This window comes from Xyrauchen texanus, chromosome 3 (genome assembly GCF_025860055.1).
Source record: "Xyrauchen texanus isolate HMW12.3.18 chromosome 3, RBS_HiC_50CHRs, whole genome shotgun sequence".
NCBI lineage: Eukaryota > Metazoa > Chordata > Actinopteri > Cypriniformes > Catostomidae > Xyrauchen > Xyrauchen texanus.
This window is the reverse complement of record NC_068278.1, coordinates 57133784-57381283: the sequence shown is the minus strand read 5'-3', so window position 1 is coordinate 57381283 and position 247500 is coordinate 57133784. Positions and strand designations below refer to the sequence as shown.

The window sequence follows — 247500 nt, the reverse complement described above, 5'->3', positions numbered from 1 at the left end:
CAACAGCGATGGATACATTCAAGAGGAAACATTCATTAGGGTCATATTCCTTTCCTGCCTCTTGGAGCTCCTCCGAATAATCCCCAAGGTTATCCTTGAAGCTCTCTAGCTCACGAAGAGATAAGTATGTTGGAGACATGAGTAAACTTTCGAGTCCAAACTGAAGAAAACTGGTGGACGAACCCGGATTTGGAAATCCCAAAAACAGCACACCCCTTCCACGAGACAGGTATCCCACTTTGGCCATACGGGAGAAAGCTTTGTGGACCTCTGCCGTTTCTCGACAGTGCTTAATAATGTGGCGGCACACACTGCTGATTCGCCCATAGAGACAGCTCTCCTTATGGACATCCCAGTCTTCGCGGCGACAGTTGCGAGAGCAGTAGTACGTGTAGCAGCTGTGGCAGGATTTAAAGTAGAGGCAGGCATTAAACAATGTCTCAGTCCGACGGCATTTGTTGTTTGAACACATCATTGTATCATCCTCATCTGGGCTCTGGTCAGGGGAGCACTCGTCCGTACTTTTGAGCCCATCACAGCTCCCATCAGTGTCTCTTAGAGTGTTAGGATCGATTTTTATGGATGTAGGTTGTTTGTCAAGGGGCATACCACTTTCAGACCCTGCTGTTGAATCCTTTCTTGCTGAAGATACTGCTTCTTCTTCATCAATTAATTTTTTTAGTTGATCAAGGAGGTCGTCACTTGTCCCCCTAGCTGGAGGTTTGTAATCAATGACAAGGCCAGCTAGAAGCTCATCGAGCTGCTCTAAACTTTGCTGCAGGGATGTGGTGCTGTGCGCTTTTTCTTTGGTAGATTCTACAGGTTGGTGCTTTCCTTCATGTTTAGGGGCATCTTGACTTTTTGAATCCAGCACATCCCAACTTGCAGAGCGTGGTTCTGATTTACTCAGGTTGCTTGGTCTGATGTCATTGTCTGTGATGGTAATTTCAGGAGTGACAAACCATAGTTTGCTTGAAGAGCTGGTGGCCTCAGTTGGGCTTTTGTCAATCAAAGAGTTTTCGGATAAGGACAGTGCAGCGTAACGCCTTGGTGAGCTCGAGAGATTAACAACCACAGGTTTTGGTCTTTCAGTTTGTATCCCTTGGCAAAGAAGATTCTCGTCACTCTTACCTCGAGGCACAGGCTGTTCCCTCTCTACATGGGTATCAAGCATGTTATCCCAAGACCTTGAGTATGGCCTTGGGTCTGTTACGGTTCTTGCAGGCTCCATGCAAGGGCTGGCATACCAATTTGCTGGCTTTGGCTCTTGTTTAACTCTTGTAGGAGTAACCTGTGAGACATACGAGGAGGGGTAGTGGCTAGAGTAGCCAGACACCTCTGAGCCATACCAGTCATCTGATTGTGGCTGAACTACACGGGCATGTCTTCTGCCCTCCGTATAATATGCCCTTGCAGGAATATGATGCTCCATTGGTGGTGTGAAGGGGTCACGCATGTAGAAAATACGAGGAGGTGCTGTTTGGATCTGGTAAGTTCTGGGGTCATCTCCATAGAAGGTTCTCGCTGGGGGTGTCTGTATTATGTATGCCCCTGGTTCACTTGCAGCATAGGATTTAGGGTATACATGTTGTCCAGGGTAATGATAGGGGTACATTTCTGAGAAATATGGCCTGGCAGGTACAGTATGAACAACGTGAGTCCTTGGATCTTGTACATATTGTACTTTAGGTGAGTAGGTTTGGCTAGGAATGCTGTATCGGTCATCTTGATAGTACGTCCTTGATGGAGTCGAAGATCCATACTTCCCTGAATCCTCTGCATAGAAGAATTTAGTTGGCACGTTGGGGCTTGAATGAGCCCTTCGTTCCCTTCGGTAATGTTCCCTTGGCTCCTGTGGCGAGACCACCTTTTGTAAGGGGATTTCCATAGGCTGCATGTAACTATTTGGCATACTTTGGGAATACTGGTACGCCTGCCTGAACTCTCCTGTGAAGGATTCAGTGGGTGTTGACGTCCTAGATGTGGAGAAATAGCGAGGCACTGTCAGACTCCGATTGCCACTGCTAGGATACTTTTGCCATGGAATGTCCACTTGGGGAGTAGCCGCCTTCTGGTCACCATGTTGTATGGCTGACTTGTCTGGTTTAATGTCCACCCGGCACCGAACATGAGGACTAGTTGCAGGTTTCTCTGGCCTTCCTTCATCAAAGCCTTCAGAAACGTAAACAGGAGAATACCGGCTTGTATCAGTCCTTTGTGGCTGTAATTTGATGGGGTGTACATCGTTCATATGTGCCCGTGTTGTGGCATAGGAAGACTCTCTTCTTGGGGAAACTTCTGACCTTGGCTGAGGGGTTCTATGTGCCCTTTGAGCTTCCCTTCCCCTCCTTGCGACAGGAGGAGAGGCATCGAATGATACCGGGGTGAGGTTGGCCTGAACCCTTGAGGCACTTCTCGATCTGGCCCTCCTCTTTAATTCGGTCACAGCGATTTCAGCTGGCATGTCAGCAGTTATTGGCTGGGTTGCTAGACGGTAGTTAATCAAGTCTGGGGAAGAAAAACGATGGAGTCCATGCCCTTGTTGGCGACCTAAGGCATTCCAGGCAACCTCTGGATTGGCCGCATACCTCTCAGCCCTTCTGTATGGGTACTCCATTGCTATTGTATGATATTTGAGTTTGTCCATAGACTCAGTTTCAAAGCTACGGCAGTGCCTCTTTTCGCTTTTTTTTCGAGTGTCCGCCAGTTTGCTGATGGATGGGGAATCACATTGTTTTGAGGGATTACAGGATTTTGAGTGCGTCGAGAGGGAATTTACTTTGACATCTTGATACACAGTCGATACTAGTATGTCAGGCGGATCTGTGCGTGTCATCTTAATGAGACTCTTCTTATTTTCCCCATTAAATTATTTTTAGGTTAATGTTCCCTGCAAAAAAACAAAAAACAAAAACAAAACACAAGGTCAGTTGTATTGCTACTTTAAAGCATTACACATGTAAAGGTCCCGTTAAAGGGATAGTTCACACAAAAATAAAAATAGGCAGAATGACAGCCATGGTCACCATTCACTTTCATTGTATGGAAAAAAGATGCAATGAAAGTGAATGGTGACTAAGGCTAACTTTCTCCCTTTTATTCTACCTAAAATCTCTTTTGTGTTTCATGGAAGAAAGAGAGTCATACCTCTTTAAAAAAAGGGTTTGTAAACAATGACAGATTTTGTTCACTCTTACATGCAAGCTACATGGAAAATTAACTTATAGAATAGTTCATCCAAACATGCACTTTCTTTCTTTAGAAGAATATCTCCACACAATGCCAACAGCGTACAGAAATATGAAGCTCAAAAAAGCAAAAAAAGGCAGCATTAAATACTTCAATGACTCCAGTGGTTACATCCATGTCTTCAGTAGCTAAATAGATCTCCACTTTCACATCTGAAAGTCACATGTACCACCTGTTTAATTTCACTTTGACATCTGAAAGTGAAAGTGGAGATCTATAAAAAAAAAAAAAAAATGACTCGATGGGAAAAAATATAATTGTCAAAATATTATTAACTACAGTCTTTACCAACACACAATAGATATCGTTTGAAAGCTTAGAACATTATTACCAAAACTGAACAAGTGCTTTAAAATTTGCAGACAAATCAGAAGTGTTTCATTTTGATAATTTATAAAAAAAAATATTGCACAGTCCATATTATTGCAATCAGTAAAAATGTCAATCTCATCAAATAGTTATGAGTCAGATGTTATTGGAAAGCTCTCAAAGAGTAGAATACAACCAGCCATTTGTTTTACTCACAGAGTTATTAATGGCTAAGATATGTCTTTGACAATTATGTTGGTGTTGCTTATATGCCTCATTTTCACTTATAAATTCATGAAACATACAAGTAACAAAAAATACCACATACCATTACTTAGAGATACATTATATAACCCACACGAAGCACAATGTTTCCAGGAGATGGCGCCAAGTACATGGCACAGACTTAATGATGACTCAAATGGCACAGAATGAAACTCATTCTGTGAATTCTCATTATCAAAATCATGTTTGCATGCTATGCAAACCTTTAGTCATTGTTGTGTTTGCTTGTGCAATTAGTTCTTACAGTTATTATGTTTTATTTGTTTGGAGAGGCTTTTGTACACATGGAGACCCTTTTAGACACAATGATAAATAATTTTTGTAATGCTATAACATTGTCGTATCAACTCAAATTTTTTCTCAGATAAAGTTGACATTATTGGAAATTAGTGTGAGTTTACAATAAAAATATTTGGCAGGGGGCGGCACGGTGGTGCAGCGGTTAGCACTGTCGCCTCACAGCAAGAAGGTCGTGGGTTCAAACCCTGGTTGCCCCGGCCTTTCTGTGTGGAGTTCTCCCCGTGCCTGCGTGGGTTCTCTCCGGGTACTCCGGCTTCCTCCCACCATCCAAAAGACATGCAGGCTAGGTTAATTGGTGTCTCCAAAAAAATTGCCCTAGATGTGGATGTGGATGTGGATGTGGAGGTGAGTGTGAGTGTATGTCTGTCTGTCTATGTGTGGCCCTGCGATGGACTGGCGACCTGTCCAGGGTGTCCCCCGCCTTTCGCCCAATGTTAGCTGGGATAGGCTCCAGCCCCCCGCGACCCTGTACACAGGATAAGCGGTTGACGATGGATGGATGGATGAAAAATATTTGGCTCAATTTATTTATTTAGATTTTTCAACAGTTTCTTAGTCTAAGAGTCTCAGAATGTATCATAACGTATATATAATCTATATTAACAAATGTGAAAAGTTTTCTTACCAATGATATCAAACACTTCTTATTTTTTTGTAATTTTATTTTATAAACATTTTTGTCAAGTTATATGCCTTGAATTTTTTGTATTCTACTGAAACAGCCTTCAGAGCTTAAAGGGTTAAATATTGATTGTTTCTCACCCACACCTATCATATTGCTTCTAAAGATATGGATTTAACCACTGGAGTCACATGGAGTGCTTTTATCTGCTTTTTGGACCTTCAGATTTCTGGTCACCATTCACTTGCATTGTATGGACCTACAGAGCTGAGATATTTTTCTAAAAATCTTTGTTTGGGTTCAGCAGAAGATAGAGATTCACACACATCTAGGATTTCTTGAAGGTGAGTAAATGAAGAGAATTTTCATTTTTGGGTGAACAATCGTTTAATGATGAATATGAATTGTTTAAACTGCATTGTGTTGTTTAGGAACATATGTTGGCAGGATGCATGTGATTAAATTGGAGGTGGTTACCCCTGGCAACATCATTATACCATATCATATCATTAAAGCATGTAAAGCGTGAAAACTCAACTGCATTCCACTGTCTCCTTGATACAAAAATCTCTTGTTCAATCTTTAATGTCTATAAAAGATTACGCAATTACAGAATTAAATTATTTTTTTTATTTCTTAAGCTTGACAAACTCAAAACTCTTTGATTAAGGCTGGAAAGAAATTTCTTTTCTGCCAAATTAGGCTTTTTGAAACCTTTTAGACTTGTCATTCTCATAGAACTTTACGCATAGTTGTGTCCAAAATAGCTGGAGACTAAAGCTAAATGTATTAATATTCTGATGTACCATAACACTGACAGAGCAGCAGAGATGAACTGTATACATATTTGTGTTACAGTTAATTATTTACATGCTTAAAAATAGCATGTTCCATGTAAAAAACTATATAATCTATTTTCTTGCAAAAGGGAATGAAAATAGTGCTAAAGCTCTCCTACAAATTCCCTACAGCTCAGTTTACCAGGCTAAGGATGCCACATTAAGTTTCTACAACACACAAGCAGGGCTGGACTGGTAATCTGGCATACCGGGCATTTTCCGGTGGGCCGACACGGTTTGGGGCCGATCAGGAGCGGACTGGCCATCAGGAGAACTGAGTAGGCTGGTGGGTTGGCCACGAAACGGGCCTAATGGGCCGCGATAAGCTAAAATGAGCCGCGCGTTATTCAGAACGGAACACAAAACGGCGCTGAGATATGCACAAAAGGACAGCAAACACTTTAACTTAACTTTTGGGCCAGTTGCTATGTAAAATCCCAGGCCAATTTCTCTTCCCAGTCCAGCCCCTGCACACAAGGAATTGCAACCTCTGCAAACATGACCATCCTCAGACGCCATTTACTCACTCAGCGTAATGTGTAATACACGCTGCCTACCAACACCTGCACAGCCGCAAGAGTTGCATGCAAGAAATGTTTAATAAAAGTCCAGCTGCTTTGGAAATACCACTTTAGTGTATGAAAAAATATAATTTTGTGTTTGCAAACAGACCAGGAAAAGTAGATAAAGGTTCAATGATATAAAGATAGAAAAAGTTTTAAATGTATTCTTGGTATTCATCAAAATAATGCTTCATATGTTCTTAAAAGCTTTGCATGATAAATAAGTAATATTTTAACCCTATAACACCACCTGTATCAAATTTGATATGCTACTTTCTAAAGCCTGTGCAGCATTAACATAATACAAATTTTGCCAAAAATACAGTTGTCTGCAATGAACTAGATGTCTGTTGCCACCAGGACATTTCTGGACCTTTCTTGATGGAAAAATATTTTTTTTTAATTTTCCCAAAATATCCGATTTTGTATTGCATGCATTCGTTTTTTTATGTGAAATATTTGCGGATTTTTATAAGTAAAAGTGACCATAATAATTATATTGTTACTGATTTTTTAAAATGAGTATTTGTTGAATACAAGTAACTTGTGCTTGGTCAAAATTGTGTATTTTATTTTATTGAAAACGCTCCTTTGAAATCCATGTATCAAATATGATATATAACAGGCTTTTGAAGTATATCTCTCAATCACCATTACATTACATTCATGCCCACCCCAAAAAACAATAACAGAGCTTTGAAAATTCTGACATATACTTTTTATAAGATATATTTAAAGTGTGAACTAATATTTATGGGTATTTTCATACATGCAGTCTGCTCTGTCATTATAAATATCTCATTATTTTATACAAGCTATTATGATGTCATCTTGAGACCAGCGAAAAAGGTTTTTCCCTTATTGAAATGTCAATTTAGTGTTTGGTGCATAAAACACATATGACACAAATTATTTATTGAAAAATAATATTTTATTCATATTGTATTTGATGTGCTAAATTGAACTGTGATATATTTCAATCCATATTTATAGAGCACGAAGAGGAACTCTCAAACATTTGATATCTCTGAAAAGCCCAGAGAGTCCTCTGATAATACCCCAAAATTTGCCACTGGAGCATGAATGGGCTAAGAAAAACTTCAATAACAAATCTCTAACACTAAAATGAATTGCTGGTCCTCAGGAGGATAATGACCATTAAAGCCTGATGTATCAAATATGATACATAAAAAACATGCAATTTTTTTATTTATTTTTTACAATTAATTTTTATAGTTTTATATATGTCTAATGGTACTAAAACAGTTTAATGTCAAAAAAGTATAATTTTCTTACAATTCTTCACATGTCAGGCTTTACAGGGTTAACTTGGGATGAAGTGTGTAATTTCTGCGCTACTAGTGGCATCAAATGGAACTGCAAGAATAATTACTTTTCAAAGAGGTTTCCTGAAAACTCACACAATCCTCCATTGGTCAGCAAACAGACTGTACTGCCCCAACCTAACAGCATTTATCCAGTGTTGCTGTATCAGGCTAGTTGGGATGCTCAAACAAACTGAACAATGTTTTGAAAAGCACCACAGAGCCAGATGTTTCAGGGGAATCAACCTACAAATGGTTTACTTTTATTTGTCTCTGCATATTATGAATTTCCAAACAGTACAGCTGGTTTTTCCCTCTCTTTATTCTTTCTCTCAAATGCAAGTCACACAGGGGCTTTCAAATAAAGGTTCTGGTACATCCCCCGACATTCTGAAGTAGGTATTGCCATGTCCCAATTATAAAACACAGCACAGTGACAAATCTAATCTGCATAAAATACTGTTATTTTTTTGTTTCATAATTAATCGATTAATTTATTATTCATGAATCTTCGTTTCCTGTAGCAATTAATTAACATGGTGGGAGAGTATAAAATCAGTGCAGAGACATAAATTGGATGAGTAATGTAAGCGCAGCGTAATTCTAGCGGGAAGACTAGCAGCTGTACATAATCACAACATTAGCTGGGTAACTCCTAGCCAATCGCATGTAAGCCATTGCTTTAGATGTCTACTCACAATCTATCACATTGCTGTTTCAGTGTGCTAACGCGGCAACCTCCACCACCCCATCACCACCAGTTGAGCCCACACAGGGGTAGGCTCCTCGCCCCTGCCTCCTATCTCCGGCAGGATATGTCTGTTCCGAGTACAACTCCCTCGGACCGCCAGACGCTACGCCTGTTTTACATTCATCAAATAAATGGCATCTTAAACCTGACTCAAGCCTGCGTGTCTTCCCGATAGAATTGCTACTGATTTAGAAGTATAGTGGTTAAAGCTTAGCATCTACGACTGGTATTAATGTGTATATATATATATATATATATATATTATAGGGCGGCACGGTGGTGCAGCGGTTAGCACTGTCGCCTCACAGCAAGAAGGTCGTGGGTTCAAACCCTGGTTGCCCCGGCCTTTCTGTGTGGAGTTTGCATGTTCTCCCCGTGTCTGTGTGGGTTCTCTCTGGGTACTCCGGCTTCCTCCCACCATCCAAAAGACATGCAGGCTAGGTTAATTGGTGTCTCCAAAAAAATTGCCGTGGATGTGGAGGTGAGTGTGAGTGTATGTCTGTCTATGTGTGGCCCTGCGATGGACTGGCGACCTGTCCAGGGTGTCCCCCGCCTTTCGCCCAATGTTAGCTGGGATAGGCTCCAGCCCCCCGTGACCCTGTACACAGGATAAGCGGTTGACGATGGATGGGTGGATGGATGGATGGATGGCTATATATATTATAGGGGATCAGTATCTTATGGAACAATTGCCAGCAATAAGGACACTTGAAGTCAAGATAAATCTGAACCGTGGCCTCCTTTTAGCTCATCTGTAAAGTGTGTGAACTTGTCTGTACTGGGATATCTTCACTGTCATCTCACTGCTGCTGGGGTCAGCTGACCCTTTTAACCCAGCACAGAGGTACAGATGGCTGTGAATTATTGAACATGTGAGCCTCTTTACCAACACATGCATCCTTTATAGATGCTCAGCTTTATTGCATTCAGAAGATACAGTATACAAGAAAATAATAAGACAAAATGTTCCTATGGAGTACATTATAACACTTTAGCTATACTGCTCAAAAATGGGTTTATTTTCAATGTTTATACTGTAGATAGATAACATACACCAACCCCTACCCCTAAACCTAATCTTACCTTACAAAACCTTACCATGGTTTTACTAGAGTAACCAAAGTAACCATACAGTACCATGGTATTTTGAAGTAGTGATGGGAAGATCGGATCATTTTACTGACTTGAATCTTTGAGTCTCGTTCAGCAAAATGAACGAATCTTTATTCAAGTCATTTTGTTCATTTCGTTCATTTCAGCAGAATTAATTAAAAATGTTACATTATCAATAGCTAAATAAAAAAATACTACATCTACTTACGCAAACTTTGATTATGGTCCCAATAAGGAAAAATGTATAATGCAGCCAAGGACAAATTATGAGAAACAGAAATGATTATTTCACCTCTGGAATCTTCTTGTCCGAGTCATTCGTTTTTGTGCATAGCGTGTACGGCTGTCACATGACAACAGAACGAACGACTCAGACCAGAAGAGTTCAAAGGTGAACTAATCATTTCTGTTTCCTGTGCAGCACCTATGCGGTTTTCACGTCACAAATGAATGGATGTTGCGCAATGCACATGTGTGGCCAACACAAAATGAACGAGACACTCTCTGAGACTACTCGATCATGAGCGACCCATCACTATTTTGAAGTAAAATCATAGTAACCACAAAATTAAACATGGTTACTATTTAAAAGCCATATTACTGTAGTAACACCATGGTTAATTGCATTAAAACTATGGCTTCTGCAAAAAAAACAAAAAACATCCTACCGGTTTAGATCGGGTTCAGCAATCTCAAGAAGCTCGCTATAGGGGCCTGGGTAGCTCAGCGAGTATTGACACTGACTAACACCCCTGGAGTCATGAGTTCGACTCCAGGGTGTGCTGAGTGACTCCAGCCAGGTCTCCAAAGCAACCAAATTGGACTGGTTGTAAGGGAGGGTAGAGTCACATGAGGAAACCTCCTTGTGATCGCTATAATGTGGTTCGCTCTCGGTGGGTCGCGTGGATGTCTCCACGTTAACGCACTCATCAAGCCGCGTGATAAGATGCGGATTGACGGTCTCAGACGTGGAGGCAACTGAGATTTGTCCTCCGACTCCACGAGGACTTAGAGTGCACTGGGAATTGGGCATTCCAAATGGGAGAAAAAGGGGAGAAAAAAAACAAAACACGGGAAGTTGCGTGCATATTTTGCTCCTATATTTTGAATTTCAGGGATATTTTTGCACCAAGACCCCATTAATTTCTGACACTATTGGCATTTTATCTTTGTAAGGTTTACTAAAGTTTGTTTTAGACTGTGGCAGGGCGGAGGGCGGGGCCGGGTCGTGATCCTACTTACCCGGTCCCCAATTAAGCTAATTATGCCTCTGTGAGGGTCTTTACACTGGTGCCGAAACCCGGGAAAATTTCCAAGCATGGAGAAAGGTCGCCCCATAGAGTCCTCCCAGCTGGCGGAGGTCCTCCAGTCCCTCGCGACGTTACACCAAAGCCACCAGCAATCCCTGCTTGAGCTCCGGCAGGACCAAGATCGCTGTTTTTTTTAAATCATGCGGGCTCAAGCAGAGGACCGGCACGCCATCCGGAGCCTCCTCAGCCAGGAGACCGCGTCGGCCACAACCGCTGACCCCGGACACCCGCGCTACGCTACCCCCGCCCACATTACAGAAGATGGGGGCAGCAGATGATCCTGAGGCCTTCCTTGATTTGTTTGAGCGCACAGCAGAAATCTGGGGCTGGCCGCTCGAACAGTGGGCAGCCCTGCCACATAGACAAGTAATTGCCTACCTTAAAAACAAGTTTGATCAGTGGTTAAACATGTTCGTACCTGAATGAACAGCTCCTTTCCAGAATACAATGAAATCACCGTATTACAGTTTGTGTATATTGCCAGGGCAGAAAGTCTTGGAGAAGATTGAGAAGTGTGGACACCGGTGGCAGTTTATGCAAGCTGCTGTGTTCATGATGCTGTACCCTGCGGGCTTCCGTCATGCGCCGTTTAGTTTATAAACAGATTCAGTGCTCATAACTTTCCGATTTCTTCTTCACAAAAAATCAGAAATATTATGTAATTTTGTACTTAATTATGTTGAAATATAACTGTGGCGAAGTTGAATACTTAGTAAAAATACTGTTATTTAGTTTTTGTAACTAAATGTATTGAAGTACGGTAAACAGAGTAGTTTCTAATACATAGTGATTTAAAAATAGAAAATGTAATGCACATAAAAAAACTGCTGAAATTACTTTGTATGAAATTAATTATGAGGTTTAATGTGCTTCTCTATAAATAAAATGTAATGACCAAATGGAAATCAGTCGACACATTTTTGGAAGAATTGTTAAGCCTTCTAACACAGAGAGAGATCTACTTTGGTCTTATAATTGGCCAATACACCATGGTAAATGGTCTGCACATATATAGCGCTTTCTTTTAACCTTTGAGGTTACCAAAGCGCTTTACACTGTGTCCCATTCACCCATTCACACACACACACACACACACATCAATGGCAGCAGAGCTAGCCTGCCATTGGGAGCAACTTCGGGTTCAGTGTCTTGCCCAAGGACACTTCGGCATGTGGAGTCATGTGGGCCGGGAATCGAACCACCAACCCTGCGATTGGCAACCGACCCGCTCTACCACCTGAGCCACAGCCGCCATATCTCAAAGTGAATTCCTCATGAGTGATCAGACCCTCTACATTTTTATCAATGGCAGTCTGATCTCATAAAGCATCTAATTAAAAACCTGCAGAACCTTCCCATGCGATCCAATCTGATCCACAGCGACAGCCCGGACGCTAATTCTGCATAATGAGACTCCCATTTGATACGGGAGACAATGGCTTTTCTTGTGAAAAGCTTCAAACAAAAATGTCCATTCCTGCCAAAATACCACTGCTGAAATGCAAATGTGTGCAGCTCAGACTGCATTATAGCTCGTACAAAACACTCTTGACGTGAAGACAACCGAAAAGCATCACTGCTGATGTGGGAAAAAGAGCCAGACTATGGGATGTAAGAAGGTCCCTATGCTTTCATCCCAACTCTTAAACACGAGTTTAGCTCTAGTTTGGCTCCAATCCATGATGTCTCTTGAACAACCATCGCTTCAGGCTGAGTGGGCTACATTGAGTTTGATACGTTGATTTTAAAATGAGAATTAACCCCAAAATGAAAGTTCTCTTAAAGTGCGGAAAGTGTCGATTTATACTTCAAACTCTTAAAAACAATCAGGTTCAGTTAATACGCTGGGTGTGATAAAAAATACAATTTACTGCCAAATCACACTATTCTCATGTTAAGCTTTTTCTCTCCCATAAAAATACATTATAATGAATGGTGACTTAAAACAGTACTGTATTAAGACAGAGACCCTGGAAGGCAAAATTATTATATTTTTTTCAGTGACATATAGGCCATCCTTTTTTAACACATTAGTCGTACAGTATACTGTCTACAACATGTTGAGCAAAATTTTAAACGGAAAGCCGGAGCTTTAAAAATGGAAAAGACTTGAGTGTAATAATGGGGAAGAAAATGCATGACAGAACAATATTGTATTTCTTCATTGTTTTTTTAAAATTGAAGATTTTTTGTTTTAATCCCATTTTCTCCCCAATTTGGAATGCCCAAATCCCACTATTTAGTAGGTCCTCGTGATGGCGCAGTTACTCACCTCAATCCGGGTGGCGGAGGACAAGTCTCTGAGACCGTCAATCTGTGCATCTTATCATGTGGCTTCTTGTGCATGACACCACGGAAACTCCCAGCATGTGGAGGCTCATGCTACTCTCCATGATCCATGCCCCATTTAGAGCGAGAACCACTAATCGCGACCATGAGGAGGTTACCACATGTGACTCTACCCTCCCTAGCAACTGGGCCAATTTGGTTGCTTAGGAGACCTGGCTGGAGTCAATCAGCACACCCTGGGTTCAAACATCAGGGGTGATAGTCAGCGTATACTCGTTGAGCTACCCAGGCCCCCAAAAGTGAAGACTGATAGAAATTTGGTTCTTACTGGTCGTTGTATTAAAGCGTTTTTCATTTTCTTGCTGTCCACTCTCGGCTTCACTTCAATGGCTACCTGTAGCTCCCCACATCAAATTCAAGGCATTCTTCTGCGCTAGTGCCTAAACTACTTCAGCCACCTTGAGAGCTTGGCAATACAATACTGTACTGTGTATGTTGTTGAACTTTATATGACAAATTGCTTGCTATGTTCCTCGCTTGTTAGTCGCTTTGGATAAAAGCATCTGCTAAATGACTAAATATAAATGTGTTAGGGGCTGTTCACACGAACTTGTTTTCACATCCGTCAGCATTGTATCTAATTGTTTTCATGTGTAAACAAGCTCTAGGTGGACCTCTTTAACCAATGTGCAGCGTTTCACGCAGTAGAACTGCTGAAAAAAAAAAAAGTCCCATATTTAGAGCTAGAATGTCCCGTATTTGGCTGGTACACAGTTGGCAACCCAAGTTCTAGCTGACTGCTAGGCACTGTTAGTGTGTTCAGGCTTGTCACTAGGACTTTCTTGGGTGTTCAGATTGGTCGCTATGCTATGCAAGGTTGTGTTGGCTTGTTGTTAGACATAGGGTGTTTTGGTTGGTTGCTAGGTGTTTCTTGGGAGTTCTATTTGACTGCTAGGCACTGTTAGGGTGTCCAGGCTAGTCCCTATGCCTTTCTAAAGTGTTCTGATTGGTCACTAGGCTGTGTTGGCTCTTTGCTAGGTGTTTCAAAGGTTTCCTAGCATGTTGCTAGGGTGTTCTGGCTGGTTGCTAGGCTGTGTTGGCTTATTGATAGGCACTGCTAGTGTTTCTTTGCTATTCTAGCTGACTGCTAGGCACCATTCGGGTGTTCAGGCTTGTCGCTAGGCTTTTCTAGGGTGTTCTGATTGGACACTACTATGCTAGGCTGTGTGCTTGTTGCTAGGAGTTGCTAGGGTGTTTTGGTTGGTCGCTATGTGTTTTTTGGTGTTATAGCTAACTGATAGCACTGTTAGGGTGTTCAGGCTTTTCGGTAGGCCTTTCTAGTGTCTTCTAAATGGTTGCTACGCTATACTAGGTTGCATTGGCTTGTTGATCTGGCATTCTGCTTGGGCGTTATGGCTGGTTGCTATGCTGTGTTGGCTTATTGATAGGCATTGCTAGTTTTGGTTGATTGAAAGTTTTTTCTTGTGGACTACTTTTATTGTAAATTTTTGGACCTTGCCAGACCCAATTCCAGCTCAAACATCTTTTGTGTTCCACAGATGAAAGAACGTCATACAGTTTTATTTTGGGTGAAATACTTCTTAACTCTGCAGTCTGCTGCCTTGATATTCAGAAAGACATTGGCATATCTGTCCTCCTAGCTGCTCCTGAAAATTCCAACATCATCATTATCCCTGCCAGCAAGATTCCCAGTTTATGACCTTGTCTTAGTAAAGTGTCTGTACTGCCAGTCAATCGGTGACCCCAAATCTCTAATCTCAGTAATCCACTCTCACCCATGAACACGACAGGAGCTTGCCTCATAAAATGAGAATGGGGCCGAGTCAAACACAGACTACAAACAACCCTGGGGAGCTGCTTCAGGGGGGTCATGAATTACTCTTATCTGCATGGTCCAAAAATGTCTGAATGCAATAATCCATGTGAAAATATCCAGTTGCCTAGCCTGAATCTAATTTCCAAGCCACAAGAGGTTGTGCTTTTAAATGCCGTCTCTTCTACAACCAAAAACAATGAGTGCGTACTTGTGCAACAATACTTTGAGAACTATCTACAATCAGCTCTTTCAACCCAGAAAAATAAAGAAAACCACATGTACATGAATTTTGAAATCATACATTTTACTAGATTTTGTTGTAATTCAGTATACTATGCTATTAAGTATTTGCTATGATATTAATATTTATTTTTGGGGGGGGCCTGGGTAGCTCAGTGGTAAAAACGCTGGCTACCACCCCTGGAGTTTGCTAGTATGAATACCAGGGCATGCTGAGTGACACCAGCCAGGTCTCCTAAGCAACCAAATTGGCCCGGGAGGGTAAAGTCACATGGGGTAACCTTCTAGTGGTTGCTATAATATGGTTCGTTCTCAGTGGGGCACATGGTGAGTTGAGCGTGGAAGCCACGGTGAATGGCGTGAAGCCTCCACACGCACCATGTCTCCTTTGCACCACGCTCAACAAGCCACGTGATCAGATGCATGGGTTGACAGTCTCAGAAGTAGAGGCAGCTGGGATTCATTCTTCATCACCCAGATTGAGGCAAGTCACTATGCAACCACAAGGACTTAAAAGCGCATTGGGAATAGGGCATTCCAAATTGGGTGAAAAGGGAAAAAAATGTTTTGGTACGGTGTTGGAATATTCTGTATGTTCAGTAGGCCTACATTGTAGTTCACTGACCGTTGATAGGGCACGAGAGCAACAGTTTACAAAGCCCCCTCGTGACATTGGGGTGTTCAAGCAAAACTGAGTTTCATTTATCAAAAAACAGCTCCTCCACAGCAATAGTGACAACAGAGCACAACAGAGAGTACAGAATTTACTAATACTGTCTGAAGATTTTTTTTTTTAGTCGAAGAAATGATGCATTTCTATGCCCAGCCTTATTTTTTTAAAAGTTTTTGGACCGGTGCCAGTTCACACCAGATGGAGTTAATTGCGCGATGCTGAAAATAGAAAACAAGTGATCGATAGAAAATACCATCGCTCGTCACGTCTGGTTAGTACAAAACTCTGATTCACATAGGAAAGATACCTATTATCGCGTGTCGTTTGCCGTCAGGTTAGGACACGATGTAACTGTGACTGCTTGTCACCCCTCTGTGTTTCTGTTTGATTTCCGAGTACTCAGTTAAAACCAAATAAGGCTGGGCATAGAAATGCATAAATTCTTCGACTACAAACGAATTAGACATGTTTAGACAAGTTTTGTGTGCAGCTGTGCTGTGTCCTGTTGTTTCACTCACCAGTGATCGAGTAGTATAATGAAGAAGACATTATTAGCACAGAGGTCATTTCACTGCGTGTTGAGAGTAAAAGTTTGGTTTAGCATGTTCTGTGTCCAAAGGTGAGATACACGGGTCCATTTGTCATTGAATAATGTCTCTTTTAATACCCTTTCTGTTTTTCACAGTCAGTTGTTGATTAAAAACAACAACAAAAAAAGAAACATTTAATTCTAATCATACTTGGATGCAATGCAGAAATTACGCACGTCTTCTCTCGTTATACAGTATGTGCCGTTAGTCTTAAAGAGACCGATTAAGCACGTATTCTACATATCAATATACGGTATAATTATTTGTAAATTGTACAAATTATGCAAGTACACAATAAAAATGTAACTGTATATACTGTATATGCAACATAATATATGCAATTTCAAGACATTAATTAATGGAATAGACTGAATGTGAAAAATGTTCAATAATCTTTTCAAATTGTATCTAGAAGAGTGCCTAGAAGGTTCTTTTATAATAAAGTGCATTTATTGAGAATTTCTTTTATATGTTAGCAAAATGGACATTGTATCAGAAATGTACCCGTATGAATCAAGATGGAACTACAGTGATTGTTCACCCAAAAATTGTAATTCTGGTATAATTTAAGGCCCAAACATACTTCACGCAAGTACGCGAATGCAGACCTACTTTGCTACGCAAGCTCGCATCCACGCATCGTTGCGTAGAGAAATGTATCAGCGCTCAATTCATAACCCAACGCAAGTACGAGCTGCATTCTCTACGTTGCCGCTAGGGGCGCTAGAGTGGATTTTATGTTTCAGTCAACAACTCTCATGGCGGAGCAGCAATTTGAGGAGAGTCTTGCCGAACAAGTTAGATTTTACAAACATATTTACAACCCCTTGTCCCCTCTGCAATCGAATGAAACAGTGATTGAAAATGCTTGGCAAGAAATTGCAGCTTCCCTAAATTCTCTACTATGGGACCGATTCGTCCGAGCCAGGAAGAAATGGAAAGGCGTCCACAACGGAGTTGCCACAACTAGCTATGGATATCCAGTCATTTTGGACATGTTGGGATGGCTTTTTGACTTACCGGACCACAAAGTCTGAGTCTGTCGGTTTCGTGACAGCTAAAAAAAAACTCTACCGCCCCCTTGTGGTGGGAGGTTTGTAAACGCCAGAGAAATGCAAGAGCGCACGTGAAGTATGTTCATCTGTGGTGGTGGCGTAGTGGCTAAAGCACAGGGCTGGTAATCAGAAGGTCGCAGGTTCTAACCCCACAGCCACCACCATTGTGTCCTTGAACAAGACACTTAACTCCAGGTTGCTCCGGGGGGATTGTCCCTGTAATAAGTGTACTGTAAGGCATTTTGGATAAAAGCATCTGCCAAATATGTAAATGTACATCTGGACCATGCATTGGCCAAGCATTTGCGTCTGTGTTTGTGTACTTGAGTTTCGGCCTTTACTCATCCTTATGTTGATTCAAACGTTTATGACTTTCTTATTATTTTGAGGAACACAAAAGGAGATGTTAGATTTCAGTGGTGGAAAATCTGGGCACTAGTGGCTCAAGCACTCCTGAATGTACAGATGTCACAACCTTGGCTTGCCTTCAGCGCACAACTATTGCCATTTTTTGCCTCTTATTTGCATATATTTGAGCAGTTCTCCAGTTTCTGGTACTCTCACGTGTGACTCCACTGTCAAACCCACAATCTCCAGCACAAACCTGCCACTCATTTCCACTCACTCCATGCCACTGGCCCCGTTCCATAACAATAACCGCAAACCACTCTCAACTACACTGCAAGTAAAAAAAACAAACAGGCATAACATTCCTGGCCAGACCAGTATGAGAGGCCCATTCAATGAAACGCTCTGAGTGAATCATGCTTTGTTGAAGCTCTTTGACCCAGATAACAAACTAAATAAAAAAAGCCAGAGCAAACATAAAGCATCTCACGTCTGAGCATGTGAAAGCTTTTGGCATTTGTGAATGTTCAAATCAAGCTTAAAATAACACAATTTTAGGACTTTGGTCCAAAATAAAAAACCAACAACCTCAAAGAGAAGTCCAGAAAACTTCATCTGACCTGGGCACTTTGAGGTCATGTACTATTTAAAGGGGTCACATCTTGCATATTTTTAATAATATCATTTTCTCCCTTATTAATGGTCACTTTTTGAACCAAAAATTATACTATCGTATCGATACGTGTAAATACTTACAGGTTCAAGTTCAATATAGTTTGAATAACCATATGTAATCTATAGTAACTCCAGTGGTTAAATCCATGTCTTCAGAAGTGATATGATAGGTGTGGGTGAGAAACAGATCAATATTTAAAGGGGTCATATAATGCCATTTTTGTACAAGTTAATATGAATCTTTAGGGTCTAAATGAAAACTTTGTAATATACTTTTATTAAAAATTCTCATTGGTATTTTACGAAAACACTAATTTTACCTGCTCAGAAACAGCTCTGTTTTCAGCACTGCCGTTCAGTGCATATGACTTTAAATGATAATGAGCTTTGGTCACCCGCCCCTCCGTTAGGGTTAGCGATTTGCAAAGATTAATATAAAGGTTAATAAAACGTTACACTTACTTCTTCTGGAGGTGCAGAGGGAATATAAATAGATGGTACCGAATCTTTTTTCAGCAGCAGCTTCTTAGCAAAACCAGCTTTATACTGACCCTCGTTTATAAAGCAGTCTGGTGAAAAATGATTCAGCGCAAACATGAGCGCATTGGCGTTGCTCGTGGGGAATATTCCCATCGTAAACAAAACTCAGCCACTGCGTCTTCAGCGGTTCAGATTTAGGAACATCAAAATGACTCCTGTGTTCGTTATTACACGAAGAACAGAACACCACAATCGCTAGGCGCCATTCTGCTCCAGTGTATCAACAATGATGATGGACTATGATTGACAGCTCAGCTCACGAGCGAGGCGGGTCTGTGTTGAAACACTGCTGTCAATCAACAATCCTGGGAGGCGTCCGACCGTGTGACGTCACGCGGTCGAGCGGCTCGATTTGAGGCAGGGAAAATATATAAGGAGATTAAAACAAAAACACTGGATGGATTTTTATCATAATAGGATGGTTGTGTACAGGCACAGCCAACACACATTTCAGTACAATCAACTTGAAAAAGTGCATGTACCATTATATGACCCCTTTAAGTCCTTTTAGTTTTTACTATAAATCTCCACTTTCAAAGCACTCTTCTCTCCTAGGAGTTGTTGTACTTTTGCTTTTGGCAATTCACATTCTTTGTGCATATCAGCCACCTACTGGGTAGGAAGTAGAATTTATAGTACAAAAGGACTTAAATATTGATCTGTTGCTCACCCAGACCTATCATATAGTTTCTGAAGACATGGATTTAACCACTGGAGTCGTATTGATTACTTATATGCTGCCTTTATATGATTTTTGGAGTTTCAAAGTTCTGACCACCATTCACTTGAATTGCATTGACCTGCACAGCTGAAATATTCTTATTAAAATCTTTGTGTTCTGCAGAAGAAAGAAAGTCATACACATCTGGGATGGCATGAGGGTGAGTAAATGAGAGAATTTCATATTTGGGTGAACCATTCCTTTTAACATGGTCTCATTCTCTGCATCTTTGAAATAAGCACAAATAATGCAATGGTTGCTTATGGAGTAAAAATAGACAGCAAGAGTCATTTGAGTGTGTATGTAATGTATGCGAGACAGCTTGTGCACGAGCATGAGAGTGAGAGAGTTGTATGTAATGCAATCTTGACTGATCGTAATGAGATTCCAGTGAGACCGAAGGCAACAGCATTTCCTATGATCACTGTCAATGTAACATTGTAAGAAGCCACGGGAATGCAAACACAGCTCGTTGCTTAATGGAATAGTTCTCCCAAAAAATTAAAATGTGTGTATTTACACACCCTCATGTGGTTCCACACCCATACGCTGATATTTTCAAATGCAACTCAAAAGGAAACTTTTTGAAGAATACTCATGCAGCTATTTTCCATACAATGAAAGTTTGTAGTCATGAAGTCTGTCAGGCTCCCACAAGGACTTAATATTCCAGAAGAAGACTCCAAAAGGAGATGTTAGGCTGAATGTAAGCCTCAATCACAGAGCCCCTAACAACTGGATTTATTTATTTATTTTGGAATAATTTTGCATTTGCTGGCAACAAACTTATCATGGTTTTTCTATAGTAACCATAACCATATTTTAACCATAATATATGTAGTGAAACCATAGTAATAATACAGAAAAATTTAAACTATGATAATACAAATAATCATTTTGAAGTTACAATTGTTTACTACAAATACCATAGTTCAACTTTGATTACTGTAGTAAAACCATAGTTTACTGTGTCCAAATCATGGTTACTGTCAAAAGATAAGTTTACTTCCGTCTACAATAATACTTTATTTAAACCATCATTTCCATCGATACAAAAATCAAACATTACTACAGTCATGGTTAATGTAAGCGCAGCGTAGTTCTAGCGGGAAGACTAGCAGCTGTACATCAGGGCACCATTATCTGGGTAACTCCCAGCCAATCACATGTAAGCCATAGTTTTATAAGTCTGCTCACAATCTATCACATTGCTGTTTCAGTGTGCTAACTCGGCAACCTCCACCACCCCACCACCACCGGTTGAGTCACATCCTGCACGGGGGTAGGCCCCTCGCCCCTGCCTACTATCTCCAGCAGGATATGACAGTTCCGAGTACAACTTCTTCGGATCGCCAGACGGGGCTTACGCCAAAGAGACATTACTTTTCTGTTTTATATTCATCAAATCTTAAATTTCACTCAAGTCTGTGAGTCTTCCTGATTGAACTATTATTATGGTAAATCTGTGGTTTTCGCCCAAATAAATATATATATAAAATAAAAACACATTACTACAGTCATGGTTACAACTATAGGAAAACCCATATAAATAAATACATTAAATTTAACACATTAATACAATCATGGTTACTACACTATTACTATAGTAAAACTAATGTTTCTAAAAACATTACTACAGTCATGGTTCATATTATTATGGTAAAATGGTGGTTTCATTTCCTGCCCCATAAATAAATAAATTTAATTAAAACACATTGCTACAGTCATGATTTCTACAATATTACTATTGTTTCTGCAAAAAAAAAACAAACAAAAAAAACATTACTACAGTCATGGTTATTATTATTATAGTAAAACTGGTTTTCGTCTAAATAAATTTACATAAATAAACATTTACATTTAAATAAACACATTATTAAAGTCATGTTACAACTATAGGAAAACTATAGTTTTCCACCCATATAAATAAATTAATTAATTAAATTAAAACGCATTACTACTGTCATGGTTACTACAATATTACTATAGTAAAACCATGGTAACTATTTCGAGGGCATGCAAAAACATTTCAGAAAAAATTTAATCCCTTCCTGTCTTACATCTCTGTTTGTGTTCCAAAGAAGAAAGAAAACCATAGCGGTTTAGAACGACATACATGTGAGTACATAATGACAGAATTTAAAAGGTAATTGCTTTTCAACTCCAGCAAGGAGTTTCCGCCATGCAATCCTGCTCTAGTGCACACTGCAGTTTATACAGCGTGCACACTAGTCTCTGGACACCACTGCACGATGACGTATAGCCAAGAGCATCCCACACCACGTGACACAAGTAGACCATTTCATCACGCATCATTAGAGGTTAGTTGCACTTGCACTAGGAGGATGTCCCCAGCCCTGGACATGCATCTTTTGACGTCGAAAAATCAAAGATTGCATTACATAACCTTAATGATAATGACATCACCACATATCAAATGGTGCCAAACATATGTCTGTTGCATGCAAAAAGTAAGTTGCACGCACAGGATAATAGTTTTCCAATGCGAATAAGATATTTACGTGGGTGTTGGTTGGACACCTATTGCATACTATCACTAAATGATCATTAAAACACGATGCATAAAGCGGAATTCAGATTGCAAGCTGGCCAATAGGTTATTCCCGCCGTATATGAGCAATATGCATTGACGACTAGACTCACGATTAGCCTCCTGCGCAACTATTTCCCCAAAGCATCAAATCATTTCCATAGCAACTGATCATTTGCAATGCGCTAACGTTATCTGTCACATGTCAATGCGCTTGTTTTCAATGTCAATGTCAGGAAACCTGCGATCATCTGTCACGAGCGCTGAAAAGATAGATAGGATGAGGCTCTTACCGTTTTAATCCATCCGCCAAAAGCATCAATATCCATCATATAAAAGCGGTTAGGATTGATAATGTGCAGGGAGTCGCATTTTAACTGAAAACGCCTGTAGTAATGCGACTTATCGGTGGATCGTGTCGTTCTCAGCGCCTTTCGCTGCGCATCCGTGGTGTTACTATCAGCGATGCTCTCCTCAGCACCCGGCGTTCCCAATGCGTCTATTACGCGTTCTAAAGGGGGCGGGATGAACGCTGCTAACTAGCGTTTAAAGGGGCGTGGCAAACTACCTTAACTTTAATGTACAATATTTGTCAGTTCCGTGACTGACTTCATAAAAACAAGTAGGCAGTGCCACATAAATGGGTGCCATCTTAAACAATAAAAATAAAATAAAAAATGTCGAAAAATATATTTAAAGGAATATTTCGTGCTAAATACAAGTTAAGCTGAATCGACAACATTTGTGGCATAATGTTGATTTATTACCATAAAGAAATTATTTTGACTTGCCCCGCCTTTTCTTTAAAAGAAGCAAAAATCTGGGATCCAGTGAGGCACTAACAATGGAAGTGAATGGGGGGGCCAATCCGTAAACATTAAAATACTTGCTGTTTCACAAGTATAGCCACAAGACGTAACAAATATGCATGTTAATATGATTTTAGTTTGATAAAATCACTTACTAACCTTATTTGTGTAACATTATATCCAATTGTACAACTTTGCTGCCATGATGATGCAACACTTTAAACCCTAAAACGACGATTTAAATAACTTTATAACAAAACAATTAATGTAAGTGCTTTTATAAAATGATAACCTTTTAAAAATGGGCCCCATTCACTTCCAATGGAATAATTATTTGTTTGAAATCAAAATAATTCCACAAATAATGTTGATTGAGCTTAACTTGTGTATTTACTTTAAAGGAGACCTATTATGGCCCTTTTCACAAGATGTAATATAAGTCTCAGGTGTCCCCAGAATGTGTCTGAAGTTTCAGCTCGGATCATTTATTATACCATGTATAATGTAAATGCCTCTTTTTGAGTGGAATCAAAAACACGCTGTTTTCGTGTGTGTCGCTTTAAATGCAAATGAGCTGCCGCTCCCCGCCCCCGACGTAGCTCTGGTCTCCGTGAATACAAGCAGAGACAATGCTAACTTTAGCTGCATTAGCCGTGGACTCAGCTAAGAAGCACATTCGGAAAGGCAATTTGCAAACATCCTGCTTTATATTGACACTCATTCACAAAGCAGTCTGGTGTAAATGGATTTTCACAAACATACACACATTTTTGTATGTTTTGGGGCACATTTACTTCAAAAACAAAACTTGTCCACTGCGTCTTCAGTGGCTCTGATGCCGGGAGTACATGAAGACTCTTATGTTCACTTTTACAGCCAACAACAAAACACTTACGATGCTTATGAAGCTGAGACATCATTCTTCTCACTGTTTCTGCTCCAGCACGGAAAAAATGGCGGACTGTGTGTCGATCACTCAGGGAGGATCTATGATAATAAGGTGTAGTCAGTCACCAGTTGTGGGCGTGGCCTGCTCTAACGTGACATCACTTTAGAACAGAAACGAAAACTGTTCATTTTGACACACTGTTTTTGACTAAAAGAAATATAAGAAAGAGGAGTGGGTGGACTTTTAACATTGTAGGGTGGTTGTGTACACACACTGCCGGACTCTCATTTATGTACAAACACCATGTAAAAGTATATTTTGCATAATAGGTCGCCTTTAAAATATATGTTAGTTTAATATGGGAACCAGCTATATTTTGATATAAGATTTGGAGAAAAAATCTTACTATTGACCTTCAAATACATGTAGACACATGCATACACATATAACACAAAACAGGGCTGTACCCACCATATAGACTTTCATATTAGTGGTCAGCCAACATTGTTTTTTAATAGCTGATTCTTAAATATTTATTTTGGTCCCCTCAGTCCTGAACAGTTGGATGATATGATAAAAACCAAATTTATTGAACCAAAATAAATAAAAGGCTTTATGTAGTTAATGAAAGTTTGCTGGGAGGTGTTAGTTTGGAACATAGACTGTAAAAAAAGATGGACGACGCACCTTCGCTCTTTTCCATTGGTGAGAACTGAAGCCGCCAGTGTCCCGATATGGCGCTGACATCTTGGGACTTGAGTCTGTGCAGTTGCGATTTCGGGACCAGACCTGCGCAGTAGTGAGCAGGAAGTAAAGCCGCGAAATCAAGGCCCCGCCCTCACTCTCGCTGAATCAATCGCAAGCACACGCCCCTGCACTTTTGACTTTTGACTTATGATGGTGTGAAATAATTAATTATAGAAATGTAGATATTAAATTTAAAGCTCCAATCTCCTCAGTCCTCTGAAGATCCCAGAAAAGAAGTCAGTTGGTGCTTCAGTGACTACTTCGCTCAGGGAACCTGTCAATCACAGCTGTCAATCATGATGTCACAGCACCATTTTTATAGCATCAAATAACTAAAAACAAACTTATTTTGAAAACAAACACTTGAAATTACATCAACGTGATAGAAACTACAGTAAATGACAGAAACTATCTTTGGAAAAAAGATATGTGAAGTGTAATTGAATTGTTTAGTTGGTCTCACGTTCCGTTGAATAACATGGGGAGGCGGGGTTTATGACCTACACTAGGACTAGTCACCGGGGGGTGATTGAGACGTTTTGGCTTCACTTTTGAGGGCTTGTGCGGCACACTTGGTTTGGAATCACATGACCAGCCGAATACTACTTGCCTAATCTCAGTAACCATCCTGTTAGTTGACACTGTCACTCATTGATTCAAGACTGTGAATTTCTACAATGGCAACTAAAACTGATAACTATTGATTATAAATGATGCTGCATCCAAGACACTAGGTGTCAGTGTAAGTCCAAGGTGACACAAAGACAAAAGTTACTGAATGCACATTTATACTATAATATTTTAACAATAACCCAAGCAAAGCCAAATCCTGATGGTGGATCAAATGCACTTTTTGTCAACAATAAACAAAAGAAAAAAAAAAAGAAAAACACAAAAGTAACTTAGGCTAATATGTCTGTTGTAGTTTATTGTTGTTGTTGTTTACCCAAAATCTTAAGCTATCATTTGCACATATTTAGGATATCATAACACTTGTTCCACTATAGATATTCAACAAAGAATGAAAAAGTGATCCAACCAACCCGGTCTCCCTTAATCTGTATCATAGTAAAGTGTTATAATCAGATAGCAATACTATGGTACTTTGTATCTAGGCAACCAGATTCCTTTATATTTCATAACCAGGATGATAGAGGCATTTTTGTTGTTTCCTATTTTAGACCTGCCATTGTCTTAAGAATACCATTCCCCAAAGAATACCATAACATTGCCATATTTTCATTTTAATACATGTGCAATGGTAATATTAGGGTATTCTTTGAAACTGAAAATGAAAACGGTTAACCTGATAGTCGAAGTACAATGTATTTTAATTCAATTTCATCCCTGTACCATGGTACAGCCACAATACTTTTTTGTAAGAGCTCTTAGTTAATAGTTTAAACATAATAGTTTACTCTTTTCCTTAAAATAGCAGCTTGAAATTAAGAACAGTATGTTGTTTGTATTGGGTTAGAAAATATACGACAAAAATCTAGTTTCATTATAATGTTATTTTATTATTTGTGTTTGTACATAATACGCTTTTACACCAATTGACATTTAAAATGTTTCTTTGCTTATGAATATTAAAATAGGCAAAAATGTTTGCTTTATATGCAACTTGTATCCATAACAGTTATTTAGAGGGATTTGAAGTACGTCTCAATAGGCTGGTAGGGAGCAGATCAATACTCTCAAATTTATCCTACCCAAAAGGCCTCCGTTGGACAAACTCTCCATCAAATGCCGACAAGATCAAGTGGATGAATCTGGGTCAATAGGATTACAACTCAAACCCCAATAACACATATAATCAAACACCTACAAACAGAGGACAAACACACAGCTTTAAAAATACCTTAAACACATGCCATCCTCCTTGTATTTACAGTAATGATTCAAGACAGTTTGCCATTCCAAGATGTCCTAAGGTCCAAACGACCTTACACTGTAGTGAAGAGATTAAGGGAATGCAAATTAGCCAGTATTGTACGTTGATAACACGACACCTGTGGAAAAAGACTAAGTGACTACAAAAACACAACAACTTGTATGTGTTAGAGAAAAAAACCCTGCTGTTCGCTAGTGTACTTATAAAGTATTCATGAAGGTCTCCATGACAGCTTTAGGATGAACCAGTGGTGTCATTTTATTCATTATATATATCCACATTTTAGCTTTTCTAAAACCTATTGAGGACTTCAGCCCCCCCTAAAAGTCTGTGACTATGCAATCAGTGATCACCCATTATGAGCTTTAGTTTGTAGCACGAGACCACTTTGATTACTTTTCATGCCTGTAAAAACTATAACACAAGCCATTAGCATTCAAATGTGGGCTATGAAGGAGCTGATCATTGGTTTGACCCACTGAACGAATACCCCCTTCAATGAACCATTCAGTCATTTAAGTCTGAGTGGAACGTATCAGTCATCTTGTTCATGAACAAGCGAGGATCAGGATCTGTTGACCAACTGAACGAGAGGAGGAGGCATGTCGTTATTTGTTGCCACCTACTGGTTAAGGGGTGTCTTGCCAAAATTGTCACTGAATGAAATGGTGAACAAATCTTTTTTTGGTGGATAAATTCAAAAGACTTGAGTCACGAGTTAATGACAGAGACAGAGAAACATTACCTGGAGTTAATTCTCTTTTCTAAATAAATGTGACATTTACTGTAGCATTGGGTTTTTGTGTTGTTTGTTATAACTTTAAACTATAGAAGTAGCAAAATGATTGCTTCATGTTAAAATGTTTGTTAGTGGAATACAAAAGGAATGATTAGGACAGATGAAACATGTTGCCAATAAATGTAAGTGCAGCGTAGTTCTAGCGGGAAGACTAGCAGCTGTACATCATCTCACCATTAGCTAGGTAACTCCTAGCCAATCACATGTAAGCCATTGCTTTATAAGTCTGCTTACAATCTATCACATTGCTGTTTCAGTGCGCAAACACGGCAACCTCCACCACCACCAGTTGAGTCCCGTACTGCACGGGGGTAGGCTCCTCGCCCCTGCAATCTATATTGTGAAGGGACGCAGAACTATTTTAGAAAATACATTTCCAGTCTTCTAATTCGTCACACGAGAGCCTCCATTTAACACTTTATTCCAAAGAGGTTTGAGTTAGCACATTGGTAAGTTAATCACATGAGTTACTCTCATATGCTGTACATAAAATTGTATACAAATACTGGGTGAAATAGTCAACTACCTAGCTATTTTATACTTTCGGTTTCTGTTTATAATTGGATGAAGTTTGGCTAAAAGAATGTATCTTAGAAGGTAGCATATTTTTCTGCCTACGATATCTGAACAGAGCCTAAATCTAAATCACTAAAGAAAACTCATGCTCCATTTCATCGTACCGTTGACCTTCATGCTAAAGACCCTTCTGACAACATACAGCCCCCTCTTTGGCTCACAGAATGATATTCAATTCCCTTGGAAGACTGGAGTGTGCTGCATTTCCAGGGCTGCAGGACAACCCAGCTACATTCTGTATTGATTTGATTCCGGGAGGGGAAAATGTGCTGAAGTGCACACAAACACCTGCTAGCATATCACAGGACATTGACAGAGGAGCCTCATCAAGAGACTGTTCCCTCTACATATGAAATCCAGCCGCAGTCAGCACAACCGCAGAAATGACTTGAAACCAACATTTGCATCGACATGCTTTTAGCAACTTGTGCATGGTGATTAGCATGCTGATTAGATTAAATGCAATGCTCTCCACTAATATTGGCACCCTTGGTAAATATGGAGCAAAGAAGGCTGTTAAAAATGTCTTTAATGTTTATTCTTTTGACCTTTCATTCAAAATATTCAGAAAAACCGGTCCTCTAATGGATATCAAACAATTGCAAATACAACACAAGTTTTATCAAAAAACTAATATTTTGTCAAATATATGGGCGGCACAATTATTGGGACCCTTTTTTCAAAACATTTTCAAACCTCCCTTAGCCAAGATAACACCTCTGAGTCTTCCTATAATGTCTAATGAGGTTGGAGAATACATAGCAAGGGATATGAGACCGTTCCTCCATACAGAATATCTCCAGATCCTTCAAATTCCAAGGTCCACACTGGTGGACTCTCCTCTTCAGTTCACCACACAGGTTTTCTATGGGGTTCAGGTCAGGGGACTACGATGGTCAAGGCAGAACCTTGATTTTGTGGTCAGTGAACCATTTATTGTGTTGATTTTTATGTTTATTTTGGATCATTGTCTTGCTGGAAGATCCAACCATGGCCCTTTTTAAGCTTTCTGGCTGAGGCAGTCAGGTTTTTATTTTTTATCAGTTGGTATATGATAGAGTCCATGATGCCATGTTTCCAAACAAGATGTCCAGGACCTCTTGCATAAAAACAGCCCCATAACGTTAAAGTTCCACCACCATATTTAGCCATGGGCATGAGGTACTTTTCCATATGGCTATCTCTCTGTTTGTGCCAAATCCATCTCTGGTGGTTGCTGCCAAAAAGCTCTATTTTAGTTTTATCTGACCGGAGAAACCGGTCCCATTTGAAGTTCCAGTCATTTCTGGAAAACTGAAGACGCACGAATTTGCTGATGGATGAGAGCAGAGGCTTTTTTCTTGAAACCCTCCCAAGCAACTTGTGGTTATGTAGGTGATGTCTGATTGTAGGTGATGTCTGATTGTAGTTTTGGAGACTTTCTGACCTCAAGATCCAACATTTCTGCAATTTTCCAGCTGTGATTCTTGGAGAATCTTTGGCTACTCGAACCATCCTCCTCACTGTGCGTGGAGACAATATAGACTCGCGTCCTCTTCCAGACTGATTCTTAAGATCACCAGTTTATTGGAACTTCTTAATTATTGCCCTGATAGTGGAAATAGGTATTTTCAATGCTTTAGCTATTTTCTTATAGCCACTTCCCATTTTGTGAAGCTCAACAACCTTTTTCTGCACATTAGAACTATATTCTTTAGTCTAACCCACTGTGATGGATGAATTTGGGAATGTGGCCTGTGTGTTACCTCATATTTAACATATAAGTCATGGCTGAGCAATTTCATGTTCTTAGTCACCCAAGTGAACAAAAATGTTTAAAATATTAATGGGAATATACTTCTGATGCATTTTACTCGTAAAAATGTCTAGGGGTGCCAATAATTTTGGCTAACATGTTTTTGAGAAAAATATTTAATTATGAGATTAATATTAAAAAAGTGCTTTCTCAGCAGATGAGCCTGTAAATGATTGTGATATCCATATCAGTACAATCAAAAGGTGTTGTATATGAGTTCATACAACAATTCTTATAATGTAGAATGCTGAATCATCCTTGTAAATTACAAGAGATCTGTCTTAAGCTATCAATTTGATGTTTCGAAGTGGATGCTGATGATATTTTTGGCACATAATCTAGAAAGCATTGCATTCTATTTAAACAATATTACACAAGCAAGTGGGATAAAATCACTTACTAACCTTATCTGTGTAAAGTTATTACAACTTTGTTGTCATGACGACACAGTGCTGATGAACCCTGTATTCTGGTAAATGCCGTAATGGCAGTAAATCCCAGATTTTAACACACTAATACCATGTAACACTGAAAAAAATAAAATAAATATATATATATATATATCCAAACAAAAACAAAAATCGAGGTTTTCAGTGAGGCACTTGCAATGGAAGTGAATGCGACCAATATTTGGAGTGTTTAAATGCAGAAATATGAAGCTTATATTTTATAAAAGCACTTACATCTATTCTTCAGCTAAAACTTGTGTTTTATTTGGGCTGTTAAGTTGTTTAAATGGTTGATTTTATGGTCATTTAAGGGTTTTAGGCAACAAAGTATATGACTTGCATATAACTTTACCCAGAAAAGTTAGCAAGTGATTTTATCACACTAAAATCATGGTACCACAAATATTGTTTTTGTCTTGTGGCTGTACTTTAAATGTTTACGAATTGGCCCCCATTCACTTATATTGTAAGTGCCTCACTGGAACCCAGAAATTTTTTTAAGAATAGTCCAAATGTATTCACACTGACCACCACCCCTGGGTCACGAGTTTGAATCCAGGGTGTGCTGAGTGACTCCACCAAATTGGCCCGGTTGCTTCAGAGGGTAGAGTCACATGGGGTAATCTCCTTGTGGTCATGATTAGTGGTTCTCGCTCTCAATGGGGCGTGTGATAAATTGTGCATGGATCACGGAGAGTAGCATGAGCCTCCACATGCTGGGAGTTTCCGTGGTGACGTGCACAACGAGCCACATGATAAGATACGTGGATTGACGGTCTCAGAAGCGGAGGCAACTGAGACTTGTCCTCCGCCACCTGGATTGAGGTGAGTAACCACGCCACCTCGAGGACCTACTAAGTAGTGGGAATTCCAAATTGGGAGAAAAATGGGATTAAAAAAAGATTGGTCCAAATATGTTTTGGATGTCATCAACTTTAAGCCACAAATGATGTTGATTAAGTTTAACTTGTATTGAATCTAGAATATTCCTTATATTTTAATGTAACTTTGTGGGACAATATAATAATTATACATACTGTACATGCATATCTAGACATGTTGTGGGCCTGATGATGGGTTAGATGCCGCTGAATACCTTGAGTCAAGGATTACATGTAATAACAGATTTTGGACTCCAAATATCTCCTGACATTTTGTTCAATGATTCTTAAACTTCAACTGTAATCACACTGGTATCTACTCTCTACTTTGGCTTTGGAGAACATGAAACCACCACTAAGTGAGTGGTGGTGGTGTAGTGGTCTAAAGCACATAACTGGTAATCTGGTACTCAGAAGGACGCTGGTTCCATCCCCACAGCCACCACCATTGTGTCCTTGAGCAAGGCACTTAACTCCAGGTTGCTCCGGGGGGATTGTCCCTGTAATAAGTGCACTGTAAGTCACTTTGGATAAAAGCGTCTGCCAAATGCATAAATGTAAATGATTTGTAACTGTTCTTGGATGGTTTAGTCTGGTTTGAGGCGAGTAAATTAAGTAAGCGGAGGACAGCGGTTACAGCTGGCTTTGTGAGTCAATGCCTCTTGCGTAATATGGCCCAAACCAGCGTCAGCATCTGACATCAAAGGACTCATCGCAAATCAGCTTGCAGCAATAAGGCTCTTATGAACAGGATTTTTTACCCCCAGAAAGAGAGAGAATGCAAAATAAATGTGTATCTCTTAGCTACTTGTTTATAGAGTATATCAACAAATTTATTAAATGATCTTTATGTGAAATTATGTGAAAAAAATGTATGGATCTGGATCTAAATTCTGATTGAAAAACATGCATTTCAAGCCAATGTCAATAGAGTGCAACAGTGCCCGCCCACTTTATCAGCCGTCTTGGTTCCTGAAGTATTTCCCATTTATTTGTTTCATAGAGACTTCATAAAATCCCCCTTCGATTTGAAGCAAATGTTTTAGAAAATCGGACAAAAAAAACAAAGGTACAAAAAGGCGTACTTACTATCTTTCATGAGGGAATAAACTACAATCCCATGAAGCATTGCAAATGACAATCAAATTAAATGTTAAACTATAAAGCTATTGATTCCAAGTTGTTGATGATAAGTATATAAACAATATATTTAAAGTAAATTGCTAAATATTCATGTACAGTATACGCAAATATATAAGTAGTTTAAGACAGCATTCAGAGTGCAACATGGGAGTGGGTGGTTACAGCAGAGCACCTTTTCCGCACATTGTTTGCTGTAATTCTCTGATTGGTGGATCTTTTCTCTTCAGGGTCATGGGTAGTGCAGTTCTTCATCAGAAATTCTGCTATCAAACACTATTTTTGTTAAAATGAAGTTGAACGAACACAGACTGAGGGAATATAACACTGATTAACAACCTCAGAGCTCAGAGTCTTTAAAGGTTTATAAGTGTGACAAAGTTCTTAGTTTTCATGACAAGGGTGGAAGCAGGAGACGGCGAGATCCAACTCAAAAGGGCTTTATTTCCCACAGCTTCACAGTCTATATATATATTCCACTTTTCAGTGGTCACACTCAAATGAATGCTTTTCAGCACAATACAAATTGCACTCTGGAACACTCTGCTCCATGCAGCTCTCTCTCTCTGCCTCACTGGCGTCTGGCTCGCTCTTAAAAGCCCATCTCCACTCTCACTGCATTGACAAACAGCTGTTAGAGACAATCACTGCCAGGCGATGATCCTTTCTGTTCTCATCTCCCGATCTCGCTCTCCATTCACAAACCTGCACTTAACCACGCCCCCACCACCACAATGAATGATCGCTAAAAATCAATTCCCTTATGGGGAAATTGAATAGGATGTTTACTTCTGGATCCAGACTGTTGTGCACTATAAACACACATTCTATGTTGTGCCAAGTTGTTTGGCAACCATAAACAGCCAACATGAACTAAATAAATGGCCAATTAAAAGGTACTCTAAGCAATTTTAGCAGTTCTACTTCCACGAGCCTGAAGAGGCGGTCACGCTAGGCTTTGAGCACGCAAAATGTTACCGTACAGCGATACAGACCAGGATATGATGTCACACAGAAGGACTTCTTTTGTAAGTAAATATTGCATCACATATAAAAATTAATATTATATTCAAAATGTTATAATATATTGTCTAATCACTTTCCTGCTATAAAAATGCACACAGCTTTAAAATACAGGTATGCATTCTTTGCATTGAGCCAAAAGGTCAACGTGAGACATTTCTATCTTCTATTGGTCATGCCTCCACTGCAAAAATAAACAATGTTTTCAAAACAGCTTTCTGAATACACCCCTCGTCTGCAGTTGTTCAGACAGTACGAATTCACGGTTCAGAGTTCACCAAGCTTAATCTTCGGTATGCAGCGTTCGCATGAGGTTGCATTTCCGGTCTCCTGTGTTTGGATGCATTTGAATGGGAGTGAATGGAGCTCAAAGTGTAGTGCCCCTTGAGCCGTTGGATTAGTCACGCCCCCTCTTTCCAAAAGCTTAGCTTTATTGAGACTGAAACTGAGCAGTAGCGGTTGTCAAAAACAACAGCAGCAAAATAGCGCCCTCAACTGCAACTGTTATGAACAACATGGCATAAAAGTGGCATTAGCCTCAATAGTTTGCTGCTGCTACAATACAATGAGAACATGCAAAATGATTGACAGGCAGAAAGCATCAGAAACCGTCGACCGCGTCGATGCATATTAAGCTGGGATAGAAGAAAGTATTTTAACACTGAAAAAGTTACATCCGTCTGATTTAACTATATTAACTGCCAGAAAATGTTATTATTTTGTCATAATTATCATTAAGAAGCTAAACTATTTCCTGTAAAGGCAGAGGACAATGTGGATCGCTGGACACTGAATAGAGCTGTTTCTGTCTGGATCCCTGACAGAAGAGATTTCAGACTCGTAAACCAAAGAGAGCAGATCCAATCCAGTCCAAGCACTTCACATACGTTGACTACGACCCAACATTGATATTTCACCCATTTTGGGAGGAATACTTACCCCTAAAATAAAAATACTTTCATTATTTACTCACCCTCATGTTGTTCAAACCTGTATGACTTTCATCTGTGGAACACAAAATTAAACATTACAATGATGAAGTTTCGCTAAAACGTCGCGTTAATATGGAGTGAGGTACTGTTTCTTTAAATACATTTACAAATATACTTAAGTTAAGAAGTTTTTACTTCTGGAACATTTGCACATATTTGTATTTTCGAGTAGGCTAATGCTTCAGAAACCACAAAAGTTCTATTAAAAAACGTGTTTTTATCTGGCACCAAATAGATACTCACGAACCAAAGTCATGTTGACTGAAGAGGTAAGCATTGCAACAATAGGCTACTTGAGGACTTATTCATTAGAGTCGAACATCATCAACAAAATCTAAGGAAGTTATAATCACAATTTATTACTTTAGGATAGATTTACCGCAACAAATTAAACAGGTTTTGTTTTAAAGGTGCAGTATGTAAAATTCAGAAACCCTTGTTATTGATGACACCTGTGGCCGTTAAGTGAACTGCAGCCAGATACCTGTTGCTCGTGCACACACTCCATAGTAAAATACAATGTTTGATGACTTCTGTTTCAATCTCTGTTCAAGATGACAAGCCAAACAAACTATGAGATGTAAGTTTCACATGTTTATTTGGGAAAAAAGTGGTATCAATGTTTATATCGATGTATTTAAAATAGCGGCAGACTTGCGCAAAAAGAGACACTTATGTTGGGATAAATTAATTATTTCTTTAATTATGTAAAAGTGACAGTAATGATTATATTGTTACTTATATGTTAAAATTAGTATTTGCTGAATACAAGTAACTTGTGCTTGGTTAAAATTGTGTATATTATTTTATTGAAAACGCTCCTTTGAAATCCATGTATCAAATATGATATAACAGGCTTTTGAAGTATATCTCTCAATCACCATTTCATTACATTCATGCCCACCCCAATAAACAATAACAGAGAAATTCTGACATATATACATATAAGATATACTTAATGTGTGAACTAATATTTCTGTGTATATTCATATAATGTGTATTGTTCTGTCATTATAAATATTTCATTATTTTACATTACAAGCTATTATGATGTCATCTCACCATAAGTTCCTGAGACCAGCTAAATGTTTTTTACAATTTCCCTTTTTTGAATATCAATATAGTGTTTGGTGCATAAAATACATATGAAAAATGTGTTTATTGAAAAATGATATTTTATTCAATTTGTATTTGATGTGCTGAATTGAACTGTGATACATTTCGATCCATATTTACAGACCAAGAAGAGGAAGTTGTCATGGCCAAACTCTCAAACATTTGAGATCTCTGAAAAGCCCAGAGAGTCCTCTGATAATACCCCAAAATGTACCACAGTAGCATGAATGGGATAAGAAAAACTTCAATAACAAATGTCTTACCCCAAAATGAATTGCTGGACCTCAGGAGGATAATGAACATTAAAGACTAATGTATCAAATATGATGTGTGGATGTGCAGGACTTTTATGTGTGTGTGTGTGTGTGTGTGTGTGTGTGATGAACCTCAACAAATTGCATCTGAAAAATTACCTTTCAATTATTTCTTTCAGAAAGACCTATTAGACACAAAGAAGTATTTGCATATTTATGTCGCTTACTTTTTGGAACAGCCATTTGCAACGGAGGCGTGCTTACCTTAAAATGCTGTTAGGTAGGAGGCTCTCTACAGTGTGGAACAAAGCAAACATATAATTTTTCTATAGTGTGTAATAGGCCAATGAATTCTGCATTGGTATAGAAAGTCCATTAAGGAGTGAATAAGGGGGCAGTCCTACTCAACCATTTTAAAGACGTGAGAGCCAGGCAACACAACGAACTACCATGGATTTCCACTGTAGAAATTGTTAGAGATTACTCATGTATTTAATGTGTTTTGACCTGTGGGGTCTTCATTGATTTGATAAAGCCACAGACACAGCACTGCAATGCAGGCGCTCTGCAGCAGCAGGTAATTACAGACACGGGAGAGGAAGTTTGGTCATTGGCAGAGGATTAGACTGCCTAAAAATTCTGAGAAAGAGAAATAGAGGAGTAGAAGGTGAAAAGGAAATGTGCTTTCATAACATCAGCTGTATTTAAGCAATCCAATAGATTCAGAAGAATTAATTATACCTCAAATCATGTGACTTGTCGAGGCGAGGTGTGCTTGCTATATAATCTATATTACTGATCAGACTTACGATTTACGCCTGGTAGACGATAAAACAGGTGAAAAAAATCCCAGACTTACATTGATGGAGGGACCTGAACCATATCTAGAGACCAGAATGTCATGCTTATTTTTTGACTTGTGGCAGTAAGCAACCTAATACTGTAGCAACCACCAAGAACACACTAGCAACCACAGAGCAACATGTTAAAAACAATTACGAACACAAAAGCAACCACACAGCAACATGCTAAAAACGACTAATCAGCATTCAAGCAACATGCTAAAAACCCACTAAGAACACCCTAGCAACCACATAAAAACAAGTCAAAAACAACAAGAACACACTAGCAGCCACATAAAAACAAGTTAAAAACAACAAAAACACACTAGCAGCCACATAAAAACAAGTTAAAAACAACAAGAACACCCTAGCAACTACATGGCAACATGCTAAAAGCCACAAAGAACACACTAAGCAACTGCAAAGCAATGTGTTACAAACCACCATGAACACCCTAGCAACCACATGGCAACATGCTAGCAACATGCTAAAAACCACTAAGAAACACCTTAGCAACCGCATAACAACATGATTTAAATCCACCAACAACATCCTAGAAATGGCATAGCAACATGCTAAAAACCACCAAGAACACCCTAGGAACCATCTAGAACAACCTAGCAACAGCATAGCAACATGCTACACACCACCAAGAAAACCCTAGCAACCACAAGGAAACATGCTAAAAACCACTAAAACCTCCCTAGCAACAACAAAGAGCACCCTAGAAACATGCTACACACCACCAAGAACACCCTAGCAACCACATGGAAACATGCTAAAAACCACTAAGAACTCCCTAGCAACAACAAAGAGCACCCTAGCAACATCAAAGCAACATGCTATAAATCACTAAGAACACCCTAGCAACCACATTGCAACATGCTAAAATCCACAAAGAACACACTAAGCAACTGCAAAGCAACGTGTTACAAACCACCATGAACACCCTAGCAACCACATGGCAACATGATTTAAAACCACCAACAACACCCTAGAAATGGCATAGCAACATGCTACACACCACCAAGAACACCCTAGCAACCACATGGAAACATGATAAAAACCACTAAGAAACACCACAGCAACATGCTAAAAACCACTAAGAACACCCTAGCAACCACATGGCAACATGCTAAAAGCCACAAAGAACACACTAAGCAACTGCAAAGCAACATGTTACAAACCACTTAGAACACCTTAGCAACCTCCTAGTAACCTCAATTAAAAAACCTCTGTTTGTGATGTCCTTTTGTTCACATATCTAAGGGTGCCCTACAAGTAAATACAAGTGCTCTGTCTCCGTTTTTATTTCCAAGTTAAAAAAAAAATATATATATATTTTTTAATAACTTGCTCTGCCCCTAAAAGGACTTTTCTTTCAGCTTACATCACAAATCCCTCTTCCTTTTTCAACCCTTTCCCTCCAATCACCTGACCCTATTCTGGTATTTAACACCCACTTTTCACAATCCAGTCAACTCCCAATGAATAAAATCAAGGTTATCAAAAATCATAGGTTGAAAACAGCACTACATGCCTGCTTTAATGATTATTTATTTGTTTTCAACATTAAAATGGTTTAGTACCAAATTAGTGCCTGCCCTAAAACATTCCATGAGCACAAAACCGTCAATCGTTTGTCCTTTCCGCCTTCTTTTCAAATGACAATAATCATCTGGCACAGTCCACCAAAGTGTTTGAATTCATTCAGCTATCTCATCTGAATTTAATTTCCTTCTCATTCACCCTGCAAGGCTAACATTTTGTTTGAGAAGTAACTAGCCTTGGAAGGAGAGAAATTAAAATATAAATGAGAGAGAGAGAGAGAGAGAGAGAGAGAGAGAGAGAGAGAGAGAGAGAGAGAGAGAGAGAGAGAGAGATGAGTGCAACGTTCCTTTAGTGTTGTACTTGAGAGAAAAGTGACTTTAAATAGACTTCCAGAGAGAAAAACTGGCCCACAGGCTGTATGTCCGCTGTCCCTTTGGCTCAGTCACTTGTGCTCTTCACATAAGCAGTTCTATGTCCTTCTGTATATGCATTTGTTGACCGTGAATAAATGTTAGTGCAGTGGTTCTCAACTGGTTATTCACAGGTCGGATAGGTTCTCATTCAGCAGAGAAAAAACAAATGCACATAATAAAAGACAACTAAACTTATAATCATGCATAGTTAGGATAACTAAATAAAAACCTGATCTCATGAAAAAAAAACATGACTGTGGCAACAGTTTTGCAAAATGACATCATGTGGCTCCTTAAACATATCATGGCAGCTCTGAGGTGAAATATCCACTGTGTGGTGCTAAAAGCGAATTAAGTGTTCTCCCAAACAGATTTAAGTTCCTGAGGTCAATGTTATATTGAGTTTTAAATCAACAAAACCTTCCTCCCAACCTTAAACCTAACCTATAGAATCATAAAAACATATATGAGATGAAAAACAATTGCTGAAGAAACTACGTCATTTTGAGGTGCTTCTATGACACTTTCAGCTTACGCGTCGACTCGCGTACTCTTCGGGACTCGTACCCCGGTCCTTTACATCGTAAGTTTAATGCTCTATCAGTTGAGCTACTGCACAATTTTAAGTGTTTATGAACTGATAATCTGCTGTTTTACTTGTGATTTGTGAGAAAGGAAATAAAAGTCGTTGTTGTTCATTTCACCAGGAAACTGCCACAATATGTACAAGCCATGTAAAAATTATTTTGCAAAAATGTAGGTAAAGTGACGCGTTTCTATGAGACCAGGAAGCAAAATAAATTACTGTCATGTTTATTACAGTCATGGTTACAACAGTCATGGTTACAACAGTCATGGTTACTACAGTCATGGTTACTACATTCATGGTTACTACAGTCATGGTTACAACAGTCATGGTTACAACAGTCATGGTTACTACATTCATGGTTACTACAGTCATGGTTACAACAGTCATGGTTACAACAGTCATGGTTACTACAGTCATGGTTACAACAGTCATGGTTACTACTGTCATGGTTACAACAGTCATGGTTACTACTGTCATGGTTACAACAGTCATGGTTACTACAGTCATGGTTACTACATTCATGGTTACTACAGTCATGTTACAACAGTCATGGTTACTACAGTCATGGTTACTACAGTCATGGTTACTACATTCATGGTTATTACTGTCATGGTTACAGCAGTCATGGTTACTACTTTCATGGTTGGTAAATGGTCTGCACTTATATACTACAGAGTGGTGGTGTAGTGGCTAAAGCACAGGGGTTAATCAGAGGGTCCCTGTTTCGAACCCCATGACCACCACCATTGTGTCCTTGAGCAAGGCACTTAACTCCAGGTTGTTCCGGGGGGGATTGTCCCTGTAATAATTGCACTGTAAGTCGCTTTGGATAAAAGCATCTGCCAAATGCATAAATGTAAATGTAAATATAGTGCTTTTTTTAACCTTAGAGTTTACCAAAGCGCTTTACACTGTTTCCCAATCACCCATTCACACACACACACTCATACACCAATGGTTACTACTGTCATGGTTACTACAGTTACAATACAAATGTAGTAAAAACATAGTTCGTTTCCATAAGGGTAAAAGAAATTGGATGACAACATTAAATTGAACAAACGTATACTTAATATAGACTATTTAACTAGAAAACAGCAGTAATTAATGACATTTTATATGCTTAAAAAAATTAATTGTTATAGGCAAAGTCACTTTAAGGCTGTGTGGGGCTCAGTGAATCATTTATGTGAACTAGTTGATTTACATACTGTAAATCGTCCAAAGGAACCGACTCCTTAAATTGAATCGCAACACTAAATAAGTTTCCCTTATATTTAGCATTGGGAACTTTCCATTTATGAACACTGCGTTCGCAATGTAACATGACAAGTGTAATGTCCTGTGACGCTACAGCGCTACTCTTGTAAAATGTAGCTTGTTACTGGAAAAGCAACACTATTGTGAAAATAGCGGAGCTTCTGACAAACTACTGAAAAATGAAGTAAAATCAATAGTCACAATTTTAGATTACTACTTCCAAATACTGGTGGTATCCCCAAACAATTCACCTTCAACACTTTAACAAAGTGCCCTACAAAATCAACTTTTCAACTTGGAATGATTACCAAGCAGTTGCACCTTCTCGTATCACCATCAATCAATGTGTAAGATCAGTAATGTCTCATATTGATCACATTGGCTCGTCGCCTCCGAGCCCCTTGAGTTTGCATATTGAAGAAACAGCTTTGTGGTTCATGCCATCTGCATACAGCTCATAAACACCTGGCCAATTGTGACATATCCATTACACATATCTGTGCAGACTGCTGTCACAGTAAATCTCATGCCATACCAAAACACATGGCAAATATGGCTGTTTCAGTCCAGCTTGGGTTTGTAGGGTATCCTGCAACATCAAAACATGAACAAACATCACTAAGGCAAGCATCACTTTAACTATTGCTCATATAGGCATTTGAAAAAACAATAACATTAAAGAACAGCAACATGTTAGCATGCACTGTATTGTTTGGTCTGTGGCTTATAATAGGAAAAATACTTCCAGAATAAAAAAAAAAAAACAAAAGAAAAAGAAAGTGGACCAGACGTTGGTGCCAGATGGGCTGGTTTGAGTATTTCTGTAACTGTGATTTTCACACATAACAGTCTCTAGAATTTACTCCGAATGGTGTAAAAAAAAAAAAAGACTGGTTTGAACTGATAAAGTCTATGGTAACTCAGATAACCACTCTGTACAATTGTGGTGAGAAGAATATCATCTCTGAATGCTATTCTGAGATGCGGGTTGGCGCTGGTTTGGCGGCATGAGGGGGACCTACACAATATTAGGCAGGTGGTTTTCATGTTGTGGCTGACCATTGTTAGTGAATTGTAAATTGGTTATGTGGTATCCAGAGGGGTGGGGATCTTTGTGTGGTGTCCTGACAGGAAATTCAACCATTTAGCAATTTCTCATAATGAAATGTATTGGTTAACACTTTAAAAAGAAAAGGTTCAGTTCACCAATAGTAGATAACAAAAAACAACAACAAAAAGGTCTTTCAGTGCACAACTGAATTCTCTTATGCTTTTGTACAAACAAAGTCCAGTCTTACTAGGGCAAGCTGCCACCCTCATCAGCTGCACCTGGCCCTCATTACGTGGTAGCTTGGGAATTGTAGTTCTCACCGGTCGGCCATCTTGCCACCGGCCTCATCTTGGGAGTTGTAGTTCTCACCGGTCAGCCATATTTCCACTGGCCTCATCTTGGGAGTTGTAGTTCTCACCGGTCGGCCATCTTGCCACCGGCCTCATCTTGGGAGTTGTAGTTCTCACCGGTCAGCCATATTTCCACTGGCCTCATCTTGGGAGTTGTAGTTCTCACATTTCGGCCATCTTGGGAGTTGTAGTTCTCACCGGTCAGCCATATTTCCACTGGCCTCATCTTGGGAATTGTAGTTCTCACCGGTCGGCCATCTTGCCACCGGCCTCATCTTGGGAGTTGTAGTTCTCACCGGTCAGCCATATTTCCACTGGCCTCATCTTGGGAGTTGTAGTTCTCACCGGTCGGCCATCTTGCCACCGGCCTCATCTTGGGAGTTGTAGTTCTCACCGGTCAGCCATATTTCCACTGGCCTCATCTTGGGAGTTGTAGTTCTCACATTTCGGCCATCTTGGGAGTTGTAGTTCTCACACTGGCCTCATCTTGGGAATTGTAGTTCTCACCGGTCGGCCATCTTGCCACCGGCCTCATCTTGGGAGTTGTAGTTCTCACCGGTCAGCCATATTTCCACTGGCCTCATCTTGGGAGTTGTAGTTCTCACATTTCGGCCATCTTGGGAGTTGTAGTTCTCACAAGTTGGCCATCTTGGGAGTTGTAGTTCTTACAAGTTGGCCACCTTGGGAGTTTTAGTTCTTTTAGCCAGCCTTAGTTCTTTAGTTCTTTTAGCCATCTTGCCACCGGCCTCATCTTGGGAATAGTAGTTCTCACCGGTCGGCCATCTTGCCACCGACCTTATCTTGGGAATTGTAGTTCTCACTGGTCAGCCATCTTGCCACCGGCCTCATCTTGGGAATTGTAGTTCACACCGGTCGGCCATCTTGCCACCGGCCTCATCTTGGGAATTGTACTTCTCACCGTTTGGGCATCTTGCTACCGGCCTCCTCTTGGGAGTTGTATTTCTCACCAGTAGGCCATCTTGCCACTGACCTCATCTTGGGAATTGTACTTCTCACCGTTTGGGCATCTTGCTACCGGCCTCCTCTTGGGAGTTGTATTTCTCACCAGTAGGCCATCTTGCCACCGGCCTCATCTTGGGAGTTGTAGTTCAGGGAAGGGTGCCATCTTGCTCTTACCACCTTACTGGAACTTACCTCCCTAGCACACGTCCTCTGATGATGCCACAGTAAATTGTTTATTTTAACCGGTTTATTTCCATGAAAATCTCTTAAATATTTTGTGCTTTTTACTGATTTGACAAAATGTAGAGTTTGGTTGCGCTACAGGGCTACTTGTTGGAGAAAAGAGGCTTGCTACTGGAACTACACTATTATGAAAATAGCAAAAATATTGTGACTCGACTGAAAATGTACATTTAGTTACTCCCCAACACTACTTAAAATCAAACTGGACTACTGGTATCTGCCTACAGTAAGTAGGCAGTAGATACTGTATGTCTCTAGGTTTTGAAACAGACCTTTATTGTTAAATAAGGCCTTTTTGCATCTTAATGAACTGCCACAAATGTGCGAGTACAGAGAATGTGAAAAAGTCATATAAAGTCACGCGCTTACAAGTTGCCAGGAATAATGAGTATTTAGAATTTTAATGAAATGTCCTGCTTCTGTTTATCTGTCTGTCTCTGTTGCAACTGTTCTTTCCCATTGAATTTTCTCAGGCTGTAGAGAGTGGTCTTTTGGGTGTTGCTGACTGAACAGCATGTCGCATGTGTACTCCAAAGTTAATGATGCGTTGCATTGCATCTGTAGGTAACAGAAGCTAGAAGTAGAAACATTTTACAGAACACAAACTCTCAAAGGTGTGAAGGGTTTATCAAATGGCAGCAACAGAAATTTGGTATGCTTAATAAATAATAACATTTATTATATAATTAATAATAATAGTCACAATAGACAATTCTTCAAAGTTATGTAGTTTAGTATATATATATAGATTGCATGTATATATATATATATGTATGTATGTGTGTGTGTATATATATATATATTCACAGTATATACAGGTGACGGTGCTGTTTTTTTTACGTTAGTAATGTCCTGACTACACTTTGTGATCAAAACGAACTATAGCAAATTATATTTAGCATAAAAAGTCAGGCCTTATTTTTAGGACCATTTGGTTATTTTTAATTGTGACATTATTTTTATGACAATTAAGCATATTTTCTCCTCTCTTCACCAATTCTCAGTAGCCTATTTTTTGCCAAAAAGAAAAGAAAAGAAGAAACCGATATGATTAATTTGTCAAATACATTTAATCTCCCGAGACCCCAGATCCACATGAGTGGACATTACGTTTTGGCTTTGCTATATGCAATACATCATTTCATTTCATTTAAACCGACTGATCTCAGTTCAAGAGACTCTAGGTTGTCACTAAAGAGTTAAACATTCAGAATCAGTGGATGCATCCAAAAGCTGGAAAATGTTGCTTTCAGAAGCTTTATATGGAGTTAGTATGAAAATAAGGTGCATTTCAAACTGTTCTGAGAACAGTGCAGACAGACAGCACACTGGAGGTTAAGTCATTCACTAAATCGGGAGCATCATATATCTCTCTATGCAGGTAAGTGCATTCACTCCTAATATCCGGTCAAAAGTTCAGTTTCAGGCTGCAGATGATGTTTGGACCACTCAACATGTTTGGCAGACACAGGACAATGATCATCAGTACATAGATTCAACATTTATAATGTATTTTGTATTTTAACATGGTTGGCAGTGATTGGATGATGCTGGCCATTAATTTGAATCATAATTATTTATGCAATAATTATTTATGAATAACCAACGCTCCTGGAAACAAACAATTTCATTAAAATAATAATACTAATAATCTGACTTTCTATAGCTTGGATTTATTTAAACTTTCACAACTTAGTCCCGCTGTCCACATATGTGGACATAGGTTTTTAGGAAAACTATTTGGCCTTAATTTTTGTATTTTTTTGCATGTTTTTTTTTAGAGGCTATTAGATACAAATCAATGGAAAATGCACACAGCAGTCACACTAGGGTCTGAGGAAGTTAAATATATAATATAATGTTAGTATTTGTTGTTCGAAGTTTAATTTATGCTGATTTTAATTTATTTTTCATTATTGTATTACAGTACCAAACAAGTGGGAGTTTAATGGTAATATATGTTGTACTGAATTTAATTAATATAGTATTATTGATGGGGGTGGGGGGTCATACAAATATTGAATTTGACATGAAAATAATGTCACCATGCAAAACAGCTTAAAACAGGTCCTATCCTAAATTAATTGTCCTATATTTATACCCCATTTCTATGTTGTTGTTTTTCTTTTGGGGTGAAATATGACCGGGACATTTCTTCACCCTAAGGTTTATAAAAGCCAAAACATTATCAATAAAAATGTTAACGGAGTCTGTACATTTAGTGGTACAGAAAACAACAAACTTCAGGAAATGGTTTTCCAAATTGAGAACAATTGAAAACAACAAAAAAAAGGTGCACAAAATTCAATACACTGCAGACTTGTAAGCAGTCACTAAAATCACACCAAATCTGTTTAGCCAAAACGTCCCAAATGCATGTGCAATAAACAAATGACCTCAAAAATACTCAAGTCAAAAGCAGCTTGACCCTTCAAACCTTGTCAGATGTCTCTTGCATTTATTACACAATTGAAACACATAAATCAAATGAGGGTAGTGAAACAGGGTAACAAAATATGAAATAAGCAATCGTTACACAACCATTAATGGCCAAACAACACAAAAAAAGGCTTTGTAAATGATATGCAGCTGGATGAATAAAATCAAATCAATGAGGTTTAAAACTAGCGTTCCCACATATTCAAAACACATTTCCGTTAAATCCAATAAAGGCCCGTTGAAAAACGCTATGCAGGAAATATGTTGCATGCAGTCCAACAACCAGCCAGAACTAATGCAGCATCAATGCACTCATTTCTTTTGCCAAGCTGAAATATAAATAAATCAAGGGCCTTGAGGAGTCAATCATACTTGAGGCAGGTAAAAGAGGAAGTTGATATGTGGTCGAGGTGCGCACTTGTGCACTTTCCCTGGATTGGGGTGAGAGTAGTCAAGAGTGTATTCATAAATCCACGAGAGCAAGACTATTTATCACAGTGAGCATGTATAGATCATCCCGGGCGTGTGGTTCCATGGTGACAGCGTGATGCATCAGCTGCGCTAAGCGGTGCTTGTGGAGCTGACAGCATGCTTGATTTTGCAACGACCTAAGACACAGATGATGGTCGGAAAAGACAGGAATTTGCAGGAATCTGTGTTTAAATGTACTGTTAGTAAGTTGACGGTTAGTTACTGCAAATCAGTTCGGGCTGAATGATACTTGTTACTTATTAATCCAACATACTATCGATATAAACATTCAGTTGTCGACACAGCAGTGCCTCAGGGTGAAAGCGCATCTATGCCTGAGATTAAGCCTTTGCAGGGCAGTCTGTGGAGTAAAAATAGGCAGAGAGATATCTTTGGGCCAAAACAACCAAAAAGTTCAAAAGGTGAACAGATCACCTCATGATACCATCAAAAACGAATCAAGACTTTCTTTCGTGAGGTGGAAAGTCCCAACAACATGTTGCATGTAATCGAGAAAATCCAACAACAAAATCAATTTAAACCATTTGACATTTTGAGGGTCAAAACAATTTCGGAGAAGTCGCAAGAAGTTGCAAAATGATGTCATTCAATTGCATTCCTGCCACTAAACTTGGAGCCAATCGGATTTCCACGGAGCCTCTTAGAAGACAGGGAGGGAATTGACTTACTGAAATAGTTTTGCGTTCCCTCGCAATCCCTTTATCCAACCCTAGTAAACCTGCAGTAACCATTTTCTTTTTTAAACCATGGTACATGTACCACAAACTAACCATGATGTTACAGTAAAACCAACTACGTTTATTGAATGATTATGATTTTTATTAGCTTCTTTTTTCTTGTATTATTGCTACGGTTTTGCCACAAATATCATGGTTCAAATATGGTTACTGTAGTAAAATGAAAGGGATGGATAATGGTATTGCGAAGAAACCCAAAACTAATTTCGAGGGAACGCAAACTATTGCAAGAGTGCGCAAAACTATTCCAGACAATAAATTCCCGCCCTATCCTCGAAGTAGATTCCACTACAATCCAAAGCAAAAAACAAATCGTTATCATACCGTATCATATAAACATTGGGTCCCTTTTGGGGAATTTCCATGCAAATCATTCATAAAACAATTCTTTACCAAACCGTCACAATAAATTAAATGCGATAATTTACGTCGGAATCATATTACAAACCATGTTTTTCATGAACGAGGCCCATTATGAGTAATTAAACAATCATTTGTCTATATTTTTCATTCATGAACACATTAATGCATCATATGAGGCCAAAACATTCTTCAAATTGCACCAAAATATTAGATAGTTGAAACGTGTGCATTCAAATTAAGACATTAAATGCTTAAGAATTTTACAAATGTACATACTGTAAAATGTCTTATTTTTATAAGATGTTTCCCTAAAACTTAATTTAGTTTTGTATGTTGTAAAGCATAACTGGGAGAGAACTTCAGTGTTTAGTTTGTAAGTTACCTGGAATGTCTTAGTGAACATATCTTAACAATAGAGCTACATACAACTAGCATCAACATCAAAGTACACAAGCCATCTAAATAAAAATTAAGATATGCAGCAAAGGATTTGGACATATCGACTCGAAAAGACTTTGAAAATAGACAATCTGATGGAGAAGCCGTCTGGAATCATAAACTGTGATAATGAAACTACCATTTTTATCATTAAAATATTTGTAGTCATAAATAAACTGCATAATTACAAGTTGACAGAGACACTGCTCAATGCCTTCTGTACATCATTTATAAATGGGATCGCTGCGGAAGTGTCTCTACAGCTTGCAGTAATTCTGGAAGTTAATGCCGTTACTCAACAGACGATTGTTTCATGAAGGCTTTCCTTTTGTTAAGTGTAGAACAGCTTAAGGCATTAATAGAAGGAAATTGATGGCAGCATAAGACGCTTTTGTTATTAAATAGAATTACGCAACAGACTGATTTATTTGAGAGGCAAAATTACGAAGAGCTCCAGGGACTGTTCAAAATAACATCTGGAAGACAATCATAAGACACTGGGCCTCATTAATGAAGCACGGGAGGAGCGAATTGTGTACCTGGTAAAAATGTTCTTGCATAAACTGTCGCATTGAACGGGACAAATTTGCGCAAGACTGCTTTCTCGAACAATTAGTTAAACATGAGCACAACATGTGACTTCTTTCTGTGCAAGTAGTCACATAAATGTAACATTTACATAAATTGTAGCAATGAATTGAAGGGACAATTTAATTAAGAATTAATTTGCAAATAATTTACGAAACAAAATTAATTTAGAATAAATGTCTGTTTTTAACAAAAACAATCTTATGCAAATTGTTGGATTGAACTAAATGAGACCGTTAACAAAATAATTTTACAAATGATTAATGAAACATGAGCAGAACAATTTCTGCGTAAATCGTAATTTAAAAAATGTATTGCGCAAATTGTTGCACTGAATTGAAGGGAAAAGTTTACGCAAGACTGGTTTCTCGAACGATTCATAAAAAATGAGCACAACCAATTTCTTTGTAATCGGTCCGTAAATAATATTTACGTAAATTGTTGCACTGAATTGAAGCGAAAATTTAAGTAAGAATGACTTTACAAATGATTAATGAAACATGAGCACAACGAATTTCTGCGTAAATCATTAATGAAAAAAATGTATTGCGCAAATTGTTGCACTGAATTGAATGGGACAATTTTACGCAAGATTTGTTTCTCAAACGATTCGTGAAACATGAGCACAAGCAATTGTTTTGTAATCGGTCCATAAATAACATTTACATAAATTGCTGCACTGAATTGAAGCGAAAATTTAAAGAAATTTAATGATTTTGCAAATAATTAATTAACCAAAATGCATTTTGTACGAATGCCCGTTTACAGCGTAAAAACATTCTGATGTGAATTGTTGAATTGAAATAAATGGAACAATTAACATTGAATGATTTTACAAATGATTCATGAAACATGAGCACAACGAATTTCTGCGTAAACAGTACGTTAATAACATTTATGTAAATTTTTGCATTGAATTGAAGAGGCAATTTAAGCAAGTAAACAAAGTAAACTAATTTCTGCGTAAATCGCAAGTAAATTGTCGGTAAAAAACATTCTTATGTAAATTAGGCCAATTTAACGCAATTCATGCAAATCCCGAATGATTTATGAAATGTGCACAACAAATTTCTTTGTAAAGTAACAGAGAAAAAAAACATTCTTACGGAAATTGTTACATTGAGTTTAATGTTCCTGCCACTTAACCTGGAGCCAATTAGATTTAACTACATTCTTATCGATAGCGATCATAATTAGTCGATTATCAATTATCAATATATGACGAAAACAAAGTAAAACACAAATATCTATTTATTTAACTACTTTTAATTGAATATAATCTGTCAAAAAATGTCCCACTTTGCATCGATTAAAAAAATATTGAATAAATGTATAAATATTAAATGGGAAATGTAAGTAGCAATGATTTAACAAATAATTTAAATAGATTTTGGATGAATTTCTGTTGACAGCATCAAAACCATTCTTACGTATATTATATTGAACTGAATGGGACGATCCGAGTAAGAATGATTTTACAAATGATTTATGAATTACAAAACAAATTTTTAACATATTTCTTTTGTAAAAAACATTCAACGTGACAATATATGTAAGAAACATTTTACAAGCGATTTACACACAAAATTGTCCTGCCCGTGCTTACAGTATGATGCCCAATATGTGGAATTTTGGTGTGTAGATTAGCATGCAAAGTCTGCCGATTATCCCATCTATACTGTTGTTTAACAAAAATGTACAATCATCTGTGCATGCTAGCCCATAAAAATGCGTCAAAAGCTTTCAGGAATATATAAGTACACATATTGAAAGACACACGCCGCACACACACACACATAAAACAAAACAAAACCAATAAATGCTAAAATGTGTCAAACGTCATCAAGTCTTTGAGGAACTTTTTAGTTTTTCTGAAATGAGTTATTTTCAGGTAATAACGGAATAATCTCAGGACTATTTAAAGCAGCAGATAAAATGTGGCTCTGTTCTTCCTGAAAAAATGGATTGATGTCGAAAAACAGGTTGCAGGTCTTAAAACACTGATGTACACTTTGGAAAATGGCATTGGGTGAACAACTGCGACTTAAAGCTGCAATGCTGGAAGCACAAAACACTGTCGGAAATTAAAAGGTTAGGCTCTGCAAAACAGAGGTGGAATGGATTGGACAAAGACCTGCCGATGCCACACAGTTGATGTTGGTGTTAAACCCTGATTGGTTCATTGGAGTCCTAGAGTTCTTCATAGTGTCCGACCTCACTGTTTCCTGGTCCCTCTTTGCCAGCCAGGAATGCCTCCAGATCGTCAACAGTTCCAGTTTTCTTGGTCCTTGAGGATTTTTTATTTTTCTTTTCTTTCTCGTCCCCTGTGCCAGGCTCATCTTTCTCCTTTTTCTTGTGTTTGTGTCGTTTTTTGCTGCTTTTCTCATCCTCCTAGACACAAAAAGATTTTTCCCTTCCAGATCATTTCATTACAGACAAAGACGGTATATGCCACACAATTTGACATATCAAATTGAATGGGCTAGTGGGTGACAGATAAAAGCTTTTTAATGTGCAATGGTGATATGATATCTATAGAGCAGTCAGGTCGATGTCTGATAAAGTGTTGATTAGGGATGGGACGATATGGGTATCTCACGATGCAGTTAGATATACGATATGAGGCTCAAAATTAAAAGTACATAAAAATGCTCTGTAATTATTTGTAATATTAACATTTAATATTTACCTTAAACACAACACTTAACACTTAAATGACAAAATATTATAGACATTTTTTATTTTCTGACAAAACATTTTGAGCAAAATACACAATAATTTATCATCAAATAATAATTTATCATCAAAATATAAATTCTCAATGTTTAAATAATAAGAGTTTCTCATTTACCTTTCTCTATAAGGAAAGATCACAAACAAATAAGCTTTCAGAAATAGTGGGGTACGTTCAGGCTGATCAGGTGCAGAACAAGCATCAGAACAAAAACCTGTCCTGAAAAAATATGTAAAAGTGTACCGGTATATTTATATTTAATTATTTGTTTGTTATTATTATAATCAAAATTTTATTTTGTACATTTAAATTAGTCTATAAATTAATATTATATCATGAAATGTTATATATAATGATAAGAGCCATCACTGTTTGAAATAATGTGCACAATTAACAAGTATAACATTGAGTTTACACTAATAAGGTTACTGTCACTTTAAGAGTTCAACGAGCGCCTCACAGAGTTCCAGTTCAACGAACATCAAAGAGAATCTCTCGGTTTCTTTAGCGCATACATGCTGCATGATATTACAAATAACATTTCTTTCTACTTCTTTATCTGACTGTAAAGATTATATGAAGACTTTGATGGACACACATTACACGGAGGAAACGATCCGCTTTAATCTCGCACACTTTTCATTAAAACAAGGTGATTTTCCAGGTATTCCAGTCCTTAAATTTCTAAAAGCTAAATTCAAACACTTTAAGGACCTTGTGTGAACCCTATAAACAGTGTAGAAAAAAAGTGCAGTAGGGGTAAAATCAAGAGATAGAGAGATGTTGATGTTTGACAGGTCATTTAATTTATGATTACATGGACAATTTTTTTTGTGCAAATTTCTAAATATCAAGTTATTTTTTGGGATATATCGAAATCCGATATATCGTCCCATCGCTAGTTTTGATATTAAACAATTTATTGATGGCAAATAAGATGCTACTATTGAGCAACTCTCATCATGCACAATATTTACTTTTCACTACAAAATATTTGAAAAAATTAAATGTGCACTATCCATTTGACATTGTTGTAAGTAGATTTTGGAATTGATCAATTAGGTAAATAATCTAATTAGGCACAATTATTTCCCAATGCCAATAATTTCTTAATGGCCAAATATTGGCTGATATATTGGCCCAAAGTAGCTGGGATAGACTCCAGCACCCTACATAGGATAAGCAGGTATAGAAAATGGATGTGTATATCAGTCTATCACTAATCCGATCTAGTTTCTTACCTCTTTGCTTTTCTTTTTCTTCTTTTTCTTGTCCTTTGTGGAGTGTCTGCTTTCATTATCTGCAAAATAAAGCAGAATCTGAAATGTCCACATGTCCTGAAGTCTCAAGTCTTAACTGTTTAAACTGTTTTAAGTTTGCCGACACACTCGAGAAATCTCCATCCAAGCATCTGAAATATAGCGAATCCGGTTTCAGTATGTAGAAAGAGTCAGGTCAGTTTTAAAGCTTTTGGGAATACAGCTAATTGGATTTCCGAAAGCAAAACGGGCCCCATCCCTCTGAAAATTTAACTGTTCAATGAATTCCTCTGTCAGAGTATATGGAGTGGTAGTGGTGTAGTGGGCTAAAGCACATAACTTGTAATCAGGAGGTTGCTGGTTCAACCCCCACAGCCACCACCATTGTGTCCTTGAGCAAGACACTTAACTCCAGGTTGCTCCGGGGGGATTGTCCCTGTAATAAGTGCTCTGTAAGTAGCTTTGGATAAAAGCGTCTGCCAAATGCATAAATGTAAATATCAGAGTGCTTTGCAGCAAAAGTTTTCAAATCAGTTTTGTTTACACCACACCATGCTGTAAATGGATTTACAGTGCACTCTGAAACGAACTCTGTGTTTTGACGATATAGAAAGAGCCGGATTAGTTCCAAATGTATCCAATGTTTTCAAACATCTTTTTTTCATTTAAAGTGCTAAATAAATTGACACTTAAATGAGCCTTTAAAAAGTATGGCAGATTTCAACGACTGTTTAAATACTCGTCTTTTTTTTCCTCATGACAAATCTCACACACATAAAAAAAAAATATAAAAAATCTCAGTTGAACGTAATGAGCAAGATGACATTCTGAATGTCCTTTAATTGCGACCAGCTTAAGTATAAATTGCTGAATTTTACCTTCCTGGTCTTCACTGCTGTTTTTGTTCTTAGGTGTAGTTTCTTCAAACCCCAGGCCGAACAGGTCAATGTCACTGTTAAATGAGGGAGCAACGGTTTTGGGGGGCTCCGGGAGTCCAGCGAACACAAAACCATCATCTGACCGGTCAGATAAATCATCTCGTGCTGGAAAAGCCTCCTATGAAAAACATAAGAGAACTGGTGTTGGAATGATTTGGCAGTGAAATAGGTATCTAACAGCTAAATTATCTGCTGTGAGTTTAAATAAGTTACTTGAAGTTAGATTGTTTCCATTTCTTTAAAGGCGTTATGAATTCACAATGCATTTCACTTCAGTGATTTGATGTATTTCTGAATGATCCGAATATTTAGTGGGACATAATATAGGGCGGGACTTGATTCTATGCATCAGAATTTGATTTGGTTGTGAAAAGTTTGTCTGTGATTTTACTGGTTAACATTATTGGTCACGGCTGAAATTAATAGTAGTTTCTAAGGCAGAGAAAGTTAAATTTCTTTACTGATAAAATAATGCATATTAAGTCCGGGGCATTTATTAAAGAAATGTTCTGTGTTTAAAAAAACGAGGGGATCGATTGCTGTTCACAACGTTTTTTTATTCAATTTACGTTGTGCTTAAAGGGATATTATGGGTTTAATACAAGTTAAGCTCAATCAACAGCATTTGTGGCATAATATTGATTACTACAAAAAATGATTGTCTCGTTCCTCCTTTTCTTTAAAAAAAGAAAAATCGAGGTTCCAGTGAGGCACTTAAAATGTAAGTGAAAGAGTGCCATTTTTTTTTACATTAAAATACTCACTTTTTCAAAAGTATAACCACAAGGTATAAAGGATATTCATGTAAACAGGATTTTAATGTGATAGAATCACTTACAAACCTTTTCTGTGACAAGTTATAGCCAACATTATTCCCATGAGGATCTAATGTCAACAAACCCTAAAACTACTGTAAAAATGACCATTTAAGCAACTTTACAGATCAAATAATACACAAGTTTTAACAGAAGAATGAATGTTAGTGCTTTTATAAAATTTTAAGCTTCACATTTCTGTTTAAACCCTCCAAAAATTGGCCTCATTCACTTCCAATGTAAGTGTCTCACTGTAACCTCGATTTTTGCTTTTTTAAAGAAAAGGAGGGACGTGTCTAAATAATGTTTTTTGGTAATCAACATTATGCCACAAATGCTGTCGATTCAGCTTAACTTGTATTGAATCCGGAACATTCCTTTAAAGCCTCAGGACAAGCAAGAACCTCAAAATGTTTCAGTACCTTCTTGATCTTGGGTATATCGAGCTCTTCACTCTCAAAATCAGGGTCATCCATGACAAATGAAAGCATCTGCTGAGCTTCATGTTCTGAATAGGAGTGTGCTTCAAGTGCGCCCCCTGTCTTTTGACCTTGTTGCTGAACCGCAGGACATGCTGTAGTTTTCAGACTTTGTGGTCTCTCAGCTGACTTGGTTTGCTGCTGTTTGAGTGATTTCACTGAAGATCTGACATGGCAAGAAAAAAAGGATAGATCGCTCAGTCATTTATAATATTAAAGTATCTTTCATTTTTTTTATTTTATCCTATTTTTTCTATCTATCCATCCATCCTATGTCGGAGGAATTTTTGACACATCCATCCATCCATCCATCCATCCATCCATCCATCCTTCTATCCCTGAGGAACTTTTAACACATCCATCCATCCAGCCAGCCAGCCAATGTCTGAGGAACTTTTGACACATCCATCTATCTATCTATCTATCTATCTATCCATCCATCCATCCATCCATCGTCTGATTAACTTCTGACACATCCATCTATCTATCTATCTATCTATCTATCTATCTATCTATCTATCTATCTATCCTATGTCTGAGGAACTTTTGACACATCTATCTACCTATCCATCCATCCATCATCTGAGGAACATTTGACACATCCATCCATCGACTGTGTGGTTATTAAAGAGGGAAATTAAAGAGGCAGATGATCTCTGCTAATGAACAATTTTTGAAATGCATTAGCTGTGAGGGAAATTATTTACATCTTTATAATGCATCATAGAAATTCTGTTCAGGTCTCATCTTGTATGCATTTTATCAAAGCTTTTCTCTTCAAATTGATAGTTTCTGTTTCTTACCCCTTTGTGTTTAGCTCAGCACTGATACCCTTGTTTTGGGCAGTGGAAGGTACAGATACATCTTCCTCCTCTTCATCACTAGTGAGGGTGATGTCCTTGCTCGGGACTACCACTTTAACAGCAGGCCGACAAGGTGCTCTGTCATCCGGATCTAAATCGTCCTGGAAACCGGAGACCAGAGGATTTCCCCGCCCCTCTCCATCACTACGGAACACACAAGAAAACGCAACATGAATTTTAATACTGTACATCCCCATTTACTATCTAAATAAATGCCACTTCTATGTGCACCCTTCATCAGTCCTTATTCTAAAGAAAAATGTTTGCTTTCATTTCAAAGCTTGATTTTCATTAACTTCCTCTGCAACAACTTTTCAGCTGATGCAACCAAGGCAATGTGCGCAGGGACAAATAATAGTAACTAACTATATTACAGTCCAGTTATCACAACATAATTGTATCCTCACATTTCACCCTACACTATTTCCCATTGAATGTACTGTATCACATTACAATTTAATGCTTTGAGAATGCTGTTGAAATGTTGTCTTAAAGGAAATCAAATGTGAAAAATAAATTTGTCTTTATTTAACTGTTTTGCTCCTTCTGAACCTAATAGCACAAATCAAAGCCAAAACAATATAAATAATTCATGACCAGCATTTTAAATTCTGCTGATTTGGTTTTATATTCCCTGCTAAAGAAAAAGGTAACACACACTTGCTAATCAAAATATGCATCAAACCATTTATTATCCATCATAATGAAGAACTGTTACATAATGAGGTGTTACACGAATACCCAAATGCAGATGTCCTTTAATGTAAGGGGCTAACAATAATGTTTTGTTTTTATCCTATTAAACGTGGTGTTATCGTAGCTCACCTGTCACTGTCCAGGATGGGAGTCAATGTTGGAGGTTTGCTCTTTGATTTAACGGCTAATGCTCCTGCTGTTCCACCATCATCCAGAAAGTTCCGATCCAAACCCAAGTCCGGCACAAAGTCATCCACATTATGCACCTTTCCAAAAGTTTTTGGGACTTCAGAACTCGTAGTTTCTGATAAGAGACAATAATACAGTTTTAAATAAAGAGTAAATGAATACATTGGAGCTTGCAACAGAACAGCCATTTAACAAAACGTCATATTTACATTTACCGGTATGCATTTGGCAGACGCTTTTATTCAAAGTGACTTACAGAGCCCTTATTACAGGGACAATCTCCCCCGGAGCAACCTGGAGTTAAGTGCCTTGCTCAAGGACACAATGGTGGTGGCTGTGGGGATCGAACCAGCAACCTTCTGATTAACAGTATAGTACTTTAGCCCCCCTATGCCACCACCACTCCATATTTTCTGTTTAGATCAAATTATTGCAGTAATGAGAATTTAAATGGGCTTTTCATGAATCAAAAATAACTTTAGTGGTAGCTTATCCAAACATGCAAAGCTGATTCAGTGAATAATTACAATTAATTAATCAGCATATCAAATATGAGACCAAAAGAGTGTGTGGAAGCTTAGTATGCAGCGGAAGTTTAGCAGTAAATTTGTAACCTAATCAAAGTAAAAGTCAAATAAACAAATAATTACATAATTACATGGTCTTGTATCCTAATCATCCTAACATTTGAAATAGAACATGGGCAGACTTGTGGCTTGACCTGAATTATGTTTCTAGGCCAATACAAGGCCAACATTCTTCATGCAAATAAACCGTTCACTTTCCAATCAATTTAAGTCTTTCCAGCTATTTCCTTAGTGACTTTAATTAGTTCTGACTTCTGGATAGCAACTCCAGTGTCTTAAAAAGCAACCACTAAAATAACTTAATGAAATATTGATTTATTATTGCAAATTCAGCTATGGAAATTCTGTCAAATTCAAAAGGCTTCAGATACTGATTAATAATAGTTCATATGTATACATTACATTTATATTCATGCATTTGGCAGATGTTTTAATCCAAAGCAATTACAATGCATTCAAGTAGGGCTGGGCGATATGACGATATATATCATGGCGACATCAATAGATAGAGATTTTTCTATATTGTGTATATCGCAATATGTACATTTTCCTATGCGCAGTGCAGGCTTATCTGTCTGTGGGAAGGGCTTCATGTGAGACTGAGAATTGAAGAAACATGGGTTTTTACTACATTTACATTTTTCTATAGCTTCCCAAGACAATTCAATGACATTCAAAAGTGCTAAATATGCTTCTTATCATGCATCTATATTTCACGTGATCTCTGGAGCAACTGAAGCAGGCTGACATTTGTGCTCCAGAGACAGGAGAGCGCAGAGTCAGATCACTCGTGCTCCTCCATTTCTGACCCAATAAAAACCTTAATGGAGAAAGACAAATCCACAGAATGGGACGACTACCAAACAAGTAATGAAAATGAAGAGGAGTGCGTTATTAAAACAGGTGTGACATCTGTGGTTCACAAAAGCCAAGAGCAGAACAATTGAATCTGCAAACTCTGTTGCACGACGGTAATCACTCAATTTAATAGTAATAGTAAAAGTAATACAAGCAATCTGTTTTAGCACCTCAAAATGAAGCCCACAATAGAATATTATGAAAGCCAAAATATGAACTCTGCATTAATTCTGTCAAAACTATTTATTTGGATTTTTTATTTACTTATGTATTATTTTCTTTGTTGCATTGCATTGAGAAGATCTTTAGTTTCTTCAGGAAAGTTTATAATAATAATAATTATGGATTAACAACATCAGACTGATCTGTGGCATGAAGTGAAATTTAGTTTTTTGGTAAGGTTGAGATTTTAGTTTATTTTTTTAATTTGAGTTTGAAGTATCCAAATGTAGGGATTACAATATATTAACCAATTTGTATTGATTTTCCAGAAAATTTCTACTATAACGTGGTATATCTTTATCGTAATATAAAATAAGATTTTGATCATATCGCCCACCCCTACATTCACGGTATCAGCATTTTCTTTGCATCAGTTTGTGGGTTCCCTGGGATTTGAACCCTTGACCCTGGCATTGCTAGCACCATGCTCTACCAGTTGCGCTACAGGAACCGACATAAAATGGTAATTATTAATTAAAAAAATGTTCAACATTCCCCAGAATAAGAGCCAAATTGAAAGGTGGATCTTTTGAGAGATCAAAAGAAAAAACACAATTAAGGAAGCAAACCATTTGCAAATGATATCTGAATATAAAGCCATGAATATAGCCTAGCACCACAGGACTGCATACTGACATGTATAACCAGGTGTCATTGACGGGTCTTATTTGCCCCATTCTGTGGGATCTGCATTGCAGTAGCAGATGCATTGGTGCAGAGGTGCATGTGTGTGTTTCTCAGTCCATTGGTCTCTGTAATGGCAGCCATGTGTCGTCTGATAATGCCTCATTAGTATTCAATATACAGTGGCAAAGAAATGTATGTGAACCTTTTGGAATTACCTGGATTTATGTATAAATTTGTATTAAAATCTGGTTTGTAGGGGGTGTATTATTAGATTAATAATTTATCATAATTACTAGAACAATAAAGTCACATATATGTGATCATCAATCGTTTGATAACAGCTCATTGCCTTGTGGAATGAGGTAAACACTACAGTGACAATTGTCATCTCTACAACAATCAATGCAAAATACTTACAGGAGAGTATGTCCTATCCATGTTCTTCCACAGTTGAAGAAATTGAAAAATTCTGTTAGTTTACGGTGATAAATGTTAGTAAGGGTGTTGTTGTGATGCAAGTCTTTTATTGATGTTGGTGCAGGGTAGCTGTTTTCTCCATTCCTCGTCTGCGCTGTTCAGAATATCGCAGCTCTTTAGCCATTGGACATGGTTAAATTGCTCCAAAGCACTTTAAAATAGAAAATTCTCATGTAGAATTCAAATGCGGCACGATATCAAGGGAAGCCGATTTAATCACGCATGTGAGCTGCTTGCCACCGGAGCTCGCAGCCCTGTTAACGGGCGTGCACAGATTGAGCACAGCGGGCTTCAATCACTCCGCATGTCCCACATGAGAACCATATTTAGTGCTCATAAAGAAAGATTAATATCATAAGGTTGCTGCATCGCCTGATGGAAATGCGGATGTGATTGGCATGAGATTTTCTAAATAAACGTGCATATTAAAAATATATACATCAATGTTTATAAGTTGCATCGATGACATTGTATCATTTGTTATTTGAATGATGCATCGATCCAGATCGATGGATCGTTACATCCCTCCTGGTTTGATCTTCATCTAAATTACAATATTGAATAAACACAATCTATTATAACTAATAACACACAAATCATTGTTTTGTTCTTGTAAATACTGAATACGTCATTCAAACATTCACAGTGTTGGTTGGAAAAAGTATGTGAACCCCATAGGCTAATGATGTCAACAAAAACGTATTAGAGTCAGGAGTTGGCAAACCTGGCATCCAAATAATGAAAAGAGACTGGAGGTGTGGGTTAGAGCTACTTTGAATTATAAAAAGCACCAGTTTGCAACTCACAAGAAACTTCTGCTGACGTGGACCATGCCTCGCAAAAAAAGATCTCAGAAAACCGACGATAAAGAATTGTTGATTTGCAGGAAGCTGGAAAGGGTTACAAAGTTATCTCGAAGAGCTTAGATATTCATCTGTTCACAGTTAGAGAAATAGCATATTAATGGAGAAGATTTAGTACTATGGCTACTCTCACTAGAAGTGGCCGTCCAGCGAAGATGACTCAAAGGGCACACTGCAGAATGCTCAATGAGGTAAAAGAGAACCTTAGAGTGACAGTTAAAGACTTGAAGGAATCACTGGAACTGGTTAACATCTCTGCTCATAAGTCTACTATATGGAAAACATTACCAGAAACACTTAGTTGAGGTTATTGCTGCCAAAGGAGGTTCGACCAGTGATTCAATCCAAAGGTTCATTTACTTTTTCCACAGAACTGTGAATGTTTAATTGGATTTGTTCAATAAAGACATGAAAGATTATAGTTGTTTGTGTGTTGTTAGCTTAATCACACTGTGTTTGTTTGTACTTGTGACTTTGATGAAATGAGATCACATTTTATGTCCAATTAATGCAGAAAACCAGCGAATTCCAAAGGGTTCACATACTTTTTCTTGCCACTGTAATTGTAGTACAAACAGCACAATTGTATTATCTATATCACTGACAAAATGCAAAGCTAATGGGGTGGATCTGCACTGAAAATATTCATCAATGAAAAAGTGCTTAAGGGATAGTTCACCCAAAATTATTACTCTTTTACTCACCCTCAATTTGTTACAAACACATATGACTTTTCTTCCATGGAACACAAAAGGAGATTTGGGACAGACAGTCTTGGTCTTCAATGTATCAATTAATTGGATCTTCTTTACATACAGTGAAAGTTAATGGTGACTGAGGCTAACATTCTACCTTGCATCTCTCTTTTTATGTTCCACGGATGAAACTAAAGTGATACAACATGAGTGATTAAATTACATGAGAATTTGTATTTTTGTTCTTTAAGTCCAGAACTGACCTATTTTGTCTGCTAGACTGTCAGCAGTTGAAGATCCAAACAGTCGTGAGATGAATCCTCGTTTCTGGGCCAGAGGAGCTGCAGGTTGGGCACTGACAGTTGCAGATATCGGTGCAGTGGCAGACACTTCCAGGGTTTGTGATAATGTCTGGGTCTGGGGTATATGGGTAGTTGTGCTCTGGAATGGAGGGTGTGGTATAGATGGAGGGGGTGTAGGTACAGACTGTGTCTGGGGAGGGAGAGGAGCCTGTGGGGTACTGGGACTGGAGTTACTGGGAGAGGCTGCACCGGTCAGCACCACAGGAGACTGGGAGCCTGACGACGGGCTCTGACCATTAGAGGGTGCCAGAGATCCGTAAGCTTTGCGTGTCTCCATCATCTCAAGAAATCTGCAAAAACAGCCATAAAATACACTCTTATCCTCAGATCATTCATGAGATGCCATGAGCAATTTTTACACAAAAGTAAGAGCTGGCCACAGCTGACCCTTCAAAGTGTTACTGACCAATCTAGGATCTTAGCAACTGTTGCCATCCACCATTTTCATCTGACAAGTGTTTTTTTTTTTCTAATGAGAGTTAAAGGGAGTCATGTGTGTTTGAGTAGTTTTAAGCAGACTTTATAGATTTTATATCTAGATTTTTGCTTTTTTAAAATCTTAAACTCTAGAGATTTAAGATTTAAGCTGAACCTTTGTCAGACCTTATTCCCAAATTAACATAACATAAGCAAGGACACCTATGCTTGCTCCATTTGGTAAATTAAAGCTAAAAGCTTAACGTTAATTCATTTATGTATTGATTCAGGTCATAGTAAAGGTAATTAAGTGTTCAGAGTACCATAGTGAGTGTATGTAGACACGTTATGAGCCGTTTTGATCACTTGCCTGCAGTGTCATTGCATACAGCCCGTCGGACAAGACTGAGGATTGATTTTAGTTAATTGAAAAAGGGATTATGTAAAGATTGCTTTCAGGCTATAATGTTACTACAACTATCCACCAGAAGAGGTCGTTTGTTCTTTTAATGCAATGAACAAATGAACAAAAATTATATTAAGTGTTTTCATGTCCTTAGATGGCCCCTTCCAATATTGGGGGTTTCAAATTAGTGTGCTGTGAGCGGGGCATATCACGAATATCAAAAGATATGTGGAAAATGCATGAATTTCTCAGGCATACTAAATGTATAGAAATGCTCCGGTTTAATTTCAAGCACTTTTAAAAAACAAAAACATGCAGATTTTCCAGGTATTCCAGCACGTAAGTTTCTAAAAGCTAATTTAAGATAAGATTAAGATTCAACTTTACTGTCATTGTGCAGAGTACAGGTACAGAGCCAATGAAATGCAGTTGTTTTTGCATATCCCAACTAAGCTGCGGTCAGAGTGCAGGGTCAGCCATGAAACAGCGCCCCTGGAGCAGATAGGGTCAAGGGCCTTGCTCAAGGGCCCAACAGTGTTATCTTGGCAGTGCTGGGGCTTGAACCCCTGACTTTTCGGTGAGTAACCCAGAGCCTTAACCACTGGCCACCACTTTTTTCATTTCAAGCACTTTAAGCACTTAAAGAACCTTGTGCGAACCCTGCTTTTCAAATGACTGATAATCGTTCGCCTTGATTCATCTGATTCACAGTCATATACATCACATACATTTCTGTGTAATTACATAAAAAAAAAAAAATAATTATATATATATATATAAAAAAAAATTTTTTTTATAAAAATGCTTTGCAATGTCACTCTTCGTTATAGGCCACATAAGAATAATTTCCATTCAGTTTTTGAGAATATATTGCCAAAAACCACAACTATCATGGCAATCTCTCATTCATTCATATGGGAAGTTTTGCAAAGCCTCTAAAAGCAAGCAAAGATAACCAAGGGGGCAGAGCTTAGCGAAGGCACAATGGCCGGTTACATCCTGATTGGCTGTCTACTACTCAACTTACAGGAGTTGTGTTATACTTAAAAGTGCTTTCCATTTTAAATGATAAAATCAAAGGTTTTAGCCAGTTCAAAGTAAAAAGTAAAAAGTAAAAAAAGTAAAACGAGAATGGAAATGCTTCAATGGACAGTTCCATTGATGGTTCGTGATAACAGTGTTGCACAGTAATATTGGTGTCATGGTACTACTGAGGTCGTCAGTACTTGGCACACATCTAAAATGGGAATGCACTGTTTTTGCATTCGAATGTGCATTTTTATCTTTCAATTTCAATTTAATAGCCTTAGTGTGAACGGCTTCCTAAAGATGACTTAAGGGAGCAGTTTTGCACAGAATAAACTAAAATACCTATCAAACTTATGCTGTAACACTATTGCAGGTGAAAAGGACTTTTGCTTTTGTGTGTATCTGAATGGCTAAATCACTTACTGCATTTGCAATCTAAGCCTGTGTGTTAGTGAGCCATCTAAAGCTGAATATATATTGAACATATTTGCGGTATATAAGACAGCAAACAGATGTCAGTGTATGCCTATCCACCACTCACATGTCATAGTTCTGATCCTCCGTCTCCTGTTGTACACTGAGCTCCTCTAGTGTGGCATCAATGTCAAGTTGGTTAGTCTCCAGTTGCCGTAACAGAGTCTCCCTCTACAAATACAAACACAATGCACACATCATTAAACAGGAACCGGTTTCGCTTATGAGTTTGGGACAATTTCAAGGTAATTCAATAATGACAGAATTTTCATTTAATTGAAAACAAAACAAGTATTTAGTGATGAAGTCATACATGATGCACAACACGTCAGTTTTCTTGATCTTCTGAAGACAAACAGATTTTATATTTAGTAAAGTTAGACATTGGGTCAAGGAGTCCAAATAGTTCTGGTCACAGAAGTTAGAAGTGGCCTTTTAATCTATGGCAGAAAAAGATAGCATGAAGGGGAAAACAGATCTAGACTCAGCACTGAAAGTTTCATGAGTCTGACGTGCTGTGCTCGACCAACTGTGTCTGAGCTGCAGGACTTGCATCACGTAAGCAAGACTGAACAGCACTTTTTTCTTACCTCATCATCATCATTCAAAGATTATCAAGGTTTGCACAAAACATGATGCTTTTAGGTACGCGAGCTTGATTGTTGCACATTGAAGTGTTTTAGGAGTCTGCATTGCATTCTCAGTGGGACCTCAAGGGGCACTATAGTAGTGAACGATCTTCTACGGTCAGTTTTCTTTTTAGGTAGGGTTGGGTATCGTTCAAAAAAATTAGATATCGATACCGGTTCTTAAACGATACTTTTTCCGATACCAATTTTATGAAATCCATTTTAACAAGATTACAAACATTACCTCTAACAAAACAAAACAAGAAAGCTAAACTGTTAATTCGGCCGGCCCTAAGGATTAGTACGGTTTAACAAGATAACTAGTTTAATGTAGGTTAAACTTGATCGGTTACTGTCAACCTTAAAGTATTTTTAGCATCGATTTGGCTAGCTATCTATAGCCATACATCCAAACAATATCTAACGTTACGTAGGTCCCAGTTTATAGGACTGTCACCGCGCAGAGAAACGTTAATTTAACAAGTACACAAGCATGTACCACTACAAGTTAGCCGATTTGTTTGCTAAACGTTAACTTACCTGTCGGAGTCCCAGTCATAGCGCTGCTGCATTCATCAGTAGTTTTGGAGGAGGACTCGTGTGATGGGCATGTTAAAGGAGGCTCTGTGGCAAGAGGACGCTGAGAGGATGACTGCACCGGCTCGGTCTTCTTGCAGTCGAAGACGGAGCAACTTTCTGTTCTTAAGTTTATTCCGTGCACTGTCAAGTGCTTCATCAGATTTGTCGTGTTGTTGGTCTTGGCAGCAGTTATCTTGTCGCAAATATTGCCTTGCACACTGTTGGCATCGAGTCTGGCGAAATGTAGCCACACTTTTGATCTTTTCCACATCTTTTCCATCTATGGGTGTTGGGACGCATACAGACTACAGTCTTAAGTCTCTGTGCGTAACCGGTGTAAACTAGTGTTTTTCCTTCATGCCTAAATCTGACGTTGACGAGATTAACCCCTTAGATATTGAAATTTGTTACCGAACGACAAGACATGTTTTGATACTCGATAGTTTAGAGGCAATTCGGTCGGTGCCTAAAATGTATCAAACTCGATACCCAGCCCACTGGGTCGATACCACTAATTTTCTTTTCAATCCAATAACAAGTACTATCAAGGCCAATATCACTGATATCGTTACCGATACCATATTAAATGGATTTCTTTTTTTCAGAGGAATAAATTTTTAATTTTAGCCAATTAATATTATATTTAAAAGCCATCATTATTTTAATGTATAGGCCTAAACTGCAAATGATCTATTTTTGTTTATCATTTAAAAACAACAGATAATTTTCAATAATTAACCAATTTTAAATTCTTATTAAAAATGTTAGTAAAATAAATACATTTAGAAAATAAACGGTAAATAAAATTATTTCAAAAAATAGAAATAACTGCTTGGAGACAGTAAAAAAATAAAAGTTTTGTTAAAATAAGAAATTCTTGAAAGAAATGTTGGCATCAGTAGTATGGATTAATATGATTATTTCTTGAAGCAATTAATAAATAATAATATTAAAAATATTAATATTTGAAAAACTTTTTGTCCACCAAATCAAAACAAAGACATTATTAAAAAATATATATATATCCAACGAGAGTTATCTGCGACTGAGACATTGATCCAATTATACGCTTTTTGCTTATATAGTTCTTTTTTTCACATCTTATGAAATGCCATAGTTTTCAAGGTAAAGAAATAATAAAATTATTGGTTTAAGTAAAACATTTTACTGTCGAGTATCAGTCCTCTCGACACATGTATGTACAACAGGAAAGCATGCTTTAAACGCATCTGCCAAGTGTTCACATTTGCATTATCGTACTTTAGTGGAGTAAAGGGCTGGGCAATAGGACGATGTAATAGGATATTGACGATGTCTTACAAATCTCCCAATGACGATTTTGACAATCATTGACATTGATATGATCGATAATATTATCGATGGCAAAACGGTATGGATCTGTGAAGTCGGCAGATATATTAAACTGTTGACCAGGGTAAGGCTGGGCGATATGATGATATATATTGTGGCGACGATATAAAGTGTCAATCAATAGAGATTCTGCCATTTCTATCACGATATGTAAATATCCATGTGCGCCGCGTGGGCTTATCTATCAGTGGGCATGGCTTCATGTGAAACTGAGAGAATTGAAGAAATATGGACAGGGTTTTTCCAGCATTGAACATTTTTCTGTGGCCGCCCAAGCAAATTGATTGACCTTTATCACACATTTGGCACTTTAAAACTGCTAAATATTCTTCTCATCTGACATATGAATGTCTGACATGACTGTGGCACGTGCTGTCTTTGGAGAGACGCAATACAAACACAAAATCGATAAGAAAACATTTATTTTGCAGCATTATTTTGGGAATACAAGGAAATTTACTAGGCTTACAACTAATATGAAACTAATATGTTAAACTTTCTATAGGTAGTGTTTTTTTTATTATATATTATTATCTATATATCTATCTGTCTATTGAAGCATTTCTATCAGCACAAATCTGTTAATCAGAAGGTCGCTGGTTCGAGCCCCACGGCCACCACCATTGTGTCCTTGAGTAAGGCACTTAACTCCAGGTTGCTCTGGGGGGATTGTCCCTGTAATAAGTGCACTGTAAGTCACTTTGGATAAAAGGGTCTGCCAAATGCATAAATGTAAATTATCTTTACATTTATAATTGTCTTTAGTCAATTAGTAATTTCAACCTGTTGTCGTAGACGAATATTTGCATGATGGCAAATGGGGCCTTTGGAGATGGTAACTGTTTGAATTTGGGAAGGTGGTTCTATAAGATTTTTTGATCACTTTGTTATTTTAATAGCTTTATTCATTTAGTTTAAAGTGTAATCTGAATTTAGAAATGTCGTTTGTATCAATTTGTCATGTTTCAATAAATTAATAATTTTTAAAGCAAAATCAATAAAGCAAAAATATTAAATGACTCTCGGCAGGGGGGTTGACAATATAATCGGATATCGCAATATATTTTATGAGGCGAATATCGCTAAAATATTTTTTACATTATGCCCAGCCTTATTGGAGTACAGTATGTTTATAGCCTTACCTTTCGCACAGCAGGCTACTTCAGTTAGGAGATTACCCTGTTAAATTTAGGGATAGGTACGATGGGCAACTAATCAATTAATCGTCCACTAACCGTTTGATCGTTACTGAGGCTGACTATTTTTCTAGATTTAGTCCGCTTTTTACCGCGTCATTAAATTCATTCACTTTAAAGCACCAGCGCTAGAGTTCTACACATTCAGACAGTGGTCTTTGCCTATCGCCTGTTGTTTTTTTTGAGAGTCCCTCCATAGCCGTTGGATTTATTTATTTTTTCCTCCCAATTTGGAATGCTCAATTCCCAATGTGCAACGTGTGACCTCGTGGTCCGTGTAGTGATTCGGGTGGCGGAGGATAAATCTCAGTTGACTCCACATCTGAGACCGACAATCCACCCATCTCATCACGTGGCTTGTTGAGCGCATTGCCACGGAAACATTGAGATGGAGGCTTCATGCCATCCACCGCAGCATCCACGCTCAACTCACCACGTGCCCCACCAAGAACGAACCACATTATAGCGACCACGAGAAGGTTACCCCATGTGACTCTACCCTCCCTAGCAACCGGGCCAATTTGGTTGCTTAGTCATTCAGCACGCCCTGAGATTGGAACTAGTGAACCCCAGGGGTGGTAGCCAGCGTCTTTTACCACTGAGCTACCCAGGCCCCGCCACTGGATTTGTTTAACGTTTTGATAAGTAAAAACATAGTCCACCTTTTTTCAAGACCCCTGTTTTCTGTTCTATTCCATTGTGCTCCACCTAGCTGTTTATAAATGCAAGAATGTGTCTTTATGTAAACGCCCCATACAAAATGTATTTGATCAAGGTCAGGTGAGCCCGGAACAAGCCTAATTATACAGGGCTTCATTAAGACAGTTTAGTCAACTAGTTGTTCAGGCAGCCCACCAACTAGTTGATTTTGAAAATACGTAGGTTTGAAAGTTAATTTTAAAAACTTATTGCAATGACCACCAAAAACATGTTATAGAAACCTCATACTTATTTCAGCATAAACACGGAGCTTTTCAGCTTTTTGATATAATATCTGATACAATGTATATAGTCTATAGGAGGTACCTTCGCAAACTGAATCAGCTTTGACAACTGCGTTTATGGTCCTGTATAGTTTTCTTGGGCTTTATTGGAAATCTATGATGTGCTGATTAGCTGAAAGAGAGAACTTAATTTCTTTAACAGGATCAATAAAATAAATCAATTGAAACCTTTTCTTAAACTTACTGACTGGAGAATAACCTCACAAACAGACTGCCCCTGACACATAAAACACAGCAGTCACCATTGATCCCCAGCTAACTTGAACCTGCCTTATTAATTACAGCCATTCAGCCAGTCTCATGAGGCATAATGAGGATTATATGGTTACAACTTTAAAGCTACTTCTAATGTTAGTCTAGGACTTAAACTTTAAGACTAAATCTCTTTTGCCCCATAAACCAAAAGCATTTTCAAACCTGCTCTTGGGGTCTTTTGCACAAGCCATTTGTAAGTTACAATTTCATCCAGATGAGGCGTAAATGTTACAACTTATGCATTAGAAATATTGTGCTGCAACACTTAATTTAAACGTTAAGTTAAAACATAACTCCACTTATAAACAAAATATTTATGGGGGCCTTTAAACAGGAATAACGGTTGGAAAAATTAAGGGAACCATCACAAACTCTTCCTTTTGCGTAGCTCGAGGAGCTGTAGGGGTCGTATTACCCTAAAAACATGCACGGATGCACACATTGAAATGAAACGGTGCAATATCCAGACACCTTTAGTGTACTATCTTCAACACACTATGAATTCTAATTCACTAATCCTAATCTCACATACTACTAAGGATGGATACTATGCAAATTTGACAATCACCGATATGCATACTATCCATCTTAACTAACCCTTGAAAACTACAGCAGGTACGCAAGAGCACGATTGGTACTAAACTCAATAAAGAAGGACAGATCTCCCAGGAATAAATTTGAGAGCCGCTGTCATAATCCAAAAAGCTCTTACTTCACTGAAAATACGTTGGACTCAAATCCCCATGTAAACTGTGTAAGCATCCCACTTGACATGTCACTACAAACAGCTAAACGGTAATCCGAAAGCAAACATTTCTCCAAGATGTGACTCTGATGAGAGTTTTCTCTGACCTGCAGCTGCAGGAAGGGAATGTTGAAGAAGCGATGGAGGTATTTGAGACCAAAGCCGTTCTTCATGGAGCACTCGGCATAGTGGATGTAGGAGGAGCCCGGAGGTCTGAAATAAGAGAAGTTTATGGGATTAGGGAAAGGTTGTGCGATGGCTGAAAGACATACAATATTTAAAAGAGCTTTGCGTGGTATATATACATTTATATGAGATATTTTTAGCTTTAGGAGTGAATTGAGTGATATCTGCACCTCTAGAGGTACCAGATGAAACTGCAAAAATTATTATTGCTTTCAAACCCCCCACCCCCACCGTTTGCATAGATAGCCGGGATGCTCAAACAAACATAGCAATGTTTTGAAAGTGCCACAGTTTTTACACATTTTGCAATTCTGTTTGGTGGCACAGAAATGACACACTTGACCTTTAAAAAGGAATATTCCAGGTTCAATACAAGTAAGTTTAATGGACAGCAATTGTGACAAATGTTGGTTACTGCAAAAAGTAATTTCGATCTGTTCCTCCTTTGACAAAAAAACATAAATAAATTTTAAAAAAGCAAGATATCTGGGTTATAGTGAGGACTTACAATGCAAGTGAAAGGGGTCAATCCGTGAAAGTTTAAATAATTACGGTTTCAAAATTATAGCAACAAGACAAAAAAAATATACGTGTTAGAATGATTTTAGTATGATAAAATCGCTTAGAATTTTATAGAACTTTGTAAAGTTTAAAGAGTTAATCGAAGTGCTTTTATAAAATTATAAGCTTCACCTTTGTGCCTTTACGCCCTCCAAAAATTTCCCCATTCACTTCCTTTGTAAGTGCCTCACTGTAACCTCGATTTTTGAGGAGGGACGAGTCGAAATAATTTTTTGTGGTAATCAACATTATGCCACAAATGCTGTTGATTGAGCTCAACTTGTACTGAACCCGGACCTGGACTTGTACTGAATGGAACGCCTGGTTTTGAGGGTTAACCGTGTGTGCACCGACTGCTCTACCTACCTGTTCAGACTGTTGATAAAGTCTCTTATATCATCGGGTAAGATGACCCGGTGCTCGCCCATATCCCGTTGGTTACCCAGGACACACACAGGGATGTGTGTTGGCACTTTTGGCAACTCCCTCAGGATGTAGTTGAACGTCCTGCGGCAAAGACAGAGTCTGTGATTTATAGAAAACATACTGTCACGTGTCATTTCCCCATGTGTTATACTTTGTGTGTTTTATACTTCATTATAACATTTCTAAATTCACGGCAGCTTTCTCCAAGTAATCTTGTTACAAATGATCTTATTTGCATATATTTTTCTTTTTGGATTATTTTCTGCCAATGCAAACTTCATACCACCGCCCACATAACATTTTGGCATGAAACATGGAGACATGTCAGCATCTCATTAGCAAAGCAACATGAACAAGCATGCCAGCAGTAAATGAGTTTTCGCATTTACTGCAGGATGAAACCAAGCTTAACCATTATCATGGTCATTCTGCTAATGTCTGAAAAACCATTCTGATCAACTATTGACCAAGTGTAAGAAAAATCAAAAGGGCATTCACAGGGACCATGGGTAGCCCAGCGAGTATTGACGCTGACTACCACCCCTAGATTCGTGAGTTTGAATCTAGGGTGTGCTGAGTGACTCACGCCAGGTCTCCTAAGCAACCAAATTGGACCGGTTGCTAGGGAGGGTAGAGTCACATGGGGAGGCCTCCACGTGGTCATGATTGGTCAATTGTGTGTGGACCGCGGAGAGTAGCATGAGCCTCCACATGTGGAGTCTCAGCGGTGTCATGCACAAAGAGCCACATGATAAGATGCGTGGATTGACGATCTCAGAATTGGAGGCAACTGGGTCTTGTTGTCCGCCACCCAGATTGAGGTGAGTACTACAGATGTTTACTTAGCTATTAATTGCATTTTTCTTTATTTTAATGGTCAGTATTTGACTAACCCTAACCCTACTAAACAGTACTGATGTTTTTTAAGCTATTTATTGTTTTTATTTTCTCAGTGTTCATTTATATCATTTGTTGACAATGTATAATAATAATAATAATAATAATAATAATAAATATTTGTTTAAGAAAGCAGCCTACTGAGTACCTTTGCATAGTCAATCCACATAGAAAAGGTCAGTTTTCATTCCAGCTCAAAAATGAACTATATCGGTAATCTGTGAATTTTACCACTCTAAAATCTGTATCGGTCTCAAAAATCCCAAATTGGTCGGGCTCTATGATTTAATCATAAATAAAACATTGTTTTTTCATATCTGCGTTTTCACGCTTATTACTGATTTGCCGATGGTTTTAATTTGGTCAATAATTGGCCGATAAATATCGGCAGCAGATACATCGGCACATCCCTAATTTTGATCATAGACGTTTTTTCTGCAGGACTACAATTTTCCCAGAAATTGAAAAGATTTGACCCCATCACAAAATAAAGCAGTATTTAAAGAACAGATTTACTTCGCAAACAAGTGGACACTCAATGGTGTGCTTGGGTCAGAAGCAAAGACCAAAAAGCAGAATGCAGTGCAGATCCAATGAGAAAAGATAAACCTTTAAGAGTCAGAACCTTTAAAAGACACTGGGTGGAAGATATTGGTTTCATTGCTTTGTGCGTGACAGCAGTATCGACTCTACTGAGAAAGAGACACACTCTCTCTCAATGACCCGACTGCAACACAACACCCCGTTCTGGCACCTGATCCTGATCACGGATAGCTGTCGGACCAAAAAGAGGGGCGGGAACAGGAACGGGGTGATAGAACGACAGGAGAGGGAAATGAATGTGTGGTTTGAGAAGAGTGGATGTGGGATAAAGGAAGAGCAGAAGGATCAGGAGATTCCTCACCACTGTTTGGTGATGTCAAACATCATGATCACGCCGTTACAGTTCTTATAAACGTCCAGGAACTCTGCGTCGAGAGCGTGCTCTGTTTCCGCCTGCACACGGAGCAAAACAGACAAAATACAGTACAAAACCACATCCATGACATCTTATTTCCTGATGACTAATCACGAAAATTATCGTTTTTGGGTTACATGATGATTCTCAAAATACAATATGCTTAATTGTCATTCTATTAATGTCACAGTGCACAAAATATTAATGGTCCTACGCCTAAACAAAGGCTTCATGCAAAATATATATTTCCTTCATTTTGATTTAGGAGTGAAACGTGTTACTTGGTCATGCTTTCCTGAAATTTACCCAAATATTAAGAGTTCCCACAGTTTTCCAGGGCATTTATAGGAAACTGTATTTGTCCATCGGTGTAATATTTAAGCAAAAACACACTAGGTCATAAGACATATATTGTGGTATTGTGGAGTTTAATTAAATGTTATTATCAAAATGGTGTTTAATCAAAGGAATTCATTGACATTTTCATCAAATGAAACTAAGATTACATTTTTCAACATAATTATTATTTAGCATTATTATCATTTTATTTTTTTTTACAAATTAAGTGCTTTTATACAAAATCCTAAGCATAATAGGATTCCTCAGTGAATAGATCATCAAAAATGTGAGATATTGATTTATTATTATTATTTAATTACACACACCAATCAGCCATTAAAACCACCTGCCTAACTTTGTGTAGGTCCCCTTCGAGCCACCAAAATAGCGCTAACATGCATCTCAGATTAGCATTCAGAGATCTCACCACAATTGTACAGAGTGGTTATCTGAGTTAACGTGGACTTTGTCAGTTCGAACCATCAGCAGTTACAGAAATATTCAAACCATCCCGTCTGGCACCAACAATCATCCATGCGATTATCTGATAAGTGTGGCAGCAGTGCAGTGCATAAAATCATGCAGATATGGGTTAGGAGCTTCAGTTTATGTTCACATCAACCATACACAATTGATCTCAGTAACTTGGATCTTCTGGGACTTTCACACACAACAGTCTCTAGAATTTACTCCAAATGGTGCCAAAAACATCCAGTGAGGGGCAGTTGTGGGTATGGTAATGTCTTGTTGATGAGAGAGGTCAACAGAGAATGGCCAAACTGGTTTGAACTGACAAAGTCTACAGTAACTCAGATAACCACTCTGTACAAGTGTGGTGACAAGAATAGCATATCAGAATGCTATTCTGGCACTGTTTTAGTGGCCAGCTTCACACATTCACTTTGAGGTGTGCAGCACATGCAGATTATATACACTGCCTGGTCAAAAAAAAACATTTTGATGGACCGCCATTAGCTTTGATTATGGCGTGCATTTGTTGTGGCATTGTTTCGACAACCTTATGCAACGTCACATTTATTTCAATTCAGAGTTGCATGAATTTTTGGCCAAGATCTTGTACTGATGACGTGAGAGTCGAACCTCTCTGTAAAGTATTCTCCAGCACATCCCAAAGACTTAAGGGTTAGTCTTGGGTTAATGTCAGGATTCTGTGGTGGCCAATTCATGTATGAAAATGATTCCTCATGATCCCTGAACCACTCCTTCACATTTTGAGCCTGATGAATCTTGGCAAGAAAATAAATCCATTGATAGGGTTGGGAGGGTTACTTTTTCATAGCGCCCTACATGTCGTAACCACGGCACAAGCAGACGCTAATAATTTAATTATTACAAAATGTATTCACATACCGAGGTGTAAAGGCAGCAAAACTTGCACTTTAAAATATGAAACACGCAGTTGTCATCCAACAAATATGCCTTACTTAATGAAACAAAACTGTTCAAAACAGCATGAATACCTCCTGAGGTTCATTTTCCAGTTTCAAATTCTCCCCACGTTTTTTCCCTTTCCCTGCAGTAGAAAAAAAACAGATATTAAAACACACATAAATTACCCAACCAGAACCCACCAAAGCTGCCAAACTTAAATTTTAGTGTCCTCTGTTAACCTCAGTCACCATTCACTTTTAAAGGGTTCATGTCAAATTTTCCTTAATATTTTGACATATAAGATGTTTTTCAGAAATTTCAGAACTCAAAACTTAATCTCCACAGCAATAAAAGCATTAACTGAGTGTTAACAGTTGTGCTTGAAAAGAACAGTTTAAGATATATAGATGCAATAGGTTGGATGTGTGTTATGTGTAACCCCTGAAATTTAGTTTATAATGTTGTAGAGCTTGTTCATTGCCTTCAGACTGAGTTTCAAAGGCTATGTTCAGACTGCAGGCAAATCAGATCTTTTCTCAAATCAGATCTTTTCAGGCAGACTGACCGCACTATTAATTGCAAGTGATCAAATCAGATTTGCATGTTCAGACATAACCAACCTATCTGCATGGGTTGCTTTGGTAACGACGTAGGCGTACCCACGTGATGATGCTTTAAAAACAGATGCCGGAAAAATGGAGGCGCATCATCTCGCTCTCCAAATAAGTGCCATGTCCAGTCGCGGTGCAGAACTCAACAAGAAAAACTCAGTGACAGATAAGACTGGTAAATATTTCAATCGCATTTGAAACCACCTCGCGATGATGTTTGAATCAGATTCGGAAAAATCTGATTTCATGTGTTTTTTTTGCTGTCCAGACTATCAAAAACTCATCTGGATATGCCAAAAATCAGATTTTTAGTGGCAGTCTGAACAAGGCCAAATATGGTTGAATTTGTGGGGCTGCACAACGATAGCGAATCATAACAGTGGGCATTTACGTTGAAGAGGCGCTTATGCCAAAACAGAGCGTTTCAGACAGAGGGCCAGAGACTGGGTGGAAAATGATCATATATTACTAAATTATTACTGTTTTACTGAAAAACAAAAACAAAACACACATTACTAACATTATCAGTGAAAGTAAATAGTGACTGAGGCTAACATTCTGCCTAACATCTCTATTTGTGTTCCACGGAAGACAGAAAGGTAATACATGTTTGGAACAACATCAGGGTGAGTAATTTAAAGGGAAGGAGACTTTAAGAAAGGGCTTTGTGAAATAATGCCATTTACATTATTGTAAATCATTTCGATATGAATTTGAATAAGCTGTAAACTAATTACATATTGAAATCCAAATTGAGGTCCAGTATAAATGTAATATATCACATGCCCCTATTTAAAGCAAATGTGTAGAGGGGAAAAATGCAGCCATATGATTTTAATGCAACTACACATGAGAGTCTAAGAAAAGCAAAGGCTACTGAACGTAATGTCTCTTCTGAGCACAGTTTTAGAGTAAAAGAAGAACGCACACACACACACACACACACACACACACACACATGCACACAAGCACGCACACAAGCACGCACACAAGCACGCACACATGCACGCACACACGCACGCACGCACACAAGCACGCACACAAGCACGCACACAAGCACGCACACAAGCACGCACACAGAGACTGCTTAATGTTTAACTACTGGATTCCTATCAGTCCATTCTCACCTACACCCTCTGGAAGCTTTTGCCCTTTTGAACATTTGCAGACAAGAAAAACAAGTAAAATCCAAAATTACTCTCAAAGTTGAAAACATAATAAAGTGTACATTTCATTAAGTATCAATGTATGCGTGCAAACATCAACACTGTGCGGAAAGACCCAAACATCAGTGACAATCTTGGCATATTTTTTCAGTACCAAGTAGTGATGCCTAATTCAAAGATGGCTCATTCTCCTAAAATTGATCTTTTTTTAATGATTTTTTCTATCCAATACAAAAAGCATTTGTGAATCACTCAATCCAAGTAAGAAGTTGCAAATCTATATTGTGAGTGGTTTTAAGTTGGAACAAATCTTTTCTTGGAAAAGATCTAAAATAAGGTCTGCTAGTATATATACACACACTCAGCACTTTATTAGGGACACCTGTACACCTACTTATTCATGCGATTATCTAATCAGCCAATCGTGTGGCTGCAGTGCAATGCATACAATCATGCAGATACGGGTCAGGAGCTTTAGTTAATGCTCACATCAACCATCAGAATGGGGAAAAAAAATTTGATCTCAGTGATTTTGACAGTGGCATGATTATAGGTGTCAGACGGGCTGGTTTGAGTATTTTTGCAACTGCTGATCTCCTGGGATTTTCACACACAACAGTCTCTAGAATTTCAGTGAACGTCAGTTCTGCGGATGGAAACACCTTGTATGAGAGAGGTCAATGGAGAATGGCCAGACTAGTTTGAACTGACAGAAAGTCTACAGGGCTAGGGTAACTCAGATAACCACTCTGTACAATTGTAGTGAGCAGAATAGATCTCAGAATGCACAACACATTAGGACCATAATGTTCCCAATAAAGTGCTCAGTGTGTGTATATCAGGAAAAAACACAATCAAGATCTTCGAGTGACAGCATAAACGTGGAACACATTTAAATTTAATGCCTAATTTATCAAAAACAGCAGTACTCTTAAATGCATGAGTGTTTTGCCATACCTCAGGTCTTTAGCAACCCGGCACATACTGTATATCTATCACAAATGGATCTAAAAAAATGACCATATAGTCAAATTTTCAAGACAATTAGAAAATAATAGAACTAAACATATTTCAATAAATATATTGTGGCGTTTCATTTTTCATATATTAAATATATAATGCTACAAATCTAGAACAGGATTAGTTACTTCCACACTGAAGTTTCAAGAGATACACCTAGCTGTCAAACACACATTGAGCTACACATATGTATTTTCTCAGGCACTTTTTGAGTCTAAACAGACACACAACATACATAATCTCAGTAGTACAGCATAATGTTTATGTGTTATACTTGCTATAGTTTACTTCCATGTTGCTTCTTCACCAAAGAGCAATGCCAAATGTAAATCAAGCCAATCACTGAAACATCAGCACCACCTCGAGTAAGAAATAACATGTCTAGAATGCATGTATGTATCACACAGAACATCAATGTGATGTAGTTGTCATTTGTATGGATATAGTACTCATTTGTCTTGTATTAAACAAATAAATAGATATCCTGTGATAGTGAACTGAAATGGATATAAAATAAGAGAAAAAATAGACACTATTACATAGCACTGGTATTCAATGACCCTATACACTTTTGGTAATCAAAAGTAAAACATATATAGGTTTTTTTTAGTCACACTACTCAGAAGAGAAAGTTTGACGAATACTAAAGTGGTGTGGACATAACTCCAAAAAATGGATGAGGTCCAGGGGGTGGAAAGAGGTCCCGGGTCACTAAAGACCCAAAGTATGTATTAAAAGTTTTAATACATATGACATGACAAAAACTGAAAAATAAAATGCCACAGAGGGACTTTAAACACTTTTGAGTGATGGCTCATACGAATCAGTGAATTAATTGTATTTTTTTTTATTGAAACAAACTAATTGCAAACTTTAGTACTAGGTCTTGTTCTGTCAACAAAGCCACTCATTTCACAGTGCTTCCTAAAGACTCACCTTTATCTACCACGTCCCAGACTTCAACTTTCACTACATCATCTGTTGCTGTGGGGAAAAACCAAGACAAACACAGAAGACGGTCAGTTTTAAAGATATATTGTCTGCAAGTTTTGGTCTGATCTAGGCCTCTTTTTTCTGTCTATATAAATGATTTTAGGCCATCTAGATTTTTGAAAATAAACTCCTTCCTTTCAGAAAAAAGACCAACCATTGGTTTTCAACTGGTGACACAAAAATGGGTTGACAGACTGTTCTGATAGGGTTGCAAACAGCAGGTAAAAATGCTAAATGCAACAAAACAAGAAAAACAACAACAAATGCAGCTTTTCCATGAGAGTGAAGTTGGAATAGACTTTCAAAGACAGAAAAATAATAAAATAATTTTTTCAAAGACAGTACAAAATGCTGTCTATATCTTTAGTTTAGACGTCAAAGGCTATGCGTCCAATTAAACTCAACTGTCAGGATCCGGTCACCTTTATCAGTCATGCTTATTGGTTGGTGATTGGATCCTGACATCCATGTTCTGTATTTGTGTTGAGCACATGGATCAGGGTTTATTTCCTGGCTATGTGATCTGTCTGTCTTTGTTTGTGCTTCTGTGTGAGCGTGGCTGATCGGCGCTCTTCAGTATATTTTATGTTTCATGTTCGGTGTATGATGTCTGGATCCTGATTTCTGTCTAGTTCGGTTTCGGGTCTTGTGTCAGGATCCGGACACTCATGCTCCATGTTTTGTCTTCGTGAGCGCATGTTAAATTTGTTTGCCATGTGCTCTCCAGTCTCTCATTCCGGCCCAACCCCCTTGTTACCAGTTTATTTGCCTCACCTGCCTTCCCTCTTTACCCTCCTCATTTCCTTCCCTATTTAACCTCCCTTTGTTTTCTGTCCCATGCCATTTTGCTGTGGTTTTTCACCCGGTGTCTTTCTTGTCGGTTCCTCTCGAGCCTGTCTTGTCTGTTCCAGCCCCGGTGCATTGAGCCTAGTCTGTCTGCAGTGCTCTGCCCTAGACCTTGGTGTTTTCTCATTCAGGGTAGTTTTTGTTTGTTTTGTTTATTTGTTTATTAAAATAAAGCCGATCCTACTCACTGCATTTGAGTTCTCACCTTCTGTCTATCCAGCCTATCCTGACACTCAACAGAATTCTGGCCGAAGTAAATGAATACATTAAATTCAAGATCACTTGCAATAAGGATAAACACGGTTTGCGACGACCACAATGTGTTTTTTGTGGTATATTTTTGGCTCCAGTGAGGTCATAAAAGCACAAACATAAGCACGTCACTCATATGTTCATGCATCTCATATTCAGCAGTATATAATATATATATGGTTTGTTCCATGTGTTATAAAAGTTCATGACACTTCTGCTGTTGTTTATGCATTTAGGTTTGGGTCGGCACTTAACAACGTAACTATGAACCTGCAAAGCTATATGGTGCATGTCTGTACACTGGACGTGTCTACATTGTAACTCACTTTTGTAGTTCCAGTGAATGCTGGTGGCCTGGATCTCCTGGGTGGGGATGTACTCCTCCAAAAACTTTTTCCCTTGAAGTCGATGCCAAAGGGTGCTTTTCCCTGTGTTCCTGTCTCCACGGATGACGATTTTCACTGTAGAGGTACAAACAGACAGGAAAACATGTTTGAGCTTAGAATCTTCCTTTATAAGCCCTAAAACCCCCAACATTGAAACTTCTGTAGTTTATTTAACTTCCACCTTAACTTCTTATTGGAAATGGAAGGATCATCATTTTGACATAATGATTCACACTTACCATGTGCTAGAATTGTATTGTATTTGCATTGTGGATTTGTATCTACACACCATAGTACTGACTATATGTACAAATGTTTTTATTTTTGACAGCTGAAATGCTTGGTCTGTTGGGATATCTGTGCATCTAAAAAAAAAAGAAACCTCTACCAAACAGAAGCGACTGGAAAAAATAGGCCAGTAAGTGGGTGATCGTGTATCATTCATGCATTTTTTATTAACACAGAGCTGTGGAAACAGCACGACGAGTGTTCACAGCGAGATCAATGAAGAACCACTGACTGGCTTACTGTCAAAACACAACGTCTGCTCAACTCCATCTCATTGGTTGCATCCAAGCAAAGATGGATTCAGTTACATCTTAAAAGTGCATTTAAGACAGATGTGTCTTAAATGCACTTTTAAGACGTAACTGAATCAATCATTGCTTGGTTCTTGGTTTTAACCAGGCCCATACAGACTTTTGTTATGTTTTTTTACATTTAATTCACTGATGTCAGGGCAAAATCTGCAGAATGGATTATTTAAACATGGTAAAATGTGCAACCCTGAGGTATATCTAGAACCGGATTCATTACTTCCACACTGAAGTTTCAAGAGATACAACTAGCTGTCAAACACACATTGAGCTTCACATAAGCTACACATGTGTATTTTCTCAGACACTTTTTGAGTCTAAATAGATGCTAAATATATCCTATATATATAGCATGCAAGGGGGTGGAGAATGTGTAAAACCTGTAGAAAAACTGTAGAAATATGCAGAACTTTCTGCTGTGTTCTGCAGTTACAGATTTTTTTAATACAATTTTGCATGATGAAAATTAAGCCTTTGTTTTATCATTTTCATTATTCTCTCATGACTATAACAGAGTAATCGTAAGATCACTGTGACAATTATTTGTTTTTATTATTTAAATCAACATAATTTAAATGCAGTATATCAAATGTTTTTTCCTTATGAAAATAATGTCAAAGTTAAAGCTGAAATATTTACATTTAACTATAAGTAAGCCATTCATAGGGTATTTTTCTCGAAAACTGTAGTCAAAACATTTTTTTGTGGTTATCAACATTATGCCACAAACGATTGTCGATTGGGCTTAAATTTGATTGAAACCGGAATATTCCTTTAAGCAAGATAATATTTGATTTTTTACTTTATTTTACTTTTATTTAACCAGGAAAAAAGACTAACTGAGATTAAAAATCTATTTTACAGGAGTGTCCTGGCCAAGATAGGCATCAGAGTTTGCATATACAATTATACAATAAAGTTGCAACATACAATACTAAGTCCAACATAAAACATACAGCCAGTTAAAAACATTTACACTCCATTAATTCACTCATAGATTCACCCTCTTACAAGTAGGGCTGGGTATTGATACAGATTTCCCAATCCGATTCGCAAGATCTCGATTCTGATTTCTATTGAATTGAATTCTATATAGATTCATATGGGTATATTTCAGTTATAATGTCTATTTTGTTAACAAAACTAGGTACAATATGAAAATATGCATTTTACTAATGATATTTTATAAGTTCTTCATCATTTTAGTAGCATTTTTAGCTTTTTTAAAATAAACACATCAAAGTATTTAATCAATAAATATGATAGTCTATTACATATATTATATTTTGTTACATGTTTATTGTTTAATTGCACAATTTGTACTATTTACAGGTATTTACATTGTTTTGTTGAACATGTGCAAAAAAACGGTACTGTCTCTTTAACAAAACCAAAGAGTGCATGTTAACGAGAGAGACCGAATGGCTTTATCTCATCTGTACTATTCCTGATTAGAATTGAATGTTTATTTTTGGTTGTTTTTAATCAACAACTGACATTAAAAGAGACAATATTAAATTAAATGAAGTTAACAAGTTAACTAAAGTTCAGGAGCGGACCACGCCTCAACCAATCAGCTTCTGCACTTCAACGCACTTATACTGAACCAACCTCCTCAGCACCGTTTGTCTCAGTTTCTCGACCCCACCCAACCCTCCCCTTCTAACTCATCCCTTCAACATCCTCCACCATTCCTCAAGTCTCTAAACTCCCCTTCTAACTCATCCCTTCAACCCCCACCCCCACCATTCCTCAAGTCTCTAAACATCCCCTCTCTACTCCACAGTCCGCATCCGGGGGGTCTTCCGGCCACCTGGCTTGCTACCTAGCGAGACGAAGCCCCCACTCTGAGTCTCCCTGCCAAGACTCGATCCTCAGCCGGATCGAGGACCTCAACATCCTTTCCCTCCCTATTTCATCCAAACATGACCATTCAATAAAAATACTTCATCTTCATTGTTGAGGCGTGGTCTTTGCTAGTGAATTCACTGTTAAGTGAAATCTAAATTTGTGGTCGACCGAAATGGGTTTTTTTAATAGCAAATGCCGATATCCAGAGAGCAGGGCCAATAGGCCGATATATCACACAATTGAATATAGTAATACCAAACAAAAAAATTGCTAAAATAAACTCTTATTAAGCACTATATTTAATCAATTTCACACAAAACTAAAAAATTATATTGTATTTTATAATGGTAGATAGCAGTTTCTTCAGATTTGTTTAGTCATCAAATTTTAGTAATTCTTTGGACATGAAGAATTTGTTAAAATATTAGGAAGGAAATACCAGCACACAAAGTAGTCCAGCAACCATGGATGGCATGTCCACATTTAAACATACTATATCTAATCAAACCAATTGTACATACACTGATGGTGAATAAGACATTTTCTTATAGCACACGTGAAGTGATTTTAACTATTATGGGCTGCATCCGAAAATATAGTCAGCTGACTTGCTACCTTATTGACTAAACAGTTAATGGCTGGCATCTGCTTTGAATGAATGGAACTATTAAGCAAACTGGTCGCCGAACAGTTTGAAAAGCACCATATTTTCATCACACCTCCTCCATATACAGCTTCTGGAGGCAATATTTTCCTGGTTTCGGACGCAGCAATCTCCTGACAGTTTAAACAGCCTGGATCGTCTGCTTGGATCGCCACGGAGTGACCATCATGATTTGTGAATCAGAGAAACTTTTTATCCTGATCCTGATGTTTTTGATTCTGGCTGATGGAATACGCATTTCAGAGGAAGATTTTAGATAAGTGCTCGACGGGAAGAAAATGCTGGATGCTGGATGTTCGTGAAATACATCTGTTTAATTGAGATATCTGCATATTTGCAAACGGTATATAATACAAGTTTTATTCATATTTGCCTTTTATCATTAGAAAAGAATGTTAAAGGTGACAGGGAATTGTTGAGGAGAGGGAGATACAATACGTGCTTTAGAGGTAAATAAAGGAGTGCTTCACATAATGCTGGATCTGCTGAAGTTGTGTGAGGATGGTTTATTACATCTGTTTAAACGAGATGTCCATAATTGCAGATGGTACATGATATTAGTTGTATTGATATGTGCCTTATTATCATTAGACAAGACAGTTAAAAGTTACAGGGAACTGTTGAGGAGAGAGAGGGAGAATGAAAAAGGTGAGCACATTAACTTTGAGCTCAAACGCATCTGCCGCGGCTCTGATATGCGAACGCTTTACATGCCACTGTGTTGCATATACTGTAGAAACAAAAAACGAACCGTGACTAGTCATTTACATGTCTCAGTTGCTTCACATGCAAGCAGGCAATTCTCAGAGTCCTCAAGAAACAAATCGGCCAAACGGGAAAATTTATCGGCATCGGCGATATATCGGTGGACCACTAATCTAAACATTTACCAGCCAGTTGCCAAATATCAAAATCTTTAGTATCATAGTGCAAAATGTGGTTTCAAATGAGAGTTATTTCCTCTCATTGTAGTGGACGGTTGTACACACAGTTAAAGATCGACCTTGGGATTTAAGGATTGATGTCTAGATCATTCAAATTAATGCATTGGGAAGTCAATATATTTACCCTCCCCTACTTACAAGTAAATAAAATGGAATGTAAATATTCTCACAAATATCAATCTTGACAACAAAGCCTTACTTAGAAAAATAACACACTCAAACTCAAAAATAGAGAACACAATGTATGCCTTTAACACACACACACGGACATTCTCAAATGCTTCGTCTTTGTTTAAACTATTTGTAAGAGGCTCTACTCAAAAACTTGAAAAACATGCTTACTGTTGTATTGTACGCCTTTGGCGAAGCGTCTCTGTAGACTCTGATTCATGGACTGCAGGCCAGCAGGAATATTTCTATCCCTGAGCTGCCCTGCTTCAGAGCCCACCAATTTCTTCAGAGCAGTAAACATCTTGATCCAAAGCTCTTCAACAGTCAGAGAATACTAAAGATTGATTTTCTTGGTATACAATCACAAGTGTCAAATGTTGATGATTTCTCAGTTTCTTAACCAAACATACTGATGGCAGATATGACGTCAGCTTCAGGTTTCCCAACGTCTAGAAAAGCAGGTCAAAAGGGGCTCCAGAAGGTTTCTTTAGAAAAACAAAATATAATGGTAGTGGATTCAGGTCCAGACTGTTGATGGTGACCTTCTGTTTCAACAGCTCACAATCCTAAAATGTGTCATTTTGGCTACTGTATACATTTATATCTGTCCATCCTGGTCTTCTGGCATCCCCTATTAGTTACAAGACAAAGATCAAGTATTAGCAGCATTCACTATAACCTCACACAAGCATTAGAAACAACATTGCATTGTTTTACCCATGTTGAAAACAATTCAAAAAGCTAAATTCTTGATTAGTGTACAACAGCACTAAAGACCCTCCCTTAACAAAATCTATTTTATTGTGGTCCTAAAGAGTATAATAATAGGAGAAAAACGATATATACTGAATATTAATGGAGTAACATAATTAACATAAAAGAAAGTTGGCAAACATTGGACAAGGATCTCACTTTACATTTATTTGAATCACTTTTGGCATTTTATAATATCTTAACTAAGTATATTACAACGATTTGTGATTTATTCTGCTAAAAAGAAAATCAACAGTGTACATTTTAGAGTTAGGCTACAACTTTAGGTTCACAAAAGAATCTCTAATGCCTTTTCCAGCAGTCAAACAGGGCCCACTTTGCACATCCATTGCAACAAATCCATTCATTCCCAATGTCAAACAATTTGTTGCAGCATTAAGTCCGATTTAAACTTCTACGTCGAACCTACGACGTAGGCTATGGTGTAGCCTGACGTGCACCTCTTCAAAAATGTAACTGCATGTTGCATCGACGCAAACAACAGCAGCTGTGATTGGTCCGCTGAGTTACCAAAGACTGCCCCCAGCACGACAAGTAATGTTCTGAGGTAGCAAGCTTATTTGATCTATTCACATTTGTATCCACAAATTGTGTCAAATTGTTCAGTATTTGGAATTAGGGCTGGGCGATATGGACCAAAAATCATATCTTGGTATTTTTAGGCTGAATGGCGATTCAAGATTTATATCTCGGTATTTTCTACGAAGTGGACCAGTTTGGTTGTGGCGTAGTGGGCTAATGCACACAACTGTTAATCAGAAGGTCGTTGGTTTGATCCCCATGGCCACCACCATTGTGTCCTTGAGCAAGGCACTTAACTCCAGGTTGTTCCGGGGGGATTGTCCCTGTAATAATTGCACTGTAAGTCGCTTTGGATAAAAGCATCTGCCAAATGCATAAATGTAAATGCAAGTCAAAGCCAAAAGTGAGATGGTAAATGAAGCTTGCAATGCACTTTTTTAAGGGGCAGAAGACTTTTCGTGGTGCGAAGTCTTCGCGACCGGGGTTGCAGCAGCAGCATGAAGTTTAACACATACTGCAGTTTATGGCGCTGTTGTAAATGGTGGAAGATATCTGAAGTGCTTCCACTTTTGAATGCAACCTGTTTATGGCATTCTCTACAGATGACATGCAGGGCTCGACATTAAGCATTGTGATGTGCTTGTCCTTCGGACAAGTAAATTGGTCATTCACTTGTCAGAGTAAATAAGTTACTTGTCCAGAGAGTAAAAATGACATGTATTGGTTACATGCTCAAGCTGCATGCCAAAATTTCTGTTGAATGTTTTCTAAAATCTGAATCAGAATGAGCTTTATTGCTTGTTATTAATGACACCTGTGGCCGTTAAGTGAACTGCAGCCAGCTACCTGTTGCACGTGCTAGCGCATACACACCATAGGGATGCGAGAGAGCCAGCATCGACCAAAACAATGACGTAACGTAAAAAGAGACTGAACGTGACTCACCGATATCATGCTGACAGATTAACAATATGACAATACGAAAAAGATTATCGTGATAACAATTTTGGCCATATCGCCCAGCTCTACCACCTCCCGATGTGGTTTGAATCAGATTCTGAAAAATCTGGTTTCATTTTGTTTTTTGCTGTCCAGACTATCAAAAACTCATCTGGATATGCAAAAAATCAGATTTTTAGTGGCAGTCTGAACAAGGCCTTACATACTGCACCTTTAAACAATAATACACCAAAAACTAATAATATATATATATATATATATATATACACACACACACACACACACACATATTATTTTTTTTTATTGATTGTGTAAAATAGTCACATAATAATAAGTTTTATTTATATAGCGCCTTTCCAGAGCTCAAGGACGCTTTACAATAGACAAGCAACAATAAAGGCAGAGGACAAAGACAGCAGACAAAACAACAGCAGGTAGATAACAGTGAAGGTACAGAAAATGAGAAGGTTAGGTAGATGGGACAGCACCCAGCGGGGGAAAAAAAAAAAAAAAACAGTACAACTTAAGAGTTATAACATTCAGCAAATAAGTGAGTTTTGAGCATGGATTTGAATTCAGAGATAGTGTTAACAGAACAGAGTGATCGGGGTAGAGAGTTCCATATTTTGGGTGCTACAACACTGAATGATCTGCCCCCATCGAAACAAGGCGATGCCGAGGGACGACGAGAAGGCTAGAGTCGGAGGATCGTAGAGAGCGAAGTCGGTGCGTAGGGGTGAAGCAGATTACAGAGATAGGAGGGAGCCAAGCCGTGCAAAGATTTAAAAGTGAGAAGGAGAATTTTGAATTTGATACGGTAAACCACAGGAAGCCAGTGAAGATCATGCAAAATTGGGGTGATATGTGCAGAACGCTTGGTGTGGGTGAGTATTCTGGCAGCAGAGTTTTGAATGTATTGCAATTTGGAAATGGAGCTAGCAGGAAGGCCAATAAAAAGTGCATTGCAATAATCGAGACGTGATGTGATAAATGCATGGATGACAGTTTCAGCGTCTGAGATACTGATGAAGGGACGGAGCTGAGCGATGCGACGTAGATGAAAGAATGCTGATTTAGTGATAGAATTAATGTGAGAATGGAAAGATAGAGAGGAGTCAAAGATTACACCAAGACTTTTAACAGTACTAGATGGTTTGATGTGAGAGCCAGCAAACTCGCAGGTGAAGTTAGTAGGAATTTTGTTAGTGAGTGACGGAGGTCCGGTAAAAATAATCTCAGTTTTGTCCATGTTAAGTTTTGAAAAATTTGAATGAAGCCAATCTTTTAATTCATGCACACAAGCAGAGATTTTGTCAGTTGTGATAGATAGAGTCGATGTACAGGTAGTATATAATTGAAAGTATATCACATAATGTCAGAATATCGATCGCAGGCCCATGAATCGAATCGTGGCATATTTTCTAGTATCGGCAAATATCGGATCGCAGGGCAAGAGAATCGATTCAAGATTGTATCGATCGTTATGAAACTTATGATTTACACCCCTAATTAGAAATCGTACCGTGTCGATTCATTCAAATATTGATATAATCACGATACTTTATCGCATAATATTGTATTGATACTTCAGATTGATGTATCGATATTTATACTGAACTATTTGTTTATTCATCTCATGTAAACACACAAAGTTGCAACACTGTTACTTACAAATCAATTTAATGAGCTCACCAAGAGACAAAAACGTGATGTTTCGAGGTACATGCTCTTCATCAGACATCAGAATATAACTGAAATATACCCAAATCAATTGGAATTTAAATTGACTCGTAATCATGATATCGTGATGTATTGCAATATATCGAATTGTAACTTGTATAACGAATTATGAGGTACCAGGCATACCCAGCCCTAGGGATGTAACGGTTTTAAGGTTTCACAATATACCTCAGTTTTAAAACGGAAGATTATCATACCGTTAAAATCTTCTCATTGCGTGACTATAAAGACTAGAGACTGAATATAAACCTGAATATATAGATTCTGTTCAGTACTTTTCTAAAATCCAATTCAGTTTAATTAAGACATTTACACAGCATCATATAAACTTGGTGAGATAAAATAAATCTTTAAATTGTGCCTTCCTCGTGTTACATTCGACTGTCACTCAATTTTAAAGGTGGCACGCAGGTGTCACGAGCACATCAGAAGTGCATCATACAGACATGTCTGGGATTACTTTGGGAACACTATAGACCCACGAGGCACCATCAATGATGATGGTTAACCAGTCTGTAAAGTAAAAAAAAAAGTATCAGCTCAATCGGGAAACACTTGCACCATCTCCGTGAGACCAATCCCTGGAATTTGAGTAGATGAATGCAAGTGGAAATACAGTATACAGGATAATAAATGAATAGTCCCTGTTAGAGGTCGACCGATTAATCTGCCGATTTTTTGCATTTTTTAACATAATCGGCATCAGCCAATATCCAAGTATATCAAGCCGATTATTAGGCAGGCGCATCTGTGGGCAGCCTAGTGTTGTTGTGGAACACGTGTTCGACGCACACTGCCCCTAGAGTCATTTTCCAGCAGAGTGAGCAGACCTCAGTGCCTAAGGAAGGAGCTAAGTTTCTTGGAGAAAACGGTATGGATTAAATTTGTATAACTCCTTTATATTTAAATAAAAACTTTTGATATGTTACTGCCAACTTCGAGAAAAAACGCGACATGACGTTCAGCTACTTTGGATATTGATAGCGTAGTTGAAGTTGCATCATCACCGCAGAAGGGTTGCTATCATGTCACAATAAGTAAGCAAGAATTTAGCAATTACAGACAGTGAATCTGAGACTTTTATTTGTTCTGTTTGTGTGTCTTATATTTGAGAGGGTTGTCACTCAATGCAGAGAAATAAGTAATAAAAAAAGATACCAGCACACTATAGGCTAGTGAAGGACTGGCTTTGGTAAGCTCGGACGTTACCGGTTCTGCTGTCGGTACTGGAGAAATTAAGAAAATACATTTATTATTGCTATAAAGAGAAAGTTATTTTATCTCGCCAGCCATTTCTATGTATAATAATTCTATGAAACCATTTGTCTGTGATGCAATTTAGCTATTCGCAAAAATACCGGATCGATAAGCAGTACCGGTAAGATAGTAATACCATTAAAACCTTAACGATACCCATCCCTAGTTATGCCTGTGCTTCTCCTGGATGCTCTGAATATTGGATTACGTGTCTGGATTGCCCCTTAATTAAAGCTGCATTTGGATCTCAACCTTCGTGTCTCGGAGCAGTTCGTAACACCTGCTTTGTTTATTTAATATATTTGTTATACATCATTGATACAATATGTTTTTACACTATACATTTTTAATTTAAGTGTACAAGTGCAGATTGGTCAAGTGTATCGTAATTATTTGTGTTACATTTTATCTTTCAAATAAAAGGTTCAAATAAGAGGTTAAAAACAAGCACATATCGGCCAAATATCGGACAAAATAAATCGGCAGCATTAATCGGCCATCGGCCGACCCGGATTTCAAAAGATCGGCATCGGCCTGAAAAAAACAATATCGGTCGACCTCTAGTCCCTGTTTCATAAAAACACCAGATTCAATGTAGTTTTACATGATTTGTAATGATTAGGTAGGCTAACGTTAATTTTATGCTTTCTGTCACATTCATAAAACAGCAAAAGGATTTACGCACCCATTCAACATTACGACGTGCCAACTGTTTGTACATTTGCCAAAGTGCAGCGCAACAGTAGGCCAACAATGTGTTTGATACTACTACTAATATGTTTTATTTGTAAACCATATGTAGTACTAAATAGGGTTTACAAAGTGCATGGCTTTGAGGAAATTGACAGTGAAACTGTGGCAGAAAATAGACAGTTTTGGATAAAAATACCAATAACAAAACTGCAAATGAATAATATATTTTCAGTAGGTATTGTTAAGAATTAAACTAAAATCACAAATGCAACAAATTACTGAATGCATACAAATGCATATCTGAAGTGTTAACCTGGACAATAAACATAAATTATTACAACTCAATTTCATAAATCATAAAATACCAATAGCAAATATTTTTTTATTTATCATCATCTGACTAATGTACATGCTTCAATTTGTTGTTGTTGTTGTTGTTGTTATTATTATTATTATTATTGTTTTACCTGTTTGTGATTTTTTTTTAATTGTATTTATTTGACCATTTAGAGTGTCCTGATGTTCAAGATCAAAAGATAAAGGATTAAAGTTGAAAACATCTCAAATAAAGTTCAAGAATTGGTTATAACTTACATATTTCTCTTTGTGTTTATCTGGCATATTTCATAAACAATATTTTAAACTGCTAATAATATTACCAATACACCTTAATACCGTGATACCGTAATACCGTGGTATCTTTGTGACGGTTATCATACCGTGAAAATGTCATACCGTTACACCCCTACCCAGCCACATAGGAAATATACAGTATATTACAGCACACAAAGATTAAGACCCAGACTAACCTAACTAAGAGAAGCAGATCATTATAAAGTTGTGTTATTATTATTTAAGCAGCAGAAATTATATTTCATATATTGTATCATTTAAAAAATATATATTATATACCTATAAAAGCACCGGACACTGCATTAGAACCTCAAATGAAACAAAAACGACGTGATATTATATAATACAATTATATCATAATATTTTTAAATTGCATTGTATGGATTGTATTACACAAACCTACATTTATCTCAGTATGTAACAGCTGACCTATAAAACCAATGACACTTATGAAACAGCTGTTCAATTTTATTTAACTTACACGTAACCAGCTCGTATCTCACAACCTTTGGCGGAGTCGTGTGAATTCTGTAGCTATAAAACAGCTCATTCATACCTGTGTTTGTTTAGTGAGGTGAATTGTTTGCTCTCGTTTATGTGTGAGGGCCATCCAGCACTGCTAAAGCGACGTGTCCGTGAACATCCAAACTAACAACAACATTCAGTACCACTTTATTTATAATAACTGCATTACCTGATTGATGGTCTTCGTTTGGGGTATTTCAGTCACATGCTGTTGTTGCGCGGTGTTTATAGCAGCGTGTTTTCTGTTGTGAGGGAAACATTTCCGTAGCATCCCTCTCTCATCCCTCAGTTTCTCTCAGCTATGGAATGCCGTGAGGAGAGACGCGCGCATCGGGTGCGCGCTTGAGCTGCAGCGCCTCTAGCGGTAGGATGATGTAATGACAGGTAAGGACTGCTCTACGTCCCTCTAGTGGCAGGATAACAAATAATCACAGAACAAACAAAGAATGTACCCCCGTTTAAAAGATATGCCTTATTCTTGCAAGGTTTGTAGCATCCTGCATTATGCATCCTGAGAGAAAACCAGTGTTAAGAAAGAAACAATTTATTCAGAAAGTATAGCGCCACTGTTTTATTTTTATTTGAGTGAAAACGAGGCTGTGCGGAAAACAGTCTTTGCAATCTGTGCATTGGCATGCTCTGCAGGCTATTAAGTTGTATAAAGGTCCTAGATCGCATCTAATTTTTGCAACAATGTCTTGGTGACAGGAGCTTCCAGTGCATAACAATACAAAAACAGCAGCACGACATATATATATATATATAAAAAAAGAATCATTATACATATACGTACATACACTCAGACACGCACCTACATGCATACACACATACACACACATTGTGCAAATCTAATACAAATCCGTTATATAAAGAACAAAATACAGTATATTATGTACAGAGCAATGTTGGATAATATAAATAGACTTAACTGTGTATTGCACATAATTATTGCTCAATGGGGAAATTTTAACTGTTCATGAGATGGATGCCTGAGGGAAAAAACTGTTCCTGTGCCTGATGTTTCTGGTGCTCAGAGCTCTGAAGCGTCGGCCAGAAGGCAACAGTTCAAAAAGGTAGTGGGCGGGGTGCGTGGGGTCCAGAGTGATTTTACCAGCCTTTTTCCTCACTCTGGAAGTGTATAGTTCTTGAAGGAGGGGCAGGGGGCAACCAATAATCCTCTCAGCAGTCCGAACTGTCCTCTGTAGTCTTCTGATTTTGTAGCTGCACCAAACCAGAGTGCAGTGACAGACTCAATGACTGTATCAGCAGCGCCTGTGGCAGGTTGAACTTCCTCAACTGGCGAAGGATGTACAACCTCTGCTGGGCCTTTTTCCACAGTGGAGTCCATGTGGGTCTCCCACTTCAGGTCCTGTGAGATGGTAGTGCCCAGGAACCTGAATGACCCCACTGCTGCCACAGTGCTGTTCAGAATGGTGAGGGGGGGGGTCAATGTTTTAGTGTTCCTCCTAAAGTCCACAATCATCTCCACCGTTTTGAGCGTGTTCAGCTCCAGGTTGTTTAGACTGCACCAGTGAGCCAGCCGCTCAACCTCCTTTCTGTATGCAGACTCATCATCATTAGGCCGATGACAGTGGTGTCGTCTGCAAACATCAGGAGCTTGACAGAGGGGTCCTTGGTGGTGCAGTCATTGGTGTACAGGGAGAAGAGTAGTGGGGAGAGCACACATCCCTGGGGGGCACCAGTGATGATGGAACAGGTGCTGGAAGTGAATTTCCCCTGCCTCACAAGCTGCTGCCTGTCCGTCAGAAAGCTGGTAATCCCCTGACAGATAGACACGGGAACAGGGAGTTGGTTTAACTTAGTCCGGAGAATGGTGGTGGTGTAGTGGGCTAAATCACATAACTGTAAATCAGAAGGTTGCTGGTTCGATCCCCACAGCCACCACCATTGTGTCCTTGAGCAAGGCACTTAACTCCAGGTTGCTTCGGGGGGATTGTCCCTGTAATAAGTGCACTGTAAGTCACTTTGGATAAAAGCGTCTGCCAAATGCATAAATGTAAATGTAAATGTGAATAGCTGGGACGATGGTGTTGAAAGCCGAGCCTCAAATTGAAGGGGACCTAGAAAGGGTCCAGTGACGTCCCTCAGGTGGGCCAACACCAGTCTATCAAATGACTTCATGACCACAGACGTCAAGGCGACAGGTCTGTAGTAATTAAGTCCTGTGATTTTTGGTTTCTTAAGGACAGGGATAATAATTGAGCATATACACACACATATTAGACATGTTATGTCTTACTCAAGGTGGCCCTATTGTTTCAGTGAGTGACTGGATTTACATTTGACATTGCTATTTATTGAAGAAACAACATGGAAGTAAACTATAGCAAGTAAAACACATGAACAGAATGACTTGACTATTGTCATTTAGGTATACTACTGAAATTATGCTAAGTTGTGCATCTATTTAGACTCAATAAATGCCTGAGAAAATACATATGTGTAGCTGATGTGTTATGTGTAGCTCTATCATTTTAGACAGCCAGTTGCAAGACATTTCAGTGTGAAAGTAATGAATGCTGTTCTAGGTTTGTCCTGATTTGTTGCATTTTCTCTTTGATATATGAAAAATGAAACCACAAAATACATAAAAATATTATTTTCTAATTGTCTTGAAGATATTTAGTAAATTTGACACTAACTAGCTTTGTTTTGGCACCAAATGTATGAAGGCCTGGCCAATATTATTATATTAACATACGATAATGTAACTATTTAATAATAATACATACTATTAATATAATTTACATAGAATATTAATATGTATCTGCATTGTAGTGCTTATGCACCAAGCAAACAATGTTGTTTCCTGCATCTCAGGAGGTTTCACCATGACAGTTAAGAAATAGAAAAAAAAAAAAAAAACACCACAGAGATCCAAATGCCCACTGCACGCTCAGATTAAATGACGTAATCCTGTGAAAGAGCACGCGCTCTTCTCAACAATGTCGACCACCAAAACACAGCTGCCGCGCCGCGCGCCACTCTCCACCTGGAACCGAACAGAACCGAGCAAATGAAACCGAAATCAAGTCGCCCTGCTGCTGCGTGTGCGGTAGGTCGAGTATACCAGCGACTACCTCACAATGCATTGTTTGTTTTTTTTCTTATATTGCATTGTATGTTTCTTGGCAGGCTCACCATATACCATTAATGCCTTTAAAAGAGGCGTGGCAGAACATAATGGATGCAACAATCCTTTGAAAGATGTTGCATTTGCTTAGCAACAGAGGAAAAGATGTGATGTGCAATTGTCAGCTGACTGTATGATGTTTATCGATGGGCTTGCATGGTCGATGTCAAAAGTGCTATGTAGATATACACGAATGATCCTGGATGTGATACATGTGAATGTTTATAACACTATATACCATTATACATCATTGGTGTGGATGTTTGTATGGAAACATACAGATATAACCGAAACGAAAATACAAAGAGATTAGGTTTCATATTTTAAGGGGCCTGTTGTGCATGTTTCTGTCAATCATAAAAGCATATGCCTGTTAATATTTATATTTATATTTATTTAGGCTACATTAGATCCAGTGCTTTTGCAATTGCATCCTTTCAACAACATAATAAATTAAATTGCATTACTACTATTGTTCATAACATGCTTACAAACCTCAGTTATAAATATGTTTCAATAATCGGTAACACTTTACAATATGGTTACAATAAGTTAATGCATTAGGTATCATGAACAAACAATTAACAATATATATATTTTCAACACTTATTAATCTTTTTTTTTTTTAATGTTGGTTAATACAAATACAGTTGTTTTATTGTTAATGTGCATTTACTAATGTTAACTAATACAACTTTTGATTTAAATGGGTCATGAAGTGCTATTTTTTTTATCATTGTATTATCTTCCCTGAGGTCCAATGATAATGTTGTGATAGTTGTTTTGCACCAAAACAGTCACAATTTAGTAATATATGTTAATTGTCCACCCTGTCTCTGGCCCTCTGTCTGAAATGCTTGGTTTAGGCCTAAGCACCTTCTTGAAACAAGCCCCTCAGCATTAAAAAACTAAATTGCAGTGTTTACACATAATGTACATTCAACACATTGCATCTGAATATATTAAACTGCTCATCTCAAGCACAGTTGTTAACACTCAGAACCATAAACTATCAAACAGTCATAGCATTTTAAATATTCATGATTGAAATGGTATGTGGCCTGGTTAGCTCAGCAAGTAAAGATGCGGATTACTACACCTGGAGTAGTATCCAAGGTGTGCTGAGTGACTCCAGTCTGGCTTCCTAAGCAACCGATTGGCACGGTTGCTAGGGTGAGTAGAGTCACGTTGGGTTAACCTCCTAGTGGTTGCAATAATGTGTGGTTCTCTCTCTCGGTGGGGTGTGTGGTGAGTTGTGCGTGGATGCCGCGGAGAATAGCGTGAGCCTCCACACATGCAATGTCAATGCGGTAATGCGCTCAACAAGCCACGTGATAAGATGCGCGGATTGATGGTCTCAGATGTGGAGGCAACTGGGATTTGTCCTCCACCACCCGGATTGAGGCGAGTTACTACCCCACCACGAGGACTTAGAGGGAATTGGGCATTCCAAATTGGGGAGAAATCTGGTCCATTTGATCTGGTCCAAATGTTTTTAACTGCCCCATTCTTCAATAAGTTCCTTTGCAATGCTTGAATTGTATTATGACTGCTTCACAAGCAATTTACACTGACATGTGCCGAAAAACATGCACACACATACTGTAGGCGCACTGAGGCTACGTCTACATTAATCCGGATACATTTGAAAATGCAGTTTTCGTTTCAAAATGCTCTCCGTCCACACTAGCGTTTCAAGCGTTTTCCAAAAGTTGCTCGTCCACACTGAAACGTATGCACAATGCTTAAATTGCATCACTGCGCATACAGAAAATCACCGCTACATGTACGGTCTGAAAAGCAATTGTCCTCGTGTTCCATCGCCGGACACCAATTCTGAGTAAACTTCCCTTCGCCTTCGAAGGAATGAAATGTAAAGGTTGTACAAAGTGACATTTATTTTTTAACAATGCTATCAAAATGAGTATCAGGCACAACAGCACCGCTATAACACAAGCCGCCATCTTGATTGTTATGTTTGGATAGATCACATGACTAAAAATGCGTCATCGTTTTCCAAAGCATCCGTTTTCACAGTCCACCATACAATGCGAAAACGCCGATTTCAAATTGATCCACTTTGGAGTGCGTTTTCAAAAATCTTAGTTTTCGCGGTCAAAAATACCATCTCTGTGTGGACGGAAGGACAAAACGGAGAGAAAAAGATGCGTTTTCAAACGAAAACGTATTAGTGTGGACTAGGCCTGGGGTTTCGAAAGACGCCGAAACGGGAAAAAGACAATTTACATACTCCAAGATTTAAAAATAGCACATATGTGCGAAAGAACGCGTCAATGATGCGTTTGTGCTCAAAAGAACAAGAGGCAGAGCAGCTGATGAAACTGAGATCACACTTTTTCCCCATTCTGATGGTTGATGTGAACATTAACTGAAGCTCCTCACCCGTATCTGAATGATTTTATGCATTGCATTGCTGTCACACGATTGGCTGATTAGATAATTGCATGAATAAGTAGGTGTACAGGTGTGCTCAGTGAGTGTGTATATATATATATATATATATATATAAAATATAAAAGTATTTGACTAAAATAATGAGGCTGAAAGTAACCAATAAGAATCAAGTATTCATATGTTGTTCAATAATTATCTTATATAATTTAGCCACTGTTGTTATCTACTGTTTGACTGTAGTTTATAGTCATTATGCAATGTCTTCTGTTTAGATCCAGAGCATTTAGAGGGGGATATGGCTGCGCAAGAACCCTCCCCCCCGTCCTCCATGGAGAACAACAAGCCAGGTTTCCCAAAGAAGATTCTGGCCAACAAACTTGAAGACAAACATTTATGCAACTGCTGTCAGAACATTTTGAGAAGACCGTTCCAAGCTCAGTGCGGCCATCGCTTCTGTTCTTATTGCTTCAACCGGACTGTTGGGTAATGCGGCTTGCTGAATGAAAACAGATGCTTTTGATGCTTACAAGGCAGCACTGTATTGATACTCCTTGAACACTTATTAAACTTCTGAAAAGGGAGAGTTTATCTGTAAATAAAAATGGGATTTTGTTTACACAGAACCAAAGCCTAAAACCTAAACTTGCTTACTTTAACACTATTGTTGCCTTAAGGAAATCCAAGTTGAATTTAGCTGTTAAGACAATTCAAATCAGTAGTAATACATTTAGACCATGAAATATGATCAATAATGACTGATTTCAAAATCTCAAATATGTTGCATTGTCATTGTAGATCTGGACCACAGAAATGTAATGCTTGTATCAAAGAGGACATCTTTGAAGAGCCCACATCGATTCTCAAACAAGGCTGCGTAAGTACAATGCTTTGCTTTTGGGTCGAAATATCCAGAGCACAGTAAAAATCTTTTAAATGATCTGAAGCCAAACCTTCAGTGTAGAGCAAAATGTGCAAATGCAATACATTTACTTGCAGGCGTTTCCTGATAATGCTGCCAGGAGAGAAGTTGAAAATCTTCCTGCTGTGTGCATCAATGAAGGTTGCTCCTGGAAAGGCAGCATAAAAGATTATGAGGTTGTGTGTTTAATAGCAGCACTTAATAGAATTACTGATACACAGTAGCCCTGAAAAGTATTTGGGCACTTAGGTAACACTTAAAAATGTCTGAAAGTCATTACATGACAACATATCAAAGGAAGTGGCATCTGCAAACAAATGCTGCTAGAGCTAAATGCATTTTTGTTCCATGACTTGTACTGGTGTTATGGTGATTTTTAGTGGATGTATGAAGACAGTTCTCCTCCAAGGAATATTCCCGGGTGCACGTTAAGCTCAATCGACAGCATTTATGCAATAATGTTGATTATCATTAGCCCCTCTTTTTCTTTAAAAAAGCAAAAATCCAGGTTCCAATGAGACACATACAGTGGAAGTGAATGGGGGCCAATCCGTAAACATTAAAATACTCACTGTTTCGAAGTATAGCCACAAGACGTGCTAATGTGATTTTAGTGTGATAATATCGCTTGCTAACCTTTTCTGTGCCATTTTTGCAATTGCCGACATTGCCATGACGATGTGCTGTCAACAAACCCTCACATAATACAGTTTTAATTAATGTTATTGCTTTTATAAAATTATAAACTTCAAATGTATGTCTTTAAACTGTCCAAAAGTTCACACGGATCCCAGCGGAGTAACCACAGGTGGCGTTCAACACATTGTGGAACGCCACATCCTACTAAGGTTTGACAAGCAGTAACCTCTTTTTGTAAAACGTTTTGCTTGAAAAGTGTACTTATGCTCTCTTTCTTTAAGATAAAATCTTGTCTTGTTATCTAATGCAATGACATTCAGATAAGTGTGGCCTGAGTTTCCAAATACTTTTTAGTTTATAATAGACTTTTTCTCCGAATGCATAAATGGACACAATATCTTATTACTTATTTGGTAACTTGTTTCATAATTCGTTATTTGTATTATTATTATTTGTAGTTGAACCACGAGGGCAAATGTGAGTTCATGATTCTGCCGTGTCCCTTGTGCAAAGAGCTCATCAGACTTAATGAACAGGAGCGTCATAACGAGCGTGAATGCCCCGAGAGGACGCTCAACTGTAAATACTGTAAAGAGCCATTTCACTTCAAAAACATCAAGGTAATGGAGTAGCCTGAGAAAATATGCATTCAAATATTATATTTTAGAGAAAGTATTTTTATGTTGTAAAATGCGTTTTTTTTACAGGCACATGATGAAATCTGTCCCAAATACCCCATGATTTGTGAAGGATGTGCGAAGAAGAAAATCCCCAGGGAGAAGGTTTGTTAACCGAAAACACATCACATTGGAAGAACGTGATAAATGACGCTCAGTAAAACTCATTATTGACCTAATGGGAGTGGTGGTGGCGTAGTTGGCTAAAGCACATAACTGGTAATCAGAAGGTTGCTGGTTCGATTCCCACAGCCACCACAATTGTGTCCATTAGCAAGGCACTTAACTCCAGGTTGCTCTGGGGGGATTGTCCCTGTAATAAGTGCACTGTAAGTCGCTTTGGATAAAAGTGTCTGCCAAATGCATAAATGTAAATGTAATTAACAAAGCAGAATAAGCAATACATCATGGTGGTAGATATATTTTCATATTTTGCTCTCCTCTTTTGTGTTTTCAGTATGTTGACCACATCAAGTTCTGCAGCAAATTCAGAACTCCATGCCGATATCATGTGGTTGGCTGTGACATGTTAGTAAGTACAGTATACTATTACCAGTGCACAAGTAGTGATGCTAGTATTGAACTTAAAAACATAAATAAATAGTAGTGTGTTAGTATAAAAGGGTGTGCATTTCCAGTTCCTCACACACTTGTTGCTACAAGGTTGCAGTGATGAAGCAGTAAAAATTAAAAGTCATAAAAGTGTCCATGCATCATATTCCAAGTCTTCTAAAGGCATATGATCTCTTAGTATGATGAACAGACCAAAATTTAAAGGTTTCATGGCATGCCTTGTTTATTATTTTTAACATGTTCCTTGAGATTAACTTGTAATATTAGTAAAGTTTTTTTGCACAAAAAACAGTCATATATTAGTAAAATATTATAATTTTCCACAACGCTTCGTTTTGGTGTTGCTTCTCCTTTAAGACCTGACAGTAAATGCCCACTTTTATGATTGGCTCTCTTCTCTTGTATGACCTGCTCTTTACTTGCCATCTCATGGTGCGTTCAAGCCCTCCTGGGAAGTTCGTACTTACAAGAACTAACCTCTTTTGCAATTTCATATTTCTTACTAGTGAAGGCAGGAAGCTTTTTTAGCACCAATGCAATGAAATAAAGAGCAAAGCCACGCATTAGGTGTCTAATTAATGCTTTATCTATCTATTTTATCATTCTTGTGTGGCCTCAAATGATAGGAAATATAGTTATGTTGCAAACGCTTGCTGTGTATTAACCAGCTAAATTAGTCTTATTTTCTGGGAAGTTTAATTCTTATTTTGCATTTACATTACTAAAAATGCATACAAACTGAACTGCACTGTCAAAATCCTCAAGTAATGACTTTGTGGTGGCATTCATGTGCGTTCAACTTGAATATACGATCATTCGAACCTGACTTGAACACACCATCACAGCTAACCACTACTGGGTTGGCTACGGAAGTGATTAAAGGTAAAGTAGGCATTGATGTGTTGTTGTGGAGGCGGTCAGATGCAAATGTGTACCACAGTGTGACATCACAATGTCGAGGAAGAAGAGAACGAGCTGTTATGGCAGCTTGTTTCAACAAATGCTCTTTTTGTATTGAGGAGGAAGTTTTGAGTTCTGAAACTTACAGTATGTTTTTATAGTACAATGACATCTTATATGCCAAAAGATCAAGACCAATTATATTCCTCATGTCATGACCCCTTTAAGTAAATATTCACTCTCAAATCAAAAAGAAAACAGCAAGCAGCGCTGAAATAATATAAAGCTGTTCTGTCGTGACGTCACTTTTGGAAGGCTAATTGGCCATGTGTTCCCTAACGAGATTCCTATGGGCTTTTAGAATAGGGATTTTCGAAATACAAGTAAAATAATATTTATGGCAGAAGAGATATTCACATTTTGTTCGTGAACTTTATTGACACACAGTCTTACTTAAATTGTGGATTTTAAAGCTGTTGTGTCTTTTAAAAATGCATGTTGCTAACCCGTCGCTAAATAAGGACTACAACAGTAGTCCATTTCGTAATGCACATAGCTCACATTCTGTTCTGGTAGTTGTAGTCCTTAATTAGCATTGTGATAGACACATGCTTTTTTGTAAACACAGTTGTTTCGAAGTTCAAATTTGAAATTAAAATGATAAAAACCCATGGTTTGAAAATGCTAATTGTCTTCTATGTGTTTGGAATAGAACCTGAACAGCCATACGGCAGCTACATCAATAACATCAAACCTCATTGTTGACATGACACATGTCATGACCAAATATCACAACGCCATGCATTTTGACAAGCCATATTAAAAATGTATGACAGCAGAAGGAACAACTTAAATTTCAAAGCCTTTTCATTTGACATTTCTGAACTATTCCTTTTATATGTTATCTTTGGGTTCCCTTGAAGGTTGAGAAGGAGAAGATCCATGACCACGAGTGTGCATGTGCTCACGAACATCTCAACATGCTGTTGCACTACATCATGAGCATGAAGGTCAGTCTGGAAGGTCTGCAGCCCCAAACTCTAGAGCTGGCCGGTAACAAAGCACATGAGCTTCACCAGGCGCTTCGAGACCTGGAAGCCCGAGTCAGTCAGCTGAGCGTCATCCCTGGCCCGACCGGGCCTCCCGTGCAGGGGGTCCCCTCCTCTTCATCCTCGTCCTCCTCTGCGTCCGCCGCGGTGCTGCCACCTCCTCCACCGACTGCTGCCACGCTGCCCACCTCTTTCACACCTCTGCCCAGCTCGGTGGGCGCGGCGCTGGAGCTCCAGCTCCATAGCGAGAAGACCAAAGTGGCGGAGCTGGGCCGGCGCTGCCAAGAGCTGGAGGTGAAGGCCGGGACGTTTGAAAACGTGGTGTGCGTGCTGAATCGTGAAGTGGAACGCTTCGCAACCACCATGGAAGCCAGTAACCGCCAACACAGACTCGATCAGGATAAAATCGAGGCGCTCAGTAACAAGGTGTGTTGTCTCAGAAATAAGAAGTATTGCTGGTCACTTTATCAGATTGATCAGTATGGCCATATTTACACCTGGTATTAAGATGGGTGATCAGTTATTTTAGTGGAGTACCTGTATTAACTAAGCTTCAGATGTGTGCGCGTGTGTTTGTTAATATCAGACATACTGAAGACGTTTTTGAAGTTCTTGTGCGTGTGTTTGCATGTGTGTTTTAATGTTCTGATTGGACGGTAATGCCCTTTCAAACCACTCGTAACAAGCAATGTTTAACCTTCTGGATCCTGGACCAGAATCTCTGTCTTACCTTCCGACAGCTCTACATGTTGTGTTCTTTTCCGTATCGCACAGGTGCGTCAGCTGGAACGGCAGGTTGGTGTTAAAGACCTGACTGTTACTGAAATGGAGGGTAGATTACGAGAGATGTTCGCCACAACCTATGATGGTGTGTTTATCTGGCGAATATCAGATTATACAAAAAAGAGGCAAGATGCCATCGCTGGACGAGCGCCTGCCATGTTCTCACCTGGTAAAAGAACATACCAACATAATCAACACTGTAAATATATTGCAAAAAACAGTATGTTTTTGTAGTGTATTCCAGAGGAAATATCCTTAAAGCAATTGTTCACCCCAAACTTTTAATTCTCTTATCATTTACTCACCCTAATGCCATCCCAGATGTGTATGACTTTCTTTCTTCTACTGAACACAAATGAAGATCTTTCGAAGAATATTTCAGCTCTATAAAATTTGGCACTCCAAAAAGGACATAAAGGCAGCATAAAAGTAATCCATATAACTCCAGTGGTTTAATCCATGTCTTCAGAAGTGATATGATAGGTGTGGGTGAGATACCACTCTCACCTTCCCTTTCACATTCTTCTTCTTCTTTTGTTTTTGGCGATTTGCATTCTTCATGCATATTACCACCTACTTGGCAGGGAGGATAATCTATAGTAAAAAAGGACTTAAATATTGATCTATTCCTCACCCACACCTATCAAATCACTTCTGAAGATAAAGATTTAACCTCTCGAGTCCTACTATGCTGCCTTTATGTGCTTTTTAGAGATCCAAATTTTGGTACCCATTAGGGCTGGCCGATAAAACTATATAGATATTTATCAGAAAAAAAGTAATTTTTGTAATCGATGATAAACTTTTAAGTAATTTAACCTATGTTCTACATCTAGACAATCGGATCAGGAACGTGTCTCTAAAAAACGCGAGCTTGTTAGGAAGTATTAGCAGGCAGCTCTGATGCCATGGAAACTGGTAATGAGGCTTGGGAGCAGCCGCGAGCTAGCAGTTAGCTAATTTAACGTTGTTGTGTACCAAACAAGACAGCACTGACAGTACAACAGCTATCGACTGAACAAACAACAACACATCAACACATCAACAACATTTCTGTTTATTAATGTACAATTTTTTTAAATGCTTTTTCATGATCTATGAATCATCACCTGTCACAGGCAAGAAAGTGTTTCTTCTTCTTGTGATGTTTTTTATTTTTATTTGTTTATTATTTTCCCCCTTTTTCTCCCAATTTGGCATGCCCAATCCCCAATGTGCTTTAAAGTCCTCATGTTCGTGATTCGATTCAATCCGGGTGGCGGAGGACGAATCCCAGCTGCCTCTGTGTCTGAGACCATCAATCCACGCATCTTATCTCGTGGCTTGTTGAGCGCATTGCCACGGAGACTTCCCGACATCCACCACTGCATCCACGCCCAACTCACCACATGCCCCACTGAGAACTAACCACATTACTCTGGTTAGACTCTACCCTACCTAGCAATCGGGCCAATTTGGTTGCTTAGGAGACCTGGCTGGAGTCACTCAGCACACCCTGGAGTCACTCAGCACACCCTGGGTTTCGAACTAGCAAACTAGCGAACACCAGGGGTGGTATCCAGCATCTTTACCACTGAGCTACCCAGGCCCCCCTCTTCTTGTGATGTTTATTGGCAGTTGGCAATCCATCTTATGGTGCATTACCACCACCTACTGAGCTGTAGTGTGGAGCTTAACAGTCTTAAAGTCTTTCAGTGGAGTCAAACGTCAGATGAAGATGATGAAATTGGCGAAATTTCATCAAAAATAGGTCAAGCAACTTATGTAGGATTAAATCCTAAACTGAGTGTACTTTAAAGTTAAATTACCCTCTGAAGTTTACTCAGAAACAAACAAGTTATGTTTAATTCATTTATGCTGTAATAAATATCGATATCAATCTATATGAAAAAAAATATTGTTATATATTAATATTTTTTGCCCATATTGCCCAGCCCTAGTACCCATACACTTGCATTGTATGGACCTACAGAGCTGAAACATTCTTCTAAAAATCTTCATTTGTGCTCTGCAGAAGAAAGTAAGTCATATACTGTACATCCGGGATGGTACGAGGATGAGCAAATTAGAGAATTTAAATTTTTGGGTGAACTATACCTTTAAAACAGTATAAATGTACTTGAGAAGAAACATTTCTCTTTATTATGACTTAATAAGAATATTTATTGAATTAAGTTGATTTTTGTTACCCCAAATAAGTATTTTTTCATGTTGTAAGCATAAACCTCTATAATTTACAGATATAAGGATGTTTAGATATTATTTTAACTGGAAAACAAGACTCGTATAATGAGTTATAAATTATGCATTAATAATAAATGAAGCAAAATGTGATCTAATTATAAAATCATTATTACACATTATGAAAAATAAATTGCAGTGTTTCAGTGAGTTTTGACATGTGATTTCTATCATTTGATTTACACGCTCTCTGACTCAGCATTTTACACAAGCAAGTATGGCTATAAGATGTGTCTACGTATTTACCTGAATGGGGATGGGACGGGTCGTGGGAGTCATCTCTCGCTGTTCTTTGTGGTGATGAGGGGAATGAGTGATGCTCTGCTCAAATGGCCCTTCAACCAGAAGGTAAAATGCCACGTTTTTACATGACCTTTCTCCAGACTTATCTCAAAGGTGTAGTTTGCCACAAAATTCAACATTGATGTCACTATTCACTCACCCTCAAGCTCCGAAAAGGACTGATAAACCATAAAAGTATCATAAAAGTAGTCCGCTTAACTTCTGTGCGCTATAATCGTTGTCTTTTGAAGCCATATGAATGGTATTTAGATAAAAAAATGACAGTTTGAAATTTGTTGATCATACAAAGCTATTGGATCAGAAGATTAATACACTTTAATAATACTATTATGCCTTTTTTTTGGGTAATTTTTAACAAATGTGGTCACTTTGAACTGTCGTTGCATAGAAAAGAGCTCTGTGAATTGTATTTCTATAGAAAGAATATTTTGGGTTTGCAATCACATTCAGTTTTGTTATATAGACACGCACATTGCATAGGCCTACACGACTATGTTATAAGAAAGGTTTTTAATTGGACATGTCAGTAAAAGCAGACCTATCAGCTTCAGATTTAGCCTCATATAAGTGACCATATATAGTATGAGTATTTCAATTTTCAGGGCTCCCACTGTCATGAGAATCCTGGAAAAATCAGTGAATTTCAAAATTGTGTCTTCCTGGCCTGGAATAGCCATGTAAATAAATAACATCTGAATATGTATTTTTCTATTTGAAAGACTCGTTCAATTTGTCTATGAATTGTTATTTTGAGTCAGTTCTATTTAACGAATTAGTCGAAACATTATTTTGCAATTTGGTCTGAATCAAAATGACTTTAAAAGTCTGTGTGCAGTAATCAGAAACGCTGGAAAGTTTATGGAAAAGTCAATGCTGGGATACCTAAACGTTATTTCTTTGTAGACTTTATTTGGTTTCCTTCTTTCAGGTAACTCTAATGCTGCTGGACCAGAGTAACAGAGAGCACATCATCGATGCGTTCCGTCCTGACATCACTTCCTCCTCATTCCAGAGGCCAGTCAGCGACATGAACATCGCGAGCGGCTGCCCGCTCTTCTGCCCGCTGTCCAAGCTGGAGGGCAAGAACTCATATGTCCGCGATGACACCATCTTCATCAAAGCTATCGTGGATCTCACTGGCCTTTAGTTTCTGTTCGGTTGGTTCTTGCGTTTGCATACTGCCTCCCTGATGCGGGATCCCATTTCCATGCTGCTTTACGCCAGTGGAAGATTTATTCCATAATGTCTGTTTTGACATGCTTCCCTGCATGTGTTAAGCTGCCACAAAATGTTGCATACTTGCTGTATGTGTATGAAGAATATAAATGGTACAGCTGCATTGTCCCAAAAGGGGACAGTAGAGGTTTACGAAGCAAAAGGGTCACGGAAACACTGGAATGAACGTGAAGTCCGGTCCAGTTACAAAGGCTATGCACGGAATAGCATACTACCATATTACTCATACTTTGTCTACAATATATAGTATGTATACTGTGCAGAGTATGAAGTTTTTGATGACTTAATGCATTGCCAGTAAGTGCAGAATACAGCTGCGATTTCTTTCGTTTTCACACAAAATTGGATTAAAAATGCATGGATTACTCGTTCGCTCGAATAACTCGATGCCACTTGCGTAAAAACATGCACACAATGGGCCTCATTCATGACAGAACTCGAGCAGAATGAATTTTTGTGTAAATCGTGAAGCCGTTCTGACGTAATTTTTTGATTCATGAAAGTTTTCGTATTTTCGAAAAACGTTAGTTGGTACGAACAAAATTTACACCTACTGCCGACCATGTGTACATCATGCTTAAGACATCCGAAAGTGTTGTGTACTTTCAGGCAAATTGACATGACTACATTTTGAACAAAAATTAAATAAGTAATGAAAAAAAATTACTTATAATTAAATTAGTGTAATTAAACTTAAAAAATAGCATTAAAAAAACTTTTCTCTGAAAAAAATACTAGCTATTTTGTATATTTGATATGAGCTTGGCATCGGTATATCACGTTTAGTTGATTGATCGTTTAGCTTGCAAATCTGTAATATTTTACAGCGTTTCGGTCAAAGTTATGAATGCATTCCATTTGAAAAAATAAATAAAATAAAAATAACTTTTATTATTGTTCGCATAGATGTTAAAAGCTTCCTATTCTCATTTACTAGCGAGTCTGAAGCTTTCCTTATATGACGTTTCTATGGGCGTGGATTATGATAAATGTGAATAATGCGCACACGCCCCCTGTTTACGAATGTTTGTAATTCACTAACCTACACACATTTTACTAACAAATCTGGTGAATATGAAGCATTTGTGAAAATGGCGGAATGTTTTCGGGACGGTCCATTTTACGTGCAAATACCTCCGAATTTACTCATATATTTACGAAAGTTTCACGAATGAGGCCCATTGAGGTCACGGACAATAAAAATAATAAGTCATTTCGCAACAATGTAGGTTTTAAGTGTTTATAATTGCATAATGCATACTGTTTCACATACTATTTAAAAAAAAATTGTAAACGCATTTAGTGTATACTGTGTGATTGCACGAAAATAGCCATAGTGTGCAAGTAGATCACAATTCGTAACGTATCTACACAACATCGTATTTACAGTTTAGCTGAAATTAAGGAGACCATGCAGGATGTATGCATTTCTCCTGCGAAAATGCATACAGTCGACAGAACACTAATTTGTAGGAAGAAACGTCAAATTTGAAACATTATCAAATATTTCAACGTTTGAGTTGTGTTCGAATTTGTCAGGGAAGGTAGAAACATACTCTCTGAACTTGATCGACTTTGTTTACTTGCACTTACCAACAATTACACATGCATTGTTGGGTTTGTTACTCAAAAAAGTAATTCACTACTATTTACTTCTCTAAAATAGCTGATTACTTCATCAAAAAACAACAACATTACTAATGACTTTACTTTTACAATTTTACAGGAATGTTTTTGTATCTCAGCTCGACAAATTTAAAATAATATCTATATGTCCCCCGTGTTTATTGTAGTACGCCGTTCAGTTGTAACAGAAACACACGTGAATTCAGATTTTAAATGTTATACATAAAAAATATTGTGTAACTCAAGTAAAATACTTGAGTAATTACCTTAATTGAAATTCAGTAACTGATTACAAGAATTACGTTACTTTTTTTATCAAAGTAACGAGATTACAGTAACAAATTACTTTATCAGATTACACACAACCCTTTACAAATGTAGCAAATGTAGACAAAATTCTCTGGATATTTTATCCCCGTTTTCTGCGCCGATTACGGGAAGAATTCATTTAAACATGGTCAAATATGTTAACAGAGTTGAGATGATCAAACTAGCCTAAACAGTGCAAAAATTTTCCTGAACATACTTTAAACAACGTAAATAAACCAAAATATAGTGAGGTCAATACGTAAAAAAATCATTTGGAGAAAAATTAACTACATTTCAAATATATAATTAAAAAATAGTCTCTGAAAACACGTCTTAATATCATATCATTTTCGCTTCTTAGCTAAATTCATCTAGATTTTAGGGAATCAAGACAAACATACCGATAACGGAAATTGTAAACAAACACGCAAGGGATTGGGCGATTTGTAAAATGTTTTGAACGATAGATATTCCAATTCTGTGTGCATTTTAGCATTTTTAAAAAATGCCGTTTGCATGTTAAAGACCATGAAATGTCTTTCATGGAGTCTGCGCTCTTTTCCTTGGAGCCTTCTTTACTATGTGGAGTTTGTGTGTTCTTTCGGAGGGTCAAAGGGATTTAATTGTTTTAAGTATAGTGAGAGTAATGGTTGTGGATTTCCTTTTATCTGTGGAAGATAGTTTGAAGTTTAAAGGTAAAAATATTTTAAAAATCGTACATGTCTGTAAAATGGTTCGACGAGAAAAACTCGCCAGGAGGTTTTTATGTTACATTTTGTACATTTATAGGAAACAATGGTCTTATTACTTTTGTATATACAAATATTTATACAGTTTACATGATATGCTTGCTGGTTTCATGAAGCTCTAATGTGAGTTTGTATTAGTTTTCAATTGTTCACACTGTCAAATGACATACAAGGCACTTTGTGCATTTTGTAGGTGAAATGTAAACATTTGAGTTTTTACACGACCGTCTTTTGCTATACAATTGTCTTTTATATTTGGCATTGGGGGTTATAACTATTAACTGTAAATTAATCAATTGATTTTAAACCAGTTATGACAACTATTGAAACTTCTCTGTGCATGGGAGGCGTCAATCTGTGAATGCACATGATATTTAGCGCAAACAGTTTGCTCATCCAGTGAATGACGACACCGCTGCGTACATACAGTGTATTAGAAATAAATACATGTAATTATATATTAAACATAATGATTATTATTCTATATGACAGGCTGCTTCCGTCTAAACGGAAGCAGATATCTATATATTCGAGCTATATTAACGATCAATAACTTAATAAAACCATACACTCTCAAAAAGAGGATCTTTATACAGTAAATGTCAGTTGCATCTATTTTATTATATTTAATGCATATTATTTATATAGCTGTACATGTGCAGTCATGGTGGTTTATAATCCGAAATAACTCATTCATTTGTACATGCAATGCCTCGTAGTGCCCAAAATCCGATCACTTGAAACAATCTTCAAGCAGAAATGTTTCATCTCAAAGCTGAGGATCTAAATTGCAATATTGTTAAAGTTTATCTTCAGGGCGTTTATTAAGAAAGAAGTGATATCAGACATTAAAGCTGTATGTTATCCTGTGTAAATGTGACATTATTTGTGCCAAATAATCATAGTGAAGTGCTGTTAGAGGTAATAGGGAAAGGTCTTGGTCTTTTAACGAAAACTGATTGAATGTGTGAAACTGAAATTGTGCAATTTATATAAAAAGTACTGTACACTGAAATGTACTTCTTTTTCCTGTAAATTGGACCATTATGTGATTTGTGCCAAATGTGATTATATATACCTCAAATGATATACCCTAAGATTTGTAAAATTCATAAAATGTGACTGATTAAAATGTAATAATATAAACATATACAGTATTTATGTAAAACTTAACAAACACCCTCTTCTTCTAGCTAATAGTTAAAAAAATTTTTTTTGCCACAATGATGAAATTCTAGAGACTGTTGTGCGTGAAAATCCCAGGAGATCAGCAGTTACAGAAATGCTCAAACCAGCCCATTTTGCACCAACAATCATGCCACGCAGATCACATTTTCCCCCCATTTTGAAGGTTGTTGTGAACATTAACTAAAGTTCCTGACCTGTATCTGCATGATTTTATACACTGCACTGCTGCCACACGATTGGCTGATTAGATAATCACATGGATGATTGTTGTGCCAGACGGGCTGGTATGAGTATTTCTGATTTTCTTAACACTAATTGACAATTTTCTTGTAAGAGCTGCACATCCTTTGATGACATAGTGTGCCCATGCTTTGCTCTGACAGTCTTCTAATGCCCTGTTGACTACCTGACTGCTCTAAATATTGTATAATTTGATGGACATGCTGTGTGCACATTTAGGTCCCAAAAATACCTCACAGCAAGTACACATATGCAGACGCGAGCGCTTCGCCAACACATGGCCAACGCGTGGTCCTGTTGTACATACATTACATGCGCTCTTGGGTTGCTCTGGTGTTACAAACCTTGGACCACAAGTTGACGAAACAGTTTTTTAGGTGCCACGAAACCGTATGTGATGGAGTCAACATGTTGACAGTTGAGGAGTGTGCTTTTGTATTTGCTAAAAAGATGACAGAAAAATATGTTTGTATAATCGTACTTGTCTAGCAAGACTCAAATTGCTGCTCCGCCATGACAGTTGTTGATAAAAGAAAATCCCCTGTACTGGCCCTTGTAGCAACGCTGAGATTACAGCATGTACTTACATTTACATTTATGCATTTGGCAGACGCTTTTATCCAAAGCGACTTACAGTGCAATTATTACAGGGACAATCCCCCCCAGAGCAACCTGGAGTTAAGTGCCTTGCTCAAGGACACAATGGTGGTGGCTGTGGGGATCGAACCAGCAACCTTCTGATTACCAGTTGTGTGCATTAACCCACTACGCCGAGCTTGTGTAGCAAGTTACTTACAGTATTTAGAGTATGTTTGGGCCTTTTTTACTTGGTAAAAACATATCAATTATTGTTTTTTTCTTGCATTCATTAATTAATTATAACTAAAATAAAATAATCCACATCAGATTTTTCAAGATATTTTCTGACCACACACTCTCATCCATATCTCATGGAATTACTATCCACTCCCACATTCAACTCGGAAATGAAATCCTGCACTGCAAGAAAAAACCTGCGGGAGTTCTGGGGGATTGCACCTCTACGGCCTGTCACCAGGGATGGATTACCGACTGGGCCCAGTGCCCAGGGGCCCTTGACTGCCTGGGGGGTGTTCAAAATTCCTGAATATGTACATATCTTACTATTATTATTAATATTAGGGATGTTGAGTTACGCTTCATGCCACCCTTGAATGAGTCTGTGCCCCATATGGGTGACCCCAGTCAAAAAAGTCTGGACACGCCTCTGGTAAGTACAATGCATCAACTCCTATGTACTTAAGCAAGTTGTATCAAATTCTTAAGTACATTGTAGTTAAATACACCTAATATAAAGTGAGTCCAGATATTGTAAGGGAACGCAAATCTATTTCAGTTTGGTTCTGGTTCAGTAATCAAATGTCTTGTGCACAAGAATTATATATTGATTCTAATGAAATAAATCAATTTAAGACACATTAAAGGAGTAGTGATAAAGTTTAATCAACATTTCTGCTTTGAGGAATTGTAAACATTGAGGCATCTACTGTAATCTGGGGTAAAAAGTTACAAATTAATTTACCGTAAAACAAAACAATCCATTCAATTGAAGTGCTTGTACCATTATTGTTATATGCACATTTTCTCACTTGTATTATTTATTTTGAGACCCTGTCTACTATCCTGGCTCTCACCAAATATGTTGTGGCGTATACTGTATAGTGCCAACTGTTTTAAAAAAATGGTACATGAAACAGTAGGCATTATTCCAAAATAAATATTTCTAACAGTATTTTGTTGTATTATCATCACATGACCTCATTACTTTGTATGTTCATTAAAAGTGGTGTCCAGTTTTTATTTTTGAAAAACAGTAATATGGAAGGCATGACATTTCTCAGAGGAGTTCTAGTCATATCGGTCTATGATGCAAAATGGTGCTGCTGTTGATCATCACATGGGTTTTTGGAGAAAAAAGAAAGAAGGAGCTATGATCATTTCCTTCTGCCTTCCAAGTTCCTAAAATTGAATGGGCGGATCTTCATCTCTGCGAATGGAACAGAATGTTCGTGACCTTTCCAGTGAAACCAATTGATGCCCTGTGAATGGAAACAAACATGGGTGAATGTTTTCATTGAATACTGTGACATAACATTTCATTTGTTGTACACAATATGCCTGCACTAGGTCTATGAGTGTGAGAATATTACTCAATGTAACAGGTTCATACTTTGCTGTGACTGTTATCTCCATATTTTCCCATCAGGTTGACTCGATGGCAGTTTTTATACCAGAACGCTCCTTTATAAGAGAGTGCACAGTTGGTGACAGCAATGTCATTGTCATTATCATAGGTGGAGAACGGTCTGTTCTGGTGATAGGTCAATGAGTCACCTTGAGAGAGAAAGAAAAGATGCAATATTAACATTAACAAAAAACATAAAAATAACAAAAAAATACAAGCTAATGCTACAAAACTGAACTATCCCAATAAATGGTAAATGGTCTGCACTTATATAGCGCCATTTTAACCTTAACAGTATTCAAAGCACTTTACACTGTGACACATTCACCCATTCATACACCAATGGTGGCAGAGCTGCCATGCAAGGCACTAGCCTGCCATTGGGAGCAACTTGGGGTTCAGTGTCTTGCCCTCATGAGGGCTGGGATTTGAACCACCAATCCTGCGATTAGTGGCCAACCCGCTCAACCAACTGATCCACAGCTGCCCCAATAACACATTTGTTGCATGGAAAAGATTAGTGTTTCATTCAGGTTTTGACCAAGGTGAATAAATGGTGACAAAATTGTAATTTTAGGTTGAACTATCCCTTCAATAGGTCCTTCAACAGGAATGCTTACCTGCAGTACCACTGTATGCACCAATCTGGATCTTGTAGCGAGATCGAGAATCTCCAATTAAGAATTTGTCATAGTGAGCATACACCGTCTCTTGTCCATCCCTCAAGTCCACCCGTAACTCATACTGGCTGGCTGTTGTGATCTTGTGAAGATTTGATAGTCCTGAAAGATACATAATCTGTCAATTGAAGTTACGGTTCACAAACAAACGCTTCTTTACTGGCTTTCAGCACCCCAGAAAATAACTGCTTTCAATAGGCGCTTTGTATATAGCTAAAAATGCTTCAAAACAACCAGTTTCCAAAAGATGATTGGATATTTGGGCTTCTCTATTTTTCCATCAGGATCAGTAAATCAGGAAAAACTCATAACAAAAATTATGATATTTATGGGATCACCGTCATTGTCATCAAGTTTTCATCTGCTGTTGGTAGATTTGCACTTTTCATGGCGCAATCACACCAACCCTGATCATAAACAAATTACTAAGTTAAGACATGCAACTCTAAATGGCGCATGCTGATAGGGTACATATACATTTGGCAGATGCTTTTATCCAAAGTGACTTAATATAGAAAGAGGAATAATATATCAGAAGCAATTTATCTTATGGAGACACTAGTACGAAAAGTTCTGCCTTACAAGACAGACTAGAGTTCAACAATTATAACATATATATACAGTATATATATATATTGTGCAAGTTGATAGAAGAAAAAGCCCCAGCAACCACCTGAGCAAATGCATTTCATTATAAAGGAAATGCATTTGCTCAGGTGGTTGCTGGGGCTTTTTCTTCTATCAACTTGCACAGTAAGGTCTGCTTTTGGCCATGACACATAGAAGCATGCCTTTTTCAAGATAAGCCATAGCCAAATCAGGCACTGGCACACATCGCTATCTTAGGTCATTAGTTTAAATAAATCCATATGTAGCTAGGCTAAGTCATTAGTTAAATAAGCTCTGGGCTTTCCTGGTCAAGGAACACATTATAAGTCAGGTCAATAGCTTTTTAAGCCTTTTGGTCAAGCAGGCACAGGCACTCGTAGAGGTTTAGATGCTTAACTCAGTATGTCTGTGCATGTTCTGGCAGTAGCAAGTCTCTGTACTTGCTCTGCAGAAGCGTAGCACATCTAGTCAGTCAGGACCGATATCCTATCAATATGTCATACCCACATTAACATTTTTATATGTAACACTTGTATATTTCTCAAGCTTTAGAAATGTGTTAAGCGTGGTTGTATATTCATTAACCTGTTACATGTCCAAAAAATATATACCAGTGGTGGACCAAGGGGTGGCCAGGGGTGGCCATGACCACCATGGACTGAAGCTGGCCACCCCACTCACAACGTCATTTTTTAGGTACATTTTTGGCAAAATTTTGTTCTTTAGAGGTGAAATCATCTCTGTACAAATTTACAAACTTAAAATGTGCGCACACCGAGGTCGCCCCCCTTCCCACCCCACCCCAGTCCGAAGATATAAAAATGCTGCCCGAACATTTCTGTGCCACCAGAAAAACTCCTGGCTCCGCCCCTATTTTATACAGGCCTATTTAATCAAATTAAATCAGGTTTTGCCAATATTTCAGAAAGAACCTACATATATTTCTTTACAATAAACCATAGTAAAAAAATTATAATAATAATGTCCCACCTAGCCAGAACTCATCGTTTGTGTCACCAAATCCAGCAGAATAGTTCCTCCAGTTCCGGTAGAAATCTACCTTACCGCTCTGACGCTTTAGGATCACCTGTTGAAGACTGAGATGTTACCAACAGCCAACAAACATACACAACGAAGGACATCCATTTAGGAACCATCTCCCCATACAGACTCACCATCCAACCGCCTCCATCAGTGATCATGTCACAGTTGACTTGGGCTGGTTGTTTCTCATCTCCGTTTATGTAAATGGTGTAAGGACCAGAGGAAGTCTCTCCGTTCAGAAGAGTCTGTGAGCAGTCTTTTGGGTATCTGTAGAGCATTCCGACTACATGCAACAAAACAGGGTTTGATTAAGAGGGGTGAACAACAACTTTTGGAATCACTTGTTTCAAAATCTTCAAAAACAGCTCCATGCAAATGCAAAATCTTTGAAATGATTTACAGAGGTTTGTAAATGGGGTTTTTTACTTTTCAAAGAGATCAGGGTCCGTATTCACGAAAAGTTCTTAAGAAGAAAATTCTTCTTAACTACCATTTTCTTCTTAATTTCTAACTGAAAGCTTAGGTATGTAACTTTTTCAGTATTAAAATACATTGTCCTATCCCAGCTTAATATGTAGAGACAGCCATAAATAAGCCATTCATATATGAAATCTTGAAAACTGTAAAACACTGTGTCTCTGTGGCACTATGAAAATTCCTCTGTTTGTTTTAAGCGAGTTGGGGGCGGGACTAGCTATTTGTTCAATCAACGGAAGAAGGGGAACGTTTTGAAAACAATCTTTATTTTTGCAATTCCGTTTTGTGGTGCTATAGTGGCGCTGAAATTACATGCTTGAGAAAACAGTTATGAATATTTTGTAACATTTGGCAAAAATATTGGGGTGTTTTCTGTCCTTTTCTGCATATCGCAGCGCCATTTTGTGGTCCATTCTGCATAATGCGGTAGCTCATTTTAGCTTATCGCTGCCCCATTTGGCCCATTTCGCGGCCGACCAACTGGCCCGCTCAGTTCTCCCGATGGCCAGTCCACCCCTGATCGGTCCCAAAGTGCGTCGGCCCACCGGGAAAATGCCCGGTATGCCAGATTACCAGTCCAGCCCTGATGGCTGGCATGCATCATCCAGGTGGATGCTGCACAATGGTTGTGGTTGAGGAGAGTCCCCTGTTCATGTAAAGCGCTTTGAGTATAGTGTCAGAAAAAGCACTATATAAATATAACGTTCATTCAAACAGATGCGCTGCATAGCGCTCTCTCTCCGCAACCTTTAGTGTCCATAGAAAAAACATAATTATATCATTAGACAACTGAGACTGTCCTTTTTACTTTAGTGCATAATACCTCAAAATGTGTTTCTGGGTCAAAGCGACTCAAAATGATGGAGATGGTCACAATTATTAAACATTACAACTTTATAATACTAGCTACACACAGTATATAGTATATGATGGTAAATGATGTGCATGCTACTGAGACAGACAAATGTATCGCTCTGATTGACCACTGTTGAAGTGTTGAATTTGTTGTATTAAACAAGGCAACCTCATGAGCAGCCTAGTATAATCAGACAATGTCAAAGCCTGTCATTTTATTCTTACAGGTGCACTCAGTAATATTTTCGTTTGTGTCATTTGGACTTAGAGTGACACTAAGTGGTGTGGATGCAGCATCATGCAAAATTAACAGTTTTCAGTTACAGATGCCATTGTAGAAATTCACTATTCACGGTCAGCCAGGATTAATTTCTTTCAAGAGTGTAAGTGTCCAATAACATGGTGTATACTGAGATTAAGCGAGTAGTATTCAGAAGGTCATGTGATCTGAACATGGCAGCCCCCAAGGGACCCTCTCCATGTAGATTTAAACAGCTTTTATGAAGTTATTGATATGACTAGAGTCCTCGTCATGTGAGGGGTCATGATTTTATGCATACGTATCAAAATTACAATTAATTTCCTTTGGAGTAAATTTTTTTTATGGAAGCCCTGAACAGCAAAGTGAAAAAAAAAAAAAAAAAAAGGTGACATTTTTTGTGTGTGTGTGTGAGTTCGTTCCTGAGACTAAGTCTTAAAGAAAAATGTTTTACTCTTCAAAAAAAAAAAAAATTATCTTCAAAAAAATGTTTCTGTTCTCTTCCAAAAAAAAAAAAAAACATTTCACTCTTCACAAAAACTAATCTCATGCTTTTAATGCTTTCTCTGTTGCTATATATCATGTGCAGACTTTCATGGTGAAATTTGATGAATTTTTTGTAATGAAAGCGCTTCTCCAACACACAAACATTTATAGAGTTCTGGGACTCGTTTCCCAATAACTATTGCTCTTAGCTGTTAAAAGCATTTACTACGAGCGATTTTAGGAACGTTCGTTATTTTTTATTTGCAACCAGGTTGTGAAATAGCACCATCAAATTGCGATGAGTCTCAATATAGTTCGTGAGTTCCTCTCCAAATGCATGTCATGCACGAGTAATTTTGCTCATCAACCCGCAAATGGTGTCACCCGAGTGACACATGAAAAGAAATGCTGACGTGTTTGAAGAAACACATTTTATTATATTTTTTAAGAACAGACAAAAGAAAAGCCGTCAATGCTTGCGTCTGATTCACTATTCAGAGGCGTGCAACGGGACCCTGTCTCATGAAATTTGTAAAAAAAAAATTGGAAGAGTGAAAAACGAACGAACTGTGAACGATTGTGAAACAATTGGTTTTTTTTCACCTTGCGGTTCAGGGCTTCCGTACTTTATTCGTGCACCTTTTAGAAAATATTTGAGAACATCTTAAGAATTTTTTTATATTTTTTTTATTTTTAAGAATTGCACCAAGGAACATTGAAACGAACTTCTTATAACTTATCACAAGAACTTTTTTTTTTTTTTTTGTTCTTCAGAACATTTTTGTGAATCCGGCCCCAGGCTTGTAATTTTCACCTGGTGCACGATACTACGGGGAAAAAAGAATTGAAGGAGGGACCCGAGCGATATTTATATTAATACACCAATTTATCATAATGACCTCTTTGAACTTAAGCGAGTTAGCAGCCACACAGAACAGATTATATAAAATTAGATGTTTTGGGTTTTTTATGGTGCTTCAAGATTGAGCTGGTGTTACAGGTCAAACAGGTGTGTGTGTGTGTGTGTGTGTGTGTGTGTGTGTGTGTGTGTGTGTGTGTGTGTGCGCGCACGTTAACTGACCAGTAGTGAAGATTGTGCTGATTTTCTTGCTTTTCTTGGTCACAGAAACTGCCTGCAGTGTGACTGTGTATTCTGTGGAGCCTCTCAGATCAGACAGACTGTGTGAGGTGGCCGACGGGTCAAGACTCACTTCCTGTATAAAGATATACACCTGATCAGTTATGCTCTGAATGTGACCACTAAGGTTGTTTCACACCTTATCCACAGTCACACCATGATGATTCTGATCACCGCTGGACGGTTTTCTGGTTCCGGTCTCCATAAGAAGCAATGTAAAAACTACCAAAATGAGCGAACCAGATGGAAAACAACATTTACGTTTTTTTTAAGTGATAGTTGAAGAATAAATGAGTTCAGGCTCAACTTCTGCAGTTGTTGACTGTCAAACCTTCTAAAAGTAGTTAAGTATATCAACGTAAAAGTCATCGCGACTCTGTGAAGTCTCGGCACTGTGAAGCCAGATGTTTATTTATTTGATGATTTTTACAAATTTAATGTTGAACATCAAATAACCATTAAACACATGATGATGCAAGTGAAAACACTGGAAACTGGAAAACAAAAACAGACATCTGTTATAAATTGTGGCACACTTCCGCATTTTTTTAACTACTAACAGGTTATATGAGTTATTTTTGATGAATATAGACAGACAATACTGCATACATTGTAAGTTTTATTATTAATATGTCCTGATAGCGAATAACCAAAGACATCTAAATCACTTGATCTTACCCTGATAGCCCCATCAGATGATTGAAAGGTCAGTATGTAGCCTGTGATGGCAGCTCGAGGCGGTTTCCAGGTGATCATAGCGCTATCAGTCTGAATATTACTGGCGACCAGATCACGGGGAGCATCCACATCTGCATTACAGAATACAAACAGCATACAGTTTGGTTATTTTCATGAAAGTGTATGTCATTGAATTAATTGCAATGAGATATCATAGCAAAACATTTAGAAAATAAGCCTTTGTGACTCATATTGCTTCTTACTAAGTAGTTGAAAAACAAATTAAGTGTTCAATATTCATAATTAAAATGATAGTCTTACAAATTGAGCATCTGTAGTAGTAATGAGAACAAATAGTGCACAGGAAGTACAATAATTGTAATGAAGAAAAATTAGGAGAAAAGTATCCAAACATCTTTGAGCTTCTCTTGTTGATGCATAATGGGAGAATATTTTTTACAAAATTTACGAAACTAGAATTGACAGCAAAAAGGCATTGAAATGTGCTGATGGATAGTATTAATTCTGGCATTATATTGTCAAATATTTACATTTAAATGAATTATAAAATATGTTTTCATTGTCTACTGGACATTAGGTACAACATATGTTTTTTTCAAATTGTGTTTTGAAATAATACAATTGTTAAATAATAAGATACTTGAGTATAAATAAATAATATAATTAATTATTTTATTTTATTTGAAATTAGGTACAAACATTTGAAATATATTTTGATAATTCTGTTTGAGATGCATTGAATAGTCTTTATCTTATTTTAATTTATAGTCTTTATTTTAATAACTAGAAACTAACAAAACAATTCTAAAATAAAACATTAAATCCTTAGTTTACTTTAAATGCAAAATAAGCACATGTATCTACAGTGTCAAAGTTTCAGACCAGAATTTCTTAATGATTTTTTTGCACTAAGTGCTTTATTCTTTTTTTTTTAGGTCAAATTCATTCATGAGAGAAACGGCTATGAACTATTGTGGCCTATAGGGGGCGCTAAAATACTTGCAATGCTTTTTAAAACTGCACGTATGGATGTAGCTCACCTGTAGTTAAGTCTGTGTTAGCTGGAGAACTCTTCTGTCTGTTTCTAATGGCATAAACATTGACTGTGTATTCAGTCCCTGGAGCCAGTGATGTCATCTCAAACTCTACAGTGTTGCCAGACACCTGCTCAGATATCGGTGGCACTGTAGAGAACATACAAGTGAACAGCGTCAGAAATTAATCTATGAAAATGTATAATTCTGCCTGAGCCTAAATTATCAAGTTATTATTTGAATTAATTCATTAAAAAATGTATTATAAATTATATAAGCATATATATATATAAACATATTATATATACATATTATATAAACTATATACATATTATTCTGATTCTGATATATATATATAATGTATTTACACATATAAATATACTGTATGTATTTACACACACTATTGTTAATCATCTTTTAGCTAATTTATATGTAAATACATACAGTACAGTATATATATATATATATATATATATATATATATATATATATATATATATATATATATATATATATATATATATATATATATATATACAAACTGTATGTATTTACATATATATTCTGTATTTATTTACACACACACACACACACACACACACACACATACACATATATATATATATATATATATACACTGTATGTAATTTCACACACACACACACACACATATATATATATATATGTGTGTGTGTGCTGTGTGTATTTACATATAAATTAGCTAAAAGATTATTAACAATAGTGAAATACTGAAATATATACTTGTATATTTGTATTAATTTGAACCAAAACTATTACTGAACATAAAAATGTTCTTGCCAATTTTATTTACCAAGCTCGCTTTTCTATGCTTGATTACATTTCTAAGATATAAATTATGCTGGAATATGTAGAACAAGTAGCTGTAGAGACGATAAAGACAACAAAAACATACAAAAAAGCCAAAATAGGTTCCCAACCTGTCTCTGCACTGTATGTGATCTCATATCCATCCACAGTCGCAACTGCAGGTTGCCACAGCAACAGCGCCTTTGTGTCAGTGACATTGACAACTGTCAGACTGCGCGGTGTATCCAGAGCTAATAAAATCAAACAGGGAAGTTGTCACTAGGGTTATTTCTCAGTAAATATGACGTTTTGGCCTATTGGGGCATGTCATCACAAAAGGCCATTGTGTGTTCAATGAATTGTACCCTTTTTCCAGGACAATAACAGTAGAAATCAATGGCCCGGGGCCTAGCTTTTTATAGCCAAGGCTTTAAGGTATGCAGATGTGCAGAATTTGACTTTCGAAAATAAACCTACCCTGAGAAATAGGGATGTCCCGATACCATTTTATTTTAGACAGAGTACGACTGAATACTTTGGTTTTGGTATCTGAGCATTTTTACAAGTACGAATAGGAGTACATGAGCGTGCTATTGGACCTGATTTTGATACCTGTATCCGTCTGTGAAGCCCACCTGTTGTAAAAGTGTCAGACACCGGATCACTCTCCTCCAGTCCTTTTACTGCAATCATCGACACCTGATATGTTTCTCCAGGACTCAGATTTGTTAATTGAACCTGAGATTGTGAGCCATCCACGGTCAGAATCGTGGGAGTTCCTGTTACAAAGACAGTTCAGAGCAATAGTAAAGTGATGCTTGCTTCACATTGCGCTGAACATATGTAGGTAATTGCATGTAGAAACAGGTCTCCAAGTCACAACATTTTACAATTTGAAAAATGCCGGCACTCACCGCCTAGGACTGGGATGTATGTGATTCTGTAGGAGTCCGGTTGGGCAAGAGGTATAGCCCAGTAAACAGTGGCTGATGTATCGGTGATATCTGAGAAACGAAGGTCTCGGAGAGTTCCAAGGCCTGCCAGAAAACATTACAGATGCATTATTATAAATAACAAGAAAAACTGCCGATAATCTTAGAAGGTTTGGAAAAGGGGCCACCCAGGTTCCCAGCCACTGAAAAATAGACAAAAAAGAACAACATCAAAGAGTCAAGGAGGAGAACATATTGCAAACGATGCAAGACATTCCCTGGTGCAATGAAAAAAAAAGGCCTAAAGGGAAGTTTCATTAGTCGTAATAATGCAAGCTTCTTTTTACATTCAGGAAGCATCCCCAATTCCCAGTGCTTCCATTTTAAAAATGAACAGTCATGCCAGAGTCATTCAACTGCATTCCACAATTTCAACCTGGAGCGAGACAATGACAAAAACAAAGCATGTTATTTTTATAACAGCGCTTGCATGAATGGACAATCAATCAATCAATCAATTAATCAATCATTAGTTTTCAGTGCATGCTGATAAATAGGACAATTCAAGTCACGTTTCCCAACAACGATTTACGGAAAAATGTAACTTAATGGTTTAGTTATTAAATGCATGTCAGGAGACTTCCTTTAAGACGTAAAAACATACTGAACATTCTTTGCGAGAGCAACGGAAGCATGCAAGGTTAAAGTCAACATGAAATAAAAATCCTTTACGCACATTACTCAACTTATTGTGCGAATTATTTCAAGGGACTAAAAGTATTCTTAAACTTTCCTAAAATCTAAAAACTTGCAACTTTCTTTTTCAACAGATGTCACAATCCCTGTTAATTTTCAACCCCTCAATGCCAACCATATGGTGCCATTCTGGTAAGCGATCACATTTCATGATCCAATCAATTCCCGAAGGATATTGTATATATATAATATACAATTACTGGTTTAAAGATATTTGACTGAGGCAACTTATCATCTTAAGTCAGAACTATACAGCTTTTTTTTATGTGTGTTTTTTTTAAATATAATATACAATATAATATACAATATATAATATTTATATAATATACAATATACTGTTTCACTCTGAAATAGTTCACAATACGGAATTAAAGTGACGCTAACCGTATTCCACGTTGACTTTAACCCTGGATTGAAATATATCTTTAGGGATACATTTCAAGTCATTGTGCATCAACAACTGACACATCAATACCTGTTTAGGATGTAGAGAGTTATTTAGTTGTTAAAGGTCATACTTTCATCACATCACAGAAATAATGCAGATTGTAAGAGTGGTTTGTTTGACAGGCAAGTATCGAACACAATACCTGTTCTTGCAAAGGCTGTGACAGGTTGGGAGCGATGTTCCAACGAGACACCATAAAGCTCAATTTCATATTCAGTTCCCCCCAAAAGCTCTGTCACAACCTTGGTTCTTTCGACACCCGGCACAATGAACTCTTGTGGGTGGGAGAGCTTTCTCGAATCCCTAACTTTGACCACAAATCGATCAAAGACGTCATCATCCGCGGTCCAGGCCAGTCGGAAACTCTCAGGTGTGACATCCGACACGAAAAGGTGCTCGATTTCTGGTTCAGCCTCTGATTGACAAGGGGAAATGTGTCTTTTTCTTCTTGTAATTAGGAGGACAGACTCAAGACTGCTTTAATTCCAACTACCAGCCAGTCTCCACCCATTGGCCATGCATCAAGAAATATGAGTACCACTTCATGTGTTAGTTAAACCCTGGACACATCCTGTAATAGCAATTGGGCATTGCTTTATTTCAGGAAACACATTACAATGCAAACACTACTTATGCAAACAGTGTATCCGCAGGTTATGTTGTTGCAAAGAGGGTCAGTAATGGATGGACTTTTCTCCACTGTCTCAAAACATGCCATTGTTTCAACAGCCACAAAACCTTCTATTGAACCTTGGCCTGCAAGGTTGCCATTTATTGATGCCAAAGGTACACTATATGGCCAAAAGTATGTAATCAGCCTCTCCAATTAATGCCTTTGGCTTGGACCCTTAGTTCCAGAATGGGAACAAATCCCCACAGCCATGTTCCAACATCTACCTGAAAATCTTCCCAGAAGTAAGGAAGCTGTTAAAGTAGCAAATGTACAGTAGGACAACTCCATATTAATGCCAGTGGTTATCACATATGAGTGTGGTTTTTGGACATCCACAAACCTTTGGCCAAAGTGTATTAACAGGTCAGTGTGTAGGTACGTTTTCATCTCTGATTAAAGCAAACCCATTATTACAAGTATTCCCCTTGTTTTGAGTTCAAGATTTTCCACATCACTCATTGTGGATTTTTGAGAAAACACATACACACGTTCCTTTCTGATTGACACCAATAAAGATGGTAAATGGTACTGCAAAACATGCATGCCACTTTCATAAGACTGTTTTCCCTGCAGTCAATGATATCATGCAAGACTAAGTTTTACTGTGGTCAATGGCCTCATACAAGACTGTGTTTCCTTCTGGGCTGCATCATAAAAGACTCTTGCCCTGTATAATTTAAACGCTGTGAAGCAACATCCTTGTAATGATCTGGAACTGAAATATTGATGGATTTTATTTTCACCAACCATGTATTGCAATATATTAAGTATCCAAATGTAATCCAAATGAATCACACCCCAATTCTCAGGTAGTAGAAAACACAGTTTAAATATGGCAACAAACATGTGCTCATATTTTTGATGAAATTGGACGAGTGAAGCATCCATTGTTCTTACAAGCAGAACTAAAAAGAGAGCCTTTATTGATGGAGGAGACCTGGCAAATAAATATAGGACTGTATTAAAGAGGTAGTTGTGTTGTGTAGAGGCTTCCCAACCAAAGCTTACATCAAATAGGATGTAATCTATGCATTTGTGCTCTACTAGATTACATCTGCAAGATACCACTCTAAGGATATGGACACACAAACCAAGCTCTTGCATTTTATCTGGACCATTATCCTATTTTATTGTTGGCCCATGTAGATAAGTGTCAGACAGATGTCCCTGGCCATTGCAAGTAAATAGAGTTTTACATTTTCTTGCCCGAATGGTGGTTGCTAGGGCATTGCTATTGTTTTCTGAGATTTTATGTGGTTGCTGGTCCAGTCTGCATGCAGTAATGTGTCCTAGTCCAGTCTGGTTTCATGCTTCTCACCAGCAAAACTGGTCAACCAGCAAGGTTTTTCTGATGATGCTGGATGAGCAAATCAAAAAGCCTTGTTGGAACACTAGAATCCCATTCTGGATGCCAGCAACCACATCACAATCGTCTATGCTGGCAACCAGTTGTTTTTTTTTATGTCAGCGGTGGATGACTGGTGAAATGACTGGGCACTAAAAACACATCTAGAAACCCCTTGGTTTTACTGTTTTTTTGTCTGCAAGACCATGTCTTGTGTGTACACCCCTTAAAGAATGACAAATTGCAACACAAGTAATTTATCTATTCGCTATTCAAATGTTGCAACCAAGCAAAAACAACAACAACTTATCCCATCAAGCTTGGGTCGTGAAACCTCTGAAATGGATTGAGAGTGCAGTACCTGTAACAGCCACTGTGCTGATTGGACGAGATTGTAACCCGTTCCCTGATACCCCGGTCACGCTGACCTCATAGCCAATGCCAGTAATAAGGCCCAACATATATAGTTCGGACTGGTTTCCCGCCACTACGAACTCTTGGGGCTCCAGCAGTTGGCCAGAGTCTGACACTTTTACCTGAAAATGGCTGAAACCCTCTGCAGACTGTGCTGTCCAGGTCACCCGAAAACCGTATGAGCTAATATCGGAAACAGTGAGGTTTTCCACTTTAGGTAATGGTGCTGGGTTCATAGGTACAGGATTCATGTTGGTTCCAGAGTTGCAGTGTTACAGGAGGGGATAATACAGTACAGGGTGAGGATATACAATTGATTCTGCAGTGATTGCAAGGTCAAAATAGCTTGTTACAAAAGCAACTGTATGCAATGTTGTTTGAATATAAATAAACTAAAATGTACACTACATGGCCAAAAGTATGCGAACACTCCCTTATAATTAACAGGTTTGATGGTCCAAGCTAAACTCATAACAAACAGGCATTTGATCCAGGAACTAGTGCTTCTTTGCGAAATCACAGTCCTCCAACCCAACATCACGGTCTGACCTCACCGATGCTCTAGTGTCTGAATAGGGGAAAATACCCACAGCCATGTTCTAACATCTAGTGGAAAGCTGAACCAGAAGAGTGGAAGCGATTATAGCAATAGGACCATCTCTATTAATGCCTGTTTTTTTATTATTAAATGAACAAGTATATTTGGGTGTAGTGTTTGGGATTTCCAGATATTTTGACCAAGTAGTGTATTTGTCAGATATTACTCTCTCCAATTTGTCAACGTTAAGCTATTATTTTATGATCTTATTATTCTGAAATACAAGTCCTGATTCGGTGCGACACAGAGAAGCTTGAAAAAGTTGCACAGTACCTGTACTGGTATTGAAGGAAACTGATGGAGTTTGGCGGCCATGAGAAAGACCATAAAATATTATGTCATAGAGAGTTGAGTCCATAAGGCCATTCACAGTAATGTTTCTTTCAGCGCCTGATAACATGAGCTCTACAACATCATATAGCTGTTGGCGGTCAGTGATACGAATGGCAAAGCCATCAAAGTGACCTGCCACTGTGCTCCAGGTCAGGGTGAAGCTACTCGGGTGTGTTTCAGACACCACAATGGGGCCCATTTTAGGATTAGGTTCTGATGAAAGAAAGTATGCGTGTATTGTTACTGAACTTAACTCTTGCAATATGAAACAAGCTAAAACTGGAGGTTAAATACAGCAAGTATTTTCTAAATTAATTGTCTTAAAGGAATATTCCAGTTGTTTACATCATAACAGTTACCACAAAAATAAATTAAGCTTTAAACAAAAGTTTGGGGGGGGAGCCTGTTCATGAAGTTCTGCCAATCAAAACTCAAGAAAATACAGTATAAGCCACTGCTTTCTTATCCCATGCAACAATTCTTCTGGCATCCCTCCTTATGTAGTCCAGGGGGGAACCCTGGAGCTCGCATGGCGTACATGTTTGTTACTTCATGTATAAAGTTGCCCCGATAATGCTTTTGAGGTGAGGAACTTCTGGTTATAATTTAGCAATGTAGCTCCTGTGGGTAGAGTTTGCAGAGCAGTGTTTTACGAATAGTTGCACTATGTATTTTATTGGCTTTCCTTTTTGGTATCCTCCACATGGATAGGTGAAGCTTAAACATAGAAATGTTCAAGGGACGAACAACAAAGACTCATGACAATTTGTACGAGATGGCGAAATCGTACGATTTGGGTCATAAGAAAACGTATGAATTGTAGACCAATCAATTAAAGAAATGCTTCCCTTGTCTCCTTCTCAACCCTCATATTTTCTTTTTTCTGTGGTACACAAAACCTATTTTACAATTAAAATCATGTTAAGGTGTTTGACTTTATGTTTATGTTTAGGCATGGCTTTTGAGTTAGGGGATAACATGAGGAAAAATGTCACACGTGTTCAAAACCTGGATGTTTCTCTTTCTTCCGTGGTACACAACAGGGCTTTTTACATTACTATCATGGTTTTGTTTAAGGTCTGGATAAGGTGTTAGACTTTACTGTTAGGTTTAGGTTTGCATTGAAATATGTCGCATGTGGTCTAAAAGGGGGCAGTTGTGGCTCAGCGGTTGAGGCTTTGGGTTACTGACTAGAAGGTTGGGTGTTCAAGCCCCAGTATTGCCATGATGCCACTGTTGGGCCCTTGAGCAAGGCCATTGATCCTATCCAGGGGCGCCGTATCATGGCTGACTCTGCACTCTGACACCAGCTTAGCTGGGATGTGTGAAAACAAATACATTTCACTGTATATATTCAAAAATATATGTATAATGTGTGACAAAAATAAAGGCTTCTAAAACTCGTACGTTTCAGTATGACCCAACAACGATTTTGTGAGATCGGTTAGGACGAAACATTCAAGGAGGCGCCAAATTTGACATTGAATAACTACCATAAATGGTTTGTCTGGGTTTCTGATTTTGCATATTCCACTTTGTTTTGCAAGGCTTGGAAGCAATTCTGCAGTTATATTTACTCTAGTCTCATGCTAATCTAGAGTATGCCATAGACATTCAGTTGTAAATAACACAGAATATTCCTTTAAGTACACGTGCTTGTACTCATGCTGTCACTTTGATTTAAAATGATACAAATGTCAAAAGCATGCGCTGCAGTACCTGTGGTTACTACAGTTGTCAGGGCAGCTGTGTTGGATCCACCAGAAGTGGCATATAGCTTGATCTGGTATTGCATGTCTCCCTTTAGCCCAGTCAGCACCGTGGAGCGCGCCCCTGCGGGCAACGTGCGCCCCATCGCCTGCGAGGGCAAAGCAGATTCTCTCACCTCGACTATAAAATTATCAAACGCCTTGTCTCCTGTCCGCCAGGAGAGAGACACTGTGTTTGAGGTTATGTTAGAGACTACTAGTCCAGACAAGTCAGGCTCTTCCGCTACAGAGGGGAAAAAGCCAGCCATGATGTTTTGTTTAGATCTTGTTCTATGCTGACACAAGTTTTAGAGATCTGTCCATATTAAATTGGCATCTAGCTGACATAACATCCTTGGTTAAAAGTATAGTTCACCCCAATTTTTTTTAGTTCTGTCATTGTTTACTCACCCTCAGCTGAATGTCAAGACTGCTATTTTCCATTCAATGAGGTAGATGGAGATTTCCACAAATTACATCAATGACATTAAACTTTTTTGGTTCTTGCATGCCTTGAGACCATTCATTTGGATGTCAAACCTGTCACAACACGTCTTGAGTATGTTTTGAGCATGTGCAAGCACAACCGAGATTTGCAGAGAGATTTTTCAGAGAATAGTGATTAAAAATGTAATTGTTCCACACATAAAGATATCATGTTGCCAAATATGAGTCATATGTTCTTAAAATGTATGCCGCCAAGTTTGACGTCAACGATGCCAAAAGGCATGGATTTTCAAATATCATGTGACCCTTATAGTTTGAATGTGTGTTAGTGCAATCAATGAAATTGGAGCGCTTCGACAAAGGACAAGATTATCAGTGAATGGACTACTTTATAACATATATATGGTGCTTTTTTTCCAAGCACGAAATGTCAAGGTTACTGTTTACTGTTGTTGTATGGAGAAAAAAAAAAGTTTGAACATTCGTCAGAATGTTTCCTTTTGTATTCCACAGAAGAAAGTAAGTCACACAGGTTTGGAATGACTTCAAGTAAATAATGACAGAATTTCTGGTAACTATCCCTTAAAGGCCTGCCATGATTCCTCACTTTCAACATAAACAATTGGCAGAACAAAGCAATGAAAAGAGAGATTTCCAGTTACCTGTGGAGGCGACAACACTGACAGAGTCTGTTTTGCGTCCCCTCACAACTCCCGTGAGGTAGGCTATATAGTCAGTGCTTGGCCTGAGACCAGTGATTTCATAATGCTGTGTACTGTGTGATAGATTATATTCAACTGGTTCTTGCAGCCAGCTTGAGTCTATAATCTCCAGGATAAACCTCTCAATATTTCCTTTTGTGCCATTCCATGAAATTGAGAAGCTCTCTGAAGTTACATTAGACACATACAGACTGCCAACCACTGGAGTGCTATCTAAAGGAAGAAAGAGTTATTGGAATGACAACCTCGCAAACTGTAATGTACTCATACTTCTATTATGTATAACTTGCATGAAGAACTTTTAACACATCCATCCATCCATCAATCCACCCATCCATCTATATTATGTATGATGAATTTTTCACACATCTATCCATCCATCCATCTTATGTACAAGGAACTTTTGACACATCTATCCATCCATCCATCTTATATACAAGGAAATTTTGACACATCTATCCATCCATCATATCTACGAGGAACTTTTGACACATGCATCCATCCATTCATCCATCTTATATATGAGAAATGTTTGACACATCCATCCATCCACCTATATTATGTATGAGGAACTTTTGACAAATCTATCCATAAAGAATCCATCCATCCATCTTATATATGAGAAATGTTTGACACATCCATCCATCCACCTATATTATGTATGAGGAACTTTTGACAAATCTATCCATAAACAATCCATCCATCCTTCCATCCACTTATATTATGTATGAGGAACTTAGGACACATCCATCCATCCATCCATCCATCCATCCATCTTATGTACAAGGAACTTTTGACACATCTATCCATCCATCCTTCCATCTTATGTATGAGGAACTTTTGACACATCTATCCATCCATCCATCTTATGTACAAGGAACTTTTGACACATCCATCCATCCATCCATCCTATGTACGATGAACTTTTGACACATCCATCCATCCATCTATCCATCAATCCTTCCATCTTATGTACGAGGAACTTTTGACACATCCATCCATCCATCCTATGTACGAGAAACTTTTGACACATCCATCCATCCATCCTTCCATCTTATGTATGAGGAACTTTTGACACATCTATCCATCCATCCATCCTATGTACGAGGAACTTTTGACACATCCATCCATCCATCCATCCATCCATCCATCTATCCATCAATCCTTCCATCTTATGTACGAGGAACTTTTGACACATCCATCCATCCATCCTATGTACGAGAAACTTTTGACACATCCATCCAGCCATCCATCCTATGTACGAGAAACTTTTGACACATCTATCCATCCATCCATCCTATGTACGAGGAACTTTTGACACATCCATCCATCCATCCATCCATCCATCAATCCTTCCATCTTATGTACGAGGAACTTTTGACACATCCATCCATCCATCCATCCTATGTACGAGGAACTTTTGACACATCTATCCATCCTTCCATCTTATGTATGAGGAACTTTTGACACCTCTATCCATCCATCAATCCTATGTATGAGGAACTTTTGACACATCCATCCATCCATCCATCCATCCATCCATCCATCCATCCATCCATCCATCCATCCATCAAGCTTTTCAAACTTTGAAGCAAGGCTTTCACAAACCAGCATTAAAGTTTGTCAAACTTAACTTTTCTAGTTACTATTAATTACTTTATTTTATTATTTCTATATTACTTGCTCATTTTCAGTAATGATTGTTCAGAAGGAATTCAATAAAATTAGTTGTGCAAGAAAACATTTGTATGATTTTAAGTTTTAAAATGAATGTGCTTAGGGTTTACTATGAAAAAGTAAAGGTAGGCAGGAAATAAAAGCAGAGCAAATATTACAAAGAATAAGGAAATGCTTTTTCTGTCACATATCTGTTATTATTAATAAACCTAAGACTACTTGTAGTATTTGTTCACTGTAGTGTCAAAGCAGGCCAAAAAGAATAGTGTGTTAGTGCATGTGAAGCAGTCCACACAAAACAGACATGAATGTTGGCGCTTGACTATTTCTTTTCCAAACTATTTCCATGCCAAATCTTTGATGGTTACCATTCCAAACAATCACATAAAGCTCCTATTATCCTTATGCTTATTCGTACGCACTGATGCACACTTCACTTCAGGCTAACAGTCGGTCTGAGAATGTACTTTAGTACTATAGTCACAAGTGTAGATTTCCCTGTGAATTGGCAAAAATATGAACTAAGTAGCTTAAAAGGTTTGTAGATTGTTAGATGAAACAACAGGTAAGAAGATGAATGAGCAGGATAAAAACTATTAAACTGTTTTTCAAACCATATGAAAAAATACGTTAGCACATATAACCAAAGTGTAAACAATTATAAATAGTCATTAAAATTGCCAGTCCTAAATATGAAAATCTGTGAGGCGTATGAAATAATGTTGGTAGATGATGATATGACAATAAAGTGAGTGAGATTATATTTAGGATTATGAAATCCTAAATAAAGATTATCATATAAGGATTATTGCAATCACCGCAGCAAATCACAACTCACCAGAATGCAGTAAATATGTGAGATGGGTGCTACCATGCATTTCGGCACGCAGATGAAATGGATCAAAGCATAATTTTTCAAACTGATAAACTCTTGAACATGATTACAGATAATTACAGTGGAAGGAACTGAATAAATTCTATCTCGACATATACTTTGCCCCAAAACAAACATTCGGGGCAAGACCAACACAGTGGCTGAAACAGAAGAGGTGACAATCAGTTAGCTTTGTTAAAAGCAGTTGCTTTCTCATCAACTAATTATCATATACATTTAAAAGAAACCGTAAAGGGATCATTCCCATTGGCCCCATGCAACATGGATGCTTAGGCCAGAAACATACTTTACGGAAATACGCAAACGCTATGTGAACGCTTGGACAACTGCAAGGGTGTAATTTCGATAAACATACATAATGTGTGCAAGGGTGCGATATGCACACCTTCAAATGTCTTTGCCATTAAACCAAACGTGTTATCATTTAGGTAACTAACAGACTTTAACTTTAACTTCCTCAGCAAGATTTTCTTCAAACTGTTGCTCATCCATGACCATAGTTGTTCTAAAAGAGAAAACTGACCATAAAAGATGACTTTGTGTGCTAATGCCCAACCTTTAATAAAGTTACGCATATTGTTGCACTGCTAAAAAAATTTAATAATCATAATTGTTTTGGTTCCTGGTTAGTAAGTGTTTTTTCCTAATTGCTTATGCCTCAAAAGTATAGACAATGGCTATTATTCCCCACAAACTTTGCTTTTGTGACCAGTGATATTTTGAAATGTACCTATTTCAAGAACATTCCAGATAGATAGATTCAGTGCTGAGTAAACTTGGAGTAACTTCTAGAACTTTCTAGAACTTTCCAGTAATATAAATAGTAGTACAAAGACAGTTTAGTTCCAGCTGCCTAAGTGGATATGTCATAATATAAAACTAGTGGAGCAGTGTGATTGATGGTTAACCTTATTTAAATTTGGGAATTATTATTGATTGATATAGTGATTTTGTTTCTTTTAAAAACTTTATTTGTTTGCTGTGTTTTTCCTTATGGTTTGCTCTGGATTGATTATATTGTTTGCTGTGATGTTGCTGGACATTTGATAGTACTGTTTTCCCTCTTTCACAAACTGCAACAACAAACACTAATTGACACACCTGTAGAACCCCGTTCCCATCAGCGATCTAATTTTCCAGCTGATTAGATCATTCCTAATAAAAGGAGGCGAGATCTCTTACCGAGAAGTGAAAACGCTCTGGGCGGATGGACGTGCCGTGTGTGGTAGCGGACTGGTTTGCGAATCTTCTTTCCCCTCGGTGTTGCTGCTGTCTGGATCTTTTGTGCCTTGGTGGAGCCAACTCTTGGACTTTACAGTATCAACGCTCACAAAGCTCCGACTAAAGGGAAGTGGTTCTTTTTCTCCCACACTGATGCGTGTGTGTGCGTTTTCTTTGCATTCGAGCTAAAGGAGTCATTTAGTTGTTGTTCATTTCTGTGAAGGTGCCGGCGGCAGAGCAGCGGATACGGCAGTATTATTTGAGGAGCCCGCATGAAGTACAGGAAAGAAAAGTCGTCATTCTAGTCACGTGAGACTGTTTTAAAGTTGCCGGCTACGAGCAGGCTGCCCTTTGATTTTACGATTTCTCCACTGACAGAAGCGGAGCGGCACCGCGGAATTCCTGGCTCTGGATTTCTGGATTTGGAATAGGCTGTTTGAAGTCCCGCTGAAGCAAGATATTGTGCGCCGGCGACAGGGGAAACACGGAGCTGACTGCAGGCTGGACTGGACTCGGGTATTGGTTCACCCTGGGACAGAACATTGGACAATTTATGGTTTTACTGTCTCCCTGGGTTTTTGAGATGTTATTTTAATATAGTTATTGTCAACTTAACTCTTAAAATAATAAAATACTATTTTTATATATTTCTTGTGTCTTTCTCGCTGTGTTGGTGTGGCTGGGAATTTGAAACTTAATTTATTTTAAATTAACAGACTTTTTACTCTGTTACATTAGTGGCGCACCGACAGCCGTTTCCACTGGCAGGCGGGCATGTCGGCCAAACATGACAAAGTGTGGGGTCAGTCCAGTGGTCTCATGAGGGGTGTTGTTATACATCTGCAGGAGAGTCGGCAAGTGATCTGGCCATCGCACTTGGTCTTCTGGACTAGAGTAGAGACAGAACAGTCTTATTAAACCTTTCGCAGGCCCCATTTCCTTGGGGCCTGTAGGGTGTGGTTTGAACTTTGACACACCCATACAGACTGCACAGCTGTGCCACCATGGTCAACTCAAAGGCCGCTCCTTGATCTGAAAGGATTCGTTCTGGACATCCCCATGGCTGGATAAGGTGGCGCCAAAGGGCACGTGTTATAGTGGCCGCTGTCTGGTCTTTTGTAGGGACAGCCCAACCATACTTTGAGAAAAGATCAGTTATTACCAACAGATAAGGATAAGTGTCACCATGCCTACCAAGAGACAAATAGTCGATTGAAACAGTTTCCAAAGGGTATGATACAAGAATAGGCACCAAAGGTGCCCTTACCTCTGGTCCTCTTTTCTGTTGAGTGCATATTGCACATTTGGATGCCCATTCCTGCAAGTCCACACCCATCTCGGGCCAGTAAAAGTTTTTTCTCAGCAAGCCCTCAATCTTGGCTATTCCCATATGGCCTGAGGCATTGTGATACTTCTCCCACAACTTATAAGTCTTATCTGTGGGAACCACAATTTGGTGGAGGCTCAACCCTGTATGCCGTTCTTGGGCCCTCTGCTGTAACATGCCCTCCTGGATGTGCAGTCGACTCCATTCCCTTAAGAGGCGTTTTGTTGTCGGCATGCACACTTTCCTCTCCTCGGCTCCTGGAAAACAATTTCCAGCCACCCAACCCTTGATTTGGGCCACAGTCTGATCTTTCTCCTGCCAATCCTTCCAATGGTCTTCGGCTTCAGTGCTGACCTCTGACTCCACCACTACTGTCTCCACTTGGGCCTGTTGGTCGGATCCTGTTTCCTGTGGTAACCTGGACAAAACATCAGCATTACGATTGGAAGCACCAGGGCGATACTTAAGTTCAAAGTCAAAATTCGCTAGCTGTGCTGCCCACCGCTGCTCCGTGGCCCCCAAGTGTGCCGTGTTCAGGTGGACAAGGGGGTTATTGTCTGTAAAGGCCAAGAATTTATTGCCCCACAAATAGTCTTTAAACTTTTCGGTGACAGCCCATTTAAGGGCTAGAAACTCCAGTTTAAAAGAACTGTAATTTTGGTCGTTCCTCTCAGTGGGGTTGAGGCTCCTGCTGGCGTAAGCTATAACCCTCTCTCTGCCATCCTGTAGCTGTGCCAACACAGCCCCCAAACCTCCCAGACTGGCGTCAGTGTAAAGATGGAAGGGTTTTGAGAAGTCTGCATATGCCAAGATTGGGGCACTCACCAGAGCAGTCTTCAGAGAATCGAATGCCATCTGGCAGTCTGGGGTCAAGTCGATGGCAGCATTTCCTCTCCGCTTACAAGCAGAACCTACTAGAAGAGCATTCAGGGGTGCTGCTATTTTAGAAAAACCCTTCACAAATCTTCTGTAGTACCCCACAAACCCAAGGAATGCTCGTACCTGCTTAATGGTAGAGGGGATGGGCCAGTTCTCAACGACAATTGTCTTTTCTGGATCTGTGGATATTCCCTCACCAGAGATGACATGCCAGAGATGGGGCTGCAACTTTAAGCCATGGGCTGCCAGCTTCTCAAAAACCTGTCCCAGGTGATTGATGTGGGTGTCAAAGTCTGGGGAATATACAACAACATCATCTAAGTAGATCAGGAGAGAGTCATGGACCTGCCCACCCAGGCACCACTGCATCAAGCGTTGAAATGTTGCAGGTGCATTACAGAGGCCAAAGGGCATCCTCTGGAACGCGTACAAGCCCAGGGGTGTAGTAAATGCAGTCTTCTCTCGATCCTTCGGGTCCACATCTACTTGCCAATATCCACTGGCCAGGTCAAGGGTAGAATACCAAGCAGCTTGCTTGAGGCTGGTGAGGGACTCTTCTATCCTTGGCAAGGGATAGGCATCCTTGTGGGTTAGGGCATTCAGCTTCCTGTAATCCACACAAAAGCGCCAGGATCCGTCCTTCTTCTTCACAAGGACAATTGGCGCTGCCCAAGGGCTGGAGCTTTCCTTTATGACATCATTATCCAGCATGTTTTTCAGAAGTTCCCGCAATTCAGGGTAAAGGCTTGGTGGAACTGGCCTGTAGCACTCCCTACTGGGCGGTGCAGAACCCGTAGGTATGGAGTGGAGGACTGCACTGGTCTGGCCAAAGTCCTCATCACCTGCTGCAAAGATGTCTCTCCATCGCTGTAATAGTGAGTCCATCTTCTGTTGCTGGTCTGTTGTTAAGCCATCACCTTTCAGCAGGTTGACTGGATGCTGACCTTCTGTTCGAATGTGGTTGGTCTGCACATCCACTTCCACTACACCTGGATCTACAGTCCTCAAAACAAGGTCCTTCTCCCCTCAAATCTGCCTTGGGTCAACCTGGAAAACATTAGCAAGGGGGCGGCGTTGAGTTATCAGTATGGGGTAAGGATTGAGTTTACGTACCCTTATAGGGAGGCGTCCTTTCACCACGGTAGTAACAGTCCGGGCCACCTGCCACACGTCATCTCTTTCTGGGGCCTCCACCAAAGCACAACAATCTGACCTGGTTTTTGTGCCATAAAGGTGTGTCCACAGCACCACCTCACTATTAGGAGGCAAATAGACTGGGTCTTGGCGGGTTAACCTGGCCACTCCAATCTGTCCATCGGAGGATTCGTCCTGTGAGACCTTTTGACAGACAGCAAAAGCACGCTCCCATTCCCCCTTTGCTTCACGTGACATAGTTGCACCAAAGACAGTTAGGCCAGGGTGGACTCCCTGAAATAGCTCTTTCCAACAACATGAAATGACATTCATCCCTAGGATACCTCTTTCAGCACTCAGACACTCATCCTTTACAATGATAACCCCTTTACCTGGCACTGTGACTCCTCCCACTGAAAAATCCAAGATGGCGTAGCCAGTATATGAGATCTGTAGTCCATTAGCTGCTTTTAGAGAGAGCCAGTGCCGATCTTGTGGGCTTCGCTTCTGCTCTCCACTCAGCCATTTCTGAAAGAAAGTTTCACTGAACAGCGTAACTTGTGAGCCTGTATCAAGTAAGCAGGGCAATTTCACTCCCGCAACAACAACTTCAAATCCTGGACATGTCCCCACCAGGGATGGTTTGTCCGTTTGGTTTCCCTGGTCCCCCTCCCCAACCACCTGGCTCTCAGTGGTTGGGGCTGTTAGTTTAACTGCCTCCCCTGTTGACAATACCTCTGGATGTGGCCAGCCTTCCCACAGCCTCTGCAGATTGGTTTGCCCCGGTTGTCCCATTCCAAAGTCTGGTGACGCCTGGGGGAGGCAGTATAACGGCCTTCCCAAACAGCCCCCCTAGGGGATAAGGCCGGGTCTCTATGCACCATAGTCTGAGGGGAGAGCTGGCGTATAAGCTTGTCAGTTAGGGTTTCTTTAAGAATAGAAAGTTGGTCTGTAATTTATTTTCTGAGTTCGGCTCTTACTGTCTCCCGCCACTCTTCTAGGCTAGGTGCAACAATGGATTGGTTTGGCTGTGGCACAGAGATACGTGAGGCACAGACAGGCTCCATCTTCAGCACAGCTTCTAATGCTCTCACTTCGCTACACACCTCAATAAATGACAATGTGGGTTTTCTACACACCTGCCTTTGGAGTTCCTGTTGCACCACACCAGGCCTTAAGCCCAGTACAAGTTGGTCCCTAATAGTCATCTCGTCCTGGGCAGAGCCTGCTGGTTCCTGTTCCCTCCATATGGAGAATAGTTCCCGAAGACGGAGAATGAAAGCAGAAACAGTTTCCTCTTCCTGTTGGTGACATTTAAAGAATTGTGCCCGGAGTTGGGCTACTGGTGTTACATGCCCATACAGCCTTTTTAACTCGCTCAGCATGTCTATACTTGTTAAGCGTCTTCCTGAATTCAGTAGCCTCATCTCTCTTTTTGCCTCACCCTCAAGTGCCCCATATATAAAGTCAGTTTTCTGTTCCTCATTTAACCCTTGTGCCCTCAGCATAGCCTGTACCTGCCCACTCCATTCAGAAAAACTCATTTTGCTTGAGTCACCATTAAACCTTGGGATCCATGGGACCCCCATAAACCAAGGCATCATCATTGCATTTATCACAGGCTGACTAAATGGAACATTTTCCAGCCTGGCCCCAGTACCTTGAGACACACTACACTTTGGACCTTCAGGCTGTCCTTCATTTTCATCTGCCATTCTACACTGTGTGGTGTGGAAAGGGAATACCCTGCCGCATTTTTTTGAGATGGCATCAAGAGGCTGCAAGCATCAGGCAGACACATTTTGCTATGTCTGCGGCCAATTTATCAAGACAGAGCGAAAAAGTAATCAGTGGAAGCATCTGCTAAGGTGTGTGGCCTACAAGGTATATTTCGGCATGCCTGTCGGGGATCAAGACAAACCCTGGGCACCTCATTTCACCTGCGAGCACTGCAAAAGAAATCTGGAAGGTAAGATGGATAATTGTTGCTCGGAATTTTATGCTATAAAATCCCTTGGGACAGCAGGGACACCAAGGCGCACTACCACAGGCGGGACTGGCCACAGCGGACCGAGTTCTTTGTGGTGAGGAACAATGTCAAGTGGGAGCCACTGGTGGACCCCCGGAAGGTGCTGATGCCACCTGGACATCAAATTGGGCCTCACAAATCAATTTGTCAGAGCTCTAGATAAGGAGTAGGCTGCCTTCAATTACCTTCAAGACTTCTTCCCTAAGCTGTATGAGGCAAAGGTCAAAGCCGATGTCTTCGTTGGACCACAGATAAAGATCCTGGAGTGCCATGAATTCCCCAAGAAGCTCACTAGTGGGGAGAAAATGGTTTGGAACATCTTTGTCGCAGTGGTTCGGGGCTTCCTGGGCAATCACAAGGCCGAAAACTATGTGGAGCTGGTTGAGGCTCTGGTGAAGAACTATGCACAATGGGCTGTAGGATGTCCCTCAAAGTCCATATCCTTGATGCTCATCTTGATAAATTCAAGGAGAATATGTGAACGTACTCGGAGGAGCAAGGTGAGCGCTTCCATGAAGATGTACTGGACTTTGAACGCCGCTACCAAGGACAGCGTAACGAGAACATGATGGGAGCCACAAAATTATGCCACAAATGCTGTCGATTGAGCTTAACTTGTTTTGAATCAGGAATATTCCTTTTAAAAAATGAAAAATATAAGAAATAAATAAAATAGCCTATGTGGAGTTTGAAAAACGAAAATACTTAATTGAAGACATATTCTTTAAAAACAAGTCTTATTATTTCTCAAGTATTAAGACATCTCAATTTATCTTGTTTTAAGGATGTTTACATATTTTACTGTAAAAAATAAATCCTGATTAAGACAATGTATTTTTGCAGTGTGCATATTGAATTGTGAATTCTAAAGGCAACTACACATGACATAGTTTATGAGTAGGAGTGTTTGTGTTCACATACTTGCATTCGACTATGTTTCTGGCCTTAGGTTCATGAAATATTAGAGGAAATGCTTAAAGCACAAAAGCACCTGCTTGACACCACAGTGCCCAACTAAAATGATAAAGGTCAGAAAGAGAGAAACAGTCAAGAATAAAGGAAAAATTTGTAAATAACTAAATTCCCATATCCAGTGAAGTAAGGGTACCTGTGGCTGCTTCAGTGTAGATCGGGCCCAGGACAGAGCCCTGATGCACACCGTATAACGCTATTAAATATGGCGTGTTGGGGCTGAGCCCAGACATCCCCAGACTAAGAGCATCGCCGGATACTGAAAGGTTTTGTCTTTCTGGGCCACTGGCTGCATTTGCCACTTCAATCACAAAACTCTCAAAGGCAGGGCCCTCCTCAATGGTCCAGGACACATTAAAGCTGTCCCAAGATATATCAGACACACTCAGACTCCCAATCTGGGGCTGCTTTTGCTCTGACAGACAAAGAAATCAGAAATTAGTTAATGTCACTGGAATTAATTACATTGGAATGAAGATGGAATGAAATATGATATGATATGATGGGTGGTTGACAAATAAGGTTGAAAATCTAGTTTAAATCACATATTTCAAGTTTGCAGCAATTTAATATTTGTTTCCATATTGATTTTATGAAAAACAATTCTAGCATTTTTGGCAAAAAAACCAAAAACAAATATTTCCCCATTGAAACCCATAAAAACTGCAATATTTGATCCCAGTGCCATTAAAGCATAAAATCGTGAATTCTATGATATTCTACTTTCATTCCTGAGCCCTGGAGTTTCCACCAGATGGCGCCATTTTTCTCATGTTTAGCCTATGGAGCAAATACATGCTTTTCCCCTATTTTCTGTTTGCTGTATTATAGAGCACTGCAGGCCAACTGAATATTTGATGCAGCTAAAATTGTGTGGGTGTGTTGGTATGGATGTCAGAGTGTGTTTTGTAAGTGTGTATTAAGAAATATGCGTGTGTGTAAAAAAACAACAGTGGCATTATATAAACAAACTGGAATTGAAAGAGTTAAAATCCTGAAAATGAATGAATATTTGGTAGTAATTATCAGGACTGATGTTGGCTAAAGTCAGTGAAACTGGAAAGTATTATTAATATATAATATTTTATGGCAGTTTTTTGACGTGGACATTTTTGTCCTCTCAGTGTGCGTTTTTATTTTTTTATTTGTTTAAATCTGACACTGCACAAAAAAAAAAAACAATGCATCAAAATCAAAGTTGTTGCCAATCACTGACATATACAGACTGTGATAATCCAAGAATAAAATGTATTAATTAAAATAATTAATTTTTTGTTAGTTTTTTTTTTCTCATAATAGCAACAGTTGCATTATATAAACACACTGGCATTTAAAGGGTTAAAATCCTGAAAATGAATGAAGATTTGGTAGTTATGATGTTAGTTAAAACAATTAGCTCATTAAAAGTGGAAAATAATATTAATATGAAGTTTTTAACATTTTATTTTAAATATTAATAATATTAATAATATATATATTTTTTAATTCACTGCTCATTTTTGTAATGAAACAATTGTAAAGTATTATTCTAAACTACTTATACCAACATTTCTTTTATTTACTTATTTCTAAATAAAAACAAGATAGCAGGGACACTTTAAAAGTTGTATTCCACCCAAAAAATAGCTTAGATCACCTCTAATTTCAATTTTACTTCATAGATGAGTTTTAAAAAATGAATGAATGACATTTGTAGTATCATGAATGTTGATATGGTAGTTATGGCGCATGATAGATGACTATGGCTTTTGAGGCTGATGTTTTATGTACCTGTCTTGATGTAAACATTGACTGGTTGAGATTTTACGCTCTTCGTCATCCCGTACAAAGTAACCTCATATTGCATGTCAGGGAAGAGGCCATCTATGTGGACCTCCCTGGCATCTTCAGACACTTCAATAATGTTGTCTTTAGACTTCTCCAACGTTGAGTTGACCTCAACAAGGAAGCCATCAAAGACTCCTTCTGGAGCTGACCAAGATAGCTTCAAACTACTTCTGGTCACATTTATGACTTTTAGGTCACTTGGGGGCCTTTGATGTGGGCCCTCAAGTTCATCACCTGAGGTTTGGGTTTTAATATCCTCTGTTAATAGATTGGAGGTAGTAACCGATGGATGGACCTCCCTTTGTAGGGTCGGCAGCATTGTTGGAGCGCTTTTGACGGTCAAAGCAACAACATCAGGAGAGGTAGATTTTGGTGCTAGAGAAAAGTACATTCATGGCATTTAAAGTCAGAGATAAAAGAGAGAATAGAATTAGATGTGTTTTGCCTGTGAAAACAAGAGGTTAACATGTCATTGACAAAAAACACAATTAAAATATTGCAATGACTTGGAAGACGATTCGCCTTAAAGTACCATTAAACTCTTGTTGATTAGTGGTTCCACCAATTCTAAAACTGTTACTATAGAGCGCAACAGTGCCAGCCTACTTGTTCAGCGGTTGTGGTTCCGGAGGGATTTTTCCAAAAAAGTTTTATAAAATAATGATTTTATTAAGTACTTCATAATAGAGTTCTTAACCATGAACCGAACCAACCAGCTCCGAGGTGATTCGCAACGAAATAATAACAGAATTGGCACGCTTTGTTTGCAATTCTATGATTGGTGGATTTTCCCCCTCAGCATCATGGGTAATGTAGTTCTACACCAGAAATTCCAATAATAAACCCTATTTTTAAAGAATAAAGTTGAATTAATGTGGACTGATGACTTCAACGGAAGCATATATGCCACTGGTTAACAACCTCGGAGCTCACGGTAGGTCTGTCTATAAAGGATTAGAAGTAATTGTGAATAATCAGTTCCCCCAATGGAAACATTAATGGGATTTTTACTTCTATAAACCAGACTGTTGCGCTCTATTGAGTTGTCAAAACAACAAAATGGTCATGTAAACAACACAGCTACAACCTCAACTTCTGAGTGATTCATTCTGAACACAGGAGTGACAACCGCGTTCTACAACCAATTCAGGGGAAATTTCAGGGGAAAATTAAGGCTAATAAATACATTTTGATCACAAGAGGGGAAAGCAGCTCAATAAGCATAAACAAAGCAAAATTCTTTGGTCAACAGATGTTTACCGCAAACAGTGTGATGTTCGATTATGTTACCGATTTGCTTTGTTCACCAAGGATGCATTAAATTTAATATTTGAAAGATTAGAGTTACAAATGACTATTTCTTTTCAAATAAATAATGTATTCTTCAAACTTTGTTCATCCAAGAATCCTCCACTTGCCGCAATGCAAATGTTCAGCATATATTGTTAATTAAAGCTGCTCGTTTAGAACCTGTGAGGAGTCTGTTTCTCAAATTAGAGACTCTGACGTACTTGTATTCTTGTTGTGGATCTGGGGTGTCCACTTTTCTCTCTGTCCCGGTTTAGATCAAGTTTGTTTTGTTCTTTCAAAACAGAAGCGCATGGAATAGCCTTCATCTCTCAGAAGAACAATAAATTGATGATTTTGAGGAGAAATATGTTTCTTTTTGGTTATTTTTAAAAACTAATTTTGACTTGCAAATATAAAGTAACTGCAAGTGTACTCAGCTGCTCAGCTGGAAAAAGACACTATGTTGAATGCGATTTCCACACTTCATAAGTAGCACATTGAACATTTCATTTCTTGGTCGAAACTGAACGTTCTGAACACATTTGATTTTTTCTTTAAAAACAAAAATAGCCAAATCTATTGGATATTTCCCTTCATTGGTGTCTAGACTGTAGAACAGACGTTCTTGAAGAGTAATACAATACAAAAGGCTCAGCATATTCACTGGCTGCCAAAAGTTTGCAATATTTTACAGATTTTGCTCTTATGTAAAGAAATGGGTACATTTATTCACCAAAGTGGCATTCAGCTGATCACAATGTATAGTCAGGACATTACTGATGTAAAAAACAGCACCATTAATATTTTAAAAAAGTCATTTTTGATCAAATGTAGACAGCAGCCTTATCCTTGAGTAATCATGCTAAATTGCTAATTTGGTACTAGAAAATCACTTGCCATTATATCAAACACAGTTGAAAGCTATGTGATTCATTAAATGAAGCTTAACGTTGTCTTTGTGTTTGTTTTTGAGTTGCCACAGTATGCAATAGACTGAAATGTCTTAAGGTCAATATTAGGTCAAAAATGGCAAAAAAAAGAAACAGCTTTCTCTACAAACTCGTCAGTCAATCATTGTTTTGAGGAATGAAGAATGAAATGGACAAAAAAACTGAAGATTTCATACAACGATGTACACTACAGTCTTCAAAGACAAAGCACAACTGGCTCTAACAAGGACAGAAAGAGATGTGGAAGACCAGATGTACAACTAAACAAGAGGATAAGTACATCAGAGTCTCTAGTTTGAGAAATAGACACCTCACATGTCCTCCGCTGACAGCTTCATTGAATTCTACCCGCTAAACACCAGTTTCATGTACAACAGTAAAGAGAAGACTCAGGAGGCCTTATGGGAAGAATTGCAAAGAAAAAGACACTTTTGAAACAGAAAATCAAAAGAAAAGTTTAGAGTGGGCAAAGAAACACAGACATTGAACATCAGATAATTGGAAAAGCATGTTACGGATCTGAACCCCATTGAGCATTTGTGGGATCAGCTAGACTGTAAGGTGCGTGAGAAGTGCCCGACAAGACAGTCACATCTATGGGAAGTGCTACAGGAAGTGTGGGGTGAAAGGTCACCTGAGTATCTGGACAAACTGACAGCTAGAATAACAAGGATCTGCAAATCTGTCATTGCTGCACATGAAGGATTTTTTGATGAGAACTCTTTGAAGTATTTTAAGAAGTTCTGAACATTTCTTTCAAATCGTAATAGTAATTTTTCACGGTATTAATGTCCTGACTATAAATTGTGATCAGTTGAATGCCACTTTGGTGAATAAAAGTACCAATTTCTTTCCTAAAGAGCAAAATCTGAACATTAAACCAAACTTTTGGCCACCAATGTATTTGTGCATTAAATTACACAACACTTAAGTACTTGTGGATGGTATTGTGAGTGAAGAAAACCATATATTTGTGCATTATTCTGGTGTGTGAATTTCTAAATTGACCGTGTGTGGATATGTTGTTTGCATGTGTGGATCAGTTGCCCATGGATCATTGTTGGATGGATTCCCATGTGCATCTGTCGATCTGTTGCTTGAATGTGTTCTGGCAAGTTACGATAGTTAACATTGTACAACCACAGACGCAGAATATCCCACACATTTATGGGCGGAATATGCTATTTAGTGGAGAAAAGATGTAGCCAGTTTGAACGGGAATGCTGTTCCCCCATGAAATTCACTCCGTAAACTCCGTTCCCCCGCATTTCCAGCCCTGACTACATCAACCATTGAAATTTCGGGTGTGACTCCTGTATTCAGTACACATACGGCAATATTTTTAAGGAATTCACTCACATGAAGTCAAAACTTGTAACAGTGTGTACGTGACCAACATGTTTGTGTCAACCCTTTTTAAAAATGGTGTTTTATCACGAGGTACACACAATTGCAACATGCTGTCTGAAAGTTTCAATGAAATATGAGGTTTGAAATGCTGCAGGCAATAAAGCTTCCTTTGCATGCAAATGATCAGATATCTGTGATCTTCAGTAATTCAAATCTACATTCCTGTATGTGGATTTAAATGATTATGTCTGACATTAATGGCTTTGATGAGCCATTAAATGATGAAGTTTCCAAGTAGTCCTCCAAAGGAAAGTACATGGGACACTTCAGACTGATGGGGAATCCATGCATATCTCAAGAGGTTTTGAGAGAAACACATGCATGAAGTTATTTTGAGGGCTTAAAGGGGTCAAAAAAACATAACGAGCAATATACTGTGGTAATCAGCAGAGTTGAGCACCATTGTGTTGAATTGAGAATGCCTTTTAAATTCCCATTAAATAACTGAATTTGAAACAAATTTGAATTGAAGTAGCAGACAGGATGTAGAAATTGAATTTATGAAAGTGGAAATAAATTGGAATTCAAATTACAACATAACTAATTGTGTAAACATTTTAATTGCATAAGTTCATTAATAAATAATTCATGCTTAATATGCTAAATAAGTAATGAAAGCACCTATGCTGTAAATGTAGTTTTAAAATCAATATGCTTCATTATACTGCATGAATTTCCCATTAATTATCATAAACACAACATATGGGGAATTTCCTGAAAACATCGCATAATCAATGTTTGAAATGCCACTAATATATATATATATATTTATTAGGGATGCACCGATGTATGTGCTCAGATATTTATTGGCCAATCAAGGACCAAATTAAAACCATCAGCATATCAGTTATAAGCATGAAAACGCAGATATAAAAAACTGATGGTTTATTTATATTTAATTAGTAACACACATTGTAAAAATTCTGAGAATTGAAATGCACAATCTAGAAATAATAATAGCCACAATACTTTGACTTTTGAGACTTTGGTATGATACTCATTACATTTAAATTTTATCCAAAGCTACTTACAGTGCACTTATTACAGGGACAATCCCCCCGGAGCAACCTGGAGTTAAGTGCCTTGTTCAAGGACACAATGGTGGTGGCTGTGGTGATCGAACCGGCGACCTTCTGATTACCAGTTATGTGCTTTAGCCCACTACGCCACCACCACTTGTTATCATGCATCTCCTATGCATCATTCATTAATGCTGCATCATTGATTGAATTAAGATATGCAATATGACCTTGCACGATTACTACTTTAAACATTAAAAGGCTGCGTTTCAAAACATACCCTGCATCCGAAACTGTGTACTGTCACAGTATGTGCTGTATTTGATAAAGGACGTACTTATCTTTCGGCAAAACAGTAGGTTCTTTTAGGTATGCATGCGAGTAGTATGAATAGATTTCAGACATACTTCATCCGGGGACGTGGGCATTGTCTTGTGACCCGCATATATGGTGTAGGTACAACAACCGTGAAAACTATCAGCACTGGTTTTGTTAAACAAGCCTCAATTAAGCACAAGGAACAATTATCTTGGTATATATAGTACTTATAGTTGAGAAGAAGGTGTCCGCCTTGTGATTCACCACCTCTCTTTTAAATCTAGCGTTTTGAATGTGACGTCACCTCAGCTCCTGAGGGATTATGGGATAGTTAAATGTCCAATTAATCCGCACTTCAGAATCTCACCGGAAATAGTATGTCATCCGGGTACTTCTCTCATACTGCTTCATGAATACTGTGAATTCTGATATACTACTCCTTTGGCATACTGTTTTTGGCATACTATATAGTAGGGAAGTATGAATATTTGGACGCAGCGATAGTCTGCATTCAGCACTTCAGTCAGCACTGTGTGAGCAAGCGGCGCCCTCTAGCGGTCTGGACGGAATTATCCATTATATCTATTATACTACTATTATAGAGAATTTAAAAGTGGGTTTTGTTCCTTTGGTTAAAACTTTTTATTTTTCCCATGATGTGTTTGAAATTTCCGTGGAATTGCTCAACATTTGCGATTCAAATTCCAATTTAAAATCCTGTACGTTGTGGCCATTTGAATTCAAGGTGTTGCCCAACTCTGCTTTTCAATGCATTTCGACATGCATTTTCACCACACAATTTCGTTCTGTCTTTCGGTAGTTACAGTTTTCCTAAAGGCTTTTGTGGATCTTTATGGTATGAGCTAATAAGCAGGCATATACACATCCAGTTGTTGATGACATCCTCATGCATTTCTACGTGCTCAACCATATCCCATATGGGAGCCTTTATATCATGCAAAATTTGTCATACCATCCTTAAGACATATTAAATTAATTTAATTGCCATGGTACTAAGTGATTAGATTGGTAATACAAGTAACTTGAAACCCAAAGTAAAGTTTATACCTGTAACAGCAACTGCCTCTAGAAGTGAAGACCTTTGGTTACTGGATATTCCATAAAGCTTTACATGATACTTTGTGGATGGCCTTAAACCCCGGATTTTAGTGCCTGCCACCTCCCCGTGGAGATGAACCTCCTTGTTCCATTTCCCTGAGAAATCTTTAAGTTCTACAGTGTAACTATCATAGCCAATGTATTTATTTGACTCCCACATGAGATCGAATCCATTGAATGTGACATTAGACACGATCAAGGTGCCAGCCGGATCCTCGTGTCCACTCCCAGAGAATGGGCTCTCTGAGTTGTCGAGAGACACAAAGCTAATGACATTGTCATCCATGCCTTTGACAGAACTAATCTCAGGGAATGTGTTGGCTAGATAAAAAGTGAAAGATGCTACAAAAAACAAAACAAAGAAACATAAAAATGGAAGAACAACAAGTGAGGCTTCTGATAACATAACACGTGCATTTCTCATCGCCAAGACCAGCTATGATTGAATATCATCCAGGCAGGTACATAAAAATACAACTAAGTATTTGTATCAAGTAAATAACTTATTAGCAAATGCAACTCACTGTGTTCTAACCATGCAAGTCTCAAGCGACAAGTAATTTGTCTGTCCAAAAAGAATGGGAAATGGCTTCGAGTACAATAACAGCCAATCAGAACATATTTGGTGTTTAATAAACAGCTATGTGGAGCTGAAATTTAAACCAATGAGATTTCACAATGGGCGGGGCTACCCAGCATGGCGGTGGAGAAATATATACAGAGCGACCGCCTTTGCGCTTGTGGTGGTCATGGCTGCTTTTCTAGCTTGTCGCATTATTGCATTGAAGCTGGTTTGAACACAGTGTTGTAAACTATGGCCAGAAATGTACTTTACACAAGTACGCAAATGCAGACGTGAATTGTTGGCCAACATTGCAAGTTTGCCACCCTGTTGCACATACTCTTCTGAGGCGATAATGAACCTCAGTACACAAGTACTGACACATTTTGGGTTGCACAAATTTCATCATGAACGTTTGCATTCATGCACTTGCATAGAGCATGTTTCGAACCAAAGGGGCCGTTCACACTGAACATGTTTTTGTGTCTGTTTCAGCTGTTTTTCAATTAGGGATGCACGATATATCGGCGGCCGATATATTATTAGACGATAACATGGAAACATTATAATCGCACCGATAATGGAATTACAGACGATATTTTTGCTAATAATTTGATACAGTTTATTTGCTTGCGGCTGAGCCAAGCTCATGTTGCTCTGTGAGGATAAATGGTAAATGGTCAGCACTTATAGCTCCTTTTTAAACTTAGCGGTATTCATTCACCCATTCACACACACATTCACACACCAATGATGGCAGAGCAGCCATGCAAGGCACTAGCCTACCATTGGGAGCAACTTGGGGTTCAGTGTCTTGCCCAAGGACACTTCGGCATGTGGTGTCGTGTGGGCCGGGAATCTAATTGCCAATCTTGCGATTAGTGGCCAACCCGCTCTATAATGGGAAATAACACATTGAGACATACAGAACAGCATAGCAAGTCTAAACACAACCTTAAGTGGTGCATTTTCTTGAAAATTCTCACAGAGTGACTCAAGGTGGCAAAACCACAACTGCACTCGCAGTCTGACTGTTAGCATAAATATTACACCATGTACACAGAGATTAGGGTTAGTTTTGTGTGTTTTGTTGTTTAATGTTCATTACAGGGAATTTATCGCCTCATTTTGGTTTGATGCATTATTACAGCTGTTTGAAGTTCACTATTCTATCTCGGTGAGCGAGTCATCGGGATTACAGTAAACACTGAAATAAATGGGCCCCCATACAATTTATGCAAGTGTATTGTCATTTATTTGTCATTCAGATCAGCATTCATCTGTAATATAGGAACATTTCTGGTTCATGTTACATCTGCCAAATTTAAATTCCAAGCTTTTAAATGACACATATTTTTCAAATTAAACTTGAAGACATGAGAAGCTTTTTTCTAAATATTGGTTATTGGTATCGGTATAGTCCACAATAAGCTGGTAATTATCGGTTAACGGCCCAGAAATTCCATATCGGTGCATCCCTATTTTCAATCATTTTGGAAACCAAGGACGGATTACCGACCAGGTCATTGGGGACAGTGCCCAGGGGCCCTTGACTACCAAGGGGGCCCTTGACTACTTGGGGGTGCCCTGGGCTTGAAAGGTGCGTGATCTAGTTTGGTGACCCCCCCGCTTGAAAACCATTTTGGGCATGAATAACGACCACCCCCAACAACTTTTGGGTGGAGGGGGGCCCTTGGAGATTGGCCCCAGGGCCTTTGCAAGTCATAATCCGTCCCTGATGCTCTTAATGGACGTGTTTGACAGTTGCACTGCGTCTCGCTGTTTTTCAGTGTCTTTTCACACATTCAGTCTGAATGGCCCCTAAGACAGCTCATTCTATTTGGATATATGGGGAGCAAAAACACAAATAAAAGTTAGTCAAGATCATTTTCAAAACCACAATCTCTGATGCCCGTACCTGAAACATAACAAAAACATGACATAGCAATAAAGTGAAGAACTGTGGATCTCAATACAACTGGAAGCCCTCACCTGTCGACGCAGTCGTGGTCGAAGCAGCACTTCTTCTCCGATCGCGTTCGGCCACGAGGGTGATGTTGTAGCGCATGCCAGGTAACAACCCGTTCAGGGTGTGAGTGGTAGCAGCTGCAGGCAGCTTGACTTCGTTCCCTCGGCCGCCAGCAGAGATGAACGCCAGCTTGTAGTTGGAGATCTTGGCTCTGGGCCTCTTCCAGACCACTTCAAGAGTGGTTTCAGTGGAGTCTTGTACTTCCAGGTCTCGTGGTGCATCCAGATCTGTGTGGGTGGAAGTTCAGATATAAGAGCAGCTGTAGAGACTCACAATGCAGTCACTCATGGTGACAATCTGTGCTGCAATACAGTGTAGTTGTGATTCAACACAAAGTAATAAAACAAGTAGTTTTGCACGGCCTTTGATACCTTCATTCCACGCACACCACATTGTCTATCTATGTATGTGTACATGTCGTTAACAGAAACGCTTTATTTTAAGGGTTCACAGTAATGCACTAGTTAAGCATGAATAATTACTTGGTTCAGCCACCAAATCAGACAGAAGGAAACCATAAACGAACACTCAGGACTGCTGAGAGGAACAATGGTGGCCCCCCTGCCCACCCTCCAAGACCTGTACGTCTCCAGAGTGAGGAAACGTGCAGGTAGAATCACTTTGGACCCCACACACCCTGCCCACTTCCTCTTCGAACTGTTGCCCTCTGGTCAGCGCTACAGAGCACTGAGCACCATGATATCCAGGCACAAGAACAGTTTTTACCCTCAGGCTATTTTCCTCATGAACAATCAAACTGCCTCAGGACTCCCCCATAGTGCAATAATGTAAATACATATCTCATGTAATTCAATAACTGTACATACCCCACATATATTACCACTTGCACAAGTGCATACGCCATTCTGTTATATGTCCTATTATTTGTATGTCCATGTATACTCTTACCTTGATTTAATGTTCTGTGTGCACTTGTTTCTCATCACCAGAAAATAAATTCCTTGTGTACATGAGAACACTTGGCAATGAAGCTCATTCTGATATATGTAAGTACAAAGTTAATGTATAGAGAGATAATCTCACCAGTCAGAGCATTTGTAGTGGCTGGCTGACTCTCTCTCTCATTCTTAATAGCTGTGACGCCAATGCCAAACTCTGTACCAGGCTTCAGACCTGCAAAACATACAATAAACAACTGCTTAATTCAACACAACAGTTAATTTGACATCAATGCCGTCTCTAACAGTTTGGAAACAAGTGCATCTCAATGTTTGTACCAGTTATCGTGGCCCATGTTTTGTCTCCTGCTTCTCTAGGGAACATTTCTTCACCATGAGCACCTCCAGCGATCGGGCCATACTTTATTCGGTAGCCGTCGACTGATGAGCGGCTGTTTTTCCATTCCACTGTGATGCTGCTGTCTGTCTGGTCAACAACTTTGAGGTCAGTGGGAGAATCCAGGCCTAGGGTGATCATCAAACTTTATCAGTATTGATGCAACTCTTTTGTTCTTCAGTGTTTATTTGTGTTACACTCCTATGCCAAACTCCTACTTATATACATATTTATGGGAAATGGTAAACGGTCTGCACTTATATAGCACTTTTATATAGCACACACACACACACACCAATGATGGCAGAGCTGCCATGCAAGGTGCTAGCCTGCCATTGGGAGCAACTTGGGGTTCAGTGTCTTGCCCAAGGACACTTTGGCATGTGGAGTCATGTGGGACAGGAATCAAGCCGCCAACCCTGCGATTGGCAGCCGACCCGCTCTACCACCTGAGCCACAGCCACCCCTTATGGCTGTGTTCATATCACAAATCAATAATGGAGTTTAGACATCATCTCTAGAGTTTTGGTACCTGTGGTGAAGCTCTTAAAGATCGGTTCACTGGTCATGTCTCCCCTTGTTGAACTGACAGAAACTCTGTAGTCAGTATCGGGTTTCAGGTGTTCCAGGTTGTGCTGTGTGTTTGTAGCCGACAAGGTGACATTGCGACGGTCTGATGGGTCTGTGCTCGGCCCATATGACAGCATGAAACCATCCACCTGAGCTACAGGTCTAGACCAGGAGATCACTGCAGATCTGTCTGTCACATCATCAACATCAATCTGCCCAGGAGAATCAATTCCTACAGTAATAGGAAAGATTATATTCCGTTTAAAATAGTGTCCTTTAAGGCCAACAATAGCTTCACTAGATCCACACCTAGATTTTTACCAATACCGATTTTTATTTTCATAGTCTGTTTTTTTTACTCACTTTTTCACATAAAAAAAACATCATTAAAACCAGATAAATTCATTTGAGAAAGAAAATTGCATAACATTTAATAAATGTTTTCATAGAATATATTTTAATCTAATAGTTTTTTTCCCCCTTCATTTTTTAAGCATAAATTAAAAAAAAATGTGTTAGCTTAATGCTTAAAAAAACCAATATATTTACTGTATATTTATTTTTTTATGATTATATTCTGTTGGAAATAGTGTAATTAATGAAATGCAGAATAAATCCTTCACTTGTAATAACTCCAACAATAGCTTCACTAGATTTACACCAAGATTTTTACATTTTTACATGAATTTAAGAAAATAAATTCCAAAAATTATTTTTGTAATCAGCATTTGCCTCGTTTTTGTCATTCAGATATTTAGACAATTAATTGAAATATTAAAACAAGATGAATTCACTTGAGAAATAAAATTGCAAAAAATATTTTCATAGAATATATTGTGAATAAACAATTTTTTTCTAATCTAATTGTATTTTTTTTTAATAATATATCAAAGTAAATTTAGAGTGGTTACTGCTTTAAACAAAAACACAATAATATACTTATTTTTTGCAATTATATTCTGTTGAAAATAGTGATATTTATGAAATTCAAAACATATACTTCACTAGCAGTCTCTCACTAGACTTACACCAAGATTTTTACATTTTCTGAAGAAAATAAATTTCAAAGATTATTTTCGTAATTGTTTTCCCATTAGAAATATCGAAACATCATTAAAACAAGATAAAGTATCTTGAGAAAGGAAATTGCATAAAACGTTAAGACTTTTTTTCATAGAATATTTTGTTAATAATATTTATTTTTCTAATCTTGTTGTATTTGTTTTCTTCTTTTTGTAAAGCAAAAATCTAACAAAATTTAGTTAGGTTAATGCTTAAAATTATGAGAAAAAAAGATAATTTTCTGTTGAAAATTGTCATTTTTTAAATTCAGAACAAATCCTTCACTAGCGATAACTCCAACAATAGCTTCACACCAAGATTTGTACAATTTCTGAAGAAAATACATTCATAATATTATTTTCGTAATCATTATTTTGCCTTGTTTTATATTCAAATATTCAAACATCATTAAAATAAGATGAATTTACTTGAGTAAGAAAATTGTATAATACATTAAGACTTGCTTACATAGAAAACCCTGAAAATGTATTTTATTTTTCTAACATCTTTGGAATTTTTCTGTTTCTAACATAATTTAGTTAGGTTAATGATTAAAATAAGAAGAAAGAAAGAAAAGAAAAAGATTATTTTCTGTTGAAAATAGTGTCATGTTTTTTAATTCAGAACAAATACTTCACTAGCAATAACTCCAACAATAGCTTCACTAGATTCACACCAAGATCTTTACATTTTCTGAAGTTAATAAATTCCATAAAATCAGTATTTTGACATTTCCCGTTAAATTATATGTAATAAAGATTTACTTAAGAAAGAAAATTGCATAAGATATTGAGATAAATTTGTGAATTAATTCAATTTTTCATACAGTATATGCACTGAAAACATAATTTTCTAAATCCGTATTTTGACTTGTTTTCAATTAAAAATATACAGACTTCCTTAAAACAAGATGACATAAAATGTGCTGTAAGTGATGTTTATTTATCGAACATCATTGGAATTTCTTTTTGTTGTTGCTGTTTTTATATAGCATAAATCTAATAACATTTAGTGAGGTCAATTATTAACACGTATTTTTTTTTGTGTCTTAAAAATGTGTTATTTATAAAATTTCCAACATATGCTTAAATATCTAATTACTTCAACAATATCTCCAGTAGATTTAAAGCAATATGTTTATATTTTCTGAAGAAGAAGCATTCCAAACATCATTTTCATAGTCATATTTTGCCTTGTTTTCAATTTTTCTAACCTCATTGGAATTTAGTTGTTCTTGTGAATTAAGTTTATTTGTATGCTATTTTTCCATGCAGAAGTTTAATACTTTAGGGATAGATGTTTGAACAAACCTGTAACTAATGCTTTCCTTAGCAAAGACCACTAATACACTTGTTCAGGCCATCTAAATTGATTCAACGTCTCTAAAACCCTTTCGTGCACTTAATAGAACCAAGTAATGCATTGGGACACATATATCAAGTGAAACGGATTAACCACAACAGATACTGTGACAATCTGAACATATCTGAGCATTCAGGAAATACACTATCTACTGTCAGAAGTCAAGGCCCTACAAAGACACGTTATTTCTTGCTATCGCGGTTCTCATCTGTGCAATGGCTGTAAATGTCAAGTGAGACACATAGTTCTTCCAAAATTCTCACAGTTAAGCACTGAATTGGGCTGTTAAATCTCTTTTGGCCGGCCCACGCCAGACGTTTCGTGAGGTTAAATGATGGCCCTTCTTCGTTTTGGCCTTTCCAAACAGAAGGACCTCAAATTCTTTAGCGCTAAGATAGTTTCGCCTTCGACCTCCAAGACTTTAAAGCAGTTTCCCAGAAGCAGATCATGGCTGATACACACATAAATTACTGCATGGATAAAAAGCCATTCTGAAGCTTCTTTGTCACTTGAATTGTCTTCAGCGTTAACTGCAAGACTTTAATAAAGTAGGAAGGTTTGTTACTTGTAACTACAGTGGAGATTGTCTGAGGTCCTTTGGTGTTGTTCTTTATGACACCCACAGAGACTTCATACTCCTGTCCTGGGCCAAGTCCTGTTTGCTCGAAGTTGGTCTGAGAAGGTTTGAGTGTGTGCGCAATCTCCCCGTTGTCTTCTTTCTGTTATTGAGAAAAAATGAAAACACAGAAAGCTCAAATATTCCAACAAATTTTGTCTCATTTAAATCTTTTAATTCTTTTTTGGCGAAACCTATTAAAATGTCTAGCGCGCGATAAGTGTGAACATATGGACTATATTGAACACAAGCAAAGTGGTTCTTTTTATGGCTCCTTAAACGAGTCTATGATATCATGGCTGCGCCACTGACTCACACAGAGGAATGCCAGTTCACATCGTTGCTAATAAACAGTGATTATCATTTAAATCGTCTATTATTTTGTCTTAAATCGTTTAAAGATGGATGGACTCTAAATCAAGACACATGGCCGTATAACCCTGGCACCTGGGACTGTCTAATGACGAAACTGGTGTGTGAATCTTTGCAGTGAACTAAAGGTTGACATGTTATGTGCTTCCAGCTGGTACACGGCAAAATTTACAATCGGTTTTACTGTCAGTTATTAAACGAATGAAAGTGTTTCAAGTATTTAGGAGCTAGGGCAGGACTCTTCATTACTTCCTCTCGACAGCCAGATTATCCACAGGAAACCTTGAGGGGGGCTAAAACATTTTCACAATAATTGTTGATCTTTGTTCACTTTCACGGTACATGAAAAACAAAAATAACCCACCCTTAATTATATGCGTTTATTTACATAAAAATAGTCAGGGGTATCCAATGAAATTTAGAAACACTTTTCTTGCAAAGTTTAGCAAATTTTCACACTGGATGATCTTTGTTGCACATTTTTTTTTGCTGAGTTTTGAGCAGAGAGCGCTATGATGCAACAGGCCATGCACATTTTGTGTTCCCGGTCAAAAATGACCCGCCCACTAAGCCTGTTTATAAATCTCTCATATTGCATACATTATCACAAGATATTGCATTAAATTAGTTAATTTTATCAACTTTTTTTTATAATTATGAACACTTTTTTGAACATTAAAAAAAAAAAAATATATATATATATATATATATATATATATATATATAAAAATATATATATATATATATAAAAAAAAAATATATATATATATATATATATATATATTTTTATATATATATATATATATATATATATATATATATATATATATATATATATATATATATATATATTTATTTATTTATTTTTTTTTAAAAATACAAATAAAAAAATATGTATACATATATATATAAAAAAATATATATATATGTATATATATATGTATATATATTTAAAAAAAAATATATATATATATATATATATATATATATATATATATATATATATTTAAAAAAAAAATTTTTATAGAAGGAGGGACACTCCCTGTGGAAAACAAAGAATATATATATATATTTACATTATACATGAATAACCACTTGCTTTCTGAACAAAATAGGTGTCATTTTAAAGCTTAGAATCTGGACTTTACAATGCATATAGTTTATCTTATCAGTTCTTAAATAATGCTTTTTATTGTTTTTATTTTTATATTTAGAGTTGGTAGAACCATCAACAAGATGAGATTAACTGTGTTGAGGCGGTCTCAATTTGTAGAATGCAATGAGCAAATTTGATTCACTCAGAGGTCAAACTGCACTGAGATTTAGTGTATGAAATTCCCACAGACACACACAGATATAATAAACAGGAGTGTCTTTTTGACATGTTTTTCCTTATTACTTTCTGAAACATACATATAACATAGACATTGACATATTGTAACTAACAGCAGACTATCCTGATTCAAACGAGCCCAAATACAACATATGATCTTAAAATATTCCTTAAAGAGAGTACATGGAAAGATGATGCACAAAATGGTGCTCAACACACGATGTGTGTGTGTGTGTGTGTGTGAATTTGTGTGTGTGCGCGCACATGTCCGAGGACTTTGTGTGAGCAAATACACAAGCACATACAGTATGTGCTCACGTAACATATTGTACACAACAAGTGTGACAAAGTGATATAATCCTCCAATAAAAATTGAAAGAAAATGGTCCAAATGTTTTTTTTTTTGTGTGTGTGTTTTCAGATACCATATGTGAACAAAGTCAAGAATTCCAATTGGATTAAGTAAAAAAAATTAAAAAGTAATCTGGGTCAAAATGACTGGAACACAACAGAAGGGTTAGTCAAATTTTGCCTACTGTTTCCCAATGTAGTCGACTATGTGGCATTTAATATACAGTTTAGTGAGTTAGACCGATTTATCAGTTTTACCTATTAATCTGTGCCAATAGTTTATTTTTTGGAACTGTTGTGATCTGCAAATATCTATGCCTATAGTGTTTTTTTAATTCCTCTGTGTTCCTCTGGGCCAGCACTGGAGAATTCGATAGTTAGAACGGATTGGTTCTACAATATAACAGTGGCCTCTAGAAGTGAAATAAAACACCTCATCTAAATCTTTCCTCATTGACAACATTTTATGACCACAACTTCAATATATATTGTGTTATTTTGATTAAATAAGTCAAGTGTTCTAAATTGAAGTGAGAACATGCAAAGGAAAATGCAACTATATGGAAACATGCCCCGTCAGCAACTTCTTGTGAATAATAATAAACCTTGTTCCCCATTAAAGGGATAGCTCACCCAAATATCTCTCCTCATTTACTCACTCTCACGTCATCCCAGATGTGTGACTTTCTTTCTTCAGCAGAACACAAGTAAAGGTTTTTAGAAGAATATCTCAGCTCTGTAGGTCCATACAATGCAAGTGAATGGCCAAATAAGCACATAAAGGCAGCATAAAAGTAATCCATAAGACTCCAGTGGTTAAATACATATCTTCAGAAGATATGTAATAGGTGTGGGTGAGAAACAGATCAATATTTAAGTCATTTTTACTACAAATCTCCACTTTCACTTTTACATCTGAAAGTTACGTGGCACCTGTTCAGTTTCACTTTCACACCTGAAAGTGAAAGCTGAGGTTTAAAGTAAAAAAGGACTAAAATATTGATCTGTTTCTCGCCCTCACCTATCATATTTCTTCTGAAGATATGGATTTAACCACTTGATTTGTTTGGATAATTTATGCTGCTGGCCACCATTCACTTGCCTTAAAAGGACCAACAGAGCTGAGATAGTCTTCGAAAAATCTTCTTTTGTGTCCTGTAGAGGAAAGAATATCAGACACATCTGGGATGGTATAAGGTTGAATAATTGATCATTTTTGGGTGAACTATCCAGAGTGAAATCTGAAATCCTTCTGGTAAATAAAAAGCATATTTGGTCAATAATTCAATATAGAGCAATGTATTGGGCCAAGTCTTCATCGTTTCAAAATAAGAGTACCCGGAGTGTTTCGGCTTGTTTATAGTTAAATCTCCTGTGCTATGCACAAAATCTTTGTACTAAACCTCATTTTTTTCTGCTTAATATTGGGATAATAAACTGCAGCTTGAATTTTATTCGTTTTGTGTAGCCTCTATATCTGTGCCCATCATAGTAAGGAAAAAATATCAAACATTTTTAACATTCTATAAATCTATTTCAAAACTATCAGCCGATTAATCGTTTCCCACCAGCTTATTTATCGGTATCGGCAAAATCAACTATCGGTCAAAAATCACTTATTCGTTATTATAGTAAATAACGAATAAGTGAATGTGTGATGATTTTCAGAGATAACATGCATAAAATACAGTAATGCAGCTGACATGTATGTTGTCCCATGAGAGTGACAGTAAATACTGCAGAAATAAAAAAAACAAAACGTGTTTACATGCAACTTTATTATCATCAGGATTTTCTATAGCTTTTGTCGTCAAAACATAAAGGGACAAGCGCACAAATTTTGCGTACTTTGGATAACCCAGTAAGAACGTGTGTGTTATAAAGGTTTTATAGGCAATGCAAAATGGGGGGATTAGGCAAAAACTTACATTTCGTGATTTGGCAAGAAGACATGTTTTGCTAAAAGGAATTTCTGGGTTCAATAGAAATTATGATCAATCGACAGCATTTGTGGCTTCATGAAATAAGCTCAACATTTATTTCTACTTGTCCCTTCTTTAAAAAAACAAAAACAAAAGCAAAAATGATTACATAGAGGCTCTTACTGTACAATGGAAGTGCATGGGGCCAGTTTTTGGAGGGTTTTAAGGCTTATTTGAAGCTTATTGTGGCAGGGCGGAGGGCGGGGCCGGGTCATGATCCTACACACTCGGTCCCGTATTAAGCTAATCAAGCCTTCGAGAGGGATAAATGTCGACTGCAGAAGATCATGCAGGAGAGAGAGAGATCGTTTACGGACATGTCCGTCGTGTGTGTGTTTGTCCTTTGTTTCAGTTTATTATTAAAATATTATTTACATTGTCAAGCCAGTTCTCGCCTCCTCCTTTCCATTGATCCCTTTACACTGGTGCCGAAACCCGGGAAGGAGGAGGGATACGTCGCCACTACCGTCCACCCCAACGGAGCAGCTGCGGCCGTTTGCCGGGGCACGAGGAACCCAGCCGCCTGGAAGAGGACGATGGCCGCTGACCGCAAGGGGAGAAGAGGCTCCTAGCCGACCGCCTGGAGCGGCGCAGGAGTCGCCTACCGGCTGCTGAAACGCAACGGGTTTTGAGACCGCAGACCGCGAGCGGGGAGGGGCTCGCTGCTGACCGCCTGGAGCGGGAGAACCGCTGCCAGGGGCGGGGGATACCCCTTCTGTTCCCTGAGAAAGCGGCGGGGCGTTCCGTCCGCCAGGGGCTGGAGGTCTGCCTCTGATCCGCCCGGAGAGGCGCGGCTGTCGTCCGATAGAGGGTGGAGGAGTGGCCGAGGAACAAGCTACGGCGTATCGGAGAACTGGCGAGTAAGTGTTTTTTTTTTTCATCTCTCTCTCCTCTCTCTCACTGATCCTCTGCAGTCGACCTTTATCCCTCTCGAAGGCTTGATTAGCCTAATACGGGACCGGGCGTGTAGGATCACGACCCGGCCCCGCCCTCCGCCCTGCCACATTTATAATTTTATAAACACACTTCTGATAAAACGTATGTATTATTTAAGCTATAAAGTTGTTTATATCGTCGTTTTGCAGTGGACTACTGGTCTAGGTGGATAAGCTTCTAGTTATTTGTCACTGACGTTACGTCGTCATGGCAATAAAGTTGTAAAACTAGATATAACTTTACACAGAAAAGGTTCGTAAGCGATTTTTACCACACTGGTCATTTTTGTGGTTATCAACATTATGCCACAAATGCTGTCGATTGAGCTTAATTTATATTGAACCTGGAATATTCCAATAAACCGTTTATGACCTTACCAGGAAAACCATTTTAAGGCGTTTATTGTACATGTAACTGTTCGTTGTCTGCATATTAAGCATAATCAGTGTAAGAGCATGCAAACTGGCTCATTGTCTCCCAATTTGTGATTTCCATGGCGACAGCTTGTAAGATGGTACTAACAGTGTTGCGGAAAATGAGCTCCCAGCCGTCGAATGGAATGTTCAGCTGATCCCACAAAACGTCCACTGACGTTTCGCTGACAGATTTAAACTTCAGGCCTTCAGGCTGTGGCAGATCTAGAGGGAAATAATGCAGGCTAATTAGCAGTTTGTGATTCACAATATAATATTTAATAGAGTTTATTGGCAACATTCTGAGATGAATTCACAGTTGCTTGAGGCAATTAACTGGTCAACTATTGACTAATGCATATCATCACGTGTTTGTCCTTTTCTGCATATCGCGGCGCCGTTTTGTGGTCTGTTCTGCATTTTAGCTTATCGGGACCCATTCGGTCCATTTCACGGCTGACTCACCGGCCCGCTCGGTTCTTCTGATGGCCACAAAGTGTGTTGGCCCACCGGGAAAATGCCCGGTATGCCAGATTACCAGTCCAGCCCTGGCTGACTGTGAATACTACATTTCTACAATGGCATTGGTAACTGAAAACTACTGTGTTTTGACGATGCAGCATCCAGGCCACTAGGTGTCAGTGTAAGTCTTAAGTAAGTCTAGTGTAATACATCAACATACTTAAAAAAATTACTGAGTGCACCTTTAATAGATGGAGGCGTGTTTGAAAAAAATATTGACAATGGCTTCATTTATATATGCATGACGCAGCAGTATACCAGCACATATAACAACTGGATTGTGTTTTTTTTAGCTTGTTGCTGTCTACTTCCTACACAGGCAGCAACCTAACTGAAATGGAAACTCCATTCAAGTAACCGTTTTTATCTGCGTAATAAAAATAGCACTCCTAACGCTATGGTAGCTTCAACTCACAACTGACTTGAAAAGTGAGTTTCTTGCTGACATTATGCTAAGCTAATGATGTGATACTCAGGATTAAATATATGTATTTCACATTGAAATCTGGCAGTGCCTTCTCCGTGAAAAGTATATGCAATGCGGCCTTAAATTTGATTCAAAATGAAGTATCGAGAGCGTGCTTACAAATACTGCCTGCAGAGACAGCTTACCAGGTCTTAGAACAGAGCCTATACGTTTAACTGTGGCTAGGTTAAATAAATGATTGCATGTGTAGGTATTTGTGTAGGTATGATTAGAATGCGTAGACATACGTGTGGGCACTCTGGCACTGACTGGCACGCTCTTCTTGTTGTTGAGGATGGCATAAACATTGATCAAGTACTCAATACCAGGCTCCAGCTCGGAGACAGTTGCGAAGGTGCGATCTCCAGGCACTCGAAAGTCCACCTGCAGGCCGCCTGGTGATGTCGGGACGTAAGTAACCACATACTCCGTCACCAGCATCTCGTTATTCCATTTGAGGTCCACCTTCTCTGTAGTGACATCAGTGATACTCAGGTCTTTTGGTGGAGAGACTGGAAAAGATATTAAAGGTTTGTTTACGTCATCGTTATTCAGAGGCAGACTGGGAAGAGAATTCAGCCCTGGATTTTACATAGAAACTGGCCCAAACCTCCAAAGAGGGGGTTGGGGGGTTGATTATTTGACCTTTGGTGCCGAGTGGTAGGAAAATTGTTTCCACTGTGGTGACTGGGAAACATCCAATCAAACTGTTGAAAGGTTTGTATTAAGCAACATCAAATAAATGCACTTCGCAACTCATTAATGGGAGTTTTTGGAGCTTTTGACTTGATTTAGTTATTTAACAAAGTCTGCTTTGCCCTTCACCACTAATGGTCCTCTATACTGTATATACTATTTTTTCACAGGCACACATCTGCTATTAGTCAAAACGTGAGATCTCTTCTCTCAATGTACAAAAAATCTATCTAACAAACAGCGTTTTAACTTTTTTTCTGTTCTGCACACAAACCTATTAATATAGTTTTGGTGTGTGTTTTACACTTTTGTTGTTTATCAAAGAGCAATCTGAACATCTAATTTTGTGTATTATGGAAGAAAGAAAGAGATAAGGGTTTGGAACAACTGAAGGAACAATATATATGTAAAACATCTAAAATAATGTTTCAGGGGCCATTAACACAGGACATGTTTTTGCACCCATCTGAACTGTTTAAAATGTTTTTTCTATGTTAACAAGAGCTAGAAAAACATCTTTGATGTCCATTGCAACACGTCTCATTGTTTTTAAGATGTCATGCCAAGTTAAAAGAACTTTAACTTTGTCAAATTCAAGGAGACGCCAGCATGCTGTGCAAGAACTTGCTTTAAAAGCAAGAACGTGTTATGTGTGAACGGACGCTTAGTGAGTCAAATTTACAAAAAGAAAAGAGAACGTTTGTGCATTGATGAAAATCGAGCCAAAGCTATTGGTAGGGTAAAAATGGATGCAAAACAAGTCAGTGAGTTAAATTCATGGAACACATTTGTTGATTTATTTAGTGATTTAATGACTTATTTAAGAGCAAATGCTTTTAATACAATGCAAATAATAATAATAATAATTATTATTATTTTCTAAACTGTCAAGATCCATTTACTTGAGAAGCAAAATGACATAAGATATTTTGTCTTGTTTTCAGATAAATCTAACTAAATTTAGTAATGTTTATGCTCATAAAAAGAAATAAACTATTTGCCAATGGGGTAAGAAAACAATTATTCAAAGGAAAAGGTCATTTTTTTGTTGTTGTTTTAACAAAAACCCCACTAAATTGTATTATATTCCTCTAAAAACAAGACTTGGGCCCTATTTTAAGAAAGGTAAGGCTGTATGACACTATGTCATACACGCAAATTCAGAGTACACGGCCATTAAATTTTTGTATTTTCTTGCAAGTCTAGACACAAGTGGGTTGGCGAAGTTTGCGCGCAAAGTGCTAACGGGCTAAGTGAAATTTAATTTGGAGGTTCTTCTCTGTTTATTGCACCGTCCACTTGACCTATTTTGTTTTTTAGGAAAATAGCAAGTTGCGCTTTAAAGAACTTCATAAACATACAATACACCCACAGTTTGCGCGCATACACCCACAGATAGTGCAAACACTCCCACCCAAGGACACTTGTGCTTTGCTCTGGCAAAAAAATTGCCCTTAGAATAAGCGTTCTCACGAAAACTTGGTTAGAGTCCAATATCTTGTCTTTCTTCTTCAATATTTGTTTTTCTTGTTTCAAGGATAGATATTTTTACCAGAAAATATGACAAAAACATTAAGAAAATTATAATTTTTTGCAACGTACATTATTATTTATTAAAATATTTAATGATTACGTTTTGGATTTGATTTTGAGATATTTGGCCCTCCATATTAATTTATCACCATAAAAAGCAAAGAAATTCATCAACTCATCTAGCTGAAACTTAAGAGTTTACTTCAACAATGCTAATTAACAATTAAAAGTAATTTTTAAATAATTGTCTAACCTTCTGAGCAATCCTCGCCAATGTAGCCTTCATCACAGGCGCAACGGCCATCCACACATTGACCCGCACCACTGCAGTCGTTCGGACAGCGTCTTCCTTGACAATCGTCTCCAGTGAAACCCTCATTGCAAACACATTTTCCGTTAACACAGAGTCCGTGTTGATTACAATTTCCAGGGCATGCAGAAACAGAGCAGTCCTGCCCAGTAAAACCTTCCGGACACACACAATAGCCCTCCTCACAGCGTCCACGGCCGAGACAGTCATTCGGGCATCTCTTCTGACTGCAGTCCTCTCCGGTGAAGCCTTCATCGCAGACGCACTGCCCTGCGACACAGCGTCCACGGTTCAGGCAGTTGCTGGGACAGCTCAATTCAACACAGTCTTCGCCGGTGAAGTCTGCAAAGCAAACGCACTTCCCATCTACACATTGGCCTTGACCATAACAATCCGATGGGCAAGTTTTGATGCTACAATCCTCGCCGCCAAATCCCTCTTCACACACACACTGTCCATTAAAACACTGCCCTCGGTTGTTGCAGTTATTAGGGCAGCTAAGTTCCGAGCAGTCGTGCCCTTGGAAATCAACGTTGCATTCGCAACGGCCGTTGATACAGCGCCCTCTGCCATTGCAGTTATTCGGGCAGGATAGTTTACTGCAGTCCTCTCCGTGGTAACCCGTGTCACAAATACACACACCGTTGAAACAGCTCCCCCTATTTTTGCAATTGTTCGGACAGGTCAAGCTGGAACAGTCCTCGCCCGAGTAGCCAGCATTGCATACGCAACGTCCGCCAATGCAGAAACCTCGTCCTGAACAGTCATTGGAACAGGTGAGCTCCCCACAGTCATCTCCGGTGAAGCCTATGTCGCAATAACATGTCCCGTTGTGGCAACGTCCACGATCGTAGCAGTCATTCGGGCAGATAAGTTCCGAACAGTCGAAACCTGTCCAGGGCTCATCGCACATGCACTCACCGTCAACACAACGGCCGCGGCGCAAGCAGTTGTTCAGGCAGGATGACTCGGAGCAGTCTTCACCAGTGAAACCCTCTTTGCAAACGCATGCCCCATTAACGCACTGTCCATTTTCTCCGCAGTCAACACGACAGTCCTCCATGCTGCAGTCTGCACCCGTGAAGCCATCGAAACACTCGCACTTTCCGTTTATGCAACGACCCTGGTCACTACAGTCGCCAGGACAATCGGAAATGGTACAGTTAGGGCCTTTCCATCCTGGCTCACAGATACAACCGCAGACGTCAGCGCTGTAGTTTCCATGACCGCTGCAGTAGGGCTTAGTTCCTACCGAACCTTAAGGATCAGAAGATATTATGTATATTATATTAGCCAGTTATGTTAGCAAGTTGTTAGCAACATATATCTTTTTAAAACATGGCAGCTTTAAAATTTGCATTTGAGGTATGACTATGGGAAATAATTGATTGTAGAACAACACGTCCAAGTATCTTCAAGTGATGTTTACCACAGACCTTATTTTACTCATAAATTGGAAAACCCCCATTATAAAAATCCAAGGGAAATTCCCAAGGGAACCAATGGAGAATTATCCTTCGGGTTCAACAACATATTGAAGTCATGACTGAACATCTCCATTAATAAATTACCCTTAAATCTGTTTAGATTTAATAGTAAAGTTGAACCCTTAACTAGCATTTACAATAATTAACCATAGTAACTATAATTTATGCCAAAATAGCAGTTATGAAAATGGGACCTTCTTCAAACTGTGTAAGGTTTCACATGACATGACGACAATGCATAAATGACGAAGACATGCCCCATCGCGGCAGTTTCTACAGACATCGCTAATGCCGTGAAAATTGATAATAAACATACACAATAACAATCACTTTTCAGACATATGTCTGTAAAACGAATCCCATCTGCATGGACCGTATTCACAATAGCATCTTATTTGATTTTTGACAAGAATGACAATGCTATTAAACTGGTCCAACAGAACGGACTAAGTATATCTTCAACGCTGTATAGGTTGAACAGTTAAGTAGTCCACTGTCAATCAAGTATCTAGTAAACTGATTTGTACCTGTGACCTGTGCACTGCAGCAGGTGGATTCGGCATTGCATTGTTCCCTTAGTGTGGACACCTCACCCTCCAACATATCCAGTCGACTCAAGAGGTCCTTCAGGTCAGGCAGTCCATCCGTACAACCACAGGCCTGCTTGGGAACGTTGATGCGATGGGTGAAGACGATCTGATTATGTCCATCCATCGTGTGCTCCGTTATGTCTGAGCCAGAAGATGCGTCACTTTGCTCAAGATCTGAACCTCCAGGAGAATCCAGGTCCACCGAGCACAAAGAGCTGCCTGGGACTTTAATGTTGTAAACGTGGTTGAAAACGACTGGTTGGGAAGGATTTGGGAGCGTTACGTTGTGCGTGCCGGGAATCGTTAGCGCTTCCCTTCGGTGTCTGATCATCTTCTTTACGAGGCCGGCATGATTAAGAGCCAGCAGAATGGCCATAATTAAACAGCTGAGATTCAGGCCTCCTGATCCCATGATTAGAAAGTGTAAAGATCGTCAGCACAAGTGGATGCCGGTCTTGGCAAGAAAAGGTCTGTCTAGTGAATCTGAATTGATGTCGTCTCCTGTGAAGCACAAAAACAAATAATGATCAACAAACGAAAGAGAAAATGCAGTACCACAACAATGGATTTGTTCACAATGCAGGGGAAATCCATTTTCTTTGACTGACTGTTCAGAGTTCAAGTTACATGTGGCCGGATTCAATCTTTTCAGTTCAGACTGCAGTTGCACATTAGTATTCATAGTAAATGGAAGTGCAACGTAGTGCAGCGTAGTTCTAGCTGGAAGACTAGCAGCTGTACATCATCACTTCATTAGCGGGGTAATTCCTAGCCAATCGCATGTAAGCCATCGCTTTATAAGTCTGATCACAATCTATCACATTGCTGTTTCAGTGTGCTAACACGGCAACCTCCACCACCCCACCACCACCAGTTGAGCCCTGTCCCCGCACGGGGGTAGGCTCCTCGCCCCTGCCTCCTATCTCCGGCAGGATATGACGGTTCCGGGCACAACTCCCTCGGACCGCCGGACAGGGCCTACACCAAAGAGAGACACATTACTTTGTTTTACATCTATCAAATAAATGGCATCTTAAACCTCACTCAAGCCTGCGTGTCTTCCTGATAGAACAATGCAAACTTTAGTAGGTTCAACATGTGAGAGAATTTAGCAATGGATGAAACCACATGAAATCCAATCTGACCATTCAGACGAAGACGCATTAACAAAAGTCTAATTTTAAGGTTCGAGCTAGTGAAAATCTGAATTCATGTGTTTTTTCTTTTTCTTTTTGTCTTTCTCTTCAGACCACAAAAAAGCTAAACGTATTTCAAATTTAAATGGATTTGACTTTGGATTTAATTTAGAAAATTGTATTTTGCTGCCATAGAAATGTTCTGGGAAACCCTTTCTTTTGAAGCATTGATTGTTTTTACATATTGCTCATGATGGGTAGGAAAAACTGTGTCATCTGTAAAAATGATTGATTGTTAATATAGTCAATCCAACAACTAAAGGGCGAGTTGAAAGTCTGTATAAAGTGAATAGAAAGAAGAGCAGAATATGATATTTAGTTGCATGATATCCTACAGAACAATGCTTTCATCTCATCATTGTTAGAATATAATCTATGTTCATTCTTCAATTTAAACTCACATTAACTCCTAAAAAGATTCATAAAAATATCGTCTCTTTTCTTTGAGCATATTAATAAGAATCTGTCTTTCCGTTCTGCAGCTTTGAGCTGCTATGACTTCATATCTGGACACGAGAGCTGTGTAATTTGTGGATGGTGGATTTGGGCCAGAGTCTAATTTCTCCTCCGCTGCGTGGGAAAGCTCATCTGAATCTTGATGTAGATGTCCGTGCAGCCTCCACATGTCTCCAGTGACTGAGCGTGTGCGATGTTGGAGAGGAAAACTTGACTGCAGGGACCTTAGTGTGATTCAAAAGAGCCATCAGCTACCCATGCTGCACGCTCCATACACCAACAGCCAGAGAGACTTCCTGTTTCTACCGTGAAAGCGCCACATCCAAAAACCAATGACTAGCCTTGTACCAGACGTTAAGGTTTGAACAACATGCACTGTATTGTACAGAAGAAGAGCTGATATTTACTTAACGGAACAGTGCAAATCCAAAAGGTGCATTTAAAGGCACATTGAAGAGATGGTTCACCTAAAAGAAATTATCATTCTCATTTACTCACCCTCATTTTAACCTCAGTAAAACTATTATTTTTTACCATAAACCTTTTGACGACCACAATACATTTAAAAATAATAAAAAAGCTGTGCAATACTGTGTCTGCGTAGTGTACAGCACTCTGTGCATGCACGTGTGAACAAGCGTCTCTCGTGAGCGTGCCAGATTTATACTAAATAAGGACTTACATTTTTGTTTGTTTCTCACCTAAAGCGATCGTATCACTTCAGAAGACATGAATTAAACCCCCCGAGTCCTCTGGAATACTTTTATACCTTGATGTCCTTTTCGGAGCTTGAACGTTTTGGACACCATTGATCTGCATTGTATAGACAAAAAACCAATCATATCTCCATCGGGCATACTGGGCATTTTCTCGGTGGGCCGACGCACTTTTGGGCCGTTCAGGGGCGGAATGTCCATCGGGAGAACCGTGCGGGTTCTCGATAAGCAACAATGAGATGCCGCGTTATGCAGAACATATCACAAACGACGCAGCGATATGCAGAAAAGGACAGCGAACACCCCCCACCCCCCGCTCAACAGTTGGGCAAGTTGCCATGCCGATTTCTCTTCCCAGTCCAGCCCTGATCTCCATCAAAGTATCTACGTTTGTGTTCTGCAGAAGAATGAAAGTAATACGAGTTTTAAATGGCTGAAGGTGAGTTTTTGATAAGAGTCCAACTTTTTGGTTGAACTATCCCTTTAACTCGCATACACCATTACTAATGTACCATACACACTGAATACACCCGAGAATACACCCGAGATGTATAGCCCAACTACAGATTCAACTGATTGTTTTAAAACTGACATTTAAACTGACTAAGTGGTCTGTAATTATACTATCAACACCTGCTACTCCAACAATGGACATGCTTGTTTGCTTGACATTCACATAATTGTATTATCCAATCACAGCGCTCTGATCTAACATACGACCAATGGTACAGCAACATCCAGTTTGCAGTGTGTAAATTAAATTATAAAGTACCCATGATTTTGTCTTTGTGGCAAAAGGAAGCATGAATCTGTATTGGCTGTAATGGTCAATAGTTAATTTTAACGGTCAAGGCTATAAGGCTTCTCACATTGACAGATGCTTTGAAACCGTAATAGGCTGCAATCCAGAACACACTGTAATGGCTTGGTTCCACTATAATCATCAAGCCTGTCATTAGTAAATGTTATTAATTAGAAAAAGACCCATTATTATGCCTTTCTTAATTTTCTTCTTTTGCCATTTTAATCACACGCAGAGTAGCTAAGAGTGATGTTGGATTTATTGTCTAGAAGTTTGGCCAAAAGACCTAATATTTCACTTTTATTCCTCTAAATACATTTGCCTTTGATTTCGCTGCATCGTGTGAAACGTTTCTATTGACGCTAATTCTTACAGCCTGTTTTAAATGGTGACTGGTTTCAACAAGGCAATTTCTCTCTATTGGAAAACATTCCGCTGATTAAACACAAACCATTTCTTCTCATGGACACTTTTCTTTGAGGAGGTTTAGGTTAATAAGACAGTGGAGTATAATACATTGAGTAGATGGTGTATCCTACAGGGTCTTGCACAGTTCTATTGTTACAGGTGTACATGTGCTTTTCATTTACACGGCTGCTGGTTAAATACACACCATTAGTAGCTGTAAAGTGCTTTAAAGTTTGCATTTTACATAAGGAAAATCTTTTTCACAGATATTTATAAGGATAAAAGTGGATGGATGGATGGGTCAAAAGTTCCTCATGCAAGTTACACACAATATAAGTGGATGGATGGATGGACAGACAGACAGATAAGAAAGATAGGTGGGTGAATGGATGGATGGATGGACTGACAAATATTTATAAGAATAAAAAGTGTATGAATGGATGGATAGGATGTGTGAAACGTTCCTCATGCAAATTATACATAATATATGTAGATTGATAGATGGATAGATAGACAGACAGATATTTATACTTATAAAAAGTGGATGGATGGATGGATGGATGGATGGATGGAAGGATGTGTCAAAAGTTTCTCATGCAAATTTTACATAAAATAAGTGGATGGATGGATGTGTCAAAAGTTCTTCATTCAAATTATAAATAATATATGTAGATTGATAGTTGGATAGATAGATGGACAGACAGACAGATATTTATACTTATAAAAAGTGGTGGATGGTTGGATGGAAGGATGTGTCAAAAGATCCTCATGCAAATTATACATAATATATGTAGATTGATAGATGGATATATAGATAGACAGAAAGATATTTATATGGATAAAAAGTGTATGAATGGATGGATGGACGATGGATGGCGATGGATGGATAGATGTGTCAAAAGATCCTCATGCATGTTCTACATAAAATAAGTGGATGGATGGATGGATGGATGGATGTGTCAAAAGTTCCTCATGCAAATTTTACATAAAATAAGTGGATGGATGGATATGTCAAAAGTTCTTCATTCAAATTATACATAATATATGTAGATTGATAGTTGGATAGATAGATGGACAGACAGATATTTATACTTATAAAAAGTGGATGGATGGTTGGATGGAAGGATGTGTCAAAAGTTCCTCATGCAAATTATACATAATATATGTAGATAGATAGATAGATAGATAGATAGATAGATAGATAGATAGATAGATAGATAGATAGATAGACAGACAGATATTTATATGGATAAAAAGTGTATGAATGGACGATGGATGGATGGAAGGATGGATAGATGTGTCAAAAGTTCCTCATGCATGTTCTACATAAAATAAGTGGATGGATGGATGGATGGATGGATGGATGAATGTCAAAATTTCCTCATGCAAGTTATGCATAATATAAGTGGATGGACGAATGGATGGATGGACGTATGGATAAAATTATAAAGTACCAATGATTTTGTCTTTGTGGCTAAAGGGAGCATGAATCTGAATCTGTAATGGTTATAATAGTCAATAGTTAATTTTAACGGTCAAGGCTATAAGGCTTCTCACATTCATAGATGAACACAAGGTAATTGCTTGGTTCCACTATAATCATTAAGCCTGTCATTAGTAAACGTTAATAATTAGAAAAAGACCCATTATTGTGCTATTCTTCATTTCTTCACGCAGAGTAGCTAAGAGTGATGTTGGATTTATTGTCTAGAAGTTTGGCCAAAAGACCTAATATTCCACTTTTATTCCTCTAAATACATTTCCCTTTGATTTCGCTGCATCGTGTAAAACGTTTCTATTGACGCTAATTCTTACAGTCTGTCCTAAATATTGACTGCTTTCAACAAGGCAATTTCTCTCTATTGGAAAACATTCCGCTGATTAAACACAAACCATTTCTTCTCATGGACACTTTTCTTTGAGGAGGTTTAGGTTAATAAGACAGTGGAGTAAACTACTCTGAGTAGATGCTGTATCCCACATGGTCTTACTTGCACAGTTCTGTTGTTACAGGTGTACATGTGCTTTTCATTTACATGGCTGCTGATTAAATAAACACCATTAGTAGCTGTAAAGTTCAGTAAAGGTTGCACTTTACAGGATGAAAATCTTTTTCACTTCTTGATGTATAACTCTAGAATATTACAGAATGTTAGGATGGATGGATGGATAGATAGAAAGTTAAGAAAGTTTTTTGAAGAATGTCATGAACTCAGTATGAAGATTTTTACATTTCCCAAAGAAAATGAGAGTAGGAGAGAAAGTATTTTTTACTCTAAAAATAAATAAATACACACCTGACCTTAAAACAAGGAACTGTCCACTTCATGTATCCCTACTGACAGGTTCATCACCCCCCTTCAAACCTTTACAAGGGCAACCCTTTGACCCTACAACCCTTATTGGCCAGTTCAAGCATCCCTCAAGAATAATGTGAAGGATCTGTAACTTGACAAGAAAAACTCTTCTCAACCTAACAGACGAGTTTATGAGATCGTATACACAGCATGCGTACTGTAAAGTTTAAATACAAGCCAGTGATTGGATCACTAAGGAACAAAGTCAGGTTGAGGAACAAAGGTTCCAGTTCAGTTCATACTTATAGAGGATGTGAACATATTAACGTGGGGTTGAATTTCACAGGCCATTCTCCAACATCTGGTCAGAGTTTCTGGAGAATACTGGCTAAAACTGGAAATCACTACACATTTCACGTGTTACTAATCTCTAGTAGTATATGTTGTGTGACAAAAATATGTCAACTTGTAGAGATTCTAGTATATCATTTTAAACACGAATCTAGAATACTTGATTCTGATTGGGGGATTACTGCATTCACTAGTCAAATATTTCTGAATACTAACCATTGTCCATAGCATCACTGTATAACTGACTGCTTGTCCAGACAATCTACAGTATGTTTCCTACATAGGGGCCATTCAGACTAAACTAGACTGTGCTACAAAAATCTAGACGTAGTGCAATAAATTATGCCCATGTGTGTATATATTTGGTAAGATATGTAATAACGGAATCATTTACAATCAACCAGTCATTATTGCAAAATAAACCCCTTGCAGTTCATTCTTGGGTTGTTCATTTCTAGCAAAAATAATTACAGTAGGTAGTCAACCAGAATGACCCTTATGTCCATGATAAGTACACTCATGTCACATGTGAAACTCGTTCACCACGTCAAATGGTTTTTAATCAAAATGCTACTTACAAAATGAGTTTTGATGCGTTAATCTCTCACCTATAGATAATCCATGGTTATTGAGCCTTTTTGGGTTTAGAGCTGCAAATGCACAACTGCCACAGTAACTGTGATGGTACTGGATGAGTACCATCTGTACATTGTGCTAAATACTGTACATACTGTAATGGTACTGATTCCTAAAATGACTCACAATTTAATATACGACTTTGGTTAGACTGCCCATTCTAGAAGATAACCAATTTGTAAAATCATTAGAGAATAAAGGCTTCATGCATATAAACTGTTAATAAACTGTTAAGATAAAAAGGGAAATCCTTCTCTACCGTTCTGGTTTCTGGAACACATATCAGTGCTTTCTTTAAGTTATAATCCAGAATTACTCTCACTTTATTAGTTCCCCTGTCCTGGCAACAGAAAGGGAAATTTCCCACCTGGACAACAGGGACTAGGAATGTTGGCCTCAGTATTCGGCCATCTGTTTTGCCTGGTGCACAGCGAAGACTTGTGTGCATGTGCGTGTCACATACGCATTTAGACTGGAAAAGCTAACCGTTTTAACCGTTCAATACATTCCACACAAAGCAAATATACAATTTCGTGGAAGCCTGGAGCTCATGGATAAACTATACATTGCAACCCTAGGGCAGGAAATATCCATCTTCTCTCCCTCAGAAGGCTACAGTAGACTATGTTGTATATACAGTACAATATGAACACTCTAACATGTTTAGTCTTCTGCCAGTGGGCGATTATAAGACTTTGACTGATGCCTACAAGTAACAAATTGCAACATACTGTTTTTCTTGCTTATTCAGTGAAGGATATAGATAGTTCTTTGTATTAAATACTGAAAAATGAGTATGCATCTACAGTAATCCTATGTATAAACTGAAAAAGAATGACCAGAGACTAATAAAACAAACATACATACAACATTTAGCCAGCCCTTTGCAATAAAATTCATCCAAAGTTCACCTAAATCTGTCGAGGACTACTTTTCCAATACTTTTGATCCTTTTGATATGGAACATTTTAATAACATGTGACACGCACATACCCACTTCTACCTGAATGATTGTTTATATCAGCCTCATTTCTGGACGGAAAGATATTTTATGGTTCTGCAAATCGATGCTATCCTCATTAAGGCAACCTCCAGGATTCTCCAATTTCACTAAACTGCCAAATACTTTGGGAACGCTGAGCGTAATGAGGATACCATCAGAGAATTGCCCCTACATGACGCAGTCTCTTAAGTAAGTAAGAACTTTCACAGTGAAACGGATACTCCAGACATGGATTCTCACATCTTCAGTGGCCGCTTACAAAAGAGATGACTGATGCACATTAAATAAGTTGGAAGAGCTCCATCAGTATCAAGCCATCTGTACTGTGGATTCACATGCAATCCACTATCCAGACCTGTCTGACTAGACTACCAGAGATTTATGGGTTGTAACTAAGCGGTTATATTAAAGAATACTCATGGGAACAAAGACCCTAGAACATACCATCTGACTGGTTTGAGCACCAGCTGTCCTGTCCAGATCACTGGGTGTAGTTGAATAAAATAAAATAAAATAGCTAAAACAGAATGCATAGTATGGTAGTGCACCATTCTGGACATGCCAATGGAAATCAAGGAGTATATTGTATGTTCTAAGTATGTCTGTCTTGCAAATAACAGCTTTGCATGCAACTTATTCTTCATTCAGAAAATGTAACCATGTCCAAGTGCATGAAACTTGGATTAGGAGTAGTATGCACATTTACCCTATGCACAGAGTACTCAGATGACCAACTGTATTTGAAAAAATATGCAGTATACAGCCAGAGCACACAGTGCCAATGGCTCCATTTGCAGTGTGAACAAATGAACCAGAAGCAAAAACACATTTTTCTTCAAAACTGGAGCAAAACATTTGAAATAGTTTTAGTAGATACCGGTTGTTCCGTGTCAACAGGTCCCCGGCTTAAAATGTTGTTTTGATCATTTTTTTACTGGTGAAATAAATACATAAATAATGATGAAAGACCACATTTTAAATGACATGGATCACAATTTACTGAACAATCCATTATGTTGTAGAGGGGGGTCAAATGACAAATTGGAGCAAATGATATTAGAGAAAAACTACAGGTAAACAAAATAACAAATGTAATTTCTTTATTTTTCCACATGCATAGGTTCAATCAGTTTATCCAGCATCCCTTGTTGCAATATATGCCAATGGTGTGAGTTCAAAAATGGGAAAAAAAAACACTTTTTTGTTGTTTTTCAAACATTTGGGTGCCTATTGGGTGCACACAAACTAGAGCGTAACGGTGACCACCCACTTTTTCAGCCCTCTGGGTTCCGGAAGTATTTTCCCCATTCAATTATTCCATGGACTTTTCATAAAATCCTTCGTAAAAGAGTTGTGAGCCATGAACAAAACCAACCAGCTCCGATGTGAATCACAACATCACAAACATTGTTTTGAAGCAAAGAAGTATTTGAAAATTGGACATAAAGACAAAGGTACAAGACTTATCTTGTTTCATAAGTGCACGGACTACAATCCCATGAAGCATTGCGAATGATGCCATTTAATATAAAACTATGGAAATATATAAAACTACTGATTTTAGGTTGTTGTTTATAAGTATAGAGACAATATATCCAGATATGAACAAATACTGTACATAAATAGTTTAAGGGTGAAGGGAGACCGACTCGATTACGTCATGCACAGTGCATCATGGGAGCGTGCGCGTTTCGCTAGTCGCGTTTCTCTGATTGGTGGAACTTTCTCTGATGTACCATGGGTAATGTAATTGTTTACCATGAATTCTGCAATCAAACATGATTTTTAAACAATGAAGTTGAGATAACGCAGACGGATGGCTTCAACTGAAGCATGTGCCATTGATGAACAACCTTGTAGCTCAAGGTAGGTCTGTCTTTAAAGGTTTATAAGTCATCATTGAAAATCAATTAGTCTATGGGATAAATGAATGGAATTTTTACTTCCGGAACCAGACTGTTGTGCTCTATAACACCAGAAGTATTACATTTATATCTTAAAATCCTAAAAACTTTCCTTTAAGTATCTTTATTTCCAAGGCCCTATATGGATAAATCGTAGATATATGGGGCTCTCGATGCGGCTCCATGCAAAAATTATGTAAAATGTTACTCGTTTTAAATGGCCGAGAAACAAATACAATTCACATGGTAAGAAAATGTCTGAAGTACATATAATGTTAAAACTAGAAATGTACCTTTAAATATTGACATAAAACATGAATGTCAAAATCAAATTTTTTTGTCTAAAAATACACTGTTCAAACAAAATAATGGAATGTAACTTGCTCAATTAGATTAAAGGATGAGTTTAGTAAGGTGTACTTAGAATTTTTTTTTTTATATAAGTACTCAAGTGGATGTCTTTGTCCGCTACACTGGATTTAGAATTTTTTCTTTCTTTCAGTTTCTCATGCAGGAGCGCCAAATTTTTTTTGACGCCAATGTTTGATCTGAACTGCCCCTTGTCACAAAGTGATTATTTTTAAACCACATAAAGCCATCAATGTGTTATTTTTAGGGCTGTCGATTTAACATGTTAATTCGGTGCAATTAATCATACAAAAATATGAACGCAATTAATCGTGTCCCCTTATATCTGAGCAATTCAAACTTGTAGTACCACCTGTTTTCTCCAGGGGGCAGTAAGCGAAACTCGCTGTATAGGCAATGTGCAGCTAATAAAGAGAACAAACCACACTTACCCAGAGCAGACGACACAAGATGAGAACATGTTCTTGCGTACAAACATAGTTTGATGGAGTACAAATCTGAATGCAGTGATCTCAAGACGTGTTTGTTTATTAAATTGTTTATCTTGTCACATCGACCTAAAAATGGTACATTTATGACGCAGCACTACCAAGACGCTTCAAAAGCATCTGTCTGATGCAGGTGTGCATTGACGTGTCTTTAGACAAGCCCTTATAATACTGTAAATCTTCAGCTGCAAAATGGATTGCTATGGACTGTAGACCAATGCTAGGCTTATGTTCAATAATATAGAAATAAACAATATATTGCATTTTAAGCCAATTTTTGCATTGTCTTTTTTAATGCTTAATTTGAGTGCCAAAAATTATGTAATACATTCTAATTGAAATTAATTTTTTAAATAATATATATTTTTTATTTATAATTTAAATATAACTATAATTATTTATATGTATAATTATATATATATATATATATATATATATATATATATATATATATATATATATATATATATATCATTATATATTGAATTATCATTATTCGAGGGGCTTTCTCTGCAAATATAAATAATTGCAATTAATAAATCGGCACATCATGTTATTAATTTGATTAAAAATTGTAATTGATTGACAGCCCTAGTTATTAGTCACTTTCCAAAAATGGTGAACGTTTTCATTATTTAAAAGTTTTTGTTGTCATATAAAATTATGGATCTGATTCAAGGTACCTATGATGCCTTAAAATGCTGTCTAGGTAGGCAGGTCACTATGTTTTGGAACTGAGCTTACCGGTATTTCTTCAAGTATCTATTTTAAAGCTTTTAATATCTAATCATTCTACACTGTTGAAGCAATATGACTATTAGTATGCATGTCTTAGTACATTGGAACACTTTCACGGTACACTGGCTTTGGGAAATTACCTCTGTGACCATGTCTAAGCTAAAGGAAAGAAACAATAAAGTCGATTTTGCTGAAGAAAATCTTACTGGTGCTTGCACTGCAGAAAGTTTATTTCTTACTGATTATTTTTGTCTAATAAAAAAATATCGAAATATCCTTAAAACAAGAAAAAATTACTTGAAAAGCAGAATTAAAAGATATTAAGAATTGTTTTCAGATTACTTAAAATTTGGTGGGATTTATGCTTAAAACAAAACAAAACCAAATTAGTTTTTTAATAAAAAATGCCAACAGTAAAACGCTTTAACCAAAGGAACAAAACCCTCTTTTAAAGGATCTGTGATTTGTTAATGATTATGCCATTACTGATAATACGCTCCAGACCGCTAGAGGGCGCCGCTTGCTCACACAGCACTGGCTGAATGGAGACTAAATGCATCCTTTTAAGATTTAGTAATCGCACAAGGCCATATTACAATTTCAGTCTTAATTCAATCAATCATGCAGCATTAATGAGATATCATACCGATATCTCAGAAGCCAAAGTCTGCTGGTTTCACAGCATTTTGGATGGTTCCCTCATTATGTAGTCTATCCGTAAGTGATGCTTTCACAACTGTCACGTCTGCTGTGAAAGACTGTGGTTTTTCCACATTAGTACCACAGTGTTTTCATAGTGCCACTTTTATGTTTATAACTGATATACCAATGATTTTATTTTGCTCAATAATTGCCCGATAAATATCGGTAGCCGATACATCAAGAAAAAATATTGTACATAATTATGCCTCAGGTAAATATATCCTGTTTTAAGAATGATTAGATATATTGATGAGAAAACAAGAAAAACATCCAAGTAAGATGATGACTCTCACAGTGGATGGTGAAGCCTTCGAAGGGGATGGGGAATAGGAAATAGGGATGAATATTTCTTTATGTAAGGCACCCTCATAACAACAGGGGAAGGCACTTCATTCATAGTGACTTTAACACGATTAACTTTACTAACATTAACACGATTGTCATAAAATGCCATTATAAAAGTGTGGACCATGTTTTTCGGTGGCTGGGTGTTCCCTGGATGCCTAACACTAACAGTAATTCAAGTTTAGGTCTCCGAAAAAGGTAAGACAAACAGACACTTGAACCACTTTATTGAAGCAAGACGGCAGGATTTTTTAATTGTTTTATTTTTGAAATTTATGCCAACTAATTGTACGTTTGAGATTGATACTGAGCACGTGTACGTGAGAGAAGCGACGAAACAGATTGTCAGTTTTAGAGCTCTACTAACAACTTCAGGTTTGATGTTCTTTGAGAAATTTGGTTAACTCAAGAGTCTTATTTAAAGGATCAGGTAATGACACCTCATTGTTTATTTTCAGTTTTTGCTGATATCTCATTTGTTCTGATTTAGCTAGACTATAAAAGTATGTGCTAGTCATTTAATTTGGACAGTTCTGGTTTGCTACTACCGGAAATGCTTCTGGGCTACACATGCGCAGTAGCGTTCTAATTCCTTTGTTATTGTTTACGTCCTTGAAATGGTCTATTGCGGGTAGTTTGCAAGAGCATTGCTAGGCGGTTGCTAATGTGTTTTTAGATGGTTTCTAAGGCATTTCTAGGTGATTGCTAAGCTGTTACAAATGATTTAGCACTTTACTGCTCTCTAGGGTGTTCTGGGTATTTGCTATGTGGTTGCTTACTGGCACAAGCCAAAAGAGTTGACCCCTGGACTCAACTTCAATGGAAGTCTATGAGATTTTATTTTATTTTATCGTCCACCAGGCAAAGTCTGATCACTCAGAAAAGAAATAGCACACCACTCTTCAACAAGCCACACAATTTAAGGTACAGTATCATTCCCGTCTGTAGTACAAACCGTGTGGGACGAGTTATGCACCAAAGTTTCATACACAAGGTTTTGGGTTTGTTCAAATCACTAACACAATCTATGAGCAATAGTAATGGACTTAGGAAACACCAAAAGCCACACTGTCTTGAACGTTTAATTACACACACACACACACGCACACACACGCACACACACGCACACACACGCACACACACACACACACACACACACACACACACACACACACACACACACACACACACACACACACACACAGAGAGATAGCAGCTGTACTCCCATCAGCTCAACAGACCAATCTCTCATTGTCAGTAAGGAGAAAGTCTTTACGTTGATGTGCACATGCAGGTTATATAGACATGCACAAACTGACAGACAGATAAGTGTCATCCACCAGGTGATATCAAAGCAAGAAAACCACACTGGATTCAGCCTTTCATCAGTCTATCAGCACACTGATCCTATGTCTCTCTCTGTTACTTAAAGATTCATATAGGCTACATGTATACACAACAACTCCGCGTCAAGCTCACAATTACTACATGAAGACAATACACTGCAAACAGTGTCTACTAAAAAATGAAGCCACTAGAAGAATGTATTACAGTGATTTTACCACAGGAAGGGGGCTGTCTTTAGGCACGATGTAAACCCATGTATGCTGGAAAAATAATTGCTTTTATAAAACGGCAAAAACAGCATTATGATGACTGGAGGTCAACCAATTTTGCGGATACTGATAACTAAGGTGGTGTAAAAGGCAGAAATGCAATTAATCGGACGATGTCTTTCTGTACTCTAAAGGGAACAGTCATTGCTACAAGAGTCCAAAATTAATAAAATCCCAAAAGCTGTTTATTGTGCAACTAAAATATCAATAATAACTAGAGAAATTATGATTTGGTGCATTACAGGGGACTTTTAACATCAAACTAGTCCGAAATACACCAGAGATTTATTTTAAATAAATATTTTATTTTACATATATTATTTTAAAATGGCAGAGACTTGGCTAACATACAATGCTCTATATGTAAGTATTCACCAAATTGCGCTTTTTATAGAGGTCACCACAGCGGACCATCCGTGATCTGTATATTTGACTTGGCACAGGTATTTACACCAAATGCCCATCCTGACACAACCCCTAGTGGCTGGCGGACTCTCTCTCACACCTATGGGGCAATTTAGAGTCTCTTTAGTTTATATGTATACTATAATTCACCAGATAAAAAAAAAAAAATACAAATTAAGAAAGAGTAAAAAAACAGCTATTGGCGTAGATTTGTGCCGATAACCGATAGTTCCTAAAAGCAACTATCGGTACCGATTAATGAGTGACACTGATATATCGGTCCACTGATACTGATGACACCAATTTTTAAAAAGCATTTCAATGAATTAAAAATAATCTGCATAAACAATTCATCCACCAAGTAATATAGTTAATTGTTGCAATTTCCGGGCGACATAGGAACTTGGAACAGTCGTCCAATCTAAGTTCAGGGTCGGAACTATTTCGCAAAGTTTGAGACAATGTTAAGATGTCTTCTGAAACTCTAGGGGTTTGTCCATTACTGGGGTCTTATTACCAGGAGAAAAACCAAGAAGTTTTAATTTCCTCTCCCTTCAATTTCATTGCTGTCTAAATGAATCAACAGATCTCACTTGTGATTTGTCTTTCCTATGGGAGGACGTAACCATTAATTTCATTCCAAGTAAAATGTCTTATATGCAAAAAAATTCTCATTTACTTGTAAACCAGACTTCAGAAGCAAAGTGAATGGAAAGATAACATAAGCCTGCTGGCTTATCCAAGAACAACTCAAGTATCTCATTCAACTGAAGAAAGACAAAGTTAAACTACACACCAATGAGGTGAATAAATCATACCTGCTCCGGGAAATCAAGATTGCCCACGCCTCTCTGCAACCAAGCAAATTCAGGTGTGGAAGAAGAGAATCAAATGAGAATCAACCTGGACACAATGTGAAGATGTGCTGCAAACTAGATCTCCAGCTTCAGTCTGCTTCTGTCTCCATGTGCTGGAAGATCTGAGAGCCCGTGATGTATTCCACACACCACTCTCTGCCTGCCGAGCGCCTGGTCTGATGTGTGCGAGAGAGAGAGGATGAAAGGGCTACACCTCTTTAATATGAGAGATTTACAAGGACTGCCCTAAAATAGCCTTTTCATGAACTCATACATATTCTCAGTCTCTCTAGCTCTCCTCCTACTGCTTCTGAGGTGTTAAGATGCCTACACGCCAAGCATATATTATCTATAGCCTACTCTGTCTTTAATGAGTCCACATACAGTATACGCCTATAAGTGTAGATGAAAAAGTGTAATATAAGATTCTACAGCATCCCATTGGATTTACCTGAATTTTTTTTTATAAAAATGGCCCCCCGCGTCGCTCCTTCTTCCCACGGGATTGAGGACGACCCGGCTGGCGATGAAGGCGATATGGGGATAACAACGGGCTTGGTTTTGCCGGGTAAATCCCCACGAACCACCCGCCCCCTGACACGCTCACTCGCTTCCGTCCGAGCTTGGGATGAGTGCGGCTCGCATCACAGCCAGCCGGCATTCTCCCTTGAGTGCCTGGACTTGGATGATGACATCGCCGTTGCATTGGAGCACGTCCTGACGCGGAAGACTCAACTGGGCTGCCGCCTTTGGGCCAGCCCGCCCAGTCTGAGGTGGATGCGTAGATGGCCGACATGCTTGCCCGGGCTGCCGTGAGCGTGGGCTTGGACTGGAACCCTCCATCCTCCCCACAGCTTTCACGGCTTGATGACTGGTACCGTGGCTCCTGGTGCCTCTCATAGCCATGCCCCCCCCCAGTACCATTCTTCCCGGAAGTGCATGATGAGCTGATGTGGCCGTGGAGGGCACCTTTTACTGCCCATAACCGACCCCTCCGCTGGCAGGGCAGTCCACGGGTACACGGAGGTCCCCCGGGGGGATATGGCGGTTGCGATCCACCTGTGTCCTGAGAACGCCGCCACCTGGTGGGCCTGCCCAGTACTCCCCTCCAGAGCCTGTAGGATGACGTCATCATTGACCTCTAAAGCCTACAGCACCACCGGACAGGCCGACTCTACCCTGCATGCCATGGCTCTCTTGCAGGTCCATCAAGCCAAGGCACTTAAAGATCTGCACCTGGGTAGTCCCGACCCCGACGTGCTGCACGAACTGCGCTCTGCCACCGACCTCGCTCTCAGAGCCACGAAGGTCACAGTGCAGGCACTCGGGTGGGCGATGGCCACCCTTGTGGTCCAGGAGCGCCACCTCTGGCTGAACATGGTCGAGATGCGCGACGTTGACAAGTCACGATTTCTCAACTCCCCCGTCTCCCAGCTCGGCCTCTTCTGCAACACCGTCGACGACTTCGCCCCTTGCGGGTTTGAGCACACTCTACGAGAAGTGTGGCATCCTCGTGAGCACTGGCCCATGGCACCTCCTTAGCAGACATCTGCAGAACAGCAGGCTGAGCAACACCCAATATCTTTGCCAGATTTTACAATCTCAGGGTTGAGTCGGTCTCGTCCCGTGTTTTGTCAGGTCCGAGCTGGTAGAACTCAGCACAACTGACCGGGTGTTCCGCTTGCACACAGCGCCCTTCACCAAGTTGATCCAGTGCGCCTTCTATCCCAGGTTAGCCACTAAACGTTGCTCCCTGAATTTTCTCCTCCCTAGCCTTCTAGCCTGCGAATTCAGCGGAGCAATTTGCGTCCAGACTCACTACGAGTCACAGGTGCTCTCTACTGGGGTCGGGCTCCACGGGCTTAGTTCCCTTTTCAGGCAAACTCCCCAAAATGTATTTCCCGCGGTACGGTCCCCCTGTCAGCGGACCCGCATTTCCCTTGGGCAGCCCTAATGCCCCGGTCGCAATGCTTGTAGAGTCCCCCCTCATTAGGCTGGACCTACCACTGCGCCATTTCCCACGTACGGCTTCACAACCCTCATGGTGTATTTGCCACATGTTACCTCCCCCTAGACTGGGCAGGATGTGGCCTCTGCAGGGTTATTTCCTCCTGAAAGAATCGGACCGGGAAAGACCGCCTTCTTTGATGCATTTCACAGTGTTAAGATAGCCCCAGCTGCTTCACGTCCTATGTGAGAGACATAGTGAGAGAGAAGGCCGCGGCTTGCTCCCATGCTAGTCATGTAGCACCTGTTCCTCCACCTCAGGGGTGCGGGGAACCTAAGGTCTGTATGTGACATCTCTTTGGGGGCGTTGGGTAGGAATACGTGCAGCTGTCACAGTTGCCTCTAGCACGCCGTAGCCTGCTTGCACCTGTCTTGACAGTTCATGTAACATAGTCAGTGTGTGGCGTTTTTATATGGGACACCTTGTGTCACTTCATTCGACACAACGTCGAGTGAGTGACAGAAGGGGAATGTCATGGTTACTGTTGTAACCTCTGTTCCTCGAGGGAAGGAACGAGACGTTGTGTCCCTCCTGCCACAGCACTAGACCTACCACTGTAAACGGCCGTACCTTATTTTTGGCTCCTCAGTGCAAAATCCTGACTGGCACTCCCTGCCCCGCTTCCCTTTATGCCCGTATGTCCGCGGCTGGGCATGCAAATTCTGTCTGCTAACTTGACATTGGCCTTTTCTCTGGTTCATAGGTACATTTGGCATCCCAGGAAGGCCCCTTGTGTCACTTCATTCAACACAACGTCTTGTTCCTTCCCTCTGGAAACGGAGGTTACAACAGTAACCATGACGTTTTTAGTTATGGCTTGAGTCACACCTTCAATGGAAGTTTACAGGATATTTTCACCCATTTTAATGTCCACAAGGCAAAATCGTAAGCAAAACCTCTCCTCAACAAGATGCATGAAGTATCATTGATGTCCATAGCATAAACGACAAATAGTGAGATGCCTACACACTACTGTATTTACGCATTACATACAGTATATTCTCTCCATCAAGTACCAGCCTAGTCTCATAGAATGATGTTACATTTGAATTTACATTTATGCATTTGGCAGATGCTTTTATCCAAAGCGACATACAGAGCCCTTATTACAGGGACAATCCACCCGGAGCAACCTGGAGTTAAGTGCCTTGCTCAAGGACACAATTGTGGTGGCTGTGGGGATCGAACCACCGACCTTCTGATTACCAGTTTACCAGTTATGTGGTTTAGACCACTACACCACCACCACTCCACCATTGTTACCATAACTACATATCTTTTATATATTTTGCTCTGTTCCTCCCACAAAGTTATCTTATCTTATGACATCTAAACACTTTTACCCTAGTGCATTCATTTAAAATGCTATACATTTTAACGTTTGCATTATATAATCAACTATATTTACAAGTCTGTTGGTACACGGTCAAATTGCGCATTTGCACTTGTCTTGCAAAGAACTGGGGTACAAATCCTGAAGAGCACGCAAATCAACACGTGAGCCGCAAGTGTCAAGGAAGCATCACAAAATTATGTGGTTGCTTTAGCGAGTGCATTTGATCATGTCACATTTGCTTTTTTTGACACTATCGGTTAGGTTTAGGTTTAAGATTTAGGGTAGGGAGGTCGGTTTTGTTGATTTAAATCTCGGTAGAGCATTAACCATAAAAACGCCTTTAAAAGTACAAAATTTAACTTGCTTTTAGCGCCACACAGTGGACAGTTCACAATTCATTTATTGATTTACAGATGCCAATTTTACTACTAAAATTAAGAGAGAAGACAAACTAATTATTTAGGTAAAATATTTGCTATCTTGTGATTTGATTTATGGACGCCAATTAATTTGAAAGTGAACAACTTTTGATTTGATAACATTTTGGTGGGCTGAACGACATGCGCACATGCTAAATGGTAGCCTTAATAATTTCATTTTATTTCATAAATTCTCTTGTTGACCGGTTGTTCAATCCAGTTCTGGAGCACCAACTACATTGCACATTTTGGATGTCTCTTTGGATTTTATATTAAAGATCCTGATGAGCTGATGATAACCTGTTTGCGTGTGATGTTACAAACTAGTTAGTTTGCCAGAATTTCATTGTTGCCTTAGTAAATGGGCTACCCTTAGTGGTGATGTTTCCCTACGGGAAGTTAATCAAGTCATGTCAAGTCAAAAACAAGGAAGTGAATTCAGTGTTGAACACATTTCTTCAGTGGCACATTCTGTTCTGCAGCCATCCTTTGTTTTGCCTGTCTGTGAGTTTCCACTCCTCTATAAACACTTACTAACATATATTTAAGAGCATTAATGAAGATGTTCAAATACAATTTTATATTAGTTGTTCATTGTGTTTGCCATAGCATATAAACTAGGTTAATTCCCTTTAGTCAACTCACCTTGCCCACTACCTTTTTGAACTGTTGACTACGCTATAGAGCTCTGAGCACCAGAACCGTCAGGCAGAGGAACAGTTTTCCCCTCAGGCTATCCATCTCATGAACAGTTAAAACTGCCCCATTGAGCAATAATTATGTGCAATTCACAGTCTAGTCTTTTTATATTTATCCAACACATCCAACCTTCTACCATTACATTCCCTTGCACTGTATATAACAGATTTGTATTTGCACTACGTATGAGTGTTGAGTGTATGTATTTATATGTATGTAATATATAGACTTATTGGGTATTATATGCTTCAATGCTTCTGTTACCAAGACAAATTCCTTGTATGTGTGAGCATACCTGGCAATAAAGCTGATTATGATTTAATGTACAACATGACAGCATTGAAGACATTTTTATGTTTCTTTAATAGCAATTTACAAGTTGCTGTAATTACTCTCAAACTTGCATTTACATTAAGAGACAAACATGCTTAAGTGTGCAAATGTGTGCATTCAAGTATACTGAGCATGTGGCAGAACTATTTACATTTGTGATTGTTTATAAACATTTGTGATGGTTTATTAATATTGTTTTACATTACATAGTGCTTTATTTTTATATTTTCATTTAAACAATGTATATATATTTTTATAATTTAAAACTATTTCATAATATTTTCAATATATATCTATATGCAGGGTTGGGAGGGTTACTTTTGAAATGAATTCCACTACAGATTACAGAATACATGCTGTAAAATGTAATTTGTAATGTATTCCGTTAGATTACTCAAGGTCAGTAATGTACTCTAAATACTTTGGATTACTTCTTCAGCACTGGTAGATTTTTTTCACTTGTTTTGACTATAAAAACTCAAAATACACATGTTAAAAATACATTCTCTGAAAAACCAAAATATTTTATGCAGTGTTGTTTCTAAAACAAGATTAATCAAATTCGTCTTGTTTTAAGGATTTTAGATCTTTTAGATTTTTACAGGAAAACAATACAAAAATTATTATCAAGAATACGATTTTTGCCCTAATATCAAAGATCTTACTAGAAAAATGTATTATGATCCAGCGTGAATTTTCTTGATAAATAAATATGATCGTGCCTGGTATCATGTACATGTTAAATGGCTAGAAATAGCATTTTAGCTTAGAAATAAACCTTGTGAAAAAAGCTTTATGCTATTTCTTCTGCTCCAAAATTACTTCAAACGTTCTTCTCTGTCTGCTCGTATGAATGTAACACATCATAAGAAAGTGTTTCACCGCTGTTCAAATGCACTTTGGATCACATCATGTATATGTAGAAATGTTTTCCATCTGAAAGGACTAAATATTAAATGAAACAAATGACAATAAAATGCAAAGTAATCTCTTCAGTAATCAAAATACTTTTGGAATGTAACTGTATTCTAATTACCAATTATTTAAATTGTAACTGTAGTGGAATATAGTTACTTATATTTAGTATTTTAAATACGTAATCCCATTACATGTATTCCATTACTCCCCAACCCTATATATATATATATATATATATGTTTAAACTAACATGTGTTTTTGCTCGAATACATACTTAAACATTTGTGTGTGTGTGTGTGTGTGTGTGTGTGTGTGTGTTTTATATTTTGTTGGTACAGTAGCTCATTGTCCAAGTTATGAATATGTCTATATAAATCTAAATTCATAAATGCTTTAAGTGGGAATAGTATTCAGAATATTGATACATTCATTAAAAATGCATTCGGTGTTAATTATTTAAAATATTTTAAGGTGGTTAAAAAAATGGCACTTTTATAACGTTAAACCTTACAAAAACCAGTAAATTAGCTTAATATTATTATAAGAATTAACATATTGTTAAAATTCATCATGTGCCATGTACTAATTAATTTGAGTTGCTTCATATGTTTTAATTAAGGCCATTTCATTTAATTAAAAAAGATTAAATACAAACTAATATGGGTCAATTCACATGATTTAATTAAGGAGCTTTCAAGTTATTCTTAATGTTCTTAAAATATTATGTGTAATATTGTTACCATTCTTTTTTTAAGTAGTTATCACTTAGTACTTTTTACAGTCAGTGGCGGAGCTAGGGGGTGGCCACCCCACTCGCAATTGCTGTTTTAGTCATTTTTTTGGTCATTTCTTGGCACAGTTTAGTTCTTTACGGGTGAAAACATCTCTGTTCAAATGTACAAACTAAACGTGTGAACACACCAAGTTCGCCGCACCTCTCGTCCCGGTGTCATTGTATCCCCCCCCCTCCAGTCCGACGAAATAAAAATTATGCCCGAACATTTCTATGCCACCACAGTCTGAACACTTGCCCCTGCCTGGCGACTCTTTTGAAAAACTCCTGGCTGCGCCCCTTCTGACAACGGAAGCATAAACAACCTTGAAGCGCGTGGATGACTTTCTTTCCACCAGACATCACAAATCACCTCCCTTCCAATCACCTGGTTCTATTATGGTATGGAACACCTACTTTTCACAATCCAATCCATTTCTGAAGTCCAGACCTGCATTTATTCTCATTGAATAGCGTGCTTCAATTGGAAATATGTCACATTTTGAAAGTAAAATGTGTTTTGCGAACGGCGTTTCATGTTGGCTATAAACTTCTTCAGGAGAAAGTAAAAAATTAAATGAAGTTGCTCGCTCTTACGCATTAAAACCCAACCAGACAAACTTTTTATTATGATGCCCATAAATGGCAAAAACTGTTTTCCTCCAGAGTACAGAGACTGTGACAAACGGCAAGAAAATGCTGAACTCAAACCAGATCTTGGGAGCCAAAGCTGAAGTCTTTTTACAACAGGATGCACGAAACAGATGCTGAGCAACAAAAAAACACACAAAGAACTGATATAGAACTACTAATTAGAACCTCTGTTCAAAATTGCGCCCGAGTATGCATACTTCCTTGCAACACAGTATAGCAGTATGTGAAATGAGTAACTATGTACATCATCAGTAGTCAATAAGCAATTCATGAAATTCAGGTCATACTATGAAAGCACAGGAATTCAGACACAGCCCAAGAAGTTCACTCTCTAACTTCCCTCTTTGGAAATAAACAAAAATACTTTTTACTTTACCAAAAACTTCAAGTCTTTCATTTTGCTTAGCATTTGTCTCAACAGCGACCTAAAGATGCCACCGCACATGGTATTATAGCTGACATATAACATTAACAACAACTATTTCTGGTCAGACACCACCTGGATGTAATTATCTCATGTCAACTGCTCCACATTTCCCCATTACAGTACATTTCCACATCGCTTAATTGACAATCAGTGTGGACTCCATGCCAAAGGGTAATAAACGAATGTTCTATTTCTTTTGTAAATGTGGCTAAATCACACATGCAGCTTTCATGAGATATGTGCCATCATTAGAGGATTCCCAGAGGGTTAGTGTAATGCTGCAGTGGGGTGGCATACTAGCCATTTTCTTTTTTAAGTGGATATTTGACCAAGATTCAGTCTAAATGAACGCAAATGATACCAAACCATAGAAACAATACAAATGATATCTTGGTTTTAATTGCAGCACATATATAGTTGGCACAGTTAATCGCCTAAAGGCCAGAAATATACCTTATGCAAGTATGTGTTTGCAGACGCGAGCACTTGACCAACGCACGTTCTAGTTGAACAAGCCTAAGCACAGAAGCACACTTTATGCAAGTACGCGAACACAGAACACAGATGCAAGTCCTATGCCAATGCGCGGTCTGGTTGAACATGCGGAGTGCGTTACTGTGGCGGAGACAAACCATAGTACTCAAGGGGGCGATAAAATTAATTTCACACTTCAACTTATTGCTCAGAAAAATTATCTTCAAACAGTTGCTCCACCATAACAGTAGTTGGGTTGAAAGACTAAACTCACTGTAGAAGTGGATAGCCCGATATAGCACCCCTTGTAGTGTTCACGTACTTGCATAGAGTGTGTTTCAGCCTTAAAGGAATAGTTCAAACAAAAATGATAATTGTCTCATCGTTTACTCAACCTTCTACCATTTCAAACTCATATGACCTTTTTGTCTGCAGAACACAAACAAGGATATTTTGATGGAGATTTGCTGTGAATATATATCCATACAATACAAGTAAATGGGGTCCAACACTTCCAAGCTGTAAAAAGGATATAAAAGCAGAATAAAGGTAATCCATAGAGCTCATCTGGCTTAATCCATGTCTTCTGAAGCAATATGATTGTTTTTTTTTTTTTTGGTGAGAACAGACCAAAATCAGGGCTGGACTGGCAATCTGGCATACCGGGCATTTTCCCGGTGGGCCGACACACTTTGGGGCCAATCAGGGGAGGACTGGTTAATTGGGAGAACCGAGGGGTCTGGTATGTGGCCGTGATAAGCATAAACGAGCCGCCACGTTATGCAGAACGGACGGCGTTATGCAGACAGCGAACACCGCCCCCAACAACTCTTGGCTCAACTTTTGGGCCAGTTGCTATGTAAAACCCAGGCCAATTTCTCTTGCCAGTCCAGCACTGACCATAATCTCCTTTTTCATCATATGCAGATCACAGTGCTCTGCGCAAATGCATCAATCTGCATGAGGAAGTGTTATTTTGAGCTTCAAATCTTGATCGCAGCTATGAGACTGCAGATGGGAAGATGTATAGTGAAAAAGGAGTTTGGACCCCATTGACTTGCATTGTATGGCATATTAACATAATATGTCCATCAAAATATCTTTCTTTGTATTCCGCAGAAGAAAGATTTATTGAGACGGCGTAAGAATGAGTAAATGATGACAGAATTAACATTGTTTGGTGATTTATCATTTGGGGTAAAGTGGGTAAAGAATATGGGTAAAGTGACAAAGGACATACATAAAGCTTGATCCCCATTGTATCCATATGTATTTCCTTAAATGATTATAAATCATTACTAAACTAATATTTGATTTCTGTTAGTGAGTGTATTCGAGCTTGAAATCATGATCGTTCCTGTAGTATGCAATTACAGTGAAAAAGGAGTTACTTTTTGGTATGTTCGCACACAAAACAGATTTGATCACTTCTGAAGACATGGATTAAACCACTTATGGATTTCTTTTATGCTGCCTTTGTGTGTTTTTTTGAGCTTCAAAGTTTTGGACCCTGTTCTTTTGCATTGTATGGACCTACAGAGCTGAGATATTCTTCTAAAAATATTTGTTTGTGTTCAGCAGAAGAAAGAAAGTCATACACATCAGGGATGGCTTGCAGGTGAATAAGAGATGAGACTTTTAATTTTGGGGTGAGCTATCCTTTTATCTTTTTGAGGTTTTAAATTAGGGATTTTACTTTTGGATGTGTGGCAGAGCTCATTTCACGAACACTGGTCTTCAAAGGTTCTACATCCTTGAATATTTCTTCGTTTTTTGCTTTGGACTAAGGTAGAAGACATCCTAAGCTTTCTTCAAAGGTATAATGATAGGTTATGTGATGCTTGGATCACAATTCAAAGTGTCAAGTAAATTGCATTTCCAAAAGTGTCCCACTTTGCCCAGATTCACTCTAGTATATCAAAAACGACAACTAAGATGAATTCGAGATCAAGTATTTTATCTCAAGTAAAGTTTTTATTTTAGTTAACGAAAATTATTTTAGTTCATTTTTGTTTTAGTTTTCATTATCTATAAAAACACTGCTTTCCACAACTGGACTTTAAACATGAAAATGCATCCTTTTGAATATCTTAAAGAAACATTTCTTTAAAAAAAATGAAATCATCTCACCCACATGTTGTTCCAAACCCATATGACCTCATGGAAAACAAAAGGAGAAAATCTGAAGACGTTTTCTGGTCACTCTTTTCTATGCAAAGTACAATAAATGGCGACCGCAGCTTTAAAAAAATACGCAAAAGCACTGTAAAAGTATCATAAGTGGTCCATAAGACTTGTGTGAATATTCAAAGTCTTTTAAAGCCATACAATAACTTTGTGTGAGAAACAGACTGAAATCCATCATTTTTCTGTTGGGTGACAGAAATAGCACAGAAATTGCACACATCATCAATGCTTAACATTTTATGGTGGAAAATGATGTTTTGAAGGGTGTTTTGGGTTGTTTCTATTTAAGCTTGTTGTCATTGTTTGCCAAACACTTCCAGTTGGCTCACCCAATAAAACCAAATCGCCCACACCTGCATGACAACCATAACCTTCATTTTCCATTACGGATTCGGAACGCAATGAAAGAGAAACAGACATAGAGAGTCAGAGAGAGACTGAAACACAGGTCAAAGGGTCAAGGTCATATACAACAAGACACACTTTGCAATACCATGGATTATGACATAATCAATTAATGTCAGTGGTGACCATAAACTTCACCACAACCTCAGTATAAACTGTTGATTCTATAAACATGTCTGATTAATAATAACACTGAGGCTCACTCTGTTTCTCGCTTAAATCTTTAGGTGTTAGTCTATCCATAAACATAGTCAACACATTATTCAAATCAGTTTAATAGCTAAAGCATTTGAACTTTTGGTTTCTAAAGAATCTAAAATAAACATGGCATTACTCCATAGAGACAAACAACAGTAAATCAAACTCACCACAAATATCTATTAGCTCCCTCAAAAAAAAATAAAAAAAATAAAAATATTAAGAAGATTGTTACTGTAAGGGAGTTCAATGGGAAGGAGGAGGCGAGAACCGGCTTGTCAATATAAATAATATTTTAATGAGAAACTTCCTGTAACAGTGCTGTACCCCCCCAAAAAAAAAGAGAGGAGAGAGAGATGAAAAAAAAAAAAACCTTTTCGCCAGTTCCCCGATACACCATCTCATGGTCCTCGAGCACTCCTCCGCCCTCTCAGGCCGACAACAGCCACTTCTCCGCGGGCAGACCGGAGTCAGACTCACGGTCAGAACGCCCCTCCGCATTCTCTGCGACTTGTGGGGGTCACTCCTCCACCCCTGGCAGCGGCCCTACCGCTCCAGGCGGTCAGGGAATACTTCCCTCCTCCCCTCGTGGACGGCGGTCTTCCTCTGACCCCTCCACGTTTCTGGGGGATGGCAGGGCCCTCCTCCGCCCCTGGCAGCGGCTCCATCGCTCCAGGCGGTCGGGGAGTCCAGTCCCCACTTGCCTCACATACGGCGGCCGTTCACCGCGTCCGGGCGGTCGGTCTACTCACTCCCCCGGTGGATGGCAGCGGCGCTCCCCTGGGTGGACGGCAGTGTCGAGGCATCCCTCCTCCTTCCCGGGCTTCGGCAACATTGTAATGCAGTTCAATGGGAAGGAGGAGGCGAGAACCGGCTTGACAATATAAATAATATTTTAATTAGAAACTTAAAAGACAAACACGCACATGACGGACATGTCCGTAAACTATATCTCTCTCCCCGCACCACCGTCTGCCATCGGCCTTTATCCCTCTCAGATGCTTAATTAGCCTGATAAGGGACCGGGTGTGTATTATCACATCCCGGCCCTGCCCGATCCGCCCAGCCACAGTTACTTAATGTTACTTAACACTGCTAATTAAATACCATCCAGTGATATTTTGGAATATACACCAAACAGCCACAACATTAAAACCACCTGCCTAATATTGTGGAGGACCCCCTCGTGCTGGCAAAACAGGACCAACCTGTTTCTCAGAATAGCATTCGGAGATTACATTTTTCTCGACACAATTGTACAGAGTGGTTATCTGAGTTACCGTAGACTTCGAACCAGTCTGGCCATTCTCTGTTGACCTCTCTCATCAACAAGGCGTTTCTGTCCACAGAACGGCTTTTTCTCATGTTTTTTTTGTTTTTGACACCATTCCGAGTAAATTCTAGAGGCTGTTGTGTGTGAAAATCCCAGTTACAGAATTACTCAAACCAGCACATCTGGCACTAACAATCATCCATGCGATTATCTTATCAGCCAATCATGTGGCAGCAGTGCAGTGCATAAAATCATTCATATACGGGTCAGGAGCTTCAGTTAATGTTCACATCAACCATCAGAATGGGGAAGAAACGTGATCTCAGTAATTTAGACCGTGGCATGTTTGTTGGTGCCAGATGAGCTGGTTTGAGTATTTCTGTAACTGTTGATCTCCAGGGATTTACACACAACAGTCTCTAGAATTTAGTTTTAAATATCATCTTTTAAAGATCATGTTTTAAAGATTGTGGTGGAGTGTTCGTCCGGAGAGAGAGAAGCGGTAAGGGTGCACACACTTGAACACAATATGTCTAACACCTGATTCTGGTTGCAGTGAGCAATGGGGAGAGCGATATAAGGAGGAACCATGCTAGAGACTGGGAGAGAGGGCTAGCACACATGCCCTGACCATGTTCCATTTAAATGAACGTTTTTGAGTTAAGAAAATAAAACTTGACCTGTTTAAGTTGAACGTCACGTTTCCTGTTTCCTCCTTGTCTCCACAAATGAAGCCTATTACAGGTATTTCCTTCAGGAAATGCACATCTAGATTTGAATCACTTAAAACTAAAGTATTTTAGACTAAGAAAAATCTGCCTATTTAAGTACAGGTACAGTCTAAACGTTTGTACGAGTGACACCTCATAAGTCATGAATATATTAGCAATTTTATAAATGTTGAATAAACCACCTGTTGAATGCAGGTGAACACAATAATGAACACAAAGATATTTCCAAGAGATGAGGACCTCCGGATGAATGGGGTGATTTGTTTATGGGTGAGATTAGAGAGGGGGAATTTTACCTCATGACTGAGTGTAGCATGTTCCGTTCATATAAAAACCACATATGGCACACAAGTCTTACACATGTGGACATGCATTAAAAAAGAATTTACTGCTTAAAAATGTATCTTTAAGCTTCAAAAGGTTCAGAAATACACCAGAAAAAAGGGGGTAAGTAGATGAATCTCACAAAGCCTGTCAAGAACAGTTAAGCACATTTAATCCCCCAAATCAAGTACTGAAAAGCAACAAAATAATATAAAATTATAATTATAATTAAAGCTGCAAGCAGCGATGAACTGGCCCCCGCACACTGGTACACTTTGGGGCTGCTGTTCCAGGAGAAAGTCACTAGCATTAGCATTTTTTAGCACTTAAATGCTGTTAAGAGTGTATCACAGTGTAAAACATGTAATTTCCGGTTGCCAGTAGGTGGCGCTATGACTATAATTGAATATTGGCATATAGAAGTGTTCAGGCTAGGACTGTTATCAAACATGTGAAGTTTTGGGCAGATTGGTCATTGTATGTTTGAGTTACAACAACTTCCTGTTTCATGCTGAAACATCGAACTTTGTCAGGCCACCACGGACACACTGTTCAAAGAAAACTAAAAAACCTCACAATATATCATTTAGATTAGACTGATCGAATATGATTTTGATCTGATTTAATCTTAAGTACGAGGCACGGAAATTTCAAAAACTGAGCAAATATTAAAGAAAGAAATCACAATGGCTGACTTCCTGTTGGGTTTAGGATATGGTTCTAATAGACTTTTTTGCACATGTTACATATGCCTACTGATTTTCTTATGTGTAGGTGAAACGTGGCATGCAGGCTACTTCGTTTATAGGATGTAGGTGGCGCTATTGAGCCATTTTGGCACAATTCATTCTACAACAGTATCAGATGTAAATATTACCCACTTTGAGATTTGTGCAAATTTTCATTAGTTTTCGAGCATGTTTAGGCCTCAAAAATGTGACTCGTTACATTTCAAACTTTGTCAAGCCGCCACAGACACGCTTCAACGAAAACTCAAAAGCTTCGTAATTTAACATCACCAAGGCATTTAGATTAAGACTGACTAAATATAATGATTTATATAATGATTTAATATAATGATCTGATTAAATCTCTGAGAGGAATTTGAAAAAGTATAAGGCCTGAAATTGGCTGTAGCCAGTAGGTGGTGCTATGACTAAAACTGAATATTAGATATATTCAGGCCAGGACTATTATCAAACATGTGAATTTTGGGGCAGATTGGACATTGTATGTATGAGTTATAACAACTTCCTGTTTCATGACGAAATAAAACTTTGTCAGACCGTCACGGCCACGCCGTGCAGTGAAAACACAAAAGCTTCGCAATTTAGCATCGCCAATGTCTTTAGATTAGAATGACCAAATATGAAGTAGATCTGATGAAATCTCTAGGAGGAGTTTGTTAAAGTACAAGGCCTGGAAATGGCAAAAACTGAGCAAAAATTGCAGAGAAAATCAAAATGGCTGACTTCCTGTTGAGTTTAGGGCATGGATCCAAGAGACTTTTTTGTAGGTATTATTGTACGATTTTTGTACGTGTAGATGATCGTAGCGTAAAGCGCACATCGTTGAATGTTTGTAGGTGGCTAATTCTGAAACACAAATCAGATGTACATTTTCGCCACTTCTGATGCATGTGCAAAGTTTTGAGGTTTCGAGAATGTTTAGGCCCTCAAAAATGCAATTCATTTGGTAAAAAACAATAAACGCCTAGAAGGACAATAGGGTCCTCACACCATCCGTGCTCGGGCCCTAAATATAGCTTCTAGCAGCGAGGACGGGCCCAAGTACAGCTGGTCCATTTCCAGCCGGTGGCTTTCAGAAAACAATGCAAGGTGGACACATGCATTTGGCATTTCAAGTCAAGTCAAGTCAAGTCAATTTTATTTGTATAGCGCCTTTCACAACACACATCGTTTCAAAGCAGCTTTACAGAATATTAGCATTAACAGACGATAAGAACTGTAATGTCTATAAAGTCGATTAATCATCATTGTGTAATTTAGATAAAATACGAATTTTAATAGTGTTTATAAATAATTAAATGATAATTGTATTAATAACCCCAGTGAGCAAGCTGTAGGCGACTGTGGCAAGGAACACAAAACTCCATAAGATGTTGATTAATGGAGAAAAATAACCTTGGAAGAAACCAGACTCACTGTGGGGGCCAGTTCCCCTCTGGCTAACATTATGAATGTAATGTAAATATGAATTATGTATAGGTAAAATCATGGTTTAAAATTATTAAACTAAGTGATGAGGGTCATTGATTAAACATAGATTGTGTTTGAACTGTAAGATTAATGACCAAAGTCTTTGAAGTCCATCTTGAAGTCCATTTCACATTATTCTAAATAATTTTGAAGCAATTTGAGTAAATATAAGAGGACTACTTTAAAGTCTGTTGTAAGAGCCACACTTCCTGCTGCCAGGTGGTGGTGTTATAAACGAGACCCAAAATAGTCAAATCCACGTGATAAGCGCCCAAGACAAAACATACATCTCAGTTTTGATCTAAATCACACATTGCACACAGAAGATATGAGACACTTCCTTTTTCCCATTTTTTGACATTAATTTAATACCTCGCCATTGCCATACCATTCAATATATAAAAAAATCAGTTGGCATGATGTTCCCCTAGGAGGAATATTTAAAAGTTCAGAGCCTGTGATTTTCAGAAAATTCAAAATGGCCAACTTCCTGTTGGTCGGAGCTAATGACTGTGAGTATGAAAGTTGTTCGTCTTGATGAGAATTATATACCTACTAATTTTGGTGAGTGTAGGTGAAAGTGGGTGTTTTACAGAGCCCCCCCTTACAGGCCCATTTTCAAGGGGGTGCTACAGAAAGGAATAATATCAATTAATGTGTTGCCATTCCTCCGCACTTTCAGTGCTTGGGCCCTAATAATAATAATAATAATATTTAGAAGAACAACAGTCCCTCTGCCCTTTCAGAGCTTGGGCCCTAATAATAATAATAATAATCTTTAGAAGAACAATAGGGTCTCTGCACTTTCAGTGCTTGGGTCCTAATAATAATCCTTAGAAGAACAATAGGGGCTCTGCACATTCAGTTCTTGGGCCCTAAATATTTAAACATCTTGGCAGTATTTGTTTTAATTCCAGTAAAAGGATGATTTTTATTACTCCATTAAACTCTATGGACCCCCAAACAATTTACGCTTAAAACGTTAAATTCTCTGTATACAAAAGTCAGGCACATGAGGTATCATTTGAAAGCTGAATCTGAATCCGAACTTTTCAGAGATAACCACCATTTATGAATTTATGTTACTTAAAATAACAAAATAAGGCCTCAAAATATTCACGTTGAAAATTAGCGCCCTCTAGAGGTAATGGGGTAGAAATATTTTAGTTTTGTATAAACAAAAGTCCTTCACATAGCACATAAAAGGACAAGTCATATATCAAATGAAAGTTCTCACTCTCAGGAATGTAACTGTACAGATAATTTTGTTGCTATAATACCACAGTTCGAAAGATTTTCAAAAGAATCACAAAGTAAATTTGATTTCTGTCTGCTTTGATAACTGCTGCTGTTAGCAACAAAAAGCTTCAAAGGTTAATTCTGCTCTCCCCAAAAAAATTTTTTTCCCAAAAATTTGCCATTGTTTACAATTTTGCTTGGCTGAACAATCCAATGTTAAAATGCTTTGCATGCTAAACAAATCATCAGAAAATATGTTTTCGACTATTGGTGATAAAATGTTTTATATCATCGCAAAGGGGAGGATCTCAGCTTTCTAATGAAAGGGTGGTGGGTGATGCTTGAACTGAAAATTAGACTGAATGTCTATGGACGGTTACATCTGTGCATCTAAAATGCATTACATATATACAGTATACACCTACATTGCATATCCGTATATTGTGATGAATGTGATCCCCTAGTGGAATAAAATGAGACTGTTCAAAGTGAGGTAGAGTGAACAGAACCAGAATTGCATGTTTACAAAGTTAGGACAACAAGAACAAAAAAACTTTTATTTGGGTGGTTCTCTGAAAAATGGGACCAAATTATTGCAAATAGTCCACAGTATGTGTGAATGGTGAGCTTTTAAATTTGAGTATGAAAAATTGTGGGCGGCAGTCCAAAAATGGACCAGAGTTTAAGGGGTTAAGAATCAAATGAGACTCTTAATATTAATTGTCCTAAAAAATAGGCTTCATTTTCTTTATCCAAAATATAATAATTAACTTTTTTATGTGATCTGCGTTTTCAAAAGGGCTGTTCACACAGAAAAAAAGGTAAAAGGATCACTATAAAATGGATCAAAACTTGGTGTCTTGAGATACTTTTTTAAAAGTTTAACTGTTTTTAACTCATGATTTGAGACTCTATAAATACACCCAGACGTGTTGGGGACCGCTCACACAGAACGCACGTTTTGCTTTTTGATTTGTTTCTCCGTGTAAACATGAGCTACACTTATGTCTTTGACATTGCGACTCGTCTTGTTTTCTCAGTGGCTGAAACATTCCATAAGGACGGACTGTCTCTGCTCTAGCTCACTTTACAGTCAGTCATAAATAATACATACCAAGGCAACTCTACGGCCATCAGTGATGGTGAACAGCACAGCAAATTCACCACAGTTAAAATCCTAGAGGTTCTAGTGTTAGATCTTGTGAAACTAACACTATGTCTGATGCTGTTAGGGTGTGAAATCACAGAGTAATCCAACACCAGGTATCAGGTATCCAACATCTGCCAGTTTTTTGTTTTCAACTTCCGAGCATTTGGGAAGTGCATGCATGGCCGAGGAATTATCCAGATGCAATTTTCCACTAGCTTTGCAGAGAGTATTAGAAGTAGCAACTGGTGAGAAAAGCTACTTAAATGTTTGTGTTTTATAGACATTTTATATTGAAATGTACTTATATCTGTGTGTTAGTTGCAGTATTTCATGTACAGTGAAAACTGTAAATTTAAATGGATTGTTCATCATTATTTGCTAGCTAAAAGGCATCTGTGTCAAACTGGGGTGCGTTTCCCGTACCCATGTAAACGCGGTCAAAGTCTTTTTACAGAATGAAAGATATATATGGAATAAAAGATATAGACGCCTCAGCAAAGCCAAATGATGTCCACACAGCACACTAAGAAGGAACTATGCTTCAAACCACTGGTAAAGAGCTGTGGTTTCGGGAAACACCAAATTGTTGAACCTCGTTGGTAACGATGGATCTTGCGACCATAGTTGGCGAACGATGCTTTTGGAAAATGTAACCCAGAACTGTTCTGAAGCTATTCTTGACAAAACGTGCATATTAAAGAGATCTTTAATGTCTGTGGGTGTATTATATAGCCGTTCAATGCATTTCTCCTCAATCATTACATATTTGATCATGGTGTATGTCTGGGCATGTTTCTTCAACCTTTTTCCACCAGTGCCTAAAAACGTATTGCACCGCAATTCTGTCCCAGTTTAGGCAATTTTTAGTGCACTCCCTTAGCACCTGTTGGCATCCCCCAGTTATATGGTGCTCCTATGCATTGCTTGGAGCCCCTATGTATTGCATAGATTGCATGTTTGATTTTGCACCTCTGCACACCGGCACACTCATCAGTCAACCAATACGCTTGCTTGATACTACAGGGAGAATAATGTATACCATAGATTACCAAGGTGGCTGGCACAACTGCCAATGTCTACCGACATGTGGAAAGAATACATAAAAAGAGGTACGTAGTTAACGTACTATAAAATAAAAATTAGTTTCAAACGGGGCACGTGGCTAGTCAAGGCAGTGCTCGCGTCTCGGTTTCAGGACGAACAGTTTCATGGTTACAATCAGAATCTTCATTGAGCCAACTAGCCCACCTGTCTCTTAATATTTACAAAAAACAACATACCACAAAATAAAAAAACAAAACAAGTATTATTTTTACGCTATTAAGTTTTAAACCATTAAAATGCTGAATGGACAAAGCGATGCCCAAAAAAATGGACGGTGTGCTGGGATTGTCCCACTGTTAGTGGAGAAACCACTTTGGATGCAATAGCAGATACATTCAGTGAGTTGTCAACGCTAACTTATCTTGTTAGCTAGCTAATGTTTACAAAGATAACTAGATAACATGATACCTCAGCTTATATTTACATTTACATTTATGCATTTGGCAGATGCTTTTATCCAAAGCGACTTACAGTGCACTTATTACAGGGACATTTCTCCCAGAGTCACCTGGAGTTAAGTGTCTTGCTCAAGGACACAATGGTGGTGGCTGTGGGGTTCGAACCAGTGACCTTCTGATTACCAGTTATGTGCTTTAGCCCACTACGCCACCACCACTAGCTTGAGCTTCCTTCTTTCTTGTGAAATGGGTGGGGTGTTAAAGGCGGGTTTTAGGGCAACGCTGCAGGGCTATTGGCCCGATGGTGGGAACGCAGATCGATTTTGGTCCAGTGGCTTGAGGTCCAAGGCTATTGGCCCCGGTTGACAAGTTAATAGCCCTGGCTCGCACTGGCCCAATAGTGGAAAAGTGGCTATTTAAAACTGGGGTAAACAATGCATCTGTAATTCTAGAGACAACATAAACCAATATGGGATTTAAGAAGCCTGGTCTCATGAAAATTCTGTGAATGTTGACGACATTTTTGCAAAATGGTACTTCGTGGTTCATAACACTTATCGCTGCAGTTCCAATGTGAAATGTCCACTTTGCACTAGGGTCCAAAAGACTTGATACAATGAATAGGTTTAGTGGTGAGTTTTAGGGATGGGGACCAATCAGCTAGCAGAGAGTCAGATTTCGGCACAACACCAGCAAAGGTGTTTACATGCAACATGAAATTGGGGGAAAAGGGCTAAAAATGTATGTGCCAATCGGTCTTTGCTCAATCCACTAAATAATTTTGCCATATTTATCATAAATACAGAGGTCTCTCCACTGACTAAAATTGAAGTTTTAGTTTCCTTTGCCACAGTTACCTTTAAGACATGAAGGCATGATTTCCCATAAAATTGCTTTGAAATTATGTGAATTGTAAAAAAGTGCTATACAAGTAAAAATGCCCTAACCCTAACATTATTAAAACATCTCAATACAGCCAGACTGACTTAGGCAATAGCCCTCCATTAAGCGTAACAACAAGCAAACTTATCTGGCGTTGGCATAAAATTGCATTGCGATGCTGTCGTCAATGAAAAACGAGTGAACTCCGGTAGGATAGTTCCTTTGTCAAGCAACTGAAAATAATAAATATGCTTTACGTGGTTAATACTCAATCAAATCAAAATCAAATCAATCAAATCACTTTATTGTCACACTACCATGTACACAAGTGCAACAGTAGCTGAAATTGTTGTGTGCAGTTCCGAGCAACATAGCAGTCATGACAGTGACGAGACATATACCAATTACAATAAACAACATACTTGCACAATTTACATATCAAATGTACACATACTTACACAACACAATAATTATATACAATGTACAGTAAACAATACACACAATATAGAATACACAATATACAATAAGTGGGAGTATATGAAATATATATAAGTAGTTGAATTGAGGAGAATATGTTGACAGTCCAGTGTGAGATTATAGATGAATAAAGTGCAGTGCTAATTATTAATCCTGATAGATCAAATGTTCAACAGTCTGACTGCTTGGGGGAAGAAGCTGTCATGTAGTCGGCTGGTACGGGTCCTGATGCTGCGATACCGCCTGCCTGATGGTAGCAGTGAGAACAGACCATGACTCGGGTGGCTGGAGTCTCTGATGATCCTCCGAGCTTTTTTCACACACCGCCTGTTATATATGTCCTGGACGGAGGGAAGCTCACCTCCGATGATGTTTCTGGCAGTTCGCACCACCCTTTGCAGGGCTTTGCAGTTGTGGGCGGTGCTATTGCCATACCAGGCGGTGATGCAGCCAGTCAGGATGCTCTCTACAGTACTAGTGTAGAACCGTGTGAGGATGTGGTGGTTCATTCCAAACTTCCTCAGCCGTCTCAGGAAGAAGAGGCACTGGTGAGCCTTCTTCACAACGGCCTCAGTGTGGACGGACCATGTGAGTTCCTCAGTGATGTGGACACCGAGGAACTTGAAACTACTGACTACTGTCCACCGGTGCTCCATTGATGGTGATGGGGCTGTGTACTCTGTCTTTTCTCCTGAAGTCCACTACAAGCTCCTTGGTCTTACTGACGTTGAGGGAGAGGTTGTGCTCCTGACACCAGCGTGTCAGAGTGTGCACCTCCTCTCTGTAGGCTCTTTCATCATTGTCAGTGATCAGACCTACCACCGTCGTATCGTCAGCAAACTTAATGATGGTATTGGAGCTATGTGTTACCACACAGTCATGTGTGTATAGGGAATACAGGAGCGGGCTGAGAACACAGCCCTGCGGGGCTCCAGTGTTGAGGGTCAGTGATGAGGAGGTGTTGCTGCCCATTCTAACCACCTGATGTCTGCCTGACAGGAAATCCAGGATCCAGCTGCACAGTGAGCTGTTTAAGCCCAGAGCCCGGAGTTTCATATCAAGCTTGGAGGGCACTATGGTGTTGAATGCTGAGCTGTAGTCTACAAACAGCATTCTCACATATGTGTTCCTTTTTTCCAGATGGGAGAGAGCAGTGTGTAGTGTAGATGCAATGGCATCATCAGTGGAGCGGTTGTTACGGTAGGCAAACTGCAATGGGTCCAAAGAGGGGGCAGAACAGAGCAGATGTAATCTCTGATTAACCTCTCAAAGCATTTGCTGATGATGGGGGTCAGAGCAACAGGACGCCAGTCATTTAAGCAAGTGATTGTGGCTTGCTTCGGTACAGGCACAATGGTTGATGTTTTGAAGCATGTGGGGACTACAGACAGGGAGAGGGACAGATTGAAAATGTCCGTAAAAACACCAGCCAGTTGATTCGCGCACGCTCTGCTGACGCAGCCCGGAATGCCGTCTGGACCCGCGGCTTTGCGGATGTTCACCCGTCGGAAGGATCGGGTTACATCCACAACAGAGACGGAGAGTGAACCAACCTCTGTAGCGTCAGCCGCGAATACTCTCTCCGCGAGGGCGGTGTTATTGTCCTCAAAACGAGCATAAAATGTATTAAGTTCGTCCGGGAGAGATGCAGCGATGTTCATGGCGGAGTCTTTATTCCGTTTGTAGTCCGTGATGGTGTTAATTCCCTGCCACATACTTCTAGAGTCAGTGGTGTTGAACTGACCTTCAAGCTTGTGCCTGTACTGGCGTTTGGCTGTACTGATGGTGTTACGGAGGGCATAACTGGCTTGTTTACGCTCCTCCGTGTTAGGAGAATTAAAAGCGGAGGTCCGTGCGAACATCGCCGTTAACCCATGGTTTCTGGTTGGGGTATATCCGTAGTGTTTTGGTCAGAACAACATCCTCTACGCACTTCCTGATGAAACACGTTACGCTGTCAGCGTAAACCTCGATGTCGTCATCAGAGGCGGACCGGAACATCTCCCAGTCCGATCAAAACAGTCTTGTAGCGCAGAGTCTGATTGGTCCGACCAGCACTGGATCGTTCTGAGGGAGAGTGCTTCCCGTTTCAGTTTCTGCCTATAAGCGGGCAAAAGCAGAACGGAATTGTGGTCCGATTTGCCAAATGGGGGGCGGGGGAGGGATTTGTAGCCATCCCGGAAAGGAGAGTAACAATGGTCTAAAACCCGGTCCCCTCGTGTGTTGAACTTTATGTGTTGGTGGTATTTTGGAGCGATTGTTTTGAAGTTGGCTTTGTTAAAGTCCCCGGTATCAATGAACGCAGCCTCAGGGTGCGTGGTTTCCTGCTCACTTATACTCCCATACAGTTCCCTGAGTGCCCGGTCTGTGTCGGCTTGTGGGGGGATGTACACAGCTGTGATGATGACCGCTGTGAATTCCCTCGGTAGCCAGAATGGTCGACACATAAGCATGAGATATTCCAGGTCAGGAGAGCAGAAAGACTTTATGAAATGTACATTCCTCTGATCACACCATGATTTGTTGATCATAAAACATACACCACCACCACCTCTGCTTTTACCGGAGAGGTCTTTCGCTCGGTGCACGGAAAAGCCCGTGATTTCGATGGCCGAGTCTGGAATCTCCGCAGCCAGCCAGGTTTCTGTAAGGCAGATAACACAGCAATCTCTGTCTCTCGTTGGAAAGAGATCCGCGCTCTCAGCTCGCAGAGCTTGTTGTCCAGAGACTGAACATTTGCCAGTAGTATACTGGGTAGCGGGGGTCGATTTGCACGACGTCTTACTCTGATGAGAACGCCGGCTCGTTTTCCTCTATTCCTTCTGCGTTTCGGCGGCCGAGCAGCCCAGACAAAGGGCTCCCCCGGCGTGTTTGTAAACAGCGGGTCGGCATTAAGGAATTTGAAGTCCGGTTTTCGATGTGTAATTGTAGAACCAATGTCCAAAAGCGTTTGTCTGTCGTAAACAATAAGGCAGACAACATCCAAGACAAAAAAAACAAAGAACTGTAAACAAAACAAACAATAAACCACAGTGTTGTATTGGAGCTCGCAACGCAGCAGCCATACTCAGCGCCATCTTGAGTCTAGATCAATCATATTTGGATATCAGAAACTTTAGCCGACCTGTCACCCAACTCAAGAAATTGTGTGCAATTCATCCACTTTTTACATGCTCATACTGATTAGGAAATTCTTTAAGATATAGCCTAGAAAATTATCGACTTTCTCTTGTGATACAAACTTTACTGGTAATTGTAGGCAAGCCAACTGATTGTCATTTCAGTACAATAGTCCAGGGCATTCACAAGATCAGATGTGAAAGTTTAACAGTTCATCTAATTTTAATATTAAAAGCAGGAGAATGATGCTGCTCCCTTCACCTCAGTACACAGAACACACTTAGCCAAATTGTTGCAACTGAATATCGGCCTACTTTGTATTTTAGAGGGTAGACTGGTTGGTTTATCATTTTATTTCTTCAGAGAACAGCCTTTATTCAATTTTGAGTAAAGATTTGTTGATTTTGAATGGTTATTTATTTTATAGACCACTAAAGCATGCACAATGTGGCATTGTTTTCTTTGTTGTTGCCTATTCTTGTGATAAATGTAGAAATGGCAATGTTTCCCATTAATTACCAAGACTGTGGCTGCCCACCACAGTCTAATTTATCCTGCCAAAGTTTCAAAACGAACCAAAAATATTTTTCCTCTTCTCATAATAATATAAAAGATTTATAGAGTTGTGTTGCATCTGAGGAGCAATTTCAACACAGGTAACCGCTTAATTACTTTGATGGCTCAAAGCATTCCCCCTAGAGTGTCGGAGATCAACCTACTACAATCTCACAAAATCCTGATGGAAACACAGATAACAGTGAATGTAAAAAAACATTATCTCTGTGTGAATTGATCAATTTGTAGAAATCTGTTGAGTATTAAACATTTGCATGAGTGTATGGGTATTGAAAATTTCTCCATCCTTTTCGTGTACAATGTAACATGACTCAGTATAACCAATCCAGAAGTCCACCCTAGAATACAGATCAGCAGTCTTTCATAAAGTACATTAAAAGGTCTTTAAACAACACATGTATTATCTGGTTTAATCATTGTAAACAAGGCTTTAGGATTCAATGGGCATGTACCAATTGCATTCTGCAGTTTAACCAAAATGTTTATGTTGGTAATGATTGGTAATGATGTCACATGCTCAAATACATCATGAGAAAGGAGCAAACAAAGTGATTCAGGACACATTAATCTGTGTGAATGGTTTTCTAAAGGTTATTTTGCCATAAAAAACACATTGAGTAAAATGTCCTAAGGTGAGACCAGAGTCTGGAGGTTCATTGGAGAATGCAAGGCTTCCTCACACTTCACTCATCAGACATACAGCACATCTGTCACTCTGAATATAAACATGAACAAATATGGTATTCCAGCCACAGTATCTTCCGTTTCACTCAGCAGTTCAGAGCGTGCCAGCTCACAGTTCTGCACGTGTAGAGCTATCCACCTGGCAGAGTTCAAACCCCTCATAGATCTACACACACCCAATGATCTGACTCAATGGACCAGGCTTAAGCTACACCCATACCTTTTACAAGGTTAAACTACCACACAATTTTGTCTTCACAGTCTTCTCAGATGTTTCTCCTGAGAAAAGACACTAGTATTTCCTGTAGAGTTTCAGAAGAGATCTCAACATTGTCTCAATCTGTGCTCAGAAATACCAAAGTCTGCAATCAAAAGTCAAATATCTCATTTGAGTACATTTCTTATTTGTCCTAGGGAATTTTAGGAAAAACATCTGAAACAAATAGATTATAAATGGGGATGTACCGATAAATCGGATGCCGATATTTATCGGCCAATGATTGACCATTGGCATATCATAAATGAGCAAGAAAATGCCGATTGCCGATATGAAAAAAATATTAATCAATTAATGAGTAAAACACTTTGTAAAAACTCTGAATTCAAATGCACAATCCATAAATAATCATATCCACAATATATAGAAGGGTTGGCACTCCTAAGAACATGTTGTATTTAATTTTTATTCTTTCTTACTCGCACGCTAATGCTGAATCTTGTTTTTTTTTTCACTCTAGATCTGGCCACAGTTGGCAAACAGATCCAGTGTTCAATGGAACTTTTATTGTTAGAACAGTGAAAAAGATTTTGTACCATATTTTTTAAGCTTTTCTAAGTAAAACATTGATCTGATGTCAAAATAAGGTAAGTGGCAAAATATCGGTATCGGCCTACAGCTTTTTTGTTAAAATCAGTATTGGCCAAAAACTTTCATATCAGTGGATCCCTAATTATAAATAAAACATACAAAACATTACAAATGAGATCATTTTTATATCTCAATTGTTTCTTCTTGACATCAATGTTAGTAAAGAGAGAGCAAATAGAGACTACAGCTTGTTCTGTAAACCTTACCCCTAACCCCACCTTAACCCTAAACCCTACGAGTACCTCTGCCTCTCTTAAAGTCTTAAAATGTGCTCAGATTTGCAGAGATAGCAAAGTCTGCAATCAAAATTCAGACATCTCAAAATAAACTCAAAGATTTATCATATAAATTATTTAAATACCAAACTAGCTGAGCTATTCACATTAAAGCATTTAACTATGCTCTTACTGCATGAGTCTGTGAAGACAATATTACTACAGTGTAACCCTATGATTGAAAAGTTCAGATCGGAGGACCAGGGAGCCAAAGAAGACAAAGAGCTGTTCAGAGCAACTAAAGCTATGTGTGCGATCCAAGTAGGTGCGCAAAGCACACACCGGACACAGCAACGATAAGGCTGGGTCTGCCTCCTCCTGGGGCAGTGCATGCAGGCTCACCACCTGATCTCTAAAAGGGGTTGTGGGAACCTTGGGCACATAGCCTGGTCAGGGTCTCAAGACCACGTGAGAGTCCTCCGGACAGAACTCCGGGCAGGTGCTGCTGACAGAGAACGCCTGCAGGTCCCCCACCCTTTTAATGGAGGTGAGCGCAGTCAGGAGGGCTGTCTTCAGGAGAGGGCTTTCAGCGTGACTTACTTTAGGGGCTCAAACGGGGCTCTCCGAAGGCCCAGAAGGACCACGGGGAAATCCCATGAGGGGAAGAGGCACAGCCAAGGATGCACCTCTCAGGAACCTGATGATCAGGTCATGCTTCCCCAAGGAAGCATGCTTCCCCCATTCACTACGTCGTGGTGTGCCGCTATGGCGGCAACATACACCTTCAATGTGGAGGGATACCGCCATCCCTCCAGCCTCTCCTGCAGGAAGGAAAGCACTGACCCGACTGCACACCTCTGGGGGTCTTTGCCTCGGGAAGAACACCAACTCACAAACAAACGCCACTTCAGGGCATATAGCTGCCTCGTAGAGGGAGCCGTGGCATGAGTGATCATGTCTACCCAGCCTAGCTTGGAGTCGTTTGTCATAACCACGACACACCTGGACACCTAGGGGAACCCCTGCCCGAAGAAATGCAAGGTTTGTCCAAGGGCTGAACAAGTGGAAGCAGACGGACTGGATGGCCATACGATGTGTGTCATGGCACCATGCCCATATCGGGACTCGAGTCTGAAGCCAGTGCTGAAGCGGTCTCATATGCATCATCCCGAGTGGCGTGACCGCCGCTGAGGATGCCATATGCCCCAGGAGCCTCTGAAAGTGTTTCAGTGGAACCGCTGTTCTCTGCTTGAATGAATTCAGGCAGTTCAGCACTGATCTTGTGCGCTCGCTCGTGAGGCGTGCTATCATCGAGATTGAGTCTAACGGAGAAAAGAGATGCTCTGAACTGGGGAGAGCTTGTTCTTTTCCTAGTTGACCCGAAGCCTCAAACGGCCGAGGTGTCCGAGCTCCAGGTCCCTGTGCGCACACAACAGGTCTCGAGAGTGAGCTAGAATCAGTCAAGCGACTTACACTTATTGCACTTATTACAGGGACAATCCCCCCAGAGTAACCTGGAGTTAAATGCCTTGCTCAAGGACACAATGGTGGTGGCTGTGGGGATTGAACCAGCAACCTTCTGATTACCAGTTATGTGCTTTAGCCCACTACGCCACCACCGGTGCCGTGAAGAAAATAACCATCCACGAATGCTACCTCAAGCGTGATTAGGGCCCAGGTATGAGAGAGATAACGACCACACCCAGGATTTACACAGAGAAGGAAAGGCATCTTTAAAAAGACGCAGTCTGCCAATGCATGCTCTTTTAGAGGAAAATATACTCCTTGCTCAGAATATACTGTATACTCTTTTAGCAATGTCAAAGTGGCCAGGGGCGTACTCTGCACTGATCGTGCAGAAAGAGAGAAACCAGCTGAAATGTGCCACATATCCAACAGCATACGGTTCTTAAAGAGGCTGAATGGACCGGCAGTGGAATCAACCGCTCGGCTCCGAAGAAAAAATCTGATTAAGTGGTTGCGAGCCAGCTCCTTTTATAACCGTATGTCTCGGGGAGTGGCATAAAAAATCCACTCTCCAATTCTCATTGGGCTTTTCTCAAAGAGTGACCCCTAGTGTCACTACATCGACACAACGTTGAGTTAGTGACAGATAGGGAACCACAGTCAACCAGTTTATGTAGCTTACATATTCAGCTTAATCTTGTGGGAGAAAAAAAAATTAGATAATAATAATATAATTAAATAATAATAATAATAATAATAATATTAATAGTAATGATACAAATATTTATTATTATTATTATTATTATTAATAATAATAATAATATTTAAACAGGCCTATCTGAGGAATACTTTATATACAGAAGCTATAGCCTAAATGTAAGAGAGCTACATTTTAAAAGTATTTTGAAAACGAGTGAACTCTGGTAGGATAGTTCCTTTGTCAGGCAACTTAAACAAATAAATATGCATTACGTAGTCAATCATATTTGGATATCAGAAACTTTAGCCGACCGAACACCATCACAAGAAATTGTGTGCACTTCATCCACTTTTTACATGCTCATACTGATTAGCAAATGCTTTAAGATATAGCCTAGAAAATTATCGACTTTCTCTTGTGATACAAACTTTACTGGTAATTGTAGGCAAGCCAACTGATTGTCATTTCAGTAAAATAGTCCAGGGCATTCACAAGATCAGATGTGAAAGTTTAACAGTTCATCTAATTTTAATATTAAAAGCAGGAGAATGATGCTGCTCCCTTCACCTCAGTACACAGAACACACTTAGCCAAATTGTTGCAACTGAATATCGGCCTACTTTGTATTTTAGAGGGTAGACTGGTTGGTTTATCATTTTATTTCTTCAGAGAACAGCCTTTTTTCAATTTTGAGTAAAGATTTGTTGATTTTGAATGGTTATTTATTTTATAGACCACTAAAGCATGCACAATGTGGCATTGTTTTCTTTGTTGTTGCCTATTCTTGTGATAAATGTAGAAATGGCAATGTTTCCCATTAATTACCAAGACTGTGGCTTCCCACCACAGTCTAATTTATCCTGCCAAAGTTTCATAACGAACCAAAAATATTTTTCCTCTCCTCATAATAGTATAAAAGATTTATAGAGTTGTGTTTTGAGCCGTTGCTCCGGCAAAGCCTCTCTCACTACCAGTCAGCATCTGAGGAGAAATTTCAACACAGGTAACCACTTTTGCTTAATTTCTTCGATGTCTCAAGTATATGCTCTAGTCAATTTTGTATTTTGACCATTTTTGAACTGCGTGAAACTCCGTCTTATTTTCTATACTTTGTGGTTGTGACTTTTTTGTCATGTCATCACCATTAATATTTATAAAACCAGTGTGTTTACATTTATGCATTTGACAGACGCTTTTATCCAAAGCGACTTACAGTGCACTTATTTCAGGGACAATCCTCCAGGAGCAACCTGGAGTTAAGTGCCTTGCTCAAGGACACAATGTTGCTGGCTGTGGCAATCGAACCAGCAACCTTCTGCTTACCAGTTCTATGCTTTAGCCCACTATGCCACCACCACTTTATGATTAAATTACTAGTAGACCACAGAATTGTTTAATAGAGCACAAAGTTCTTCATAGATCTAGCCTCTTAATTTTGCATTTAACTTTAAAATGTACAAAGTTTTCTCATGGGGGAGCATATCCCCGGACCCCCCTAGAGTGTCGGAGATCAACCTACTACAATCTCACAAAATCCTGTTGGAAACACAGATAAAAGTGAATGTAAAAAAACATTATCATATTACACACAAAAATGATCTTTTGCCACCACCTAAAATAAAGCCAGTAACTCCTGACAGATACACTTTAGTTTAGAACAGCATGAACACAAGCGGAGTGATACACACACAGTGAAGCATCAGAGTGCTGATGGTGTCACACCATCAGTGCTCAGGGAACATCTCTCGTCCAATCAGATTTGAGGACTAACTGTGGTATATAGCAAAATAGAGTAATATAGAAAAACAGTATAGTGTCATACAGCAATATAGAGTAAATAAGGTTGTCATTGTCATGTGTTTGTGTGGGTAGAGTTGAGACATTTAATATTTCACCACCGAACATGGAACTTTACTATTGTTCTGTTATACAGGCTTTTTACAGGCAACCAAAAATCCTACCCCATTTTCAATGTGTGTGAAACTCTTCAGAATTTAATAAAATATATATCAACAACTTAAAGATTTTAATTACTAAGAAAATTATCATTGGAGTTTATTGTCCTTGAAAAAAAGTCATTTTATAAAGAATAAGCATCTGAATTTCACCCACATATGCATTTGAGGGCGTTCTATGGGTTAGTGATGTTTTTATTTGTGATTTTTCTAGCAAAAGGTTAAAAACAAGGCTGCTGAACAATTTTAACAGCATATGTGGGATAATTCTGAATGAGTATTATTACACAGAGTTCATTCCACATTCCACATGCATGAGTGCGAGTGGAAAGATGCTCTTCACCCCACAGGGATGGTCATACTGATTCATGGAACCCATATGTATTTTAAAAGGATGTGCTGTGAGATGAATGAGTCATGGATTTGTTCTGACATCTTAGTGCCCTGCCTTGACCGAAACCAAATAATCGTCTTTTTCCTTCTTTAGAAAGCTAGTCAACCAGAAGGTCATGAAATTGTAAGTAAATGTGTCAAAGCAGAGCTCAACAATCTTTCTTCTATTGGCCCAGCTGGCTCATTAGTTCTGATGTGTACTTGCCCTGCCCATATTTACAAGTCCTACTTTTTAGCAACACATTTTTACAAGTGACAAAGAAGAGTGTTCATGTTTTTCTAAGGATGCACTGATATGATAATTGTTGGCAAACATGGATAGCGTTATTTTGCCACTTACCCTAATGTCACCAGATCACTGTTTTGCTTTGAAATTATGCTTTAAAATGTGAACAAGCTATTTTAATGTTGCAACAATTAATTTGGTCCCACTTTACATTAAGTGTCTTCAACAACTATACACTAACATTACAATACAAACAAGACAATGTTTTTTTATTGTGTAATTACATGTTGTTCTGCAAAATTCTCACAAGATTATATTTGCTGCAACTGATGTTGATGTGCGGGAGGTTTATGGGTAAGGTTAACAGTGTACTTGCAGTGCAACGTTACGCTTCTTTTCACGAACAAAATAGCTTTCAACTGTGTCTGATGTAATGGCAAATTATTTTCTAGTACCAAATTAGCAATTTAGCATGACTACTCAAGGATAAGGTGTTGGAGTGATGCTGCTGTCTAGTTTTGATCAAAAATGACTTTTTTTCAAATAGTGATGTGCTGTTTTTTCCTTCCGAAACAGCCAAATTTGTACTCTTTGTTATATTGCAGCCATTTGCTAAAATCATTTAAGTTCATTTTTTTTCCTCATTATTGTACACACAGCACCCCATATTGACAGAAAAACACAGAGTTGTTGACATTTTTGCACATTTATTAAAAAAGAAAAACTGAAATATCACATGGTCCTAAGTATTCAGACCCTTTGTTCAGTATTTAGTAGAAGCACCCTATTGATCTAATACAGCCATGAGTCTTTTTGGGAAAGACGCAACAAGTTTTTCACATCTGGATTTGGGTGTCCTCTGCCATTCCTCCTTGCAGATCCTCTCAAGTTCTGTCAGGTTGGATGGTAAATGTTGGTGGACAGCCATTTTCAGGTCTCTCCAGAGATGCTCAATTGGGTTTAAGTCAGGGCTCTGGCTGGGCCATTCAAGAACAGTCACGGAGTTGTTGTGAAGCCACTCCTTCGTTATTTTAGCAGTGTGCTTAGGGTCATTGTCTTGTTGGAAGGTGATCCTTCGGCCCAGTCTGAGGTCCAGAGCACTCTGGAGAAGGTTGTCGTCCAGGATATCCCTGTACTTGGCCACATTCATCTTTCCCTCGATTGCAACCAGTCGTCCTGTCCCTGCAGCTGAAAAACACCCCCACAGCATGATGCTGCCACCACCATGCTTCACTGTTGAGACTGTATTGGACAGGTGATGAGCAGTGCCTGGTTTTCTCCACACATACCGCTTAGAATTAAGGCCAAAAAGTTCTATCATGGTCTCATCAGACCAGAGAATCTTATTTATCACCATCTTGGAGTCCTTCAGGTGTTTTTTAGCAAACTCCATGCAGGCTTTCATGTGTCTTGCACTGAGGAGAGGCTTCCGTCGGGCCACTCTGCCATAAAGCCCTGACTGGTGGATGGCTGCAGTGATGGTTGACTTACTACAACTTTCTCCCATCTCCCGACTGCATCTCTGGAGCTCAGCCACAGTGATCTTTGGGTTCTTCTTTACTCTCTCACCAAGGCTCTTCTCCCCGATAGCTCAGTTTGGCCGGATGGCCAGCTCTAGGAAGGGTTCTGGTCATCCCAAATGTCTTCCATTTAAGGATTATGGAGGCCACTGTGCTCTTATGAACCTTAAGGGCAGCAGAATTTTTTTTGTAACCTTGGCCAGATCTGTGCCTTGCCACAATTCTGTCTCTGAGCTCTTCAGGCAGTTCCTTTGACCTCATGATTCTCATTTGCTCTGACATGCACTGTGAGCTGTAAGGTCTTATATAGACAGGTGTGTGGCTTTCCTAATCAAGTCCAATCAGTATAATCAAACACAGCTGGACTCAATTGAAGGTGTAGAACCATCTCAAGGATGATCAGAAGAAATGGGCAGCACCTGAGTTAAATATATGAGTGTCACAGCAAAGGGTCTGAATACTTAGGACCATGTGATATTTCAGTTTTTCTTTTTTAATAAATGTGCAAAAATGTCATACAATTTCAACAAAACCTCATCCATGTCTGCCAGATAACTTCCCTTTGTGATGTATTTAAGTCACATTTTTGCATACATCAATGTTTAATGTCACAGAAAAGCAAGCAGGGGCGGTTCTAGCTTGTTTGGTGCCCTGGGTGACACCCACTTCAACGCGCCCCCTAAAGTTGTTGTTGGGGGGGGGCTTTATGGGTTGTGCTGCTTCCAACCCCTCATTTACAAGACATATGTACATGATCAACAAATGTAAAACAATGATAATGCAGCACTGGTCCGAGGTGTTACAAATGCTGTTTCTTATGGCCCCATTTTGGTGGTGTAATACAGGCATAAAAGGGAAACAAAATGTTTTTTGGTCAGATCACTCAAAGGTAGTGTAACGCAAATGTGTCCTGATGTAATAGCAAAGCACCACGTACTTACCTGTCAATCAACTTAATTAACTTGGCAAAAACGGCACATTTGAGATATATGTTACTGACCACTTGTGACAGGATCACCTGTGACAGATGTTAATGCCAGGTGTAAACAGGACATAAGTGGTGATCCTTGATCAGTTATCATGTGCTGGAGTGTTCTATATCAACACAACCACCACCCAAGAAGTTCTGGAGAGAGACTTCAGATTAAACATGACGGTCTGGAAATGACCAAATAAACAAGATAAACAGACTTTGATTACAACATGATTACAAATTCTATTAGACATCTATTGGGGGGAAATAGCAATGGAAGATTCTTAGAGGGAAAGTTCACTCAAAAATGAAACATGTGTCATCATTTACTCACCCTCTTGATGTTGTTCCAAATCCATGTGACGTTCTTTTCCGCGTGGAACACAAAAGGAGATGTAAGGCAGAATGACAGCCAATCAACGTTCATTGCATCTTTTCTCCATACAGTGAATGTGAATGGTGACTGGGGCTAACATTGTGCCCAAAATTTCATTTTGTATTAAAAATACCATCTAATGTTCAAAACATTATGGTTTGATTTGCCTGCATAACAATAAGAGTGCTTAGAATCAGTGCTGAGTGGAAGAAATTAAAACCAAGGATATTTACAAATCAGTCTCCTGTTATTTACATTTGAGAACAACTGTATTGGCCAATTGCATATGTAGACATGCAATTATTTCATTAAATGCTTCCAAGGTCATATTATATAAACTTGGGCAAAATGAAGTACAAGACCAAGTATGTAACTGCAGATTCCACATTAACTGTTAAGTGCATTCTGATCATTGCAAGGAACTGTGGCGGCTATGGTTCCAATCGTAGGGTTGGTGGTTCGATTCCCGGCCCACATGACTCCACATGCCGAAGTGTCCTTGGGCAAGACACTGAACCCCAAATTGCTCCCAATGGCAGGCTAGTGCCTTGCATGGCAACTCTGCCGTCATTGGTGTGTGAGTGTGTGTGAATGGGTGATTGGGACACAGTGTAAAGCACTTTAGTAACCTCTAAGATTAAAAAAAGTGCTATATATGTGCAGACCATTTAACTGAGCTAACCTTTTCTTATGAGCCACGTCCTCACTAATAAGTTTCCAGTGGAGGAAAACAAGATTATGTTGTGGATGAGTGTTGTAAACATGGCTAAATCAATGCGTTTTCAAAGTAAAACGGATTTGTGTGGACGTGGCCTTAGTCTAAAAGGCGGCAAATGGAACTTATGAAATTTCAGAAAAGAGGCTACATTTTAAACGCTCTTTCAATTGTTTATTTACAGTATGTAAACAGCCTGAAATTGGAAACCATAGGTTGACTTTTATTCAGTTAAAACTAGTGTGTGCTTGCCGAAATTCGAAACACTCCTCCCAGTGACCAAAGTGATGTTAGGCATGTGTGAACTCCATTTTCCGTGTGAAATGTCCACAGAGGGGCACCAAAAGCAAGTTGTAAAGCGAGTACAGGCTGTAATTCAGTGAAGAGAAATGCATATTTTATATACTGTACCCCCCAACCCAAACCCCAAATCTAAACCAAAACATCAATGGAGTAAATATGTAATGTTAGAGGGAAAAATGCAACCTTCAAATCATGCTCTTCACTGATTATGTGAACGAGATTACTTCCTGGTTTCAAAGTGGGATGCGAACCCAGGTCTCCCACACTACTGATGCAACACGCTTCCGGTCGTGCTATAAGGGGAGGTAAACACGATCGAGCACAAATGGCTCATGGGAGATGCCGCTTGTCAGTGAGTCAGTATAAAGGGGTCAATCCTAGCGTACTGTAATTCTTGGAAACATTGAAATGAAAAGCTACTGTACATTCACTATTGTTATTGTTATGGATACCATTGTGGTTCTAATGCTTCTTTTCATCATACAAGGATAGCATACACAGTCATCTGAAGTATCTGGCCTGTGGGCTTCAGTAAGAGGGCTATTCATTGTGTGTCATACCGCAATGACAGCAGCTTGGAGATTTGTTTGTCATACTACCCTAAATGGGACTAGCATCGGACTATGGACCAAAGCTAAATGAGGTCCTTGCAAGTCTAAAACACGAGAGAGAGAGAGAGAGAGAGAGAGAGAGAGAGAGAGAGAGAGAGAGAGAGAGAAAATAATGTAAATATGTCAACATTTATGGCATGAGTCATTGTTAATAAAGTAACAAATTGCTCTCATCTTAAATTATTTAAATGGCCCATGGCATCAGCGTAAACGTGCTCTGACATGTTGATCTGTGCCAAAGTCCCTTTTAAGGCAAGTTCGTTCACTCGATGGCCATCTTGGTAAATCTCCAAACTTCTTGACTACGTTTACTTTTCAATAACCTATTGTAAATAATCACCCATAAAATCTGATAATAATGCTATTGAAAACAAAGAACAAGAGCAAAAGACAGGCTGTGCCTTCACCAATATGATCATTGGCTATTTAAAAAAATGCAGGACTTCCATTCACCATTGTTGAGTTTTGCCACACACCTTTGACATTTTTGTTTACTTTTGTACACAGGGTTGGGAGGGTTATTTTTTAAATGTATTCCTCTACAGATTATAGATTACATGCTGTAAAATGTAATTTGTAGCATATTCCGTTAGATTACTCAAGGTCATTAATGTAATCTAAATACTTTGGATTACTTCTTCAGCACTGGTAGATTTTTTCACGTGTTTTGACTATAAAAACTCTGTCAGTACAGTCAGACAAAATACACATGTTAAAAATGCATTCTCTGAAAAACCTAAATATCTTATGCAGTGTTGTTTCTAAAACAAGATTAATCAAATTCATCTTGTTTTAAGGATTTTTTGATATTTTTACAGGAATACAATACAAGAATTATCATCAAGAATATGATATTTGCCCTAATATCAAAGATCTTACTAGAAAAAAGAAATTATGATCCAACGTGAATTTTCTTGATAAATAAATATGATCGTGTCTGGTAACGTGCATGTAAAATGGCTAGAAATAGCATTTTAGCTTAGCATAAAGCTAACAATTTACACAAGGTTTATTTCTATTTTTTCTGCTCCAAACTTACTTCAAACGTTCTTCTCTGTCTGCTCGTATGAATGTCACACATCATAAGAAAGTGTTTCACCGCTGTTCAAATGCACTTTGGATCATCATTTATATGTATAAATGTTTTCCATCTGAAAGGACTAAATATTAAATGAAACAAATGACAATAAAATGCAAAGTAATCTCTTCAGTAATCAAAATACTTTTAGAATGTAACTGTAATCTAATTACCAATGATTTAAATTGTAACTGTTGTGGAATACAGTTATTATATTTAGTATTTTAAATATGTAATTCAGTTACATGTAGTCCATTACTCCCCAACCCTGTTGTACACTGTGTTGAGTCGCAACTTGAGTACTGAAACCAAACCAGTAGACAGCCAATGCTTTATATGTGGAAAAGCGTTCCAACATCTGCAGTGTTATACTGTATGCTCACAGACTCCATGTTTGCTGCTTTTAAAGGAATATTCCGGATTCACTGCAAGTTAAGCTCAGCCGAAAGCATTTGTGGTCTAATGTTGATTACCTTCATCTGTGTAAAGTTTGAACCAATTCTGGGATTCCAGGGTTTCGTTGTCATGACAATGAAGTTAATATTGTACATATCTTCAGTGTTGGGTGTTATTGGATTACAAAGTAATTATTTACTGTAATCTAATTACTTTTTAAGGCATACAAATTTGTGTATCGCATTACATTTAAAATGATTAGATTCAGATTACAGTTACTGATTTGCAATGAAAGTAATTACTTTAAAGTACATTAATAAAATATATTATTTGTGTGTAATACAATTAAAATATGAATTTATATATGTTCATATGTACGTCTGTTTGCATTTCTGTGCCAGCTGAAGTGTGTGCGACAACTTTTGAGGAAATTAATATTTTGACTGTGTAGCAGAATAAACTTTTTACTCAAAAGTAAATTAATTAGTACAGTGATTACTTTTTCAATGAAGTAATCAGTAAAGTAATCTGATTATAATTTTAGAGTAGTAGTAAGTAATTTGTAGTGAATTACTTTAAGTAATTTACCCAACACTGTATAACTGTACAAAGATACATTTAGTAAGCGATTTTATCACTCTTAAATCAACAACATGTTGTTTACATATTGTGGCTTTGCTTTTGCTTTTTATTTAAATGTTTATTGAATGTTTATTCCCATTCTCTTCCATTGTAAGTGCCTCAATGTAACAAAGAGTTTGGCTTTTTGTTTTTTACTTGAGGGGCAAGTTTAAATGCTTTTATGTGGAAATCAACATTATGCCACAAGTGCTGTTAAATAAAAAAACGGGAATATTCCTATAAATTGTTTAATAGAATCCTTTATTTATTTTGGTCACACATTATACATACATTTTTGCATATATACAGTGAAATTGATATGTTATATCCCAGCTAAGCTGGGGTCAGAGTGCAGGGTCAGCCATGATACGGCACCCCTGGAGCAGATAGGGGTAAGTGCCTTGCTCAAGGGCCCAACAGTGGCATCTTGGTGTTGAACCCCTGACCTTCTGGTCAGTAACCCTGAGCCTCAACTGCTGAGCCACCACTGTCCCCATGACATTTGGTCATGAATGGGTAATAATGGGATATTAGATACAAATTATTGTATGTTCTTTGATGCAATATTGTAGATATTATCGGAGTAGGCCGGGATTGATTGTAACAGTTAGGATGAATAAACAAAGCCAAACTTTATCCTCCCATAAATAAGCTTCAGGGAACACTGCTAAATTAATAGTGTTCCTTTCAATCTGCCAAACCCACCTCAGAGAAAACATTCACCTGCCCTTTTGAATCATTTTGCATTTGCATCCAAGAATATCTGTGGCAAATTTTCCATCATTCTGCTTTAGTGAAGATCCAAAAAAGTTTAAGCCTTCCGGTGGTATTTATAGCCTATGTCTGTGTACCTGCAGCATTCTGTGAATCTCACTGGAAATAATACAGCCATTACACAACATGAGTGACAGGTTGTTTATCTCAGTGTTATTAGTTCTGCATTATAGCTTAAATGCTGGGTTAAAAACAACCTAATCGGTGTAGCTGCTTTTTTATGAGTAGACACAATATTAACTGATAAGTGATTATCAAGAAAGGTGAGAATATCCAGCCTGACCTCACATATGTATTTATACATAACATTAACACATAGGTATTTGTAGCCTATGGTAAAACATGTATTTTTTTATAATAGTACAAAAAAATATATAAATGATGATTTCAACAACTTTACAACACAAATAAGACGAGTGATTATATAAGTGATTTTATAAAATTATAGGCTTCATATTTCTGCCTATAAACACTCAAACAATTCCATTGTAAGTGCCTCTGTTACCTTTTTATGCTTTTTTTTTTAAAGAAAAGAAGGGACAAGATGAAATAAATTTTTTTGGTAATCAACATTATGCCACAAATGCTGTCGATTGAGCTTAACTTGTATTGAACCCGGAATATTACTTTAAATAAATGTGGTGGCATTGAACATTTAATTAATCTCATTAAAAATCTCATCCAATAAAATCAACTGATTCATTCCACAATTCAATATTCATGGCCAAAAAAAGGATTTACATTTTACATTTGCTCTCAATATTGATTCAGTCAGGGCTGGACTGGTAATCTGGCATCCCGGGCCTTTTCCCGGTGGGCCGACGCACTTTGGGGCCTATCAGGGGCGGACTGGCCAGGTGGCCATGGGCCGGTGGGCTGCGAAACTTGCCGAATAGTCCGCGATAAGCTAAAATGAGCCGCCGCATTGTGCAGAACGGACCACAAACTGCACCTCAATATGCATAAAAGGACAGCGAAATCCCCCCACTCACAAACTCAACAACTTTTGGATCACCCAAGCTCACACCCCCCCACCCATCACCCCCCCGCTTTGGGCCAGATGCCATGTAAAAATCCCAGGCCGATTACTCTTCCCAGTCCAGCCCTGGTTTCAGTGTCTATGCAAACGTTAGCCAAACTTGACATAAAACAGGAGAGAAAGTGAAACTCTGCGAGTATAATCTTAGTGATATTTGTCAGATTTGGATCAGCGAACCCTTCAGTAAACGTTCGATTAATCTCCCTGTTTGACAAAAAGAGCTTTGAAAACACGCCATGCAAATGTCTGTAGTCGGTAATATTTGTCTGGATTACCAATGTGTATCTGACTAAATACAACAGTTTGTATTAGACAGTCATACACAAATGTCAACGTATTTAAGTGAAAACAGTGATCAGTACTCCCATGTACAACATACAAAGGAAGTAAACAGAAATGAATAGTAAAGGAGGGACCAGAGCCATATCTAGAGACAAGAATATCATTGAGACTTCTATAAAATGGACTCTTTTGACTTGCTTGACCTGCTTTACAGTATAAACAACGTCCCTAAATCACTTTTGTACTGCAAATTACTATATTCACTTATTTTATTAAACATACCGAGTTCTGCGCTGAGGCAGACTGTAAATTAGCATTTTTTCTAGTGAATTAGAGTCTTTAACAGCTGACAGAAATATTGCCCCAGTTACATTCATTTAGTAAACATGGCTCATTAACTTTTCAAATGAGTTTGTGGATATGAAGTAGCTTTTAGGCAGGTTTTGAACAGCCCAGATAAAATAATTAAACATTTTAAAATGATATTCAATGTTAAACACAATCTGGTTCTATACAATTCTTGCAGCAAATAAAATGGAATAACCTTTGACCCTTACTTTCAAACTGAGCTAAAGAATAACACAAGGTCATAGTTACACAAGGTCATGACCTTAAGGCCAGAATATTGTTTAGGTCTCTTACTGTATCTCACTCTGACAGTGTGACTGACCATCAGGGTTGGGGAGTAATGGAATACATGTAACAGAATTATATATTTCAAAAACTAAATATTAGTAAATTGTCATGAGAATATTCAGATTTATGCTAAGCTAAAATGCTATTTCTAGCATAAGCAATAAGTAAAAGATATGTTTTCCCTCGCCTTTTCTCCCCAATTTGGAATGCCCAATTCCCAATGTGCTCTAAGACCTCATGGTGGTGTAGTGACTTGTCTCAGTCTGGGTAGCGGAGGACGAATCTCAGTTGCCTCTGCATCTGAGATGGTCAATCTGCTCATTTTATCACTTGGCTTGTTGAACGTGTTACCGTGGAGACATAGCGCATGTGTGGAGGCTTCACGGCACCCACACACAACTCACCATGTGCCCCACCGAGAGTGAGAACCACATTATAGTGACCACTAGGAGGTTACCCCATGTGACTCTAACCTCCCTCGCAACCAGACTTGGTTGCTTAGGAGACCTGGCTAGAGTCACTCAGCATGCCCTGGATTTGAACTCGCAACTCCAGGTGTGGTAGTCAGCATCTTTACTCACTGAGGTTGCTTTATTAATACAAGTGACCCTAGACTATAAAGCATGCCACCTTTTAAAGGACTCCAACTGGTGATCTCATGTTGGTCTGTTCGCCCTGGAGGCAAGGACGAAGTTCTCGAAGTTAAATGCCTATAGACTGAACACATAAAACGTGTGCGAATGAATCATCATTTTCACAAATTCTCTTTTTTGTATGTTTACATGGAGATGATAACGGCATCGTTTTCAAAAACGTGCATTTTGGAACCCGTTTTCAAAAGTTAGCATTTTCAGGCCCCAAAATGCCATTGTCGTGTAAAAAGTTTTCCATTTTTAGTTGAAAATGTTATCGTGTAAATGGCCCTTATGTCATTGGCTCACCCAACAAGAAGTCAGCAATTCTGGATTTTCTGAAAATCGCAGGCTCTGAACTTTTAAATACTCCTCCTAGGGGATTCATCTGACTGCCACCAAATTTGTGCAACATCAGGCCAAGACATTGTAGATGCTAAATTGTGAATGGATATTTTTATATTTTGAATGGTGTCTCCATGGCGAAGAAAATTCAGCTGTATGTTTGGTAATGTGGACTCATCACATGGATGCAGCTATTATGGGTCATGGTGCCACCAACTGGCAGCAGGATGTATGAAACTTTTAACAGACTTTGAAATAGCCCTCTTATGTTTATATGTATTGCTTTAAAATTCTTTAGAATAATGTCAAGACACTGCTGATGTAAAATTGTTAAGAGATATTTTATATCTTAAATAGTGTTGCCATGGCAACACATTCATTGTTATTATTCCTTTCATCCTATATTTTGGTGTTTTTGAGGCACATGGCATGCTTTAAATTTCATGAAATTTTGCACACACATCAGAGTCATTGGTTATTAGAGCTGGGCAAAAGTTCACCCATGTGCATATTTGGGGGGCACTGTAGCGTCCCCTTTAAAACAGGCATGTAAGACGGCCTCTATAGCTGCCCCATTTTCACCTACAGTCACTGAAATTGGTACATTCAAGTACTCATCAAGCCCAAAAACTTTCATAATTATACTTATTCAGTCTCTGAACTTTTAAATACTCCCCCTAGGGTATTCATGAGACTATCACCACATTTAGACAACATTATGCCAAGACATTGAAGATGCTAAATTGTGAGCAGATCTTTGATATATTGAATGGTGTTGCCATGGTGAGGCATTAAATTAATGACAAAAAATGGGAAACAGGAAGTGTCTTGTATCTTCTGTGGTCAATGTGTGATTTAGATCAAAATGAGATGTATGTATAGTCTTGGGGGCTAATCATTTGGATGTGACTATTTTGGGTCACGGTCATAGCGCCACCACCTGGCAGTAGGAAGTGTGGCTTTAAAACAGTTCTCTTATATGGCCCAAAGTGCTGCAAAATAGTTTAGAATAATGTAAAATGCATGTGTCCACCTTACATTTTTTCCCCAAAAGGCACCGGGTGGAAATGGACCCATGGTGCTTGGGCCCGTCATCTCTGCTTGCAGCTATATTTTAATTGAAACCTGTTTTTGGGAAATGAATGGTTTCACTATAGTTTCCTTTGCATATTAAGCTGCAATAGGAGAAAAGTACTTTAAAATATTTTAAACATCACCTTTATCACTAACTGTGTATGAATCTTACTGTAGAGCTGAAATGTTAATACATTTCTCTAAATTATTACAATACCAGCACCAGCCAAAACATGTCTACATCTCCATGACAACTGCATTATTAATTTGATGCAAACGTCTGCGGTGTATGGAACAAAATCAAATAGATTACTCACCGCTTTTCATTGAATGTGTGCACACACGCATTATGCAAACAGTTAAATGAATTGCATCTGGTCTTTAAGACTCCTCATTACTGTAATGGAAACAAAAGAGATCATCACCCTGTGAGGAGACAACTTAAGATCAGTCAAGTCCATAGTCTGCTGAACTACACAGACAAATAAACCTTATGAGAACTTTAATTCACATTCATGTTTGGTGGTTTGAGAAAGAAATTGATGGAAAAAAAGATAAAGAAAAGGAAAGAGAGTGGATACAATATCCTCATTGATTTTTTTGTTATGTTGGGTATACGGACTGTTTCTTTTCCAGTCATTAGAAGGTTTCTGACTAATCAAGGATATTATGTACCATCTTTCCTTCATGTAAGGATATTATGAGAAGCTGATTATCACAGATAACAGTTGCCTCGTCTCACAGTTTGTAAAAAGAGAGGAAAAACACGCTTGCAGTGATGCACTTACATTGGAATTCTTTGCGGCCCATTGAACAGAGAGTTTAAAAACAGTAGTTTGAAGCTTGTATTTTTGTTGAAGTACTTGCAGAAGGTAATATTTGACCTGTAAATTAGTTTATACAATCAGTTTGATGAACTTCTGGGTATCCTCAAAAAGAAAAAGTCTTAAAGTTGTGTTCAAATTTGCAGTAACAGTTTACAAGGTTGTATTCATAAAAATGAGTTAACATGAACTAGCGATGAACAACACTTTTGCAGAACTTGTTAATCTTGGTATTAATGCATTTTTAAAATGAAAAGTATCATTAAATTTAGTTAGATTAGATATTCTTTATTGATCCAACAAGGGAGATAAAATCTGGTCAAAATCAAGTGTTGAAAAAAAAAATCTAAATTGAATCGAGTAATCTTTAAATAGTAGCCTATAAATATATTATGAATTCAAAATAAATGTGAAATGTTTAATTAGAATTAATGAATATGAACTTTTAAATCATTTTTAAACAATACAGTTTTGTAAATGGCAAAACCACTACATTTGCTTTGGCTTTAAGAGAACACATTTTACAATTAGCAAAGTTTAATAAAGTAAAAATCTACTTTAAGCCATATGCTTAAATCTTACTTTTGCCAGAAGGAATATTCTTTTGAGTGTATATGTTAGGGTACAACGTGGCTAAAGGTGACCCTTAAGATAAGTACTTTATTTATGTTTGCAACTTGCAAAGTGAATCAGGATTTTAAAGAAATATATATACATACATATATATATTTTTTTGATTGAATATTGATGAGGAAAGAAATGTTTGTGAAAAGAAATAACAGAATATTGTTTTGATTAAAATGCATTTTTTAAAAGGTGGCATGGGGGCTTTCATCCCATACATGGGCTAAAAGTGGCCTTATATAGTGCATATAGGAACAATAACTATAAGGTACAATTTGTCAAGACATGCAAATTTTGAGACAGCAAGATCTTTTAAGTAACAAATTAAGATAATGCTTATTCAAAATAGCCACTTCATGGGTTAACCATTTTTGGTTTATTTCAACCACATTTGCATTTCATATACAGGTACAGCTCAACATATAAACAAATGAATAGAGGACGACCGGTGGTGGATTTTGCCTATACCGAAAACTAAGGTGGTGGAAGAGGCTGATAACAGATTAATCGGCCGATATTTTTTTTTTTTAAATCAGTTTATAGAATGATAAATCAATTATTAGACATTCCTTACTATGAAGGGTACAGACATTGAGGCTACAAGAGTCCAAAATAACTAAAATCCCAAAAGCGGTTTATTGTGCCACGAAAATTACGATTTGGTGCATTATGGGGACTTTCAACATTAAACAAGTCAGAATACACCAGGGACTCTTATTTTGAAACAACAGAGACTTGGCTAACTTACAATGCTCTCTATATAAAGTATAAGTATTTACCAAATGACACTTTTTATAACCTTTTTATTCACCAGATGAGTATTTTACATGAATATATTTCACCAGATGAGTTTTGATGAGGAATAAATTAAAAAAATAAATAAAAAATAATATATTGGCAGTATTTTTGCCTTTAACTGAAAGTTCCTGAAAGCAACTATTGGCACCGATTAATCGGTAAAACCGATATATCTGTCTACCTCGAATCTCAATTTTGATTGGACCAGTCAATGTGAACACACTTTAATCATTCTTTATAACAAATCTATTCCCTTCTCTTAAGAAATGTATGGTGGGCTTTTAGCCCCTGTAACGAGGGATAATGTTACCCCAAAGAGAAAAGATAGTATTTGGGGTAAAATGATCCCACTATTGATTTAATCACACTGGACAGATCTGAAAATGACAAAAAGGTAGCTTTAGCCCATTGTACCCTACTGAAAGTGTCATTTTCTATATGTTAAAAGCTGCAAACATCATGTGAAAGTTATCAGGATTACTAGATTCCAGATTTGAGACTGGATATAAAAGTTGTCAAGATGAAACTTTGCACAGACAATGATGGTAAATGATTCATACAGTCTCATGGTAACATGTAATAAATAAAGGGTAATGGAAACAGTGAGAAAGTATTTCACAGTCATATTTTCAATGTTTATTCGCGGTATTTAACTCTTGCCCCATGGACTTCCATTGCAAGTGCCGTAAACAAATTTTTTTTGTTGTTTTTACAAAAAAGGAGGAGGAAATTATTATTATGTTTGTGGTAATTGACAGCATCCCTCAAATGCCTAGTCTTTCTCTATCACTCTTTTTCTCTTTCTGAACATAACTACATAAAATTACCATAAACAGAACAACAGCAATACAAACTATGGCAATTAACACCAAAACAAAAGCCATTTAGACGACAAGACAGAACGCCTCAAACTACAAACGGAGCATAAAAACACAAGAACCAGCTGGTGTTGTCTTGTTAGCTCCGGGGTCCTGTCAAACCAAGGCTCCCATCTGATGTTCAAGGAGATCCATACAATGAAAGTGAATGGTGGTCTGAGGCTATCAGCCCATTACAATTTGTCTAACAACTCCTTTAATGTTCCACAGAAGAAAGGAAGTTGAACAGGATTGGATTGTCCCTTTCATTAAAATGATTACAAGATCTACAACATTTAAGAGTGTACATCAATGTTTGCATCAATGCATTGGATCAATACATGTCTACAGACCACAATATATTCAGCAAGGTTAAGAGAAAACTGAGAATTACATTTCTGCTAAGGATCAAATACACATAAGGATGTTTACCCTGAATTTTCAAAAGGGTTATCATGTTGGGATAAATAGATAAAATAGCTCCAAAAAAACCAACATCTGCATCGCTGTGGTGATGCAAGCTGTTTCACATTTGTATATACGTTTGGAGTATTAGTAATGGAAAACAGCACAGTTTACAAACAACACTTACTGATTTGTGGCTCCTCTCTATGGGTGACTTCTTTTATCCGGGGGTCAGGCAACATCAACCCACAAACAGATGCAATAGAAAACCAAATCCAGTCCCATTGTACATTGTCCGAGCGTCCAAGGCCGAGATACCAAACCGATGACAGAAGCAGAGCTTACTAAGTTTAACACAAACTAGCAGCCTTAGTTCTTTCAGCCTACAGTGTGGATGTTCAGTCAGTTTGATACAGATATTGGATGGGCCTGCAATCAATACTAATACAGAGAAATCAGCCAATCGAAAGAGGTCAGAGACTGCCAGCAGAATGACAGGATGTACCGTACTGATCGTGGTGACAGATACAGCAAGGATTGATTGTTTATTAGAAATATCTAAACGTCCTTAAACATTTACTTGAGAAGCACACATGACAAGACACGTGATTTCAGGTATCATTCAAGTGAGCAGGGACGGATAACCGACCGGGCCAATGGGGCAAGTGCCCAGGGACCCTTGACTACCAGGGGGCCCTTGAATGTCCGTGGGTGCCCTGGGCTTTAAGGCTGAGCGATCTAGTTTGGTGATCCCCCCGCTTGAAAACCCTTTTGGGCGTAACAAATCCCCCCAGACAGACTCAACAACTTTTAGGTCGAGGGGGGCCCTTGGAGATAATTGGCCCCAGGGCCTTTGCAAGACAAAATCCGTCCCTGCAAGTGTGTGACGAGTTACATGCCAGAGTCTATTTTTTTATGGCTTGTTCAATTTCAGAAATTATTAACCTAATAGTATACACTTAAAAAACAATTATAATAATTTTAAGATTTACGCATTCCAATTTCATAACAAATATCCATCAAATAGAATTTAGCAATCTTTAACAAAATAAAACGAACAAAATCTAAATATTTTAAGTTTTATCAATTCAATTTAAAAGATTCAATTTGATGGAAATCTGTTATGAAATTGAAATGCATAAAAAAAAAAAAAAAAATATATTATATATATATATATATATATATATATATATATATATATATATATATATATATATATACACACACACACACACACACACACACACACATACATACATATTCAAATATTTTTTGAGTGTATAAGGATAAAGTTTCTGCATTAATTTTCAGATATTTTTTCGATATCAAGGAGTTATCAAAGCTGGAGAAAACAAAAATCCTATATTGAAAAAAATGCAATATTCTTAAAACAAGATGCATTCACTAGGGAAGCAAAATGACTTATTGTTTTCAGAATTTTGTGAGGTTTATGCTTAAAATAAATAAAAACTCCTAACTGGGCAAGAAAAAAAAAACTTCAAACTTTAAATTAGGTTTGTTTGTTAGTCCATTGGCAAATATTTTTATTTTGTTTCTAGCATAAACGTTTGTTGGAATTGTTTGAAAACAACATGTAATATCTTATTTTGTTTGGCTTCATTACTAAATGTATCTTGTTGTCAAGATGTTTAAATGTTTTTACTAGAAAACAAGACACATATACATAAACATTTTTTATTTTTTTAAGGTTTTGTTAAGGAAGAGTTTTCAGGTCTCTGAATCAGGGGCGGAGCCATTTGTTTTTCACAGGGGTGGCCGGGCAGGGGCCAGCGATCCGTCTGTGGTGGCACAGACATTTTCAGGCAGTACATGTTAAGTGTTGTGCTCAAAAACGACAATTGCGAGTGAATCCCTTAAAAAATAAAATAAAAAAATAAAAAAAGTCAGATTCATAAAATGATTTATGTAGATGATGTAAGAAGGTAAAAAAGTCTAGAAGAGCGAGCCTCGTGGAAACAAAATTATCTTACTGATTTATGGCCACACAAAATGAAAAGTCCAAGGTTTGACTAAAGATGCCCTTTTCTGCCAAACCATTTATGACTGAAGTCAGACTACTGAAGTGCAGTATGGCTTTAGATAAAAGAAGGCTGCCATATTGTGGTGAATCTAATGACTCATCAGGTATTTGTGGTGTGGCAAAGTGTATGATGGTTATTGCTGCCTTGATCTGCATATCATTTTAATGAGGCCCTGGGCTTTATTTGTCTGTTCTTATTACCTTCACTCCTCGAAATAATCCCTAAAGACTCTTATGGTGTGAATAAATGTATATTAAAGGATATTAAAATGCTGCCATTATTTATTCACCCTCATGTCATAACAAACTCATTCTTTTTTCCATGCATGGAATGCAAAAGGAGAATTTTTTAAGAATGTTCAAGCTGATGTTTTCCATGTTCCACAAAAAAACATCTGTGTTCCACAAAAAAATGTAAGTGATGGCAGAGTTGAGATTTTTGGGTGAACTAACCCTTCAAGTGTAAAATTAATTATAAAGCCACTTAAAGGTGAACTGTTGGATTAGCCACATCCCTCTTTCTAAAACACCACAATTCAAGGATACATTGTACATGAAACTGGTGTTGAGCAGGTAGAATTCAATGAAGCTGTCAGCGGAGGACATGTGAGGTGACTATTTCTCAAACTAGAGACTCTGATGTACTTATCCTCTTGTTTAGTTGTACATCTGGCCTTCCACATCTCTTTCTGTCCTTGTTAGAGACAGTTGCCCATTATCTTTGAAGATCAAAGTATACAACTTCATATGATTTTTTTTCATTTCTTCATTGTTTTGGCAATTTCAAGCAATGTATAGTCTTCATTCCTCAAAACAGTGATTGACAGATGAGTTTCTAGAGAAACCTGTCCACGGCTCATGTGGCTGGAGTCTCTGATGATCCTCCGAGATTGTTCACAAACCGCCTGGTATATATGTCATGAAGGGAGGGAAGCTGATCTACGATGATGTGTCTGGCAGTTGCACCACACTTTGCAGGGCTTTGCAGTTGAGGGATGTGCTGTTGCCGTACTAGGCAGTGATGCAGCCAGTCAGGATGCTCTCTACAGTGCTGGTGTAGAACTGTGGATGGATCATGTGAGTTCCTCTGTGATGAGGACATGAGGAACTTGAAGCTGCTGTCTCTCTCCACCAGTGCTCCATTGATGGTGATGGGGCGGTGTTCTCTGTCTTTTCTCGTGAAGTCCACCACAAACGCCTAGGTCTTACTGACTTTTTCAGGTGGGAGAGAGCAGTGTGTAGTGTAGATGCAATTAAATTATCAGTGAAGTGGTTGTTGCAGTAGGCAAACTGCAGTGAGTCCAATGAGGGAGGCAGAAAAGAGCACATGTAATCTCTGATTAGCCTCTTAAAGCATTTGCTGATGATTGGGGTCATGATCAACACCGTCTTGTAGCATAGAATCTGACTGGTCCGACCAGCACTGGATCGTTCTGAGGGCGGGTGTTTCCTGTTTCAATTTCTACCTTAAGCGAGCAGAAGCAGAATGGAAGAGTGGTCCGATTTGCCAAATGATGGGCTGGGGAGGATTTGTAGCCATCCTGGAAGGGAGAGTAGCAATGGTCCAAAACCCAGTCCCCTCGTGTGTTACAAGTGTGGAAGTATTTCGGTGTGATTGATATGAAATTGGCTTTGTTAAAGTCCACAGTCACAATGAACGCGGCTTCAGGGTGCACAGATTCCTGCTCACTTATACTCACATCCAGTTCCTTGAGTGCCCGGTCTGTGTCGGCTTGTGGCAGGATGTACACAGCTGTGATAATTAGCATTGTGAATTCCCTCGGTAGAAATTCCAGATCAGGAGAGCAGAGAGACTTGATAGAATGTACGTTCCTCTGATCACACCAAGATTTGTTGATCATTAAACGTACACCACCACCTCTGCTTTTACCTGAGAGGCATTTCACTCTGTCCGCTCGGTGCATGGAGACCCCCACGGGTTTGATGTGTTAGTCTTGAATCGCCGCAGACATCCAAGTTTCTGTATGGCAGATAATTTAGCAGTCCCTCATCTCTCGTTGGAAAGAGATCTGTGCTCCCAGCTCACAGAGCTTGTTGTCCAGAGACTGAACATTTGCCATTAGAATACTGGGTAGCAGGGGACAATTTGCACAACGTCTTAATCTAATGAGAATGCCGGCTCTCCTTCCCCTTTTCCAGCTATGCTTCCGTGGCCAGACATCCCAAACATCGGACTCCGCTGGTGTGTTTGTAAACATGGGTCGGCATTGAGGAATTTAAAGTCCAGTTTACGGTGTGCTATTGCAGAACCAATGTCCAAAAGTGGCAGACAACATCCAAGACGAAAAAGACAAGAATTGTGGACAAAACAAACAAAAATGTTTAATGTTGGCTAGCAATGCAGCAGCATTAACGTGAACATTTCTACACTCATATTAGCTACAATGCTTCACATTGTTTATTGCATATTATGAATTTGTTTATTAGTTAGAGTAATAATAAAGATTAACCATTTGCATAGTAGCCTAATAAAAGGAACATTAATGACACTTAAAAATATACTATAATATACTATAAATATACTATAATTACAACAGTAATTTTTTTAATGACAAAAACCATTTCTTCATAAATTCACAATATCCTATAGAGGGTCCTCCCCCTATACTGAAAGGGTGGAAATTGTATTTGGCAACAGATTGTATCCACTTCTTTTCTGTAATTCTTTAAAAAGGCAGAGCTTGGAGTGGAGGATACAGATCATTGGATCAGTGACTTACTAAGCTTAAAGCAAAACTAAGCAAAAACAGACTACACAATTTGAGAAAAGAAATTCTAAAGCTCATCCAAGCTAGTGTTTTTAGTGTTTTTTAACCAGCATTGTCCGTATCTTGTTTTTGGACCAGTTAGCATGGAGATGAATTGTCACCAAATATTTTCCCCTTTGTACAAACCTTTTTTAAATATTTGCTTGCCATGGTAACATCTCTCACACCAGTCTTTTCTTGAAGGTTCGAAGAGGAACATCTGAAAACTTCTCCACAACACTGCCTTGTCTCTCTTTTAAGGTTAGTTGACATGTATACAACATTTTAGTTAAAGACAAGCACGGCTTAAGTGACAAAGTTAATAGCAGACATTGTATAACATAAATAAATGGTCTGTCTGCTTTTATTTATCCGATTTTTCAGAATTCACTAGGGAGCAATAAAGGGCAGATTTATTCCGTTCCAACTAAAAGTTTAAAGGAAAGTAGACTTACTTATGGGAGCCATAAATATATCATCTCCTCAAACTCAGGATGCACATAAAATTCCATCCATGATTTTCGTTCATCCTCCCTACAGAAGAAATTCAAATTGATAAAGTGGTGTGTCCACCTGAATCCAATTCTCCTAACTGCATTTTTGTAGCAATATTGGGCATGAGCAATTTATAAACAGGAAGTGAGATTTCCTGTTCTTTACGGAATAGGTGCACCAAAATATGATGCAATGGAATATTTGAGACATAGACAAAGATTAATCATGTTAATGGTAAATGGTCTGCACTTATATAGTGCCTTTTTTGGTTACCTTTTTTAGAGGTCACCAAAGCGCTTTACACTGTGTCCCATTCACACTCACATTCACACTCACATTCACTCACCAATGGCGGCAGAGCTGCTATACAAGGCACTAGCCTGCCATTGGGAGCAACTTGGGGTTCAGTGTCTTACCCAAGGACACTTTGGCATGTGGGCAGGGAATCAAAGCGATTAGCGGCCGACCTGCTCACCCCTAAAACATTAAAATAAAAAATAAATAATTTCATAAAAAAAAAAAAAATACAAAAAAATACAAAAAATCAGTTCTGTATTCTGTCTGGAATAAAATGTTTCAAATGTCAACAGCGGTCATGTTTATATATACTCTGTATTAACAATAATTTTAATATTAGAAGGTGAGTCACAATCTACTTCTTAAGAACATATGGATAGTGTTATGTTACAGATTAGTTCCACCTGAGTAAATACCATTCCCCTTCTGTCGCTCTCTCCACGTTGTTTCGGAGAAGCGACACTAGGGGTCTCTCTTGAGCCACCGTTGTCATGGTCATGCTCTCTCACAGTGACAACATGAACCATCCACAAACGCAGCCTCGGTGTGATCGCTACCCAGACACACGAGACAACGCCTGTGGCCGTCTGAAACGGAGAGCACTCTACCGCATCCAGGAACTACACAGCGGCGGAATGGCATCTTTATAAAGACGCATCCTGAAAAGGACGTTCACGCTCACTGTGTTTGCTCTTTTAGAGGAAATTACTCTTTTAAATAAAATCACTCTTTTAAGAAACTCTTTTGAGTTTTTATCTGCGGTGTCGAAGCGTCCTGGGGCAACAATGCACAGCCGTGCACAGGATAGGAGAAAGCCGCTGTTATGCGCCGTCAAATCCAACAGCATGCAGATCGTCAGAGGAATACACGGGTGTGTGTAACTCGTAGCAGACAGCATACAAGATTTGCCTCGCTTTTATACCCGTATGTCCGGGGGCGGGGTATGCAAATACTGACTGCCAACTTCTCATTGGCCTTTTTTCATAGATCAGAGGTATATTCGGTGGCTCAAGAGAGACCCCTAGTGTCCCTTCTCCGACACAACGTCTCGTTCCCTCCATCGGGGAACGGAGGTTACATTCGTAACCTAGACGTTTTCCTTTGTTGTGGTTAAGTTAATGTAGTTAATGCTAGGGTCCTTAATGAGTGGCTTGAGGGCCTTCCAACATAGTCTCATGACAACTTGTAATAATTTGTATGAGATGGCAAATGGTAAGCTATCGTACAACTCGTCTCGTACGAAAAGGTACCACTTTCATACCAACCAATCAAACATAATTTCAAACATTCAAATTCTAGCTAGCCTACTTACTATCCAACACTTTATTTTAAGAAAGGAAATGTCTATGAACAAATCTGGTTACTCTATATTCCATATTTATTTATGCAATACAAATGTTTGATGTTTTTTTAACATTTATTTACATTTACATTTATTCATTTGGCAGACGCTTTTATCCAAAGCGACTTACAAAAGAGGAAAACATAAGCGAATCAAAAATTTGTGCGAAAAGTGCCACACTACAAAGTTTCACTAGCATCAGAATGGTATTCAAAACAGATTTAAGTGCAACAAGAATTATTTATTTATTTTGTTTGTTCTTTTTTATTGTATTTTTTAGTGACTGGCTAAGTGCTCTTGGAAAAGATGTGTTTTTAGCCGTTTTTTTTTAAGAAGAGTTAGGAAGGTCATTCCAAAGTGGTATGATTAAACTGAGTGTCTGGGAAAGTGTTTTGGTGCCTCTTTGTGTTGGTACAACAAGGCGATGTTCCTTAGCCGACCGCAGAGCTGTGTGTTGCCATGCAGTCGTGTGAGTACAGGGAATACAGGAGGGGGCTGAGAACACAGCCCTGTGGAGCACCAGTGTTTAGGGTCAGCAGGGAAGAGACTGCTTGACAGGAAGTCCAGGATTCAGTTGCACAGGGAGCTGTTCAGGCCCAAAGCCTGGAGTTTCAGGTCGAGCTTGGAGGGCACAATGGCATTGAATGCTGAGCTGTAGTCCACAAACAGCATTCTCACATTGGTGTTCCCTTTGTCCAGGTGGGAGAGAGCAGTGTGTAAGGAGTATGCTATGGCATCGTAAGTGGAGTGGTTGCTGCTGTAAGCAAACTTCAGTGTGTCCAGTCATGTGTGCAGCACAGAGCAGATATAATCTCTGATAAGCCCCTCAAAGTATTTGTTGATGATGGGGGTCAAAGCAACAGGGTGGCAGTCATTTAATTAAGTGATTTTGGATTGCTTCGGTACAGGCACAATGGTGGACATTTTAAAGCATGTGGGGACAACAGAAAGGGAGAGGGAAAGGTTGAAAATGTTTGGAAAAATACCAGCCAGTTGGTTCGCGCGCGCTGTTGATGTGACCCGGAATGCCGTCTAGACCTGTGGCTTTGCGGATATTCACCTATCGGAAGGGTCGGTTTACATCTGCTACTGAGACAGAGAGGGAACTAACCATTGTAGCTTCGGCCACGAGAGTTCTCTCGGAGAGGGCGGTGTTGTTTCCCTCAAACGAGCATAAAAATGATCAAGTTCATCTGGGAGAGAGGCAGCGGTGTTCATAGTGGAGTTTTTATTCTCTTTGAAGTCTGTGATGATATCAATTCCTTTACCCTGTGCTTCTTGAGTCGGTGGTGTTGAACTGTCCTTCAATCTTGTCCCTGTACTAGTTCTTAACCCAAAGCGAGAAATTGTGAAAACACATTTTGTTCTCAGTGATGTCATACAAATGATTAAAGCTAATGAAAAACATTGCAGAATGATGCAAACCTGTTTGATGTAGATTGGCCCCTTAGGTTTGTTGGCAAGCTTTGTCACTATTCCTAATTCCACAAATGGATGTTTGGGCTCAAAGTAAAGTTTACCACTGGTCTTTTATTGGTGATAAAGCCATAAAGGTGTGTGATCTATTAATTCAAAGATGCAACCGAGACACATTTTCATCTCTAACATAGGTCCAGGTGCTCTCCACATAGTCGGTTCCATGTATTAAAGCCATTTACTGGAATCTTGCTATTCAGCAGCATCCTACAGAAAAGTACACTTGTAAATTAACAAGTGCCCCACTTTCAAACAAAGGCATTTCTGCATCAACTGTACCCTCATTATCATTATTATAAGCCTCATAAAATCTCCTGTAAGAGTTAGCAGACCAAACGAGTGGAAGGAGCCCCGATTCTGTGTCCTGGATTTATAATTGTTTATTGAATATACCCCAGGGGTCTCTGACCCAGTCAGGCTGTATGATGCCAAAAGAAACAGTAGACGTTGTGCTGCAGAAAACCTTCTGTCCTGTACTGCACCTGGCTCATATAGCAAATAAGTAGAGAGACATCTGGGGAAATAATTTGACTGAACACTGAACTTCCACTAAAGTAAAAAAAAAAGAAAACAAAAAAACGTTTTGTGCATATGTGTTTGCATGGGTGAGCTTCCTCTATAATCAAGTATTGATCAGGTGTTCCATTGCATGAGAAGCCTAGTTAACCACTTAATGCACAGATGATTCAAATCACAAAGATCAATCCCAATGTTTTTTTTGTCAACATTATGTAGATTACCTGTCAAAAGGAATATCATAGTATGGAGAGAAATGAAAGTGAATGGTGACTGGGACTAACATTGTGCCAAACATCTCCTTGGTGTTCCACAGAAGAGATACATTCATATGGGGAGGTTGAGTAATCATGACAGAATTAAAATTTTTGGGTGAACCATACTTTTAAAGGTCCACTCAGTAACTGTTGTCTTTGTGTCATCTTGGACTTAAAGTGACACTTAGCGGCTTGGATGCAGCATCATTTAAAAACAATAGTTTCAGTTTCAGATGCCATTGTAGAAATTTAGTATTCACAGTCAGCCTTGATTACTTTAATCAGTGAGTGAAAGAAATGAGCTGGTCATGTGATTCTAACATGGCAGCCCACATGTGCGGACCCCTTCCATGTAGAATAAAACAGCTTTACTTTACATTAAGGTTACTGATATGACTGAGTCTTCATTTTAATGTGAGTGCTCATCATTTCCTACATATGTATATTTCAAAATTGCAGTTCATTTCAATGGGAGTTAAACTTTTTTAATGAGGAAATACACTTGAAGTACACTTGAACTGTTTAAGTATTTGTTAAATGTATTTGCCAAGAAGAACAATATAAAGGTAGTCAGCACAAGATTGCACATCTTTATGGGGAAACAACTGACTGTTGAAAAGTGCCAACATTTAAGCTATACACTTAAAAAGCATCCCATCTGTATAAAACTAGTGGTGAGAATTGAGAAAAGTACACCACGGTAAGAATTAGGTGAGATTTTAAAATGTCTGCTTTTTTAGTATTACGAGTTTTATGTTAAATGGACACATGAGTAAATGCTTTAGCAATCCTTATTTAGAATCTGACTCACTCACATTTCCTGTCTCCAAAGAAATTAGCCTACCGGTAAATATAATTTTCTGTTCCCTGGAGTGTACCATCTTAAGTGTTAAATTGGCTTCGTCAGACTCTCCCTTACCAGTTTAGAGCTCACTGTTCCATGAATTACTTTTAAGCTGCCTTTATGTGATTTCTGGAGCTAAAAAGTTCTAGCCACCATTCACGTACAGTATATAATAATAATAATAATAATAATAATAATAAGTTTTATTTATATAGCGCCTTTCCAGAGCTCAAGGACGCTTTACAATAGACAAGCAACAATAAAGGCAGAGGACAAAGACAGCAGACAAAACAACAGCAGGTAGATAACAGTGAAGGTACAGAAAATGAGAAGGTTAGGTAGATGGGACAGCACCCAGCGGAAAAAAAAAAAAAAAAAACAGTACAACTTAAGAGTTATAACATTCAGCAAATAAGTGAGTTTTGAGCATGGATTTGAATTCAGAGATAGTGTTAACAGAACAGAGTGATCGGGGTAGAGAGTTCCATATTTTGGGTGCTACAACACTGAATGATCTGCCCCCATCGAAACAAGGCGATGCCGAGGGACGACGAGAAGGCTAGAGTCGGAGGATCGTAGAGAGCGAGTCGGTGTGTAGGGGTGAAGCAGATTACAGAGATAGGAGGGAGCCAAGCCGTGCAGAGATTTAAAAGTGAGAAGGAGAATTTTGAATTTGATACGGTAAACCACAGGAAGCCAGTGAAGATCATGCAAAATTGGGGTGATATGTGCAGAACGCTTGGTGTGGGTGAGTATTCTGGCAGCAGAGTTTTGAATGTATTGCAATTTGGAAATGGAGCTAGCAGGAAGGCCAATAAAAAGTGCATTGCAATAATCGAGACGTGATGTGATAAATGCATGGATGACAGTTTCAGCGTCTGAGATACTGATGAAGGGACGGAGCTGAGCGATGCGACGTAGATGAAAGAATGCTGATTTAGTGATAGAATTAATGTGAGAATGGAAAGATAGAGAGGACCCACAGAGCTGAAATATTTTTGTGTTCTGCAGAACAAAGAAAGTTGTACACATCTGGGATGGCATGAGGGTGAGGAAATGATGAGAGATTTTTGTATTTTTGGGTGAACTATCCCTTTCATGTTTTACTATATATACTATATATATGGTATGTCATAATGCAGTTCCCCTATTCTTTTCATGCTCCAATAAAAAATAAAAAAAGATTATTTTTTTTATTTATAAATTGTATATAATAATAGCAATATTGGGTCAATGAACAATGATGGGTCCCAGTGATGTTGTGTATATAGAAAAGAGAAGTGGTCCAAGCACTGATCCCTGAGGTACCCCAGTAAGTAATTGATGTAGCTTGGATACCTCACCTCTCCAGGCTATCTTGAAGGACCTATCTGAGAGATAGGAGTTAAAGCAGTCAAGCACAGTTCCTGTGATGCCCAGAGTAGAGAGGGTGGAGAGAAGATTTGAGTGAAAGGTGATAGAAGTCATTGTTGTTTTAGCGCCTCTAGTGTTCACTTCACCAGGAAAATGTTGCTGTGTTACGTACAACAGGCTACATAAAATTATTTTGCAAAAACGTAGTTATTGTAAGATGATTCTATGGTCAGGTTGCCAATGCCAATGGGGAAGAAATATAACAGTCTTCAGAGACAGAAAAAATAGCAATTTAACAAACCAATCAAATTTAACAACATCCTCTCTCACGTAATCTCCTCTCTTGATTCAATCTCCTCTCTTGATTCAATCTCCTCTCTTGATTTAATTTTAGCTAGGAAAAAAAGTAATACTTACTGTAAGTACAATTTAATGTGAATACTTTTTTAGTAAAAGTTTCACTCGGTATCCATACTTTCACTTAAGTATAATATCAGGGTACCTTTTACACCCCTGTCTGAGAATGAGTACAAAACAAGTTGTGTTAGCTTTTTAGTGATTGAAATGTAACCATCTTCTGACAAATCTTTTTACCAGTGTTTTGGTAACTGATTAGCTCAATGTTTCTCATTTATCAGCAACTAATGTGACTATAGCTACAGTCAGTGTTGTGCAGATTTATTATGGTCTGTGTGTTTAGTCTGCAGACTGCTGGTTGCAGTGGTCTGTTTGATGACTAAAGCACAGAACTGAAATGACGACATTGTATTGGCAGTGTGGGTGATGTCATCTACCGGATTCATCTGGAAAGGAATGGAGCTGAATTAGTAAGGAGTTTCCTGTGAATGGGGCAGCTTTTGGAACAACAGCGATTGACTTAAAAAGAGATTTAAGACTTTAGTGGGGGCATTATTCATGCCTCATTTTAGTTAGTCTATGATATTTTAAATGAGTTACTGTAGAAACATTGAAAAACAAAGATTTTAGATGCAGTGCAGAGTGTACAACCTGTATAAATATTCTATTTGCCATGTCTTTGAGTTTAGAACAATGTGAAGTTGGTGTTTTTTTGTTTCGTTTTTGTTTTTATGTCGGTAAAATCATGAACACATTAAAGGGATAGTTCACCCAAAAATGAAAATTCTCTCATAATTTACTCACCTTCCTGCCATCCCAGATGTGTCTGACTTTTGTTCTTCTGCTGAACACAAACGAAGGTCTGTAGAAGGATATCTCAGCTCTGTAGGTCCAAACAATGCAAGTGAATGGGGTCAAAATCTTTGAAGCTCCAAAAGGCATATAAAGGCAGCATAAAAGTAATCCAAATGTTTCCAGTGGTTTTATCAGTGTCTTCTGAAGAGATCACAACAGACCAAAATGTAACCACTTTTTCATCTTGACATCTGCAGTGCCCTTGGTGACCATGATTTCAAGCTCGATTACACGTCCTATAGCGACATCTAGCGCTCTGCACATGTGTCAAGCTCTCTGTCTTGAAATCATGACCATGCCTATTGACTGTGTGATGCAGTTGGCCTTTGCGGACCCAGATTCTCACAAATTAGATCAATGAATGTGTCCATTCGGGCCTACTGGGAGATGTGGAAATGTTCAAGGGAAAACAAATTTGTGAAAATTATGGCTTAACCCGCAGATGCACTTTGGTGCAAGATGGAATTTTATTTACAGAGCTCTAATGCAAAACATAAAGTAATATTTACAACAAATTCAGACCATATATATATATATATATATACAAATGGGTATCCACACTATACACTCATTGAAGTTGCAGTTCAATGTTGTCATAACCGTGCACCATTTGACCACTCAGTTTGGCCGGCGTAGCTCCGCAACATGGAAGACTGACTATACCTACACAAGCCACAAAAGCAAGACAATCACATCAAACAAGACAACACATGTAAGGGTTATGTCTCCATGTATGTAAGTCTGTAGGGAGGGGCATGTATTTGGATGTAATGTCTTTGTGCTACAGGAATCGCGTGTCCACCATCTCCGATAGCGGATAAATGGAGCATGGTTGAGGTGAGTGGGTGTGTAAAGCCAGTACTACCATTCCCAGCAGTGAAGATCACTTCATCACATCACCTCCCCCCTCTCTAGGCCATGCTCTAGGCCTCTCTGGACAGGTAGTCGGCAACCAGGTTCAGTCTCCCTGGGCAGTGGCGAACCATGAAGATGTAGATTTGGAGGGCCAGGTACCATCTCATCATTGTGATCTTTCATGGAATGAATCCAGGTCAACGCCGGTGGTCCGTCTCCAGTTTGAACTCCCTCCCTAGGAGATATTACTGGAGACTCTCTAGGGACCACTTGATTGTGAGACATTCCTTCTCAACCATCGAGTACCTGATCTCTCAGGGCAAAAACTTTCTACTTAGGTAGACGACTGGCTTCAGTCCCCTGGGCCAGTACCGCTCCAATTCCCTTTTCAGAGGCGTCTAATTGTAACAGGAATCTATGTGCGAAATCTGGACTTCGTAGAACCGGACTGAAACAATCTTGCTCAGTAAGTTAGTCAGATGTGTTGCTATGGTGGCAAAATCAGGGATGAATCGCCGGTACAGAACATTAGGCCCAAGAAGGCCGCCCATTTTTCTTTGTCCTGGTCTAGGACTGCATCGAATAGTCTCCACTTTGTCAGCCTGGGGTTGCAGCTCGACGTTGCCTAGATGGTACCCTAAGCAGTGATATTTGGTGATAGTGTGAAGTGTGAAGGCCTCTGGGAAATGTGTTGCATAATCGCACATGACCAGGATATTTCGATGCCCATTGCTGTTCTTTTCCAGTGGCCCCACAATGTCCATAGCAATGCGGTGGAAAGGGGTAGAGATGATGGGCAGTGGATGTAATTGTGCTCTTCCCCACTGATGCACATCACTGGTCTTTTGGCAAGTGGGATAGGTGGTGCTGTATGTCTAAACGTCAGTGTACATGGTTGGCCAATAAAAGTGTGAACTAATGCATGTGTGTATTCTGTTGTGTGAAGGGGTGGCTGTGGCTCAGATGGTAGAGTGGGTTGGCTACCAATTGCAGGGTTGGTGGTTTGAATCCTGGCCCACACGGCTCCACATGCCGAAGTGTCCTTGGGCAAGACACTGAACCCCAAGTTGCTCCCAATGGCAGGCTAGTGCCTTGCATGGCAGCTCTGCTGCCAATGGTGTGTGAATGTGAGTGTGGATGGGTGATTGGGACACAGTGTAAAGTGCTTTGGTAACCTCTAAGGTTAATAAAAAAGCACTATATAAGTGCAGACCATTTACCATTACCATTTAAGTGTTATTTATCTGTGTATGTAAGACTGTAAAGAGGGGCATGCATGTGGGTGTAATGTCTTTGTGGAATCGCGTATGCACAAATATCGGCGAAGGGGGAAAACATAGCGTGGTTAAGGTGAGTGGGTGTGTAAAGCCTGTGCTGTCGTTCCCAATGATGATGATCACTTCGTCACAGACTGCAATGGCAAAATGTACATTAAAAAGAGTTACATTTTGGTCTGTTCTCACCCAAAACCAATTAAACCACTGGAGAATTTTAATTTTTGGGTGAACTGCTCCTTTAATCATTGCTCAAACTATTTGCCATTTTAAGGTGATGGTGTACTAAGGTAATAGGGGTTAGTCCATGAATACTTCATGCTGGTGTCTATGCCAGTCTTTTCAGAAAAGGTGTTTTCGAGTTTTGTCATGTGACTTGCAACTTCATAAATCTGAGTAATCAGGGTCATTAACACAATTTTGCTCTTTTGCAACCACACAAAATCATCTTTGTGCTTCACAGTCAATGACTGATTCACAAGAGGACACATACAATGAAATGGAGTGAAAGCTTAAGTTTCCCCATCTCTGGCACAAAGAATTTCAGTTTATGCTGGCAAAATTCAGCGTTACTCCATGAGCATACAGCATGTAGAAATCTCACAATACCATCAGGTGTGCTTGTAATTTTCCACCTAGTACTTCATAAATCTATCTGACATTATTAGTGTGCAGCAACCAAATGTGTGAGTTCATGCTTGGGGAAGTTTCCTGCCAAAAGTATACAGAGTTCCTGAAGAATGCTGTTATTTCCACAAACTGAGCGTTCTTTACAGCTCCGAAGGGCTGATGAATGTCCAAACATAGACGGTATATCAAAAAATCACAATATCCTCTAGCTAGTCAAAGACCCTATAAAATGACATATTTCCTGTTGAAACAGGAAGTTGAGGTGGAACATATCAAAAAGCTTGTCTCCTTTTTAAATAGCAATTTTTAGACCGGATTCCCAAAAGAGAAAGATTGTAAAGTTTATATGCTTATATCTGCTAAATAGGGTACAATGGGGCTAAAGGCACCCGTAGGAAAATGTGCTTTTTCTTCTAGTCGCAAAATGCATCAAGATTGAATTTTTTTTTTCACATTTATTTTATTGACTTTTGAGAGAGCAACATAATTTAGAAATAAATAAATAACAACGGAAGGTTTTTATGTAATTTAAATTAATAATTTTTTTTTTTTAAAAAGGTGTCGTTGAGGCCTTTTACCCCACACTTGTAAATATAAAGCAGGGTTGGGAAGGGTACTTTTAAAAAGTATTCCGCTACGGAAAAAAGTATTCCGCTCGATTACAGAATACATGCTGTAAAATGTCATTTGTAATGTATTCCTTTAGATTACTCAAGGTCAACGTAATCTAAATACTTTGGATTACTTCATCACTGGCAGATTTTGTATTGTTTTTTTTTACACTTTCTTTGACTATAAACAAGTAAATAAAATAAGAAAATACACATCACTGTGAAAATACATTTTCTGAAGAAAAGAAAAGCCTAAAAATCTATGTTTATCTAATATATGTTTTGCTATTCAAGTAAATGTATCCTGTTTTAAGGATTTTTCGATATTTTTTATAGGAAAACAATATTTAAATTCTAATTAAGAATAAAAATGTTGCTGTACTTATTTTCTCTAATATCAAAAGTCTTATTAGTGAAAAACGTTATGCTCTAACTTGAATTTTCTTCCTAGAATTCATTATAAAATATAATTGCGACTGGTAACAGATGCATGTAAAGGCAAGAAATCACATTTTAGCTTAGCATAAAGCTAAATGTTCACATGACAATTTAAACAAGATTAACTATTTTTGCTGCTCCAAACTTCAAAACAACCACATCTTTTATGATCGTTTACGGATTCTGTTAATAGAATGAGGCAGAAAATACTAATTACTAATATTTCGTATTTTAAATATGTAATCCTGTTACATGTATTTTGTTACTCCCCAACCCTGGACAAAACGTATAGGGAACAATTTGTCAACTTATGCAAATAAGTTTGAGACAGCAAGATTCTCTATTGAGTAACACATTAAGATAATGCTTATTCAAAATAACCACTTTATAAAAGTGTGCACCATTTCTTGTTAATTTCAATAGCATTTGGCATTTCATAACATCTCATATATTCTACAAATAAAAGAATCCCCATAGTGATTGGATCTGTCAATGTAAACCCACATTGAACATTCTTAATAGCAAATCTATTTGCCCCATTTATGAAAAATAATGTGTTTTACGGGGGCCTTTAGCCCCTGCAACAAGGGGGCCGTTTATCCCAAATTCTTTCACTAAATAAACATTTGATTTAACCACCTTAATCAAAACTGAAATTGACAAATTAGTATTTTTTAACTAAAAATAAATGTGATAATATCAGAGATTCTCATTAGCTAGATAAAATTGCAACAATTTCAAAATCATTAAATGTTAGATAAAATGATCTTAAAATCGACCTTGAGACATTGCTTGTGCTAACCTCATGGATCAGGAAAATGTTGTATAGAGACAAATAGGTGTTTAGGACAGAGCTGTAATATTTTTGTTGCTATTTAGGGTTTTTGGAGAAATTAAAGTAAAAAGTGCCCTTTATATTAGCCCCATTGTACCCTACTATCACTTATTTAAAAGGTGGTGCTTCATTGTGCAAAACTCATCATCATGATGCATGCAGGTTCTTGGTTGTTGCTTACTGGCCCAAATTAAAAGAGCCCAACGTCAAGTTTATTCTATACTATTCTGGTCCTTAAATATGACTATGTATTAATATATTTATTTTTTGCCCATTTTATAATTCACTAGCAATCGCTTATAAAAGTAATAGCACGCCACTCCTCAACAAGCCACAATTTAGATGTATACTTCATATCCGTAGCAAAAGGTGAGGGATTAACCACACACCCAAGTTTAATACTTAGGTTTAGGGGTTTGTTCAAATCCCTAACCCCTTATGTATGAGCAACAGGACTAGTGATGGTTGCTTTAGAAACTCCACTAATTATGTCATGAAAATAAGCCCTTTGTTTAATATCTTGCTTAAACAAAACATATAAGTATTAGACAGTGCCACAGTGAATTATGAAGCATGGGAAGTCAAAGCAGCCCAGTGCACCACAGGAACAAGGCACAAACTTTTATCCTCCATGACAAATGCATTGTCTGCACAGGGTTTTCATAAAGCCTGTAACAGCCGTCACGCTTCTCCAACCTGAAATTATTATTACCAGGTGTCTCCAATGCTAGTCAGATGCTTGTAAAAGAGGCCTTAAAGATAACTATATCTCATTATAAGATGGCAGAAAAGCATGCAGCGTCCCTAGAGATAACAGATTTGATTTCAGTCTGCCTCTTAAAAAACTCACCCCACTAGCATGAGCTTTTTTCCCCTTAACACTCATATGTTTGTGTCTCACCATTCCATCATGCTGAGAGTTCATCCGGACATATGTGAATTATAGAACAGCATGGAATTGCTGTAGCTGACAAGCCACTTGAAGAACTGCAGCAGGAGATGCCCTTGACCAACACGGCAGTAAAATTTTTTTCTAACTAAATCAAGCCTTCCCCACATTTTCAATTGCATCCAGAACTGTTTAGATGAAAAGTGGGAGAGAATTTTATCATTAAGGAAAATGTCAGTGAGCGTATTTCACATAGCATGTCACCGGCATTCTTACCAGTTTATGCGTGCAAGTGAAAAACAAATCAGATGATCTCATATTGGAAACCGATGGAGTGCGTACTCCATTGTCCCAAGTGAAGGAGTTTCCGTACCTCTGGGTTTTGTTCAGGAGTGAGGGGACAATGGAGCGGGAGGTTTGCCGGAGAATCGGGGCAGCGGGGGCGGTATTGCATTCGCTATATGTTGTGACGAAAAGAGAGCTGAGCCGGAAGACAACGCTCTCGATCTACCGGTCAATTTTCATTCCTACCCTCACCTATGGTCATGAAGGCTGGGTCATGACCGATAGAACTAGGTTGCGAGTACAAGCGGCTTCTCCCTTACAGAGCCCAGTCATCCGTGAGGAGCTCGGAGTAGAGCCGCTGCTCCTTTGCATCGAAAGGAGCCAGTTGAGGTGGTTTGGGCATCTGGTAAGTATGCCCCCTGGGAACAGATGTATCAAGTTTGAAGAAATGTAACATTTGTGTCTAGTTTAGATTCATAATTTGCTTTTAAAAGGTTTATACCATTTTCTACAAAACAATTATTTTATGACTTAAAAAATATCATGCAGTGCAGTGTTCGAATTGAGGGGGAACTAAGCCCCGGAACTAACTGTGTTAATTATATATATATATATATATAATTAACACAGTTAGTTCCGGTCCTTGAATCTGATTGGACAAGAGACGTTCCCTGAGCACTGATGGTGTGACACCATCAGCACTCGGACGCTTCACTGTGTGTATATAACTCCGCGTTCATGCTGTTCTAAACTAAAGTGTATCTGTTAGGAGTTACTGGCTTTATTTTTGAAATTACATTTGTTAGCCAGCAGGTGGTGGCAAAAGATCATTTTTGTGTGTAATATGAGCCAGTTGGTGACGTAAAGTGAATCCGTTACTCATTGTTTACATAGAACTGCGCTCCGTGATCGCTCGTATTACTAATACATTACCAAAGCTAGGAAATGGCTTTAAACAGCTTTAAATGGACAACTTCAGGATTAAGGCTCATGCTGAGAGACACAACAGACTGATTTATGACAGAACTCATGTGCTTACCTTTTAGTGAATCCGTTAGTCAGTGTTTACATAGAACTGCGCTCCGTGATCGCTCGTATTACTAATACATTACCAAAGCTAGGAAATGGTGGCGTAGTGGCTAAAGCACAGGTCTGTTAATCAGCAAAGTTAATCAGCAAGGTCGCTGGTTTGAACCCCACGGCCACCACCATTGTGTCCTTGAGCAAGGCACTTAACTCCAGGTTGCTCCGGGGGGATTGTCCCTGTAATAAGTGCACTGTAAGTCACTTTGGATAAAAGCGTCTGCCAAATGCATAAATGTAAATGTAAATGTATTGATGTTTCCACTTTGGATAAATACTGTTTAAAATGGCAGGGGACATCGCTGTTTCTATAGTGAATGACTCTTGCACAACGGCTACCACGAAATAGAGAGGAATACCCCCTCTTGGATGTCTGTTTTCCATTGAAAAGCTGACAGCATCTCTGATTGGGTGTGGCAACAGGTGATCGCACATGCTCTCTCTCTCTCTCTCTCACACACACACACACACACACCTCCAGCCGTCTATCCTTGTTTATCCAATAACTTGTTAGAAACCGCACAAGCCGTGATACTATTTCTAAAGTGACATTTTTGAATTACTAATGGAGGTTTGCATGCATCATTTGTTTTGAACCAGCAACGGCAGATTCTGATCCATAGCGTAAGAAAGTAGTTCCATGCACAAATGCTCTTTTTATGACCTTACTTGTTTTTTTCTAATTTTTTTAAATGTATTTGTTCATTGAATTGTTGTATATAAGCAATATCACACTCGCAATCGTGCTGTATTATCCTGCCATTATTTTCATGACAATTAAGCACATTCCCCACTCCAGTTCCCATTAAGACAATGAAAAAAGAAACTCGATCACTTCTCCACCCTCTCCGCGACGGGTATTCCTCCCCATTTTAACATTTAGCTTTATGCTAAGCTAAATCCTTCCCGGGTTTCGGCACCAGTGTAATGGGAAGGAGGAGGCGAGAACCAGCTTGACGATACAAATAATATTTTTAATGAGAAACTTAAAAGACACAAACACACACATGACGGACATCTCTCTCTCTTCACACCACCATCTGCCATTGGCCTTTATCCCTCTCGGAGGCTTAATTAGCCTGATAAGGGACCGGGTGTGTATAATCATGACCCGGCCACACCCTCCGCCCGGCCACACCTTATTCGCATTATTCCAACTAAAATCATATGACAGTTTTGTTCAAATCACCATAAATAAAATTTAGCACACTTAAAGTAAAAGAGCATAAATCATTTGGCAGACCCTTTTACATGGCGTAAGCATTTCAAAGGATTTAAACCCACGATCTTAATGTGACTCATGTTTTGACATTGCTTGCACCGTGCTCTATCTATTGTGTTACATATACAGTACAAGTGTACTATACTATATATCTATATTATAAGTGTAGGTACTACATATCATTTAAATTTTTTAAAAAACTGAGATTCACCCAAATAGCCCGATCTCAAGAAAATGAAGTGACTGTGGTGACAGTTTCGCAAAATAATGTTCCGGGGTGAAATATCCACTATGTGGCGCTAAAAGCAAGTAATTGTAGTTGTAGCACCTTTAGTGTTCATTTCACCAGGATACTGCTGCGATACGTACAACAAACCAGATTGCAAAAATGTAGGAATCGCAAAATGATCCTATGAGACCAGCTTGCAAATTACATGTTTGCTGGAATTCATGCAACAATTTCAGAGAAAATAAAACAAGCTAAAATACTTTTCCATCTTTAGTGATACTGAGTCTATCATTGTTGGATTTCAGGTGTAAATAGTACAGATATTTCCCCATAAATCTAAAAGCAACCATGAATCAAGACAACACACTCTAAATATTTGTCTCATTCTTTTGTCAAAACTCTTGCATAAGAGCATAGATGGACAACTTCAGAAACCTTGTCACACATCTGCTTGGACACAAAGAATGAAAATATTTAGACAACAAAAGCAGAGGAATCTATAAAGACTACACTTCATGAACTCTGGAATAAGCATATTTCATTCTTGACCTAAAAAATCCTGTGGTTCACCAATGTTTGACAAATCTGAGATATAGTATTTAGTAAGTTATGAATTGTAGGACAATTCTGCTTTGTCATCTGGGAAGAAAAATAATGATGCGGCCTCCTTAGATACCTTCTGTCTTTTATCAATTAACTGTCTAAAGATATTCCATGCTTACTGGAAAGTTGCATACTGCACACAACATACAGTACATACTGCATTCAACAAACATGGAAGTATGCTGTTACAAACATAGCCAGAATCTCACACAGAGTGACCATCCAGATATTCCATGCATGCAAAATAAATATTATATTGCATTATATTATATAATATATTGCATACTGCAGAAATAGTACATGTAGTATGGTAAGTATGCCAAACATAATCAGTATCTCACACTGTGTGCTCAGCAATGCACAATTTAGCAAATGTACGGGTTTTCCATGCATACCAGTTTACATACTGTTCACAGTTTACACATTGCATGAGCTGAAATTGTATACAGTATGGTAGCATGCTATTCTGTACATAACCTGTATCTCATGCAGTGTGTTATGGTAGTATACTGCACATTTTGCCACATGTACTATGCAATTCAGGTATTCCATACATACAGAAAGTTCACATACTGCGGTGCATATTTTAGAAACAGTCGAAGTAGGAATACAGTTACTTATGTTTTGTATTTTAAAT

At 38.5% G+C, this 247500-nt stretch overlaps 4 protein-coding genes across 4 annotated transcripts in view; 1 reads left to right on the top strand and 3 right to left on the bottom strand.

Annotated features, from left to right (window-relative positions):
* Window positions 1-22606, bottom strand: part of LOC127622917 (apical junction component 1 homolog) — a 23049-nt gene extending 443 nt beyond the window's left edge. The window contains exons 1-2 of the mRNA XM_052097084.1: window positions 22479-22606; window positions 1-2890 (exon numbers count right to left, since the gene is read on the bottom strand). The exon at window positions 1-2890 is cut by the window's left edge and continues 443 nt beyond it. Coding sequence (XP_051953044.1) covers window positions 1-2836 — 2836 coding nt within the window. The 5' untranslated portion in view covers window positions 2837-2890; window positions 22479-22606. The remainder of the gene's footprint in view (window positions 2891-22478) is intronic.
* A 22630-nt stretch (window positions 22607-45236) lies between these two features.
* Window positions 45237-90295, bottom strand: LOC127622949 (rab-like protein 6). Its single transcript, XM_052097148.1, has 16 exons — window positions 90170-90295; window positions 83068-83527; window positions 78611-78745; window positions 77130-77177; window positions 73486-73538; window positions 71612-71703; window positions 69751-69891; window positions 68745-68850; window positions 62926-63029; window positions 60434-60822; window positions 55782-55956; window positions 54897-55100; window positions 54037-54259; window positions 52740-52917; window positions 51844-51902; window positions 45237-50259 (listed from the first exon to the last, which is right to left on the bottom strand). The coding sequence occupies exons 2-16, from the start codon at window positions 83195-83197 to the stop codon at window positions 50059-50061; spliced, it is 2238 nt and encodes a 745-aa protein (XP_051953108.1). The 5' UTR covers window positions 83198-83527; window positions 90170-90295; the 3' UTR covers window positions 45237-50058.
* A 2669-nt stretch (window positions 90296-92964) lies between these two features.
* LOC127622972 (TNF receptor-associated factor 2-like) lies at window positions 92965-105100 on the top strand. The gene is made up of 11 exons (XM_052097188.1): window positions 92965-93076; window positions 95842-96052; window positions 96365-96443; window positions 96566-96664; window positions 97586-97747; window positions 97835-97909; window positions 98262-98336; window positions 100201-100752; window positions 101101-101278; window positions 103550-103698; window positions 104582-105100. Exons 2-11 carry the CDS (start codon window positions 95865-95867, stop codon window positions 104798-104800), a joined length of 1776 nt encoding a protein of 591 aa, XP_051953148.1. The 5' UTR covers window positions 92965-93076; window positions 95842-95864; the 3' UTR covers window positions 104801-105100.
* A 5358-nt stretch (window positions 105101-110458) lies between these two features.
* LOC127623091 (tenascin-like) lies at window positions 110459-179774 on the bottom strand. The gene is made up of 29 exons (XM_052097340.1): window positions 179556-179774; window positions 164243-164806; window positions 162172-163485; window positions 159938-160201; window positions 158811-158926; window positions 153264-153417; window positions 150237-150506; window positions 149647-149832; window positions 149453-149542; window positions 148372-148635; window positions 145767-146159; window positions 139655-140086; window positions 138021-138299; window positions 127691-127963; window positions 126553-126825; window positions 124774-125046; window positions 123850-124128; window positions 121613-121885; window positions 120249-120371; window positions 119970-120113; window positions 119466-119585; window positions 118513-118656; window positions 117452-117582; window positions 116717-116849; window positions 113690-113841; window positions 113505-113601; window positions 111846-112007; window positions 111211-111374; window positions 110459-111079 (listed from the first exon to the last, which is right to left on the bottom strand). Exons 2-29 carry the CDS (start codon window positions 164715-164717, stop codon window positions 110975-110977), a joined length of 7083 nt encoding a protein of 2360 aa, XP_051953300.1. The 5' UTR covers window positions 164718-164806; window positions 179556-179774; the 3' UTR covers window positions 110459-110974.
* Window positions 179775-247500: the final 67726 nt, after the last annotated feature.

Bases quoted from the DNA above. Each gene is read 5' to 3' on its own strand.
- LOC127622949 (XM_052097148.1), bottom strand. From the start codon at position 83,197: ATGTTTACTGCTCTGAAGAAATTGGTGGGCTCTGAAGCAGGGCAGCTC. The intron at 55,101-55,781 runs GTGAGCTACGAT...TGTGTTCCGTAG, and splicing joins CCCATCCTGGACAGTGACAG to TGATGGAGAGGGGCGGGGAA. The intron at 50,260-51,843 runs GTAAGAAACTAG...TTTTGTGTCTAG, and splicing joins AGAAAAAGAAAAGCAAAGAG to GAGGATGAGAAAAGCAGCAA.
- LOC127622972 (XM_052097188.1), top strand. From the start codon at position 95,865: ATGGCTGCGCAAGAACCCTCCCCCCCGTCCTCCATGGAGAACAACAAG. The intron at 97,748-97,834 runs GTAATGGAGTAG...TTTTTTTTACAG, and splicing joins TTCACTTCAAAAACATCAAG to GCACATGATGAAATCTGTCC. The intron at 97,910-98,261 runs GTTTGTTAACCG...TTGTGTTTTCAG, and splicing joins AGAAAATCCCCAGGGAGAAG to TATGTTGACCACATCAAGTT.
- LOC127623091 (XM_052097340.1), bottom strand. From the start codon at position 164,717: ATGGGATCAGGAGGCCTGAATCTCAGCTGTTTAATTATGGCCATTCTG. The intron at 160,202-162,171 runs GTTAGACAATTA...TATCTTTTCCAG, and splicing joins TGGCGAGGATTGCTCAGAAG to TCTCTCCACCAAAAGACCTG. The intron at 120,114-120,248 runs GTGAGTGCCGGC...TCTTTGTAACAG, and splicing joins ATACATCCCAGTCCTAGGCG to GAACTCCCACGATTCTGACC.